This window comes from Triturus cristatus, chromosome 6 (genome assembly GCF_964204655.1).
Source record: "Triturus cristatus chromosome 6, aTriCri1.1, whole genome shotgun sequence".
Taxonomy (NCBI): domain Eukaryota; kingdom Metazoa; phylum Chordata; class Amphibia; order Caudata; family Salamandridae; genus Triturus; species Triturus cristatus.
Window position 1 is genome coordinate 1,884,456,427 of NC_140589.1, and position 288,358 is coordinate 1,884,744,784.

Genomic DNA, 288,358 nt, shown 5'->3' on the forward strand with positions numbered 1-288,358 from the left:
AGTCTTGTAACCCAGCGTTAATAGTTCTCTCAATATCAGCGATAGGGTGCATTTTCAGTTCTTCATAACATTTTTTATCCCCAAGTTGTCTCTCTATTTCTCCCAGATAATCCTGGAGATCCATCACAACTATATTCCCCCCCTTGTCCGCCTCACGTATTACAAGTTGGGGATCCCCCTGTAAACATTTTAGGAGGGCTTGTTCTTCCTTAGAGAGATTGTGATGGTGTAAACAATGTGAACCCTTCCCATGTTTGTCCTCAAGTAGATTTAATTGCTTGGTGACATTCTCTAAAAATTCGTCAATATGAGCATCGTGAACTCCCAATGGTATAAATTTTGATTTATTTCTCAAACCACTGTCTATGGTAGTATCTTCGCTTATATTCAACATGTCAGCCATTTCAGTTATGTTTATATCCAAATCATCCTCGTCCAAAGTGGCTAAAAGATGTATACCATGCAACTCTTCAATAGTTAGGGACGTATGACAGTCTGTATTTTTTAACACATTAGTAGGGATACTTTTATGTTCTGCAAAATATTTTTTTAATTGCAACTTACGTACAAATTTGTAAACATCAGTATGTCTTTCAACAAAATTACAGTCAGTGGTTGTACAAAAATTCAAACCCTTCTATAGAACATGTAATTCTTTTGCATTAAGGGTTTTGGTGGATAAATTAACAATGCTAGGTTCTTTAGACTGATGGGACATTTCATCATAAACACAAGCAATATCTGTACCAATATCAACTATCTCCTGTTCTGAGTTGTTCTGCTTTGTTGTCTTGTTTGAACCCCTGTTCTTATTCCTCTTTCCTCCCCGTCTAGTTCTTGGTTTATATTTTTCTTTTTGTTTCCCAGTCTGTTCCGTTGAACTTCTTGTAAAAAAGGGAGGTTGGGGGTGCTCTGTCAAGATTACTGTGACCTTCACCTGGGTCATTTTCTATCGAAGAGAGTGAGGTGTTACTAGATGAGACACTGGCTGATTTTTCTTTATTACTAGTATCAACTATCTGTTTTGAGACTACATCATCATATTTTCTAGAGAATGTAAAGATTCTACCTCGTTCATAATCATTTTCATCTCTAGTAATTTTCTTTTGTTTTTTATCTTTCAGATACATCTGATAGCATGTTAACTCCTTTTTTAAGATCTCATAGTTTTTTGCCGTTGCCTCTTTTAAATTTAAGTCCATTATTTCTTTTTCCAATGTTACAATTTCTTCTCTGATTTTCTTAACCTTTCTTTCAGCATTGATAACCAAAATTCCCATCATCTTAAATGATGAGTCATAAAGACCTTCCTCCCATTCACTTAACAAGTCACTTTCCAAATCTTCATAGTTTGGGAATATCAAGATTCTTAGACCCCTTGGTATCATCTTATTTTCCAAGTATTTCTTCAAAGTGGCCCCATCCCACCATTTGCCTAGTTCTTGTTTTTTTAATTTCTCTAAGCGAAAAAATTTATCTTTTAGTCCTTCACCCTTCCGGGCGCTACTCTCTGTGTTCTCTATTTGTGGACATTTTTTGTTGTTCTTAAATAATTCACCAAACATTTCCTCTCTGTTATCCTCAAAATTCATTATTAGTTCAATCTATTAATATACCCTTATAATAGTGCAATATGCCCAATATTAAACTAAACAAGCACACAAGAGTGAGGTATGAGGCAATTCTATTTGCACCTATTATAGAATTCGGTCAAGGGTTTGGGTTTATTTGGGGTGCTAAGGATCTGAGACTCAATACCCCTAAGTCTCCAATGAAATTATGAACAGCAATAATATGATCCAGCACACCACAGAGTTTGTATACAATTAAATTTAGTAGATTCCAACAATAGTGAGTCCAATCAGCAGGTTCCGTTTAAAAAGTCCTTTATTTAATTTTCTTCTTTAAAATCTGCGTAGCCAACGCGTTTCGTCCATATGTACTTCTTCAGGGCTACAAGTAATCATAAACATACATATAAACAATAGGTAAGATTTTCTGTATTTACACAGCATCATATATACAATCTTATTATCAAAAATAAAGATAAAAAACCTATATTACAGTGTACATCATTATACATAACTTCACAAAGACATAAACAAATCCTATTGAACCTGCTGGAAAAAAGGTGTAATATACGAACTGGATCAGTTCTTATTGACAAACATGATTTTCATTGTTAGAACTAATCCTATCTTAAAGATATCTTTAAAACTATCTTGCTAAGTTCTAGATAGCATCTACATGAAGTTTCTTATATCTTAATGGTCGGAATGGGGAATTTTGCTTACCAAAATTCTTATATCCTCAAATTCTTCTTTATACGTTCCCACAAGTCTTTTGGTCTGGGTAAATTCTTCCTTACATGGGCCTGATGAGCTTTCGGAGGCTCGTAAAGACATGGCTGTTTGATCAGTGAACTCTACTATTATGATCCTGCTAGCTCACACATGCGCCGAGACACCTCCGGGTAATTGTTTGCGCAATAAAAATCTCAAAAATAAATAAATAAATAAATAAATTTGTAATCTAGGGATACAATGGATAACAGCATAATATATCCATATATATGTATTCATCAATATTGCATCTTTATATAGCAGAACCTCCCTCTACGTGTGTAATAGGCACACAGAGGGACCTAATTCGCTAGTCAAATGATGTTTTTGTTATATATATTAAAACAAGGCATACCGTTTTGTGTGTCCTTTTATGATATTCTCAGAATGCAACAGACCGTATTGAATGTCACTTCATAGAATTTTCAATATGACAAAACCCGTGTAGGTTTAGATGCAATATCTATCAAGAGCAAGTATGGAGAAGAATTATATACGAGCCATATCACACAGTTTATAAGCAAATACTTATAACGACAAGAATTCTATTAGTGCTCGAGCTTTGCTATTTATTAATTTTTTTATATATTTTTACAAAGGCAAGATCTATCTTTAGACAAAAAGGTGCATTCTAGTTAAAGTTGTTACTATATACATGCTACCCAAGGTAACCCATTGTAAATTTACATCAAATAATATAAATTCATGAAAAGAGGTGAGTTTAAAAAGTGTGACAAGCTACCATGTAAGTATATTTATGAGGTTCCAAACTTCAGGATTAAATTAAGGCAAAGTACAGATTTACATCAACTTAATTATCTACTCCAAAAGGAAAAAATGGGGAGAATTCCTTATGAGCAATCTCTTAAAAAGTCCCAGACTCAAATTAAACTTGAACCTATTTATCTATTCTACTTTGTACTATGAGAATACCCTATTGGTACTTACTTCCAAATTTCTAGTCCATGGAGCAGTCCTTCCTCGTCAGGTTCCTCGTACTAATAAAACTAACGCATAGTTCAGCCTTAAATAGTCCCTCCTTACCTCACCTGTGTTCAATTCAGACTTAATTGTGGCCGATTTAGTGCAGCAACCGGTCCGCCATATTGGAAGGTGTTGAGTTCCAAGCAGCTTTATATTAAGAAAAACCGTTCGAATATAGCGAAAGATGTAAAGCGCAAAAAACCCAACTTTAAAGGTCATGAGGTGTTTAAGCCTGAATATAGAGATCATATTTAAAAGCCAAAGGTAATAGTATGACTCCATTGCAGAATTTAATAAAGCCAATGAAAAAATGAGAAAGCTGGCATCGCCATATTGGAACGTGTTACGTTCCACAGAAAGGAGGGGAAATATACTGGTCTATTACATACTGGTCCTAACTATAAAGCAAAAAGGCCAACATAAAAAGTCATTTATTGAAAAGTGCCTAATACAAAAGTTAAAAATTGAAATGCAAGTGGTTGCCTAATGTCTCTAATACTGATTAAGTAAAGCTAGCTATTTCCCAGAGTCACATGGTGCTGGGCTGACGTGCTTCCGGTGATCAAGCCATGAGCCCCCGTGTTCCAGGGTCAGCCGCCCTGGCCGCTGCACCACACTTCATCAAGAACCTCTGATGGCCCCATTCACAACCAACTGACTTGGAATGTGCGCAAGCATAATTGGGTACCTCAATAGGCACAATGTCCAAATCGTGATGTCACAGGAGATGCATCTTGCCACAGCTGTGCCGACCACCATAGCTGTGAAGTGGGTGGGCCATTGGTGTTTTGCTCCAAACTCTAGCTATGCTTGGGGGACAGCCATCTTGATCAAGAGTAACAGCCAGTACTTTCCCTCTGCCTTCCTCCAAGACCACCAGGGATGCTGCTGTGTGATGTGGGGACACACTGCTTCGCACTCCGTCACTCTGGGTAATTGTTAAGGCCCCAACATGGATGACGCTTCTTTCTTTGACAAACTATGGGGACTCATTCTAGATATTGGATCCATAAATCAAATATGGGAAGGAGATTTTAATATAGTACTGAACCCTTGCTTGGGCTAATTCCACAACTATCACTATACGTCACCAACGCAGCGGTAATTAAGACGCACTAGCGTTGGACTGCACCGCGAGATTTGATTATCGGATGACACGCCGTTCCGTAAACGGTTTACGCTGCATGCACTAGTAAGTTTCAATATGCTTTGTTTTACCTCTTTATTTCACTTGTTATTAGATTCGCGCCACCATTCACAAACAACCGTATTGATCGTTACTTTTACGCAGCACAAGCGCGGACACGGACATCCTCATGAGTCAACCGGTCTCTGGTTTATCCATACTATGTCACTATATACCGCATGCTATTAACCCAGCTCACTTTTCGGTAGTTTGAACTTCACTATATCGGTTAGAGACTTGTGCAGCTTCCTTCGTTTTCTTGATTTTTTTAACCACTCAAAACATGTGATTACAAATTGTCACTTGCACCATTTTAAAAGTTGCATGGCACATTAACAATTTAAATACTCACCTGTACACACAGTTCTATCTCATGCCTGATTACTGAGATAGCGTATGTTCATATTATTTATAGATATTCGCTTGACGAAGACCATCACAGGCCGAAATGCATCGGGACAATGAAATGACTAAACAATATGCATGCTGGGAAATGTAGTTGTTTCGACTACACAAGTTATGTTGTGAAGCCAACAATATTGCGAATTTGGAACAACGTTTTGTTTTGGAGTATTATTTGATCATTTACATTCAACATTTATTAACCTCTGCTGAGGAGTTCACCAGCGCCCTGTGGACATATCCCAAAGTTTTCGGGAATGCAGCCAGTTTTTTCATGATGTCATTCGTGTTCAGAGAGTGACTCCCAGGCGGCACTGAACAAAATATTTTGAACTTAGCATATCAATTGGCTGTGCACGTATTACTATCATATATCTACAAATTCCACAACACACCAGGTCCACATACTAGGACAGGGAGACCCTTAGGAAATATTATGACTGACCACCAGCTTTTAGGCGCCTGGAGAATTCTTCACCCTGCACAAAAAGAGGGCACCTGTGATTTCAGTGTACACTCCAGCTGGTCTTGCATTCATTACTGGGTCCATATGCGAGGTCCCGGGCCTGGGTAACAAAAGCAGAGCATCTTGTGCGCACATACTCTAACCATTCCAGTGTGTGCAGTTGCAAACACGAGGTCTATCTCCCCCAACCAATTGACGTGACCCCCTATCTTGAAGACATAGCTTTGGGCTGGCTCAGTGACACACACAGAGAATTCCTTGCTGCCGATATAGAGGAAGTGGAAATACGTACAGTCATAATGTAATTGCGATCTGGTCGCGCACCGGGGCCTGATGACCTACCGGCGCATTTTTATAAATGATTTGCGAAAACACTAGTTCCTATCCTTAAAAAAGTTTACAAGGAAACAAATTCAATGACAATATTTCCACTCTCTATGCAGGAGGCCATGGTTGTCTCCCTTCTTAAACTAGGAAAAACTGCAGCCAAATATGAGGCCTACAGGCCTTTATCCTTAATCAACTGCAATGTGAAAATACTGACGAAAGTACTGGCCAATATTCTGAGCTTGCTGATAGAAAGATTGGTCCTACGGGGGCAGTCGGGATTCGAACCAGAATGAGCCACTTCTCACTATGTGCGCACTTTATTCGCACTGTTACAGGATACAGACCCTGAATTTGCTGCGGTAGCAATCTTTTTAGATGCCGCATATACCTTCGATTCACTGGAGTGGGACTACTCGTTTATTTGCAGTGCTGCGGAGGATGGGATTTCCACTCACTCTTTTTTTATCCTGGGTAGCCGTATTGTATTGTCAGCCACGGGCTACAGTACAGATTAATGGCAGCTGGTCCCAATCATTTCCGGTCTTGCGGGACTCTAGGCAGGGGTGTCCCCTCGTGCCTCTCTTATTTGCACTGGGAGTTGAGCCTCTGGCTGCAAAACTCTGACAACATCATAGGGAGCATGCACTGCGATACCCTACTCAACATGTGTTAGTTTCACTCTGAAGAACCAGAACCTTATGGGCCTGGCGGCGCAGGTTACGCCTTAATCTCCGGGGTTCTCCTGCTTAGCTACACAGAGACACGGGACACTCTCTCAGGCGTAAAAGATCGGATTTATTAGCTGCAGCTAGTACAGTTGTCCTAGAAGTACACACGGTATGTTCTCAGGAGACTGCCGCTTCCCTCCGTGGCGCACAATCTTATATAGTACATAGGTGGCATATACATTAACCAAGAACACACCTAAAACATACAAGAAGAGCCAATGCGAGAAGTTGGAAAACAGAACAGAACCAATAGAAAGAGTTTAAAAACAAAGATATCGGATAACTCAAAGAAACCTCTCCTCCAACTGTGTTTGTCACCCCTCCCCACAAGTTAATTAATCAACGGGTTTGTAACAGAATTGCAGGTGGCGAGACATGTTTGTATGTTTTAGAGGACAGTTGTGAAACGAGAGAATACGAGCAGAGGACAGTGAAGGCCAGACAATAAGATAAAGTCAGAAGAGAATAGTGTGAACCAACAGATAGTTGAGACAGGGATTAGGAAAACCAGACAGGGATTAGTGTACTCAGCCAGACCTAACACCAGCTTTGTAAATTGAAGCAGAAGGCTTATTTCGACACAGTGCTGCAGGAAAAGCAGAAAAGACTTCGTTCGTCGTGCTGCGTGAGTGAGGGCAACACAAAATGGCGGCGGAGCACAAAATGGCGGGTCGATACGTTTTACCTTATAATCTCTTGAATTACCAAATGAAAAGACACCACACAGGTATATATATCAAATATATATGTATTTATTTCTAAATATACTCTACTAATCTCTTTATGAGATTAGAGCCAGGTAAACATTAATAAGATCAACAGTTCTCAATAAATTAAGCACAAATATGGCTGTAGCCCTAGGGGCGTACCAGACCATATACTAAAATAGTGGTATAACAAACTCGACTTGCAAAAGTAAGAGGCCTAGGGCCTTGGGAATCGCTGGGGCATCACTGCTGCAGTATTTACAGGTAAGTAATCAGCCCATAACTCTATGCTGATGACATCACCCTTTATATTCGGGACCCACAAGTTACTCTGAATCCAATTCTCCGGGATTTTATCCGCTTTGGGGAGGTGTCGAGAGTGAATATAAACTGGGGCAAATCCCAGATCTTCCCTCTTACTCCTAAAACCATGCCATTTTCATGTGATTAGCCACTGACGTGGTGTGAATCAGAAATAAAATACCTGGGGGTTCTGGTCTCTAGGGACAGAGAAGAAGCCCTGCAGGAGAACTGTGGCACTGCCATTACCCCGCTCACGGCATCCGTTTCTCACTGGATCTCGCTGCCCCTGTCATTGGCGGGTCGGATGTCTTTCATCAAAATGGTTGTATTGCTGAGTCTACTATACTTACTTCTAAACATACCGTACCCTCTGGGACCCCATTTTTTCCATACTCTGCAGGCACAGCTGACCAGAATTGCCTGGGGTGGCAAGCGGCCCAGAGTGCGCTGGAATACACTTACCCAACCCCTCTCGAGGGGTGGCTTTGAAGCTCAAGACATGGAGTTATACTATCTGCACTCAATCCCATTTTGCGACCTACTGGTGTTGGCCGCCTCCCATTATGCTCCACTTAGCAATCGAACAGGGCTGCATGGCTACCATCCCCACCACCTCCTTTTTGTGGGCAAAGGCTTCTGGCGAATGCAATTGTTTCTATGAAGTGGCATGCACCACTCTCGTGTGGCAATGGCTGGCTAAGAAACTAAAACAACCCTTACTATATTTCCCGTTGGTGCCCCTCCCTTACCAATATTTGACCCCTGTCACCCATGAGACCTCCTGTCGTAACATGTTACATAAAAGAAGTATAGCCACCTGGGGGATCTCTATGGTGAAGGTGTTTTCAAGAACTGCAAGACATTGCTGAGTGGGGGGGCGGCTACATGGCTGGAGATATTTTTAAATATTAGGCTTAGGCACGTTAAGGCTGCCACTACCACCTTTCCCCAGGAACCCCATACACCACATACACTACGTGGATTATTGCAGGCTGAGGGACCCGCACATGCGGTCTCTCTGCTATACGTGCTGCCCAGGCAGAGCGCCCCGAGGTCCGCAGCAACTCATGGGCCGCTGGGATTCGGAGCTGGATACACCGCTCACAGAGCCGTAATGGCTCTATTGCAGTCAGCAAAAGGGCATGATAACACTAGTAGCAGCCTGCATATCATACGCTTCAAATTCATACACCAGTGAGGGCCCACAGATACAAGGTGCGACCTGAGGATTGCTGTGACAGATGTGGGTGCGGCGGGGCAGGATCCTTGCATCTTGCATGGGAATCGCGGTTGTGCAGAAATACTGGTCGGAGTGTCTGTTTCACTAACCAGTCCCAAGCAGTGCTTCTTTTTGGACTGAGAGGCAATCATGGTATGTAGCGATTATGTTTCCGAAAGAGGAGAGTTAGATCCAGCGGGGATTTACATTAACTGCCCAACCTGTTATGGGGCATAAACTGGAACTATTGACACTGGGCTTGTGCGTAAGCTATTGGCATGTGTACATAGGTAATAACCAGCAAACATAAGTGCACTGTTATATCTTGTTGTAAACAATTAAAAAAGGATGGAATCAAATGTTAATAATGCATTCTTAGCACACACTGTATGACACTAGGATATAAAAACATAACACTAAAAAAGATATGTAACACATTGAAAAATAAAATAGTTCTAGTGTACCCCTACTACCACAAATCCTGTACATCTAAGGGGCATATCAGCAACACCCAGCGATAATTATCACTCAGTGCTCTTAGCGTGAGGATAATTATCGCTGTCTAGCGTGGATTTTATCGCTGAGATAGCGTGCCATCAGCAACGCTTATCTCCTCAGCGATAAAAATCCTCACGCTAACTACCTAACGTGAGATTATCGCTAGAAACCCAGCGATAATCTCACGCAATGTGGCGTTAGCTTGCTGATAGGGCCTCACAAACTTAGCCATGATATCCACCTTCCATAGGATATCATGGCTAAGTCAGTCCTGAAGCAGGCGTAAGGAAAGTAGCGATAACAGAGGTTATCGCTACTTTTCCTGACACTATGCTTCATAGCGTGGGGCTTGATGATAGGAGAAATGTCGCTTAGCGACATTTCTCCAGTCATGTCAGGTCAGGAACGCCCACTTTGCATCTCATTAGAGATGCAAAGCTGGGCGTAAAGAATCCTGACGCTAAAGCAAGGTTTCACGAATCAGCGTGGGCTTGCTAATAAGCGATGATAATTTTTTATCGCCTGCTTGTAAATATGCCCCCAAGTGTGAAGGGCATGGGCAGATGTGAGTGTCTTGTTCACTGTGCCACATAACTCACAAATACTCCAAAACCAGTCTGGAGTTGATTGTGTTCTTGCTGGGAGGGATTCTGGGCTGGTAGTTCAGGCTGGACAGTTCCTGTTGGAGAAGGACAAGGGTTGATTTGCATTTGGCTGCTTCCTCTCTGAGGTGGCATGGTGGACAAAAAATTAAAAATTGGACTTAGTTGCAGCTTAGAGTAATTTCAAGTGGATAATACTAATTCAAGACATCCCCTATCAGACCTCTGAGGTTGAGGTGGGTGCCCTCTGGCTGAAGGTGATTAAGTGCACTTTTGAAACTCCCAGGGATCAACAGGAGAGCTTTAAAGGTCTGGGTGACTTGCAGAGTGGATCTGAAGGAACAACAGGGGTCCCAGCAGTCAGACTCTACCCCAGCACTTTGAGAAGCCCATGCCCACACCATTTCTCCTACAAACCCTTTTGAGAGCATGGGGAGAGCATTCAATCAACTCCCTCACTCTGAAGTATCCTCTTAGGGGCCCAGTGACCCAGGACAGGCACTTGCCAGTCAAAAGATCCAATTGTGCATCTAGTATTGGCCTCAGGAGGCCTGCATAGTTGGCCTCTACACCCACACTTGGCTTTCTTCTACCGGTGCAGCACCTGTTTAGTTCATGAGGGAGGTTCACAGTGTTGCTCCCTCTGCGGTACCTGTTCTGAGTCTGAAGTGACACTGACCCTGCTGGTGCCCATGCTTTACCTGTGGGAAGATTGAGCTCTTCCTGATAGTGCTTTGAACATTCAGAGTGATGGAGGCAACACTGCACTGCTACTGCACTGAGGAAGCACATTATCATAACAAAATAAAAAATAAACATAAAAGAACATTCATAATGCAAGCAGTGGACAGGTGAGGTCTGTGGCCCCTTCCAGATGTGAGAATGCAACTTTTGTGCCATAGCAGCGGTCTCCAAGAGTCCATGCCTTTTGGAGGTTACCTGTCCTCAATTCTCCGTTGGGCATAATCTGCATTTAACATTTGGAGGGTGAAGAGAGGGCATGCACAGAGGAATATCACTCTTGCCTTGCTGTCTTTGACATTGGATCTGAGCACCCTAAAACTGCTAACCTGCTGTTGGCAATATTCAACATACACCAGGCAAAATTAGACAGGCTACCCGGCGGGTCATACCACGTTCTTTTAATGCAACTGAGACTCAGCATAAAAGACCACGGGGCATATTTATGAGTGGATTTGCATCACTCTTGCACAATGCAATGTGGTGCATGTACAGCACAAGCCCAAAATTCAATGTATCATGCCACACAAGGCTACCTTGCATAGCCTTGAGTGTCTTGCTAACTCTGGGGTAATGCAGTGCAAATCATTGCATTGTGTTACTCTGCCCAGGGAGGCTTTTCTTGGGTGTTGACCATTGAATTTTGATGCGTTTCTATATTTACCAGAAGTGGTAGACCTGGAAATGAGACAAAATGCTACACCTTTCAGGTGAGGCGTGATAGAGAAATATTCGAACTTCTCCTTGTTACCTCCTGTGCAGAAAGGTGCCCCGCCCTGAAAAGAATCAATCCTCCTTACAACACAGGCACCTATGCCCCATGATGCAACGGTGCCTGTGATGGTGCTAGGCAGCCAAAACAGTGCTGGCGCAGCAACAAAAGCAAAAGAAACAATTGATGGAGAATTGATGGATGGAAGGCTGGACAATGCAAACATTCACCCCCAGTCACAAGGATCTGGGTTTCATCCATCATTCTTTTGCGCAGGAATGCACCATATTCTTTAAAATACGTTGCATTCCTGCCCTTTCCCTGTCACGCACAGCGGCACAGTGGCTTGCTGTGCTTTGTGACTTTGTCATAAATATGGCCCCATAAGTTTAAAGCAACATGGCCTAGCAGGCACTGAAATTACAAGGAAATTCCCACTTTGTTAAGAAAGCATCACTCATGATTAACCAGAATGAAGCAGATCCAGCCACAAAAGCTTTATTTCAATATTATCAACATTTTAAATTTGAATAGAATGCTTATTTATTTCAAGGTAAATTAACTTGAATACGACAAGAGCACTTAACAGAAATCACCACAGACAACAAGAAGATGTGAATGAGTAACTGACAGCATGCCGATCTCATTTGTCAGACTCCAGCTTTGAAGAATAAACTTTACTTTTATTGGAAAGGGATGCAAATAGTGCCAGCATAGGGTTTCAACTCTTCAGTTAATTCTGGGAGAGTATACATCTGGCCAGCAAACATTCTTGCAAGGAGATCTTCGCATACTTGGCGGCCTTCAGGTGAACACATGGCCTCCTTCCACTGCATTAAAAGGGATCCTCCTGGAGGGTGGGAAGTGGAGAAGGACACCATGACCATCTTAAGTAAACATGTGTGTGCCTCTTCAGACAGGTCACGTTAAAGTAAACATAACAATTTACCAAAATCCTTTCCATACTTTTTGAGGAGATTTTTGGACACAGTAGACACTAAAGAAGTTTCTATGTACACGTGTGCAGGTTACACATGATTTACAACGTCACAAGACATACGCTGGTGTGCACTGTACATGTGCATAACATATGGATTAATGCAGACATGAAACCATGGACGGTTGTTTCTACTTTACATTCATGGGAGGTCCAAGGGATTCATCAGAGGGCTGCTCATCAAAATCCAGTGCAAATGTGGGACACACCCACATGCTTTTAGCTTATTGAGTATTCACAAAGGTTTCAGAATATATGAGTTGAACTCTTAAGAAGCAAGTGGGATCACTGGGAGATGTCAGAAGACTCCAATTGAGGAGTCACTCTTGTTAACCTTGTGTTTGATCAGATGTGTGTCAGAATATCATGGTCCAACCTCCATACACTGTTTCTAAATATCATTTATAAAATACCTTTTCATTGAGTGTGAAAGAGCATAACTTGGCTCTGCCCGTCTGCGGTACAGAGGTGACATTCAATTGTAATCAACGAGTTCTATACCATGTGTTTAATGTATTAATGTTAACATCTGCCATGTCCTTTAGGATATTCCTTTCGTGCATATCCCTTTTTACATTAAATTGTCCCATCCACAAAAACAATAACGGCTCTGAAACAGGTAACCTTTTACCTAGTAGCTAGCTCCTGTCTCTTCGACACCAGGCTCTTAGTATAATCTCCTAATCCCTGTACCTGATGTACATAAACATGTCCTTAGGCACAGCATGATTACTCTATATAAGGGTCACCGCTTTTTTTCATCCTTGGCCAAGAAGCATGATTGCATTTGTTTGAAAAAACATTAATGATTGTTTTCAAAACATTCATGACTGTTCTCAAATCATATTGATTCTAGAAGAAACCCTGGTGTGACCACTCTAGTATATAAGCTCCTTATTACCCCCTTCAAATTAGAGGTGAAATCCTTCCAAGCTGACACGGGGTCCTGCATGCTGAATCTTCGACACACAGTGGTCTGACATCCCTTGCAGGGTGTCATCCTTGAGGCAGAGACCGGGTCTTTCATTCTCAACCATCAGGTGAGGGGGCTCGTTCATCCCTAGGGGTTTCTTGGCTAGATACATATATAGACGCATGTGGTGAATGAGCCACTTTTGTGGTCTGACACCCTATGATGACCCTCAACCACCACCATTCTGTACTGACTTAAGTGTGTTATGTTACCTTAGCCTTAATGTAGGATGGGTTTACATATGCCTGCTTTTCCTCTGCCTTTTAGTGGAATAGTCTTTCCAAGAATAGAAGGTATGGGATGTTGAGGTGAAGTGCTGTGGGTGGTGGTGCACACATGTGCTCAATGTTGTATACTGAGGGATTAAGTGTATAATGTTATTTGGGTTAGGTGAATTATGACTTTGATGACCTATTGGCTTTGACGTGGTCTAATGTCATTCTGCCTTCTGACTTTACCTTGCTTCAAACTTTGCTGTGTGCACAGTGGTGCTTGTAAGTTGTGTGGATGAGAATTATAGGTGCTCCTTTGACATGGTCTCATGTCATCTTGCTTTTCAATTCCATCCTGCTTTGGGCCTTTGTGTGCATGGCTTAACTAACTCTGAAGCCATTTTCTGTGCCTGCACGAAGCTGCAAAGTGGGGAGGGCATGGTCTGCTCTTTCCTCCTGTTTTTCGCATTTTACTGACTAGAGAGAACTGGTTCTTATCAGAGGAATGTACATGGTTTGACTTGTAGCCATAGCAAAGGCCTGATCAACCGTTGCTGTCACCTTAGAGCAGGCTGGTACGGGCTCTCATGAGAACGAGGGGGCGAGGCTTGCTAGAAGCTTCGCTGTGTTTGAATTTGTATTAAAAAGGGGAGCCTACACTGGCCTGGTGGAAGTTCATGCCGTGGAGCAGAAGTGCTGTCACGGAAGAGTGGAGGCTGGTGTCACCTCTGAGCTTTCGCCCGGTTCAAGCAATGGACTCCCCTTGAGCGAAGTGGGGTGAAATGATGGAGCAGTAGGTGAGGTGTCTCTGCTACTAACTATCTCTTGATTCTTTACTGATTCTCTCCTTTCCTTCTTATTTCTGATTCTTATATCCATACATATATATTTCTCATATATATATTTTCCTTGATTGTATGTTCAATCATATTATTGATATGTTAGAGTCTGCTATGTTAGGTGCCTTTGGCTTACTGTGTGGTGCTATTTACTAATAAATACACCCCAGATATATCAATTTGTCTTTTCCTTGTAGCAGGAGGTGTGGACTCTTCTTGGCCAAGTATTCTGTTGTAGAAGGATGGGTGAATTCCCTTCTAGCAGGTAATTGTGTTATAGGAAGTTGATCTAATCTAATCCTGGCAAGTGATGTGCAAAGTCTGTGTATATATTGTTTTCTTGCCTTGCCTTTGGGGGAGTGTTGAAAGTTTGCCCACCTTAGGAAGTGCTGTGTATATGTTATATTCCATAAGTTTGGAACTGATATTCTCGCCCTGGGAAAGTGACGGTACATTCCTTGGTCCAGCGGAGATCTAAAGTTTGTCATTACAACGCATATACATGCTCCACATAGAAATCTAGGCTAGGTACATTTAGGCAAATTACTAAGGGCGCACAATTTAGGAGAATGCACATGCTACTGATTTTACCTGAACTGCTTCATCGTATTAGCACTATGGTACAAATGTATCTGCTATTTACTATATTGGTACTTGCCGTCTCTTTTGTATGCTTCTGTCTCCTGATTTTCGCAGCAAATATGTTTTACACAAGGCTGAAGTTGGACCAATAAATAATTATTGAAAATGTCATGATTGCCATCTTGTGTACTCTCCTGAGAATAAGTAAGCACGAGTGACTGAGCGAAAAGTACTGTACTGTTTTCCACGATCCCTGAGCGATCAGGGTTGTCATGTTCACTGGTTGCCAGGAACTACCTACACCACTGTAGGATACAGGGGGGCTGGTAGTGGCACTGTAGATCCAGCTGGTCTAATGGCTGACATATCCTGTGGGGATGCCCGGAAGCAGTTTGGACACCAAGTCCTCAGTTTAGCTAATCAAAAACATGCAGGTCCTGGGGATTCCTAGGAACTACACGACACGTCGTGCATCAAAATGACATGAACCGTGGTGCAGTCACAAGTGGAAATGTAGGAGAGTTATATGCTTGTTTCAGCAATGACATCTATGGACTTAAATGTAATACATGTCTCCATTTATATTCAATGTATTAGGATTATGATATTATAGCTAAAAGTGCTATCACACTTATTCATAAGAGGTGGTCCTGCTGACAAGTGACTATTTCTATATTTCTTCCATTTGAGAATTCTGTAGCTTAATTAGCCTATGTAGATTTAATTAGTTTCAATGGTTATGCAGAAAGGTCAAAATTCGTATTTTGAAGATCAAATGGTGTTCGTATATTTGTATTGCTGCGGCAGAGATATTGGTGTGCCTCATGCTTGGAAGATTTATCCTGATTAGATGCTTTTGTTCCCCCCTGGTGAGTTTGTTCTTATATAGTATGTTTATGAAGGTCATTTACATAAGGCTTGCTTTAAATTTGTAATTTATTCTGTTGCTGTTTGGCTCTCTCCTTACCTTTACGGACTCCTCAAATGATCTGTCAGCCTAGAAGAAACTAGAAACTGGGCCAGATGTGTTCAATTATTAACTCCAAGTACGTTCTCCACTCTCCCTGTGTGTCTCCCCCACATACGTCCTTCCCCTCCCCATAAATCATTCAAGTGACGACATGATATGGTGCATAGAAAGGGCGCAGTTTTATTAAAAAATGAATTATACATTTCACAACTTAATGGTTGGTCATTCATATCCCTCATGTTAATGTACATCCTACATTACTGGGTTAAAGACAACCTTTATTGAAAGCTATCCTAGTGGTAGCTATGGAGAGCAGCCTTCAGTCTAAGTCTTGAAGGAATGTAAAGCAGGTTGTTTTACCAGTCTATAATCTCGTGAGTGGCTAAATGAAAGGAGATCACACCAGGTATATATATATAAAATATATGTGTTTATTACTAAACACACCCCTCAAGTCCCTTAATGAGGCTAGAGGCAACAGCACATAAGTTACACTTCAAATGTTACAGTAAAGTAGCACTAATACACGTTAGGCCCTAGGGGCGGACCAATCCATATAATAAAAAAGTGGTATAAGAACCACGACTTAAATAGCCACAAGGCCTAGAGCCTGTAGAATCGCTAGGACCCCAAGGTAGTGACACAGGGGACCCACGGGGGCCGTGTGCAGTGTGAGAACACAGCCGCGAGCTCCCGTTAGCCTCTATGGGGAAAGTCGCGGTTAGATTTTTAAAGATTAAGGACACTTAGAGATGGACTAGAACCAAACCCTCTTGGACTTAGACAGTTCTAGGGTCAACACCCACGGGAGCACCGGAGTACTCGAGTTACCTCACCCAGGTAAGCCGGGTGCATAGGTGTCAAATGGTGTCATGTCATGTCATCGTTTTCAATGGAAGCTGGCGAAGAAGTACTAAAGCCGGGAAGATGCGAAGTGTCCGAAGACATCCAAGCCTGGATTGGAGATATGAAGAACCTGAAAGCAGAGGGGACAGAGTCTGGGTTACTTGCCAGAGACCAGGGGCATGATAGACGAATGCCCACCGATGTCGGGTTTTTCAGGTGGAAGAGGTGAAGCTTGACTCTTCAGCCACGAGGACCAGGAGGCATTGCAGATGACAAGGAGCTGGATTCAAGCTGTCCCATAAAGGATGTCGAGTGCTGCAGTATCGATGCCCGGATTGGACACAACAAGCCTTGGCAACAGCAACCCATGCAGAAATGAGAAAGATGCTTCGGTGCGGACCAGCAAGGTCCTGGGGACTCCCCAAGCAATGGAGAGTCAGGGCACGTCTGGAGCAACCATGGAAGCCCAATTAAAGTAAAGTTACCCTTCTCAGGGACCCACAAGTCGACAGACAAGGGATCGCAAAGGGACCTCAAGAGGAATCACAAAATGGCAGCCCACGGGTCTCTGGGAGTGGGAAGGCCAGCAATCTTCGTTGAATTTACAGCTCGGGGTCTGGGCTACAAGTAACCCAATGCACAGCTTCAAGGGACGTCGAGAAGCTATTGCACTAGCAAATGTGCACTGTGTCCAGGGGTTCCGGTTCCACGGTACCCACGAGAGCTACGGGTCTCAGCTTTGCTGGGGACTCGATTCGGCCTCTGGGAAGTCTGGAAATCCACCTCTGGTGTTGCAAAGTCTTCGGCGTCCGGCGGGATCTTCGGAGTTGCAGACTGGACAGATGCGTCTTTGGTGCCTGCCATGCAGGGGAGTAACTCCTTTACCCCAAGGGAGATCCTTCAGTAATCTGGCGCTGAACAGATCGTCGAAGGTCCAGGATTCAGTTTCAGACTAGTTTTGTCCAGGAATATCTAAAATTCTGGTTACAGAGTTCCTTCTTTATACCCAAGGAAGGGGTTGTACTAACTCAGGGGACCCGCCTATGGGAGTGTTTGGAAAGAGGGGTGGCTACACCCATGTCATTTGTCCAGTTTCACGCCAGAGCAGGGGCTGGTAGCCCTTGCAACCATTTTGAGCTGCACTATGCGCAGCGACACCAAATGTGCCCCCAGTGCAGGACGTCAAAGCACTCTCAGGGTGCACGCACCAAGCCCCATTACACTAAAGCCTGTCTGGGAGGTGTTAACACCTCCCTGTGACAGGAAACCTATTGTTCAGGCCTCCCCTGCTGGAGTTTCAGTCAGCAGCAGGAGGTTAGACTCGTGTCTGTGGCTGCAGCATCCATTTTGTGATGCCATGGCTCTGTTAAGCTGGTACTGGGTATACCAGTGCTGTCATGTCTCTACCTCTAGAAGGTTGGGATCATACTCCCACACCAGTTACTGGTGTGGGGGTATGATTCCAAGGTGTTTGACACCAAACACAACATGTTTCCTTGCAGCCAGTCCAAAGTTACCATTTACCATTTGGTTAAAATGCACTTAAGAGTATATGGTCAGGCTGCATCACAGACAACCCTGGAGAAGAGATTCCGAAGGCTGCAGAGGGGCTCTGCTCATGCATGTGCAACCTCTCCCACAACACCAAGCACCCTGCCTTCAGGATTGATAAAGCCTGCCATAGGGGTGACTTATAGATGTATATGTTCTGTGATAGGTGAGATATAGTGAACCTATATCTCAGTAAGGGGTGCATGCACCACCTTACCCAGGCTGCAGTAGCAGACCCAAGCACCCTGCCTTCAGGATTGATAAGGGCTGCCATAGGGGTGACTTATAGGTTTATATGTGCAGTGATAGGTAAGATATAGTGAACCTATACCTCAGTAAGGGGTGCATGCACCACCTTACCCAGGCTGCAGTAGCAGACCTGTGGTGTCATTTTGGAGGGCTTCCCAGGGGTGGCATAATACATGCTGTAGCCCTTGGTAGGCCTCTGGGGTACCTATGCCCTTGGTACATGGTATATATTATACTAGTGACTTATAAGGGCACCTCAGAATCCAATCTGTTGTGTACCTAAGTACTAGGAATCAATTTTTAAGAGAAAGCAGATAGGCTGGGGTCCTGAATAGCAGGTTCCCAGCCAAACTAAGTCAAAAACCATCAAAATAACAGGAAAAAAGTGGGGGCAACCATGTAGTTAGATTCCGCCTTCCTACATAACCGCCCCCAAACGAAAGGAGATAAGGCTAACCTTGACCAGTTGAGCCTTTATTGACTAAGTGGCTATATAAGGAAGTACCTGCACTAGCATGGCTACCCCCTGTTTAATGGTCCACTGAGCTATCCCTCACCCTTAGGGTTTGAGAGGGTCTCCACCATGGGGAATTACTACCTGTGGTGTGTTTTGTTAAAGTAATAGGATGGTGAGGTGTCTCAGTAGAGAAGTAAGGCTCTAATAAAGTTGGTCTCAGCTTCCTCAGATCACTGGTCACCATGTATGCCTCCCTTTCCATGACTGAGTTGCTCTTTGCTCCAAGGGGCAACCTTTGGCTGCCTACAGCTGGGGGTTGGGTCCCTGTATGTGGGACAATGGAGGGACATGGCAGGTTTGGAACCTTTTGGTCCCAGGTTTGCCCTTGCCCAACAGAGTCCTTTTGGGGAAGGTTCTTACACAAGGGTATGGGGGATCCCTCAGTGGGTTGAGGAATTTTCACCTGGCTAGGGCTACTAGACTGGGTGCCCCTAATCTGCTGATGGGGGTTCCTCTGGACAAGGGGCCCTGTGGGGTCCACTGACCTCCCTTACCTCTGCAGCCCTGGGCTGACTGAGGCAGGGTAGAGAGGGGCAGGTTACCTTCTCCAGACTGGGTATCAACTTGAAAGGGTCCCCTGCCATCAGAGGGGTTGCCAGGGCAGGCCTGACTGTCTCTTGGGTAGTTCCTTCACTAGGGGTAGGATCAGTTCCCTGAGGAGGCTGACCCTTACCTATAGTCTGGGGGGAAGAAGACTTTTCTTCAACCCTTGTGCTCTCTTGTGGAGGAGTGGGGGCCATTCTTTCAGGCTCCATCACTCCAAACTTTCCCTGGGGTTGGGCTGTGGCCATCACAGCCCCACCAACTCTCTCAGGGCGGCCTAACATTCTTAAATGGACCTGGATCTCAACTTCAGCCCAGGCTGAAATTTCTAGATCATTGCCCAACAGGCACTCTACAGGCAATGTTGGGGACCTTGCCACTCTCTTTGGGCCAGCGACCCCTCCCCAGCTGAGATTAACTATGGCCATGGGATGATCTGTCTTGATACCATCTATGTTGGTCACCTGGTATTTGAACTTAGGTAAAAGCTGTTGGGGGGGCAGTTTCCCTGTCACCATGGTGACACTAGCCCCTGTGTCCCTGAATGCCAAAGCTTTTTGACCATTGATTAAGGGCTCCTGTCTGTACTTGTCCAAAGGATTGGGACCCATAGTAAAAGTGGCAAATCCCATGCCACCATCACAGACTAAGGAGGCTTGTGAGGGGGAATGGTCTAAACTAGGGCCAACCTCTGTTCCCCATGAGAATTTACCTAACTTTTTGGGTGCAATACTATCGTCTGGGGGATTACTGCTAGTAGTACAAGGAGGGCTGGTAGTATTAGTTGGAGGAACATTTTCTTTATTGCCAATCCTGGGCAACTGGGATCCGTTTTCCAGTGGCCAGGTTGTTTACAAACATGGCAATATGGTTTCTTTTCAGGAGAGGAAGGAGTTTCGAACCCACCCCGGGAAGAGGACTTTTGGGGCCCTGTAAGGGACTTATCTTTAGATTTATTCCCATCTTTCTCTTGGGACTTGGTAGAATCTTTCTTCTGGTCACTACCCTGATTCATAGGCCTTACACTGGTTCAGACCCATTTGTCTGCCTTCTTTCTCAATTCTTGAGGAGAGGTCAGATCAGAGTCCACCCGGTACTGGTATAAAAGCTGGTTTTGACAATTATTAAGGATGTGCTCCATCATAATCAAATTGTACAATCCTGAAAAGTCATGCACCTTGCTGCCATGTATCTAACCTTCCAGAGCCTTAGTAGCACAATCTGCAAAGTCAAACCAGTCTTGAGTCTGAACTTTTTGGGTATCTCTGAACTTCAACCTGTACTGTTCAGTGGTTAGGCCAAACCCATCAATCAGAGCACTCTTCGAGACTTTGTAATTGCCAGCATCCTCTTCTCTAACAGTGAGGAGCTTATCTCTACCTTTGTCTGCAAAGGAGAGCCACAAGAGTGCTGCCGACTGCTCCTGGGGGACCTTCTGAACTTTACAAGCCCTTTCCAGTGCAGTAATCCATTTGTGGATGTCATCCCCACTCTGGTAGGGAGGGGCAATCTTGTTTAGGTTTCTATGGTCATAAGACCTTTCCCTAACAATAGGGATGTTGCTGCCACCATGGGACTCTAGTCCCATCTTTTGTCTCACTCTATGGAGCTCTAGGGACTCCATTTCTAGAGCTATCTGCTCTCTTCTGATCTTAAGCTGAGCTTCCTCATACTGAAGCAGTCTCTCCCTCCTCTCCTGAGAGGTTCCCCTCCTATGAGAGGAGACAGAGGTCCCTATGGAGGTGTCAGAATGGTTAGACTCCTGAGAAGGAGATCTGGACTTTCTAGGCACACTCCCAACTCTTCCTGGTGGAGTAAAAAGAGGGCCATCATGGCCATCTTCCTCATCTTCAGGAGGAGTTACATTTTCTAGGCTAGGATCATTGTCATCCACCTGGCCAGCTCCAGAGGTCAGGTCAGGGGTGTCTGAACCCCTAGGCCCTTCCTCATCAGCTGCCCCCACACACTGCTTACCCCTTCAGACCCTGTAGGTCTTCTGAGATCATCCAACAGAAGTACCTCTATGAGGCGTTGGGTGTTTGCACTTTTGCCTGTCTTCAGCCTCCTAGTACTGCATAATGCTCTCAATTCCAAAAATGGGAGGTTATCATACTTGGAGGGAAGAAGCCCACTGCCTTCTGGCAGGGACCCACTGATTCCTGGCCTTGAAGACATTACTAGTGATGTGTGGTGTATGCACTACCTACTCTAGTGTGACCTACTAAACTCTCTTGAGTTGAGGAAAGAGTGTGCTAAGCTCTTGACACACAACTCTAAGTTCAGTAGAACTTACTGTATTCTAAGCTTGTATTATATGTACCTTAGGTACCTTTAGTGGTTTTCAGTTAGTCACCCACACGCTGCACACCAATGTGAGAAGTTGGCCTGGTATATGCTGTCCACTAGTTATAGTGGGCACCTTGCACCAGTCCAAACAACCCCTTATTGATGATAGGTTAAAGACAACCTTTATTGAAAGCTATCTTAGTAGTAGCTATGGAGAGCAGCCTACAGGCTATGTCTTGAAGGAATGTAAAGCAGCTTGTTTTACCAGTCTATAATCTCTTGAGTGGCTAAGTGAAAGGAGACCACACCAGGTATATATATAAAATATGTATTTATTACCAAACACACCCCTCTAATCTCTTTATGAGGCTAGAGTCAAAAGCACATAAGTTACACTTCAAATATTACAGTAAGGTAGCACAAATACACATTAGGCCTGAGGGGCGGACTAGACCATATACTAAAAAAGTGGTATAAGAACCACAACTTAACTAGCCGCAAGGCCTAGAGCCTGTAGAATCACTGGGACCCCAAGGGACCACCCAAGGTAGTGACACAGGGGATAACACTATCAAGAGTCACTACGACTCAAACCTCTGTGCACTGTTGCTAGGGTATGGTTACCATATACAAAGATATTTAAATCAACACGTTAATTCAAACAATTGAAAACCAATTATGTCACGCAAATTGTGATTCAGTTTAACATTGTTTCAAATGTTTAATCTTGAACATTCATTTGTGAACACATAGCGTAAATGTAATAGGGTAATTCAATACATTCTAAGAAAATAAACACATTAGGTGCAATTCAAGAATTCAATCCAGTTGCTTTCGAAGCGCCCAATGCATTTCGGGCCTGACTTGGCCCTTCTTCAGGGGGTGAAACTCTATAAAGGTGAACATAGTTTAATTGTTTTAGAATATAGATATGCATCAATCTCAGGAAAGCATTATCTCAGACAAGGAAAAACAATACATTTCTTAGTCAAGACGTCAAGATTTGTTTGTGACTCATGATAAAACTCAAAGGAACTGTGATAAAGAGTGAAAGAGACCCTCCACCTTCGTGACAAAACTATAATGAATACTTACTGAAAAATCCTTCAAAACCTCTAATCTACAGGGAAAAACAACACAGACCCATCAAACTCAATACAGAAAACGAAGATGACTTTTCCAGCTGAATGGAAATGCTCATACCTTCAACAGAACGAACGTGGCTGAATCGCCGGAATGTAGACAAACAATCCTACGAAGAAGTCAAACGTCAATTAAACACTGAACACTTCCATAGTCACAGGAAATGATGGTTACATATTCAATGACACTCGCTTACCTTAACTAGAAACCTACAGTCCACACCGAAACTCTCAAAAACTGCTGCCACTGATCTCAACTCACTTCCCCGACAAGACGATTATAAGCGCTAAACCGCGATACACGCCGGAAGTGGGAATCGCGTACGGCGTGAGTGACATAAACAATGGACTACCGTGCCACCAAATAGGATGGCTGCCATATTGAAAGGATCACAACGGTGTTAAAACCCCAAACTCAAAAGACATAAATATAACTGCTAAGACACCTGGCTGATTAAAGTACATGACAACTATTACCCTAAGAGTGAAGAATGCAAATACTGCACTGAAGGGCTCATGCGATACTTAAGGTTCTCAGCTGAACTTTAAACTGCGATCTCGCAAAACTTAAATATCACTGCTGAAACACCTGGATAGTTCTAGTGACGTGAAAAGGAAAAAGTGCTCAAACTTAAAAACAACTTGAAAAACACAGTACCATGATCACATTAGTGTAAATAATGCATACAACGCTGTGTTTTAAATAGGTTAAGTTTATTTAGTTCTGATTTTACATCAGCAAAAAGTGGAGTGCTTCTCTGGTACATTGATTCAGTGACACAGGGACCCACGGGGCCGTGTGCAGTGTGAGAACACCGCTGCAAGCTCCCGTTAGCTTCTATGGGGAAAGACGCGATTAGATTTTTAAAGATTAAGGACACTTAGAGATGGACTAGGACTAAACACTCTTGGACTTACACAGTTCTAGGATCAACACCCACGGGAGCACCAGAGTACTCATGTAACCTCACCCAGGGAAGCCGGGTGCATAGGTGTCAAATGGTGTCGGGTCACGTCATCGTTTTCAATAGAAGCTGGTGAAGAAGTGCTGCTGCCGGGAAGATGCGAAGTGTCCGAAGAATTTCAAGCCTGGATGAGAAGAACCTGAAAGCAGAGGGGACAGAGTCTGGGTCACTTGCCCAGTGACCAGGGGCACGATAGACGAATGCCCACCGATGTCGGGTGTTTCAGGTGAAAGAGGTGAAGCTTGACTCTTCAGCCACGAGGACCAGGAGGTATCGAGGACAACCAGGAGCTGGATACAAGCTGTCCCACAAAGGATGTCGAGTGCTGCAGTGTCGGTGCCTGGATTGGACACAATGGAGAAAGGAGAAAGATGCTTCGGTGCGGACCAGCAAGGTCCTGGGGACTCCCCAAGCGATGGAGAGTCAGGGCACGTCTGGAGCAACCAGGGAATCCCAATTAAAGTAAAGTTACCCTTCTCAGGGACCCACAAGTCGATCGACAAGGGATCGCAAAGGGACCTTGAGAGCAATCACAAAATTGCGGCCCACGGGTCACTTGGCATGGGAAGGCCAGCAATCTTCAGTGGATTCATTGCTCGGCATCTGGCCTACAAGTTACCCAATGCACAGCTTCAATGGACCTTGAGAAGCTATTGCACAAGCAAATGTGCACCGTGTCCAAGGGTTCCGGTTCCACAGTACCCACGAGGGCTAAGGGTCTCAGCTTTGCAGGGGACTAGGTTCGGCCTCTGGGAAGTCTGGAAATCCAAGTCTGGTGTTGCCAAGTCTTCGGCATCCGGTGGGAGCTTCGGAGATGCAGACCGGACAGATGCGTCTTTGGTGGCTGCCAAGCAGAAGAGTAACTCATTTACCCCAAGGGAGATTCTTCAGTCAACTGGCGTTGAACAGATCATCGAAGGTCCAGGATTCAGTTTCAGAGTTTCGTCCAGGAATATCTAAAATTTTGGTTACAGAGGTTCATTCTTTATACCCAAGTAAGGGGTTGGACAAACTCAGGGAACCCACCTATGGGAGGGTTTGGAAAGAGAGGTGGCTACACCCATTAACTTTGTCCAACCGGTTTGAGCTGGACTATGCACAGGGACACCAAATGTGCCCCCAGTGCAGGACTTCAAAGCACATTCAGAGTGCACCCACCCAGCCCCAATACACTAAAGCCTGTCTGGGACGTGGTAACACCTTCCTGTGACAGGAAACCTATTGTCCAGGCCTCCCCTGCCAGAGTTTCCATCAGCAGCAGGAGGCCAGACTCGTGTCTGTGGCTGCAGCATCCATTTTGTGATGCAAGGGCTCTGTTAAGCTGGTACCGGGTATACCAGTGCTGTCATGTCTCTCCCTCAAGAGGGGTGGGATCATACTCCCACACCAGTTACTGGTGTGGGGGTATGATTCCAAGGTGTTTGACACCAAACATGACATGTTTCTGTGCAGCCAGTCCAAAGTTAGCATTTACCCTTTGGTTATAATGCACTTAAGAGTATATGGTCAGGCTGCATCACAGACAACCCTGGAGAAGAGATTCCGAAAGCTGCAGAGGGGCTCTGCTCATGCATGTGCAACCTCTCCCACAAAACCAAGCACCCTGCCTTCAGGATTGATAAGGCCTGCCATAGGGGTGACTTATAGATGTATATGTTCTGTGATAGGTGAGATATAGTGAACCTATATCTCAGTAAGGGGTGCATGCACCACCTTACCCAGGCTGCAGTAGCAGACCTGTGGTGTCATTTTGGAGGGCTTCCCAGAGGTGGCATAATACATGCTGCAGCCACTGGTAGGCCTCTGGGGTACCTATCCCCTTGGTACATAGTATACCATATCTAGGGACTCATAAGGGCACCTCAGAATCCAATCTGTTGTGTACCTAAGTACTAGGAATCAATTTATAAGAGAAATCAGATAGGATGGGGACCTGAATAGCAGGTTCCCAGCCAAACTAAGTCAAAAACCATCAAAACACCGGGAAAAAAGTGAGGGCAACCATGTAGTCAGATTCCACCTTCCTACACACTGGATGCTGTGTGGCTCGCTTGCCCTGGAACACAGAGTGAAGGGAATGGTACCCTGCCGGTCAGGCCCACTGAGTTGAGACTGAACTTCTTCTAGGAGAGATGGCCAGGGCTTGCCCCTGGGACTCAATGGGGAAGAGGGGATGGTAGAATGACTGGGGTGGGGTTGCACTGAGGGGTGAAGTATCAGGTTTGCTGAGCAGGCTTGTCACAGCTCCCAGGGGCAACCTGGGCCTTCCCCCAACTCTGCCTAATGTGCCCCACAAAAAAATCAACATTAAACACAGCAGTCGTCAAACATCAGAAATGTAAGGGGCTGAGCTTGTCCGTGTGCCTGAGGGGTTGTATCCTCTGCAGGATGCTGCTTTGCCTATTAAACTGTGTACTGATACACAGGTGGTGGAGTGGACAGAAGCTCATTGTTACCACTCTAGCAAGTAGTGAGGGGTTCCATCTGGCCCTGGAACTCTGGTAAGGGGTGTAGAAGAGCACTGAGCCAGGATCTGAGACTCTCTGTTGACCTGAAATGAGAGCCCAAAACATTGTGGACTATGGACCGCCAACCTTGACAGTTCCATTGTAGGATCTTTGCGGTAGGTGCCTCTGGCCCACATAGAAATGGGGTCATGGCCCTGTTCCAGATTGGGCTGCTTGTGCCTAACACAATAAATTGGCATATTTATAACATCAGTTCCATATCCATATGAAAAACTAAAGGGCCATACACAAAGCCTCAGAAGAACACTGCTCCACGACTGCACGTTGCCCCCTTTACTCTTATCTACACCCACTACAGGCCACCAAAGACTCTGTCTCAAAACCAATGCTGCATGAGTCCCTCTGGACCCTAAGATAAGCTGGACAAAATCCTGGCAGCAATTGCAGACTCATGGCAAGCATTCAAGCCAAAATTTGACTCACTGACTAATGATCTGGAAATTCACAGAGACAATCGGCACTAAGTGTTCAAAAGAATAACGATCAATTCTAAAGCTTTTAAAGTACTCCACTCCTGCACTACGCAGCTCGCAAAACAGTCAAAGTCATTGCTGGAACTTTTGAAGACAGTTGAAAATATGTTGGATAATATGGAGGGATGCTCCCATTGTAACAATGTCCACATTGTGGGCCTGCCAGAAGGAGCAGGGGACAAAGATCCCACTGTGTTCCTAAAACTTTGGTGGACACAAAGTGCTCTGAATGCTCTCTCCCTCCATTTTGTGATCAAACAATTACACCACTTATCAGCAAAACAGCCTCTAATTGGAGCACCACCGAGACTGCGATATTATCCTCACAGCAGCCCCTTGAGAAAGGTGTTATTAATTTCAATAACACAAAAGTGATGCTGTTCCCGAAGTACACACTGGTGGTCCAAAAGCAAAGTGCATCTTTTATTCAGGTTAAGAAGAAACTCAGAGACCCTGGCCTGAAACTTCACATATCGGATAGCCGGCATACACTTTTCTTTACATAGCCCTGCGCTGGCTTTGAGCAGCCCCAGGGCGTCCCCCCGGCGCTACTGGAACACATCAGCGGGAGGCCCCTGGCGATGTGGAGGTGCACGGCCTGGGGCACTTCCTTTGTCCAGCTGCTGAGCAGACTGACCCCCTGCCGGAGTTCCAGACGTCCCGGGCCTGTGAGTTGGCCCAAACGAGCACTAGCAGCAAGCGGAGGCCCCCCACTGAGGAAGACGGGGCCTCTGATATGGTGTTCAGCGCTGGCCTCATGCAACAGCGGGGCTAGTGGATACCTGCATGGTTGGTGCCTGTGGAAGAGCGGGCAGTACCAGGACGAGTTGGTCAGTGACGACACGGACATCAATTGACGCCAACATTCACCAACAAGGTAGGGTGAAACAGCTGCTGCCCCTAACATTGCTCCCCACGAAGGTGCACACCGCAAGCACAGAGTAGATGGCCCCAGCGTGAGGCGCACATGGGGCCTGTGGAGGAGAACTTTAATAAACGGCGGCGATTGGGGTTGGACCCGGCTCGTGGGCTGCGTTGCTACGATTAGCCCCCCTAGGCCTGTGGGGTGGGGCAGGTGTAATCTGGGGACCACACATGTGGTAGGAGATAGCCTCAGTGTCCATTGTCACACACGGGCCATAAAGGTAACAGTCCCCGCAGCTCAACCTCCGGTTGCCGCTACAGGTGAGCAACAAGAGAGCAAGTGGCAGCCAGCCTGAAAATCCCCCCCTCCTACAATGCTGTAACTGGTCAGAGGGCAGCATAAAAACAGTTGGGATCACGCTGTGTCCAGCTCATACTATTTCATCAGCATAAACAATTCTTCAGCTGGATTCTCCTAACATTAATAAGGCCGGGCAGCCACACCCTCACCTGTTTCTGTCATGCATGAAATGTCGGCATGCCTCACTGCGGCACCTTAGTACTTTTGGCCAGTTTCAGCTCTGTAGCGTGCAGATCACTTAGCTGCTGGTGGTGATTCAGGACAACCAGGTCCACAGATAGCATTCAGGGCCTGGGCCTCCCCGCTGGTTGCAATTGTGACTGTTGCACATCTGCTTGTCAGACGGGTGACAGTGCCAATCGTCTAGACCTGGTTCACATGCCGGATCTCCATCTTCACCTCTGGCGCACCCGGACAGGCTGTAAGGGCTTAGAACTCGCACACTCTAAGGGCCAGCAGCACACAAATTTGCCTAGATTGGAAAAACTGATAATAAGCAATCAAAACTGAACTTTGAAAAGTGCTCCGCCAGGCTTCACGACTGTGAACAGACGCCACTAACGGAGGTGCTGGAAACACAGAACTGGACCAGGATGAGGAGGTAAAAGCCATTCTGTGGGAGGTGAAGGTCAGTTTACTGGTGGTTGACTCAAAGTTAGATTCATTTGCAGCGTGCATGGATCTGGTCTCCCAAAGGGTGGACAAATAAGAACACAGATTTGATGCATTGGAACCCTGTGTCTCCGATTCAGATGATCGCCAGGTGGAGTCTCGTCACTCTCGTGATCACCTCCTTCGCATGAAAAGGTGCTGGATGTCCTTGAAGTGCGCTCACGATGGAACAATGTACGCATAACGGGTATATCAGAATCCACACACATATTCAAAATGGAGAAGTACATCGAAGGCCTCCTGCAAGACCTCTTTGGTTCTGAGTTGTCACCCATGTTCCCGGTGGAGCACGCCCACCACACCCTGAGGCCCAGGGCCCCCCCAGAGCCACACCTCATCTGATCCTGGCCCACTTATTGAACTTTTGAGACAGGGATACTGTTCTCGGATTTGCACGGGAAAAGAGGGAGCTGCAATACCAGGGCAACGCCATAGCATTTTACTTCACACAAGCAGTCCAGGCAGCTAGACAGGAGTTCATTTCAGCAAAAAAACTGCTTCAAAAGACTGACACCAAGTATGCAATGCTCTACCCAGTAAAACTCCGGGTGCAGGCTGGGGGCAAACCCCTAATCTTCACGGAAGCCAGCGTCGCTCTAAAATTAGCCAAGCAACAGGACGAGAAGCACCATGAATGAGCTAGAGAGAAGGACTCGTCTTTGCAGACTAATATCTGTGGCCTTTTTGTTTGGTACTTGTATCACTCCGCTTTGTCCAGACCTATATAGCATCTGGTGCTCTTTCTTCTTTAATCATTCAATAATGGTAGTTTCACTTATGCTCACTTATGCTCAACCACCCTGTTGTTGTGTAACAGGGCATTATGCCGGTGAATTCACCCCCCCCCACCGGGATGATTCTCTAAAGCCCCACATTACGAGGGCGTAAGTTCACAGTGGGTCATTTAATTGGTACATTTCAACCTATTTGGGGGGTTAGTGTGAGTGGGGGGTGGGAAGGAATAGTTAATGTTTATTGTTGTTTGTTGCATTACATACTATTTCTCTGGCCAGTTGATTCGTATCTGGGGAAGAAGCTGCTCGACTCTGGTAAGGTCACCGCACTTCAGGCAGTCTCCAAGTGGGTAGCAATGTGATCACAACAGGGAGTCTTAGACTACAGTGCTTGTTTTATTATCATTGTAAAATAATCTCAAATTTTTTGCTACAACTGTCCAAGCTAACTTGCAATACATGGAATGTGCGCAGTCTTAATGACCATCACAAATCACTATTTGTGCAATAATATCTCACTAGACATGCTGCGGATATCTGCCTCCTACAGGAGACCCATCTTCGAGAGGCCGCCCAATCCAGATTATTATTCAGCAGGTGGAGCGAAATGCACATGTCTAGCTATTCTAATTACTTACAAGGGGTGGAGACACTGATAAAAAGGATATCCCCTGGCAAACTTCAAAGGTAGTGAGTGACCAAGAAGGCAGATATCTGTTACTCCTGGAGAAATGTTTTCATCAACCAGTAGTTATTGCAAATATATATGGCCCCAGTGTGGACAATCCCACTTTTTTCCACCAGGTATGGCACCACATACAGTCTTTGGGAGATGCTGTGCTGCTCTGGGGGGGTGACTTCAACACTGTCTTGTCGCTGACGGATGACAGAGCTGGGGTATCGCATACACACCATCCAAGGGCAGCTACAGTTTTTAAAGGTCTCATCGCGGGTTCTCGTTTGCTCGACACATGGCGGTTGCTTCATCCACACGCTCTGGAGGGAACGTGCATTACGCAGCAACATCTTGCATGGTCCAGGATTGACTTCTGGATCTCATCCAGGGACTTACACACTTGGGTCACAGAGGCTGCACATTACGCACACACACGATCAGACCATGCTCCAGTAACCTTAACTCTCATGGTACCTAAACCTTATAGACAGCCGTTCATGTGGCGCCTTCCTCCAAATGTGCTGCTAGACACAGCCTTTCATGAATGCACCAGGACACAATGCAGGGTCAGTGGAAACTGCCGAAATACTCTGGGAGGCGTTCAAGGTGGTGATCTGGGGGGCTTGTATAGCTCGTCAGTCTGGGGTGCTCCGTGATATCCGTGGGAGTTTAGATAAGCTAGAAAAAGATTTACAAATTTTGAAGGCACAATATTACACCACACCATCCTCTATGACCTTGGGTCACATTCGTAGCAAGCTCACTGACTTTCAGGATGAGGCAGTCTGTGAGACTAACTTCCTGCACAGACATGCCTCTGCATGTCGCTACGGTGAGGGTGACAGGCCGGGCAAGACTCTCCTGAAACTTTTGCGTTCACCCAGAGGTTCCTGGTTCGCAGCTGCCCTAACCACTCCTACTGGAGAAACAGTACGTACTCCACCCGTCATTCTCGGTACTATGAAAACCTTCTATGCACAGCTATATATATCTCGATTCAGCCCACCAGATTCTGTACTCGGTGACTACTTCGACTCCATTGAGTTACTTTGACTAAGCAGGGCGCACCGGAAGTATCTAGATGTCCCATTTACTGTAGAAGATGTGCGCCGGGTGATAGGTAGCTTACCCGCAGACAAGGCACCGGGTGCATACGGCCTTACGGCCAAAAATGTTTATAAAGAATTTTGGGAACTGCTCGCCCCCGTCTTTTAGCGGTGTATCAGGAGGCGTTGCAGCTGGGTACCCTTCCTGGGTCCATGTGGGAGGCCATTATCATCACACTATTAAAGCCAGATAAAGACCCCACCCAATGTGACTCTTGACACCCTGATAAATCTTGATGCCAAAATCGATAGGCCGGACGAGTTCGGCTTCATACCAGGGAGGTCCACCTCTCACAACCTCAGGATGCTGTTCGGGCTCCTACACTACCTAGCCCCGCATGTTCCAGCGATCGCTGCACTCCTTGTCACCACAAAGGCGTTTGACTCATTGGAGTGGGGGTTTCTGTTCCTGCTGCTACACAGGTTGGAGCTCAGCCTGCTCTTCATTCAACAAATGAGACTTCTCTCTACCCTACCCACGGCGCGCCTGAAAGTAAATGGCCTGATTTCTGAACCTATATCCATTACTAGGGGCACCAGACAAGGTTGTCTCCTATCGCAGTTGCTGTTCGCAATTGTAACGGAACCCTTAGTTGCCTGCATACGATAGCACCACACAAACCGAGGGAAAGGGTTCACCACAAGGGGACTCACAGTGTCAATGTACGCAGACAACATCACATTGTACATGACAGATCCCAAGGAGATTTTTTGCCCAATGACGTTGGCACTTGTGAGGTATGGCGAACTGTCCGGTCTGGTAGTTAAATGGAGCAAATCCGTAATAATTCCACTCACGCCTGAGACTCCAAAATTTGATGCTGACTACCCTATAGCTTGGGCTACTGGCCTGATGTGATATTTGGGCATAAAGAGTAGCGGTAACATGCAATACATCTGGATGGCAAATTACGGCAGGGTGGTGGATTGGATATAGGATTGAGTGAAGAGGTGGAAAACTCTTCCTCTCTCTAGTGGGCTGTACAGCTGTGGCAAAATAATGATTCTACCTAAATTATTGTATTTATTTGTTAATGTCCCCATTCCCCTCACTGAGCAATTTTTTTAGCGCATTTGCTCCCTAATGATTGAACTAGTCTGGGTGGGGAAACAACCCAGAATATCCTTAGAGGTACTTACGCTACCTCAGGCGCAAGGTGGTCTGACAGCCCCGGATTTCGCTTTGTATGCGTATAGCACCCAGGCACAGTTTTTGCATTTCTGGGTACACCCTACACCCTTCTAGCCGCATGTGGTGAGTGAAACAGACAGGACAGCACCCCTTCCCCTAAATACACCACCCTATCATACTCACAAACGCCCTTCACGATGAAGTGAACACAGTCGAAATTACGCTTTGGGCATGGGGAGGCCTCTGTAACAGAGCACACATGGACATACTTTACACGCCCTCCATGCCACTGCTCAATAACGCATTGCTGCCCCCACTAATGGATGTCAAGGCTCAGGAGCGAGCACACACTCACAACATTCAGTTAGGCCAAAATCTATATCCGGGAGATCGTTTATTAACACTAAAACAAATGTGTGGCCCCGTACGGCACACAGCAGATACGGGCCTCTTGCAGGAGTAAATTTAAAACATTTCCTAGCCCACTGCCGGCACTCGAAAACATACTGACAGTAGAATCGGGCCATAAACTAATTTCCTGTTTCGACACCATCACACAATGGGATTTCCCTGTCATTGTTACCACATCCCACAAGGCCTGGGAAGAGGACCTTGGGTAGAGCATTACAGATGAGCAATGGGAATTCGGGTGTAGACAGTTTGAGCAACTGTCTCCCAACTATCACCTCAGGCTCATCCATTTCAAATATCTCCACCACCTTTACCGCACTCCCACACAACTGCATGGATTGGGGCTGCGTTGAGATACTAATTGCTGGCTGTGCGGGTCCCCCCAAGCCAACTTTCTCCATGTGGCCTGGCAGTGTATGCCTTTAGCAAAATACTGGTTGAAAATACTATATCACATAAAAAACATACCTGGGCAGGAATTGCCTTGCACCCCATTGGTGGCACTGTTAGGAGTAGTTTCAAGAGTGCGCCAGAGACTAGAAAGCTGCCTGCAATGATAATACTATTAGCCAAGAGACAGGTGGCCATGCATTGGGGCGTGATCTCCCCCTCGACTACAAAGGAGTGGGTTAGGGATGTGACATACTGTAGGGAACAGTTGGCGTGTTACTGGGAACTCATGCCTACAACGTCTCGCCCACAGGATATCTGGGATCCATTCGTTCATTTTTTAGATGTTTTGTATAAATATCATTTGTTTAAATAATATGAGAAGAATTATTAAAATAGTAACAACTTTGAACATATTTTTTCCGTCTTCCTTGGTCTTCTTATTGTCATAGATATTGTGTAATTTGTTTACTTTATTGACATTGCCTAGGAGTTTTTGTCATTACTATTCAAGTCCCCTGTCCTAGGAATTGAACTATCCATTGTTCAGGGGGTCCTTGTTTTTTCTCATTTGATTTGCAGGGATGCGCCAGGAAACGTAAATCTGCCCCTATGTTTGCATGTAGACAACTTAACACCCCTTCTACCGCATTCCACCATTAACCTTAATGCTTCCCATGTGAAACAATGGATTTCAGGATGGAGCCAAGGTGACAAATGGCACTTGAATCACCCTACCCTTGTGAGTGATCCTTTTATACTCCAGGTAATAAACTGTACTTGAGGCTAGATAGATTCCTATGCTCCTCGACTCTACACTCAAGTAATAATAATGTGTTCCTCAGGTTGGGAAGCCTGTATTGTCTCAGAATGAGGGGGTCTGTAACGTTAACGCCTATGGTTCCTCATGCAGAGATGTCTGTATGTCCTGGTGATGTAGATGTCTGCCATCAGAGGTTAATTAGTTTGGACGGGTGGGTGCCCAAAACAAACTGCACCCGCCGGGAGAGTCCAGAGCGCTTGGCTAACTTCGCTAAGCGACATTTCTTCTGTCATGTCAGGAACGCCCACTTTGCATCTCATTAGAGATGCAAAGCTGGGCGTTAAGAATAGGTGCGCTAATGCAAGGTTTCACGCGTCAGCGTGACCTTGCTAATTAGGCGATACATTTATTGCCGCTTTTCGGCCAAAAACGGCCACAAAAGCGGCGATCATTTTATATCGCCGCCTTGTAAATATGCCCCCAGGTGCCTGGCCAATGGTTTCTAAGCAGTGCACAGCGGCCTGAACCCTTCCCGCCCCTGATAGCGCCTCCAGAAGCCAACACCAACAAGACTCCTAATCCTCACACCCCTACGAGTGTGATCATTTGGACTATTCCAGGCCACGCAAAGCTGTAAGAATGGCCTGCACCTGCTGGTATTATGAATTGTTAATGTATATTGAAGGGCCTAAATCTCTGCTATAGTGCTTACCACAGAAATAGATTAATATCACCACCTTGCGGGTGATTGACTCAAGTGCCAGTGTTGATAATTAAGTGGCGGTGCCGAGCACCGACAAACACCGCCTCAAATTAGTCTACTGTGCGCTGCTAAACTTACTCTTCTCTAGGTTGACAAGTTGTTTCAGTGCAGCTAATGTATGGATACAAAAAAGAGTGAGGGGACCGTGAATTTGGGCGAGAAAAGAGATAGGGATGTGCAAAAGCTGCTCTTGGTATTTGCAGTTACACTTTGTCATTTTAGCCACCTGCAACGATTGATTGCCACCTGCGCAGCCTCCAGGAGCTGTTCTATTTTTTCCCCCTTGTTGGAACTTAAATTCCTGTCCTCTGCTGGGCGTTTCCTATGTCGTTTATTTTTAAATCCCGCCTGCTCCACCATCTAGTTGCGTCATTGCAGGGTATAACGGAGCGTTAAAAGGAATTTAGGGAACAGGTGTTTGTGGTAACAGGGCAGATTACATATACGATTACTTTGTACTAGTGTTTATTTCCTTTGTAGAGTGTGTGCACATGTCATGGGAAGCTGCCAGGGTAGAGTCTCTGGTTTTCCTTTGAGTTAAGGTGGGACAGTTGAGTTTGATGCTGGGCAAAATGGAAGCACTTTGGACACAGCACAGTCAATTCATGTTTCTATTGTATGTATTGTTAGCTTGAGCTTTATAACAATGTTATGAGATTTTTTTCTAGACTAAGAACTTTTAATATTGTATATTGTATTGTTAATTGGAGTGGTTTTAATTACCCACACAATACAACTTTGTTGGTATGTATATGACCTTTAGCACACATTTTCTACTATAGCATACCCTTCCAGTACAACTTCATATGTAGAGCAGTTCAGACTCTTCCTATACATTAGGTGTGTGCTCTGTACTGCTCCACACGTGCAATGCATGCATTGTCATCAACATCTTTGGGCGGTTGTGCTGATCGGCCCCAGGAATGCTTCTTGGTAAAGCAGTTTCTGTGCTGTAACAAGTGCACCTTTAATTTCCCACCACACTGGGTACACAAACATAGGGAGCAACAGCACAGCAGTGCACAGCTAATGCTGCTCTGAGCCTGGTGCTGTGCGGTGATGGTGCTGCACTATGGACAGTCCCACTGTTCATGCTGAGCTTGAACTCTTTAAAGCTTTTACAAAATCAGGACTTTAGCAAAATGATTGTTTAAAATAACTGCCTGGTCAAAATAAATACATATACATCAGCAGAAACTGAATTTGAATATAAAACACAATATGTGCGGTCCCCATCTGTAGTGTCATGATGGGCAAAAAACAATGGATTAGAATGTGACACTTAATGGCTCATTCTGATGTCAGTCGAACCAACACCAACAAGCCGTTGGTGGCGGTCCCATCGACATCTATGCCATCGGTCGGACCGCCCGATTTACGATTCCAGTGGTCAGAACATGTCAGGCAGGGGTAAAGACCGCCGCCTCCGAGAGCAGTCGGATTCTTAATCCCTACAATGGGCTAGTGCTTGCACAGTCACCATCATACGGATTAGGATATCTCTTTTCGACTGCCTGTTCATGAACAGGCAGCCAGCCAGAAAGGGACTATGGGGACCCTTAGCAAGGCCCGTGTCCCCCATGGGCCTCCACTATGGGGCCAGGTGGGCGCATGTGGTGCCACCCCAAGCATCCATGCACTGTGTGCCTGGCACTACATGGTGCCTGCCTCACAGTGCTTGGATGTTTGAAAAGTGCTCTTTTGCATTGTGGCTTGAGCTGCGCCCCTATTCTAGGGCTGCTCGGACAGCTTGCATGCTGGTCGCATTGTAATTGGACAGGTGTAAGCACCAACATGTAGTCAGTCAGACACCTGCCAGATACAATGGCGGCCAGATGCTTGTCCAGCCACCATTGTAATAAGGGCCCTAGTGACTCATAGTGGCTGAGCATGTTATAAGCCTCCAAGTTATTACTGTGCTGTTTCTGAAATTAAATAATAGGTTGTGACTGAGTAATTATGGATAATATTGCAAAAAATAGGTAGGTGGTATTTACTCTTGCCGTACTCCAGGGGCTGTAATATTGAAATCTTTGCATGCCTCAGGGCACTTTGATATTACAGAACGGGCCACAGGGTGTAAGGTGTGCCCTCATTTGCATGGGGGTGTGGCCCCATACAAATTAGAGGACCCCGTGCCTCTGCACCCACACCATTTTATAGATGCAGGCACAGAGGCAAAAATACTGTCAGGGGGTGTGTTGACAGTGCCGCACATAAAAGGTGGTGCACTGCTAGTGCCCCCCCTGATAGCAGACCTCTGGTAGTGGGGCATTGGGTCCTTTGGACCTCACAGGCATTCCATTGCAGGTCGGTGTAGTCACTCAGTGCACTGCCTTCAAGGAGATCTCTAATCCCTTCTTAAAAGTGCAGGTGGGGTGCCACCTGCACAGCGAAGCACAAAGCAGCTCCTTCAAAGCCGCTTGGTATTTCACCAGGGTGGCATGAGGTTGCAGCTGCCATACAGCACACAGCATACAGCACACTCTTCTTGTTAGTTCCCAGCGCTAACAAGAACAAGCATTGGCATAGCCAATAGGTCTCACCTTTGGGACCGTATAAGTGTTTAGCCATGCAGCACTTGATGTTGTTACACCAAGGATATTGTGCTGCATAACTCAAAACTTTTAAGGTTCCAAAGGCGAGACCTATTGACTATGCCAATGCTTGTTTATTTTACCCCCTCAGGTACAGTATCCACAAAGGCAGTGGTTGAAATGGAGTAAAAGAAGTGTTAACTATTCAAGAGTACCTGTGTGCTATTGAGAAGTGCCCGTACTCTTTCATTAAGGGTACTGACCCCCGCTGAGATGTGCAGTGCGCTGCTCTCCCTTTCGTCATGGAGATGTGGTACTTGATCAAACAGATCCCGTCCAGTATATACTGAAGCTGGACAAACTTAACAAAGGTGCTCTAAAATGGAGCCATGCCCCCACTGGACACAGCAAAGTGCCTGAAAATCACACACAAGTGTGGTTCTGGTCTGTTCTCGGGTAAAGTAAAGACCGCTAACTGGGCCACACTAAATGAGCCTCATAACATGCATTCAGATATTATACCCCAGAAAATCACAACATCAAGAAGACACACTTAAAATGCACATAGTGAGTATTTGGAAAGCAATAATACTTTGAAGGCTAAACAGAGGTTTGCTCAAAGAGTGCCAGAGTGTAGTGCTTCCTTTTGACACCAAGGAGCGAGAGGCAGCACAAACAGAATGTTGACTTTGACAAGAGAAGTTAAAAGACAACTGAGTAAATACAACAGCCAATGAATTTCTTTTATTTATTTATATTGCATCTGCAATAGAGGGCTACATTGGTGTAGCAATAGGCAGCTACCGGGACCTTTCATCTCTATTAGGTATAGGTCTTGGGTCCCAATACATTTCATCGAAGGGGTAATACTAGGTTTAGGTCAAATGACCTTGTTAACATCTTGTTGCAATTTATGTAGTGTTGTATTTGTCGCACTTTAACTTTCCCAAAGTGATATCTAGAAATGGAGAGGCAATTCTGGCAGTAATTGCACGATGGGATGACGTGATGTAGGCGTGGGAGGGAAATGAACGTTTGCAGATGTGACGAGATGAGCAATGTATGCCCAATCAAACGTTCTGGTGCGCTAATGGTATTTTCTTCTGTGGCAGCCGAGGAAATAAAAAGTGGAAGCAAGCACATCGCACCGCTAACGTTTAGAAACACAAATGACTGTTATAGAAAAAAGTTAACAAAACACCAAAAGCGCCGTGCCCAATGCACGCTAGTAGTAATTTGCTAAAATGACAAAATCCACTGGCCAAAACACATTTCAATAATTATTCATGAAAACGAAGATAGATTTTAGAGCAGGGGCCACTGGCAGTATGTGATTCTGCAGCTTCTGCTTTTTACACATAGGCATTTGCTGTATCCACCACGTAATTCACCGTCGGCAGCATAATTTCTAGTTTACACAAAAAAAAATTGTAGTTCAAATGGATCAAAACCTACTATAAACAAGATCTCTTCAAGGTGCTTTGCATTTGAAGAGCGAGACGTTAAAAAATAAAGACGGCAAAAGTGAAAGCATGGTTGCCAGCAAACACACGAGTGGTGCGCACAGCAGCGCCAAAAGTGAAAGTAATCACGCTCCAGATGTCACCTCGGGCGCGGAAAGCTGGCAGCTATGCACGTTCACGTTCGCGTGAACGCAAGCTTTAGGCCAGCAAGAGCCGGTGGGTAGCACTTTGAAAACCCACTTACTAAAAGTCTCACCCGACAGCACATGCGCTGGCTCAGGCGAGACCTAAAAAGGCACTGCATTGCATAATACAGACCCTGGTGTATTCCTGATTTCAGGAGTAAGCCTGGACTACTCCTGCTTTACTCCTGAATTACCCCTGCAAATGAGCCTGGAGTATTGCATTACAAATCCTAGCAAATCCTTTGTGAATTGGGCCCCATGATTATATTGTGATTTGACACTGAAAGAAACATATAAGATCCCTATGAAAGAAATGTTCTCTACATTATATTGTGACTTTGATTTGATTTGGCAATTTATAAAGCGCGAACAAATGCCCCGATGAGGTGTGGGATACAGCCTGCTCATAGGCTTCCCACTTGCAGGCACCATCATCACTACTCAATTCTTCATCTCCATTTGCCCACGGCACCCGCTCGTCATACCCCTTCCTGTGTTGAGCCCTCCCTCAGTGCCCCGCTAATTATACATCTCCATACACAGTGATCATTTTAGTTAATGGTTCAGGGACTACTCTTTCAATTGGTTAACAGTGCTTTCACAAGTTTCACAAGTACTATTGCTTATGCTTGCTCCATTATGCCGCTGTTACTGTCTCTTTCTCTACTATGGCTGGCTCTGTTCAAACCATGCCACTCACGGTGTACACCTGAAACAGCTCTGTTGGCAATGGGTGAGGTCTGGAACAAAGGAATGGAATGGCGGATCTGAAGACATTTCGCCCCCAGGAACAGACACCGTCCAGTTGTGCCTTGTTTGGGGTCACTTTGCAGCCTGGATGTTCCCCCCTCATTTAAACTTTCTAGTCTGGTGTCTACATGTATTCTAGAAAGATACTGAGTTGGGTTCGAGGACGCAATTTCAGTCTCGGCTTAAACATAGGAGATCGATAACTTACTCCTGCACCCTTCATCTGCTACTGCCCTCTATCTCTACTCATGTGTCTCTGTTCAGTACTCCACTGCACTCCAGCAGTACTTCCATTTCTGCCCTGCAGCCCTTCTAATGCCTTGAGTGCCACAGCACTTAAGTGGGTGTGCTGCAGAGCTGGGCATTTAGTGTGCTTTGAAGAAGGGGGTTCAGCCAGGTAATCTACAGATGGTCGGGATTTCTGGGGGCCCTGAAAGGAATCCCTCTCATGTGCTCCCCTTTTCTGCATGCACAAGTCCTCGAGTCATGTTTATCCGCGTTATTGAGGGTTTGCCAGCGCTGTTTGTTGCGTAATATAGCCTTATAGCCCGCCGTAGCGGGCTATACCGGCTATTAAAGGCCCGCTGCAGCGTTAAAGGCCCGAGCCGAAGGCGAGGGACTTTAACTAATGCAGCGGGACTTTAATAGCGGTATAGCCCTGCTACGAAGGGCTATAAGGCTATTAGAACATTCTGCCACTAGAGGGCAGAATGTTCTTACAAAACGAAGCCTTCAGGGAGCGCGAGGGGGCTCCCTGAAGTCTTTGTTCACAGCCAGAGCTGTGAACAAAGACACATTGGAATGTTGGAGCTCCGGGCTTATACCAGCCTTTATAAGCCCGGAGCACTCCATTGTTTTCAATGGAGCTCCCAACATTCCAATGTTCTAATGTGAATTATTGTTCTACTGGAGTGATGTTAGCCCCTCCTTTCGGGGGTGGGGCAAGGCTTGTCTCCTCTCTTCACCCATTGCAAGCTTTGAACCACCTGCAGGGTTTGCTGCAAGCGATGACCTTGGCTGGAGCGGGGTCGCGCATCAAGAGCCCTCATGGCCTTGCATGGCCGCGGCTGCCCAACTCTTTCGGACTCTAGAGGCGCTTCTCTGTCCCTTGTTTATAACTAGCAATACAACACTATATTAAATGTCACGGGGGCATATCATCAAGGCCGGCGTTAAAATTATCGCCGCTTTTGCGTCCGTTTTCGGGCGAAAAGTGGTGATAATTTTAACGCCCTATCAGCATGGACACGGTAACGTGTGAATCCATGCTGTTGCGCCCATTATCTTTTCGCCTCGCATCGCTAATGAGATGCGAGGTAGGCGTTCCCGTGTGAAATACAGCTAAATTAATCGCTAACAGAGGTTCTCCCTATCAGCAAGGAAATTGCTACCCGGCCTAGCGACATTTAAACTAGCGCCAACTGGCTAAATCGCAGGTTTCTTACGCCTCCTAATTTTCTGACTTGGCTATGTTTATAATGGGAGGTGGATTATTATGCTGAGTCCACATCTCCCTATTAGCAATGTTTTTATCTAACTCTTTTTTTTTATCGCAGGTAATCCTGCGATGTTGCCAATTATTGCCGCTATTGCCTGGATTACTATCGCCTCGGCGATGCCGGATTCTATCGCGCTAACCGGGCGATAGAATCCGGCGATAGATGGCGTTAGGATTTCACACGCTACACGCGGCCAGCAATAATTATCGCTGCCGCTTGATGATATGCCACATGGAGTGCAGATGGCTGCTTTGATGTTCTCCGTGAGGCTTCAATAGATTGCAGCAGCTAAAACAAGCATTGGCATAGCCAATAGGCCTCGCTTTTGGGACCTTATAAGTGTTTAGTTATGCAACACTTATAAGGTCCCAAAGGCGAGACCTATTGGCTATGCCAATGCTTGTTATTTTTTTATTTGCAGCTTCGAGTCCGCAATGACCTTGTACACAGCAGCACCCCGGAGTGCAGGGAGTGCGCTGTGCACGCGGCGTCCCACGAGGCCACAGTGATGCTGAACTAGAGTTTCAAGAACGGCGTGTGGCAGAAGGGAGTTAGTACCGGTGGGCTGATGGACCTTTAGCGCCAGCATGCCCTTCTAGGCAGAGTCCACAGACCCCGTGCCGCAGCACCGAACTAAGGGGCAAATTATGAAGCACGGCGTGAAAATCATCGCCGCTTTAGCGCCAGAAAACTGCCGCTAAAGCGGCAATAATGGGCTTGATAATATGCCGCAGAGAACTCCAATAGAAGCCCATGTTGACACCAGAACATGGGCTTCTAAGGGAATTGTCAAGGGCATATTATCAAGCCCATTATCGCCGCTTTAGCGGCAGTTTTCTGCCGCTAAAGCGGCGATGATTTTAACGCCATTTCTTGATAATATGCCCCTCAATCCTTTAAAACTAGTTTGATGGGCGACTTCAACATTTTATTATCGTATGAATAGCTGTTATTCCAAAATTAGCTCTGGAGTGCTGGGACTTGGGCCCATTCAGAATGTTTGCTTTTTGGCACTTGCGGTTGTTGGGGCTAGCTAGAAGCTGCTGTCTGCGCCCAACATCGAAGCCCTGGGCTCGAAGCTACTCTACATGCCACACACGAAGACTGCCGTGGAGGTGAATTAGGCTTGTAAAATAATAGATGATTTGCCACCTTCACACCCTGGTGCCCACCCTGAAGGCCTACCTCAGACCTCATCTAATGACCATACAAGCCCCAGCATGACTGAAGACACCATTACCGAAGGGGAACAGACTAAAACCATGGCCCATCGGGTGACTACTGTAGTCCTTGCAAGAGTGGTCCCCTCCAGTGGGCGCTCCTGGTGTGGTTGCTGGGGGTAATTGTTCTGTGTGTGGAGTCAGCCACCGATGGTGCATGCCGGCAGGAAGAGTTGCTGCCTTTCTGACTTTCGAAGGTCGCTGTCCTGCTGTGGTGGGTGGTCTGTTCCCATTCACAGTCTGGAAGCCCTCGGCTGAAGTGAGATTATGAGCATTTCCAGAGTAGCAGATGCTTGAATCGCAAACTGTGACTCTACACAAATGTATGTGCTAGTTTTGGGGGGTTCCAAACTTCCAACACAAACATGCCTTTGGATCCCCTCTTCTTATCCCTTGACTGGAATTTACAACTGCAGATTTCTTGGCACTGGTAGTGGAGAAATCTGAGGTTGTGAATGCATTTACGCCTACTAGGATTCATTGTGTGATTTCCTTGTCAGGTATTTTCATCCATAAATGTATGCTTACGACCAAAAATACCCTCGTGAAGAGTGCCCACCCAGACATTTTCTATCAATAATTGATGAATCAGATGAAAGAAATGTGAAACCATTCTAAACATTTCAAAACATATACATGAAAATACATACATACCACTTGACTCAATCAAGTCTCGGAGCATCTTTAGCATTTGGCAGGCTGTGTTTTCTGTTGGTGTGAAGTCAGGGATGGATGGGCATTCATCGCCAACCCCCAAGATGTCGGGTGGCAAATTAGCCAGAAATTGTTTCATCGGCTCATATTCGGTTTTAAAGCGGGTAGCACCGATGAGGTGCAAGCCCTTCGCTAAGCTTTCAAGAAAGTCTGCTTCAGGTCCTGGCAGGAACTCCAGTCTAAAGTATAAAAACAAAGACAAAGGCGTGAGAAAGGAAAATGGCTTTTAAACTGAGAACACACAATACAACCGCACACGATGATGCTTGACCACATTTGGTAGAATATCCACCAGTGACCTGGTCACCAAGAGCCAACCAATAAAGGAATGTAAATGTAGCAGCATTATGTGAGGAAGAGTACAACGCTGGCCCTCTCCACGTGCCATTGTTCCACTGCCAGACATCACCTAAACTGTGAATTGGCAACAGGAAAAGTTTATTATTTCTGACTGCACCCATCCCAATGAGTTAACATCATTAGTGGTACCTAAGATGAGGTTGACAAGACAATTTAGAAAAGGCTTGTACTTGGAAGTAAGATAAGGAACAATACTGTTCCACAATCATATTATAAAAGGCACATAGAATGTAGGGGTACAAAGCCTTGCTAAGAGGTTGACATCTCCCAAAATGTCGACCATTGAATCTGCCAACAGAATTGTTGATAATTGTGATGTAATCACTACTTATAAACCTTCAATTAATCAATAAAGCAATCAATCAAGGTTTGCACACAAGATCATTGGGGATTTAGAAAACAGATTAAAATCTGGCTGTTTTTCATCCATCTAGCTTCACTTATCCTGTGGCCTCCCGTCCGCTAGCGCTGGGACGCCCCGGTGCTGGGGCAGCCATGCGCTATACAAATATATCTAACATAACATAACATATAGTGTGACTACTCACTTGTGAGGGTCTCAAGGCACTGAGGGGGCATGGGGGACTGCTGATCAGTCTGGGGACTGGGGTTCTGTTGAAGAGCCAGTCTTGATATCCTTCCTGTATTGTTTTAGCGACGGGGCTTGCCTGAGGGGGCAAGGTATGGTGTTCCAGGTCTCGACGACGAGATAGGAGAGGGATCTTTCTCCGGTCCTGGTCTTGTGGATCAGTGGGACGGTGGCTAGTGGGGCGTGGAGTGAGAGGCAGTGGTTCATATATGCTGGTCCTGCATCATGGAGGGCTAGGCATGTGTGTGAGGATCTTGAAAGTGACTCTTTTGTTGACTGGGAGCCGGTGGAGTTCTTGCAGGTGTTCAGTGATGTGACTGCTTTGGAGGATGTTGAGGACCAGTCTGGCTATGGCATTTTGAACTATCTGTAGATTTTTGAGGAGTGTTTGGGTGAAGCAGGCGCAGAGTGCATTGCCACATTCGAGTTTTCTGCTGATGAGTGTATGGATGACCGTCTTTCTGGATTCAGTAGGAATCCATCTGAAAGTCTTTTGAAGCAGGAAACAGTGTTGATCTGGTGGTTTATTGTGGGTGAGAAGTCCAGTATGATGCCGATGTTTTGTGAGTGGTCCGTGGGTGTGAGGGGTATTCCTAGCACGGTGGGCCACTAGGAGTCATCCCAAGCTGATGGGGTGGGTCCCCAGATGAGGACTTCAGTGTTGTCCGAGTTGAGTTTGAGGCAGCTGTCTCTCATCCAGGTGGCAATGGCCTACATCCCATTGTTGAAGTTGTTTCTGGTGCCTGTGGGTTCGTTGGTGAGGAAGAGGATCAGCTGGTTGTCGTCGGCGTAGGAGACAATAGTGATTCCATGGTTTATCCGCCGTAGTTAGTCTGGAGCCAGGCAGGAAGGCAGGGAGGCTGTGGACTTCAAAGGGAAACCTCTAGACGCTTTTGCCACTTCAAAAGAGGGCCCAGGTATGAATATTGGACCTCAAACATCAACTCTTTGTTACACTTCTGTAACCTGTAAATACTCTTAGGAAGAAGCACTACTGTGCTGCTGACAAGAATCTCACTGTGCTGTACTGCTGTTCTGAAGGACTGCGCCCCTGCTGTGCTGACCTGCTGCCCTCTTGCCTGGACCTGCATCTTTTGAATCCTGCCCGCCAGAGAGACTTTAAGGGCTAGTTGACTGGCCTCCGGACTAGAGTATCAGGGACAGAAAGCTGCAATAACCTTGAACCCAGGACGTGGACTCTGCCATCTGTGAGTCATACCTTACCAAGTGGTGCCACCCCAGTCCTCAACCCTTGGACACAGGCCTTAGGTGCTCTACAAGCCCATCAATGGACCCAGCTGAACCGGCACAACTCCTCTTCTGTGCAACACAATCCAGTGCGGAACCAATGCATCGCCTCTGCTGCAAAAGTTCCCACAGTGGAAAGACTCCACATCAACCTCATACCCCATATTGGACCTGCCACTGTGCAAAGCTTCCCCCTCGCAGGCCCTCGCAATGCAAATCTCTTGTCGATGTCAGCCTCGACCACAACACAGGTTCTTGCATTGCAGCCTCACAACTTCCAAGACCGATTGCAAGAAACATCCCTGACAACGGACTTCACACCACAAGCCCTCATGAACGGAAACCTTGATAATGATGCACCACCTGGCATGGAGAGCATTAGGTTTTACACAATTGTATGTTATCATTGTTTTCATTAAAGTGTTGCTGTTTAGTAACAATTTTAGTTGACAGAAAAATTAAATCTGATTATGACACTAATAGTAGTAACTTTACATTCGCATTTGTTGTTTTTACTGACACCACTCCCTAGTTTATCAATCCATTCATCAATCAAGAATTTCTAAAGCATAGCAAATCTACCGCGAGGATCTCAAGGTGCTGAAAAGCAAAGAGAAGTTAGAATCAAGAGCGATGCAGCAGCAAGGGGAGAGCTGGGCCGGTGACCCGCTCAATGCGGTCGCGCTGCGGCCTCCATTAAGTAGATCCTGGGAGGAGGGAGAGGAGCTGGGAGGCAGCAGAGGGCTAGGTGGGAGGTGGGAACTAATGGGTGTCATGCAGGAGTGGCAAGGGAAAAGGAAGGAGAAAGTAGTGAAAATGAGGGAAAAACAAGGAGAAACACATAAAAACAAGGGGAAAAGCAAGCAGAAAGCAGTGAAAACGAGGGAAAAGCAAGAAGAAAGCACACAAAAAACAGGGGGAAATGCAAAGAGAAAGCCTACAAAAAATGGAGGGAAAAGCGAGGAGAAGGCCTACAAAAAACTGGTGGAAAAGAAAGGAGAAGCATTGAAAACTAGGGAATGACAATAAGAAGGCAGCCAAAACACTGGGGTAAAAGCAAGTAGAAAGCACTAAAAAAAGGGGGAAAAACAAGGAGAAGACAGGAGCAAGAGAGATGCAGCAGCAGATGGGACAGCAGGACCGGGACCTGCTCAATGGGGTCCCCTAAGTCGGCCCTGGGAGGAGGGAGGGGCACTGGGAGGCGGTGAGTGGGGCTAGTCGAGAAGTGAAAAATAATGGGTAGCATGCTGCAGTGGCAAGGAAAAAGCAAGGAGAATACACAAAAGATGGGGGAAAGCATCAGGAAGGCACATATAAAATTAGGGGAAAGCAAGTTGAAGGCACACAAAAAAACAACAGAAAAGGCAAGGAGAAAGCAGTGAAAATGATGGAAAAGCAAGGATATGGTACACATAAAACTGGGGAAAATCTAGGAGAAGACAAAAATGAGGGAAAAAACGGGAGAAAGCAGTAAGATCGAGGGAAAAGCCTGGAGAATGCACACATAAAACAGCAGAAGAATGAAGGGGAAAGTAGTAAAATGAGGGAAAAGCAAGTAGAAGGCACACAAAAAACTAGGGGAAAGGTAAGGAGAAAGCAGTGAGAACAAGTGAAAAGTAAGGAGACGGCACTTGAAAAATGGGGGCTAAAGCAAGGAGACAGGAGCAAGGGCAGTGAATTAGCATGGGGAGAGCTGAACTTGGGACCACTTTCAGGGTGAGTGAGATGTAAGCCTAAACATTTGTGTACCTTTACACTTGTAAATTATGAATAGCAAAGGTAGTAAAGTTACTCAAAAGTGTAAGAGTACACTTACGCATGTAGATTTACTCTTGTGTAAGGTTATGTCATCCTGTCCGACATGCTGTGTTTGATAACAGGTTGTGTGACATGAAGCATAGAGGTGGCTTCTGCAAATGTACTACACATTACCTGTTCTTGCATATTGGAAGCGCAGCTTCAATCGACGCCTCATGTGCTTCCCACATGCGGTGCTGCAATTCGTCAACAGCAGCTGGAACTTTTGATAATGGTGTGGTGTGCAATATTGTCTGAAACAGGACATATCAGTCATAGTGTTAGGTTATAGGCAGCATGCATTATACACTTACATCCTCCTATAGAGAACACCTGAGCTTTGCAATATCTTTTGATTTGGACACAAGGACTTATAATCATACAGTGGTTTTATACACATGTGAGAAGCACTAGCTTTGCTGTGTCTGCTGCTGCTTCAGAGGCCAGTGCCATGCACAGTGCGTGCTTTATGTATTCTCTCTAGTTTCTATGTCTTGGAATGCCATGATGTGTTATAATACAAAAGTGTTTTGTGCTTTAAATAGAAGATTTCTGCCATGGAGCATCACGTTCTAGAAATAGGACTGGACCTCTAATGCTGGCCAACGATGGCAAAGGCTGAGGGATTAGGGAAACAAGACGAGCTACAGAATTAGCTGGCTTAGTTGCACAAATGCAAAGTTTAAATGTTATTCCATACGCTTTGCAGCAAAAATTCCCAAAGGAAGTATTGTTACGGATTCTCAAACATACAGATTACAACAATCCCTGGTCCTCACCGCCAAGTGTCGCACTTTTACAATGAAAATGAACTGCATCTATCATAGCTTCATTCACTTCACTCCTGTGCCCCACCGCTAAGCATCATTCTGTAACAGTGAACTGCATCCATCATAGCTTCATTTACTTTGCTCCGGTGCCCCACCGATGAGCATCATTGTGTAACAGTGAACTGCATCCATCATAGCTTAATTCACTTCACTCCGGTGCCCCACCGCTAAGCATCATTCTATAACAGAGAACTGCATCCATCACCGCTTCATTCACTTCACTCCGGTGCCCCACCGCTAAGCATCATTCTATAGCAGTGAACTGCATCCATCATAGCTTCATTCACTTCACTCCTGTGCCCCACCGCTAAGCATCATTCTGTAACAGTGAACTGCATCCATTATAGCTTCATTCACTTCACTCCGGTGCCCCACTGCTAAGCATCATTCTGTAACAGTGAACTGCATCCATTATAGCTTCATTCACTTCACTCTTGTGCTCCACCGCTAAGCATCATTCTATAGCAGTGAACTGCATCCATCATAGCTTTATTCACTTCACTCCTGTGCCCCACCGCTAAGCATCATTCTGTAACAGTGAACTGCATCCATTATAGCTTCATTCACTTCACTCCTGTGCCCCACCGCTAAGCATCATTCTGTAACAGTGAACTGCATCCATTATAGCTTCATTCACTTCACTCTTGTGCTCCACCGCTAAGCATCATTCTGTAACAGTGAACTGCATACATCATAGCTTCATTCACTTCACTCCGGTGTCCCACAGCTAAGCATCATTCTGTAACAGTGAACTGCATCCATCATAGCTTCATTCACTTCACTCCGGTGCCCCACCGCTAAGCATCATTCTATAACAGTGAACTGCATCCATCATAGCTTCATTCACTTCACTCCTGTGCTCCACCGCAAAGCATCATTCTATAACAGTGAACTGCATCCATCATAGCTTCATTCACTTCTCGCTGGTGCCCCACCGCTGAGCATCATTCGATAACAGTGAACTGCATCCATCATAGCTTCATTCACTTCACTCCGGTTCCCCACCGCTGAGCATCATTCTGTAACAGTGAACTGCATCCATCATAGCTTCATTCACTTCACTCCGATGCCCCACCGCTAAGCATCATTCTGTAACAGTGAACTGCATCCATCATAGCTTCATTCACCTCACAGCTGTGCCCCACCGCTAAGCATCATTCTATAACAGTGAACTGCATCCATCATAGCTTCATTCACTTCTCGCTGGTGCCCCACCGCTAAGCATCATTCTATAACACTGAACTGCATCCATCATAGCTTCATTCACTTCACTCCGGTGCCCCACCGCTAAGCATCATTCTGTAACAGTGAACTGCATCCATCATAGCTTCATTCACTTCACTCCGGTGCCCCACCGCTAAGCATCATTCTATAACAGTGAACTGCATCCATCATAGCTTCATTCACTTCACTCCGGTGCCCCACTGCTAAGCATCATTCTGTAACTGTGAACTGCATCCATCATAGCTTCATTCACCTCACACCTGTGCCCCCCGCTAAGCATCATTCTATAACAGTGAACTGCATCCATCATAGCTTCATTCACTTCACTCTGGTGCCCCACCGCTAAGCATCATTCTATAACAGTGAACTGAATCCATCATACCTTCATTCACCTCACACCCTTTGCCCCTCCGCTAAGCATCATTCTATAACAGTGAACTGCCTCCATCACAGCTTCATTGACTTCACTCCGGTGCCCCACCGCTAAGCATCATTCTATAACAGTGAACTGGATCCATCATAGCTTCATTCACCTCACACCTGTGCCCCACCGCTAAGCATCATTCTATAACAGTGAACTGCATCCATCATAGCTTCATTCACTTCACTCCTGTGCCCCACCGCTAAGCATCATTCTGTAACAGTGAACTGCATCCATCATAGCTTCATTCACTTCACTCCGGTGCCCCACTGCTAAGCATCATTCTGTAACTGTGAACTGCATCCATCATAGCTTCAGTCACTTCACTCCGGTGCACCACCGCTAAGCATCATTCTATAACAGTAAACTGCATCCATCATAGCTTCATTCACTTTACTCCGGTGCCCCACTGCTAAGCATCATTCTGTAACAGTGAACTGCATTCATCATAGCTTCATTCACTTCTCGCTGGTGCCCCACCGCTAAGCATCATTCTATAACACTGAACTGCATCCATCATAGCTTCATTCACTTCACTCCGGTGCCCCACCGCTAAGCATCATTCTATAACAGTGAACTGCATCCACCATAGCTTCATTGACCTCACACCCTTTGCCCCTCCGCTAAGCATCATTCGATAACAGTGAACTGCCTCCATCACAGCTTCATTCACTTCACTCCGGTGCCCCACCGCTAAGCATCATTCTATAACAGTGAACTGCATCCATTATAGCTTCATTCACTTCACTCCGGTGCCCCACTGCTAAGCATCATTCTATAACAGTGAACTGCATCCATTATAGCTTCATTCACTTCACTCCAGTGCCCCACTGCTAAGCATCATTCTGTAACTGTGAACTGCATCCATCATAGCTTCATTCACCTCACACCCTTTGCCCCTCCGCTAAGCATCATTCTATAACAGTGAACTGCCTCCATCACAGCTTCATTCACTTCACTCCGGTGCCCCACGGCTATACATCATTCTGTAACACTGAACTTCCTCCATCACAGCTTCATTCACTTCACTCCGGTGACCCACGGCTAAACATCATTCTGTGACACTGAACTGCCTCCATCACAGCTTCATTGACTTCACTCCGGTGCCCCACCGCTAAGCATCATTCTATAACAGTGAACTGCATCCATCATAGCTTCATTCACTTCACTCCGGTGCCCCACTGCTAAGCATCATTCTATAACAATGAACTGCATACATCATAGCTTCATTCACTTCACTCCGGTGCCCCACTGCTAAGCATCATTCTGTATTATCAAAAGGGGGACTGGTGGGCTTTTTACAGGAGGTCCAGCATACGTGCCCAATTAGTCGTATGAAGAGAAAGAGTATGCAGTTCCTCAGAGTAAGGGGAGAGTGAAAGTGTGGAGAGGAGACCGTGTGGAAGAGGGATTCCTCTAGACGGAACTAGGGTCCTCACACACCCAGCAAGTTAGGTGTCATGCTTCATCATATGGACCTGCTCCTCGTCGGGCCGGCGCTGCAATGCCCGACGGGCACCCTTAAAGGGGCTCTTTAGCGGAGATCTTCTGTTCCTGGCCGTATGGTGTAGTGTGTGTGAGGGTTCTAGTGGTGTAGATGTGAATGCGTGTGTGTGATTAAAACAAGTTGGATAGTCCAAAAATAGGATTTTATTAGTAGTGGCTATCCACTTGATTAAAACAAAACAAAAACAGAGTGGCAGCTGGCTGACGTTATGGTTCAGCTTAGCTATGCTCTTCTGTGATGGTCAACATGTTTCATGCCTGGTGGTCCTAGTGATCCGTGGCAATTCTTCAGGACCTAATGAACTGTCAACTATCTACACACTGTGGAAAGTACAATTGTTACCTGCCACACGTATTATGGGAAACGATCTCGCCATATGTCTAAGGGGACCTAGGAAAGAAAAGATTTTTAGAAAGGTAACCCAAACATAGGCAGTGATTAGTAATAAGTACTGTACAGATAGATATCACACAACAATGCTCTCTCCCTAGACAATATGACACAAGGCTGTGTCAATTGTCACCAGGTGCAAATAAACTTAACTATAGAGTTCGTCGATATTCTACTCAATATGTGAATTAGAAACAAGCATCATAAAAATCAGAAGACTGGAAGTGCGGTATTCACTATGAGGAAGTAGTGTGAAGAACAAGTGTCTACATTACGGAGTTACAGGGCACTCACCTATTGGGGTGTGTATCCCTGCTTCTGTCCGTGTCCGTGGCGCCACCTGGAAACCAAGATTCTGGTGTCTTAATGAGAGACAAAATGTGGAATGGAAAACAGAACAAAACATAGAGGGCAGCTGGCCCAACAGGCGGTGTCAGCACAAGTTAAAACAATATCGCCCATGTGCGATCCCGTCATGTGAGCAGAAGTAATGCGAACCATGATACAGAAGGGTGGTTGAGTACCAAGGAAGCCCCACGAGGGAAATTTATTTGGAGTCACACATGAGGCGCATGGATGGTAATCGCCAGCCGAGATAAGGTGTCAACCAGCCAGTGCTGCGCAGCCATAGATCAGAGTAAAGGCACCGCCACGCAGTAGCCAGCAATCCGGGTGACGTCCGGGGTAGGACCGGTCCATCGTCGATGTATCCCGAAGACCCAGTCAGGGGAGAATTATTACAGCATAGATACAGCGACGTGAGCCGAGGGGAGCCCCGTAACCCCCCAGGAGAGTCAAGCATTGTGCGCTAAATGTCTGTCTGACAGACAGCTGTTGCAAAGCACTGACACCGTTGAGTGTTGAAACCTACAATGGAAAACTGAAACCACCGCGTCTCAGTCATCACTCGTAAGTCCAAAAGCGGGATTCCGTCCATTCGTAACCGCCAACCCGTGAATCACGGGTATACATTCAAACCACTCTCATGACCCATCACAGGCAAACGGGAACACCGCAACACTGCAGTAACACTTACGTTAAGGTTGCTACCGGGATGGGCCGTGAACCTACCCTGGCGCCACTCGAACCGGGAGGAATTGTTCCGGTCTGGGTACCTTGTAAATATACAAGCTAGTGTCTTGGGGGCGGGCCGACTACCCAGAAGTGTGCTATGTCAGAACATAAGTCGTGAAGCTGAATCTATGAAAAGGGGATGTCGAAGGCGGCGGCCATCTTGGGATGTGGTTATTGAATGTATGATAACCAATTCCCAGTGGTTAGTGGAGTAAAAACCACGCTAAGGAGGAGGGAAGAAATCACAATCCTGGTTGGTCAAGCGTGATATCTGAACTACCATGTAGACACACCAGTCGGTGTCAAGGGGGCGGGCCGACTACCCGGAAGTGTGTGTCAGAACATGGGTCGTGAGGCTGTATCTATAAAATGAGTATGTTATGGCGGCGGCCATCTTGTGATGTGGTCATTGAATTGTATAGTAAGCAATTCACTGAGATGAGTGGAAATATAACCACAAGAAAGGGAAGGAACGAGATCACAATCATGGTGGGTCAAACGTGATCAATATAAGCTACAAAAATATGTATTGTAAACGATGAATAGCAATCATTTAGATGAGTGAACCTAAAAAGTGTCCACAAAGTAAAATAAGCAGAAATTACGCTCAACTATAAAGGGGGAAAACCCAGGGTAGTGAGCGAACATGGCTAGTCCAATCCGTATAGGATAATGAAACAGCTAACGGAGTAGCAATGAAAGAGAATACCTATATAAGCATCATTCTGTAACAGTGAACTGCATCCATCATAGCTTCATTCACTTCACACCGGTGCCCCACCGCTAAGCATCATTCTGTAACAGTGAACTGCATCCATCATAGCTTCATTCACTTCACTCCGATGTCCCACCGCTAAGCATCATTCTGTAACAGTGAACTGCATCCATCATAGCTTCATTCACTTCACTCCGATGTCCCACCGCTGAGCATAATTGTATAACAGTAAACTGCATCCGCCATAGCTTCATTCACTTCACTCCTGTGCCCCACCGCTGAGCATCATTCTATAACAGTGAACTGCATCCATCATAGCTTCATTCACTTCACTCCTGTGCTCCACCGCTAAGCATCATTCTGTAACAGTGAACTGCATCCATCATAGCTTCATTCACCTCACAGCTGTGCCCCACCGCTAAGCATCATTCTATAACAGTGAACTGCATCCATCATAGCTTCAGTCACTTCACTCCTGTGCCCCCCGCTAAGCATCATTCTATAACAGTGAACTGCATCCATCATAGCTTCATTCACCTCACACCTGTGCCCCACCGCTAAGCATCATTCTATTACAGTGAACTGCATCCATCATACCTTCATTCACCTCACACCCTTTGCCCCTCCGCTAAGCATCATTCTATAACAGTGAACTGCATCCATCATAGCTTCATTCACTTCACTCCGGTGCCCCACCGCTAAGCATCATTCTATAACAGTGAACTGCATCCATCATAGCTTCATTCACCTCACACCCTTTGCCCCTCCGCTAAGCATCATTCTATAACAGTGAACTGCCTCCATCACAGCTTCATTCACTTCACTCCAGTGCCCCACGGCTAAACATCATTCTGGAACACTGAACTTCCTCCATCACAGCTTCATTCACTTCACTCCGGTGCCCCACGGCTAAACATCATTCTGTAACACTGAACTGCATCCATCAAAGCTTCATTCACTTCACTCCGGTTACCCACCGCTAAGCATCATCCTATAACAGTGAACTGCATCCATCATAGCTTCATTCACTTCACTCCGGTGCCCCACTGCTAAGCATCATTATATAACAATGAACTGCATACATCATAGCTTCATTCACTTCACTCCGGTGCCCCACCGCTAAGCATCATTCTGTAACAGTGAACTGCATCCATCATAGCTTCATTCACTTCACTCCGATGTCTCACCGCTAAGCATCATTCTGTAACAGTGAACTGCATCCATCATAGCTTCATTCACTTCACTCCGATGTCCCACCGCTGAGCATCATTCTATAACAGTGAACTGCATCCGCCATAGCTTCATTCACTTCACTCCCGTGCCTCACCGCTGAGCATCATTCTATAACAGTGAACTGCATCCATCATAGCTTCATTCACTTCACTCCTGTGCTCCACCGCTAAGCATCATTCTGTAACAGTGAACTGCATCCATCATGGCTTCATTCACTTCTCTCTTTTGCTCTCGCCTATATTTCCTCAAAACAAGTTATCGCTCCACCTGAATCTTCTCCCCTTGTTTTTCTTAGACTGGTTGCTTGGGCTGGAGAGGGTTTCACAATATAAAAACACTTTTTCACATTCCCACCAACACATACAGACCTGCAACCGCCATCTTATCCAGTCATCAAACTCATTTTCGGAACGTCTTATCTCAGAAATCCTGGAGAGAAAAGAACTTTTGGCTATAAAGTGCCTCAGTGTACCGGAGCTTGGCATCTGAGGAAACACTGGCACAGCCCTTCCCTCTCTGTCTCTCATTTTTGGAGAATGATGGATTCGGTAAAGACAGTAAAACTATGAATCCTTCAAAACATCTGTCAGCGAACCACCACCAAGTAGTTTACATTTTGACACCCATGCGCTGTCATTACAACTTTATGAGGCCAACAGTCCACTTCTCCATCAGTGTTCTTCTCACATGAGAATGCAGCCTTGTGTTAAATTGCAATAACGTGGTTTGATGAAAAATGAAGGAATAATAGGTGACAGGGGATGACTGAACTAGGTCTGAATGCTGCGCAGAAACTGATGTGCAAGGTGGGTCAGTGTAGTTTACTCCCGTTAATCCAACTTACATGTGGCAAGGCAAGCTCTTAGTTTCCAATAACTGACTTCACTTCTGACCATTAACTCTCATGGTAACTGGGTCTCATCTGGTCATCTCCCTGTCCTGGACTGCAATTTAAGGAATACAAAACTGCTGATAAGCGCACTCATGGAGCGACCAAGAAGTGAGGACAACACCGTTGGTAATATTGCACCAACCAGCTGCAAAGTAAACAATTTGTTTCTACAGAGGATGCTTGAATCTGAAAACATGGGTGGTGTTTCAAAAAGTGCTTTTTTTATTACTTTATTACTACTACAGTAATGCTACTAAAGTGCTGCAAAATGTTATTCATAATCCTTTGAGTGGAAATCTCCTCCTCCGCCTCTCCTATATTTTAACGGGGAAATCTCCACACATGTAAATTTACTACTTAGTGGAAAATGTGGTAGGGGCAGTGGGAGCGGGTGAAAGATGGGTTATTTTACTATAAAATAGGTGGGGCTTAGGGAGGGGTTAAAGATGAGTTGGTTTAGAGATGGTTGTGAACCCATAAATCAATTACTCAAGGATTTATAAAGAGCAACAAATCACCCATGAGTGCCTCAAAGTGATGGAAAAGCAAGGAGAAGATGGGAGCAAGAGTGATGCAGCAGAATGGGGAGGGCTAGTCATGGGACTTGCTCAAAGGGTCGCGATGCAGCTGAAATTACGTAGGTCTTGCGAGAAGTGAGGGGAGGAAATGTTGGCCAGGACTAGGCAGGAAATTACAGACAACATGCGAGAATTACAAGGGAAAAAAGGGAAAAACAAGGAGAAGGCACACAAAAGCACTGGACAAAGCAAGGAGAAAGCCAAAAGAAATTAGGGAAAAGCAAGGAGGAAGGCACACAAAACATGACAGAAAAGGAAAGGAGAAGGCATTGAAAATTAGGGGAAAGTGAGGAGAATGAGCATGAAAATGTGGGAATAAGCAAGAAGAAGGCACACAAAAAAATACTAATCAAATGCAAGAAGGAGGAACTCAAAAAATAGAGAAAAAAGCAAGGAGAAAGCAGTGAGAGCGAGGGAAAAGCAAGGAGAAGGCACACAAAAAATGACAGTAGAAGCAGTGAGAAAGCATCGAAATTGAGAGCGAAGAAGGGAGAAAAAGCATTGAGAAAACAGTGAAAATGAGGGAAAAGCAAGAAGAATGCACACAGAAAAGGGGGTACAAGCAAGGAAAAAGCTGTGAAAATGAGGAAAAGCAAGAAGAAGGCATGCCAAAGCAATGGGGGGAAGGCACACAAAAAACAGATTAAAAGGCAAGGAGCAGGCACACAGAAAACAGGGGTAAAAGCAAAGATAATGCACACATAAAATGGGGTAAAAAGCAGGGAGAAAGAAGTGAACATGAGGGAAAAGCAATGAAAAGGCACACAAAAACTGGGGGAAACGCAAGGAGAAAGCACAGAGTGCCTAAGGAAAAAGACGGAGAAGTGTAGTAAACACACAAGAACAGAGAAAAGTGTAAGACACTCCTTAATTGACCGCAACTCAACAGCTCCCTGGCGAATGAATTGCCCTCCAGGACTGACAGTCAGTTTAAACATTCTGACAGAACACAGGATGTCATAATGCAGCACCCTTTGGCAGTGTACAGCACTAACTAAAATAAATACTGCATGTACATACCTATACATGAGTCCTATCTAGCAACCTAACATTTATACATTACTATAAAGTAAACAAGCAAGAAAAAAACATAACATAAAGAACAAAAATATGAAAACCAACCCAGCTCACAAGCTAATAATACTATACTTCTAAAGGTTCAAAGAACAATAAATTGATTGGCATAATACACAACATTACAATTGAGAAAAATACATTGATTGACCTGATACATGACATTTCATCTGAAAATTAACACTTTCATCCAAAACTTTGCAGTGAATTCACTCTTGCTACCTGTACACGCTTGATAAATTTCACCAATCTTTCCCTTTCACTCTGATGGCATTATGAGGCATGGCATCAACCCTCACAGGAGGACCACATTTTGATGATCTGTTTGAAACTTTATTTGGGTGCTTAATTCTAACCCACTTTCACCTTGAATCTTAGCCAGTCAGTCAAAATTACTTTATTTGGTTGTTGCAACCATAAAAGTGCAAGTGCAGGCGATACAAAAATTCATTAGTACCAATGTATCAATAGGCCTTGGGCCTTAGCAATTAAACACCTTCAACACTTATAGAATCCTGACTCCCTTTCTTCCCTCTTTTACTGTCCAATAATACTGTGGTTCAATCCTGAACTCACTGTTTTCTTCTGGCATTACGCGTAAACCCCACTTTCTCATCCAAGCAGAACACATCTCAAATGCAGCAACTTTCCCTCTCAACATCTCAAATTGACTGTTTCCTGAAAGCCGATTTGGTGTGATGCCCACAACATACTCTGTACCACCTTCATCACATTCATTCTGTTCCTCACAGTGACTGTATACACTCAAGCAACATGCGGTTCATCCGTTCGACAAACCCATTGGCTTGAGGATGATAGAGGGCTACCTTACACTGAAAATGTTTAGACTGTCTAAAACAACTCATTCATTTCCCTTGAAACAAATTGAAATCTGTTATCAAATACTATTTCTTTCAGAAAACCTTCCCTAGCAAAAATGTTTTGGAAACACTTCACATCTTCTGAGTAGGGATGTGCCATAAACTGTACCTCCACTCATTTTTAATGGAATATTCTACAATCACAGGGATATAAAAAGGCACCCCCTATTTGGTAGGTCTGGGAGAAGGGGGAAGAAAAGAACTATATTTGCAAAAGCAACCTCCCACACGACCTATATTTCTTTGATGGTGGCTTTCTCAAGCTCAAAACTGGGGCCTACTGAGATACTACTCTCCACACAACAACTTTAGTTACTATTATTTCTTATTTTATTATATTTTACTTTTTTCATATTTATCCAAATTTGAAAATTGACATTAACAACCTTTCATTTCTTTCAACAATCATGATTCAGTTTTGCATCTGTGTTCAGAATATAAAAACTGTTGCAATACAATTAGAGTAGGTAGTATATACTTTATTTGGTTATAAAAATATCCTTAAAAGAACACCTCAAAATTACAATAGCAATACACATTGTTAAAAAAAAAGAAGGAAAAAACAGAAAAACCGTAACATAAGAGCAGTGATTGTTAAAAACTTCAAATTACATTAAAAGCTTCACTGGTGGGTAAATGATAAAAGAGCTTAATATGCTAATGACAATGACGTTTAAAATGCATTCGATTTCAGGTATTAACAATCAGCCATAAATGCAAACCAATGTTTCGTAAAGTAACAGCAGAATGTACAGGGCAGCAGTCAAATAAGAGCAATTTTAGCAGCATTAAATAGATTGCAGTGTGGTATGGAGTAGCTCCTAAAAAAGGGCGCGATGACGAACCATTCCCGTTACTGCCTGAAGGTGCGGTATGCATGTCGTATAAAGGATGTAAAAGCAATATTTAGAGCTGTGTTTTCTGGCATTAATGCTGCAATAGATGCTTGTCTACACGTCCGGATTCCCAGCCTGTTCCACTCAGTTTTCAGTTTACGTCTACGTTGTGACATAAAAGTGGGACAAAGGCATACTATGTGCTCCAAGGTTTCCGGAGTCATGCCGCACCCTCTGCACGTTACATCCTCTGACAAACGGCGCCAGATGGGCAGATCTTTTAAAAAGTGCCAGTCTGACGGCCATAAAACTGAGTTTTAGGTGCAAGGAGTAGGTGCAGGATAGGTAAGAAGCAGGGAATAACCGACCATACGAGCTCATTGTGGCCCATGCATGTCTGCGTTTGGCAAAGTGGGCTTTATCAATAATCAGGGACCTTATTCGAGTACATTTCTTAATGCTAGTTTTAAATACTGACTTACTAGGGTTGAGGTCCCATAGGGCACCCACAGACAATTCTAGGATCGAATCCTTAAAAAAACGGCTATAAGAGCCGCATGGGTTTTTCTGGGAAATATCCAGCCAAATTAAAGACTCCAATGAGCCTGTGTTTGCTTGTCTCAGTTTATGGCACAGGTTTAAATACAATCCAGTGCCAGAAATTTCATAATTTAATAGGCCAAATTCAAGTCTAATCTGAGCAGCAGAGGCAGTTTTGGGTAGATGGAGAGTTTTTTTGTAAATTTTGGTCACATGTTGGTTAAAAGTGGAGTTTAATTTCCCCCTAAAAATCTCAACACCGTATGTCAATGACGGCCCAATTTTTGCTCTCATAACTTCCAGTAATGGGGATAGACTTGGGCCGGACAGAGTTCTTGAAAGCTTGCAGAGGTTCACCTGAAGGTTCATAGCTTTTACTGAAATGTCCTTACGCTGTTTATTGAAGTTACCCCTGGAGTCAAAGTTGACCCCTAGATATTTATATGCATTTCCTATTGTGAGACTCATGTTGTTGTACAGCCATCCTCCACCACGGTAACGTTTTCTACCGAAGATAACCACTTGGGTTTTCTTTAAATTAACCTCTAGACTATTCGTGGTGGTATAGATATCTAGTTTGTTTAGTAGCCTTTGCAGCCCTACCCGTGTCAGACTGAAAAGGACCAGGTCATCGGCATATAAAAGTTTACTTATTGATACACCTCCCATCTTGGGAGGGTGGCTATTTGTTTCGTTAAGGGAGGATGGCAGGTCCGCTATGAACAAATTAAAAAGGAGGGGGGCCAGCACACATCCCTGTTTGACTCCTCTGGTTGTCATAATTTTCCGAGAGAGGTGTGTGCCAGTCCCCAACTTCACTTGTACCCATGTGCCCGAGTGCAATTGGATGATCGCATTCAAGAGTTTGGCTGGGATCCCCCATTTTTTTTACTTTTCCCATAGGGCAGCCCTTGGTACCCGATCAAAAGCAGCTTTAAAATCTACAAAACAGCAAAAGACCACCCTAGAGGTAACTAATGCTTTACCGACAATTATGGACAGTGTCAGTAAGTTAGTCACAGTGCCGGAGTTAGCGGTGAAGCCGGTTTGATTCATTGGAATCAAGTTGTTCTGCTCGGCCCAGGATCTCAGCTCCTCCAATAGGATTCCTGCGTAAAACTTGGCCTCGATGTCTAATAGGGCAATTAATCTATAGTTGTTTGGCGAGGCGTGAGAGCCTGACTTATAGATCGGGTGGATTATTGCCCCTCGCCATGAATCCGGTATAGTTGAACTTGTCAATGCGAAGTTGAAGAGATTGGTTAGGTATCTTGACCATTGGTCAATATTTGATTTAAACAAGGTCTGTGGGAGGCCATTTGGACCCGGAGCACCATCTGTTCTTGCTTTTGAGAATACTTTGGTAACCGTTTCTTGACTGACCTGTAGATATTCACTTTGTGGGTCTAAACAGTCCGTGGACCTGCTCCAGTTCAAATATGAAGTTGTTGTCAATGGGTTAGAAGCACATGAAACTGTAGACTCTGAGACCTCAGAGGCCCTAAAATGGTCTGTCAAATAGGCCGACCAGTCGGCTTCTGCAATGTTTGCTGTCCCAAATCTGGATGAGCTGGAGTTTTGGCGATTAATTAATGCCCAGAATCTTCTTGAGTTGCAGTTTTTGCTCTCCCATAAGAGTTTACACCAAAATTGGCCTAGAAGGCGCTGCTTGTCAGTTTGTATAGCATCCCTAAATAATTTTTGGTTGGTTTTATACCCATTCAAGAACTCATTGTTACCTGGGGATGTCTTGAGGATCCGCAGAGCTTTGTCTCTAGATTTCTTCAATACCCTAGTATGACTGGAGATTGAAAACTGGTGGCTAAAATGGGCCTTGTGTACATGTTGTTTAGAAGGAAAGAGACTTATCAATTGGGAACAGAAGGACGACCACGCGCCTGTGGGGGAAACCGCTGCATCCGTGCTTTCTGGTATAAATACCAGGCATGCTTTCATGATGTTTGAGCTGATGTCGTCATTCCATCTTAACCGTTTTAGGTTTTCTGTGTAAATTCCTGTGCATGTTGTTGAAGCAAATTTATGGTGCTCTGGGTGTATGTTAAAGGAAACCACTTGTGGACGGTGATCGCTTTCTGAACGAGGAAGAATGCTATAATTACCCAAGTAGTGGAACAGCGCTGAGTTACAGATGGTGTAGTCTAGGTAGGTAGAAAAAAGAAACAGTCCCCTACACTCACACCCCATTCATATGACCCACAACCATATCACTAGCATAATATACACTACCATACCACGCCCCAGACCAACACTGCATGCACAGATGGTTAGAAAACGGGGTGACAGCATCCACCCTCGATTGCTGTGCTGATGTCTTGGGTGTCACACTCTCTGGACAACATACGTTTCAATGGACAATATCAATGGTCTCCGTCTTCATCAGGACCTTTTGTTTTACATACATTTTTTGTAACAGGCGAAAGTTTGGGGAGTGTGAGCAGCCAGACTCAGGCCATTCCATGGACTGAGTGAAGAAAATCTGTGACATCAACAAGCAAAAAATAGAAATCTCAACCTGGTACTGGATGCTGATTCAAGCAGAAGACGGCCCTAACACCCTCCCAGAAGACAGATGGAAGGAAGTGCTACTGGCAGTAGACATATCATCTCTGTGGCAAGAATCTATGGCTACACTTTGGTCTTTTGTTAGATATGCTCCATTAGGAAGAAATCATTTGTTTGTTTCCCATTGGGTGTACTGGTTTCCCATGAAATTGTCTAAAGTAGAAGATACTATCAAGCATTGCCCGAAGTGCGAGAAGGAGAAATTAGACGATATTCATATGTTTTGGCAATGATCAGCAATTCAAGCCTACTGACAGGATGTGGGTAAGGCTTTGATTACTCTTATGGAAAGAAGAATTGAGGTAAGCCTACCACTGATAATATTTGGGGTCCTAGAAGATGCTGATCTGGTGGGAAGAGGTAGGAAGATGAAAGAACGACTCTTGCTAACTTTGATAATCATAGCACGCAGAGAAATCTGTATTAAGTAGGCCTGGGCGGTAAATTCCGTTACGCTCGCGGAATTTGCGGAATTTGCGGAATTTCGCGTTCCGCGGAGAACGCGAAATTGCGCAAAAGTCTGCTTTCAGCGATTTCGCGAAATTTTTGCTTGTTCGCGTTCTAAAAATGCGTGTTCGCGAGATATTTTTCCCCGAGCACGCAAACAGCAATTGTGAACAGGAAAAAAGCATCGCGAACAAGCAATTCCGCGTGTTCGCGAAATTTCTGCGTGTTCGCGGAGATTTTTTACCGTTTCGCGGAGATTTGCGTAACGCAATTACGCAAATTCCGCCCACCCCTAGTATTAAGTAGGTATCACCCATTTTCCCCTCTTGTACAGAATGGTTAATATCAGCTAAACATATTGGCAGACTAGACTGTTTAAGTGGGTCATCAAAAAGAATACGAACTTGGAGGCCATTAGCTGCATATGCGCCCAAATCAATCACATAGTGAGACTTTCAGGTCCAAGGATTAAGACACTCGCTTCCAGAGAGAGATTCGGCGGGTGATCCCACAACCTCTCGTAATGGGGCATAAAGTTACATCAGGAACGACTTTGCCTGACAGGCTGCGGGCTTAGGATGTCAGAACCATATATCAACACCTGATATTATACCTTTGCAAGTTGTCACATATGAGGACCTAAAAAAAATAAAAAGAGAAAAAGAAAAAAATATATCTCTATTGCTAAGGGGGAAAAGGAGGAGGAATCTGTTTTAACTCACTTGCTAATAAATAATGGGAGCTGGGGCAAGATTGCTTAACAAACAGGTTTGAAACAGAGCAAGGGAGACATTAGGAGGGAAAACAGGTAGTCACGAGCAATGTGAAAGAACAACAGAGTTTGAACTGCAAATCCCACAATTCAACAGGTTAAATAAAACAGTCAAGGGCAAATAAAAACCACACATTTCTAGGCAAAACAGATGAGAAATGATGCAATCACAGACAAGTAAAAACCTTCATTTTTTTAACTGCAACAACCACAGTTGTAACAACGACAATCAAAACAGGTATAAATAATGCAATCATGGGTAGGGAAAATCGCTTTTTAAATTTTAGGGAAGAGAAAGCGCAAGTCTGCCTTCTTACCACCTCCTGCTTCTTGGTTCACAGCAATCTTGGGCACTGGTAAAGCGCAGTTCACAAAATGACGGTAAATGTTTTGGGGTCCACCCAGCAAACCCTTAAGGGCCCTGAGCAGGTGTGAGAAGAGAGCTCAGGGTTGCTTGGGAGCAAAGCCTGCTGCCCAGGAGGGCCGGAGAGCTGTTCCTCAATTCAGAATCCCCTAGGAGACAGACAGGCTCAATCTACACTTTGGAGTCCTGCAGGTAATGGCCTAACACACTTTGCCCCCTAACAATACTGTTTGTATAAACTTTACTCACTCTCCTAGTAAAAAACAAATGTACAATCCCTAAAGAAAACATCCTAAACAACTAACAGCAGACTACTGCTCCCTCAGAGCACCCTGTTTTCACCCTCTGGTGTATAATATCTCTATTGCTAAGGGGGGGAATCTGGTTTCACTCACTTGCTAACACAAAATGGGAGCTGAGGTGGATTGCTCAACACTCAGGTTTAAGCACAGAGCAAGGGAGTAATTAGGAGGGAAAAACAGGTAGACACGGGCAAGGTGAAAGAACAACAGATTTTGAACTGCAAATCTCACACTTTAGCAAGTAAAATTAAACATTCACAGGCAAGTAAAAACCACAAATTCCTAAGCAAAACAGGTTGTTAGAAATGGGGGTCTTTAGTTGGCAGAGGTAGGTAACTTTGTCCAAATAGGGACCCTTATTCAAAGTCAGGATAAGGGAGTTACACTCCTAAACTAACCCCTGCTCACCCCCTTGGTAGCTTGCCACGAGCAGTCAGGCTTATTCTAGAGGCAGTGTGTAAAGCATTTGCACATAACTAACAGTAATACAGTGTAACCACCATTTTAGAAAAATATCCAATATTTTTACATACACAAGACAAGACCAAAAATGATAAAAAATCCCCAGTATTGTACTGGAGCTATAATGGCATCGTGAACAATCAAATCCAAACAGTTCTGGCTGACTCCGGGGTCGCAGGCCAGTTACAGTGTCGGGAAGTACCGCAAGAGTACCTGTTAGAAATGTAGGACGTCGGAGACCTCTCGTTGAGCTTCCAAAAGCATGGCATCAGCAGGCGGTGGTTCCAGAAGTTGGTGCAGGAGTCGTCAGGTCCTCAAAGTCAGATGCGTTGCAAATTAAACTCCTCACGGTTGAAGTCAGGCGCGCTGGTGTCAGTAGGCGTCGGGTGCTGCGGTGCGAAGTGCAGCAGTGCGACGGGAGATTCCCTCAGGTTGCAGTGTGAGCAGCAGCTCAGTGGCGGCATCAGATGGCGTCGTCTGTGAGACCAGGGTCATGGTGCGAAGTGATGCGGTGCTTGTCGCAGTGCTGGCAGGTCACGGTGCAGGCAGCGGTGTCGTTGTTGCTGAAGCGCTGTCTTCGGCTGACGGACTGGAGTCGATGGCACCGGCGTCGGTGGGCCAAGGCTGCGGTGCAGGATGAGGGCAGTGCTTCGCGTAGCTTTAAGAGCGGTGCCCTCGAACCACAGTGCAAACAGCGACGTCGATTTCAGCGTGGAACGTCGTCATTCGGGATACCAATGCGGCGTCGTGAAGCGAGGCGATGTGGAATGTGGTGCCCAAAGGTTGAGGTGCGAGCATCAGCTTGGTGGCGGCACCAGTGAGACCAGGGTCGCAGTGCGGCATTGGGGTGGTGCCCTGTGCGTTGCCTTAAGGACACAGAGTTGACAGCATTGTAGACAGCGTCGTAGATGGCGTCAAGTTGTTTTTTCTTCTGTTGCGGCACAAAACACACAGTCCCCAGTGCTGATGGCAGAAGAACTTGAAGTCTTTGCTGTTCCTGAGACTTCTTGATCAGGGGGCAAGCTCTACCTCAAGCCCTTGGAGAAACTCACAAAGATAGATTGCATAAAGTTCAGTCCAGTCCTTTCACTGCCCAAGACAGAAGCAGCCACTGCAGGCCAACACAGCAAAGCACTCAGCAAAGTAGTAGTTCCTCCTCACAGCTTCTCCAGCTCTTCTTCTTGCAGTCTTCTTGGTCCAAAAGAGTTCTAAAGTTCAGGGGTTTGGGCCCCACTTTTTATAACCCCAAATCCTTTGTCCTCTCAGGCAGAGAGAGTCTGCACCCAGCCAGAACCAGTTCTGCCCTCTCTGGTGTGGTTTCCTGGCAGGAGGTGGAGACGGGATTGTCAGCGGCAGACCAGGTCCATTCAGGTGAAAGGAAATCTCCTCCCCCTACTCTAAATGCAGCCCAGATCTATTCAGCCCTTTCCTGACCCATCTAGAATATCCGGAGCCAGTGCCCCTTTCCAGCCCCTGTCATCCAAAACACAGACAGTCAAAGAGGCTTACTATACGGCTGAGCAAGAAAATACCTACTTTCTAAAAGTGGCATTTTCAAACACAGAATGTAAAAATCACCTTTACTAAAATATGCATCTTTAGATTCTGAGTTCTGGCATCCTAAACGTTATATTTCTAGCAAGTTCCCAGGGACAGTTATGTTTATAAGATGTTATAAACAAACTCCCCATTCTGTCCTATGGGACCAGGTAGCCTTGCAATAGTTAAAAACGACATTGGCAATAATTCATTATCAGGACATGCCACACACATCAGGGCATGTCCTATCTTTCACCTACGCTGCAGCCTGCCCACAGGGGTATCTTGAGCCTAGCTTAGGGGTGACTAACGTGTATAAAAGTGAAGGTTTATGGCCTGGCAAGTGGGTGCACTTGCCAGGTCGACATGGCAGTTACAAACTGTGCACAGATTCTGTGGTGGCAGGTCTGTTACCTTTTTACTGGCTACTTCTGTGGGTGGCACAACCCGTGCTGCGAACCCACAGTATCATTGGATTTACAGGACCTGGCACTCTCAGTGCACTTTACTAGGACTTACCAGTAAATCCAATATGCCATTCATGGAAACACCAATCCATAACACAATTTACAACAGGAGCACTTGCACTTTAACACCATACAGCAGTGAGAAAGTGCGCAGAGACACTAACCAGCAAAAACCACCGGCCAGGAGGTCAGAAAGCAAAACAACAGGGCAAACATGCCAAAAGATGTCAAGATGAACACAGATGATAAATGATGCAATCATTGGTAGGTAAAAAACTTCAATTTTTAAACTGTAACAACCACAATCAAAACAGGTATAAATAATGCAATAAGGGGTGGGGTTAATTGCTTTTTAATTTTCAGGAAAGAGAAAGCACTAGTCTGCCTTCTTATCAACTCCTGGTCTTTGGTTTACAGCATTCTTGGGCACAGGGACACTGCAGCTCACAAAATAGAGGTGAATGATTTGGGGTTCAGGTTTGCTTGGGAGCTAAGGAGACAATCGGCAAGCACAGCCTGCTGCCCAGGGGGGGCAGGATAGCTCCTCCTCTATTCAGAATATCCTAGGAGATAGACAGGTTCAATCCACACTTCAGAGTCCTGCAGGTAAGGGCCTATCAATCTTTGCCCTCTAACACTACTGTTTGTACAAAACTTTAATCACTCTCCTAGCCAAACAACTAGTGTGCAATCCCTAAAAAACACATCTTAACAGCTAACACCAGATTATTGGTGTCTCAGAGCACCCTCTGCTCACTCTCTAATGTATATTATCACTATTGATAAGGGGAAAAGGACGGGTAATCTTTTTTCACTCCCTTGCTAACACAACATGGAAACTGGGGTGGGATTGCTTTACACACAGGTTTGAGGACAGGGGAAGGGAGACAATAGGAGGGGAAAACAGGTAGTCATAGGCAATGTAAAAACACAACAGATTTTGGACTGCAAATTCCACAATTCAACATTTAAAATGAAACAATCACGGCTAAGAAAAAAACACAAATTTCTAGGCCAAAGAGGTGACAATTGATGCAATCACAGGCAGGTAAAAAAACGTACATTTTTAAACTGTAACAACCACAAGCAAACCAGGCGTAAATGATCCAATCATAGGTAGGGAAAACCACTTTTTAAATTACAAGAAAGAGGAGGCACTAATCCACAGTCTTACCACCTCCTGTTCCTTGATTTACAGCAATCTTGGACAGAGAGAAACTGCAGCTCACAAAAGGGAGGTGAATGTTTTGGGGTTCACCCAACAAACCATTAAGGGGCCTCGGCAGGTGTGAACTGAGGGCTCAGGTTTGCTTGGAAGCTAGGGAGCCAATCAGCAACCACATCCTGATCCACAGGGGGCTGGAAAGTTGCTCCTCAATTTAGATTCTCCTGTGAGACAGACAGGCTCAATCAACACTTTGGAGTCCTATACGTATGGGCCTATATAACTTTGCACTCTAAAAATACTGTTTGAGTATGGCATTTAAACAAAATCTGGTGAAGACAAACCTATGCTGCAGATTAGTCACTAAGTTGGTATATTATTGTATGCCTCTACAAATTAGTAAAACAGCATGGCAGGCGATGGCCACCTTTAGTTCCTCTGTTTTCCTCCAGAAGACAGCTTTCAATGTATTTAATTACATTTTGAAATACACCATGCTAATTCCCTTGTGAGTTTTGGGATCTTCAAGTTATTTAACAACTCCCATCTCCTGGTATACACTAATCAGGGGATATCCCCCACTGCCTCTAATTACATATTTGTTTACTATATCCCTGTTTATAACTGCATCTGGATTTGTCAAAATAGAATGCAACAATAGTAAGGGTGCTATGGCACACATAACTCCAGATCACAAATAGTGGAAAAACAACTTGAAGGAACTGCTAATAGACTTTTAAGATCTTCATTTTCTACAGATTGTAAAGTGCTTAAATTTACATGACCCCAGAGGCCTGCACCATAGATTGCAATTGAGATGCATTTAGGTGCATAAATATCCAGCAACTCTTCAACCGTTATCCGACCCAACTTTGCTGCAAAACCCTTCACAGCCAAAACTGCTTTCTCAAAGTATAATTTTCCAATGATCCCCAGGTGCCTTCAGATATTCTGGCCAACAAAAGGTAAACCTAAGTAAGAAAAAGTATCATTTGTGTCAAGGTTTTTCCATTAAGAAAACAGGAACAAGATTTCTTCTTCGCAGGCCCGAAAATCATAGTGTACATTTTACCTCTACCAACCATAAGCTAGGTTCAGCATAAAGATCACAAAATTGTACAGATGGCGCTATAATCCATTTCCTGTTTGTGCCATGAGTACAGCATTATATGTATAAAGCAAAGGGCCGGAGTTTACACAGTTGCCCGCCATTGAGGTAATGAATCTTTAAAAAATGTTATATATTGGGAGACAAAAAGAGGGCAAACCACAGCCCTGCCTAATTCCTCTGAGTATCCCAAATGTTTACAAACACTACTCTTTCTTACCATGCTGCATTCTAGTCTTCATGTATGTGTATAGTTGTCTTAAAAATATTATTAGAACCTCTTCCGTGTCCTTCAGAATCACCTGTAATTTGTAATGTGCTTTCAACACAATCGAAAGCACTGGTGAGATCCATAAACACCAGATAGACTGACCCACTTTTTGTCCTTAAATATGTTCCACTATGCCAATCCATTTTTGGAAGCCATATTGCACATCAGACAGGATATGGTGCTTATTGACCCATTCCTTTAAGTGGGACAGTACAAATCTCCTGATGAACTTTAGTGTTGAGTCAAGTACAGAGATAGGGCTGTAACAACGTGGATACACTCTACACCCCTTTTTAGAACTTGGAACTAAAATAGATTTATTTCATGTGGGTAAGATTCCCTTCATGATCACTGCATTAATAAAGTTTTTAGCAAGTGGGCCCATAAGTCAATATTTCCAAAAACATGTTTACATTCACCCCATCAGGGCCAGCGGCTTTACCTTTCCTGCTACATAAAATAGCATTGTTGGCTTCCTCAAGCAGAATGTAATAATCCATATGCAGCAGCCTTGAAAATCTCCAATTGGTGTAAATTAGTGTCACCCTCTAGGGAAGGGACAGAATAGAGCGAAGAAAAATGGTTGATACAGTCCTCTGGCAGACTAAGAATTTCAATAATTGGGTCAGAAGGATCCTTGAAAAAAGTTGTGTTAATCACCTTCCAGGAGGCTGAGCTATCCCTTAATTTGCTAGTTCTGGTGAACACCTCCCAAGCTTTATCTTTAATTACTGTATACCAGCTTGTCACTGTCATTTCGTGGAGGGCAGGATGGAAGGGGCAGAGGGCAGTGGGTTAGGGACATGGGCAGCAACCTGACCAGAAAGTGCAGGTCAGCATGGGAATCTCTACAGGCCATGGTGACCAAGAGGATGGGGTCAAAGGCATGCAGACAGAAAATGTAGGGCTGGGGGGACAGGGCCAGAGCAGCAACCTGACTACAGAGGGTACACTGCCAAAAGCGGCGGCAAAAAGCTGACTGTGTAGGCAGGAGGGGGGGTACAGGGGCACACAGACAGAAAATGTAGGGCCGGTGTGAGAGGTGAAGGACAAGAGAAGTAAGCTGACATTACAGGGCAGGCTGACAGGGGCAGCAAGCCGACCACAAAGTGCAAGAGTTAGGTGGCAGGAAAATGCAGATGGAGGGGAGGGAAGGTGAATGCAGTGGCAGTAAGCTGACCACAGAGCTACTGTGGACTGGCCATGCATGGGGAATGGCCATGGGACAGAAGTCCACTGCAAATAGCAAAATACCATGGGGAGTTGGGAAATTGCTGGAAATGGTAGAATATGATTAAAAAAACTCTGAAATTCCCTGGAAATACAAAGGTTAAAGTGCAGTTATAGTTAAGTATTGAAATGGTCCAAAACTCCAATTTATAACATTTATAAATCTAAAAAGAAAATAAGATTTGCCAGTTATAGTTCAGTGAACTAACTATAACTACCATGCTGGCAATGCACTGCTTATGACCTCATATATTACATCACGTCTTTGGTCACATTATTCAAGGAATTTGACAGCATACTACATGCATTTCATATTGAAAGGCATTCAGCAGGGTACATCCAGGCCCACTTTTCTATAACGTCTGTAGAACTAAAGGTAGGGGTGGGGAGAATTTGCATAGTTACGCTACGCAAAGCTCCACAAAATAGTAAAAGATCTCCGCGAGCACGCAATAGTTCTGCGAACGCGCAGAATTGCTTGTTACCCCAGGTCGCAATGCTTTTTTCCTTTTCGCGAACGCTGTTTGCGTGCTCGGGGGGAAATATCTTGCAAACACGCATTTTGAAAGCACGAACAAGCAAAAAATTCCACAAAGCCGCAGATTGCGGAATTTTTGGCAATTCTGCGTTTTCCACGGAACGCGAAATTACCCAAATTCCGCAAATTACGCGAGCGGAACGGAATTTACTGCCCAGTCCTAAGTAAAGGGTGCAGTCTTACTCAACATGCAGAACATGAAGAATATTTGTGAAATCACCCACGTTTGGTGGATATATTTTTTTCCCTGATATTCAAGTATGTAAGAAACGGAATGTCTCTGTAGACAAGTGTACATTACTCACATGTGTTAGCTACCTTTGTGAATTTCACTGTTAATGTCTATGTAGACATTAATGTGGTCAGCAATTTATTAGCTCTTAAGTAGCTTTCAAAAAAGTGTTTGAGGATGTTTTACCGTGAGATGTATTAAATAGCTCCTCTGATATAGAATTTCAAGTCAGCTGCTTCACATCTATGTTTTAACCACTGATAAGGCATTTACTGAGGGGTCCTATATACAACTCTCTGTATTTTGTAAAAATGAAATGAGCAGAAGTGCGTACGCCATTAGGACAATGATTACAGTCTCATTGTGACGGAAAGTGAATCACCCATACATTACACATTCTTCACATATGAAAATTATGTCAGAATTTTCACTGAACTTCTGGAAAAAAACATCTGTGCATTAAAAATTTCAAGTTTATATGGTTATTGTTGATAGCACTACATGAGAACTCTTTAAAATAGCATCTAAAGAGAAAACCATATATAAAGAATGCATTATAATGAGGGCTTTATTTTTTCGGATAGTTTGGCAACAGGAGTTTGATTTAAGCCAGAGTGTAAAATTGAACAGCAATACCACAAAAACAGCTGATCAGAATTAGACTAAATTTGACTGCAGACTCGATCTTAATCCATAAAACATATTTTTTGTTTGTTGTTGTAAATCCATTCAGGTTTTTTAATAAATAAAGATTTAAAATGGCGTATATCTCAAGCTGTGGTGAATCAAGAAACCCGACAGATCAACTTGGCTGCCACAACATCAATAAAGACGATATAGCAAGCTTTTCAGAACTCTGGTTCTGGGACATAAAGGAAATCATATGGGTGGCAGGGTAGGGATACCATGATACTCTTGACCTGCTGCTGGGGTCAAAATCTGTATTTTTTTTTAACAGACCAAAAGATCAAGAGCAATTCTTAAAAAAAAAGACTGCTGTCCTTCTCTTTTTCAAACTCATTAAGAGCAGGCCCTGTCTCGGGGTATCGCTTTATTAGGAAAGAAGTGGAGGGGCTTACATGGGGCCCTCCTTCCATGCTGTTCTTGGCCCCGGGAACCCAATCCTTGGAGATCCATGGAAATTTGAGATGGGAAGTTGGCATTGGCCCCACTTCTCGAGCCAATTTCGACCCAGAGATCACACCCCAGGGCCTCCTGCATATGTAGTTAGGGAGGACGCCATTTGCCCCCTCTCTCAGATGATTTTTACCCCAAAGACCTCATCTCTCGGGAGCCAGTGCATATTTATTTGAGATGGGGGTCTGCAGCTCCCCTCTATAAGCTGATTTCAGCCCAGAGATCCAATCCACCGGGGCCCAGTGATATTTTTGGTTGAGAGGAGGGTGTCAGCCCCCCTCACCGAGCCATGATGTGTCCTCAGAGAACCCATCCCCTAGTGTTCCCGTGAATACAGTGTCCCCTGTCCCAGAGAACCAACCCTAGGGACACTATCAACCAGAGTTCTATTCTTGCAGAGCAATACTCCAGCCAGCCAGGGTGAAGCACAGTTACTATCCTCAGAGAGACGCTGCACAATCAAACGCAATGTTAATTTGACTCAAATAATGTCAGTTTGTAGCATGTTCATTTTCATCTCCTTGGTGCTAGACCCCAATCTGTGATTTAGTATCTCTAATAAATATATGTGGTGCTTCATAATCATACAAGTGAGCAACACAAAATGCCATTTCTCCATATAACGCCTTACCAGATGTCAAGAGCAAATCAGTTTACCTCAAAAAATAATTTCCATTTGTCCATTGCAATTGGAATTGATGAATTGCAGCTGTCATAAGTGTAACAAAAGTCATCAGAGCATTCTTTTGGAGGCAACATTTCTATGTCTGGCTCATTTTGCTGAAAGTGACCAATGCCAGCCTTAACTGCTGCAAGGAAAGGCACAGCTGACAAATAATAGTCCACGCCTGTAAGAAAGAGAGACAAGAATCATCACAGCAAACACACAACAGGAGTGCACTGGAAAAACAAGTCATTTATACAAAATAGAAAACAACACTGAACAAACCAAAAAGAAATCCACAATAATACCATATGTTTATTATGGAAGCATTTGATTAATTTATTGAAACCTGCCCAGCCTGAATGAGGAGCTGCAAACAATGTTCTTGGGCTATTTTGACATTTCCCAGTGTTTAAAAGAAAACATAACATAGGTGTGGGTGACCAAAACTATTCTTGAGTCCACATCCCCCTTCAGCCCTGCACTACCCAATGTCACCACTGGTAATCTTGACCTCTACCACTGGCATCACCCACTGACAGCATGGGCAATGCTCACAGGGGACTGCAACCAGCAAATGAAGTGCACATACTGGCCTTCTTCAATAACGAGTGTCAGTAAATATTTTTTAAATATAGAGTGAAACTGAATATTTTGCAGCCCGATTTTCATTTACATTTGCTAATAAGGTACAGATTGTCAAATGACACCCTGAAAGTGCTCTTGTGATGTATTCCAGTATCTCTCTGTTTGCTGGGGGACAATAGCTGGAGTATGGAAGAGGTTCCACTATTTCAAATACGAGATTAAACATATATATTTGTATGTGACAAAATAAACAAAAACAATTAATATGATCAAAATCAGTTAATAGAATGAAAGTCAGCACTTGTCCATGATGGTGGTGGTGGGGGAGGTTTATTTGATGATGGGTGAAGTAACCATCATTTAAATCAATTGTGCGCCATAGAGACTGACAACATTGTCTGGCAGGGATCGAAGCACCGCAACCAATTCCTTCTCAGCATGCATGCGTGAGTGTGGTAGCATAGTTGGTCTCCTTGCCTTCTTCTTTATATGTACCTTACTTTACCCCAACTATAAACTGTATAATTGATGAATAATCTGGTGGTCGGCACATTAACACATGCATTTGAAGAGGGCACATTCACCCAAACGAATCTTGGCGCTGAATAAAAGATGTTTATTGTTTCCCAATGGTACTCATTTTATCGACCTAATAAAGATGAAAGTCTGAGAGGAAGTGCAGGGATTGGAACCTAGCATCATGAGGTCAAACAAAGGCCTCTGCAGTGGACTTATTATGTGGGAACAGAGGAAAAGATTTATTGAGAAGAGCCAATGTTGTCTAGAGAAAAACATGCCCATTTTGGAACCCTGGGACATGGATTCTAACCTCAACTCATTCAGAATCACAATTAGTGGGGTGTGTGAAGGCAGTCTCCCTGATCTGCTGCTCCTTGCTGACCTCCATCACTGTGCTCGTAGGAAATCTCATGGAGTCCTAAATAGCAACCTGCCTGATTGATATCCATTACGAACATTGTTCAGAGACCCAAAGACACTGAGTGCCGGATTCACAGAACTAACTTAAGACAAAATCATAAACTTACTACCATTTTCGTATTCACAGAAGGCACTTACTCATTTCGGTATTCACAGAAGACACTTACTCACTCTGGTATTCACAGAAGTTAGGAGTCCTAACTTTAGGACTCCTAAATGCCTTCTGTGAATACCGAAAGTCTTAAAATTAGGATTTTTCTCAGTTTAGGAGTCCTAAAGTTAGGACTCCTAACTTTACTACTACTAAACTAAGAAAAATCCTAATTTTAAGGCTTTCGGTATTCACAGAAGGCATTTAGGAGTCCTAAAGTTAGGAGTCCTAACTTTACTACTACTAAATTGAGAAAAATCCTTATTTTAAGACTTTCGGTATTCATAGAAGGCATTTAGGAGTTCTAAAGTTAGGAGTCCTAACTATACTACTACTAAACTGAGAAAAATCCTAATTTTAAGACTTTCTGTATTCACAGAAGGCATTTAGGAGTCCTAAAGTTAGGACTCCTAACTTCTGTGAATACCGAAATGAGTAAGTGCCTTCTGTGAATACCAAAATGAGTAAGTGCCTTCTGTGAATACCAAAATGGTAGTAAGTTTAGGATTTTGTCTTAAGTTAGTTCTGTGAATCGGGCCCTGAATATTTTGCAATGTGGCCAATTAGAACACAAATTTCATTGTAAAATGGCAGGCAGGTCCCAAAGGCTGCATCACAATTTTCCTCACTCCTTGTGACCTGCCTTTTCATACATCATGCTCTAAATATACTTCTCATACGCACTGGTGCCACATGAACAGTTCTTGAATTGTATTCACTAGCCAGCTCAAAAGTGATGTTATGTCGACAATAAAGCCATTTCAGGACGCTACTGCCTCATAACCTATCCTCTGGGGAAGTAGGCACTGATTCCTTAGAGCTCTACAAATACAGCTCGCAGATGTTTTTATGTCTGGCTACAGTCAGTTCTAGCTGTTTGCCAGAGCTCATGTCAACACAACATACTCAGAAGGTTTGAGATCAGCCCTCTTTCACCCAGTGGTATGATTAGGTGATCCCTTATCCACTTCTTTAATGATGTGTCCATCATGACTTGGATCCACCAACTGCATTTTTCAAGGGTTTACTTTTGTCTCTGTTGTATTGTACATTAGTAGAAGAGCAGAAGTTCCACTGCGTCAGCTCCTGTCTGCATCCTTGTGCTTGAGGGGAATTGTCAGAGACCACCACTCCTCCTATCCTGCTACTTAATTTTGTTCTTGTCAGTGTTGACTCAATGTTGATTATTTGTCTTTGAGCTACCGGAACAAACAATTTTGATGCCCACTAACCTCACAGCATTAAAAGGGAACCCCCTCAAGAGGGCTGGCTTCCATATGTATCTCTTAAGCAGGCACTCTCTTGATGAGAGGATTTGTCTTATAATGCAATGGTTGCTGCTAGGCAAGTGGACACGAATACCTGAGCTCTTTCATTTCTTGTAATCAAGCACCCAGTAACAGGATCACTTAACCTTTTTGGGGGAGACATGAGGTGCTGGCTCCATTTGATCCATTCTTTTGACCGTGTTTTGGTTTGAGTGACTATTGGAGAAGCAAGGAGACTCAAAAATTACTGTGCATGTCATAATGATCAGTTTGATTTTCCCATCCACCCTCCGGAGTTTCCAGTCTCAATGCAGTTGCATTGTAGGTCACAATGGTGAGCGGAATGTGGAGATAGCTGAAAGCACCATCTGGCAGTTCTGGTTAAGATTATCTTGACCCTTGGGTTTGCTCTTATTTATTCCTTGAGCTCTTTAATATACCACCTGACCCACACACATGGCCACTTTATCTCACTCTTACAGGTTCCACCTTTATTATTTTGTGTCAGTTTTTGGTCTTTCTCTTGCTCCTACTTTCCCTACTTTCCCTTTGTGTTTTTTGCTCTCTTGTTTTTGGTGAATGTCTGATGTGGAAAAATAAGTGCTGGTCCCCAAACATGAGTGCAGTGGGTAACCATTAGCAACCACCAGCTCAAATAAACACTGTCTTAAACAAACTCTGAAACATGTCAAACATTACAAAAATACCCTTCAGGAAATATCAAAAGAAGATGCCAAACCATTCCTTCCTTCACTGTTTACTGAAATACCTACTCAGTGCAGCATGTACCCCTCCCTGAAAGACTTAGGACCTATTCAACTTGGCTTGTGGTCCACATTAGGGGTGGGCGGAATTTGCGAAATTCACTTTCGCAAATTATCGCGAAAATGTTAAAAATCTCCGCAAACACGCGGAAATATCGCGAAGATGCGGAAGTTTTTTTCCCGCCTGTTCGCGGCATTTTCTGCGTGGTAGCGGCTCGCCAACTTACCCATGCGGTTGCTCGCAGGCGCGGCCATCTTTTTTTGACTTGTCTCGCGGTGCATGATCGCAAGAAGAAAGACGTGATCGCGCGACGCATGACGTTACTGCGGGCGCGAACTGTCGCGAGACAGTGCAAATGGCTACCAACAATCCAACATCTCGTGGAGAACGCGACCGGATCGGGAAAACTTGTCGGCGAACGCGGGGATTCAGGTAAGGCGATTGCGCGCGCGCGAGGATGTATTATTTTACAGCGCGAGCAAGAAGCAAATTATCGCTAGGCTGCGGAATGCGGAAATTTTGACATTTTCGCGCTTTCCCGCGGAACGCGAATATGCCAAATTATCGCAATTTCCGCAAACGGAACGGAAATTTGGCCCAGGCCTAGTCCACATCTACCAGGGGACAGAGGTAATAACCACCCCTGCCATGGCAGACAACCACATGGGATATTTATAGATCATGTTATGCAATTCCTACTTTGGTAATAGGACTCCGTGTGTGGGACATACTAACAAAAAAGCATGGGAGACTGAGTGTCACCCAAATCTCCAGACCCACTGAGTTCAAAGGTGATTATGGGAACCTGAACATGACACTCCGACTCACCAGAGAAATCATAAAAACAGATTGTACTCCTTTCACTCAGCTACTCATGCATGCTGAGGGGAGACAAAGATGCAAGAAAAGTTCTCAATATATTTATTGAAACAATCACAATCTAACATATTAAGAGTGAGCTGAGATAATTAGGCAGATGAAATAAAGCAAGGTAACCAGCATTACAAACATGGTAAACAAGATAAACAGTCTGACTATGATGTAAGTGATTCTAGATGTTCTAGAGGCTCTAGATGGCCATACCTTACCCAATGTCTGCAGCTGACAGCATAAGGGCTGCAACCCTCTGCCTGGCCTGATCTATGGGTGAGCCCCGGCCCCATACCTGGATATGGTATCAGGAAGCAGCCTGTTGTATACATGGCATTCCTCACAAGGAATCGACAGATAAGCACCAGTAAAGCTGCATGTCACAAGGCATGCATCCCAGGGTTCATCCTGGATGGAACACCTTCTGCCCTACATGGGTTAATGCATGGTTTATATATATATATATATATGTATGTATATTATTTTTAGATAATTTTAACGTTTAAAAATTAAATAAAGATAATAGTTAATGAATAATTTTTAAGTAAATACATGTATACATGTTTATGTTTGTGTGTTTATATTTTTTAAATTAAGTTTATTTGTAATATGTAGTTAAAATGCATATTAAATTTAATTTATTTTGTTATTAATTATATTCATATTTATTATATTTAATATATATTTCATTTTATATATATTTTGAAATCGATGTTTTTTACATCTATATTTTTTACCTCAATATTTTTTATTCAATATTTTTGTACTTACCTGTTAAGGTATTGAAATCGATATTTTTGCAGTGGATATTTTTTTCCCGACATTTAGAACATTGATGTTTGTTACATCGATATTTTTTACCTCAATATTTTTTATTCAATATTTTTGTACTTACCTGTTAAGGTATTGAAATCGATATTTTTGCAGTGGATATTTTTTTTCCGACATTTAGAATATCGATGTTTGTTACATTGATATTCAATCAGTGAACCCAATCTAAGGCCATGACACTACTGTTCATTAGCACTGATCTCTGACGTCATCTCTCAACCAAATGTGCAAAGAAAATGTGTAACCCACTTCTTCTGTTGAAAGACCTGGCTTGACTCTATTTGTGACAATGTTGAGGCCTTCGGTGTCAGGATCCGACCATGGCCGCGCCTCCCGAAAAAAACCCTACGAACTACAATACCCAGGAGCCCCTGAGGCTCACAGGATATAGGGAGTGCGGGCGCACCGGAAGTTGCGCGTAATTTTGAACCAAGGATTGAACTCTTTCTCGGCGAGCAGCGGAGGAGTGAGGAATCAGAGCGCCGTTGGGTTTGCGGACGGAGACGAAGCTCCGAAGGAAGACGCTAGCGGACACGAAGAGGGCAGTACGTGAGTACGTGTGGCACCAGTGTCGTGTCCGTCGAGTAACTGAAGAGTTGCAGCACAACTCCTTAGAGGGATAGGCATCAACCGGCAGGTGAGCAAACCGCGGTTGGGTGCCCCGTTGCCTGTAGTCATCGGAGCGGGAGCTGTGACACATCGGGAAAGGATCCGCATGTGCACCGTCTCTGGTATCTGAGTAGACATAAAAAAAGGCAAAGAAGCCTTACGGAACCTTTATTAGGGAAACCATTCGAGACTTTTGGGGAATTCATTCGAGACTTTAGGGAGGCAGCCTGGGAGAGCTTTCTCATCTCCAGTGGATTTTGTGTTTATAGCCTTTTGGGTGCGGGACAATTCTTTTCCACAGCGTGTCACGGACGCCGGACCGCCCCTCGAACAAGCTGCCTATGTAAGGGAATGCTAGGGTAGACATGGTAGCGCTGTGCGTGACTGTAACGAGAAGCGTGTGACTTCAGTTTGTCTTCTTTTGTTTTACTAGGTTCGAGGAGAGCATTAGGCGGGCCAGCTGTGTTCAGGTGTTGTGGCTTTTTGGTTGATACAGGTATACTCGCATACTAGTGAGACCTTATTGAGAGTAGACATTCTTGCTGTGTATTATCATTGTCTGTTTTGTCATTTCAGATCCTTTTATCCACTGCTGTCCCTTCCCTTCCTTTCCCCCGCCTGATCTTTCGCACACCCAGTTCCCCTTCGTGGTTGGGTGTGGGTCATATCTGGAGGTGGACCATTTTCTGCTGCAACCAAATCCTGCGAAGCTGGGCTTGACAGAATTACGCGCCCACGAATTATAGCTTTGCCCGGTTCGGTTGCGGTAGACCATGGCCACCCTGGATGAGGTTCTTCAGGCGCTATTGGCTGTTCAGCATGAGTTGGCCGCTTCTAAAGCAGAAGCCGCAGCCCTAAGAGATAGAGTAGAGCGGTTGTCACGGAATCCTTTTGACGTCGCCTCGGTGGCTTCGCAGATTCAAGTAACTATACCTCCACCCATACCCCTGGCAACTCCCGAGAGGTATGCAGGGGATCCCTTGAAGGTGCAAGTCTTTTTGACTCAAATCCTGCTTCATTTTTCCTGCAAACCAGCATCCTTTCCGACTAATCACTCCCGAGTGGCATTCGCCATTTCCTATCTGGTAGGGGATGCAGCTAATTGGGCTGTCCCTCTTGTCAGAAACAATGACGATGTATTATCAGACTGGGATGCTTTCAGGTCAGAGTTTGAAAAAGTGTTTGACAGACGAGCTACCACGCTTAGTGCAGATAAGGAACTACTCGAACTAAAACAAGGGAGAGGGGATTTGATTACTTATCTAACCACATTTCAACGGCTGGTAGCAGAAACAGCCTGGCCGGAGGAAAAACGTATGTCCTTATATTATCAAGGACTACGTGATGAAATGAAGGACGTGCTGGCGCAAATAGACCCTCAGCCCAGCACCTGTACCGACATGATTAACTTGACCTTGCACTTAGATGGGAGGATGATGGAAAGGGGAGAAAAGAAAAGGTGGGATAGGGGAGCGTACAGAGGTGAGAGACCGCAACGCAAGGTGACGTTAAGCCCTGAAGCCCCTTCTGAACCTATGGAAATAGGAGTAGTAAAGAGTCCGTTAACCAGAGAAGAGAGAGAGAGCCGAAGGGTACAAGGCTTATGTATGTACTGTGGCAAAAAAGGAGATTACGTCCGGGACTGTCCCACAAAACCGAAATCCAACGAAGTTTGGACTAGACCAAAGAAAGTAGCCGTGTCCACGTTGGCCCCGATAGGTACTGCAGAGACGGAGATAACGGGAGAACAAGATAAGGAATCCGGCTGGCTTCTGCCGTCCCTGGCAAAAACCGAGGCCCACGATACAGAAACACATATCGTGCTCCCCAGTACACTCACTCAGGGAGATTCCTGTTTTACGATTAAGGCTATGGTGGATTCGGGAGCCACCGGGAACTTTATTGACAGCGGGCTGGTTACGAAACTGGGGTTACTTAGGGTACCGAGGAGGACCGCGGAGGAAGTCTTCGCGGTGGACGGCAAACCGTTAAAATCGGGGCTAATTGTAGAACAAACCGATGAGCTGCTCATGAGTGTGGGAGTAGGGGAGGAGAAACACCAAGAAATGATCTCACTTAACATAATTGATGTCCCCCAATATGAGGTGATTCTGGGCATGCCGTGGTTAAGACACCACAACCCTACGATAGATTGGAGAAAAAAGACGGTGCACTTCGTTTCCGACCATTGCCGGGACCACCTCGTTTCCAATACTTGCAGCTCACAGAGCGAGTCTTTGACCCCTTCTCACTCAGTAGCCACTGCCGCTGAAAAGGACGTTTCATTACCGGCAGAGTACTCACAGTATCAGGATGTTTTTAGTGAAAAGGAAGCCGAGCAACTGCCTCCCCACAGGGACTACGATTGTCGGATAGACCTGGTAGAGGGAGCCACCATCCCAGCTTGTAGGGTGTATGCCCTTTCGGTGCCCGAAACTAGGCACCTAAGAGAATATTTAGATCATTACCTAGCTATAGGGTTTATAAGACCATCACGTTCCCCTGCGGCTTCTCCCCTGTTCTTTATACCGAAGGCGAACGGGGAATTGAGAGCGTGTGTGGACTACCGCGTTCTAAATAAAAACACCATTCGCAATAGATACCCATTACCACTCATCCCGGTCCTGCTGGACCAAGTTAAAGGAGCCAAAATATACACACGTTTAGATTTACGTGGTGCATACCATTTGGTGCGCGTGAGGGCCGGGGATGAGTGGAAAACGGCGTTTAAAACCCGATATGGGTTATTCGAATATACTGTAATGCCGTTCGGGTTGTGTAACGCCCCGGCGGCATTCCAGTACTTTCTAAACGATGTCCTGAAAGACTATGTGGATGTTTGTGTCGTAGTGTATATTGACGACATCCTTATATACTCGGACACCACAGAAGAACACGTTCAACATGTACTTCGAGTACTACATACCCTAAGATTGCATTCACTTTACTGCAAGTTAAGTAAGTGCGAATTCGGAGTGACGCAGGTGGAGTTTCTAGGAGTTATGCTTAGTCCAGCGGGGTTGTGCATGGCTGAGAGAAAGGTGGCTGCAGTCCAAGAATGGCCTATTCCCATGAACGTACGGGAGGTTCAAAGCTTCTTGGGCTTTGCAAATTACTACCGCAGATTTATCCAACATTTTTCCCAGGTAGCCGTACCAATCACGAGACTGCTCAAAAAAGGAGTGCCGTTCCAATGGACCGACGAAGCGAATGCAGCGTTTGTATACCTAAAAACCGCTTTCACGACGGCTCCCATACTAGCGCACCCACAACCAGAGCACCCTTTCGCGGTTGAAGCGGATGCCTCAGATGAGGCAGTAGGAGCCATTTTATCGCAAAGGGATAAAGACACCGGTCAGCTACACCCCGTGGCATATATGTCCAGAAAACTCAACCCCGCTGAAAGAAACTATACTGTGGCCGAAAAGGAGCTTTTAGCAATTAAGAAAGCCTTTCAAGAATGGAGACATTATCTATGGGGAGCCCAACATCCTGTCACAGTATATACAGACCACAGAAACCTCCAATATATGAAATCCGCGAGACACCTTTCCCAAAGACAAATGAGGTGGATGTTGTTCTTCGCAGAGTACGAGTTTGTGGTGACCTATCGTCCAGGGGTGGACAACAAAAAGGCGGACTCCTTGTCCAGACAGAAAACCACCGATCAGGTCCCTCGGGAACACAAGATGGAACCCATAATCCATCCCTCAAAGGTACTGTGTGTAGTACGAGTTGAGAATTTCCTATCGGACATAAGAAAACTGCATCCACACAGGAATTGGGACAACTGGGCGCAAGACAAGGAAGAACGGTCAGTAAAAGACGGGTTACCTTTCTATAAAGATAAGGTATTCTTGCCGTCAAAGGAACTACAGAAAAAGGCGTTCGAATGGTGTCATATTTCCCCACTAGCAGGACATCCAGGAATAAGAAAAACCTTGCAATTAGTACAACGCCATTTCTGGTGGAAATCTCTCCCCAACGACATCAAGTCCTGGGTAGCGCAATGTGAAGTATGCGCAAGAGAAAAAACCGACACAAGGGGAAGACTAGGAATGCTTCTACCGTTACCCACTCCCCGTCGCCCATGGCAACACATCAATATGGATTTCGTCACCGGATTACCCAAGGAGAAGGGAAACTCAGCCATCATGGTGGTGGTGGATGGACTCACAAAAATGGGGCATTTTATCCCTTGCGTTAACCTCCCAACAGCCAGCGCCACGGCACAGCTCCTCTTAACCCACGTGGTCCGGTTGCACGGCCTACCGGAAGTCTTTATTTCAGACAGAGGCTCGCAATTTGTAGCGAGGTTTTGGAAAGTTTGGTGTAAAGCACTACAAATCGAATCTTCTCTGTCAACCAGCTTCCACCCTCAGACAGATGGACAAACGGAGCGGTTGATCCAAACCCTGAAGAAGTACCTTCGATGTTACGCCAGCAAGGCTCAGGATTCATGGACCGACATGCTTTGGATGGCGGAATTGGCCTATAACAATACATGGCATAGCTCCATTGGCCTCTCACCGTTCCATGCCACGTTTGGATTCGAAGCGAAGGTTCTGCCAATCTCCATCCCCGAAGAAGTAAGAAACCAACCCACGGTTCTGTCACAAGCCAGGAAACTTCTTTCGGTACATCGCCAGGTAAAAAAGCATTTGCAACAAGCTAAAGCGACTTACAAAAGATGGGAAGATCAACACCGACGGAAGGGACCACAATACCAGATCGGAGATCGAGTCTGGTTGTCAACTAAGAATATACGATTTAAAATACGAAGCATCTTTCATCCGCGTTACATAGGACCCTACCAGGTGCTCCGTCAGATCAATCCAGTAACATACAAATTAAAGTTGCCCAGTACACTTCGCATACATCCGGTGTTCCATTGTAGTCTTCTAAAGCCAGCACGTGGGGCCCGCCAACGAGCACCACCTCCGGTGTTGCAAGATGAAGGCCTGGAATACGAAGTCCGAAGCATCAAAGATTCCAAGCTGAGGAGAGGAGAACTGTGGTATCTCATCTCCTGGAAAGGTTATCCAACAGAAGATGACTCCTGGGAACCATGGAGGAATGTACATGCACCCAGAGCCATACGTTCCTTTCACCGCAGATTCCCTCTGAAACCTGGGCCTGGAAGGCGCTAGGGGAGGGGGACCAACTGTCAGGATCCGACCATGGCCGCGCCTCCCGAAAAAAATCCTACGAACTACAATACCCAGGAGCCCCTGAGGCTCACAGGATATAGGGAGTGCGGGCGCACCGGAAGTTGCGCGTAATTTTGAACCAAGGATTGAACTCTTCCTCGGCGAGCAGCGAAGGAGTGAGGAATCAGAGCGCCGTTGGGTTTGCGGACGGAGACGAAGCTCCGAAGGAAGACGCGAGCGGACACGGAGAGGGCAGTACGTGAGTACGTGTGGCACCAGTGTCGTGTCCGTCGAGTAACTGAAGAGTTGCAGCGCGACTCCTTAGAGGGATAGGCATCAACCGGCAGGTGAGCAAACCGCGGTTGGGTGCCCTGTTGCCTGTAGTCATCGGAGCGGGAGCTGTGACACATAGGGAAAGGATCCGCATGTGCACCGTCTCTGGTATCTGAGTAGACATAAAAAAAGGCAAAGAAGCCTTACGGAACCTTTATTAGGGAAACCATTCGAGACTTTTGGGGAATTCATTCGAGACTTTAGGGAGGCAGCCTGGGAGAGCTTTCTCATCTCCAGTGGATTTTGTGTTTATAGCCTTTTGGGTGCGGGACAATTCTTTTCCACAGCGTGTCACGGACGCCGGACCGCCCCTCGAACAAGCTGCTTATGTAAGGGAATGCTAGGGTAGACATGGTAGCGCTGTGCGTGACTGTAACGTGAAGCGTGTGACTTCAGTTTGTCTTCTTTTGTTTTACTAGGTTCGAGGAGAGCATTAGGCGGGCCAGCTGAGTTCAGGTGTTGTGGCTTTTTGGTTGATACAGGTATACTCGCATACTAGTGAGACCTTATTGAGAGTAGACATTCTTGCTGTGTATTATCATTGTCTGTTTTGTCATTTCAGATCCTTTTATCCACTGCTGTCCCTTCCCTTCCTTTCCCCCGCCTGATCTTTCGCACACCCAGTTCCCCTTCGTGGTTGGGTGTGGGTCATATCTGGAGGTGAACCATTTTCTGCTGCAACCAAATCCTGCGAAGCTGGGCTTGACATTCAGCCTATCTTGCAGATGAGTTGTCAATTTCTTGGATGCCCCCAGTTAAGGTCAAGCAAAAGTTTCATCTGCTGTCATTGTGGCTTTTATACCCAGAATGTGTGTTTTTACGAAATTAGTTAATGGAGAAGGAATAATGCTCAGGGAGCAAGCTTGCTTCATTTACATCTTTTTGATATTGAAAGGAGCTGAGGATTACATAATTCAATAGTCATGATTGGTTTTCAACAGTTGGATAATATAAAAATATGATCGCCGTAATGGCCACTTAGCAAGTGTCCCTTTGATTATCACCAGGTTCATCAATTTGCCCACTGCCTACGTCCCACACATACTAAATCAGCCCAGTTTTCCCTTACATTGGGCTTTTGTAGCTGAACATATTCAAAGAAACTGTTGTTTAAACTGCTGACTTTTGAGAATAACGTTGTCCTACTTCTAAAACACCAAGGGCCTCATGTAGGTAAATAAAATTTACCGATTCTTAAATACCGAACTTTACCGAATCGGTATTTATGAATCGGTAAGTTATATGTAGGTATCAATTCGGTAATAATTACCAAATCGGTAACATTCGGTATTCAAGAATCGGAATTGTCCGATTCGGTAAATACCGAGCTGGTATTTACCGAATCGGTAAATTCCGAAGTGGTATTTACCGAATCGGTAAAATCCGAAGTGGTATTTACCGAATCGGTAAATACCGAATCGGTATTTACCGAATCGGAAAAATGAAAACACATGACTGGATGAAACAGCCAATCCTGTGCAACCACACCCCACCCAACCAGGAAGTGGCCACACCCAGGCAGGTGCACACAATCAACAGACCCTGGAGAGGCTGGGAGTGCAGAGGAGAGGCAGGGAGCCAGTGCCTGATTGTGCAGCTCAGAATCACTATGTCCAGCCAGAGGACACAGAGAGATGGAGGGGAAAGGAGGGGGAAGCAGAAGTTCAGCCCCAGGGAACTCCAGGTGCTAGTGGAGGAGGTGGTGAAGCAGCACCAGAAGCTGTTTGGGAGACAGTCCCTGCAAGTGCCAGAGTCCGAGAAGCGCAATATCTGGCTGGGAATCCAGGAGCAGGTCAATGCTGTTGGAGTGACCCCCAGGGACAGAGGTACTGAAAAAGCGCTGGTACGACCTGAGGATCGTCACAAAGAGGAAGATGGGGGAAATACAGAAGGAGGCCAGCCGGACAGGAGGTGGAATTAACAGGGCACCTGCCCTCACCGAACTGGAGGAGCTGGTGGAGTCGACAATAGAGCCCGAGAGTGTCGTGGGGCTTGGGGATGCCGACAGCTCTGCCAGAGCCGCCACCCAACAAGGTAAGACGAATGCACAGCAATGTAGCCCCCCCTACCCCTATCCCACATCCCCCATAGTGAAATGAGTATCCCACTCCAGTCCATGTGTTAGTGCAGACAGGCAATGCATTATGGGAGATGTAGTCAGGGAAACCCCAACCGTGAACTGAATAGCACAGAACAACAATGCATGGTACACATATCAGCCAAAAGGATGCAGGGGACAATGTGAGAGTGTTACATGAATTTATTTTGATGCTAGCAATGCAGGGCTTCAGGTACACTGAGCTGATGTTGCATTTCTGTCCACAGATGTAACATCGCGCAGGACTGCACCTGCTACAGGAGAGAGGGCACACCGGCAAGACAGGTCAGCTCTGGCCAGCACAAGTTCCGCCCAGGGAGCATTGCCACAGCCACCATCACCACTACCACGGCCAGCATCAACCAACACCACAGCCAGCATCACCAACACCACAGCCAGCATCGCCTCAACCACAGCCAGCGTCGCCTCAACCACAGCCTGCATCGCCACTCATGTTTGAGTCACCGGCCACATCACCGCCTGCATTCGTGAGGTCGAGGAGGCGTGCTGCTGCCAGGTTGCGAGCGTTAGAGACCTCATCTGACGACAGCAGGGGCCCGGAGCCAAACACTATGCCCCAGGATGGGAGCCATGCCACTGTGCCCTCCACCTCACAGGGAGAACACACGAGTGCAAGACGGCGCCGCAGGTCGCGGGTGCAGAGTCCACCAGCAGACGTCGACAGCCATGGGGTCTTCTCGGGGCTCGAGGGCAACATGCTGAAGCAACAGCGCCTGCAAACAAAGGCAGTTATGTCAGTGCAGCGACATATGCGTGGACTGAAAACCACTTTTACTAACATGGACAGGAACATCAGCACAATGGCGGTGGGGATGGGTGACATGGCAGCCGGCATTCAGGACATCTCCCAGTCCATCAAGCTGTTGTGCAGCAAATATGATGCTGACAGAGCTGCACGGCGCCGGGAACGGCAGAGGAGGGACAGTCACACCAGGGCACTCAACCGGCTGGCAACTGCCACATCACTACTCTGCCGGCGCTCTGCGTCTATGCAGGAGGGCCTGACACACTGCAGCAGCGACGTGTCTCGGGGGATGGTGCAGGTCACAAGTGCACTTGAGGTGCTATTGACTAGTCAGGCGGCCACAACTGGTGCAGGGGATGCTGCAGAAAGCATCGACACCAGCAGCAGGAGCAGCATAACACCCCTGGTCCCAGATACCTGCAGGAGCAGCAGGCGGCTTGGGGTTGGCAGTAGTGAGGAGGCTCAATCTGTGCCATCCCACACTGTAGCGCGTGGACGCAAGCATTAATGCTGCACCGCATAGCCAGATACTATTGGGTGACGTAACCCTGGACTTACTCCTTGTACATACGCAATGTTGCCAGAATGGCATATTTTTGGTGTTGTGGCGTAGTGCCGCATTAAAACTACGTCATGACATACAACAATTGGCTGTGTCCCCTTACTTACTCAGAAATAGTTGCATGTGATCTCTGCCCATCTCTCTCTCCCATCTGTTGCTGTTGGCACTCCAGCAGCGTTGGCCTCTGGCTGACCTGAATCATCCTCATTGTCCTCAAAATCTGTTAGTTCCACCTCTGTACCTCTCTTCGTGGCAAGGTTGTGCAGCATTGCACAAGTGGCAATGATCTTGCAACAGATGATGGGTGTGTACTGGCGTGCGCCTCTGCTCTTGTGTAGGCAGCGGAACCTGCTTTTCAATAGCCCAAACGTGCGCTCCACCACGTTGCGTGTAGATTTGTGTGCCACGTTATATCGTCTCTCACTCTGGGTTGTTGGGTGTAGGTAGGGAGTGAGGATGAATGACCGCACGGCATATGCACTGTCTCCTAGGTGAGTATAAGGGAACCATCAGTCACATGCCTCAATACACAATGATTTGCACTAAGTAGAATGGAGCATCACTGGTACTTACCTAGCAGGTATCCTTCTCTAAATTCACCGGCAAGCAGCCGTGTGTAGATCCCACTGTTCTGGAAGATGTAGGAGTCGTGGGTGCTCCCAGGAAACTTCGCTACAATATCAGTGATGATGTTCCCTGCATCGCAGATTACCTGCACATTGATGGAGTGGGTGGACTTTCTGTTCCTGTAGATGTGCTCAGTGGCAGCTGGTGGGCAGATTGGGATGTGTGTGCCATCAATACAGCCAATGACATGGGGGAACTGTGCCATGTGATAAAAGTCAGTTTTGGTTTTCTGTAGTTCTGCCTGTGTGTTTGGGAAGCTGATGTAGTGGTGCATTCTCTGCATCATGGCATCCAGGAACTTCCTGAAGAAACGGGACAGGCAACTCTGGGATACACCGCCCACCGCAGCTATCACCCCCTGGTAACTGCCAGATGCGAGTAGATGTAGGCTGCAGAGCACCTGCACATGTGGTCGTATGGCATGCGCCCTTCTTGTTGGCTGGTCCAGGAGTGGGTGCAGGTCCCTTATCAGGTCCATGATGGTTTGGGGGTGTAGCCTGTACCTTTCATGTATCTCATCCTCAGTCAGTTGGAAGAGTGTGATGCGCTGTCTGTAAATGCGTTCCTCCCGTCTCCAAATCCTCAGTCCTGCTGCCTGTAGACGTAGGCGCCTTGCAATGACATACAGAGCGGCCATGTTGTCCATGCTGTTGCATTTTGGGATTGCTTATGTGCACTGTTGATGCTTACCACCTGCTTTCAATCCGTGTTAATTACCGACTCTTAATTACCGAATTTCATGGATTTTTTAATTACCGAATTTACCTACATGTCTTTTTCAGTTTTACCACTTCATATTTACCACTTCATATTTACCACTTCATATTTACCGATTCGGTAAATATGTATTCGGTAAATATGAATCGGTATTTACCGCTTCATATTTAACGAAAACTGGTTTTTGGACTCCTACATCTCACTTGACTAAATACCGGTCGGTAACGGCATATTTACCGAATTTCGGCCGTTACCGACCGGTATTTAGCTACCTACATATGGCCCCACATATTATGTGAAAAAGGGCTTCAAATGTCTCATATCTACATTGCATAAATTAAGATAAGTCGCTTTGTCCTCAATCAAGTTTACAGTGAGACGGGTTTAGATACCATGTGGCTGATAATAATGCTTCTGGCTGGTGTTCATGCATCTAAATCATGCTATCTTAAGTCTATTCCCATGGACTGGAAATGACCAGCCAAACACATTTCCACGATTATTAATGTTCCCATTTTCCGCCTGACCTGAGTAGGTAGTATATGGAAGTGAGGACAATGCAAGAGGTGGGGAGAGAGGTGGGTAGTGTGTCAAAGGAGAAGGCAGGTTGTGTGCTGGGTGGTGGCTTTCCATGCTCCTCTCATGCTGTAGGAGAGGTTCAGCATGGCAAGGGCCAAGGAGGGGATTTACTTGAGGCTGAAAGATATACATTTACTGGCGCAATTTTCCTGGCTGGTAAAGTTGAACCCAGTGTTTCAGCTTCTGGTAAATGCAGATGTGGGAACACTGGGACAACCCATCCAGAGAGCCCATCCCACCTGTGGCATAAATGGACCCAAAGGGCTTTCAGTTCTAGGTGCTCTACATTAAAAAAACCGTGTTGCTGCCTGCAGAGAAACTGAAATTGTGTACACTGTAGAACAATTTGTAGTTGTATCTCCCATGCTTCCTGAGTCAACCAACAACTACCAAGAATCAGGATGGTACCCGTACTCCTTCATAGGAGAGGGTCCACAAGGCTGTGCCACTGTGAATGAAAGGGACTAGTAATTTAGTGCCTGCTGCAAGAATGGACTAATCTACTTGTGTTCATATGTCAAGTAACAAGGCAAGATTCAATGTGGTGGACCCTGGTGCCAGTTACTAGGAAGTGCTGAAAACTAACATAAACCACATCACGCTAACCTTTCTGTTCTGGATAATCCACTAATGAAAGGGTTACAAATGTTATTGAGTCTTGCACCTTCATGAGGAGCTGGCAGTCCAGCCATAGTGTTAGGTGTGTGCTGCTATGAAGGGCTGAATAAAGTATTATTGTGATCACAGTTTGGGCGTTTCTAACTCTTGAATACTCTAATGGAAAAATAAATGGCTGGTGTATGAAATTACAATCTGATTATATTCAAAGGTTAAGTTTCAGTCAATAATAAAATACTAACATGAATTTCTAAACGTCATCTATATGTATTCATTTCACTACACAATGATACATGGTATTCTTATTTTTTTCATATTTTTCCCTTTTCATTTATTTCCTGATCACAAATACAGATTAGTTCCTTTGATGGCACTGCACATGCTCACTTTTTTGTTAAATGCAGGTAAATAGGTGGGGGTTGCTGCGGGGGCTGTGCACAAAAGGAAGCAATGTTTCAGTACATGAAGCTCTTCCTTCTTCCTTATTACCTTTCACTGGGCGGAAATAAAACACCTGGTCATTAGTCAGCTTGCCAACACCACATTGTAGGACACATTGCAGCCAGTAAACATTTAGTTTAAATTCTCATGATGAAAATGTAGACATTGAGTGCAGGCGTGGAAAGGCATGGTGGCCCACTAAGTGAGAAAGAAAACTTGTAGAAAGATCAAAAGCAAAGCTATTCAAAACAAGAAAAGTCAAAATTTTGGTTAGGAAATAAATACAAAATGTACTAATATTAGCTTTAAAAAGCATAAAACTGTTTGCTGTGCATTTCTGACCTTCACGATCATTTTAGAAAAAATGAAGCTCCTTGTTTCCACTTTTTAGAAATAACCATATTCTCCCTCCGTTCTCTTCATAAGAAATGGTATTAGAAGTCTATGGGTCCTTCTACTTAGTACTGTGAAGATTAAGGATGTGTTTTATACCTCCTTTCCTTAGCTTTTTTATGTGTGCAAGACATTGTTATTGGTGTAAATGGGCCCTTGTTTGCAGTCATTTGACTAGCAAGATGGAGCATCACATGCACCATTCCAAGTGGTACGCAACTTCCCAAGAAGAACAGGATAGGGGTGGTAGTAAGCACTGCAGATATGATACCTGCATTTCGTTGATTTCTGAATATCAGATTCATTTTTATTACTTCTCTTACAGAAATATTGAAGTGATCTGGAGGTGACTATGTAGGATAACACTCTGCCTCTGAGGTCATTTTCTGATACTGATCTGCATTCTCTTAGAGGAAAACGTGACTAAAAGAAGAAAAAATACCCAGTACAAGTTTGGGCAAGATCCAGATTATCCCTCCTCTTGCACCTTTTTGTTGAGAAACTGGAAGTATGCTGAGAAAGATCCGATATTCAAATTGCTTACCAATTAATGCCTTTTAGTCAACGGGGATTTGGATCTTTCTGTTTCAGACAATATAAGAACCATGTGAGCAGTTTTTTCTGGAAGATCTTCTGTTGTGACAGACGACATCTCAGTGAAAGATGCAGTGGTTGAAAGAGACAACTCAGCCCTTAAGAAAAGTTATGATGTTATGAGTAAGGCAGTGAAAGCTGGTATTTATGCTGTCTGTTCCTCTTAGTCCCTTGTTAATGATTTCCAGACTATTGGAGCTGGGACTCAAACTGGTAATGAGTAGGTTATTTTGATGAATGAAACTATAAGTTAATTGTAATTGAGATATTCAAAAGCTACCGCCTATGCCACTGTGACCAATGTTATAGCTAGGCATATCAGATGGCAGGTATTCAGAAGGAAAGTCTATAAGTTTGCCTTTTTTTGGAGTCAACTTGAGGCCATACTGTGAAAGGCTTTTAAAAATCAGTAGCATGCATACCTTTTTAAGCACCAGTTTAAAACTGTTCGAGTTCCGATTGCTCCACCACCAAACATCATCTCAAACATTCCCATGACACAGCTGGCCAAGGTCATTACCAATCAACTTCATTTGATTGTAAAAAAATCCAATGTCCATCATTCACTTCTTCAAAGCAACGAAGAACAAGCATATGCGATAATACATCATTTTTTTGCTCACCATGCCGTTCCAGTTTGAACCCAGCAATATGCAAATCAGTCTTGACCCTGTGCCTCATGGGTAAGGTCCAGCCCGAACTGCCAAGCCAGGTCCTCCCTGGACTGGAAACAAGCATCCTAGGATCGGTTTCGGGGTTTCACCCCTCTTCAGCCAGGATAGCTTGATTCCAGTGGCATGGAGAGCACGGGACCCACGTCTGGGCATACCCTTCCTACTCGGGGTGACAAATGCAGAAACAACAGTTGATGGACAGAATACAGAACAATGTCATACATTCACCCCAGTACAGAGATCTGGGCCTAAATCCATTGTGTTTTTGATCACCATTCCATTCCAGTTTGAACCCAGCCATATGCAAATCAGTCTTGACCCTGTGCCTCATGGGTAAGGTCCAGCCCGAACTGCCAAGCCAGGTCCTCTCTGGACTGGAAACAAGCATCCTAGGATCGGTTTCGGGGTTTCACCCCTCTTCAGCCAGGATAGCTTGATTCCAGTGGCATGGAGAGCACGGGACCCACGTCTGGGAATACCCTTCCCACTCTGGGTGACAAATGCAAAAACAACAGTTGATGGACAGAATACAGAACAATTTCATACATTCACCCCAGTACAGAGATCTGGGCCTAAATCCATTGTTTTTTTGCTCACCATGCTGTTCCAGTTTGAACCCAGCCATATGCAAATCAGTCTTGACCTTGTGCCTCATGGATACAGTCCAGCCCGAACTGCCAAGCCAGGTCCTCCCTGGACTGGAAACAAGCATCCTAGGACCGGTTTCGGGGTTTCAACCCTCTTCAGCCAGGATAGCTTGATTCCAGGGGCATGGAGAGCACGGGACCCACGTCTGGGAACACCCTTCCCACTCGGGGTGACAAATGCAAAAACAACAGTTGATGGACAGAATGCAGAACAATGTCATACATTCACCCCAGTACAGAGATCTGGGCCTAAAAATCCATCGTTTTTCTGCTCAACATGCCGTTCCAGTTTGAACCCAGCCATATGCAAATCAGTCTTGACCCTGGGCCTCATGGGTAAGGTCCAGCCCGACCTGCCAAGCCAGGTCCTCCCTGGACTGGAAACAAGCATACTAGGATCGGATTCGGGGTTTCACCCCTCTTCAGCCAGGATAGCTTGATTCCAGTGGCATGGAGAGCACGGGACCCACGTCTGGACACACCCTTCCCACTCGGGGTGACAAATTCAAAAACAACAGTTGATGGACAGAATGCAGAACAATGTCATACATTCACCCCAGTACAGAGATCTGGGCCTAAATCCATCGTTTTTTTTGCTCACCATGCCATTCCAGTTTGAATCAAGCCATATGCAAATCAGTATTGACCCTGTGCCTCATTGGTACAGTCCAGCCCGAACTGCCAAGCCAGGTCCTCCCTGGACTGGAAACAAGAATCCTAGGACCGGTTTCTGGGTTTCACCCCTCTTCAGCCAGGATAGCTTGATTCCAGTGGCATGGAGAGCACGGGACCCACGTCTGGGCACACCCTTCCCACTCGGGGTGACAAATGCAAAAACAAGAGTTGATGGACAGAATGCAGAACAATGTCATACATTCACCCCAATACAGAGATCTGGGCCTAAATCCATCGTTTTTTTGCTCACCATGCCGTTCCAGTTTGATCCCAGCCATATGCAAATCAGTTTTGACCCTGTACCTCATGGGTACAGTCCAGCCCGAACTGCCAAGCCAGGTCACAGAGTCAAGACTGATTTGCATATGGCTATGTCTGAACTGGGGTGGCGTGGTGAGCAAAATAATGATGGATTAAACCCAGATCTGTGACTGGGGGTGACTGTTTTGCCAATGTGCAACATTCCGTCCATCATCTTGTGTGTTTTGCTGTTCGCCCCAGTGGGATGACATCTCCTCTACTGCTATCAGGTCTGGGCAAATTCAATAAAAGTTGTTTGGGTGATGGAAGTGTTTTACAAAGATGCCAATTTGGACTTTGTAGAAAGTCCTCCAGATGCAGGGGTCATTTTCAGTCCCTGGTCCAGTGAACTAGTTCAACAGCAAGCCCCATAGTTTGGTTTGAAGAATCATTCTCTAGTAATTCTGGCTCTTAGTGCCTCAAAGTATCAACCTCAAAGGATTGAATCAATTTATAAAGGTCTAAGATTGACACATTACAAAGGAACATCATAGTGGTCTCTCCAGGAGAATACTGAACAGTTCTAGACTTTCAGGAAGCCTTCACATACCAATTCTTCCAGATCCTCAGTGGATTTTAGTGCTTGTATTCTGCAGTATTATTGGCAGCAGATGTAGTTTGATTCCTACTGACATCAGCTTTCTCCTGATCTCGGCTTCTACAAATCCACTAAGGTTTCGGCTCTTTTGGTTGCAGTTCTTCAGATAACTGGAATTCTTATACACCTCTAGCTAACTGACTGGTTATCCATTTTCCAATCATATCAGCGAACTTGAGGGACACAATACAAGGGTTTGCATTCTCTGCCAACCACATGAAGAACCAGAACCTTTTGGGCCTGGCGGCGCAGGGTACGCCCTATGTCCCCGGAATTCACCTGCTTCGCTACACAGAGACACGGGACACTCTGTTGGCGTTAGCAGATTGGATTTATTTAGCTGCAGCTAGTACAGTTATCCTAGAAGTACACAAAGTAGGTTCTCAGGAGACTGCCACTTTACTCTGTGGCGCATCAGGTTAAATACTATACAAAATACAATTATTAACGGAATACACTCCCAGAGCATATAGAAAAGAGCCAATAAGAAAAGTTGGAAAACAAAGCGGAACCAATAGAAAAGGTTTGAAAACAGAAATATCGGATGACTCGAAGAGACCTCTCCTCCAACTGTGTTTGTCACCCCACCCTCAGGCTAATACATTACAGATTCATAACTAACTTGCAGGTGGTGAGATACGTTTGTGTGTATTGGAGGACAGTCGTGAAACGAGAGAATACTAGCAGGAGACAGTGAAGGCTAGTCGATAAGATAAGGTCAGGAAAGAATAGTGTGAGCCAACAGATAGTTGAGACGCGGAGTCGCGGATTAGAAAAGCCAGACAGGGATTAGTGTACTCGGCTAGTTCTAACACCAGCTTTGCAAATAGAGGCAGAAGGCGTGTTTTGACACCGGGCTATAGAAAAAGCAGAATAGACTTTGTTCGCCGTGCTGCCTGAGTGATGGCAACACAAAATGGCGGCGGGCCACAAAATGGCGTGATCGAAAATCGAAGATCCTCAGACCCTCCTTTTGCCAGAACTCAGTGTGGGTTCTTGTCGGAAATTAACTTTAAGGTGGGAGCGATATATCAGCACAATTCCCCCTCCTACTGTTCCTTTCCTTTCTACTTGCACCACTAAATATCCAGGTGGAACTGCATTATTCCAGACTGGTGGGGAAGAAGAGGATGCCCACGTTTCAGTAAGAAATATCAAATCGGGGCTTGCATTTGATATTAAATATTCCAGTTCGTATTTATGCTTTGGCATAGATCTAGTATTTAGTAGAATGCAATTCGTTACATTCGATATTTTAGTAGTACTATTAGCATATTTTCCAGTACTGCAGCTATTAGTTTGTTTGTCATCTGCATTTCCGGAATAAATTCTGAGGCAAATATTACCTTTATCCAAATGGCAACCAGTAGCTTCAAGCGGCACATAGACGGTTTCTAAACCACAGGCTAAACAACAGCTAGGGCCAGTAGTAATATGATCACACAATAGGGCAGGTACTTGGCACTTAACATTATTTAATGCCAACAGTTTGCCCTGCGAATAGCACTTCCTATGGCAGTAGACAGGGGTTATGGCACTGGCCGCGTTCCTGGTGCGGACGGGCACAGACGGGCTTGCCTTTGGCACGCCCTTGGAACGCCAGCGGCGCGGTCACGCCATTGTGCGTTTTTATAGTGTTCTGTAATGACTAGAGCGCTAACCCTGAAAAGAATCTTGTGTGGTGCGGTCAAGGATCATAAGGATATGAGAGTGAAAATACAGGTAGACAAAATTAAACCGCAGTCTGAACAAAGGGGGAATAGGTTTGTTTCCATGAAAACAGAGAAGAAAGGTTCCTATTCTAAAAATCTCTGTACTCAGTGTGGGTCCCCATCACATTTCCCTAACTCTAGGGTGTGTCCTGCAAAGGAATGCGTCTTGTCACAAATGTGGTAAACAAGGCCATTTTGCCAAAATGTAAGGTTTCAGAGGGAGTGACAATGTTGGGTACTCTGAGGAACCTAAGAGTGATCCTGTGTGTGAAGTCGTCAGCTCGCTTACCGGTTTTGTGATGGTTGTTAAGGATAATTCCGAGGATTGTCTCGATCCTGTAGTAGATGTGTTGGTGGATGGTAAGTGTCTGCAACTGCTGGTGGTTTCGGTGGCGCAGATGACTATGATTACAGAGGAGTTGTTTGAGAGTACCTTGGGGACAGACCCCACAATCCTCCTGACAGAAGTCCTGTCTCCTATGAAGGGAGGAGAATGTATTTAGTGGGTTCCTTTGTGACCTCTGTGGTTTTTAAAGACAGGCACATCCAAGGGAAAGTTTATGTGGCCAAGAAGGGCCGTAACATTCTGGGTTGGTATCACCAGGAGTTGTTCGAGATGACACTTAGACCTGGCACTCTAGAACAAGTTTCGGTGGCGGGTGAACAATCTGAAGGAGAGTGTTTAGCCTCTTGGACCAAGAAATTTCCGAATGTTTTTGGAGACAAGCTTGGATGCATTAAAGGGTTCAAGCACTTTATCAAGATCAAGGATGGGGCTGTCTCTGTTAAACACAAATTGCGTAATGTGCCCTTCAGCATCACGGATGACCTGTCATCGGAACTTGAAAAAATGTGTGAAACAGATGTCTTTGAGCCTATAGAGTCCTCCCTCTGGTTATCTCCCTTGGTGGTTGCGCATAAAAAGAAGTGACTCTCAGGGTATGCATTGACTTGCACAGCCTCAATAGGGAGATTCGAGTAGACTCATATCCCCTTCGCCGTATCGATGACATTCTTTCTAAATTTGCTGGTGCGAAGTTCTTCTCCAATATTAATCTAGCCTCGGCATATCATCAAGTTGAGCTGGATCCGGTCTGCAAGCACTCGACAGCTTTTGTGTCACCCGTTGGCACCTTTCAGTTCAGAAGGATGCCGTTAGGGCTAGCTTTGGCAGCCTCAGTTTTCCAGCGTGTTATGGAGATGGTTTTGGAGGGTCACAGATAAGGCGGTCTTCCAAGATGACATCTTATCGGCTGGAAAGAGCAAGGAGTCGCATGACAAAAACCTTGCCAAAGTTTTAGAGAGATTGGAGTGTAAAGGGAATCGTGGCTAACAAGCTCAAGTGTGTTTTTGGTGTTGAGTCCATTGAATATCTGGACACCGCATTTCTAGTGATGGTATTATGCCAAGAGAGAGTCTTATCGAGGCCATTTCTAATGCTCCATGTCCTACTTCCAAAGAACAAGTCTCCTCATTTTTGGGTTGGTGCGAATTCTACACAAAGTTCATTTTCAATTTTGCCGCCAAGACAGTCCACATGAGAGGTCTCCTTAAGGGAAAAACTACGTTTCTATGGGATGATTCCTGTCAGGAAGAGTTTTCACAGATTAAAAGAGAGTTAGGGTCATGCAACATTCTTACTCCTTTTGACCCCTTCTTTCAGTGTACGGTTTCCATGGATGCCAGTCTAGATGGCCTCAGGGGGGTGATTTCTCAAGTCAAGCAGGGTAAAGAGTACACTGTAGATTTTGCCTCCTGAGCATTATGCCCTAGTGAAAAAAACTATCAGTTATTGAGAGAGAATGTGCTCGCCTGTTGCTGGGCTGTTGAGCGTTTCAAACGCTTTTTGTGGGGGAGACATTGACTCTCCTCACTGGCCATAAGCCCCTTATTCCTATCTTTGAGGGTAGGATTGTTAAAGACCACACTCCCAGAATCACTAGGTTAAGTTCTAAATTGTTGCAGTACAATTTTGGGGTTGCACACATCCCTGGTGGGAGAAAAACACGAGCTGATTATCTTTCAAGGTCTCCAACATGATCGTGATGACAATGCAGCTGAAGAATGCCTTAGTCCAATGCTGTCCTTAAGAGACTGAAGGAATTTATTGTGTCGGGTTGGCCTAAGGAACAACATCTAGATAGTGATTTTCATCCCTTCGCAAGGTTGCTGATGAGCTTAACTTGGAGGGTGGAAAGATGATCATGCTGGGGATAAGTTTGTCCCTCTGAGATGCCGTATCATTGAGTATGGTCATGAGGGACATCTTGGGCAGACGAACACTAAGAAAAGGATTCGCTGTGTGTATTGGTGGGCCTCCATGGACCGTCAAATTAATGATGTTGTGGAGGGGTGTATAACATGTTGTACCAGTTTTAAGGTTATAAAGATTGTTTTGCCTCCTGTACAACAGATAGAGGTGCCCGATGGTCCCTGGTTAAAACTAGCTATCGATTTTGTGGGACCCTTCAATGGGCTTCCCAATAAGTAAAAGTTTGCACTGGTAGTTGCCGACTACTTTAGTAAGTGGTGGGAGGTCCATTTTATGACAGATCCCAACTCTCATGAAGTCATCAAGTTTTTACAGAGACTTTTTGCCAAGGAGGGTTTCCCCAAGGAGATTGTATGGGTACAGTTTACATCCTAGAAATGTCTGACTTTCTGTACCAGTGCGGTATTATCCACTGGCGTGTGTCTTTATATCACTCACAGGCTAATGGTTTCATTGAGAGCACCAACTGTATTCTTGTGGCTAAATATTTCTCCTCTATCCTCTCGGTTGTACGCTGCCAGTGCTGCTGCCGAAATGCCACGCCTCACCTTGCTCGTCGCACCCGGACGCCTGGACGCACGCAGGACAGCTGCGTCAGCAGTGAGTTAGCAGAGCTGCTGAGCTGCTCTGGAAACACAGAATTGCGGGGCCGCGGGAGCCACGGAATGGCTAACGAGCCACAGGAGCTCGATAGAACCGTATTCTTGTGGAATGTGTTCAGTGAGCTGTTTCATCCAGAGTTGATATCAAGGAATCTGTGCAGGGCATGTTTTGGGCACATCCTACTACTCCGAGTGCCATCAAAGGTTACAGTCCTTTTGCCCTACTCAGGGGTAGGCAAGCTTCCTTTCACATGTGTCGTGCCTGGATGAAGAAGTGGGGTTTGCTGTCGGGGTGCGGGGAGACACAGGGAGATAGTGGCACACATCCACCAACTGAGGTCCCGACACAAGGAGATAGTGGCATGCTTGCACAATCTGCAGTCCCGGATGTGGCCAATTTCAAGTCCACTTTCTCTGTGGGGGGTTGGGTGAGAATTAAGTTTGCTACGTCGTACTTTGCTGTAAGAGTCAATGGGAAAAATTGATGAAATCTGTCCAGGATTTACAAGATTCCCATGAGGGTTGTGATGCAGCTGGGGCTTGAGTCAGGGCACACTGTTCAGCCCAACCAGTTTAAGAAAGACCGACTGGTAAAGGGAGTGCTCTGGGATCTTCCCAGGTTGGAAAACCTACTTTGAAATATGTTCCTCCACGAAGGAGTGGTAGGACAAGTGTTCCACCAAATTGTTTAAATCTTTAGTCTGTTTGTTTGATTCTTCTATATATGAACCTGTGTGTGTGGCTACTTTTCCCATTTTTATCCCCTGCTTTTTTTTTATCTCTGTTTGGTACACCTTTATCCTTTTTCTATCCTTGTTTCTTGGTCCAACTTCTTCCCCGCTCCTCCTCCGTTTTTTCTATTTTCTTTTGTCTTCACTTACCTCCTTTTCCTGTTTGTTTTATTGGAAAGGGAGGAGATGTTGTAGTAGTTTCCCTCTTGCATGCTGTTCATTTACCTTGTACTGTTTATAATGTCACTGTGATGGTAATGGAATGCTATGGTTTGAATCCTGAGAGCTTGTCAGTTCCTGGAAGCTGTGGAGATGGACAGTCAATAAAGTATGTGCTCTTACACTTACCTGCATGGTGTAATCACTTCAAGTGCATTTCACAAACCCCTGATTGATTGATTGATTGATTGATTGATTGATTGATTGAATTATAAAGGTTCTTTCATTCTGTCTAAATGTAAATGATCCCCAAAGTCTTTTCACAGTTGACAACTGACTCTATTCAAATAATTACTGAGCACAAAATTGTGTTTTTGCAGATTTTCCCAACTTATATTTATCTAGGTATACATCTTTAATATTTCGAATGCATTTTTATGCCCAGTATTTATCCTATCTTATTGGATATTCTTATTTAGCCAAAGCAAAGTACTGGTTGAGCTGCAGATGTTATATTGACATTTACGGTCTAGGATCTTGATAGCTTTAATTGTTTCAGGATATTTAGTGAGAAAGAAAAATACAAGTTAGGTAGATATAGTGAGTACATTGAGAATGGAAAAAAATGTTATTAAGTCTATTTCAAACTCCATCCATGACGGGGTCACCAGTAGGGGTGGGCGGAATTTGCGAAAGTGACGTCTGCAAATTATCGCGAAAATGTTACAAATCTCCGCAAACACGCGGAAACATCGCGAAGATGCGGAAGTTTTTTCCCCGCTCATTAGCGGTATTTTCTGCATGGTCGCGGCTCGCCAACTTGCCCATGGGGTTGCTTGAGGGCGCGTCCATCTTGTTTTCACTCTTCTCGCGGTGCATGATCGCGCGAAGAAAGACGTGATCGCGCGACCAATGACATTACTGCGGGCGCGAACTGTCGCAAGACAGCGCAAATGGCTACCAACAATTCAACATCTTGTGGAGAACGCGACCGGATCGGGAAAACTTGTCGGCGAACGCGGGGATTCAGGTAAGGCGATCGCGCGCGCGCGAGAATGTATTATTTTACAGCGCGAGCAAGAAACAAATTATCGCTAAGCTGCGGAATGCGGAAATTTTGACATTTTCGCGCTCTCCGCGGAACGCAAAATTGTCAAATTATCGCAATTTCCGCGATCGGAACGGAAATTTAGCCCAGGCCTAGTCACCAGGTGCCTTGTTTCAGTACAAAAGGTTGTTTGATGATTATAGAAATTCAGCAATTTGAGGCCTTCATTGGTTTTTATTAAACTTCAGCTTTTTCAGTCCAATTGTGGCTGCCTTATTGTTGCCAGAGGTAGTCTGAGATTAGTATATCAATTCCTTCATTGAAATTTGAAGAGAGCGAAATGGCAAACATGCTTGTCATAAGGCTAATGTGAGGGGTTATCATCATGTTCACACATTCAACTCTGCCCCACCATACAATATTTTTAGAAGATGATTTTTGCAAGAGATTATTACATTTTTCAGAGCATTTTCTATGCAAATTCTGGTATCTACAGGGTTTTGCTTAAATTCTACACCCAAGTATTTCAGATATTAAGTTTGCCATTTAAGTCCAGTTGAACCTTTAATTATTGTATGACATCAACTATTTAGTAGGAAAATATCGATTTTGTCATGTTTAAGAGTACCCTCAAACAATTGAATGCTTGTTAATAATGTTGTTATTACGTGCATGGCTTGGTCACCTTCTTCTGTAAATAGTGTCTGCATGTGGTGAGAAAGTTCCAGGAAACTTTATCAAAGGATTTTTCAGCATCCAGGGCCATGGTCATCATTGGGGTGAGAAGTAATTTAGCCTTCTCTCCGACATGAGCTAACAATCTTATTTTAGGTGATGCAAGGTGTCCTTTAATGTAGCCTGTTTGGGTGTCCTGATACTTTTAGGAAGGACTTTTACTGGGCACATTGCTAGAATTTTGGGATACATTTTAAAATGCACATTTAGCAGTGATATTGGTCTAAAGTTTATGTATTATTACAGTATGGGCTTCTGAGGCTTTACTTTTCACTTCTCCAGTGTTCTGAAAATTGGCAAAAAGCACTCCCAGCTGAGGGAGAAGTGAGTCTTGGTAGCCAACAGGACCTGGAGATTTCCCAATCATCAGTGACTGAATAGCTTTGGTAATGTCTGTGTTGATAATCTGTTTCTTTAAACCAGCGGTTTCTTCCTATTAGCCCTGTCAGCCTTAGGGTGGTCTCTCCCAGACATTTTGCCTTCATCCCCTCCTATTTTTCTGAATTTGTTTTTGTTGATCTTAGGACTTTGCACACTTTACCACTGTTAAGCAGTGCTAAAGTGCTTGTACTCTCTCCCTAAAACATGTTAAACATGGAAAATATGGCTTAGACTTGAATCTCATATTTATTTTACATATATATCCTTAGTAAAGTGGAATACTATATACCCAGTCCTCCTGATCAAAGATTTGACATACTTGAGTAGTGGCCATGGACTGGGGGTCCTACTAGAACTGAGATCAGTTGCACAGTTTGGGTGTTAATTTAAGAATATTGCTTTTAACTCTGAGAAATTATCCTCTGTTGTTGTATTATTGCAATGATTTTAAGTAATCATACAATAAATAGATGCATTAATTTATTCATTTTATACTAATCAATTAGATGTGGCAATCAGTTGGTTGTTTTTTAACCTGTGGGCTAAAACCATGTGAATGCCTAAAAGAAGAATGTAATTACTAGAGTGGAAATATCAATGGAATACATGCAGCGCATGCAGTGTGAGGGAGTGTAAAACATCTTCAATGATTCATGTGCTCATGTTATGTCCATATATATGCTTCGGGGTTACAAAGCAGTATAAATGTGTGTATATATGTCTGTATGTGCGTATGCATGCATGTGGTGTATCTACATCGCACACGTAGCCCAGAGGCAGCAGATCACTGTACAAGATCAAAGAGAACAAAGCAGCAAAGAAGCAGATGACTAGATGGAAGAGGATAATCACCCCCTAACTTAAAACAGCAGCTATAATGCTCTAGAGGCAGCTGGAGGACAAAGGCCTACCAAGCTGACATTGCATTTACTTGAAATCCTCCCATATTTTCATTATGTTCAGCAGCCTATAGATTTAGTTTATTATTCACCCATCCTTTTTCTTAGACAAGACTCTGTCCACATGACTACCTCAGAATAAAGGTTTGATCAATAACATAACTAACTCTTTCTGTCAAGCATTGGTGCTGGGTATTCTCTTCACAAGGGTAATGCATTTCACAGATTACAGTGTGTGATTTCCCATTTGATGTGTTGTATTCAGTCTGGGATATCTGAAACTCTGAATGCTGTGAGACAGCTCAGATGGCGGTTATTCGTCTTTCTATGAAAGATATGTTAAATTCAACAGGTACACAATATATCTGTCAGACTCTTGAGTACAAATTACAGACCCACACACAAAGGTATTTTGAGCTGCAGAAATTCACAATGGGATTCATGGTCACCATAACTGGATTCGCTAGTGTGTATTCCTGTTCCATGAGTGTGGAGTAATCCACAGTAGCAAATCCAAGTCAAAGAGTGGGAAGTGGGCATTCCAAACCTGTTGTCTGCTCTCTTTCCATCCTGGGAAATGGATGTAGATGTACCCAGCCGAGGACACTAGTAAATCCTCTTCCAGGATGGGAAGGGGAATGGACCATCCCCAGGTGGAAGTCAGAAGACCCTTGTTCATGGAGAAACATAAATTCTCAATTGAGAAAAAGTGCATTTGCAAAGGAGGTTTCTATTTGTCCTTTGCAGAGTCATCATCTGTGAAGAACTCTTTACAGGTGGTTTAAGAGCCTTTAAGAAATGTCACATCTTGGGTCGGGTTGTGGTTCGTGACGCGATTGGCAGCGTCATAAAAGGGACGCTAGGGTGAGTGCTTGTAATTCTGACTGCAAACGCACTTTTCCCCCTCCTGAGGCGGAAGCCGGGAGGTCTCTTGCCTTTCCACTTTATTTTAGCTATTTTAGCTGTTTTTAAAAATCGAATTGTGTATTTTTCACTGTGGCTACATCTGAGCAGTATTTGATGTGCTGTGTCCCCCTGCGCTTAGTAGCGCTTCAGATCCCTTTCACCCCCTCCCCTCTTGCTCCGGTCCTGCTCTCGGCCGAGTGTTGACGCCGAGAGCAGAGCACCGGTTTTGGCGGCCATCTTGGGTCGGGTTGTGGTTCGTGACGCGATTGGCAGCGTCATAAAAACGGGCAGGGATGTCTCCGCGCAGCGGACGCGAGCAGCGGACGTGCCGGATCTGTGCCGGAGTCGTGCCAGAGTCCTGCCCGTCTGCGCCCGTCTGCGCCCGTCCGCGTCACGGCAGCGACCGGCGCGGCGGCAGACTCTGGCCATAGGCTTACCTACTCCGCAACGGATTTATTATCCTATAACTTGAATATTACGTCCTGTCGGCCTGTCTTTCCAGGCCGTTACAAAGGTAAATGTCGCTGTCCTGGTTGTGGATGGTACCCTAACATCTACCGGGTTTCTGAGGGACCCCACTTACTCCCCGTAAATAATTTTAAGTGTTTACTGTTAAATACCCGTTCTTTGCATAGACACGCTCTGGACATTTTTGAGCTATTGACCGTTGAGAAACCACTTTGTCTAATGCTTACAGAAACCTGGCTCAATGAGTCTTCTAACCCTGATATTGCGGCAGCCATTCCTCCCGACTATATAGTCTATAGACAGGATAGGGCACTGGGTAAAGGTGGGGGTGTGGCTCTTGCAGTTCAAAGATCCTTTGCTTGTGCAATCATTCCTTCCTCACCGATCTCTGGCTGCGAATCCCTCGCCTTCTCTATTACACTTTCCCCACACCAATCATTCTCAGGGTTCCTAGTTTATAGACCTCCTGGTCTGCGTGGTTCCTTCTTCGATGAGCTTCAATCAGCTATTTCCACTCTATGCCTGAAGGTGGAACACTGCATAATGCTTGGGGATTTTAACATTCACATGGATGTCGAGTCGGACAGTGAAGCTATTAAAATCACGGACATCACTGCTCCCCTTGGTCTAACTCCCTACATCTTTAGTGCAACTCATGATAAGGGTCACACTCTTGACCAAGTGTTCTCCACCATTCCCCTCATTATGTCCCGTCCCACTCCTGTTTTGTGGTCTGACCACTCCCTGCTCAGCTTTCTAATTCAAGGTAGAAGCAAAATCTCTTGTACTAACTCTGACCAACTGAGGCACCCCAGTAGACCCTTTCATAAAATTACTCAGGAGAGCCTTGTTCAAGCGTATCAAGAACATCCTTGTATCCTATCCGGCCATCTCGAAAGAGACCTTGAAACTTTTCAGAAATGGCTTACGGATAGGCTTGATGATCTTGCTCCTCTTTCTACGCTTCGCTCATCCATTAAGCGTAGCTCGGCTCCTTGGTTCTCTAAATCACTGACTCTTGCTAGGCGAAACTGTAAGTTAGCCGAAAGACTCTGGCGGAAACAGTACGATCAGGAAGCTAAGTCCGCTTACAAAGCATCTATCAAATCTTATCATGCGGCTATCCTAGAGGCCAAAAAGAATTATTTCGCCAACAGAATTGAAGCTGCGTCAAACTCGTGTAAAGAAATTTTTTCCATTGTCAAAGAGTTTGTTTCTCCTAAATCGAGTTCAGTCCAGCATAAGTTCTCTGAACCTTGGGTAAAGGAGCTGGCCATCTTTTTTAATATGAAAATCAAACTCATCCAAGAATCCTTTCCTCCAGCTGTCCCCAATGTACCTATGATTGATTCAAATCTGTTGTCTTTTCCATCTGATACGTGCCCCACTCTATCGGAGTTCCCACCTTTATCGGAATCTACTTCTTTGGATCTCCTACTCAGAATTAAATCAGGCTCTCCGCTTGACCCCTGTCCGGCGAGTTTTCTAGCTAGGAATGCCAAGATTCTTAATTCCCTGATCTACCCTGTCTTGAATTCATCCCTGTCCAGTGGCATGGTTCCGCCAGCATGGAAGAAGGCAATGGTTGTTCCCCTTCTAAAAAAACCAGGCCTTGATCCAGAGATACACGCGAACTATAGGCCCATATCTCTCCTGCCCAGTCTGGCTAAGATCGTCGAGAAGCACGTCCACTCTGTGCTTTCTTCCTTCTTGGAAGATCAGGGGTTACTCCACTCTACCCAATCTGGCTTCCGCTCCAATTTGAGCACCGAGACCGCTCTTTTGGAAGTAAACAAAGCCATTAAGGAAGTTCTCGACGCAGGGGGAAGAGCTATGCTGGTGATGTTGGATCTGTCGGTGGCCTTCGACACCGTCCCGCATGAGGCCCTCTTGAGAAGACTTCACAAGATTGGTCTCCGTGGAACGGTGTTGAGCTGGTTGAGATCTTACCTAGCGGGTCGTCGAAAAGTGGTCTGGGCCCCGCCGTACTCCGCAGAGGTGCCGCCTATGGATGTTGGAGTCCCACAAGGGTCGGTGCTGAGCCCGACCCTTTTTAACATCTTCATGACTCCACTGGCGGTACTTGCGGAGTCCATGGGTGCCCAGATCATATCATACGCTGACGACACCCAGCTTCTCTTCACCTGCAAGAAGGGCATGGAGTTTGACGGGGAGAGCATCCGTGGTTGCCTGGGGGCTGTTTTCGACTGGTTTCAGCGAAGCAGCCTCAAATGCAACCCTGATAAATCTGAGGTGCTTTTCTTCGGCTGTCAAGCAGATCCACCGTGGCAGGAATGGTGGCCGGTGTGTATGTCACCCCCTTCCTCTTCCTCTGTGGTTGCAAAAAACTTGGGGATCAAAATCGACAACACCCTTTCGCTGAAAACACAGATCACAGGTCTCTCCAGCACCTGTTTTGGTCTGTTAAAAATTCTGCGAAAATTTCTTCCTCTGCTCCCTTTAGTCCACAGGAAGCTGACGGTACAGGCTTTGATTTGCTCCAGGATTGATTACTCAAATGTCCTCTACCTGGGTTTACCGGACTACCTCCTGCACCAACTTCAGGTAGTTCAAAACTCCGCAGCAAGGGCGATCTTTGGCCTACCTCGACAAGCTCGGGCTTCAGAGCTGCTTTCTTCCCTTCATTGGCTCCCAGTTAAGAAGCGGATTACTTTCAAGGCTCTCACTTTAGCCCACAAGGCACTCCATTTGGTTGGGGCCTCGTACATTCAGAAACGGCTTCTTTTCTATAAACCCACCAGATCTCTCCGATCTGAATGTCTTGGCCTGGCAACGGTTCCTCCCATTAGAAGGATCAGGATAGGTGGTCGTTCCTTTACACATCTTGCCCCAAAACTATGTAACTCCTTGCCTGTGGATCTGCGCCGTACTTCTAATCTGCTTGCCTTTAGAAAGGCCCTGAAAACTTGGCTTTACGAGCAGTAACTTGTTATGTTTGTGTTTTCTTCCATCTTCTTTCTCAGTTTGGGGTCAGAAAGCGCCGGGACACTCCCTGGAGTAGCCGTGCGCTATATAAGCAACCCCAATAACATAACATAACATAACATCCCAAAATTAAACCTTTAGCACATTTCCCAAGATGGGGAACACTGAATAAAATGTAAAAACTCATTCAGGCGGAAATAGAAATCTCTGCCAGTACTTTTACTTTTTTGGTAAAGAGGGTCTAATAAGCAGAGCTTTGGATAGATACCAAGCAAGTGAGAATAGAGAGAGGACTTCTTTCATTTGTGACATTTTCCAGATTTGCTGTAAAGTTAGACAAGAAGATAAACACTAGTATCCTCAAAAATTCCCTAAAGGGGGAAATTGCACAAAACAAGGTTTTTTGAACAGATATTTGCGTTAACACAATATATAAAACAAATGGAGAAGAGAGAAAGAAAAATACCAACAAAGCCATTTATGAAGTGATCTGATTGTGAAGTTTCTAAGTACTGTTTTTGTATCTAAAGCACTATTGTATAGTGTTCAGTAGTGACTATTATAACACGCCTCCGATGATGACAGCAGAAGGAGGACCAAGGGTCTGATTTAATCTTACACCAACGCGCCCCATGGAGATAGATTCTAATAGATGTACCAAAAGTGAACACATGGAAAGAAGTGTTTCGAAGCTGATGTAAAGGATGTTATCATGATGTCATTTATGCTAATTTAGCTGCAATGGTATCCTAGGATTTCAATCACAGTTAATACATTAAACAGCAACGTTACTGGGATAGATCTTAAGACATGCGTAGCACTCCAGGGCTCACCATAGTCTGTACTTTGTCTATCTTCAAAAAATACTTACAAGCACCCCAGCTGTAAGGAGATATACAGTACATATCTCCAGATTTGTCGCCACAGGTTGTTCGATTTGAAGGATCAGCTAATCTGCCTGAAACACAAACCAGAAAAAAACATTGAAAAGAGAAAATTGATTGAAGTTCACAAAGATTACAGGGCTGCCCTATGCTAGGAGTCATCATTTACTAAATGTGACCCTTCCACAGTTTTCTACGGTCTTGACTCATCTGAAGTAGCCTCAGAGATATACCTGCGGCCAGTATAGATAGATTTCATTGACATTGACATTTTCACAAGCATCTGGACTGACCAATCACTGCAAATGGTCCTGCTGGAATGCCAGTGAAAAAGGCAGCTGCACTGTTGCACTATACAGAATTTGGAGATGTTGGTTATAATCTACACAAGTGAGTAAACTATGAAAATGTGCCTCAGCTATGGGGCAACCTCAACACAAGGCTTAGCTGGGTATCAACTCTTTAAAGTTTGCAATACCAGCCACAAATAGCAGGCAGCAAGCCCACTGATCACCTTGGTTGGTGAGGTCCTTCCCACAAGAAATTATCTCCTATGATTGTCCAACAGGGTGGATTTTACAGAATGACATCCCATACATATTTGCCAAAAGGCAATTTCCGGCACTAGTGAGTCGTTTATTATTAACCAACACAAACATTCAATCCAGAATATTGACTACAACTATATCATCAAAGTGCAGCTTATTAGTGTTAACTCCACATGTACATGTTATTTATATGTACTTACCATGATGATAGAGTGGTACATGTTATTCTGGATTTAATATTGTCAGGGCTTAATATTTTGACATACTATCGCCAAATGTCAGTATGTTTTTGAAGTGGTTTTCAAAAGCGTGGGGCTAACAACTTATTTGCATATTCCTTTTTTGTAGCAAAATTTGTATGTTCCCAGCAAAATATATAGGGCAGATTTATCATTGTATTACATTGCCTATGCATCACAAATGGTGTCCCAAGGAAAACATAACACTAAATTTAGATTTACCTTGCGTGGCCCTGTGTTGCTTGGTAAATCTGCAGTAACTCAAGGTAGCGAAGTCGCTGCCATGCATTACTCTGCCCTGGGGAGGCTCTCCATGGGTGAAGTGTAGGTGATCCCATGCATCCACCCGTGGATTTTTGCACACTCCTAGATATACCAAGACTGGTAAGCCTGAAAATGTGTCAAAATGCCACACCTTCCCAAGGGAGGTGCAGTGAGGAGAAACATCTTTATCTCTCCTTGTCGTTTCCTAAGTATCTAAGGATAGTTTTTGTGCAGGAAGATATTTCTTCATTCACAAAGACAATCCTATGTGTAACGCAGGCACAATTGTGCAATGGTGTCTGCACTATCACAAGGCAGCAGAGTGTGCGCTAGCGCAGGCAGAGAGCAAGAATTCGCCATATATTGGTAAATATAGCACATTCCTGCCCTCTCAATTTCACGCAGTGCAGCAAGTTGTTTTGAGAACATGATAAATGTGCCCCAAAGTGCTCAAAAGAAACAAATGACACACAGGAGAATAATACGAGTTCTAAATTCTGCCTGTGAAACTACCATTGGAATGACCGGTTCCAGTCAAAGTCACATCAGAAGTCCTTTAGCAAAACATCACAAAAGAAAGCAGCCGAATTGTGAGTGCTTAACTCGCTGAGGTATCGTTCTTGTTGCCTCTCAGTCTGTACAATGACATTTGTCTGTGGTGCTCCTCATTCATAAGGGCTGCCAATGTGCCAATCGAACTGAACGCATACACCATTGTGCTTGTGAGCATAGGATGGTTCTTCTGTTTGGGCAGACCGTGATCCAGTACCTTTCATGTGCAAAAGATGCTCTTAGGTCAGAGCTACATTTGTGACTGTGATGCTTCTCAGGAGATGGCTCAGGTGTCAGTAGTGCACCTCTTGTCTTAGTGCCATATGTGTGTGGATGGTCAAATAGTGATGTAGAGAAGAAAAATAAAGCATAGGACAGAACAAGGTGGGTAATTCCAGATTAGGTTTACAGCGACTGATGGCAGAATCTAAGACTAGTAATATAACAAATTGATGTCCCCTATTAGCACTATTGTTGGCAAAATATTGATACGTTTTTGAACTGATTTCACCAAGGCCTCAAAGTTGGGTGTAAGATGTGCAAGAATGGGCAGAAACTCAAGATATTAATTTATTCCAATCAAGGAGTGAAGAGAAATCAGGTGAGTATTTTACAGGTTAATGACAATAGCCTGATATTTTCTCCTAACAATAGATCTCTGTAGGTCAAATCAATCAGTGCAGTCTTGATGTAAAACTATAATGGGCTTACTAGGAAACAACCTGGAGGCATTACATGAAAATCAAAGTATTACAGTTTATGCCAGACTGTGCTACATGTCCATATGAATAGACTCTTAACATGACAATACATGCCTGTTGTGGCGGTAATGTTAGGATTCTGTTCAATACTGCAAAGGTTTAAAACGTAAATCAAGAAAAAGAATTCTAAAAAGCAATTGGCGCCTTGACTGATGTTTCTACATTAAAAGTAGTGGTATCCCGTAGGAATCTAGAAATAACCAGTGAATGATGGTTCTGATGGTCCGGTTTTATGCCAGGCTCCTTTACGTCACAGGCCCCAGATGCTGCTCTGTGCACTAGTAGTGAGCCTGCCAGAATTGCTAGTTCCCTCACCCACATTCTATGTGACTGCCCCTCAATCTGACTCTTCTGGTCATATGTTGGAGATATTTTGGGAGCATCCATGCCTCTCCTACCTCCTTAGCTTGCCCCGTTATATTCCTGCACAACACTAGAGACTCCCTGGACCTCAATCACCTGCAACGTCGCCTTGTCCACACGGTGCTGTCCACAGCCAAGCTATGTTTCCTCTGCCGGTGGAGGTAATGCATACCCCCCTCGCAGGAGTACTGGATGGTGGCGATGATCCAAACAACATCACATGAGCACGTTATATGCGGCATGTAGGACCAAGCTGAGGTGTTTGAGCAGACGCGGGGCCTCTTCCTGCATGATGTCCCTAAGGAGGGCCATGCCATTGCTGCCCCCCTCCACTGCCCATATGGAATGTCAAGCTCAGCCCACCATGGAGTCAGGCTGTTAAACCCTAACACCCCCCTCTGCAGCGACAGACCCAATCATCCTGATTGACAAAGGCAGAAAAGAACTAGCTGGTTTTACCAGCAGGTCAAGAAAGCCCATGAGAATGTTAATACACCATAAACCCGATAGCCCGGTTAAGGTTCACAAAAAGTTAATATATTTGTGAGGTTTTTTTAGGTCAAGCGTAAGCGTTCGACCTCTTGTATACTTTAGTATGCATATATCTCTGTGGGCCAAATACCATTTCTTGCTTCTCATTTGTTTGTTTCAATGTCCTTTAAAAATCCTTTTTTTAATACTGGCCAGTCCTGTCTGTTTTTCCCTCCTTTTTCCTCCAAGGAGCAGGGACTTAGTACAATATCATTAGGCTTTGTTCTGTTGATCTGCTTGTGGGGGAGACATTTCATCATGTTTTCAACCTCAGTTACAGTGTGGCTGCTCAGACCAGTATCTGCTTATATTTTATTGCAGCATTAACCCTCTCAGTACCTTCCATGTGGCTGGCATTCTTTTGTATTCTTCCTGAAGACAGCTCCCAGGCTGGCTTGGAATGCAAGCAATTCATTATTGTGGTTTTAAGTCTAAGTCTGCTGCCTTTAATTTCCTCTAAAAACAGGCACAAAAGCACTGCAGTAGCATGCCATCTAGCTACTGCAGTTCTAAATCATGTAAAAAAGTTACACCACTACTTAAAAACAGCAATTTTTTCAGTTCCATTAAATCAACGCTTCAAATGATAATTTAATGTGCATGCTGCTTGTGTTCTTTCCTACCCTCCAGGACCTGTGCTAGGCTGCTGGCTGAGAGGTTGTAAGTCTCTGTTCTTAGTTTAGTGCTAAGGCCAAAATGTTTCTTTCTGGAAGAATGTTCCCTGTAAATGTGCATTTGAATGTAGTGCATTAAATAAATGCAGAACAAGAAGGCAGGGCCAGCACAAGGGTGGTGCGATCACACTGGATACTGGCTTCAGAGTAGAGGGGCTGTGTTTCCAAGTTTATTTTGCTTTTAAAAGCACTCACTGACACATTCCAGGCCTCAAGCAATTCCAGACAATAAAAATGTCAAGATAACTCCAGTGATTAATGTTCTTGCTGGAGAGATGGAGTTGTCTCGCTTCGACTCATTGCAAGTTAGCAGAGGGTTAATATTCTAGCTGCAAAGAAAGTTTATCATGCAGAACACAAAATGCATAACATTTGAATAGGCCAGTGGGTTACTGTTTTTCTGTTACTTGCAGCTTATAAGTTAAAATCCTAACCCAGAACAGTGAATTTATAACTGTCATCATAGAATTGCATGCACTGCAAAGTACAGATTAGAGCAGATATTGTTATGTTTATTTAAGAGAACCCCCAACTATGGTGTGCTGTTCTCAATTCTGAGTTTGTGCTTCTGGGGTTAAAGCACTCGTTAGAAATGCTGCCAACCAAAATGCATGACTTGTGACACCTACAACTTGAAGTCCTCTGTCTTATGTAACATTTCACTTACGCTGATTTATACACATATTGATTGCCTCTGTACAATTTGTGTGTGATGCAAAGTGATTTGACACCATACACTGGTATGAGTGGTGCTTTATAACTAATTAAATGCATCTGAACATTACTGGTTATAGAGCCTTAAGGAACACTGTTAAAGGGTGGTGGTGATGAAGAAATACACAACACTCAGCCTTACCTCATCATCAGTTCACTACCAACTCGCAGCACAGCACCACCTCCTCATCAGTGCACCACCACCAGAGCAGCACCAACTCAGCATCTGTGCAGTACCAGCGAAACTCCACCTTAACATCAGCATTGCACCATCTTAGCTTTATCACAACACTAATTCAGCATCAGTGCACACCACCAATGCAGCCCCACCTCACCAGCAACTCAGCACCAATGCAGCACCACCTCAGCATCAGCACAACATCACCTCAGCACAGAACCAACTCAACATCACTCAGCACCACCTGTGCACCAGTTCTGCACCACCACAGAACCAGTGCACCACCACCACCTCAGCAACACTCATCACCACCTCAGCATCACTCAGCAGAGCACCATGTGGTGTTCCACAAATAGAGGACACGGAGAGTAAGGTAAGGATATGCCGAGTTTATTATAACAAACCCCATCCAACGGAATTCCGAGTGTGACATAATTACACATCATCACACTTCTCCCTTATTATACAAAAAAATGTAAACAAAATGAGAGCAACAACAAAAGAAGTTAACAGTAAAAGACAAATGCATTTTTAAAAATAGCAGACCAACTCAAACTACAAAATCTTTGAGATAAGCCGGTCTCTTGATCGCTCTAGCACTACGTCTATGTGTAGGTGACACTCTTCCTGAAGAACTAAACGAACACCGACTAGCAGAATAACCTGCAACTGTGAGAGGTCTTGACTTGGAATAGAAAAGAGGATTAGATATTCTGCGTGTAACAGATACTCTGTTTTTTTTCCAAATTACGACCATCATGAGTCTTGACAGCGTTTTTAAAGCATTTGATAACCTGTAACTCTTTTGTGAACTTGGACCAATCTGCACATCCCTTGGGAGCGCTGATCTTCACAAAATTACCAATACTAGCTTTCACCTCACTCACACACTTACGAGAGTCAAAATCCTCCTTTCTTTTGCGTTGAGAAATTATCTCTCTCTCTCTCCACAGACCAGGGAAATTATCTACACAACCCTTGCTCCAATTCATCCACCCAGGGCACACAAAGGTGGAAGGCGATCTACCTTTGAATAATTCAAAAGGTAATTTCCCAGTAGAGCTATGAGGAGAGAATCTATAACCCTGAATTCTTTTTGACAACTCTTTTTTCCAGTCTAAACCATTCGCTCTGGCTAATTGAATGCCCTCCTTTAAAGTTTTGACCACCCTCTCAATAGCACCATTAGTCTGAGGATGATACAGAGAAGATTTTTTATGGACAATTCCACACTTTTTCAAGAACAATTCTGTTTCATGAGAACAAAACTGCACACCATTATCAGCGAGCAGATATATTGGAAAACTTTCCCTCAAAAATATATCCTCCAGAAACTTAATAATTGCTGATGAAGAAATATCCTGTACACAAGAAACCTCAACCCATCTGGAATACAAATCCAAGAGCACGATAACATATGGTGTGGCATGCTCACCCCTAATGGGTCCAAGAATATCCATCGCAACCTCTTCCCAAGGGTATTTAGGTAAAGATCTACAAACCATAGGAGGTTGACTGGTTTTAAGACCTTTATCAGAGACCGAACATTCCACACAATCTCTAATTAAACACTCTATATCATGATCAAGTGTAGGCCACCAAAAATCCCTTATGAGCCTTGCTTTGGTTTTAACAATGCCCATGTGTCCTTCGTGGGCCAAACATAAGATTTTTTTCTCAGATTTTCAGGTGAAATTAATCTTGTGCCCCTCAACAAGAAACCTCTGTCAACAGCTAGTTCATTCCAGATCTTTTCCCAACATCCAGAAAATTCCTTAAATTGAGAACTACAAGTTGAACCAGAGGCAACAATGTTCCTAATGTTAACTAGAGTGATATCCTTAGTCAGATCCTCCAACCACTCTTCCTTGCTAATGGATCCCTCTGTTACTTCACATACACTCACACCTTCTTCTAGATCCAGATCTTCTGACAATCATACTGGACACAATCTAGATCAACAAGTCTGGAAAGACAATCTGCTGAGAAATGTCCAGCTCCAGGAACATATTGAACAGTGAAAGAAAAATCTTGCAGTCCTACAACCCATCTCCTTATGCGTGATGAAATGGAATCAAGACCCTTCTTTGCAAAGACATCCTCTAGAGGTTTATGGTCTGACTGAACAGAGAATTGGATGCCCCAAAGAAATTGTTTGAACCTCGTGATAGACCAGAAAACAGCCAACGACTCTCGCTCAATTACGTAATAATTGCGTTCAGAATCCCTAAGAGTTCTAGAGATACAAGCAATTAAGTTCTCCTTTCCATTCTTAGTCTGAATTAGTAGAGCACCTAATCCTTTGCCACTCGCATCACACACAACTTTTGTGTCATAGGATGCTTGAAAAGATTGTAGGGAAGGAGCATTGTTTAAGTCTTGTTTCACATTCACAAATTCTTGACTACATTCATTAACGCACACAAATTCTGTATCCTTCTTTAACAGTTTCCTCATTCGATACATTTTACTTGCAAAGTCCTTTATGAAACGACTATAGTATTCTACCATTCACAAAAAAGATGAGAGTTCCTCTTTTTTTGTAAGTTCTTTCAATGATTTGATGGTATCAATCAGTTCTTTCTTCGGCTGAATACCAGAAGCAGTAATTTTATATCCTAAATAACTCACTTCGTTGACTCCAAATCTAAACTTTTCAGCTTTAAGCGTAAGACCAGAGTCCTGAAGTCTTTGTAGGACTTGACGAACACGTTGATTATGCTCTATGTCATTTTGGGCAAAAATGATAATGTCATCTTGGTAACATTTCACACCAGGTTGACCTTTGAGAATCATAGACATTGCTCTCTGAAAAATTGCAGCCGCAGAAATTAAGCCAAAAGGCATTCTTTTAAAACGAAAATTGCCAAAAGGAGTCGTAAAGGCTGTCAAGTCTTGTGAACTCTCATGAAGTTCCACCTGATGATACGCTGACATCAGATCTAATGTACTGAAAACCTTAGCATCCAAGAAAGTGGTGATCATCTCTTCTATGTTGGGAAGCGGAAATTTTCAACTACCACCTCTTTGTTTAGCGCCCTCAAGTCCACACAAAGACGAATGTCACCATTCCCTTTGCACATGACTACAATGGGGGCCAACCAATTTGTAGCTTCAACTTCTTCAATCACTCCCCCATCTACCAACTTCTTAAGCTCATTCTCAACTTCAGTTTGAAGGTGAATGGGAATCCTTCTTACTTTGGCTACCACAGGAACGGCATGATCTCTGAGTTTGATTTTGTGTTTGTAACCAACAAGTTTCCCAAGTTTATTCTGAAACAAACCTCTAAATTCTTTGACAAAAATATTATTAGAGTGTTCAACATGATCAACCTGTACCTGTGGGATTTTGTTCAGATGTAAACTGACACCCAACTCCTTTTGATGAGCCCAAACCAAAAGATCGTCTCCTTTGCAGGATACATAGACTTTGCCAGAAGTGATCCTCCCACAAACGCCAATCTTAGCAGTGAAGTAACCCAACATGTCAATCTTGCTCCCTCCATACCCCCCAGGTTGAATATCCATTTCACAGAGAGATTTCTTATCTGGAAACAAATTTCCAAGTGTATCCTTCGAGATAATAGTAATACGAGAACAAGAATAAAAATTTCATAATGGTCTCCTTCCCATCAATGCTAACCATCTCAGAGGGGAAAGCTTTCCCATCTTGATTAACTTGTAATAATATCTCATGACAAGACTCTTTGTCTCTGTTTTTATAATTCCCCTTATTTCGGTTCCTGCAACATCTGCTAAAATGTCCCCTCAAACCACAAAAGTTACAAGATTGTGACAAAGCCGGACAGGATTTATCATTAGCTCTATGTCCATTATAACCACATCTGAAACAAGTGACATTCTGACTATACTCTTTACTCTTTACCCCTTTTTCTTCAATTGTTTGTTTAGCATTCGACTCACTCTGAGTTTTGACTCCACTAGACCTCACCACTTGAACCTCAGCAGTGTCTTCTTTTCCTGTAGAATTAGGGATAACAGCCTCTTTCTCTACTTTAAGTTAACTTACACACTTCAACATGTGCTCAATTTGTTTTGCAACAATGATTACCTCTTCCAAGCGAGGATCATCTTTCATCCAAAGTTCCTCTCTTATTTTATTACTGTTGCAGCGAAGTAAAAACTGATCTCTAATTCTCTCTTCCAACATCCCACCAAATTTGCATTTGGATGCTAACTTCCTCAGCGAAGTTATGTAATCTTCAACTGACTCTTCTTTTCCCTGACATCTTAATCCAAAATGATACCTTTCTAAAATTGTACTCACGCGTGGCATGTAATGTTGGTCTAACTTTGTTATTGCAATTTCATATTCATTTAAATCACGTGCTAAAACATGGGGAAGATCAGGTAAGTTCTCTAAAACATCCTGTCCTTCGGCCCCTAGACAGTGTAACAATAATGCATGTTTTCTTTCTGCGCTAAGATTAGTGCCACAAACACGTGCATAGTTGGCATAAACGTTTTTCCATTTTGACCAATCTATAGAAGGTTCACCAGGGGAGGAGAGGAAGAAAGGAACAGATGTAACATTCTGCATTTTCCAATGTATGAAAAGTAAATGAGAAAGAAAAAAAATGATAACTACTAAGAACTATATTATTTAATCATCTCTTTGCAATAAAAGCATTACGATTGCCAACATAGGATACACACAAATCTTTAAACACTCTTTTTGAATGAGAGTGCGAGAAAATTAGCAATAAATAAATAAATAAATCAGCTTCACCAGATTGTATTGAACCACACGAAAATACCAGTCTTAATAATTTAAAAAAAAAATTATATTGTTCAACCATATAACCACTAATGTAATAATAATGATTTCCCATGACTCAACTAATGCCTCCTTAAATCCTTTAAATCCGTTAGTATTCCTTGTGCCAGTTCAGAGTCTGTTTTCCATAGTATTTAATCCAATCAGTTCACTCGCACAGCGCTCTAGTTGTTTTTTTTTATAAACAAAACCCTGCAACTTCCTTCAGCTGCAAGGGAGCATGTGCCGGACACGTGACGTCGGAGGGGGAAGAGTCGTTCCTCCCGACGTACAGACAAACCCGGGCTAGAGGGAGAAGGGTCGTTCCTCAAAGCCCATGAGTAAATAAAAAAAAACGTACCTGAATGTGGTGGCATACCCACTGCCAACAACAACAACCTCCGAGCATCAAGCGAGTGAACTCCGTCGATCTTGAACGTGATCAAGCGCTACTGTGGACGTCGTTGGGCTTCCTAAGCTCTCACATAAGCCTCATATACCAAACAGTCAGGAACTTTAGGGGCACTTCAACGGATGTCTATGGCTCCACACAGCTTGCCTCGGCTGCAGACTCCACTATCAGGAGCAACGAGTGGAAATCGAAACAACGTCTTGTTGGGGTACAATTTGAACACCGGAGAGAAGTATCCCGTCCTCGTTGGCAAATTTGGTGTTCCACAAATAGAGGACACGGAGAGTAAGGTAAGGATATGCCGAGTTTATTATAACAAACCCCATCCAACAACTAAGTCGCTGCAACTGTCACTTCACGGAATTCTCTCGGCGAGCACGTCGTGAGAATTCCGAGTGTGACATCATTACACATCATCACACACCACCTCCTCTTCAATGAGCCACCACCAGTGCAGCACCAACTCAGCATCAGTGCAGCACCACCTCAGCATCAGTGCAGCACCAGCGCATCACCATCTTTGCATTAGCACAGCATCACCTGAACACCACCACCTCAGAATCAGCACAGCCCCATCCCAGGGTTAGCACAGCACTACCTCCTCATCAGTGTAGCACCGCCTGAGCACCAGTGCAGCTGAACCACCTCAACATGACTCAGGTCCACCTCCGCATGACTCCGCACCACATCAGTACCAAAGCAGCCCCACCTCAGCAGCAACTCAGCACCAATACCACACCACTTCAACATCAGCGCAGCATCAACTCAGCAGATCACCAACTCAAAATCTCTCATCACTCCCTGAGCACCAGCGCAGCACCATTATCTTAGCATGAACCAGCACCTCAGCATCACTCAGTACCCCCTCATTATCACCTCAGCGTCACCTCATCATCAGTTCACTACCAACTCGGCATCAGCGCAGCATCACCTCAGCACCAATGCAGAACAACATAAACATCAGCACCATTTTCGCATCAGTGGACCACCACCAACCTAGCACCATCTCAGCATCAGCAGAGCATCAACTCAACACAGCACTAATTCAGCACCCCTTCAGCACCAGCGCACCACCACCACAGGATCACTCAGCACCACCTCAGCATCACTCAGCACCACCACAGTAACACTCAGTATCACCTCTACACCAGCACACAACTGCCTCAGCATCACTTAGCACTCCCTGAGTTCCATTCAGCATCACCTGTATTCTTCCTGAAGACAGCTCCCAGGCTGGCTTGGAATGCAAGCAATTAATTATTGTGGTTTTAAGTCTAAGTCTGCTGCCTTTAATTTCCTCTAAAAACAGGCACAAAAGCACTGCAGTAGCATGCCATCTAGCTACTGCAGTTCTAAATCATGTAAAAAAGTTACACCACTACTTAAAAACAGCCATTTTTTCAGTTCCATTAAATCAACGCTTCAAATGATAATTTAATGTGCATGCTGCTTGTGTTCTTTCCTACCCTCCAGGACCTGTGCTAGGCTGCTGGCTGAGAGGTTGTAAGTCTCTGTTCTTAGTTTAGTGCTAAGGCCAAAATGTTTCTTTCTGGAAGAATGTTCCCTGTAAATGTGCATTTGAATGTAGTGCATTAAATAAATGCAGAACAAGAAGGCAGGGCCAGCACAAGGGTGGTGCGATCACACTGGATACTGGCTTCAGAGTAGAGGGGCTGTGTTTCCAAGTTTATTTTGCTTTTAAAAGCACTCACTGACACATTCCAGGCCTCAAGCAATTCCAGACAATAAAAATGTCAAGATAACTCCAGTGATTAATGTTCTTGCTGGAGTGATGGAGTTGTCTCGCTTCGACTCATTGCAAGTTAGCAGAGGGTTAATATTCCAGCTGCAAAGAAAGTTTACCATGCAGAACACAAAATGCATAACATTTGAATAGGCCAGTGGGTTACTGTTTTTCTGTTACTTGCAGCTTATAAGTTAAAATCCTAACCCAGAACAGTGAATTTATAACTGTCATCATAGAATTGCATGCACTGCAAAGTACAGATTAGAGCAGATATTGTTGTGTTTATTTAAGAGAACCCCCAACTATGGTGTGCTGTTCTCAATTCTGAGTTTGTGCTTCTGGGGTTAAAGCACTCGTTAGAAATGCTGCCAACCAAAATGCATGACTTGTGACACCTACAACTTGAAGTCCTCTGTCTTATGTAACATTTCACTTACGCTGATTTATACACATATTGATTGCCTCTGTACAATTTGTGTGTGATGCAAAGTGATTTTACACCATACACTGGTATGAGTGGTGCTTTATAACTAATTAAATGCATCTGAACATTACTGGTTATAGAGCCTTAAGGAACACTGTTAAAGGGTGGTGGTGATGAAGAAATACACAACACTCAGCCTTACCTCATCATCAGTTCACTACCAACTCGCAGCGCAGCACCACCTCCTCATCAGTGCACCACCACCAGAGCAGCACCAACTCAGCATCTGTGCAGTACCAGCTCAGCACCAGCGAAACTCCACCTTAACATCAGCATTGCACCATCTTAGCTTTATCACAACACTAAATCAGCATCAGTGCACACCACCAATGCAGCCCCACCTCACCAGCAACTCAGCACCAATGCAGCACCACCTCAGCATCAGCACAACATCACCTCAGCACAGAACCAACTCAACATCACTCAGCACCACCTGTGCACCAGTTCTGCACCACCACAGAACCAGTGCACCACCACCACCTCAGCAACACTCATCACCACCTCAGCATCACTCAGCAGAGCACCATGTGGTGTTCCACAAATAGAGGACACGGAGAGTAAGGTAAGGATATGCCGAGTTTATTATAACAAACCCCATCCAACGGAATTCCGAGTGTGACATAATTACACATCATCACACTTCTCCCTTTTTATACAAAAAAATGTAAACAAAATGAGAGCAACAACAAAAGAAGTTAACAGTAAAAGACAAATAAAAGACAAATGCATTTTTAAAAATAGCAGACCAACTCAAACTACAAAATCTTTGAGATAAGCCTGTCTCTTGATCGCTCTAGCACTACGTCTATGTGTAGGTGACACTCTTCCTGAAGAACTAAACGAACACCGACTAGCAGAATAACCTGCAACTGTGAGAGGTCTTGACTTGGAATAGAAAAGAGGATTAGATATTCTGCGTGTAACAGATACTCTGTTTTTTTTCCAAATTACGACCATCATGAGTCTTGACAGCGTTTTTAAAGCATTTGATAACCTGTAACTCTTTTGTGAACTTGGACCAATCTGCACATCCCTTGGGAGCGCTGATCTTCACAAAATTACCAATACTAACTTTCACCTCACTCACACACTTACTAGAGTCAAAATCCTCCTTTCTTTTGCGTTGAGAAATTATCTCTCTCTCTCTCCACAGACCAGGGAAATTATCTACACAACCCTTGCTCCAATTCATCCACCCAGGGCACACAAAGGTGGAAGGCGATCTACCTTTGAATAATTCAAAAGGTAATTTCCCAGTAGAGCTATGAGGAGAGAATCTATAACCCTGAATTCTTTTTGACAACTCTTTTTTCCAGTCTAAACCATTCGCTCTGGCTAATTGAATGCCCTCCTTTAAAGTTTTGGCCACCCTCTCAATAGCACCATTAGTCTGAGGATGATACAGAGAAGATTTTTTATGGACAATTCCACACTTTTTCAAGAACAATTCTGTTTCATGAGAACAAAACTGCACACCATTATCAGCGAGCAGATATATTGGAAAACTTTCCCTCAAAAATATATCCTCCAGAAACTTAATAATTGCTGATGAAGAAATATCCTGTACACAAGAAACCTCAACCCATCTGGAATACAAATCCAAGAGCACGATAACATATGGTGTGGCATGCTCACCCCTAATGGGTCCAAGAATATCCATCGCAACCTCTTCCCAAGGGTATTTAGGTAAAGATCTACAAACCATAGGAGGTTGACTGGTTTTAAGACCTTTATCAGAGACCGAACATTCCACACAATCTCTAATTAAACACTCTATATCATGATCAAGTGTAGGCCACCAAAAATCCCTTATGAGCCTTGCTTTGGTTTTAACAATGCCCATGTGTCCTTCGTGGGCCAAACATAAGATTTTTTTCTCAGATTTTCAGGTGAAATTAATCTTGTGCCCCTCAACAAGAAACCTCTGTCAACAGCTAGTTCATTCCAGATCTTTTCCCAACATCCAGAAAATTCCTTAAATTGAGAACTACAAGTTGAACCAGAGGCAACAATGTTCCTAATGTTAACTAGAGTGATATCCTTAGTCAGATCTCCAACCACTCTTCCTTGCTAATGGATCCCTCTGTTACTTCACATACACTCACACCTTCTTCTAGATCCAGATCTTCTGACAATCATACTGGACACAATCTAGATCAACCAGTCTGGAAAGACAATCTGCTGAGAAATGTCCAGCTCCAGGAACATATTGAACAGTGAAAGAAAAATCTTGCAGTCCTACAACCCATCTCCTTATGCGTGATGAAATGGAATCAAGACCCTTCTTTGCAAAGACATCCTCTAAAGGTTTATGGTCTGACTGAACAGAGAATTGGATGCCCCAAAGAAATTGTTTGAACCTCGTGATAGACCAGAAAACAGCCAACGACTCTCGCTCAATTACGTAATAATTGCGTTCAGAATCCCTAAGAGTTCTAGAGATACAAGCAATTAAGTTCTCCTTTCCATTCTTAGTCTGAATTAGTAGAGCACCTAATCCTTTGCCACTCGCATCACACACAACTTTTGTGTCATAGGATGCTTGAAAAGATTGTAGGGAAGGAGCATTGTTTAAGTCTTGTTTCACATTCACAAATTCTTGACTACATTCATTAACGCACACAAATTCTGTATCCTTCTTTAACAGTTTCCTCATTTGATACATTTTGCTTGCAAAGTCCTTTATGAAACGACTATAGTATTCTACCATTCACAAAAAAGATGAGAGTTCCTCTTTTGTTGTAGGTTCTTTCAATGATTTGATGGTATCAATCAGTTCTTTCTTCGGCTGAATACCAGAAGCAGTAATTTTATATCCTAAATAACTCACTTCGTTGACTCCAAATCTACACTTTTCAGCTTTAAGCGTAAGACCAGAGTCCTGAAGTCTTTGTAGGACTTGACGAACACGTTGATTATGCTCTATGTCATTTTGGGCAAAAATGATAATGTCATCTTGGTAACATTTCACACCAGGTTGACCTTTGAGAATCATAGACATTGCTCTCTGAAAAATTGCAGCCGCAGAAATTAAGCCAAAAGGCATTCTTTTAAAACGAAAATTGCCAAAAGGAGTCGTAAAGGCTGTCAAGTCTTGTGAACTCTCATGAAGTTCCACCTGATGATACGCTGACATCAGATCTAATGTACTGAAAACCTTAGCATCCAAGAAAGTGGTGATCATCTCTTCTATATTGGGAAGCGGAAATTTTCAACTACCACCTCTTTGTTTAGCGCCCTCAAGTCCACACAAAGACGAATGTCACCATTCCCTTTGCACATGACTACAATGGGGGCCAACCAATTTGTAGCTTCAACTTCTTCAATCACTCCCCCATCTACCAACTTCTTAAGCTCATTCTCAACTGCAGTTTGAAGGTGAATGGGAATCCTTCTTACTTTGGCTACCACAGGAACGGCATGATCTCTGAGTTTGATTTTGTGTTTGTAACCAACAAGTTTCCCAAGTTTATTCTGAAACAAACCTCTAAATTATTTGACAAAAATATTATTAGAGTGTTCAACATGATCAACCTGTACCTGTGGGATTTTGTTCAGATGTAAACTGACACCCAACTCCTTTTGATGAGCCCAACCCAAAAGATCGTCTCCTTTGCAGGATACATAGACTTTGCCAGAAGTGATCCTCCCACAAACGCCAATCTTAGCAGTGAAGTAACCCAACATGTCAATCTTGCTCCCTCCATACCCCCCAGGTTGAATATCCATTTCACAGAGAGATTTATTATCTGGAAACAAATTTCCAAGTGTATCCTTCGAGATAATAGTAATTCGAGAACAAGAATAAAAATTTCATAATGGTCTCCTTCCCATCAATGCTAACCATCTCAGAGGGGAAAGCTTTCCCATCTTGATTAACTTGTAATAATATCTAATGACAAGACTCTTTGTCTCTGTTTTTATAATTCCCCTTATTTCGGTTCCTGCAACATCTGCTAAAATGTCCCCTCAAACCACAAAAGTTACAAGATTGTGACAAAGCCGGACAGGATTTATCATTAGCTCTATGTCCATTATAACCACATCTGAAACAAGTGACATTCTGACTATACTCTTTACTCTTTACCCCTTTTTCTTCAATTGTTTGTTTAGCATTCGACTCACTCTGAGTTTTGACTCCACTAGACCTCACCACTTGAACCTCAGCAGTGTCTTCTTTTCCTGTAGAATTAGGGATGACAGCCTCTTTCTCTACTTTAAGTTAACTTACACACTTCAACATGTGCTCAATTTGTTTTGCAACAATGATTACCTCTTCCAAGCGAGGATCATCTTTCATCCAAAGTTCCTCTCTTATTTTATTACTGTTGCAGCGAAGTAAAAACTGATCTCTAATTCTCTCTTCCAACATCCCACCAAATTTGCATTTGGATGCTAACTTCCTCAGCGAAGTTATGTAATCTTCAACTGACTCTTCTTTTCCCTGACACCTTAATCCAAAATGATACCTTTCTAAAATTGTACTCACGCGTGGCATGTAATGTTGGTCTAACTTTGTTATTGCAATTTCATATTCATTTAAATCACGTGCTAAAACATGGGGAAGATCAGGTAAGTTCTCTAAAACATCCTGTCCTTCTGCCCCTAGACAGTGTAACAATAATGCATGTTTTCTTTCTGCGCTAAGATTAGTGCCACAAACACGTGCATAGTTGGCATAAACGTTTTTCCATTTTGACCAATCTATAGAAGGTTCACCAGGGGAGGAGAGGAAGAAAGGAACAGATGTAACATTCTGCATTTTCCAATGTATGAAAAGTAAATGAGAAAGAAAAAAAATGATAACTACTAAGAACTATATTATGTCAGTCAGTCAGTCAGTCAGTCATAAGCTTTTATTCGATATGCAAGATATCTTGTAAGCACATAAAAAATACAATAGACACATAAAAATCACAGTTACAAGAAGGCAGTATGAATTTCATAAGAATATAAAAAGGGCATAAATCTTTAAACACTCTTTTTGAATGAGAGTGCGAGAAAATTAGCAATAAATAAATAAATAAATCAGCTTCACCAGATTGTATTGAACCACACGAAAATAACAGTCTTAATAATTTAAAAAAAAAATTATATTGTTCAACCATATAACCACTAATGTAATAATAATGATTTCCCATGACTCAACTAATGCCTCCTAAAATCCTTTAAATCCGTTAGTATTCCTTGTGCCAGTTCAGAGTCTGTTTTCCATAGTATTTAATCCAATCAGTTCACTCGCACAGCGCTCTAGTTGTTTTTTTTTATAAACAAAACCCTGCAACTTCCTTCAGCTGCAAGGGAGCATGTGCCGGACACGTGACGTCGGAGGGGGAAGAGTCGTTCCTCCCGACGTACAGACAAACCCGGGCTAGAGGGAGAAGGGTCGATCCTCAAAGCCCATGAGTAAATAAAAAGAAACGTACCTGAATGTGGTGGCATACCCACTGCCAACAACAACAACCTCCGAGCATCAAGCGAGTGAACTCCGTCGATCTTGAACGTGATCAAGCGCTACTGTGGACGTCGTTGGGCTTCCTAAGCTCTCACATAAGCCTCATATACCAAACAGTCAGGAACTTTAGGGGCACTTCAACGGATGTCTATGGCTCCACACAGCTTGCCTCGGCTGCAGACTCCACTATCAGGAGCAACAAGTGGAAATCGAAACAACGTCTTGTTGGGGTACAATTTGAACACCGGAGAGAAGTATCCCGTCCTCGTTGGCAAATGTGGTGTTCCACAAATAGAGGACACGGAGAGTAAGGTAAGGATATGCCGAGTTTATTATAACAAACCCCATCCAACAACTAAGTCGCTGCAACTGTCACTTCACGGAATTCTCTCGGCGAGCACGTCGTGAGAATTCCGAGTGTGACATCATTACACATCATCACACACCACCTCCTCTTCAATGAGCCACCACCAGTGCAGCACCAACTCAGCATCAGTGCAGCACCACCTCAGCATCAGTGCAGCACCAGCGCATCACCACCTTTGCATTAGCACAGCATCACCTGAACACCACCACCTCAGAATCAGCACAGCCCCATCCCAGGGTTAGCACAGCACTACCTCCTCATCAGTGTAGCACCGCCTGAGCACCAGTGCAGCTGAACCACCTCAACATGACTCAGGTCCACCTCCGCATGACTCCGCACCACATCAGTACCAAAGCAGCCCCACCTCAGCAGCAACTCAGCACCAATACCACACCACTTCAACATCAGCGCAGCATCAACTCAGCAGATCACCAACTCAAAATCTCTCATCACTCCCTGAGCACCAGCGCAGCACCATTATCTTAGCATGAACCAGCACCTCAGCATCACTCAGTACCCCCTCATTATCACCTCAGCGTCACCTCATCATCAGTTCACTACCAACTCGGCATCAGCGCAGCATCACCTCAGCACCAATGCAGAACAACATAAACATCAGCACCATTTTCGCATCAGTGGACCACCACCAACCTAGCACCATCTCAGCATCAGCAGAGCATCACCTCAACACAGCACTAATTCAGCACCCCTTCAGCACCAGCGCACCACCACCACAGGATCACTCAGCACCACCTCAGCATCACTCAGCACCACCAAAGTAACACTCAGTATCACCTCCACACCAGCACACAACTGCCTCAGCATCACTTAGCACTCCCTGAGTTCCATTCAGCATCACCTGTGCATCACTTCTGAACCAGCACACCACCACCTCAGCCCCACTTCAGCATTACTTAGCACCACCTCAGTGTGCCCTCAGAATCTACCATCTGTTGATTCTCTCCTAGTGTCTCTCCACTGCTTGTGTTGTAATTCAGGTACTATTTCTCAATCTCCACCCTCCTATTGTTTATGTCCCACCATTCATAAAAAAGCCATAATAAACAAGCATTACAACAGGCAGGAAGAGGTTGCCAGCATTGCAAGGACAACAAGCATTTACAATGCAATGGTCTCGGCATTGTTAAAGTTAGAGCTATTGGCATTGCTCATAACCCCCACCACAAATCTTCAACACAACACTTAACCAGCACTCTTAACCCCCTTTATTCTCCCAATGTAGGCAGCAGTAGAACGAAAGCACCAGCTGGCAGAGTTATATATTTATATGGCGCGAACTCGCCCTGAAGTTATTGGAGCGCTTTACATAACCCCGTATTTACATTACACATTCAGGCACGGGAGATTTGGAGCGCCCCGCATAAGTGCCGGCTACGTTACACATTCAAGCACGGGGAAGGATGTGGACGCGACCCCGAGGGACGAACTCTGGCTTCCAGCACAAAAGTCGGCAGTCTAGCCGACGGACAAAGTAATGATATAGCGTGAACTCGCCCGCAAGGTATTGGAGCGCTTTACATGGCCCCGTTTTTACATTACACATTCAGGCACGGGGAGATTTGGATCGCCTTACATGAGTGCCGGTTACGTTACACATTCGGGGAAGGATGTGGACGCGACCCTCAACACAACACTTAACCAGCATTCTTAACCCCCTTTATTCTCCCGATGTAGGCAGCAGTAGAACGAAAGCACCAGCTGGCAGAGTTATATATTTATATGGCGCGAACTCGCCCGGAAGTTATTGGAGCGCTTTACATAACCCCGTATTTACATTACACATTCAGGCACGGGGAGATTTGGAGCGCCCCGCATGAGTGCCGGCTACGTTACACATTCAAGCACGGGGAAGGATGTGGACACGACCCCGAGGGACGAACTCTCGCTTCCAGCACAAAAGTCGGCATTGTAGCCGACGGACAATTTAATGATATAGCGTGAACTCGCCCGGAAGGTATTGGAGCGCTTTACATAGCACCGTATTTACCTTACACATTTCAGCACGGGGAGATTTGTAGCGCTTTACATGAGCGCCGGTCACGTTACACATTCAGGCACGGGGAAGGATGTGCACGCTACCCCGAGGGACGAACTCCGGTCTCCAGCACAAAAGTCGGCAGTCTAGTCGACGACCAAAGCAATGATATAGCGTGAACTCGACCGGAAGGTGTTGGAGCGCGCCACATAGCACCGTTTTTTCATTACACATCTCGGAGATTAGTAGCGCCTTACATGAGCGCCGGTTACGTCACCCATTCAGGCACGGGGAAGGATGTGGACGCGACCCCGAGGGACGAACCCTGGATTCCAGCACACGGCGAGGCAGAAAACAGGCACACAGGCAGCATCTGAATACAGAGAGGCTTACTCCCAGAAGAAAACAAGCACACCACTGCCTTTCTCCGAGGTGAAAGCAGAAATGCCTCGGAGAAAGGCAGCGGCGTTTTCGGATTCGGGGGCGTGTTTTTCTCGAACAACACGCCCAGAGAAAAATCGACAAAAAACACGCCCCCGAATCCGAAAAGGACGGGGCTTGTTTTGCGAGACAAACCTCTTCTCCAATGGCTGGCCAGCATTTAAGAGGCCAGCCAAAGGAGAAGAGGAGAGAAGAGGGGCGGGTTCAAGCCCCTCTTCCCCAAGTCATTAAATCTCGCGAGCGAGACTGAGCAAGCGCAGCCTTCGCTAGCCGAGACCTAAAAACACTAGACGACATTTTTTTGTGAATTATTTTTTTTATAGTTATTTAATTGTACATAATGTCTTCTTTAAACTCCACTACATAACACTCCACAACACAAAATAGGATTCCACATACTAACACACAATTCCAATACACTCAAAAACACATAGTTACTATCCACATAATACAATTGCACATCATGCCAGTTAATTCCACTACACAAATCCACACAGTTTCACACCACACAATACTACAACTAACAAGTCTAATCCAACCCACATAATTGGTACACACCACATACATCCACGCCAATTCATAACACATAGGTAAGAGTAATTTACAATGCCAATATCTTCAACTCTTTCCTTTTTTTAAACACACAGATCTGATGCTTAGCTCCTACCTATTTGTTCTTTTCCGTCACCAAAAACGCAAAGCTATACACACAGTTCCATTCTACACAATTCAGCTGCACACATTTCCAGCCCACACCACATAATTTAACACCAAATCACATAATACAACTCAACAACACACGACATACATCCAATCCACACCACGCAATTCCACATTGTGCCACAAAATTCAACAGCACAACACATAATTAAACTGAACTAGTTACCATTTCACAACACACAATCCCACTCCACATAATGCCACTACACTGAGTGCCAAATAATAATTGCTAACCATATATGTCCACAGCAAACCATGCCACGTAATGCCACTACACAAATTCACTCCACACAATTACACAACAAACGAATCCAAGCCAACCCATATAGTTCTACTGCACACCACATACCTACACTCCATAACACATAAGAAAAATACAACTCAAACAAATGAGAGACCGGTTGCATTTCCAGTGTTTGTTTTCTTTGCAGTCTTTTTCGCTGTTTTAGAATGGGCCTATGCACGACGTATACATGAACGCGGGGAGCGTTTGCAGTCCCATCAAAGGCACCTACAAAGCTCGTAGTGATATTTGAAAGGTGTTTTACAGATTATGTTTTGTTGCAGACTTTTTCACCTGTCTCGGTGCTCCCAGAGTTGAGTCAAGCCTCGCCTCTCTACGATGTATCATGTCGATGCTTGGAATGGCCAGTAGCACCAGGCCGACAGCTGCAGGTTTCTGTGGATCCGTTTGTGGCAAGAGAGCGGATATGACGTGTGCTCACCTGAACCAGCCCGCATTTGGGATTCTAGGACTGTCGGATCTATGGAAACAATGGTATCGGGAAAACTCTAACTTCTGGGCTAGAAGGTGATGTCTGGAAAACCAGAGCCTGCTGAAGGCCTCGAACGAGTCATGGGGCACGCGCCAGCGATGCCTCGGAATGGATGGGAAATAAAGAAAACACGCCTTTCGCATTAATATGGTTGAAAGGAGAGATATAAAAACGAGACGTGAACGTGTAATAAAGGAGCCGCCGAAGACATGGACAGGTGCGTCACATCCTGAGAGGAATAGGAACATTCTTGCAAGTTCGGGCCCTTCAACGTTGTTTCAAACAAAGGGGCAATATTTCTGTTATGCGATGCAGGTAAAAGTAATTTAACAGAACTACGCCTTTCCCCCAGATATTTCCCATTTTCAGAATGCTTACCAGATTCAAACTGCCACTCGAGCAGCAGGGGGATACCCCATAACGCGCTGCGGCTTTTATTCAACACCGTAATGATGTTAGAGCCATACGTGTAATTTAACAGAGCCTTGCCCAGCCCCATTCTGTCCAGATATCTCCACGGATCGATGGACACGAGATTATCTTTCTTTCCGAATTCTTCGAGGCTTCCCGGGACCTGCGGCCACAGCGGAGGGTAATGATTCTCTATGGCAGGGTCCGTGGCCTCTGCGGCGCTCCCGGAAACCAAAGCACAGAGCAGAGCCAGTCTCAGCCCCGGCGGTGCCATCCTGCGTGCCAGACTCGGAAGCACTGCCAGGGCCAGAGCGGCAGCGGCTTTTATTGACTGCACCCTGGCTCAGCTTCAGAAACGTCATTGTGTTCACTATTTACAGCGGTGGACGTGGTATCAGACCTGCCAACTCATCAGTGGCAGCTCCTCCGCTGTGGCGGAGGTGCATCGCCCCACTGCTCTGCAAGCAGAAGCTAAAAGAAAACTGAAATGATCATTACCAGTGTTATTATCATTTTAGGTTTGGGTTTCTTAGTGGCTTATCCACAAGGCAGGGCGTTAGAATTATCGCCGCTTCAGCGTCCGTTTTGGGACGAAAAGCGGCGATAATTCTAACTCCCTATCAGCATGGACACGGTAACGCGTGAATCCATGCCTTTGTGCCCATTTTCTTATTGCCTCGCATCGCTAATGAGATGCGAAGTTGGCGTTCCCGACTGAAACTCAGCGGGAATAATCGCTAACAGGGCTACTCTCTATTACTAGTTAATCGCTAACACGTCTAGAGACATTAATAGTAGCGCTAAACGGGTATTTCGCCGGTTGTTACGCCTGATAATTCCACGACTTAGCAATATGTTGCATGGGGGTGGATCATAATGCTAGGTCCACCTCTCCCTATTTACAAGGTTTTCTCTAACTGTTTGTTATATCGCTGGTGTTCTTGCGATGTTTCATGCCTATCGCCGCTTTTGCCGGGATTCCTATCGCCTCGGCGATGCGCGTTGTACATATTGCGCTGACCGGGCGATAGAATCCGGCGTTAGGATTTTGCACGCTATATGCGGCCAGCGGTAATTAGCGCTGCCGCTTGCTGATATGCCCCTTAGTGTGGGGCCGGGTAGACTGGCAGAGCAGAGCCAGGAGGAGGAGTGGTTGCTCCACTCTAAAGTGAGAGTAACTGTTTGGCCGGCCCTCTCTGCATTACAGCCTGGGCGCAGAACATGCCCAGGCCCCCGTTCCCCGTCTAAGGCCAATCCACGGCACTCAGACCAATCACAACGCTACACAGCAGCATTGTGGTTGGCTAGGGAAGTCAGGACCCTGAGTGCGTCCTGCTTCCGAGGAGCGAGAGGCAGTGGGAGCGGACTGAGAGATAGGTGTTTTTTAAAATTACACCCCTCTATCCCCCCAGCCCCGCCACCTTCGTAAATAGCAGCAGGCACTGCAACATATACGGTGGCATGTGTGATGTAAGACGCCCCTTGGCACGATCTCCTGTATATGACATCAGACCTGCAAACTCACATTGCCACGTGTGACGTAAGGCCCCCTTAGCACACTCTTCTCGATATGACATCAGACATGCAAACTCATACAGTGCCACATGTGATATAAGTCCCCATTCGCACACTCTCCCGTATATGACATCAGACCTGCAAACTCATCCAATGCCACATGTGATATAAGTCCCCATTTGCACACTCTCCCGTATATGACATCAGACCTGCGAACTCATCCAGTGCCACATGTGATATAAGTCCCCATTCGCACACTCTCCCGTATATGACATCAGACCTGCGAACTCTTCCAGTGCCACATGTGATATAAGTCCCCATTCGCACACTCTCCCGTATATGACATCAGACATGCAAACTCATCCAGTGCCACATGTGATATAAGTCCCCATTCGCACACTCTCCCGTATATGACATCAGACCTGCGAACTCATCCAGTGCCACATGTGATATAAGTCCCCATTCGCACACTCTCCCGTATATGACATCAGACCTGCAAACTCATCCAGTGCCACATGTGATATAAGTCCGCATTCGCACACTCTCCCGTATATGACATCAGACCTGCAAACTCATCCAGTGCCACATGTGATATAAGTCCCCATTCGCACACTCTCCCGTATATGACATCAGACCTGCCGACTCATACAGTGCCACATGCGACGTAAGGCCCCCTTCGCACGCTCTCCCGTATATGACATCAGACCTGCGAACTCATCCAGTGCCACATGTGATATAAGTCCCCATTCGCACACTCTCCCGTATATGACATCAGACCTGCAGACTCATACAGTGCCACATGTGACGTAAGGCCCCCTTCGCACACTCTCCCGTATATGACATCAGACCTGCGAACTCATCCAGTGCCACATGTGATATAAGTCCCCATTCGCACACTCTCCCGTATATGACATCAGACCTACCAACTCATACAGTGCCACGTGTGACCTAAGGCCCCCCTCACACGCTCTCCCGTATATGACATCAGACCTGCAGACTTATACAGTGCCACGTGTGACTTAAGGCCCCTTCGCACGCTCTCCCTTGTATGGCATCAGACCTGCCAACTCATACAGTGCCACGTGTGACATAAGGCCCCCTTCACATGCTCCCCCATATATGACATCAGACCTGCCAACTCATACAGTGCCACGTGTGAAGTAAGGCCCCTTCGCACGCTCTCCCTTGTATGACATCAGACCTGCCAACTCATACAGTGCCACGTGTGACATAAGGCCCCCTTCACATGCTTCCCCATATATGACATCAGACCTGCCAACTCATACAGTGCCACGTGTGAAGTAAGGCCCCCTTCGCACGCTCTCCCGTATATGACATTAGACCTGCCGACTTATACAGTGCCACATGTGACGTAAGGCCCCTTCGCACGCTCTCCCTTGTATGACATCAGACCTGCCAACTCATACAGTGCCACGTGTGACATAAGGCCCCCTTCTCATGCTCCCCCATATATGACATCAGACCTGCCAACTCATACAGTGCCACGTGTGAAGTAAGGCCCCCTTCGCATGCTCTCCCGTGTATGACATCAGACCTGCCAACTCATACAGTGCCACGTGTGACATAAGGCCCCCTTCGCAAGCTCTCCCGTATATGACATCAGACCTGCCAACTCATACAGTGCCACGTGTGATGTAAGGCCACCTTTGCACGCTCTCCCGGTGAAGAGCAGGTACGACAAAGTGGCAGGCACAAAAGATGGGCTGGGAACCCCTTCACAGGGTGGGATTTCTGCTGGTGATTCGAGACCCTGCGCAGCCGCAGTCCATCACAAGGTGGGAAACGTCCCTCAGACATCAGCACAGGGATTAGGATCCATTTTGTAATGAATAGTGTGGCATCTTGGGTGTTATTGTAATGTTTCTCTAGCACCTGGTAACCTCGTGCCTATGGTGAGGATGTAGGAGTGCTCAGTCTGTTGCCTAGGTTAGAGAATGCTATGTTGTAAGAAGATTCTAACTACTGTGGCAGTTGGAAGGACAAACTGAGATAGTGTCAGAGTTGGATGTAGGATTGGATGAGTCCCAATGTAACTTATGAATAAACCTGCTTTTATTTGAAGAACTTCTTTCTCCTAATGGTTTTACTTCAGCAGTAAGAAGAATCTCACATTGGCGTAGTCGGCAGCTGGACTTCAAAGGGACCCAACTCCCACAACGCTCTGTTTCCTCTCTAAGGTACTGTGTTCACAACTTCTGGGGGCTGGGAGCGTTCGCTGTGAATGCTTATGTCTGTGGTAGCTAAAATCGGCACGGGCTCGCCCCTAGAGGATAACGTTGAAATCTCATTTGGGAAGAGGAAGAATGCTTCGTGAATAAAACATCGCTGTACCTGGCTGCAACTTTGTGTTTGTGGAGGAGGTGTGCCCTGTTGGAGCTCTGGGTTTCAAGTGGTGCCTGTCTCTAAAGTACTGTGTTCACAACTTCTGGGGGCTGGGAGCGTTCGCCGTGAATGCTTATGTCTGTGGTATCATAGCTAAAATCGTCACGGGCTCGCCCCTAGAGGATAACGTTGAAATTTAATTTTGGGAAGGAAAAAATGCTTTGTGAATAAAACATCGCTGTACCTGGCTGCAACCCTGTGTTTTGTTGGAGCTCTAGGGTTCAAGTGGTGTCTTCCTCGTGATCCGGTTGCTGCTTGGGAGGAGATGTTCATCTGTTGAGTTCGCGGTGCATCTGGTGACGTAATGGAATCCCACTCGGGGATTCAGTGACTGATGGCGTTGTTCTTCGTGTGCGTCATTTTAAGAATTCGTTCAGCTCACGCATGCGCAATGGAGGTGTTCAGCAACGTCCTGTGACTGTTACGGAATTGTTCAGCTAACGCATGCGCTAAGCTGTTTCTGAAAGGGGGTGTGTTTATGCCTCTACGAACGATCGTCAGTTTCACTATTTGAAGTCTGTTTTTTTTCTGCTTCTGGAGAAAACGATCGTCAGTTTTGTTTTATTTTCTTCTTGCCTGTGGAGGAAAACGATCGTCAGTCTCTTCTCATTAAGACAATTCCCGCAGTGGTTATGTTAATATTTGGGAGACTTGTATTTTTACAACGATATTCAGGGCTTTATGTTTTTGAATACCAGTGACATTTATGTATGTTTTCTTGAAATTTTGCTGATTCAACGCTGCCATCTCCTGGTCAAACTTGTGAACTTAACTTTTCATCATTGGGTAGTTTATATGGATAATATTTCATTTTCAGTTCATTTCTCGCTCAAAAGGCATTTGCTTCCTCCGCGTCGCGGGAAAGCTTGAAACTCGGACTGCCCTCACCTGTTGGGGGTGTTGTTGGACGCTTTGCTGGCCGGTCCTGCGGTCGCTGTCTCCTTCCTCTTCTGGGCTGCGTGTCTCCCCCGCCGCCGCCACAGCACCTCGCGGCTCGGAGCGGGGGGAGACTACAGCCCCCAGACTCCCTTGGGCCCCCGACGTCACCCACGCGCCCGGAGGCGCTCAAAAGGCATTTGCTTCCTCCGCGTCGCGGGAAAGCTTGAAACTCGGACTGCCCTCACCTGTTGGGGGTGTTGTTGGACGCTTTGCTGGCCGGTCCTGCGGTCGCTGTCTCCTTCCTCTTCTGGGCTGCGTGTCTCCCCCGCCGCCGCCACAGCACCTCGCGGCTCGGAGCGGGGGGAGACTACAGCCCCCAGACTCCCTTGGGCCCCCGACGTCACCCACGCACCCGGAGGCGCTCAAAAGGCATTTGCTTCCTCCGCGTCGCGGTAAAGCTTGAAACTCGGACTGCCCTCACCTGTTGGGGGTGTTGTTGGACGCTTTGCTGGCTGGTCCTGCGGTCGCTGTCTCCTTCCTCTTCTGGGCTGCGTGTCTCCCCCGCCGCCGCCACAGCACCTCGCGGCTCGGAGCGGGGGGAGACTACAGCCCCCAGACTCCCTTGGGCCCCCGACGTCACCCACACGCCCGGAGGCGCTCAAAAGGCATTTGCTTCCTCCGTGTCGCGGGACGCGCGCGGGCAGCGCCGGGCTAAGCCCGGGCAAAGGGCGGGCCGTCTGAGGCCGTGCAAGGTCGGGTTGGGCCACCCCCTGTTCACCGAGCTCCGTGCCATTAGATAAGTAGACTGTACTATCACTATTATTTTTCTGCTGTTGTGGGACTGTGTTGCGTGTATTGGTACCTGATTTGGTCTGAGCTCATTCTTGTAATTTCAACGCGCTCTGGTAAAAGTTTGATGGGGGGTGGAGGGGGAGGGGAGGGAGACGGGGTGAGCATGATTGGCACCATGGACCGTTTTATCACCCGCGTGGCCAATGTGATTGATAAGGAAATTGGCATGGCCGAGCGCCGCTTGTCACGAGGGGCCTTTGGTACTCGACGTTCATCGTTGGGACCGATAGCTTTGGTGCCCTCACCAGAACGCAGCCAGGAGCCCCCTTTCCCCGTCCCTTTTCCCATGGACCATCCCCGGGTGGCAGCCCTGAGAGCTAATATAGATGATCTTGAAATGCTGACAGCCTCAGTACTTCAAGTTGAAAACAATATGGCCACAGATTCTGTGACCAATGAGGCGGACACTATGCTTTCTCCCTCGGCCAGCTTTCCTAATCTTGTAAAAACACCTGTTGTTCCGACCTTAGTGGTTCAGGCAGAATTACACCCTGCCCCTACTAAAAGGAAAAGGCTGCCCACCCCGCAGAAAGGTAACGCGGCTAAAGTCTACAAGAGGCCCAGGCGGGTTGGTGCAAGGTCGGGTGGTCCTCACAAAAAAGTGGGGCGAGACTCTTGCCCGTTGCAGGGAGATATAGAGGAGGGCACATCGGGAGGGACAGCGGTTACTAGTCGTGAAGTTTCGCTTGGAGGTCTCCCAACACAACCATCCTTGGATTCCTTACTCTCCGCAAATTTAGAGAAAATGATGAAAGCTCTACTTCTCCCGGTGCTAGATAAAATTGGGGGGCTCTCACAGCGGGTGGACAAAATGGAACAGGTTACCCTGGACAATTTTTTCTCCCTAAAATCATTTATTAAATTACAGTTTAGAAATAGGGAGGATAGGGAGGATGGCCAAGGGAGGGGGGTTGACAGTAGGGAGCCACATACAGTGCCTCAAAGCTTAGCCTCTGCAGCAGACACCTTACCAGTTGCACCGGAGGCGCCTGAATGTGCCCAACAGCCTACTGTTATTGTTGAAGGGTCGGGGAGGAAGCCTGGTCCGTTAGTAACTAAATCTGCAGACAAAATAAAGCCCACTAAAACCGCCAATATTACATCATGTAAAAAGAAGACTTGTCCCATAGCTTCTTCCATCCCTGCCAAAGAACATTCTACTATCCCAGCTACTAAGCCTGTGGCTCCAAGCCTATCCGTGATCCCAAATCCTGAAGTATTTAAGCCTTTTAAGGCTCATACACACCATACAGGCGAGGGATTAAGAGAGGGAAGGGTGAATAATATCAACCTCCCCCCTGCTTGTCAGCCATACGTAGCGGTCTTGACTGGGGTGCCTGTGCTTAGCCCGGGCAAGCGGAAGACCTTCGAGGATTTGTACAACAAGACACTTTTTTGGCTTAAAGAAAATAGGCCTTTGCCTAAACCCTTGGAGGGACGGATCATCCATGTTAGGAGAGTTGACTGGATCAGTTCTAAACAAAAAACCATAAATGGGGATTGTATTATTGTAAATTTTGATGACCCAAGAATGGCTAGTTATATATGTAGTGGGCCCCAGAGGGAGAATAGCCCAACTGCCAGCGGGGGTCAAATTGGCATCCACGACCTTAGCTATTTCAATCCCCCACACTTGCTTGGGAAGACAGCCGGTGCCTCTGGGTGGGAGGAGAGAGGTGGCAGACAGTTTTGTGGACCCCTCCTCCACACTAGCCTCTTTGATAAGCCTCCATACCCGCCACGAGATTGGCTTTTGCAACATTATTGACATACTGCCTGTTCAACATGGGAGATGCACATTGAGGCAACAGAGGAGTTATTAAGTAATAGTCTAATGACTGGTGCGGGATTGGTGAGATCTCCCACTTGTACTCTATCCAATCTAAATTCCTCTAGGGAGCAATTGCAATCATCTTTGTCATGTCCTAAAACATTTGTCCCGTCTCTCCCAACTAGGGCTGCACTGAAGGAGGTCATTGTATCTAAGGAGACCACGTCGTTGCCGTCCACTGAGGCGACTGCAACTACCGCTAGTGCCCCCCTTGTTAGTAATTTGGAACAAGGGTGGGATGGGGGTGGCAGTGTATCATTGAAGGTGGTTAGTTGGAATATAGCAGGACTCGGACGAAATATAGGTATACCAGATTGGAATGCTATGATAGAGTCATTTGGGATTTGTTTGTTCCAGGAGACTTGGTCCCTGGAACCTCAACACAAGATGGGTTACACCACCTATTTTGTCCCTGCTACACGTCCAAAGGGAGGGAAAGGTTGTCCCTCGGGAGGGCTGACAATCTGGGTGAATATCTCCCTGCGATATTCTATTAAATTTATAACTACGAAGTCACCTGATCTCCAAAGGCTAACAGTCAGAGGTCCCTGTGGAGGGAAAGTACTCGAAATTCTCAACATTTATGTCAGAGGAGCACGGGGGGGCTCATCTACGTTATCCTCAACTGGCATTGATGAGGAACTTAGGAATATTAAATCCGATGCCTTTATCATGCTAGCTGGGGATTTTAACTGTACGTATGAACCCCTTGCTGTGGATGATGTGTTGGGTAATAGAGAAGACGACATTAGGAGAGGCATTCCATCATTGCAAATTCCGCCAATCAGGAGATGGAACCAAGGTGTTATTGATTTTAATGCACTCTGTATGGAGTATGACCTTAGAGCCACTAATGGTAGATCCAACTCAGACCAAATGGGGGCCCACACGTTCAACAGAGTAGGGCATTCCTCACGGATTGACTACATTCTGCTGAACTATTGTCTGTGGCCTTACTTGTTGGATATGGCTGTTTTGCCGTCCACTGACAGTGACCATAATCCGCTGTCCTTATCCCTGTCCCCCTTATGGTTGGGCCACTCCCCACCTCGAATCCCACACATGTGGAGAGCTACACATGAAGTATGCCCTTCAAATTGTGGCAGGCGCCTAAAATGGAACAATTTTTTTGCCAAGGAGTGTAAGATCCAGGAGGTAAAATCAATAATGACAAACATCCCTCCACGCTTAGATTCTCCCTCTACCAGTGCACGGGAGATCTCATTATTGTTTGACCAAACCACGCACGCACTAGGTGAATTATTCTTAGTCCACAATGTGGGAAAAAGACCTAATAAAAGAGGCGCCACAAAGGGCAATGTTGGGTGGTTTACCCCTGTCTGCCGAGATGCTAAAAGGGAATTAATTAAGGTGGTCAAATCCAAGAATAGAGCCTTGATTAGCGCTGCGAGGGGTCACCAAAGGAGAGTTATAAATGAGGCTAAAATAGCATGGGAGAATCAGTTTTGGTATGATCTAAAGGCTGCCAACTCAAGGAAGGACTCCAAGGGCTTCTGGGACCTACTAAGAGCAAGGGATAAGCCCGTGGACTCATTAATAACATGTAACATACCAGAGGATGCGTGGTTTGACCACTTCTCCCAGCTCTACACTGTGGCCCCGGGTGTGGAGACATGTCTGACAGAATGCCACCCTATAGTATCTTGTGAACTCATTGAGGAGCAACTGTTCACAGCCAAGGAAGTGGTGGGGGCGATTACATGCTTTGTCCCCAACAAAGCTGCAGGCCCGGATGGCTTGCCAGGGGACTTGCTACGTATCAACCCAGTGGAGTGGGGGAAACTCATCGCTGCCCTACTGAATGCTAGTTTCAGTGGGGCAACTTTCCCGGGTTCATGGAAGGGTGCTGAAGTTGTTCCCATCTTCAAAAAAGGGAGTCGGACTGACCCCGCCAATTATCGCCCCATAAGCCTCTTGGACTCCTCCCAGAAAGTGGCTGGTAAAGTAGTCCTAGGCAGGATATTACAATGGGTTGAGGAAAAAGGCATTCTTTCTGATTTTCAGGCCGGTTTTAGATCAGGTATGGGGACGATAGAGCAATCTTTCCGGCTTTTGATGCTCTATTGGAAAGTAGTTGTACCGGGCAAAGGCAGTCTGTATCTTGCTTTTATAGATTCGCAGACTGCCTTTGACCTGGTTCCGCGAAACCAACTCTGGAGTGTATTGAATGATCTGGGCATTCCTCCATACCTTCTAAGTTTACTGGTAAAATTGCATGCTGACAACTTTGCGCAGATCAGGTGGGGTAATCAGGGTCAAAAAACAAATCGAATATCTGTAAATAGAGGAGTACGCCAGGGGTGTGTTTTAGCCCCCACTCTGTTTTCTTTGTATGTAAATGGAGTGGTGGAACACCTATCGGAAGTTCCATCAGATGTCCCATCCCTGGCCGGTAGAAGAATACCCACTCTTCTATTTGCAGATGACACCCTCCTGATTTCTAAAACCCCGGTAGGCCTGCAGAGCTTGTTATCTAGCTTCAAATCTTTTTGTGATGTAAGGGGGCTAGTTATTAATACTGGGAAAACCAAGTTTCTGGTTCTTAACCCTCCAAAAAAGACAGTCAAACCACCAACTCTAGACTCTGTTTCTCTAGAGAGGGTTACCGAGTTTGATTATCTCGGCATCCGCCTCTGTGACTCGATGAGTTGGAAATGTCATCTCCACAAGATGTTGTTGACCCATAAACGGGTACTGGGTGTCCTTCTCAAGGAACAACGTGCCTCAACCCTAAAACCCATTGCACCAATTCTTGATATTTATAGGGCAAGGGGTGTTAATGCAGCATTATATGGGGCCGAACTTTGGGGGGTACAAAAGGTAGATCAGTTATCTCGCTCAGAAAGCAAGTTTTTCAAAGATCTAATGGGGCTTCCCTATAGCACACCAACCCTCCCACTGTTATTAGACATGGGGATAAGATCAATTAGTGACCAGGCTAGGCTCCGCCTCTCCTTTTATGGGCGAGAATCTGGAGAGTCCCAGAGCTGTCTTGCTTTGCGGCTGGCCTAACTGACGTGCTGGAGTCGCCGGGCTGGTCCAAGATTCAATGGCTGAGGGAAGTCAAGCGCCTTCTCCTCAACATAGGTCTCGGCAACGCCTGGGTCAACAGAACTGCCCCCCCAAAATCTGTGCTAAAGCAATTATATTGGAATTGAGTAGCAGACGGCAGATTTAGTAATTCCAAATTGTGTAGGACCTCCCTGGACTTTCTATTAGTAAAAGATATGCCCCTTTGTGAACCATACTTGGACATTGTCACAAAGCGTTGGGATAGGGCATTGTATTTCCAATTCAGGATAGGTTTACTTCCTGTCAGGGAACTTACCTCTAGGTGGAAGGCCTCGGCCCAAACCATTTCTTTGTGCCCATTTTGTGAGTACAGGATAGAGTCAATTCCCCACTTGTTTTTTGAATGTCCGGCCTATGTACTTCCCCGCAGCAGGTGGTTAAAACCACTCTGCAAAGAACTTGGGACTAGGCATTGTAAGGAGGCCTTACGTATTTTAAAAAATGACCCATGCCCACTTTTTGCCTGCGGTATAGCCAAGTTCCTGGGTTGGGCCTGGCGTATTAGATCAACTAGGCTTTTGTATCTTGTTTAATTTGTTTTTAAATGATTTTAGTTAATTTATCGGGGTCATTTGTAATATGAATTGTATGTTAATGCACTGGCTCCTTATACTGTTTTATTGTTCTATGCTAAATGTATTGCTTTTTAAGATATTTTTTATATCGAAATAAAGCCTATGATGATGATGATGAATTTAACTATAAAGTTAGAGAAGTGTCATTTTGAAACCTCCTTGATTCATTATTTGGGACACATGATCTCAGGTGCAGGGATCTCTCCAAAGCCAGAGTTGGTTAACACGATTTCTCACATGCCACCTCCATCTTCTTTTTTTTTATTTTTTTTTTTTTTTATTTTTAGAATTTTCAAAAATCAGCATTAATGATGAAACAATTTCATGCCACCTCCATCTTCTAGAGAAGAACTTATGAAGTTTTTTGGGATGGCTGAATACTATAACAAATTTGTAAAAGGTTTTGCAGAACATTGTTCAAGTATGAGAGCACTGTGGAGGAAAGGTGTAGAGTTCAATTGGTCTCGGGATTGTGATGAAGAATTTGTAAAGCTAAAGGAAAAACTTCAGAATGCACCTAATCTTAAAGGTTTTAATCCTTCTAGGGCTTCTGTGATAACCACAGATGCGAGTGTAAAAGGGTTGGGTGCAGTGTTACAGCAGGAGGGTGAGAAAGGTTTGGAAACCATAAGTTTTATTTCTAGAGGGTTGAAAGATACGGATACACGCTACTCAGTAATTGAGCGTGAGGCTCTTGCTGTGTTTTGGGCAATCCAGAAGTTAAATAAATTTTTGTGGGGTACACAATTCTTGGTCAAATCTGATCACAAGCCTTTATGTGAGATATTTTTGAGGAAAGTATTGATCAGGTTTCTGGGAGAATAAGTAAATGGGTCATAGCTCTTCAAGAGTATGACTTTGAGATGAAATACATCCCAGGTATTGAGAATACTGTGGCTGATACTTTGTCTAGGCTGGTTGGGGAGTCTAGTGTTGAAGAAGAGATTGATGATTGGGATGAGAGTGATGTGCATGCATGTTTGGTTACTGGAGGTATCATTGGTGAAGATCAGTGGCGGATTAAGATGTCTCAGGATCCTGTTTTATCTGAAGTGATGTCTTTGACGAAGAATGGTTGGAACAAGAAGAATGCTGGTTCTTTGGAAGCTACAAAGTTTTGGGGTGTGAAGGATGAGTTGGCTGTGTGTGATGGGGTCTTGGTACGTGGTACACGTTTAATACCACCATTTGAGGTAAGAAAGGCTCTACTGGATATGGCGCATGATTCGCACTCAGGTATGTCAAAGACGAAAGAGCGACTTCGTGCCACGTATTGGTGGCCTGGTATGGACCTACATGTGGAAAGGGTTGTTAGAGATTGTAGTGTCTGTGCGGCTAGTGAAAAGTCAAAGTTTGTTCGAGTTCAACCTATGATCATCAGGGAACTTCCAAGGGGACCTTGGAAGGAAGTAGCACTGGATATTGTGGGTCCTATTCATTACAATGGACAACAGAGTTTTATAATTGTGCTTTTGGACTTATTCTCAAGGTGGCCTGAGATACAGTTTACATCTGGGATAGAAACTTTTCATGTTATTAGGTTTCTTGAAAATCTCATGAGTAGAGAAGGTTTTCCAGAATCTATACTGACGGATAACGGGGTGCAGTTAGTCTCGAAGGAAATGGAAACGTTTCTTAAGGATAGAGGCATAAAACATAAAAAATGTTCCCTGTATCACCCGGAAACCAATGGAATGGTTGAAAGGTTCAATAGGGTGATTAAGGAGACCATTTCTTTGGCAAAAAGTTCTGGGAAGAATTGGAAAGAACAAGTCTTGACTAAAGTTGATGACTATAGGATGACTCCACACAGCTCAACGGGTCAGTCTCCCTTTGTTCTTTTTAGAGGGAGGGCTCCTTGTATTTGGGTGGAACCTTCATGGGTTCGACGTTTGGGTGAAACTTTTTCTAGTTCCTTTGAGGGTAATGATGAAGAGTGGAGAGAAAAAGAAAAGAGAAAATGTTTGGATAGGAAGGAAAATTTTGATGTGAGGAAATCTGCTAAAGAAACGAAAGTGAATGTTGGAGATAGTGTGGTTGTTAGACTTCCTGGCTCAAAAGTGAAATTTTCGGAGCCCATGCAAGTTGTCAAAGTATTTAATAATGCAGTTAGGACTCATGATCATAAGATCTGGAACTTGGGGAGGATTTTTGTATGTTCTGATGTAAAGGTGGACAAAAAGAATATGTTAACAGATGATGCTGTTTTGTCTGAGCTTCCACGTAAATCTGTTAGATCACAAAGGAGGCCAGAATATTTGAGAGATTATTCTACATAATGTTTTGTTTTTGTGTTTTTTGATTAACGGGGGGAGGTGTGTGGCATCTTGGGTGTTATTGTAATGTTTCTCTAGCACCTGGTAACCTCGTGCCTATGGTGAGGATGTAGGAATGCTCAGTCTGTTGCCTAGGTTAGAGAATGCTATGTTGTAAGAAGATTCTAACTACTGTGGCAGTTGGAAGGACAAACTGAGATAGTGTCAGAGTTGGATGTAGGATTGGATGTGTCCCAATGTAACTTATGAATAAACCTGCTTTTATTTGAAGAACTTCTTTCTCCTAATGGTTTTACTTCGGCAGTAAGAAGAATCTCACCAATAGTTTGGGGGATGGGCAAGCATAGTTGCCAAGGATTCAGATTCCTATGTGTGACATTTTCATAATTTCAGTGTAATTATGAGTGACATTTCAACAACTATGAGTGACACTTTCTGGTGAGCAAAATCAAGTATTGAAGATGAGGGAAACATTTAAATATCAGACATCGAGATTGTCTGCTTCATACAGTGTGTGCCACCCAAGACCATTCATTAAAGGGACCATCTAGTGAATGACGTCAGAAAAGGTATCAACGTCCAAGCAGAAGTCATCAAAGAAAGAACATTCTGGAATGCTGCCTGGTGGTGCCTGTCAGTGGTGCAAGAGAGGCCTGGTGCTTCCCCTTCAGAGGATGCCCCTTTAAGAGCGAACAATCTCTCAGCAGGTAGCAGCTCCAAGAAATCTGGCTGCACAGATGCTCTTGCTTTGAGAGTGGTCTTCAGTTTATTTGCATTCGTTTCCAGCCTTATGAGAGCATCAGCGAAGCTGAGAGAAGCCAGCGGAACGTGGTTTGAGCTCTTGTAATTTATTGAACTTGTTTTAAATCAAGCCATGTCTCACTTAGGCATCAGAGAGGTTCTTCCTCGGGGAAGGTTTCCCTATTTCATGTTCAAAATAAAAGCTACGGCATAATTCCATTATAATCCCTAAAAACATTACTTTTTCTATGACTAACATTTCTCATTTGATTCTGAAATTGCAAATGCACACTCCCTTTTACGGGGGGGCTGGAGCAGTGCTAGACATGTATTTACAGGGATTCTTCTTTGTTTGTGCTGTGGGATTGTGCACCAAAGGTATTTGTTAAAACCCAGTGGCTGCAATAAGGAGTGGTTGCAGGTGGGTGGCACCAGCGCGGATTATTGGTGTCTGGGACTTCTTTTTCATAGAATGACACACAGAACGTTGGAAAAGCAAAAATGAAGAAAGAAGAAAAAAACATGAAACAATGGCAAAGATATAAAGAAGTGATGTAAAATAACGCAAGAGATAAAGAGACGTGAACTGTACGGTGATGAAAAAAGAGATATGAGGTGGAACCAAGACTTAAAAACACTTAGGGCCATATTATCAAGAACAGCGCTAACATTATCACCGCTTAGGCGGCAGGAAACTGGTGTGAAGGATCACAAACCTGGACTTCTATTGGAATTCTCAAGGGCATATTATCAAGCCCCTTATCGCTGCTTTATCAGCAGTTTCCTGCTGCTAAAGCGGCGATAATCTTATCGCCGTTCTTGACAATATGGCCCTTGGTGTTCTGCAACTTTGGCATTTAGCAGCGCCGGAGACAGTATTTAGAAAAAATTCTTCTCCTCTTGTCTCCTTAATCATTTTTACATCTGGTCTTTTTAGGGCCCAATCGTCCGCTTTCTCTCACCTTTCTTTTTCTTGCCTGTTTCATTTCACCACCTCCTCTTTCCTTCTTCCCTCTTCTCTATCCCCTACTTCCTCTTCCTTTCTCTCCTCTTGCCATACCTTCTGCCCTCCCTCTTAACATACCCAGTGTCACCCTTCCTCCATCTCTCTGCAACCCATGCAGCAGAACAAATTATAACTTTAACTGACACAAAACTCGAGTGTCTGGCTCGCATTTGCCTCATTCTTTCTAAAAATGAATACATTTTTTTCTACGAACCTCCAAAGTATTATATTATCCCTCTGCATTCCAGTGGCAAGGACACCTGGGCCCGCCTTCCAATGCCAGAGGATGTATGTCACAAGTGTGACCCCTAAAGTACTCTTGAGACAATGCATGCTGCTCCCCAGCATTAATGTGCCCATGAAAAAATGCTTTCCATTTGCAGTATTTTATTTTATTTATTTAAATAGTTTTATATAGCGCTGGCTAGACCCAAAGGTATCAGAGCGCTTAATAAGGGTTGGGAGTGGAACAAAACGAAATAAAACATTTGTACAAAAAGGAAAAAAGTGCATGATAATAAGAGCAAAATGCAAAGAACAGTAACTACATGGACAAGAAAATAGGGATAACAGTTAGTCCATAACCAGAATTGGATCGTTGATCTAGCGAGGAAGGTCAGGGATGGGGGTGAAGTAAGGAGGAAGTGGGAAACTGAGGAGGGTGAAGGGAGAGGAGATAGAAAGTAGGATTAGGTAGAGATTATAAGAGACATAGTAGGAGGAGGGTGGAAATATATGTGAGAATGAGAGGAGGGGGGGTAGTGAGACAGGTCTGAAGTGGTGAGAACATAGCACCGTCATGGGCAGGTTGAGAATCCCTGTTAGGTGGCAGGATTAAGGACCCCAGGATTTGTTGAGAAGGTGCCGCTTGAGATCTTTTTTGAAGCTAAGGTAGGAGGGGTTGCAATGTAGATCTTTGGGGAGTGAGTTCCAGATAGTAGGTGCATTTCCGGAGAAAGAGCGTAATTGGGTAGGAACCAGCATGAGAGTATTTGTGCTCCTCATTTCTCTAGAGCAGCCCGCTTTGTGGAGTTTGTCAGCGAGATACAGTGGGGTATTAAGATGCAAGGCTTTACGCATAATGCAAACATTCTTGCAGGTGGATCTGCCTTCGATGGGAAGCCATTTGAGAACTTTGAGGGTGGGGGAGATGTGATCGAACCGCTTACAATCTGAAATAAGCCTGGCCGCGAGGTTAAGGACTGATTTGATTGGGGCTAGGTGGACTTTCGGTGTTCCAGAGAGAATGGCGTTACCATAATCTAATCTGGAAAGTACTACTGATTGGACAACTAATTTAAAAACATCAGCAGGAATGAAGGGTTTGATTTTCTTGAGGTGATGCAGAGAGAAGAGAGCGCCTTTGGCCTCGTTTTTATGTGGGGAGAAAGGCTGAGGTTCTGGTCAATGCTTATTCCGAGGAATTTAACTGAGTTAGAGGTGAACAAAGAGCAGTTGAGAGCTTTAAGGTCAGAGATCCAGAGTTGAATGGGGAGCCGGTTGTTTTTAGGAGCGAAGAGAATGACTTCTGTTTTTTTAGGGTTGAGTTTAAGGTTTTGTGATGGAACCATTGTTGAATCTTGGTCAGGGCCTCATGGAGGTGCAGGATGTCGGCTTGGGATTTGATTTTCTTGTAGAGCTGGGTATTGTCAGTATAGAGGTGGTAGTTAATTCCTGCTTGCTTAAGAATGAGGGTGAGGGGTTCCATGAAGAGGTTAAATAGAGAGGGAGAGAGAATAGAACCCAGGGCACACCCAGGGAGACAGGAGTCAGTTTGGAGAGGCAATTGCTGATTTTAATTTGTTGGGTTCCGTGCAGAAAGAAGGAGGAGAACCCTTCGAGGACAGGGCCATTGAACCCGAACCAATCTTTGAGGGTGATGAGTAAGGAGGAGTGGTTAACAGTATCAAAAGCAGCAGATAGGTCAAGAAGAATGAGAAGGGAGGCATCTCCCTTGTCGAGGGAGTGATGGATGTCATCGACAATGCTGAGCATAGCAGTTTCGGCGCTGCAGCCCTTTCTAAAGCCTGACTGTAATGGGTCCAGGAGGTTGAAAGAGTCACTGTGCTTGTCCAGTTGGAGCAAGGCGCTTTTTCCAAGGGCCTTGGATAGAAGAGATAGGCCGCAGATTGTTAAGGTCGGTGGGGTCAGCAGTGGCGTTTTTGAGAATGGGAGTGATTTGGCCAAGCTGTAGGGAAACAGGGACACACCCTGAGGTCAAGGAGGGGTTGATGATGGTAGTCCAATAAGGTGCGATGATATGCTTTAAGTCTTGAACGAGGTTAGCAGGGAGAGGGTCCAGGGTATGTGAGGAGGGTTTAAGCTTAGTGATGATGTTGAGGACTTCACGCTCTGTAACTGGTCTGAAGTAAAGCCAGGAAGTATTATTTTTTAGATGTGGGCTGGTGAGGGAGTGTTCTGGAGGGGTGACAGCGGGAGGGAGATGAACAGAGTCAGGGGGGCAAAGGTGAAAAAGGAGACTTGGATGGGGGATTATAGAGGTGTGGGGAGCGCTGTGGTGGGAGGGTGCCGGCAAAGGATAGATCGATCTTGGCGATTTTTGGAAAAGAACTGCGCAATTTCATCACATCTTTCGATAGAGGCCATCAATTTTGGGGGGGGGGGGGCAGAAGCAGTTTGATTTTTGATAATGCTGAATAGTTCTCTGGGTCTATTTTTAGCTCGGTCGAGATGTGTGCAGAAGTAGGAGGCCTTTTCAATTAGGATGTGTTTTTTGTAATTAGCCCTAGCGGTTCTGAGGAGGGCAAGATTTGGGGAGAAGGGGTGTTGTCTCCACGTGCGTTCAGACAGCCTAGGCGAGCGTCTCTCATTGTTGAGATCAGCATTAAACCAGGATTTAGTGGGATTTTTTTTGTGATTTTAATTGGCTGGGGCAATTTGGTCAAGGACCTCAATAATGGATTTGTTGTAGTGTTCGGTAAGGTCATTAGCATTGTGTGAGGGAGGTAAAAGTTGAAGTTTAGCTTTAATCTTAAACTCCAGTTCTCCTGGGGGAATAAGGTGAAGATTTCTGGTTAATTTCCTATTATTGATGTTTTTAAGGGGAGGGGGGGTTACGGCACTATTGATCGTGAAGAGAATAAGGTGATGGTCCAACCAGTCAATCGGGACAATGTGGGAAAGTGAAGCCAGATCTTTAATAGTAATAATAGCATCAAGAGTGGCCCCTTTGGAATGTGTTGGCGAATGGCAGAGTTGAATCAAGTCAGTAACGTCGAGGTGGTCATTGTGGATGTTAACTGAGGGATCATCCTTCTTGTTCCAGTGAATATTAAAGTAACAGAGGAAGAGATTTTTGAAGTTGGAAATCGAGACTTGGAAAAGTAGGTCCGACAATTCCTCCACAAAGGGCAAAGGGTCACCTGGGGGATGGTAGATATTATGAAGCCGAATAGGGGGGGAATCCTGAACTTTAAGTTCAGCACCAATTTATTCGAAAGTGGCATGATCGGAATTCAGAACAAGGGAGAGTTGGAGTTCATCTTTATAGATTATGGCTAGGCCCCCTCCAATCTTGTCAAGTCTATCTTTTCTGAGGATGGAGTAACCCGGGGGAGAGAGCAGGTCAAGAATAGATGAGTAGTTGGCCTTAAGCCAGGTTTCAGTAAGAAAAGCGATGTCAATGGCTTCACTAAGGATGGTTTCCGAGATTTCTGTTGCATGTCGTGCGGCTGATCAACAGTTGACCAGCATGCAGTTGAGGGGTTTAGAGTTGGTTTGGGGGGGACAGCAGGAATGGATAGTGGTAAATTGCAGAAGAGGTCTGGGTGAGCCAGGGGAGGTAGGGATACAGCCATTCCCCAGGATCACCGGAATAGTAGAGTGACATGTAGGAGGGTCAATAATCACAGTGAGTTGTGGAGGAGGCCTGGGAGAGACAGGGGAGGTAGGGATATGGCTCTCCACAGGATCACCAGAATAATGGAGTGAAATGTAGGAGGGGCAGTAGTCATAGAGCTGGGGGATGAGTGTTTTTTAATTTCCTGGCATCCAGGAAGGAAAGATGGATCGGTGCTTGGGATGGTATGAGAGGACAATTACCAGGATGTCCATTGGTTGAAATTTCATAAGGAGTAGTACACCCTTGGTGAGGGAGAGTAGGGTTGGTTTGTACGGAGCCCATGGAGACGGGATGATTGGCAGGATTAGTGCCAGAGAGGGCATTAAAGTTTTTCCTGAGAGATGAAAGTTCCAATGACAGGATAGAGAGTTGGAGTTCAATGTTAAGAAGTGATTGGGTTAAGAGCGTGGAAGGTAAGGAGGCAAGGAGGTCTGGGGGAGAGGGGCTTGATCCACATTAGTCCAGGAGGGAGTAATAGGAAGAGGATGTGGAAGGAACCCAGGAGGTGGGAAGTGAGGGTTGTTCCCGTTGCTGGACTGAGGATAAATTGTAGTGTGAGGGTCCGCATATCCAGGGGCCCGATGGGTGCAATGAGAGGATGAGGGGGCATGGGGTGAGTGAGGAGTGGTGCTATCTTGCCTATGGGGTTGGGGGTCATTTAGTTTCGAAGAGCTTGGTGTCCATAGTGGAGCAGAAGAGGGCTCGGTGCGAGGGGACGCAGTGTGTAGGGGTATCAGTCTGAGGGGGCTGGGAGGAATGAGAAGTAAGGGGGGTGATTAAGGTTGAGTGGGAGAGCGTCAGGAGGAGTGGAGCGGGATTGGGTGGCCATGTGGGATGACGGAATATCAGGAGAAGGTGGAGAGGTATATGAGGGGAGAGAGGGTTTGAGTGGCTAAGTATGATGTGGAAATGTCAAGCGAGCAAGAGGATGCTAAGTAGGGGTGGGATCAGAGGTCTGGGATTGTGAGACTTTATAGGGCACAGTGTGTTGGTGGATGGCGTTGGGGGATCAGTCTGAGGGGGCTTGGAGGAATGAGATAAAAGAGGGGAGTGATTAGGGTTGAGTGGGAGAGCGTCAGGAGGAGGGGAGAGTGTTTGGGTGGCCAATTGGGAAGATGGAATATCAGGGGAGAGTTGAGAATTAGATGAGGCGAGGGGAGAGAGGGTTTTAGTGGCTAAGTATGATGTTGAAATGTCCAGCGAGCGAGAGGATGCTAAGGGGGTGGAGAGATCAGAGGTCTGGGATTGTGAGACTTCATATATAGTTGCAGAAACAGGGGGCAAAGGGGTTGGTGTCAAAAGAGGCAAATCCGGGAGGGATTCCTGTGATTGCGAGGCTGCAGTGATATGGAAAGGAGATGATAGTAGATCGTATAGGGAGCTGAAGTGGTGCTCAAAGATGGTGAGGTGGTTTTCAGAGGCTTGAATGTTGATATTTCCAGATTTAAAAATAGAGATGTCAATTTCGCCTAAAAAAGTGGAGGAAGGGGTGGTGGACAGTTTCAGGCCATATGGGATTCTGCAAGATTTCGTTATGGGGAGGTAGTGGAGGAAGATACTTTTCCATTTAGAGGGGTGTCTGGAGTAAAAGATGAACCCCTGGTCCTCGCGCCCCCCGCACCCACCAGGATAATTGCCGCCGCTACGATACCAGCACACTCCACGCTCTCAACCCAGGACGGACCCACACCTGCTTCAAGGCCACCCCGAAACGCACTCTTGGCCCCTTCATCTGCCGAAACTGCAGCTACACCAGCCTCAGAGCCGCTGAAGCGCCCGCCAAGAAGGCCCCCAACCACCTCCGTTGCATCCTACTGAACACCCGCTCCGCACGCAAACACGCTGTCGAGCTCTGGGACCTGCTCGACACATCATCCCCGGACATCGGCTTCATGACAGAGACCTGGATGAACGACTCCTCGGCACCCGACATCACCATAGCTATCCCAGACGACTATAAGATCACCCGCAGACACCGCACCAATGGAGTAGGAGGAGGAATCACCATCGTTCACAAGAACACCATCAGGGTCTTAACCAGCACCGACGACACTCTCAGCACCGCCGAACACATGCACTTCCAGAGCCACAGAGACCCCAACACCACCCTAAAAGGCACCCTCATCTACAGACCCCCCAGATCCTGACCCCAGTTCAGCGACTCCATCGCCGACTTCATCAGCCCGCACACCCTAACCTCTACCGACTACATCCTCCTCGGAGACCTGAACTTTCACCTGGAGAACAACAGTGACAGCAACTCGACCACCCTGATCGACAATCTTCCCAACCTCGGACTGAGACAGCTCGTCACAACGCCGACCCAGTCCGCTAGCCACACGCTCAACCCCGTCTTCTCCTCAAGCTCCCACGTCTCCTTCAGCCACACCACTGAACTCTCCTGGACCGACCACCGCTGCATCCACTTCACCTTCCAGAACCCACCACACACCACCACACCCAACAGATCCCATGCCGCTGCTGGAGCAAAGTTACCGAAGACCAACTACAGGCAAACCTTGCTCTCAGCCCACCCACCGACCTCTCCAGCACCTACGATTCTGCCCGCAACCTCAGACGATGGAATGATGACTGCACCAACACCCTTGCCCCGCTGAAAAAACCTACCTACAGAGACACCAGCAAGAGAGCCAGCTGGTTCACCACGGCACTCCTAGCATCCAAGCGTACCTGTTGGAAACTAGAGATGAAATGGCACAGTGAAAAGACACGGGACAGCCACGCAGCCCACAAAGAAGCCATCCGCAAACACCATCGCCTCATCAGGGCCGCCAAGAGGATCTCCTTCAAAGACCGTCTCGACAACAACGCACACAACAGCAAGGAGCTCTTCAACATCGTGAAGGAACTCCCCAACCCCAGCACCAACGGCAACCCGCCGTCGCAAACCCTGTGCGACTCCCCCATCACCTTCTTCCACCGCAAGATCACCGACATCCATGACAGCTTCAACACCCAGACAGCCCCAACAGACACCGACACACCAGACTCGCCACACATCATCGACCACAACCCCTTGCCAGCCTGGGCCAACGTGAACATCGAGGACACCATCAAGCCCATGAGCACAATCCACTCCGGCTCCCCGTCAGACCCTTTTCCGCACCACATCTTCAACAAAGCCAGCAGTTCCATCGTACCCCACCTGCGCAACGTTATTAACCTCTCCTTCGAGACCGCGACCTTCCCAAAGAGCTGGAAACACGTCAAGATCAATTCCCTGCTCAAGAAACTCAAGGCGGACCCGAGAGACCTCAAGAACTTCCGGCCCATCTCCCTGCTTCCTTTCCCAGCCAAGGTCATCGAGAAGATCGTCAACAGACAGCTAACCCGATACCTCGAGGAAAACAGCATCCTGGACCCATCCCAGTCAGGGTTCCGCAGCAACCACAGCACCGAGACTGCCCTAATCTCCGCCACCGACGACATCAGGACCCTGCTGGACAACGGTAAGACCGCAGCCCTCAACCTGCTGGACCTCTCCGCTGCCTTCGACACTCTCTGCGACCGCACTATACGCGCCAGCCTCCACGACGCAGGGATCCGAGACAAGGCCCTGGAATGGACCACCTCCTTCCTCTCCGGCAGAACCCAGAGCGTCCGCCTCCCCCCGTTCCGATCCGAAGCCTCCGAGATCATCTGAGGCATACCCCAGGGATCATCCCTCACCCCGACACTGTTCAACATCTACATGGCCCCACTCGCACGTATCGCCCAACAGCACGATCTCAACATAATCTCCTACGCCGACGACACTCAACGAATCCTCTCCCTCACCAAGGACACCCTCACCGCCAAATCCAACCTCCACGAAGGAATGAAGGTCGTCGCTGATTGGATGAAGAGCAGCCGACTAAACTGAACACGGACAAGACGGAGGTCCTCATCCTCAGCTCCAACCCTTCAGCCTGGGATGACTCCTGGTGGCCTACGACACTGGGGGCAGCCCCGACACCCACTGACCACGCACGCAACCTGAGAGTCATCCTTGACTCAACGCTCTCCATGGTCAAGCAAGTCAATGCAGTCTCCTCCTCCTGCTTCAACACCCTCCACATGCTCCGCAAGATCTACAGGTGGATCCCGACAGATACAAGAAGAACAGTCACACAGGCCCTTGTCAGTAGCAGACTCGACTATGGAAACGCCCTCTACGCGGGAGCCCCGGCCAAGCTCATCAAACGACTGCAACGCGTTCAAAACGCCTCGGCACGCCTGATCCTCGACGCACCACGCCACAGCCACATCACCCCCCACCTGAGAAACCTGCACTGGCTACCCGTCGACAGGAGAATCTCCTTTAAACTCCTCATCCATGCACACAAGGCACTCCACAAGACTGACCCAGCCTACCTCAACAGTCGGCTCTTCTTCTACGTCCCCAACTGCCAGCTCCGCTCCGCCGACCTCTCCCTCGCCACCGTCCCCCGCATCCGAAGAACCACCGCAGGCAGCACATCCTTCTCCCACCTCTCCGCCAAGACCTGGAACACCCTTCCACTCAGCCTACGACAGACCCAAGACCTGCTGACCTTCAGGAGACTACTCAAGACCTGGCTGTTCGACCAGTAGCGGCACCCCCCCGCCCTCCTCTCTTCCCTTTTTTTTCTTCCCCAGCACCTTGAGACCCTCTCAGGTAAGTAGTGCGCTCTACAAATTCCGTGATTGATTGATTGATAGTTAGTTTTAATAATGGAGGTGAGGCTAAGGTAATTATCAACAAATAAGGTTTCATGGTGACGTATGTGTTGGAGCCGGGGTGGTGGTTAAGGTCTGGCGGCAGTGTAGGCAGGAGATCTGTCCGTGGGTCATGTTTGGCGAGGCCTGTTATCAGTCTCTGAATTTTCCGTGGTTGAGTGCGTGGAGGGTGCCTGAGCTGTTGCAGTGGCTGGCTCTAGATCCAGGATTCCTGGCGCTGGTCACGGTCAGGTCACGGACGGACGCAGACGGGCTTGGCTTAGTCGTGCCTTCTGCGCGCCACTGGCACATGTCTGCTGCGCAACCACACAGCGTCCGCCTTTTAGGAGGGGAGAGGAACTATCAGCTGGGAGGCGGCAATGGGCAAGGACAGGGGTGCATGGCCACAGGGGCAGCAGCGGCAGGAAGCGGGAAGTGCGTGCCCCGAGAAGCCTAAAAAACAGATCACTAGTTAAAAACAAGGGATAACTAACTGATGTATAATGCTCTGTATCCTAAGGGGGTGGGAGGGTGGGTAGGACGGCTCCAAACACAGAGCAGGGTATGCGCGGATTAGCATGCCCACTCAAGTGCACAATGACTGTTTGGTCAGCCCACTCAGGCTGTCCAAAGCAGTCATGCACACTTTCCAGTTCCCAATGCAGGCTGCATTACAGCTTGCATGGAGAACATGGCCACCCCTCCGGCCCCTGGCTGCATGACTTGTCCCATTGCCGAACACCAATCCCACCACTGCATCGCATGTGATTGACTAAGGGGAGGGAGCCTGGCTGCCTACTACCTTTTCCAGGAAGCAGACGCAGGAGAACAGGAGCAACAAAGACATTGGACACAGCTTCGAGGTAGACTTCCCTCAATAAAGTTGTAACAACACACGCTCACACACATATCCCCGCATCTACCCTCCATCCAGTGTTATTCCCGGCGTTTACCACCTCACAGCTGTCCAGCACACACCTTACTTTCTAATGGTGGCCGCTGTGCGGCCATGCACATTGGGCGTACCACTCGTGTGCTAAAGGCACATACATAGTTGCGATGCATGCCATCACCTCGCACTTCATTCGAATGCATACTAATACTTGGCACATTGCAACAGTAGAGTGGGTGTTACATAGCGGAGACATAAAGATCACTGTTTCCACTTCAGTGAGTGCAACCCAAAACTAACCTTTGCACCACAAACCCAACCATGAACCCTGGCATTCCTTTTTAAGCCCCCAATACACACACAAAAATCACATTTGAGACAAATGCACAGCCCATTTTTCATATTTTACCCCAACAAACACCCCCTTTTTCATATTTTACCCCCAATAACACCTGATTTTTCATATTTTACCCCAAAAAACACCTGATTTTTCATATTTTACCCCAGAAAACACACGCTTTTTTATATTTTACCCCAACAAACACCTCATTTTTCAAATTTTACCCCAAGACAAATGTATATTTTCAAATTTTCCCCCAAAACCCTTACACACCTGAGAAACTTTAAATTACCCCATCACTGACTTCACAATGCGTTGTGATCAAATGCGATGTTAAGGCACCCGCGTTGTCGGAGTTGCATTGTTAACAATGTACTGCCTGCGTTGTAATGGTCGTCTCCCATGCCAAAGCAACCCATAGGCTATGCCGGTTGCATCCGTCTGCCCCTGGACCTCGCTCAGCACCAAGGAGCATTCCTCATGGACACTCCACCGCTACGACGCCAGCGCCCTCCTCGCCATCAACCCTGGATGCCACCTCGCTTGCCAGGACCAACCTCTGTTCCATGCCGGACATCGCCTTCGCCATCACTGATGGCTGCAGCATCACCCGCAAGGAGCACCCAGACCACCAAGGAGGAGGCATTGCCGTCACCTACAGAGGCACACTCTGGCTTACCACGCACTCTAATGTGCCAAGGGTGACCATGGATCACACCAACTCCCAGATACGGACCAAGTCCAAGAAGATCCTCTGCGGCACCCTCATGTGGAGGGCCCCCAGGCCATGGCCCCCCATTCTCAAATACCATTGTAGACCTCTTTGCACCCCCGGGTCTCCCATCCACTGATGACATCCAATTCGGTGAACTTAGGTTCCACCAGGACAACCCCAGTGACCAGAGCACCACCCTTTCCTGTGGAGGGTCACCGAAATCAGACACGAGCAGCAAGTCACCTCAACAGGCCACATAGCAGGACACACAGTCGAGCACGTCACCTCTGCCAGCGGGTACTTCAGCTACAGCCAAAACACCGGACTCTCCTGGACCGACCATCATTGGTAACATCACATGTACTCCATACTCTAAATAACCTGTTTACAAAGTATTTTATGTACATAAACACATATTGGACTCCAATAATAGGAAAAAATGTAATTGATTGAGTAAGCAGGCCATTGAAGTGGCAAAAATAGCTGGGACTATTTTAACAAGCTGTTGGTCCAAGAAAATCCCCTGCATGGTGCTCCCCTTCCCTGAGTGCCCAACTGGCCCTTACATAAGGTGGAAGTGAACACAGAGCTTCTTTGGAAATTGAGGAATTAAATTAGGCCTTTCACTTGGCAAAAAACTTCTAATTACTCTTCTGGTACACCGCCATTTTGTGACTTGTAGGACTGATGGGTGGATCGCAGCCTCTGTTGTGCAACATGGGGGACCACTTTTTCTTTCTCCTTTATTAACACATTCATTTGGCTGATGACAGCCAGGTTCTGGAACCTCACATCATTTTGCACCTCAGTTGTGGGAATATCAGTCTGGAGACTGCACTGTTGTGTAAAGAATCAAACTAAACAAAAGTGATGTTTGGAGTTTGAGAGGAGAACCACAGCAAACCAGCCGCAGAGTCTTGATATACATCACCTGCCTGATGTTTGCATATAAGAACAGAGCCTCAGTCCCCCACTTATTGTTCTTGTCCCAAGTTTCTATTCCAAGGAAGGGAGTATTCCACAGAGCACCCAGCAGACTGCTCTGCAATCATAGCTTGTGTTGCCCAATGGCTAGCTTTGCAGAGGTGAATGAACATTACCTGAGACTGGGGGTGAATGTTTTGATTTGTTCTGCATTCTGTCCATCAATTGTGTGTCTTTTTCTTTCTCGCCCCAAGTGCGCCAGGTATGCCCAGACGTGGGTCCTGGGCTCACTGTGCCACTGAAATCAAGCTATCCTGGCTGAAGAGGTGTGAAATCATGAAGCCGGTTCTTGGATGCTTGTTTCCGGTCCAGGGAGGACCTGGCTTGGCATTTCGGGCTGGACTGTTCCCTTGAGGCACAGGCTCAAGACTGATTTGCATATGGCCAGGTTTAAACTGGGGTGGCATGGTGAGCAAAAGAATGATGGATTTAACCCAGATCTCTTGACTGGGGGTGAATGTTTTTATTTGTTCTGCATTCAGTCCATCAATTGTGTGTCTTTTGATCAAAAATAAGAAAAAACACGTGTGATATGCAGGAAGTGAGCCCAGAGTGTCACCATTTATTCAAACAGTGTTAGACAATAAATGTCAATGGCACATCAGAGAAATAACTCTGAGCAATCTAGCAACTAACAAGTGTTAGAGACACGTTTTAGATGAAGAGCAAATCATGCAATCTAGTAAGTTTAAAATCACAGCAACACAAAGGAAAAGAGAAAGAGAGAGAAAATGAACATCAAAGTATAGTGAAGCATTACAACCTCAGTCAAAATGCCAGTTAACCGGGAGCACACACACATCGTGACCAAAGAGTTCACTGTGCAAGGTGGTCAACGAATGGACTGGGGAGCACCTCTCTTATACTATTTGTTGGACTTGGCCCTCTTTGGCAGGTTCACCCCTGAACTTTTTGCCTTCAGCTCTGACATGGTGGTAGTGGTTTTAGGCCTCTGGGCACATTAGCACTGTGGTCCAGTGTAAAATGCATGCCCTCTCTGTGTACTTGTGGTGGGATGGGCCTGCCCTCCCATAGAAATGCATGGGGGATAAGTGTATCCATGGTAATTCCTGGTATGAGCGGAATGCAGGGTCGAGTTTAGTATGTATGAACTCGTGAGGATAAACGCTGCGCAATGGTGTGCACAGATTTATGGTGACTGGTGGAGAAATGCTACTTTTAGAAGTTGGCATTTCTGTGTGCTATGTGTCTGCCTGCCTGATGTGAATTGCATGTCTGACTTGTGAGTGACAGGAGCTGAGAGGTGTGGGTGACTCCAGGAGGGGCAGGGTGAGTCAGCGCTGAGCTGAATGGGACACCTGGAGGAAGAGTGGTGGAAGGGGTAATCCCCTGACTCTGAATAGGATGGTGCCTGCCCTAGTGAATGCTGGCTCCGCCCCCCTGTGGTGTGTCTGATGATGAGCCCTACCTGACAAGGGGAAGAGGAGCTTACCAAACAAAGTGCTCTAATTCCCCCCTGAACCAGTTGGATCTGGTTCCCCTATGCCCTGCACTTTAGACAAAGGAATTAGGGATATAAAATTAGGGGCTGTGACCCCATGATGTTGGTTTTATTCTGGTGTGCTGTTCCTGACAGGGGGGGCGTGCTGCTGCTGGGGCCCAAGAGGATCCGCCATGGGGGCTTGCTCCCTGCTGGAGGGCCCTGTGCGCTGGCCTCCCTGGGGGCCCCCCTAATACCTTAAGGACTTATTTCTGCCTGCTGCATTCCTTGAGGGACATCAAGCGCCTCGTGAGCGCCATATTTAAATTACATGCAGGGAGAAGAGGAGCATGTTTGCCTTGACCATGCAGCGCTGAGCTGCAGCTTGTTGGGAGGGAATCCCCAGCGTGAGGGATTCCCCTGTGATGCTGCCGGGAGTGGGTGCCCACCCCGCATTTGTGTATACCGAGCGGTAGCACGCCCCGCTTATTGATCTTAATTGCGGGTGCCCACCCCACATTATGCCGCCGAGAGAAGAAACCGCGATCCGCGGCCGGCCTGGTTGTGGGTAGGGCCGCGTGGACGGAAGCAGAAGGGCCATGCAGCCGTAAATGAAGCGCTGTGTCCAAAGACCCAGGCGGGAGCCCACCCCGCACTGGGACGTGCTGCGGAGGAAGTCTGGAGCCTGGTGGGCTCCACATCCAAGTCCCGGGTCCCAGAGGAGGCCCGGGTGAAGAAGTGAAGCGGCCGAGGCCACCGATGGCAGTGCGGGGTTCCCGTAAGCGAAGGGAAGCCCCACGGGCCGCAAAGAGAAGAGCAGAGTCTCCCCCTCTGAGAGGAGACTCGTGACAGGAGCACCGGCGACGAAGAGAGCTGGTGAGTTAAAATGGCCTGGGGGAGGCGAGATCAAGGCACAAGTGCGGGTGCCTACCTCCTCAGCGGCCCCACATGACAGAGGGCCACTCCATCGTGGGCATGGTTTTGTTTTAAGAGCCAGTGCGCTCCATCGTGGGCATGTTTTGTTTTAAGAGCCAGTGCGCTCCAACGTTGGGGGCCATTTCTGTTTCCTCTGAGTCCCGGAGTGGGGCTCAGACGGCCCGTGTAGGGCCCATGCCTATGATTTTACAGTTGCCCCACTGGACAGTGGGCAACTGAAGCAATGTGGGGCCAAGTTTGTTTAAAGAGACCCAGTGGGACCCCATGGGCACAGTTGTGCCACGGCCCCTTTACCCGATTCTCAGCTGCGCCACACCAGCGCGGACAGCTGCAACGCTTTGCATATTTGTCCACCTAAGTTCAGAGGGCACATTGAGTAACCAGGCCTTTATTGGACCCACAGTTGCGCAGCACTTAGTGCCAGCTGCAATGTTTAGGCCACAGTTCTTTGGGGGCAGGTTTTCAGAGATAGGAGTGAGGTGCACTCCTTTGCCCCAGCGCAATGACGCGCTTTTGGATACTGCTGCGTTGGCAGCGTGCCCTGACATTTTGGACACAGGGCATTTGAGCCCCTTTGAAAAGGCCAGTTGACCAGGGGGACTGTTAGGTTAATAGGGCACCAGGCCCTAATGTGATTTATGTTGTGCTAGGAAATGTGATTTATATAGTATGATTTACGCACCCTGTTTCATGCCTCTAATGTAGTTTTGTGATTATGAGGTTTTGCATACTGTTTTATGTTTGAGTTATTTTCCTACTGTGGTTTAGGTAGGAAGTTATTTGCCTCCTGTGGTTTATGCTAGTGAGATTATTTCCTAATGTGAGTTATGCTTAGGAGTTTATGGTCCAATGCGTTTAGACTTATGAGAAGATTGTATAATGTGTTTATGCTTATGAGGTTGGCGCAGAATATATTTCACGCCTAATGTGATACTGTGCATAATAGGGTTTATGTTACAGGATGATGCTGAGTACAGTGTTTGCCAGTAAGTACTGGTTGTGTTCTATTTTTATTATATGTTCTACATTTTACTATCTTTACTAAGGGATGGTTCGGACAGTGGCCCAAGTGGCCCTGTCATGTGTATATAATCCCTTGTAAATATTGCCCAGTGCCAGTTGGCACAGTGTATATTGTGTGATTATTATTCTACTGTGTTTTATGATAATACAAAGGCTATTTTTGATATAACCTTGCGTGGAGTTCCTTTTGTGGTGTGCCTAGTATGTTGTTGCTGTGTGTGCGTGCGCAAACACTTTACACATTGCCTCCAGGATAAGCCTGACTGCTCGCGCCAAGCTACCAAGGGGGTGAGCAGGAGTTATCTTTGGCGGGTAACTCCCCTGCCCTGACTAGAGTGGTGGTCTCTGCCTGGCTTTGGCGCAAGCCTTAGCCAACCAGAGATCCCAACTAGATCATAACTAAAAATTGAACATTTATCAAAAACAATTTGCGTCACTTCTCTAAAACGTTTAAGAAAGCAGAAGTTTACAAAAGGTTAGAGGTCATTTGTTAGGCAATGTGGCTGTCTTAGTTTCCAAAGGTGCGGAAAGTCCCACCTGGCCACCACTCCTACTCTTAGCCAATTTTGTTCTTGTAGATGACAGACACATCCTGTTATTGTTAAATGTTGATGTTCAGAAAGATGTACATGCAGAGGTCATAGGAGAGCTATATCTGAGTACACAGGAGGGCATGGGGCCTACTGCCTCTGTAGACGCTCAAGGCAGTGTGGACAATTTTAACACAATCCCGTATATGAGCTGGCCGGGACAATTGAGACTCTCATGTTTCAGATATGGACCGAATGGGTCTGGGGCACTATATGGCAAAACTAGACCCTGCTTCAGGATTAGGTACAATGCCTGAGCACTCTAACTCAAGCTCAGTTCAGGTTCCCAACCTCTGAGTGATAAAAAATAAAACACTGAACAAAACCCTGTATCATTCCATCTTTGTAGAAAAGTTACGGAAATCACCAATCCCATATATCTGCCACATTGCAACAACATACATGCACTGCATGAAGGAATACTCCACTTCCTAAAAAACAGTTTACAATGAATCACCATATTATAGACCACTTTAGATCTAGACTTTTTTCAGTACTTGTACGTTGCCAAAACAGATGGCAAATGTAGTTCAGATTCTTTAATCATCTGCAACAAGGAATGATCAAATAGCTCACCAGGATGATTAATTCATGCAAAAATAACTAAAAGGGATGCTAAATATTAGTCCTATAGCTCACGTAAAGTTAGCACCCCTGCCTCTTATTTAGCTGTAAAACTGCGAAACGGACCCTGGGACATTTATTCTTCCATTTAAACTTTCTAAAGAGAGCATCAACTTCATGTAAATATAAGTTAAGATATAGGAAGAATAGAAAAATCAATATTTTTTATCAGTGAGACACACTCAATCAAGGATTATGGAAAAAGAGCCCGTATAATTATGAAACCCTTAACTTTCCTCAACCTAGACAAATAATTGAGATGGAACAGATCTGTAAAAAATGGTGTTACAAAAACCCCCTTCTGGATGACAGAAGCCATCCACATTGGGGAAGATCAGTCTCCTCTGCCTCAAGCAGCAAAACGTCCAATTTTGAGTGGCTGATCTTATAAACGCCCACCTCAGTAAATTCCTGAATTATATCGAGCGCCGCTTGAATATTATTTTAGTTGATTTTGAGATATAAAATGATGTCCTTCTCAAAGAGCTTTATTTTTGACATCCTCTTTAAAGGGTAGATGATAATAGGCTAGCTAAAAAGCTTAACCTCCAAGAGCTAAATAAAAAAAAGCGAACAAAAGTGAAGACATTGGACAGCCCTGGCCGGTTCTTCTCTTTATTGCACCAAAGCAGATCTCCTTGGCATTTATCAGTACCCTAGCCTCTGCACCTTGATAAATATACTGAAGCATTGATAAAAATTGCTTGGGGAAACCAAATAGCAAATAATGCATCGTAGTTAACTAAATTGAAGGCCTTTTCAACATTGATTAAAATACTTGCAGCTTTTAAATTGTTCATCCGTAAATAGTTAATTGCCTGGAGCAGATAATTATATTTGCCGACATTGATCTACTAGACATTAAACCATCCTCTTCTTTCTCGATAACATTTTGCACCACAGGTACTAATTGTGTTGCCATTTCTTTGGTGAAAAGCTTCTAATCAGATTTTAAAAGACTGATTGACCGGTATGAGTTAACATTAAGAGATTACTTTTCATTTTTTAAAAGCTGTCTACCAATGTTTCCATAAAAGAGTTGGGCAGATCAGTCCACTTCATCATTTGATTAAATAAATCTATCTATAATGGGAGCAGTTCTGGAACAAATTCATTATTAAATTCTATAGAGATAGCATTGTTCCCTCATGCTTTTGCATTTGCCATTATTTCCAAAGGTATCGCAATCCTGTCCAAACATATTGATGCTATAAGACTGCTCTTATGTGTTTGAGACAATTTAAGGAGTCAAAAGAAATAAGATATTTCTTTGCTTCAACTCCATTAAAAAGACTTTGTCTACCCTCTGATATAGGTTCTGATCATATTGGTAAAATATCTGCCCTATTTCTTCTTTCTGACTTGTTGGAATCTTAGAAAGTGCATTAAGAATGGTATGAATGCAATTGTTAATAGATTTACTCCTATTGGACAATGTTTTGACTCTCTTCATATGCTTTCTGCTGAAAATGTTTTGCATTGCCTTACTGATCACCTGATGTCTCCTTGCTTGTTCATCCAGATTTCTCTTGAGACCCCTTACTTTCTCTAATACCTTTTCCAGGGCCTCCTGCAGCTCCCAAATTCTCATGTAGTCATACCAGTTTGTTTTAGTGCAACCCATCATCCTAAATGTAGCTTTAAAGGCCTACCAGACTGAAAACACTGGCGGCTGTTTTGTGGTTTATTCAAGAACTCAGTAGTTTGTGCTTTAATTTTCTCTCTCCACACCTGGTCTGACAGCAGTAAACCGTGAGCGGAGTTGCGTAGTCATGTTACGCAAGACTATGTGAAGTGCCAAAAAACTCTGCAATGCTATGCGGAGTTCCGCGAGCATGTAGCGTTGCTTGTTCCGCATGCTTGCATATGCTCGCAAGATGTTTTTGATGCTCGGCAACATGGTTCAGTGACTAAATATCGAGGGACAGAATATAGACTACCCAAAATATCGACTCAAAAATATCGAGGGACAGAATATATAATCACTATCTACAAACAGGTAAGTACTAAAATATCGAGTACAAAATATAGATAGTTAAAATATAGTTAACTAAAATATCAACATTTTTAAATGTATTAAAAATAATATAAAAGTAATTAAATAATAAACACAATTAAATAAAACATAGTTAAAATAATGTAGAAAGCTTACAATGTAAGAATAATAAATGTAATGTAAAAAAACATAATTTTTTAACATATATTTACTTAATAATAATATTAAATAATTATTGATCTAAATAATAAAATATTTAAAACGTTATTACAAAAATATTTACATATATATAAATAAACCTATTATCTAAATATAAAAATAAATAATATATAATAATTTAAATAATGAAACTCAGCATGGGTGGGCAAGCAGAAGAAGATCCTCGCCCTGCCTTGAGTTAGTGTTGCTTTCACCATATCCACCTCAGCAAGTGTGTGATAAATTGGTGTAAATTTTATTTAGTCACACCTCAATATAAATCATACCGCTCGGGAGAAGAGGGTTTGGGTTTGATGAATGGTTGGGAAGGGGTATTTGAGGGCAAGGTTTGACAAAGACCAACACTACATATGGACAACACACAATCTTGGTAGACAGCCATCATAAATCTGTTAAGGGAGAAAAAGGAAATGCATGCATGATGATGAATTGATGGTTAATGATGAGTAGTACTAGACTAGTAGTACTGGGCAGCAGTATATTATTCATTATTACTATTATGCAATTGCCTTGACTGTCTGTCCAGAGAGACCCAAATCATATACATTTTATGTTCTGTTGTACCGGGCTTCCTTTTAAAGCTAGCAAAGAGAAAATTAAAAAATAGCTGTAGGGGTCAAATATAGAAGCAAACATAATAAACAACAACTCACAGTGGTAATGATTGTAGAGAAAACATTTATCAAATTAAAAGATGATGATACTAAGTTACTATGTTATGGTCATATTGGGGAGTTGCATCTCGGCATTCCTCTTTGTCCTTCCTTCCATTGACGCTCTGTCCGTCCATCTTGGGTGCCACTACCTGCCTGGCGGATGCAGATTGGTAAGGTAAGTGTGAGTTGTTTTTCCCAGTGTAGCACAGGGTAAAGGCCGGCCTGTTAGTGTAGATTAAAATACAAAAGGGATATTGAAAAATCAAGGAGAAAATTAAAGTTAAAATGCATAAATTAAGTAAGAGTACAACAAGAACACTTTCAGAGGCGGCATGGCCAAATCATGTCTACTCTGTTTCCAGCATTAACCTACAACAGCAATAGGACAGAGCAGGCCCATGGTGCCCCCCCAACCTCCACTTAGCTTAGATTTTGAGCCAGATAGAGCACACATATGATGCAGCATAGCATTTTCCAAATTAAGTAACTAAATCAATTCACCACTGTCAGTCATACCACTACACTCGCCTTCACCACTATACAGACATCTAGGTCTGCTGTGGTTGTTGTAAACTTATTTACCTTTTAGGCCACTTCCTGAAATGCCCTGAGTTATTCCATCAATCATCTGCGATCCTACTGATTGACTGTCAGTATGGTATGGTCATCAATCATCATGGTGTCCAACTCTGTAGTGTACCAAGTGAGTACAGAATCGAAAATGCAATGGATCAGCCAGCAGTAGTACAATTTCGTTATTGAACAACAAGAAGGGAAACATTGACTTGAGTCACTTTTTGTGTGTAGATCAATACTAGTAGACATCAGCGTCCAATGGATGCCATCATTTACCTGTTCTTACGGGGCTTAGGGTCGGAAAGGAGGATAGCTATAGTCAGGTTCTCGACGAGGCAGGCACACATTTCACATTTCTTGTACTATTCTCCATCCAATTTCTGGCTTGAGGGAAATAGATTTAGGGCAAGTCAGGACTGGAGCAGGACTTGGAGGAGTGTACTTAATTCTTCTTCACTGACTGCACACAGTTGCTATTCTGATCCGGCAATAAAAAGAGTAAGACAGTGGGGATGGATTTGTGAACCAGAAGAAAGACAGTGACACACACAAATAATAAAGTAAATCATGTTATTTAGCTATCTCTCTTTTTGGGGGGGCATCAAAGAAAGTAAGAAAGTAACTGGAAATTGAAAGAGCCTAGTTATCAGGGAAGTAGAGCTTGTCCTCAAACTCTGGTGGTTCACCCAGACGTAGGTCATCTAACACACTACTTCCTTGACCTAAGTCATCGTCATCATCTTCCTGCTGTGCTACTTCAGGTATGGTGTAATCCGGTGGTATAAACTGCTGATTCATTTTGATCATCATTAACCTTTCCAGGTTTTGGTGTGAGAGACAGATCCTTTTCACTGTTACAAAGGCACCAGCAGCACTGAAAACACGCTGAGAAGAGACACTTGTGACGTGGGTAGCCAGATAGTTTATCACCACCCTGCTGAGCACTGGCCATTGGACCCTTTTCCCATACCAATTCGCCAATGGGTTTTGATCCCATTCTGTTGACTCTGTTGGGTCATCCAGATAGGCCTGGACCATCCACTCAATGCTCAGTGGTGCTCCGCGTTTGCTCAGCCTCTTTTGCCTTTACCTCAGCCCTGGACCTAAAAAGCCCCTCTGTACATACCATTCCTGTGTGCAATGTGGTCTAGGTATCGCGGCCTTAAATTAATACACAGACAGATGTTGGTACGCACCAGTGTACTGAATAAATGAAATCAAGGCTAAATCCCAAGTATGGAATTTAAACCAACGATGTTGTGATACATCGAGGGATAATTTTAGATGTAGATAATGATATTGTGTATTTCCACAGGTGAACCTATGAGCAATGGCTGTGCTGTTTGAGAGGGATCAAAGTATAAGAGATATACACCCTCGCGACTGAGTGGGAGCTGGTACGTGGGCCCATGGCTCCCATTAGGTAAATATTATGATCTCAGTAGGACAGTATGTGGGTCTGGGTCTCAATCCATGTTCTGATTTTACTAATACCTGCGCTGAAGTAAGTTGCGAATGGTGGTGTTTCAAAAATCTTTAATTCTTTACTTTTGCTTGTTTGTCAGTCACTTTTGATTTTATGTTAGATGTTCAGGGAGGTGGTTGCTGACCTCGACTGCCCTGACGATTTTGCTGCCAATATATAAAGGCAATGAAACATGTTGGCTGTCCTTGAAGCGGTTAACAACATGATGTGTTTTTAATGTTGAGCAAACTCACACTTCGGATTAAAAGGGTATAATATACATGTGAGTTTAGCTCAATTTTATCTGAGACACTTTGTCTCCTAGTTTTTCCACGGGGTCTCTATTTTCTATTTGTGATATGTTGATCACATTTTGTTGACACCTTCTTTTTCACTGGACACACAATTTCTTTTCTAAATGAGAAAGTTACAGATGATGACAAAAACGTAGGCAAGCTGGTAAGAACCTGCCAGTATCTCCTCTGGTGGTGTGCACGTGAGGTACTTTCTCATTTCTCCACATATTTTGCTTTGTGGTATACATATACTTAATTATAGATGGTATGTTGTTTGATGAGTGACTTGACTGACAATTATTTTCCTTTTTATGAAAACGTTATACCAGTCCTATGCAAAAAAAAAATATCTATATATATGAGTGATGCCCCTGAATGCCAGATCTTTTGTGTTTGAAGGCATTTAACTAGGCCCAAGTGGTCCATCTCAATGGTCATGTCTTTCACAGTAGCATCCCTTCTGCATGACATAGACATTGATTGATCTGTACTGCTCAAAAAGGCGTTCAAGCATGTAATAAGTTGAGTTCCAACGCATTGGCACCTCCTGGATGAGTGCTTTAACTGGCACTCTATGTTCACGTTGAATGATCCTCAGCTGCTTCTGAGCTTTAAAAGAATGGCAGGAATGGGTGCAGATTCTTCTGGAGGTGGTCAGGAAGTTGCTGACTCGGTCTTCTTTTTTCAGAAAGTCTTGAACAATTATGTTAATGCAGTGCGCCAAACACAGGACCCTGAAATAGCCACCATCGGACATGGCCTTAACTATATTACTGCCATTGTCCGTGGCAACAAAACCAATGTTAAGCCCTCTTGGGAGCAGCCATTAAAATACCTTGCTGTCAAAGTCTTCCAAAATGTTTGCAGCAGTATGAGATATCTCCATGGCGAATATGGCTACAGTTGCATGTTTCTGAGTGGAATTAAAAATCTCAGCAGTGTCAACACCTGTAGATATCTTTTATCTAACCCCCACAAAAGAGATACAGAGTGCAGTGAAGCACATGTAATCAGTAACACCTTACGCTCTGCCTTATTTCTGGCCTAACAAGGGGTACGTATTAGCTTACCGATAATAAAAAGTTGTAGCTTACCGATATTAAAAGTTTGTAGATTCTTTATGCTCAAACATTGTCTTACTCTCTCTGCAACATATATACTAGCAAAGAGTGGTTTGATAAATGGAAAGGAATTTTTATATATAAAAAAACAATGAAAAATCTCCTAATAATATAAATTGATCAAGAATGACAATTTGTTAACCTTAGTGTTAGAAGACAAACAATCTTCTAAATTGATATGTGCCCTCCCAACAGGAATCTTAGCCCTGTATATAATATCAGCCAAGCCTCATCATTATTAACATATAAGTAAGATACATACAGAGTACCTCAACATTACATCTAACGTGCCCTATCAGAGCAGGCCTCAGACTTAGGGGTCCATTAGGATGGAGGGCGGATGTCCTCCGCCGGGCGGGCGATAGCAACCGCCGGACCAGTGGCGGACATCCGCCCACCATCGAAGCCCTGAACACCGCTGGTCCGATTAGCATTGCGGTCGTGACCGCAGCGGTGTGATTTACCACCCACCACTTTTCCGCCAGTTGCAGTCTGCCCGCTTGCCTGGCGTGCGGAGCTGGACCGCTACAATTGTGGCGGATCAGGGCCAAGCACCTCCGGCACAATTATGATGCCGGCGGTAGCCAGCTTTCCGCGGCGGTGGAACCGCCATGAAAAGGCATGTGTAGAATGTCTCCGGGGGTCCATTGCGGACCCCCATGTGTTGGGGGTGTGTGTGGGTGCACTGGTACCTACATGTCCCTGTACCAGGTGGCAAGCACTGTGCAGTGCCTGCAACAGGGTGCAGGGACATGCAGGACATGCTTGGTTGGACATCGCGGCGGTGCTGCTGGCAGTACCGACCGCCACAATGTTAACCGCTGCTATCTGACCGCCATGGTCGGAGTTCCACTGCGGAGCATAATTATTGGATCGGCGGTTTTGCCGCGGTCCTGGTGGGCGGTGTTTGCCTGCTACCATGGCGGTCGGAGTGATTTTCCGACCGCCATGCTAATGGACCCCTTAGTTTGGGACCGATAATACAGAGTTTAGATTTTATTGTTACAGATAATATTTTAATAAGTGAACATAGACGGTGGACTCACTATAATTTGAACATACGGATTAGTTTACAGTACAACCCACCGAAAATGTTCCCCCCCCTGACAAGAACTATATAACCGGGGGGGGCGCTAGAGGGCGCCAAACCAAGATGGCCGCACAAGAGTGAGGCTCCCGCCAGACCGGGCGCTTTCACGATCCTTTCAGCTATCCTGACCAGGCTATCCTCTACCTCACCTCCACGGCTGCATCCGCTGTGTCCTGCGCGACGCCCCGATACCCGCCACGTCCCTGGAGCCCGCCGGGGCGCTGAGTTATCTGCTGGAGTTCCCCCGGCCGAGAGCGAGCGCTCGCCTGCGGCCGACGCGCGGTGGGGGACGCGCTCCACAGGAGCCCGGTGCTCCGTGGCCTTCACGACGCTGGACTGGTGGGGCTGCAGTGGACGCCGGAGGAGCGGCGGCCTTTCCTGCCTGGGACGGGAGCTCTGCGGAGGGTAGGCGAACACATCTCCGTGGCTGGTCCGAACTGTTTGGCCTCTCACTCGCTCGTCCTCCGCTGTTGGCGGCCTGCACCCGGGACCTGTGCTCGCAGGCTGCCGCCGACCTCGAGCTTGGGGGCCATCCTATCCCTCTCCTCCCCCCTCACGCATCCTCGGGAGGACAGACCCTTCCCCGGGGCTTTGTTGCTGGATCGCTCCGGGGGAGATTGAGGACCGCTGACCCACATTGACCGGCGGTGCGGTCTGGGAGGCCGCGACGCCTGCTGCCCCCCGCCTCGGTGATTGGAGCTGCGGGTGAGGGGGATCTGCGGCTACCGGGACGGAGGCTGCCTGGCGCCCTTCGCCCGCCCTGTACTGCGGGGGCCGCGCCCGGACCGGCGGACCGCCGACCGCGCCTCGCTTCTACTGCTGACCTCCCTGGGGGGCTGCCTGGGCTGGGCGGGCTGGGGCCGGATGCCCCCCCCCCCACTATCCTGCGAGTGCGGGCCGTTCGTCTGGATCGCCTCCCCCTCCTTCTGGGCCGCGGGGGGCATTGCAGGGCTTACTTTCTGACGGCGGAAATTCGCCCCCACCCGGCCCTCCCTGGTCGCCTGGTTGCTTGGGGGCTGCCCCTGGACCGGCCGCCTCCCTCGCTTCCACGATCCTCGCGGCGTGATTGAAGAGCCGCACCACCCCTATCCATTTGCGGGACTGTGGCTTGACCTGTACGGGTCCCCCCCCGCCTCACCCGGACTGCCGACGGGGTGGACTTGGCAGGTTCGACTGGCAGGCACCATGGGGCGCAACGACGCGCGCCAGTCCAAGTTGCCGTTTGACGCCAAGAAGACCCCCGCGCCGGCGTCCGAGCCTGGCCCATCCGCCGCTGGCCCTCCTGACGAAGACTGGAAATCTCTCTTGTTGGGATTGAAACAAAGCCTAACGACCATAGACTCTAAAATTGACACCATCACTACCAGGCTGGATGGTGTAGTGGCCAAACTGGAGCGGCACGATACCCGCATCAAAGAGACTGAGGACAGGATCTCCACATTGGAAGACGGTGCCACCTCTACAGACCGTCATGTTACCCAAATGGACCGTCTCCTCAAGATAATTGCGGACAAGAATGAGGACCTAGAAGCGAGGTCCCGTCGCAACAATGTCCGCATCCTGGGCCTTGCGGAAACCACCAACACATGGAGGTCTTCGTCGAGAACCTGATGGCCGACCTGTTCGGGCGGGAATACTTCTCCCCACACTTCATCGTTGAGAGAGCCCACAGGTCCCTCGCTGCCCGCCCCCCCCCTGGCGGCCAGCCACGGCCCATAATTGCACGCTTCCTTAACTATCGAGACCGGGATGTGGTGCTCAGACGTGCACGAGAGATGGGAACAGTGCTCTACTGCAACACTACGCTGTCCTTCTTCCCCGATTTCACTGCATCTGTACATGAGGCCCGGCGGAAATTTGCTGGGGTAAAAAAGAAACTGCAGGCCCGGAAGATTCCGTATGCAATGCTATACCCTGCTAAACTGAAGGTCTCACACCAAGGCAAACAATTGTTTTTTCAGCAGCCGCAGCAGGTGGAGGACTTCCTCAAGCGGCATTGTGGGGACTCGGGCGGGGGGGCTTCTGGGCCGCGGCCCTCTCGGTCGCCCTCGCCGATGGAGCAGCAGGACTGAACACACCGGGGGGCTGCCCCCCCCCCCTGACTCACGCTCCTGTTGGGACTGCACTTGCCCGAATGGATCAACGTCACTCCTGGTGAGGTACCTCTCTTTGTTACATGTCAATGACACTAGGCTTGGTCGATGTTACATTTTGTGCCCGGTCGCCCACCTCCGTCCCACATTGAGGGCCTAGTGTAACTCTGGGTTCCTGTGGGTGCAAGTAGGGAGGTGGATGGCAGGTCTGGCGCCCCTAGAGTACGATCCCCCCAATGGGCGCACCCCAATGCACCCCTTTCCTCATCAAGGCAGGGGTAGTTACTGTGTTTTTTCTGTTTGTTAGGTTGGGTTTGTTAGGGGGGGGAGGGGATGGGTGGGTAGTGTATACCCGGCCAGTTGGGGACGCCGGTGTGGGGGGTCAAACACTCCGATCTGCAACTGGGTTATCTGTCTACTCAGTACAGGATGCGGGAGGACGGGTGGGGGGGGTAGTTCACTGGGGTTTTGTTATGGAATTCGTTACTGAGTGCTACGAGCAATTGCAAGCTGTGAGAACATGCCACTTATGCCTTTACACGGGGGAATGGGGGACTTAGCTGACAAGCGCCCTGCGCAGAACTTTCAGCTGCTCGCATGGAACGTGCGCGGGTTAAACAACCCGAGGAAGAAGAGGCAAGTCCTGAGCTACCTTACTCGGCAGGGAGTGTCCGTGGCCATGCTCCAGGAGACGCACCTACAACCAGGGATGACCCCCCCATTTGCGTCACGATGGGCTGCGAATAGGGTGTTCTCGTCTTACTCGAGTTACGCGAAAGGGGTGACCATTCTAGTGAGACGTGGGATGGGGTTTACACTGGCGGGAACTGAAGTAGACTCTGGGGGGCGGTACTGCATGGTTTGGGGGACACTACACTCACATACGATTCTGTTTGCATGTTACTATGGCCCCAACACGGATGACCCCTCCGCGCTCCTCACGCTGTGGGGTAAGATTCAGTCCCTAGGTATCTCCCACATTATACTGGGGGGTGACTTCAACACTGCACTCAAGCCTGGGATGGACAGATCGCACCCGCAGGCGTCGCACTACACGCACACACAGCGCGCGTTGTTGAACATAGTTGACGAGCACCGCTTAATTGACGCTTGGAGGCACTTCCATCCCACGCTCCGGCAGGGCACCCACCACTCCGCAGTGCACTCCACCTGGGCGCGCATTGATTACGTGTTCCTTTCATCCGGCCTCTCCCCGTGGCTGGGTGGAGCGCTTCATCTGGCTCGCACATTCTCTGACCACTCCCCGGTCCTGCTGTCCTTGCGTGTTCCCCTCACGATCTCCCCATACCTGAGTTGGCGACTGAATCCTGCACACCTCACAGATTCAGTGTTTCAAGCTGAACTTGAGCAAGACATAAAGGACTTCTTCGAGCGCAATATAGATTCCGTATCCAGCCTTACTACAGTCTGGGAAGCGTTCAAAGTTACAGTGCGAGGCTGGTGCATAGCTAAGGGAGGCGGTGTCCTTAAGTTTCTGCGCGGAGATTTACGCAGGCTCGAGGCTGAACTTCGTAGGTTAGAGAACGAAATGGAGCGTAATGGGCGGGAGCCTGGCACTGCGGCGCAGATGCGGGAGAAGCTAAATGAATACACGGAAGCCGCAGCCAAGGAGAGTAAGTTTCTGGGGAGACCCTTTGTCTCTCGAGTGTATGGCGAGGGCGACAGACCTGGCAGGGCATTGGCCACCGCAACTCGCTCCCCTAGATACAGTAACTATGTTGCTACCTTACTGGATGAGCGTGGCACCCCGCAGCGGGATCTTGCTGACCAACTCAAAGTCCTCACGGATCACTACACTAAGCTATACACCTCCCACAGGACCGTACCGATTGTATTGCATGAATACCTCGATGACACTGCGCTTGCATGGCTGGGCCCCACACAGCAACAGTTCCTCCATCATACACTAGAACTAGATGAGATAACGGATGCAATTATGTCCATGAAGTCTGGAAAGGCGCCAGGGTCAGACGGGTTGCCGATTGACTTCTACAAAGCCTTCAAGCATGTGCTAGCCCCCATTCTACAGCAGGTGTACTACTCTTCATTGGAGGAGGGTTCCCTGCCGCCCACGATGCGCGAGGCCCTCATAACGTCTTTGTTAAAACCTGGTAAAGCGCCGGAATATTGCGACTCCTACAGGCCCCTCTCGCTGTTAAATACGGACGTTAAAATATTAGCGAAGGTCCTAGCTACGCGCCTTAACCTCTTGATGGAGCGTCTCGTGCTCCCAGACCAGGCCGGGTTTGTTCCCAACCGTGCAACTTCTCATAACTTGCGCACTCTTCAGGCGGTGTTACAGGATATTGACCCGACGAGCGAGGCTGCCGCGGTCTTTCTCGACGCCACGAAGGCGTTCGATTCCCTTGAATGGGATTACCTCCTGGCCTTGCTGGAGCGGATGGGCATGCCTTTCAATTTCCTGGATTGGATCCGACTGCTGTACTGTCGGCCCCGAGCAATGGTGCTGCTTAACGGTGCCCGCTCCCCCCCCTTCGCGATCCACAGGGGTACCCGACAAGGATGTCCCCTCTCCCCGGTGCTGTTCGCGCTTGCCATAGAACCCTTAGCGGCCAAACTTCGGCAGCATCACAATCACCGATCTCTCATCTATCCTGAGCGCCAACTGCTCATTGCATTATATGCGGATGACATGACTCTCTATGTGCATAAGCCGCGTGAAAACTTGAACTCTTTGCTGCGGGAAGTCACTAAATTCGGTGCCATCTCGGGGATTCAGATAAACTGGACGAAGTCTGCCCTGTTCCCCTTGACTGACAAAACTACGCAGTTCCCCCTGGATTACCCCCTGGTGTGGGAGCAGGAGGAGATCAAGTACCTGGGCATCCAGGTGACCAGAAATCGGGAGGCCCTGATTAGAGCCAATTACGGGACAGTTGTGGATAAAATCACGGACAAAGTTACCCAATGGATTCGCCTCCCATTGTCAATGGCGGGTCGGATCTCGTTGATCAAAATGGTGGTCCTCCCCAAGCTGCTGTATCTCTTTACAAACATACCATACAGCCCTGGTGCATACTTCTTCCGCGCCCTCAACTCCCAGTTGTCGAGACTCATCTGGGGAGGCAAGCAGGCCCGACTCGGGCTGCGGACCCTTATGCTACCTTACCACCAAGGGGGGTTTGATGTCCCCAATTTCCAGCGATACTATGACTGCGCTCAGGGTCACTTCGCCGCCTATTGGCTTCACCCCCCCCCTTTATGGCGCACCTGGCAGTTGAAGATGGATATATGAAGCCGGAACAACCTTCCGGATACTTGTACACGTCAGCCCGCATAGAACATAGAGACCCCACCACGGTCGACTGCACTGTCAGTGCCTGGAAACGACTGGCAGCACACATGGAAGTTAAATTCCTATACTCCCCTCGTATGGCGTTGGCTCATGATCCAAGGGTGAGTGTGGCCCGTGAGGAAATTGGCCGTAAAATGCTCGCAAAGCTTGCGATCCACACCTGGGGGGATCTATACCACCAGGGGAATTTCCGCACGGCGGCGCACTTCTTCGGGGATACCACTCCTTCCATTATGGATACCTTTCTTTACATTCGGCTCCGGCAAAATATCAAGGCGGTCACGCCCGACTTTCCGAGCGAGCCCGATACCGTGGCACCTCTCCATGCCCTGTTGCAGAAGGGTACGCCGACACATGTGGTCTCCATGTTGTATACCCACGCGCAGGCGGCCCCGTCCCCCCCCCCTCTCCGAGCGCGTAATGACTGGGACTGCGATCTGGGGGAGCCACTGACGGACGCTCAGTGGGAGGAGAGTTGCTCCCATACCAGCGCGGTAACAGGAAATGCCCGCCTTCGACTGGTTCACTTTAAATTTCTACATCGCCTCTACTTTACACCCGCTAAACTACACCGTTTCGGACTCCGGGATAACGATTGCTGCCTACGCTGCAGAAGACCAGGGGCGGACTTCATGCATCTGGCGTGGTCTTGCCGGGCCGTCGCCGCCTATTGGGTGGAGGTGTTTACAGCTCTCACTGAAATGATAGGGGTAAGCATTGCTCCTTGTCCTAAGATTGCCCTGCTGGGCCACTCTAACCCCGCTGTTAAGGCGCACCGGAAATTCTTCGCGATGAGCCTTCTGCTGGCAAAACGACACGTCGCATGCCGGTGGGGGCGAGGGCGAGCGCCTAAATTCAAAACTTGGCTGGATACGATGACAACTTGGCAGGAACAACTGCACAACTATTCGGACCTTTTACCTCACAAATCGCGCCCCAGGGACCTTTGGGGTCCTCTCACTGCGTATCTTTTAAAAACGCAGTTCACAGACGCGCCCGCGACAGGCGCGAGTGGTGCAGAGACAGTTGAGGGCCAGTCCACCTCGTCGGCTCCAGCACCTAATCCACTGCCAGCTGCCACTGATTTCGCCCCCCTCCCTCCCGCACTCCTTTAGTTCCCCATACATGCTATGCCTGCGCTCTCTTCACACTCGGCTAGGCTTCACACGACCCGCGGGATCACCTAACATCCACAGGCTCCATGGGTGAGAGGGAGCTGCGAGCTTACTGTCCCCCCCCCCCCCACCCCACTACGGCATAACATGCACGACGCTACAGGACGTGGCGTCATGTCATGTTCTCTACTAGGGCCATTGCCACACCCTCCCAGATCACTTAACGGTGCCCTGGGGCGTGGGACGCCAACGCCCGGGTTGCTGCCTGCACTCCATAGCGTGATACTCGTCCCGCACGGCCAGGCGCCACACTGCCATAAATGCCTCGTACTGGGTGTGGTGGATCTCTGCTGGAAGGGCACAGTTTGTGTAGCACTTGTTTGGTTCCGTTATTAAAGTTGAATGAAACCTCATGTTCCTCATGCTTGATCACCTCATACTGCTCTGATTGCTCACTGCTACATGCTTAACCAGTTCTAATTCCTATGCTACGCGGCCGGCCCGTCAGGGTTGTTGGCGACATGCTGTGTAAACCAGTGGCTGTTTTTCAAACTATGCTTATCGATGCCCCCACTGCATGTTGTCGCTGCCGGCCTGATCATTCAGGATGTAGGCGTACAGCTGTGTACTATTTCTTCATGCTCAATAAAGGTTTTTTAAAAAAAAAAAAAAAAAAAAAAAGAACTATATAACCGGTAAGATATGAATTCATCATCACATAGCTAAAATATCGCTTACAAAATATAACTATAATGATAGTGGATCAACCTTAGCTAATTTTGATTTTTTATTCTTCTGACAGAGAAATATGTTATTTTAACAAATACATCTCTTTGATGATCCCAATTTGGAGGATGCAGTCTCTTGTGAACTTGATACAATCCTATGCATAACAACTCATGTAGGATTTTTATTTAATTACTTTTTTCTTAAACACGGTGATCTATTTTAACTTTGAAGCATGTGTCACCAAAAATCCTTTCTACACCTTTAAACCTTTATGCTTGGCACAGTGGAGGTCTTTTCTTGCTTGGATCTAAAAAATTCACATTATCCCCACATTTTGAGCACGGGTATATCTTGGACAGGAGCAAATATATGATGTCTTAAAAACTAACGTTTTCAGGCGGGTTAATTTGGAGATAAGCATAAATATTAAGCATACAAGTTGGTCTCTAAGTAATTTTAGTTAATGACATTTCCCTATGACATTCCCCTGTGTCTCATGTGAATTATATTTATTTTTGCAGAGAACCCCTAGTCCACAATAAAGATTTAAAGAAATGTTTTATTGGCCCTGAAGAAGGTAATATAAATCACCGAAACGTACGTAGACCATCTACTACACATCTGGGGATCCTACCCAAGAACAATATGAAACAGGAAGCAATGAGAAGAAATCGAGCAGATCGTACAAATGTTGAATTTGAAAATTAAAATCTGTCAGATATATGTAGTCAGTATGATCTCAATCCAGATGTGTATTTTATTGTCCATTGTTATGTGGTATGTTTGATATTATGTTTGATGGGAATGAGAGTTATGAATGTAGGTATGATGGCCTTTTGTAGGGTTTCTTTTTCAAATCAATGTCCTAATAAATTACAAAATGTTTATATGTTGTTTGTAATTTTCTCTATGACCATTTGAGCACAAAAATAGAGGAAAGAAAATTTTGATATGTACAAAAATAAATTAATTGTGATAAAAAATAAAAAACTCAACAGAAAAAATTATATGTGATGAGCTTTAGTCTATGGGGAAATGTCATCATTGTGAGTGACTACCATTGTGGAAATAGCGATAGCTCAGATAAGAGGTTGTATCTATTTTGCACATTTAATCAGTGTCTTGGCATCTTGTCCACATGTCTGTTGTCAGGTGGATAGTGTGAAACAGCACTCTGCTGCAAAGCTTGTCCAAGCTATTTAAGCATGTCGTGATGTAGTGCTGGAACAGCAACTCTGGCAAAATAGAACCTGCTGGGAATCTTCCATTATGGGCAGAAGGCTGTCACAAATTCAGGAAAACCTACCCTTTCCACAAAAAAAGGGAGAAGTTCCAGTTCTAACATTTCAGCCAGCTTTGCATTGTACAAAAGTGCCGTTGGGTGGTTGCATTCATACTGCCCATTCGACCTAGACATGCTGAGAATGGTAGCCTGTATTTTTTTCTTTTGTGGTGCCACTGACGCAGGTGACATCTTCCTGATGCCAGATGTTGTTAGGCTCAACACACGTTGGTACTCTCTTGCCTGGGACACCTTTGTGTCTCAGCCTGACTCTTACTCTTGTGCCACTGCGATGTTGCTGATGCGGATCTGGCCGGTACAAATGCACTGCTGGGAACAGGGCAACTTTCTGTACCAGAGAAAATGTCTCCCTCTTGTTCACCTTCCATTGTGATTAGACCTTCTGCTCCTTCATCCCTACAAACAGCAATGGGTGCAGTTTTTTGGCCGCTAAGGTGCGCCTCACACTGGATTAAGTGTTTTTTTTTCAGATGGGTTGTTTGGCCTCCAGTACCATAGTTTGTACCATGCTTACCCCGGCTAACACCTACTCCACAAATGGAGCATATAGCAATGTTCACCTCCTTCTGGCTAACTGAAAAGAAATCCCAAACTTGGAGGTCAACTTTCTGGCTCTGCTGGTGCCACTTTAAATGATGGAAGAACTGGTAGATAGGCGTGGAGTTTGACTCTGTGCAGTACCTACTTCTACTGCAGTGGTGGTGTTGGATGTAGGTCGCTGCTGGGCCTTTGTAAATGCAAATATGGAAGCTGGTTGTTGTTGATGTTATCTGTGTTGGTGGTATCTGTGCCACATCCCTCCCAGCAATTTGATATAGGGTAATGTCGGTCTCCACTGGGGCGGGACTAATGTCCTTGATGACTGGCTCGCCATCATCCTCCTCATCTACATCTACCTCCATAATTCTAAGGCATTCTGGAACCTTCCTTTTCCTTAACCTTCTCTTGTGGCATGTCACACTCTCATACTGAGGTGGTGGCTTGGAAGTGGCATCTAGATCATCAGAAGGGGGACTTGCAGAAGAACTCAATGGACTAACCCTCCATTTCCTTGCTGGGAATCTGGAAGTCAATGGATCATCTGAAAGAGTGCCTTGCTCTTCTTCTTCCTTTGCAGAAAGCTCGATTTCCTGAACTCCCCTACTTCAGGAGGAACAACTACTATTGTGGGTGGTGGTTGCAGCTATTGTTGAGGCTGTTGTTGTCCACTTATCTGACTTTTCTGCATTACTGGGTACTATTTTGTGATAACAAAAGTAAATTTCAACAACTTTGCTCATTGGCGTTGGTGTGATTAGACTAGCTGCCTCTGCAAAAAACATGGGCTTGGGCCTAGGTTGGTGGGGTGGGTCCACTGTTGCGGGGGTGCTGCTCTCAGCTTGATCCCCAGACACCGCTGCCGTAGGCGCAATTTTTGGATTCCCAAAAAAGATCTTGGGTGACACACCAGAAGTGGTAAGTGGCACTTCATTCTTCTCACTGGCAACTTTCTTGTTACTGGAGGACCTACTACCTTTCTTTAGGGCCATCTTCTTCAGATGTCAGTAGCACTCAGTGGCACAAGTTGCAGAGATCTCTGTGGTCACACGTAATGTGACGCCATGTGCAGCAAGACTTCTGTCTGGCCGTACAATGGGTAATGACGCCTCCTTCTCTTTTGTCCACCTAAAGCAAAGAACAAAGAAGAACATCAGTGAAATGTGGCATTTATTGTTATGGTTCAATTTACTACTAGTACAGACAAACAAATATAATATATAACTTAGTGTGTGATCAGACTTGTTAGTGTTAAAATATTAATACATTTTATGAACTTAGTTATTTAAAAAACATAACAGTGTAGCCATTTGTGAGACTTTGTCAACTAGGGCTTTCATGGTGTACTGTGTACACTCAGGAAATATAGGAAAGAAGAACAAAAGCATAAATACAAATGTAATGGAACCTGTTTGGCATTGTGCATCACGTGGGATTCAGCATCATTCAGGAAGCTGCAGCTGACAATGGGGATGGAAGCAGTAAGCCAAGAGGGACAAAGGAAAGACATGCAGGCCAATGGCAAAAGCAGCACAATAACTACCACCACAAAATGGCCACCAGCCACATGGTCACTCACAACAACAACAATCAGGAGGCCTGGAAAACAATGAACTCAAGCAGGCCTATATGGCCAGACAAAGGAGGCATGCTAAACAACACAGCCTTAATGCAAAAATGCAAAAACAAAAACCCACAGGGCTAAAATGTTTGCAAGTTACACAACAACCACACCACAAAAATCCAACAAAAGCATTTATTGAACGCACATAAAAAAATGTATATAACCTCAAAGAAACACATTTTTCAACTCAATCTAATCCCATCCATGTCCTAAATGATGTTTAAATTCAAAAGACACCACATAAACAGTTGCTTCATGCACCCATGAGTAGCTCTGGGTGTATTTGTTGGAGAACCCATTGGCAGACTAGGCCACATAGCAAATCAATTTAAATCAATGATATTGCAAATGTATTAGAAAATGTAGTGAACTGTGCTGTATTTTTTGCTGGGTAAAAGAAGAAAAAATGGCATGCAAATCAAGAACAAGGCATGGGGAGTACCACAAAGAAGGCTTGCAGGCCTAATGCAGAAGCACACTGGCTGCCTTCACAAAATGACCACCAGCCACATGGCCAGGTCACCACAACAACAAGAAAGGGAAGACAGACAATGCAGGCCTATGGCAAAAGCACACTGGCGGCCTTCACAAAATGGCCGCCAGCCACATGGCCAGGCCACCACAACAACAAGAAAGGGAAAACAGACGATGCAGGCCTATAGCAAAAGCACATTGCCTGCCTTCACAAAATGGCCGCCAGCCACATGGCCAAGCAACAACAACAAGAAGCAGTAAGCAAAGAGAAACAAAGGAAAGGCATGCAGGACTATGGCAAAACCAGCACACTAACTACCACTCAAAATGGCCACCAGCCACATGATCACTCACAACAACAGGCAGGTGGTCTGGAAAACAATTAACTCCTATATGGCCAGACAAAGGATGCATGCAAAACAACACAGCTTTAATGCAACAATGCAAAAATGAAAATCCACAGGGTTTGCAATTTATACAACAACCACAGCACACACATTCAACAAAGGGATTTATTTAACACCCACGAAAAAGGGAAAAGCCCCCCCAAAAAACACATTTTGCAGTTCAATCCAATGCCATATATGCCCTAAATGATGTTTAAATTCAACAGACACCACAGAAACAGTTGCTTCATGCACCCATGAGTAGCTAGGGGCCAATTGGTTGGAAAACCCATTGGCAGACTAGGCCAAATAGTGAATCAATTCAAATCAATAATATTTCAAATGTATTAGAAAATAAACTGAACTGTGCTGCATTTTTTGCTCGATAAAAGAAGAAAAAATTGCATGCAAACCAACAAGACATAGACAGCACCGCAAATAAGGCTTGCGGGCCTAATGCAGAAGCACACTGGCTGCCTTCACGAAATGGCCGCCAGCCACATGGCCAGGCTACCCCACAACAACATTAAAGGGAAGACTGACAATGCAGATCTATGGCAAAAGCACACTGGCTGCCTTCATAAACTTTCTGCCAGCCACATGGCAATGCCACAACAACAACGAGATAGGGAAGACAGACAATGTAGGCATATGGCAAAAGCACACTGGCTGCCTTCACAAAATGGCCACCAGCTTAATGGCCATGCCACAACAACAAGAAACTGTAAGCCAAGAGGAACAAAGGAAAGTCATGCAGGCCTATGGCAAAAGCAGCACACTAACTACATCCACAAAATGACGACCAGCCACATGGTCACTCACAACAACAAGCAGGAGGCCTAGAAAACAATTAACTCATGGAGGCCTATATGACCAGACAAAGGAGGCATGCTAAACAACACAGCTTTAATGCAACAATGCAAAACTGAAAATCCACAGGCTGAAAAAGGTTTGCAAGTTACACAACAACCACACCACACACATCCAACAAAGGCATTTATTTAACCCACACGAAAAAAATAAAATACCCCAAAGAAACACATTTTGCAATTCATTCAATGCCATCCATGCCCTAAATGATATGTGAATTCAACAGACACCACAGAAACAGTTGTTTCATGCATCCATGAGTAGCTCTGGGCTTACTGGATAAAAGGCCTTGGCAGATTACTGGGCTAGTAAATTAAATAAATATTGCAAATTAATTTCAAAAGTTGGAGAAAATGCAGTGAACTGTGCAACATGTTTTCTCTATGAAAGATTAAAAAATAGTTATAAATAAACATCTAGGTTCCTATTGAACTACAGGCCACCCACCACAATACATTTCTAAAAAATGATGAAAAGTAGAAATAAATGTAGGTGCAATGCCCCAATCAAATAAACAACATGAATTTTCCAACTTTCTTTGTGAGATCACAGATTCAAAAGCCCTCAAATCCAATGAAATATGATGCGGCAGCCACAAAGATTGATCCTTTCAGTCAACAGGAGATGGACAAAGCACTGGGAGGAGCCAGCTAGCCAGGAACAGGAAGTTGGAGACTCAGGGGCACTTCCTTCATCTTAAGAAATAAGTACAAATAGAAAAAAGACTCCTTGCACAAAAAAGTACAGCCAAATGTCAATCTGAGGAGTTTTTTTCATCCAAATCATCATTTCGAGAAGGTTTTGATGCTGCTCGAGAGAGATTCTTCGCCAGATTGCAAATTCTGTGTGTTCGGGATCGCGATCTTCACAAAAGTTCGTCCGGAAGTCATATGGGGTGCCCTGATGATGTGTTCACGATCACACACTCTCGCTTGACCGTGCGACCACCTACCAAATCTCGTGGTGCTTCTGAACAGATGGGAAATCTCGTTGGCGATCGCAGGCATCCGGTAAGTTGCTCCCGCACGTCCAAAACTGCATTTTGATTGCACAAACAAACAAAACTCTGCTCCGCTGCTGAGTGCGGAGTTTTCCGTAAGCATTGGCCAAAATGTTAGTCTTGAAACCAAAAAGCAATCTACCATCTTTCCACCATCTGCCACAGCTTAGCAGGGTTCACCCAATCGAACATACTGCTCAGATCTGTGAAACATAAATGAATATGTCCCTCTTTTACTAGAGTATATTTACTAATGAGGAGGTATAATTTAACACATTGCTCCTTGGTGCCAATGTCCCTCCTGAACCCATACTTTGAGTCAGTGAGAATCTGCTTATCTATAGTCCACGTCTCCAACTTCTCCTAGAAAACTCTGCCTATTAAGTTGGCTGTTGAGTTCAGGAGGGATACGGGGTGATAGCACCTTGCATCCCCTTGGCCTCCTTTTCAGAGATCTGTACTCTAATGATCTCTGTCAAGGTTATGATCATGTATCCACTGGATGCTGCACTATAATACTTGCATCAATATGGGAGCCCAAAGAGAAATATATGATTTGATAGTGCCTATTGGTACCCTACTGGGGCCAGGAACATTTCTGTTAGCACACTTTTCCAGGGCAATGGTTATCTCTTCTAGAATAAGTGGATTTAGATTTGAGGTTCATATGGAGCATGAACAGTGGCTCAAACTTCATGTCTGCTTACATGAAGTCAATGTGGGATGAGTATTTGAGTAACATACAAACTCTCTATACCCTATCACCTTCAGGCCAATGGGTTTGTTGAAAGGTTCAACAAGACCATTAAAGGCATGATTATGTGCTTACCAGGGGCCATGGGACAGAACTGGGATGTACTTTTGCCATGCCTTCTTTTTGTTTACAAGGAGGTGCCACAGAAAGGAGTTGGGTTCAGTAAAGTGAAGCTCCTGTATGGCCATACCATCAAGGGGTCTCTTAGTCTGTTGAAGGAGGGGTGGTAGCAAGCATCTAGGTATAGGTATCTACATGTTGGCTCTCAGAAACCAGATGCATCACAAAGTCTTCAGACAACGTGGAATCCAGCCAGGAGGTCTGGAATGACCACAAGCCACTCTGATTGAGTTCCAGTCTGGCCAAAAAGCTTCGATTAAGCTGCAACTGAAGCCGCTGCCCTCCAAGACCCATGGTAGGCCTTATGAGGTGAAAGAGAGAAAGAGGGGGATCACCTACATACCTGGTGGTCTCAAGACCCCCTGGAACCCTTTAAGGGTACACCATGATAACCACCTCAATTCCCACTGTGAGGCGTCCGAGATCGCCATGCTCCTGGTGACAGACAATGGAGTGGAAGAGAAGGAGAGGAGAGAGTGAACCTCTCTCCATTACCCTATCTTCTAAGGAGCAGGATGGGTCAGTGGTAGGTGCCAACCTCTCCCATTTAATGAACACAGAGCAGAAGAAGGACAGTCAATTGGTGCTGGAGCAGTTTCCCTCCTTGTTCTCCCTGACCCTGGGTCACACATTTGTATACCCATGATGTTGATGCAGGGGACAGCATGCTTGTACAGAACAACATGTACAGGCAGCCTGATAAAATAAGAGCTATCATCCAGGGGGAAGTGCCTAAGATGCTTCAACAGTTAGCGTGACAGATGGATGAGTACCTGTATGATGTTTCTTACTTCAAACTCTATGGTGTTCATATGGAGCATATAGCATTAGTAAGCAATTCTGCACCATCATCAATAGGGCTTAAAATCTCACCATACTGTCTTAGCTAATATGCCGGTTGAACAACAGCCTCAAACCAAGGTGTTGTTGAGTCCATAAGGACTTCCAAAACAATGTAGTCTCTCTGATTACAGCCACCTGTTCCAAGTTGTCCCGGGCCCTTACTTGCAACTCCACTCTCCTCATATCCAATGCCTGTTTTTCAATATATCTCAGGGTTATACCCTGTTCTGTATTTCTGGGTGTAGTCTGTAGGGCTTTCTTGAGATTTCAATTTGTATGTGAGCAATAATGATCAAACCAGTAGCCTCGTTGGTGGATCTTAGATTGCCAGCAATTGCAGCAGTTATTTTACTAAAGGCAGCTATAATTTGGCATGGGATTTTGTTCCATTCAGTGCAGGTCATAAATATAGTGAAGTTAACTTGTATTACTCTTTCTAAGAGAGCAGTTTCATTCATACTAGTTCACCTAAGACTTACACGATTATCGCCCAGGATTTCAATGTGTGCTGTGAGTTATGGTCCTTCCCAATGATGGGTGTTGATAATATTAATATTATTATTATTATTATTAATTAGATTTACAATGCGCATGGCTGCCACAGCAACGAGGCGTCCCAGCGCAACAGCGAGAATCTGAATAATGGTTGGTGGTGACAAAAAGAGCTTGGAGCAACCGCTAAGCATTCAATCAACCCCAGACCCTTTACGGAGACCAAGATATGGTAAATGATGGAACTATGAACATTTCCCTGGAAAGTTGGGATGGGTGCTCCTTCCATATAATGGAGCTGTTCCATCAACTCTAGGGTTTACCTGAGAAATTATTTCATTTATTGCAGCCCCATATGGGTTTTGTGGAAAACGAAGTCCTCAGTTTCTCCCATATGTCGGCAGTTCTTTCCGACTGGAACATCAAATTTATTAATACTAGAATGCCCTGCCCAAATGTAGATAGAGTCAGCCTCAATGCAACCCACAAAAGATTTCAATTCCTTTCCGATGTCAGCAATTCCTCTATTTCTGGCGCTATCGAACATGTTCTTCTAGAAATCTATAAAAAAAATATTCATTTTAACATCTGTCTGCAAATATGAGATCTGGAAATGAAGTGAGCTGGTGTAAGACGTGCATGGAGTTATTTGGACAACAGTGCATATTAATACATTTTGTCCTCCCTTTGCCCTTCCATTTTTTGAAGGTGTAGCTGTAGTGATGTTAGAAGTATATCCTTCTATAGGAAACCTCCCACCTGTCAGGCTTCCTGCAGGCATAACAAGTGAGATTTTCTTATCATATTCAACAATTCTGCATTCCATAGTTTATTTTTGACAACAGTAATATTCCCTTACCTAATAGCTAGTTTTTTGCCTTTATGGCTGGTCCAAGGTGGCTCATTTCTAATCACTAATATGGGTTTTGTGTCCTCATTTGGGGTAGCATTCAGTTTAGGCTCGAAAATTCCCTGAAGTCAGCCCTGTTTGTTACAGCTTCTAAGTGGTGCAAATCTTTTGAAGGTTGCTATATTTGAATTACTTCTAGGATCAGAAGGTGTGTGCAGAAAAATTGTGAGTGATGTTATTCATGGGAGGATTGCAAAAGAAGCTGAGTGGTACTACTGTAATTTCCCCATTTGGGTTGCCTCTAAGGTGTTTCCTATGACCAAGATCAAAAAGGAGAGATTTTGTCACTGAGGGGGAATGGAACTTTACAACAATACAGTCTCCCTGGCCGAGTTTTCTAGTAAAACCAACCGAGTTTTCAGGCAATGTAAATATGGGGAAGGGAATAGCGCCACCAGAACGTTGCTAAAAGAAATGTTCTTGTGGTGCTATCCCCTTGCAAATATCCCCCTTTGTGCCCTAAATATTAACTGGGGTAAGAACCATTGAAATAAGTTGCACATATAGGCCCATTAGGGTAAAAAGGAAGTTATCTGCACTAGTGTCCAATTCATGCTTATGTTAATAGAATATTGGGGACTATACCTACTAGGGCCACCTGGGAGGGGAGAATGTATTGGAACGGTGAGGTGTGTGATTATAGAACTTAATCTGACAAAAGTACATACACTGGTATGAAAATTAATTATTGTGTCGTTGGCTGATGGTTGAGTTCTCGCTGTTGCCTTGCACACTACCTCCTGATGAAGCCTGTGACTGCTCACCCTCACTACCCTGAGATTCAAGTGTAAAAGGGTTTGTACTTGGTCGAGTATGCAAAGCCATAGTTGGACCAACCCCAGTACATCAATGTCAAACAACTTCAACCATCACAGTGAGAGCTCAGTATTCCCTCTCTGCCCTGTGGGCCCTGAATAGCTGCCACAGGACAATAACCTGAGTAACTGATCCATTACTGTGTAAAGAGTCTTTTGCCAAGCATAACAATGCAAGTCCCCAAATATGACAGGACTGCAGCATAAGACTACAGAGGTTTAAGTTCATCCTAGGTTCAAAACTGGCACCTGTGATGCTCACTGTAATAATCTTCCTCACTCAGTAAAAACATGAACCTTGACTCAGGAGTTCTGCTCCATCTCCCTATTGTTCTCCTGTTGAGACCATAAAAGGCTTGATGAATGTGCTGACCTCCACCACTAGAGCCTCTTCCATTGGTTCAAAGTGCTGCCCTAGGTTAATTAGTGGTGCTTTTGTGGAGTTAATTGCAAATATGTGCTGGTGCACGGCCTCTGGTTTTAACTGCGTTAAATGAAGGGGATTATAACTTGATGTGCTCCTGGGGTATCACTCATTGATCCAGAGCTTAATATAGAGGTCAAGATTGTGCACAGGGGGATTCAACCCATTGTGGGTTGGACTTTTGTTTTACCTTTTGTGGAGTTAACATCATGAAGGGAAGTTTTTCACTGACCTAAGTTACTCGTATGCACCTGTTGGTGCCCTCAAAAACCTTTTTGCTATGCAAACGAATGATGGGTAGAATGTGGAATAAATCTTGCATTTACCCCCAGTCAAGAGATCTGGGTTAAACCCATCATTCCCCCTATGTGACATTGATGAAATATTCATAGTATGAGCGATACTTACATAATGCACATATGAAAGCATGCTGTACGATTTCTGGGTTTACTAATTACCCCTTTAAGGTGTACTATCTTGATTTTTTCTTTCCTTGAGGTCATTCCATATTCTCCAATGCCACATTTCTCCTGATCAAAGTAGTGCACACCCCCTTAACATGTGGGCAGTGTAGTATTTAATTATCACTCTGAGCTTCCTAGAACATCCCCTCCATCGGGCTTCAAATATGTTTTTTTTACTTTGCAGCTAAATGTGCAAAATGCACACTGATAATCTCTTCCACCTCAATCCTGGAGGTGGAGAGGTCATAAGAGGTAAGAGAGTGAGGAAAGAGAAGACACACATACTCCTGGGACCATTCAAAATATATTCCCTGCATACATTAAGCTAATTGTATTTTCCTTCTCTGCATCTGACACTAATAGGCCTCTACTGAATGCATGGGTGGGGTTCCACACAGAGGATGCTGATAAAATGTGTCTTGGGAGTGGCTTCATGAATCCTCAAAAGTCAGCACCAGGTTTAGTATAAGATGCAGCTTTTGGACACAGTGGCTCACAGATCTACATGACATTGCTGCTCAGTCGCCTCATTGTGATATCAAGAGCACAAATCCTCATGTCTCATGTAGGTAGGTGAGCCAAACAGAATAACAACAGAGACAAAAACAGGGGCAATTACTCTGACGGGTCTAAATGTTTAGAGTGTGATTGATAAACCCATTAGTACAATTCATTTCATCTTAGGTGTTAACTTGTTTTAATGTAGCTTTACCATGCAGACTCACATATATCTCTCACAAAACGTGAATACACACTCAAAAAGTGATTTTCCTCTATGTCAAATTACACTTCAAAATACACTTTGGTGGTGCTACCATACATGCGCATGGACAAGGGCAGAGTGTGGACCTTCCATGGTGGGAATGCCTTGAAACGTCAGTGAAAATTCCAAAACTGGACCTGATGGGGACCTTTCAAGAACAGCAGCAACTCCATATCCAAGCTGGGAGCGCAGAGGGAAACCCTCCAGCATTCATAGATGCAGAAATAGGAGTTTCTCTTGGAAAAAATGCTGTCTATGTGCAAAAAGTGCACAGGCAAGTCACACATGAATGTGCAGTCCATCTGTATATATATGTGGAAAGGTTGTTCGGTATGTTAGAAAGAGTGCCTACAATAATTCCCTCAATACGTCTGGAAAACTGCAAAGGTCACAGTTTCCAGGGAAGGTGCTTTAATGCTGTAGCAGTTGTTGTACTTCACATAAAGACATTTTCAGGGAGGTGTTAAGTATGGCTAAATTGTAGAATTGATGCCTTAGAGACAACTCGTTCAGGAAGGGGAGAATGAGTGATGGTACTCAGCTACAATTAACAGGTGACAAGTACATCTATAGTGATGCCTGGACCCCTGTGCTGTGTCAGTCCTTAAAAGAACCACATTTTATTTAACTCATTGTACTGTCGCAATGACCTTACAGCACGCTTGGGGCATCATTACTGGTCCAAACAGGAGTCCTTATCTGCTACCTCAGCAGTGGAATCAGAGTTTATAATTGTTGTGGTAAATATTGGTGGGTTCTTATTTCCATAATATATGTTTAGTACCCACAGGCTGCTATACATCAGTGTGTCCCTTTTGTTCAGAAATATGAGAAGCACAACAATTTATGATTAAGTGGCAAATTTTTAATTTTTTTTTATTTGAAATCTTATTTTCTAATTTTTTGTATATTGATGGTGAAGCCTCACCATCACACCTTGCATGGTTTATTAATTAATGGATTTATCAGTGGGGGCAAGATGAAATCACAACTGGCAAGTTGCATATTGGTATTTACACAGAATTAAAGTGATGATATATTGATTTCTATGCCTGATTGTGATTCTTATCATTTGCTATTTTATGAACCGGCGAACTGCTATTTTAAGACCCATACTCTGGCACTTCCTGGTGATGTCATAAGGATAAAATTTGCAACTTTTCCCACTGCAGAGGTCAGAGGAGGTCTGGGAAACAATCAGGTTATCCATGGTGATTTTTGTTTTTGGTGACAAATGACCAGTGAGGATCCTCAGTTTTTTGAAGCTGAAAAAAAAAGAACAAAAATATCTAAGATGAAATTCAAAGCCTGAGTGGATGGATGTGTTCCAAACAACAGTAAACTATTTGGTAAAAGAATAAAGGCACCCATAAATGCCTAGGACTAGCCATCTGAAGTATAGAAGTGATAAGAATGGGGCAGTTTTTGTTCCAGAACCCAAGAGAGTGCAAATAGGTTGTAGGTCTTGGTGGTTTTCTATTTATATATATTTAGTCACCCATCCTGCTGTACATCTGGGAGGCCTTATCATTATCTTGATTTCTGTGCTGATGCAGAATGAGTTTGTGGGCCAGATTAACAAACCCTTTGTGCTGGGTGTGTGTCACAAAATTAATGCAAACCTGTGCAAAACATTTTGTGTTGGATTTACTTTCCAAACAAAACTTGTTTTGTGCTGAAAAGCTGTTTAGAAGTAACCCACAGCAGTGCAAAGCGCTGCATTGCACTACATGGCGTCAAGATGGTATTACAAATCTACAAACAAGAGTACACAGGGTTTTGTACTAAAAATTAACGCCAATTTAAAGAAGGCATTAAAAGGAGAAATGCTTTTATTTCTACTTTCTTTTCCGACTTTGCATGCATGCTGCACTGTACAGTCTTCAATAACAGACTGCCTGCTTACATAGGGTACCTGAGCAGGGAAAATATAATCAACTAATAAACCCCCTGTCTTCCCATAAAATTGCTCATGCATTCCCAAGTCTCAAAAATTATTCATAACTCAGAAATACTTGTTCTTTACATTATTATTTTATGTATTATTATTTTTCAAATGTATTCCATTAATCACATTTTTGCACGTATTTCCATAATTTCGGTCACAGTTTGTAACACAATGTTATACAATAAATCTCCATAACTCCTTGGTATCAAAAACCATAAATTGCAGGCCATGTAACAAAGGACTATATAATTTTAAAATCACTCGAACACACTCACTATCATTCATCCCACACATATGCTCACGTTCAGATTCCTGAAATTTTTCAATTATAATGAAACGATTCACATATGTTTTGAAACATATTTGTCACAATGAAAGAGGCACTATGGATCAACTGTGCAGCTATTTCATTCTTTTGTCTGAATTTGTCATTGTTTTCTCAGATGATTATAAATCTTAAACATTCAATAAGTGTTTAATCTGATTTTTCTTCTTTATTCCTTCTTATTTAATGTTTGTTTTTTAAAATGACTGTAGACATATGTTCGTTCAGCGCTACACAAATGTATCACTGTGTTCCATAATAGCTGTCACAGGGCTCGAAAATCATAAAACTGTTGACAGACCTGCAGGTTTGGTAACTTGAATAATCTACTCGACCTGGTCACAAAATATGGGATCCTAGGCAAATATAATGTCTTATGGAGCCGATTTTTTCTTTATTATTGATTATTTCTACATAAGAGGGCACCTTCCAATATGCAAGTTCAGTATTTCTGCTGTACAAAAAAACTATTTTTATTAAATATTTGCTCCATGTATAACAAGAATCAAGCCCATATCTAGGGAACACATGATCCCTGACTTGTCTTTTAGTTCACTAATAGCATAGTCATCTGGGCAGTGGCAGTAATAAGTCCCAGTTCATGTTTAAAAGCTCACTTTTCATAAATATATCACTAAAGCATGATGTGATAGTGCACTATCATTTATTTACAAATAGCATATTTTTTAATGAAATTGCCATAAAATGTTCCCACTAACATGCAGTTTTACTGATAATAGAGCATGCACAATGTTTGGAAATTGATTTTCAGCAAAACTATTTAAAATTGGCACGTGACCAAGTATAGTGTTCTAATTTGATTTGATCCCATACAAATATTGTTTTTACCACAGAATTACACAAATGTGTTTTCATAACTGGTGGAATGTATTTGAAATGTTTGAACAGTTCACTTATTAGCTATGTCAGCGTTATGTTAGAAAAAAATCCTTACATCTTACATCCTTTCATTTCAAATGCTTTGCATACTTTGATTGTCACATAGTTCACTTTACAAAATCCTCTTACTTCAGTCAAAGAAAGGTAAATAAATGAAGGAAGACAAACTGACTTATGATCTCTGTCTCTGAAAGCGGAGCAAATTTGGCAAGATAATACGATTTAAAGGCATCTTTATTGCTCATTCACAAAATATACTTTCTGCCTGTTGCATATTATCAATAGAATGTTTAACCATAGGAGCGGCTATTTTGCACGTTTTGATGGCTGATGTGTGTACAGTCAGATGAGTATTGAAACTTTGACCCTTCTCCCCCATACGTCCCTGGCCACAGACTCATTTTGTGTCTTATAATTTGTCTTGGTTCTTAGATATATGTTGTGTCCATTGTGTCTATATGTATCTTTTTCTATGACAGTGTCACATGCCAAACATTGGCCACATTTATGATTTCCTCAAACCGGGTTGCTGCCATCTATTGTCTGTTGAATAAAATGTCCTGTAGTCGTCCTGTAGGTCAGTCTAGATATCACAATTCTGTCCTCAAAGTTTTGATTACATCGATAAGCAAACTTTGGTTTGTGTATTTTTTTGTTCTCTAGATCACCAGATCTCTAGATCACTGTTAGACCCGGCCTTGTGGCATGGCCATCCCTGTCCCCGCACCACATATCCTGACCCATGCACCTCATGCAACCCCCGAGCACACGGCCTAGCCGATCCTTCCCACCAGGACACACACACACGACCCGGAGTTCCCCGTCCGCGGCCTTCCTCCTTTCGGCCACACCGGGCCCGCGTGCCCACTTCATGCACCATGATGGCCGCCCGGCCCCAGCGCGACCCTGGCCTAGAGGCGCCACTCCGGCGGGAGGACATCGCGCTCCCATTGGGATGAGAAATGGAGGAGCAGTTTCCATCGCACCTCTGAGCTCCCCTGGGAAGGTGGGTTTCGATCGGCCCTCCGGCCTCCCCTCCGGCTGGCTCCACGCCTGCTGGGTGTCTGGGACTCCTCCCGACCCGGCCCTGAAAGGATCAAAAGACAATGGCAGGAAACCCCGACAAGCGACCCCCAGGTGACAAGACCCCTGCCTGCACAGAGTCCGGACAGCAAAGAGGGGTCGACCTATAACAAGGGGTGTTCTGGGACTATCCGGCAGATTCGCCTTTGGAAACACCTGAGCTCTGCTGAGTAACTCGCGGCTCCCTGAAGATCGTAAGACCTCCGAACTTGTGCTTGAGCCCTGCTGAGTGACTCGCGGCTCCCTGAAGATCGTAAGACCTCCGAACTTGTGCTTGAGCCCTGCTGAGTGACTCGCGGCTCCCTGAAGATCGTAAGACCTCCGAACTTGTGCTTGAGCCCTGCTGAGTGACTCGCGGCTCCCCGAAAGATCGTAAGACCTCCGGACTTGTGCTTGAGCCCTGCTGAGTGACTCGCGGCTCCCACCGACTCTCCTGGTCCCGCCAGACCCCGACGATGACAAGCGTATCCCCCAGCTCGAGGATTGTGAGCTGTGCGCCGGGTACGCCCCTGCATTTAATCCATATCCCCAAAGACTGTCCCGCTGCCTCCTACCCCTCCCCCGAGACTCTATGAGCCCGTGCTCGACTTGTATATATTTGCCTTGCTGATCATAAAGATCCTACGACTCCGATTTGATAAAGATTTGTTCTTAAGAACTAGGCCTGGGCGAAAATTTCGTTCCGTTCGCGGAAATTGCGATAATTTGACATTTTCGCGTTCCGCGGAGAGCGCGAAAATGTCAAAATTTCCGGTTTCCGCAGCTTGGCGATAATTTGTTTCTTGCTCGCGCTGTAAAATAATACATTCTCGCGCGCACGCGATCGCCTTACCTGAATCCCTGCGTTCGCCGACAAGTTTTCTTGATCCGGTCGCGTTCTCCATGAGATGTTGTATTGTTTTTAGCCATTTGCGCTGTCTCGCGACAGTTTGCACCCGCAGTGACGTCATGCGTCGCGCGATCACGTCTTTCTTCTCGCGATCATGCACCGCGAGACAACTGAAAACAAGATGGCCGCGCCCGCAAGCAACCACATGGGTAAGTTGGCGACCCGCAACCATGCAGAAAATCTCGCGAACATGCCGGAAAAAAACTTCTGCATCTTCGCGATATTTCCGCTTGTTTGCGATAATTTTAAACATTTTCGTGATAATTTGCGAAAGTTAATTTCGCAAATTCCGCCCACCCCTATTAAGAACTCACGGTGTGGCGTCTCTTTGTCGTGTGGTGCAGAGTGTACGATCCTAGATACGAGATTCCTCCCCTGAGGAGTCTCCCGCCAGTGCCCGCCTACGATACCTCGAGGGTTGGTCTCAGGATAGTCAGGGCCCCCTCCGGGCTCCTCTGAGGTCGCCTTCTAACAATCACTATTCAAAATATGGCAATTAGAATTGATTACTTTTTCATTCAACATTAAAAAATTCAACCTTCTACCTGTTACTTATTGCTGCAAATCTCAAGTTCAGGTTGCACAAATGTATCCATTCCATAAATTCCATGAGGGTTTCCTGCTCACCGGTCCAATGGAAAAAATATTGTCAGATAAAGCATGACCAGTGTTTGATCGATTCTGAGAATGGTGCCACTTCATAATCTATGTATGTATGTATTTGTCCTGTGGTTCATAAAAATATTGGCTATACTTGGCTTTGCTATACTTGCCGCACATGTACATTCTTCAGTAAAACAATCCTGAGGCACTCCACTGTAAATCTTGTAGGCGCTTCTCTCTGGTGTTGTAGCATAAAGCTATCGGCTGCAGAAATAGCTGCTTCTTGAGGGATAATATTGTCAAGCACCTCTATGTTCAAAGTTACAGGGGTCTCCCTGTCTTCATAATTAGCCCGACTTTCTACAATTGGTAGCATGTGTCTGTACGTAATGTAGGATTTGATGAGGGGTATAACTGAACCTTTTGTGGGCACAATGGGTGGTAATAGTGGGTCTTGTTGATTTTCATGCATTTGGAACACCAGCTGCCTTCAGCACTCACAGATCTTTAGCCACCAGCCACCTTAGGCACTCACAGCTGTGCAGCCACCAGTACCATATAGCACTCACAGCTTTGCAGCTACCAGCTGCCTTCAGAACTCACAGGTGTGCAACCACCAGCTGCCTTCAGCATCTATAGCTGTGCAACCATGAGCCACCTTCAGCACTCACAGCTGTGCAACTACCAGCTGCCCTTAGCACTCACAGCTGTGAAGCTGCCTTCAGCACTCCCAGCTGTGCACCTGCCAGCACTCACAAATCTGTGCAACCACTAGCTGCCTTCAGCACTCACACATCTGCAACCACCAGCTTCCTTCAGCACTTAAAGCTGTGCAGCCACCAGCTGTCTTCAGCATGCACAGTGGGTGCAACCACCAGCTTACTTCAGCACTCACAGCTCTGAGCCACCAGCTGCTTTCAGCACTCACATCTCTGCAACCACTGGCTGCCTTCAGCTCTCACAGCTCAGCAACCACCGGCTACTTTCAGCACTTAGAACTCTGCAGCCGCCAGCTGCCTTCAGCACTTGCAGCTCTGCAACCTCCAGCTGTCTTAAAAAATAGTATTCAATAATGCTCTTTTCTGGAATATAATGCCTTTATCCAGGGCTTGCTCTGTAAGTTTGAGACTCTCATAGTAGGGTCACTAGTTATTTTGGTGCAGTGTTCCGTATTCATTAACATCAATTTCACTTTATTGATATATTTATCGGTGTCCATCAGTACAATCCCTCCTCCTTTATCACTACTCTTGATTGAATGGTCTTTATTTAAAGATAGAGCTTTTAAAGCTATCAGCTTTTGTACCTCTAGATTGGGGGGAGATTTCGGAAAAAAATTCCTTAAGTTTGTTTAGGACTATTCTCACAAAATGGCCACTTCAGGGCCTGGTTGCTCCAAGGTGGGCATGAATATAGTGGGAGGAGAAAGATCCAAGGCATTAAACTCTCCAGTCTATACCATGTTGTTGTCTGTAAATATTTTTTTTAAACAACCTTAATGAAAAAAGGGTCTCCCTCACTACTGATTATAATCAAGTCTGTTTCTCATGAATAGAAGTAGAGATTTCCAAAATGAGTGGCACACTTGCATTACACAATAGATGTCTCTGCTGGCTTGACTAAATTTCTGCTACCTTGTCTCACTAATAGGCATGGGTGTAAAAGTCAGCTTCATTCAGCAACTCTGCATTTCATGAAGAACGTGATTTACTGATAAACTCCACACTCTGCAAAAGAGCAGAAGGTTTTTTGTTGTTGTCTTGCTTGAAATGTCCTTTTGTGCATGTGGCCGTGACTTGCCAGGCCCTCACAATCGCTCACTAGATTTCCTAGCCATTCGGGAGCACCACAAGATTTGCTAGTCACCCGCGAACTTCCATGAGATTTTGCAGACGTTATCACACCTTTCAGCCACACCTGCATATTATGGTGGATATTTTGTGATGCAAACGAATGTGCCTGATCTACAGTGGCTCAAAAAGCATAAAAATCTTCCCAAAATGATGATTTTGGTTTAAAAAAAAATCCTCCTCAAATGGACCGTTGGCTTTTGTTTTTTCTTTTTTGTCAGAGTAGTACTTTTTTTTAAACTTTTTTTTCCAAAAAGAAGGAAATGCCCCGGAGTCTCCAACTCCTCTTACTGTCCAGCAGGCTCCTTCTGCTTTGTCATTCTCCTGACCGCTTTTCGTTTGGATTTGGAGCTGCTAGAATCTCTCTTTGTGTCTGCTGCATATATATCATTGGATTTAAGGACTTTGTGTTTGGATTGCACAAGTAAGTTAATAAACTGTATAAGAGTTTTGTTTATTTGATAGAGGGCATGCACCAGGATTTATGTATTTTTTGTATTTGATTTTTTAAATTTATTGAGGTGGAGGTGTCAGGCAGTTTTAGTAGAGGCCTAGTTATTTTTTTAATGACATTTCTATTATTGTGTAAAAGAAAAATATAGCACAGTTTAGTACATTTTCTCCAAGATTTCTAAAAATTGTGCAAAAATCTTTTAATTCACTATATTGCTTAGTCTGCCAATGGGCCTACCAGCCAGTAGGCTTAGTACTAGTCATGGGTTCATGAAACAACTGTTTCTGTGTTGTCTGTTGAAATGAAATATTATTTAGGCCATGGATGGCAGTGGATTAACCCCTTCGCTGCTAGGCCTTTTCCCCCCCTGTGCTAAGCCTTTTTTGGGTTATTTGGGGTAGTGCGCGCTTAGGCCCCTGTAACGTTTTGACCACATAAGGTATCTACGCCAAATTTGCGTCCTTTTCTTCCAACATCATGGGGATTCTAAAGGTACCCAGGGTTTGTTGATTTCCCTGGAGGGGTCCCAGAAATTAGCCAAAATACAGCAATTTTTTTTTTTCGGGGGGAAATGGGAAAAACAGGCTGCAAATGAAAGCATCTGGGTTTTTCTCTGCAAATGGTATCAAAAAAGGGGTTGTGGGGCTGAAATCACCATTTTCCCAGCTTTTAGGGAATGACAGACTTTTGTCAGAAAACCCAACATTTTTTACACAGTTTTGGCATTTTTCTGGGACATAGTCTATTTTTGCTATTTTATGTGCTTTCAACCTCCTTCCAGTTAATGGTAGAAATGGGTGTGAAAGCAATAAAGCTATACATTTTAGAAAAGTAGATCAAATTCTGAATTCAGCAAGGGGTCATTTTTGTAGATCCATCAAGGTTTCTTTATAGAAACTAACAGGTAAATATAGGAAAAATTGAAAATTAGTTGAAAAAAACAGTCTTTTGTGTCAACGTTTTACCTGTAACTAATTATGACAGCTCTTTGAACCCAGAGTCAAAAACGGAGCAGCAATTTGCCATGGTTTTTTATTATGTTCCGGGTATATAGAAATTATTGTGGGAAAATGTATACATGGAAAAATCGGTATGAGAGACACCTATGTATTTCTGAAATGGGAACAATTTATAGAGTTTAGAAACAGTACATATTTGCACATTTTCGAAATTGGGAATACTCATACTAGCATGAGAATTATCGGTAATTTTTCAAAATGACTTCTTTTTTACACAAAGTCTTTCATTTGGAAGGCAGAACTGAATCAAAAATCAATAGGTAATAACAGTTGCTTTACAAACCTGAATTACTCTAAGTCTCCCGATAAAAATGTTACCTCACTTGTGTGGGTAGGCATAGTGCCCACGACAGGAAATGGCTCAAAACCCAACGTGAACACACCACATTTTCACAATGAAAATTTACCCTTTTTTTGCGAAGTGTCTAGCTGTGGTTTTGGAACACTAGCTCTGCTGGCACCTAGGGAAACGTAGCAAACCTATACATTTTTGAAAACTAGACACCCATGGGAATCCAGGATGGGGTGACTTGACTGCCTCCCACCAGGTTCTGTTGCCCAGAATCCCTTGCAAACCTAACAAATTGTCCAAAAAAACACATTTTCCCCACATTTCTGTGGTGAAAAGTTCTGGAATCTGCGTGGATCCACAAATTTCCACCCACTCCACATTCCCCAAAGTCTTACGAGAAAAATTGTACCTCAATTGTGCGGGTCGGCCTAGTGCCCGCGACAGGAAATGGCGCAAAACGCAACGCGGTCACACCTCAATGTCGCAGTGAAAAATGACCCATTTTTGGCAAAGTTCCTAGCTGTAGTTTTTGAACCATAGGTCTTGCCTGTCGTGGGTACTTGGGCCTCCCACACAAGTGAGGCACCATTTTAACCGGGAGACCTGGGGGAACGTGGGTGGTGGGAAATTTGAGTGAGGCCGATGATGCCACAACTTTCCCGCACAAAAATGTGTGAAAAAAGTGATTTTTTCAACTAAAAATGAGGTTTGCAGGGGATTCTTGCTAAGGAAACGTTGGGGGATCCATACTTCCCTGGAAGCCCCCTTGTGTCTACTTTTCAAAAACGTGTGGGTTTGGTAGGTTTCCCTAGATGGCTGCCAAGCACAGGGCCAAAAACACAGTTGACCACCCTTGCAAAACCAGATCGTTTTGACATAATTAGTTGTTTGTTTCTCCAGCGTGAGAATTTCGGCACAATATTGCAAGGAAAATGTGACAGACATTTTGAGGTTTGCAGGACAATAACTTTTTGGAATTCACAAGAGAGACATCACCATGAACTCCCAAGGGTTTACGACAATATCTACAGTTGGTGGGTTATTCTTACATGGAACGTACACCTTGGCAGAGAAACTAAAAAGACAAAGATTCCTGCACAGCCATCTATTCCTCAAACACACACACATACTGGTTGGATTTGGCACGAGGGCAAGTGATGGTTCAGTATATTAAATTTTATTAACAAGAGATTTCACAAAAATGAAATGCACTGTCAATAATAAATGGATAAAAAAACAAACCAATGACTCGCAGCTCGTGAGCTGTAAAGCCACGGCAAGGCACTAACCGCTTTACAGGCCATTCACACACCTTTCATACGTGATACACACAAGACCATTCCCACCACCAGGCACAAAAACAACACATTACAACATTCACAAAAAGGGACAAGGTACACCCTGCTTCAGAAAGACAAATATTACTGCACAGCCATCTAATTCTCAAGCACACACTCATACTGGTTGGATTTGGCACGAGGGTGAGTGATGGTTAAGTAAATACAATTGTATAAGCAAGTGATTTCACAAAAATAAAATGCACTGTTAATAATTGAAAGGGTGAGAAACTGAACCATTGACTCACAGCTCGTGAGCTGTAAAGCCACGACAAGGCACCAACCTCTTTGCAGGCCATTCATACACCTTTCATACGTGTGACACTTACAAAACCATTCACACCGCCAGCTGCGGGCCCATCACATTACAACACTCACACCAGCAGACAGCGCCATTCAAGGGCCCATCACTTTCACACGCCCACATTCTTGACACAGCAACCACACAAGCTGATGGATTGCGTGGAGTGGCACTCAGCTAGCAGTGTGTGTAGTGACCAGCAGCAAGTCACTACTCACACACCGCCTGCCGAGCGCCAGTCCATGCACAGCGGTAGCTGAGTGCCAGTCCACGCACACTGCCAGCCAAGCGCCAGTCCAGGCACACCGCCAGCCAATCACCAGTCCAGGCACACCGCCAGCCAATCGCCTGTCCAGGCACACCGCCAGCAAATCGCCAAACCATGCACACCGCCAGCCAATCGCCAATCCACGCACACCGCCAGCCAATCGCCAATCCACGCACACCACCAGCCAAGCGCCAGTCCACACACACCACCAGTCAAGCGCCAGTCCAGGCACACCACCAGCCAAGCACCAGTCCACGCACACCACCAGCCAAGCACCAGTCCATGCACACCGCCAGCCAAGCACCAGTTCACACACACCGCCAGCCAAGCGCCAGTCCACGCACACCACCAGCCAAGCGCCAGCCTACACACACCGCCATCACATTTAGGATTTTGTTTAGACAAAAATAAAAACACAAAAAAATTGCAAATAGATACAAATCTACTAACACAAAATCTGAAACTAAATACATTGCACTAATGCCAACCTTGAAACAGAATCACATTTTTTAAAGAATACAGACCAGGCAGTTCACTTTACCACTCATGGATGCTCCCAAAAATTATTTTGCGTGTGGTACGCTCTAAAACAAGCAGGGACACAGAGCACAGGGTTAGAAGGACACTCGTGGCAGTACATACGAGTCTCCTTCCGCGTACCTCTTCGCCAACAGACTCTACATCTCCTAGTGGATAAGTCTTTTGAGGATGTGGGAGGAATGAAATCAGGAAAGTGGCGATCTTTCAATCGAGCCACATCCTCCACCACCCCAACTCTGGGAACACTTGCCTGTTCCACAACGACAAGGCTGCCTATCACAGATTGCTGAAACTGAACAAAAGTCAACTTTGATGCAGGAGAACACCCCTTGAACACAACAAAAGCATTGAAAGTTGCTAAATTAAAGAGATGGATGGCCAACTTCTTATACCAAACATAAGCCTTACGAATAGCAGTGTAAGGTTCCAACCTCTGATCTACTCTATCAACACCACCCATGTGCTTATTGTAGTCTAAAATGCACACAGGTTTGCACACTTCAGAAATCTGACCCCAAACAGCCACAGGTGTGCTACTCTCATAATGGATGGTAGTCAGCATGTACACATCCCTCCTGTCCACAAATTTCACAACTGGTAGTTCATCACTACGCAAGGAACTGCACTGTCCCCTCTGAAGATTTCTGCAAACAAGCTCTTTTGGATAACCTTTACGGTTAGAGCGGATTGTACCACAAGCAAAAGTGTCCACTTTTAACAATTCCTTAAACAATTGCACAGCAGTGTAGAAGTTATCAAGGTACAAATGGTGGCCTCTGTTAAACAGTCCTCTAGCAAGATACCACACAATTTTCTCAGAAACTCCAAAAGTGAACGGACAATAGTGGAATCCCTACCAGTGTACACACGGAAATTAAAAACATATCCTGTCCTACTCTCAGACAACATATACAGCTTAATTCCATAGCGTGCCCTCTTGCTAGGGATGTACTGCCTAAAAACCAAATGGCCCTTGAACAAGACCAAAGACTCATCAATAGATATTTCTTTCCCTGGAGTATAGATCTCTGAAAATCGATCTACAAAGTGATCAAGAACAGGACGAATCTTAAAAAGACGGTCACAGTCAGGGTGATCTCGTGGCAAAGCCAAAGAATTATCAACAAAATGCAGCATCCATAGCAAAAGCAAATACCGATCACGAGTCATAACTGCTGGAAATATGGCCGTTGCCATCAAGAGACTGGTAGACCAATATGAAGCCATGGACGGCTTCCTTATCAAACCCATCAATAAAGTCAAACCCAAAAACTTCTTCATCTCTTCCAAATTTGTGGGAGTCCACCGGGTAGCTCTAGAGTGGGGCCTATGTTTGTCACTGTTGTCCCTCAAAAACTGTTCAGCATACAAATTAGTCTGCTCAACAATCTCACCCAAAAATACTTCATCCATAAACAACTGAAAAAACTGTATAGGCAAAAAATGTCACAATCCACACTACACCCTGTGTCACCACTAAAGGCAGGCAACACCGGCTGCACCATGTTTGGATCAACCCAGAGTCCAGCACTTCCAGTAGGAAGCCTAGCAGCCTAAGGCTGCAATCCAGATGCCTCTTGCACCAACGGCACAGCAGTATCCTCCTCTAAAACAGGGACTTCATCCGCACTGAGAGTAGCTTCATCTGCACTGAGAGTACCTTCATCGTCCGATGATTCCATGTGGAGAGAAAACTCACTGCCTGAATCTTGCCCTCCCTGCTTTCCCTCAGACGCACTGTCAGTCTCATAATCCTGCTCAGAGGAAGATTCAAGAAGCATACCAACCACCTGCTGAGCAGTCATTCTACGGCTAGCCATACTGCTTACTAATAACAGTTACTTGTCAAACAAGTCAACAACAACAAACACTTTGTAAAATAAGCAATAAACAAAATGCACCTTTATCAGAAATACCTATATGCTCCAAAACGATACCACTCACTTTCCAGAAGCAGATAAATTCACCACCACCTACTCTGCACAGACACAGTATGGATCAACAATATCCCACTAAAAAAGAAAGAGAAATGAAAATTACACATAAGACAATGCAAAACACATTGCAAAGAATTCCATGCACAAAACGCTAACTAAATAAGCTGCCATTATGACACCACTTACAAAAAAATGCATTCATACGTGACAAAAATAATAATTTGGAGTATATACAACAAAAAAGTTTTTCTTACCCAAAAAATGCAACTACACAAAACTGCAGAACACCACTGTCGAATTGCAAACAGGAATCAAAAGCTTTACACTAGAATAAAAAGGAGAAAAAAAACATTACAATCACATATGCAAATAATGCACCAGTCGACACACAATCCACCATCCAAGCTAAGGGGTAGGTGAGCCTAAGAGTATAAATAAAATATTCACCCCCATAAAAGTTGAGCAATCCTTGCCCTTGAGGCCACTCCCAAACACTAAAATTAAAAAAACAAAACGCAGGTGGATAGTGGCTTCTGCCCCCCTTGAGGACAGATGGGCCTAAAAACATACTGCTATTCTGCCACCCAAAGAGGGCAGAAATGACCACAATCATCCTCCCATAAAAGGGAGCGACCCTTGTCCAAGGGGCCGCTCAACAACATAAAAACAAAAACCCAGGTGGCCTAGTGGCCCTACAAATAAACAAATCAGCCGATCTGCCCCTCAGTGTGGCAGAAACGGCCAAATTAATACTCACAAAATGGGAGCAACCCTTGCCCAAGGGGCCACGCCAAACAAAAAAATCCCTGGTGGTCTAGTGGGCCCAATTTAAAAAAGAACATGGCCATCTGGCCCCCTGCGGGGCAGACACAGCCACAATGATTGACCCCAAAGGAGAGTGACCCTTGCCCAAGGGGTCACTCTTCACAAATAACTCCCTGGTGGCCTAGTGGGCCCTACATTAGACAAGCATTTGCAATGCAATCAGTCTCGCCTTTGGGACCTTATATGTACTTAGCTATGCAGCACATTAGCCAGCGCCCTGAAACATTTGCTGTTCTTTGACATGGAGGGAAAGTAAGCACCAAACTGCATGACACACCAAGTATTGGAACACACGGGGAGAAATATTGCCTTTCAGCGGGAAATGGTATAGTCCAATGCTCTGTTTTTAATATAAAATCTGGGCCTTCAGTGGTCATATCACTGACAATACAAGATTTTTTAAAAAAATTATTGTCTATGGGTGCTCGTGGAAGACAATTTCTATGGACTGAAAACTAGAGAATGCTGAAGTGATTCTGGTATTTTACTGACCTCTGCTGGTCGTATTCTATCAAAAAAGTTAGAGTCAGTTGATCAGAAAGGAAAGTCCCTAAGCGGAAGCAGATACGTCCTAGGGCTGATCTCCAAAGCACACAAACCATAAAAACATATAAGTAAATACTAAAGAATATACAAGAGGTCTCAAATGCTCAACCTAAAAATGGCAAAATCTTCCCCCCTCCATGGGGGCAGACAGCCAAAATCATAAGCCCCCAAAGGGGAGTGACCCTTGTCCAAGGGGCCACTCCCCACTAAACAATCCCTGGTGGTCAAGTGGGCATTTTTTTTTTATAAAGAAAATCTGCCCCCCCAGGGGGCCAGACAAAGCCTAAAACATAGCCCCCATGAGGGGAGCGACCCTTGCCTTAGGGGCCGCTCCCCCAAACAAAAACATCATGGGCATACAAAAATGGCCCCAAAGGGGAGTGACCCTTGCCCAAGGGGCCACTCCCCAGTACATTTATTACGGGCCGATTTATTTCAATAAAATTAAAACTGCCCCCCCGGGGGCAGACAAAGCCAAAATGTATGCCCCAAAAAGGGGAGTGAGCCTTGCCCAAGGGGCCACTCCCCACTAGATTTATTCAATTGGCCCAGTGGGCCAAATACATTTTTGAAAATTTAAATCTGCCCCCCCAGGGGGGCAAACAAAGCAAAAATGTTGGGCCCCAAAAGGGGAGCGACCCTTGCCTAAGGGGTCGCTCCCCAAAACAACAACTAATATAGTGGGCTTCCTAAAATGCCCCCCAAAGGGGAGTGACCCTTGCCCAAGGGGCCACTCCCCTGCACATTGGCCCAGTGGGCCAATTTTATGGCCCCAACAAAAAATTCTGCCCCCCCCCAGGGTGGCAACCAAAGCCACAACATATGCCTCCAACAGGGGGAGCGACCCTTGCCCAAGCGGCCGCTCCCCCAACCAACACAGTGTCCAAATTTAAAAAAAAACATAAATCCCTGGCGCTAGTGGACATTCCTGCTGCACGATCGCACGATCGTGCAGCAGGAATGCACAAAAGAGTCATCGAGGTAAAGGAAAACCCTTTCCTTTCCCCCGATGCCTCTTTCGTTTAAATCCCCCCCCTCCCCAGCCCCAAAACTTACCTCTTTGTTCACCGACGCGCAGGAAGCAAATGGCTTTCCGCGCGTCGGTAAACAAAGGGAACCCTCAATGACGTCAGCGCGCCTCGCGTGCTGACGTCATTGATGACGCGGAGGGGGGGGCGGGGGGAGGCAGGGGAAGGTCTTCCCCTGCCTTCCCCGTAACAAAAATGCTGACCCACCACCCACGGGGGGGAGCGCCAGTGCTTCCCAGTGGGTGGGTGTCATGACGAGCTGGGCTCGTCATGAGCACACGGCGACTGTGTGCCATGACGAGCCCAGCTCGTCATGAGCACACAAGGGGTTAAAATACAAAATGTGTTTTTATGTTATTTCTCTTTTTTTCCTGCAAACAATGTTTAGGTGGGATAATGCCTTTGGAGGATGTGTGTTAGTGTAAACATGTTTAGCCCTGTTCATTTTTGTTTTTGGCATTGCTGAATTCATGCTGGGTTCTCTCTGCTAACATGCCTCCTTTGTCTGGCCAGTGTGTGTGTGTGTGTGTTTACCTAAGGCCATCATTTGTGTTTGTTCTCCATGCCATGTGGTCAGGGGCCATATTGTATAGTCAGTGTGCATAGGCCTGCATGTGTTCTTTGTTTTCCAGTCCTCCTGCTTGTTGTTGTGACCATGTGGCTGGTGGCCATTTTGTGGAGCCAGACAGTGTGCTATTGCCGTAGGCCTGAATGTGTTGTTCTTCTATCATTATATGTTTTGTCCATGCCTCTTTGCTTGCTGTTTTACCATGTGGTCGGTGGCCATTTTGATTCAGGAAGCCAGCGTGCTTTTGCCGTAGGCCTGCATGTGTTCTCTTAGTTTCCAATGCCTTCTTCCTCAGTGTTGTTGATGACCATGTGGTACTGGCTGGCAGCCATTTTGTGTGTCTAGCCAGTGTGGCCCTTTGCCATACGCTTACATGGATGGTTGAGAAATGAGCTAGCAGTTTAATAAATGATATGCTTCAGGAAAATTTCACTTTTTGAAATTTGATTTTTTAGTTAATTTTTTTCATTTTCAATTTGTATTTAAAAAATAATCATTTTTATTTATGAATGTAATTTTTTTTGATTTTTTTGTTTCCTTACATTATTATTTTTTGTATTTTTAATACATTTTTTCCCATTAGCATAACATCTGATATCAATCAACCCCATGTCTGCTAAAGTTAGACAGATTCAAGATGGCCCCAAAGAAAGGTGCAACCAGGAAAGTAGCCAGTGATAAGAAGAAGCTTACCACCACTGGTATGTCAACCCAGACCTTTTTTGGGGAAATAAAAGTATGCCTGCCGCACCGCCCTCCAGGCAGCCGGCTAGAAGCAGCACCTCTGCATCAGCGGACCCACCCCAACCTAGGCTCAAGCCTATGCCTGTCACAGAGGCAGCCAGTCTATTCACGACACTGCCATTGAGCAGTGACATTGCAAAGTAGTGCCGGAATGGTGCAGGAAACTCAGATAAGTAGACAACAGCAGCCACAGCCTGAAATAGTAGTTGTTCCAGAAGTAGGAGCAGTTCGAGAGATTGGGCTACATGTTGAGGAAGAAGAAGAAACCACTCTTTCAGAAGATCTATTGTCTTCCATATCTCCAGGAAGAAAAAGGAGAGTCGGTTCACCATCTTCTTATCTAAGCCCCCTTCTGATGATCAAGACTCAAATTGGATCCCGCCTCAGTCTGATGGTGAGACATGCCACAAGAGGCTAGGGAAAAAGAAGGTTCCTGAAATCCTTAGACTTATGGATGTAGAAGAGGAGGATGACGATAAGCCAGTCATCATGGATGTTAGCCCAGCCCAGTGGAGACCTACGTTACGAGATCCCAACCTGCTATGAGGAATGTGGCACCAGAGATACCACCACCAGCGCCAGCTGCAATATTGCAAAGCCCTGGCAGCAACCTACATCCACAACCACCACAGTAGAATTAGGTACTGCAGAGAGGCAAATGTCAAAACGCTCACCGCCAGTTGGGCTGACATTGGCAGTGGCACCAGCATCAGAAAGTGGACCACCCCAGTTTGAGACTTCTTTACGATTAGCAAGTAGGAGTCGAACATTGGCATATGCTCCATTTGTAGAGCAAATGTTAGTCGGGGCAAGCTTGGTACAATCTAAGGTACTGGAGGCCTAACAACACATTTGAAAAAACACTACACAATCCAGTGGCAGGAGCACCTCAGCAACTCTGATCAATGTGGAAGGTGAAGAAGAGGAAGACATTTTTGTTATGCAAATCAGCCCTGTTCGCACAGCTTTCCCAGAATTCCCTTTCCCATCCATTCATCAAACTCCTAACCCTCTTCACCGGGTCTGTGAGATTTATTGAGGAGTGACTTAATAATGTTCACCATTAATTGATCACACACTAGGTGGGGTGAATATGGTGAAAGCAACACCCACTCAGTGCATGATCTTCAGTTTTACTCCTATTCCTAACATAATAGTCCACACTGGCCCCATTTACCCTCCCATGCATAAAAAGTGATCAATATGTTTAGATATAGAAGAACATCATTCGTCAGTATCATCATTCAGGCATTGTGTGACGCGTTATGTAAATACTTAACCAATAACAGGTAGACTCCAAACTTTAAGTCCTCTTAATGAATCACAATTCGAGTGTCACTTTTGTTTACTCGAAATACTAGCTCACCATTGCTCTGAATGATTTAGTATTGTTTCTTGTTTGTTATTCAGCATTAGGTATTCTATGTTGTGTAGTAGTCTGGTTTTAAGTGTTTGTAAAGCTATGATATAATTTATAATCCACTAACTCAATTTTTATTTCAATTTATTTGCCTATGATGAATAATCCTTCCAATTAAAATCCTACAATTGGAGTCCAACTTGATGGTAGTGGGACCTGGCTTCTGATTCCTACACTGTTGTTGGTGCACTAGCCTGCTACTACTACCACCTCCATGGCACCTTGTGAAACACTCCAGCCCTCGCTTCTTCTATTTCATAAGAGAACTATGGTTTGTTGTTCTACTAGGCTGTTGTATTTAAGGAAATGGTAACCCCCCACAATTAGTAGTCAATATAGTTGCAGACTGCAGAGACTAGGACAGTAGTAGGGCAAGGGTACCACGTAGCAAATTTTAAAAATAGTCTGCACTAAAACGCAGCAGTAAAAAGTAAAACAGCCCAAAAACCTAGATTTGAGGCATAAGGAAACTTAAATATTTCTGAATTAACCTAAACAAAAAAAGCACCCCGTCCAACCATCTCCAAGAACTGGCCCGCCCTTCTCTCCAAAACAAATGAACTTTCTGCGTCCCCAAAATGTGTCCAACAAAAATCAAAATGTCCATTGTCCCTGAAAACGGCCAAACTATAGAAAGCAACAGGACCCTGATCCTAACTCCCATATCCCCACCCTCCCAACCCACAACAACAAACAAGTCCCATCCTCCAAAATAAAATTACAAAAGGGGCAGAGGGAAAGAGGCACGGTGGGCCAGGCTCACAAGCTCATTGAGGTGCCAATCCATTTGTCTATGCCAGGCTTCAATCCATGTCAGGCTAGAATGGAAAGAGCATAGTAGGGTGCTGTCTGAGAGGCGGGCAGCAGTGTGTGTTTGCTGACGGGCAGCTGCCTGCAGATTGCATTGCCAATGTTGTACATGGGAAGCTGGAGGTGCTGGTGCTGGGGCCTGGCTGGGACCCTGGGCAGCTGCCTCCTCCTCCTCTTGGGCCCCCAGCCTCTGGTACTCGTCCATATTGCCTGCAGCTTCCACTGCTACATCTGGACTGCTGCATCCTGGCGAGATAGGCCCTGGTGACCCGGAGCAGACAGAAAGAAAAAAAAGACAAGTAGTAAACAATGCTCTTTGCCTAAAATTGTTTAAAATGATATAGTGGGTGGCACATAGCAGTACATTGATGGTCTCCTAGAGCCCTTTGATTTGATGTGATTAGAGTCACAGCCACCATTACCCGCTCTCATAATACTGGAGGCAAATGGCAAATGCTCCAACTGACCGAAAGGAATTAAGGCATAATATCAAATCAAATCAAGGAACATTTATTTAGCGCACCCATCACCCGAAGGTCTCATGGCGCTGGCGGACGGCTTCCATGTTATCAGCATAAAGAGAGACAGAGCTAATGGTCAAACAGCTATGTTTTTAAATTCTGGCGGAAATGGTTATGATCAGAAATAATATGTAGATGTAGAGGCAGTTTGTTCCACAGAGTGGGAGCAAGAAAAGAAAAAGCCCAATAATAAACACAGCAATACACCAGTTTAAAAAAATAATGTTTTTTTTCTTTTGAAGTAGTTCCCAGTAAAGTGCTTAGAAGGTTTGGGGATTCATGAATTAGGCCCATTTACTAATACATTGTCTAGTTTTAGCTACACTAATGATTCTGACAACTTGAATTTTCTTTTAGAATCTCTAGTCTGACCATTTAGTTTGCATATTTTTCATAGGACATGAGTCCACTATAGACTGCCCAAAGCGATCCTACCTTTGTCTCTGCGAGGTATGGGAAGCCTGTTGGATCCTAAGTGGGTCAAGGTATTTTGATTTTCTCTTAAATAGTTAGTTAAAGAAGCTGTCAACAGGGATTGCCAAACAAGAATCGTCGTGTTGCCATGTGCATGTTAATTTTGTTATCACCTCATGCCTATTTAACCTTTAACTCCATCAGCTATATCCAACATGCTTTTGAGCAAGTAGGGGGTGGCAAAAGCGATGCACTGCAGTACAGTCAGTGGAAGGATTAACGATAAGGACATAGCTTTGGCACGTTTGTCACAGACTTTCCCATCCACAGAACTCAAGCAAGTTACATTATCCATTCAGCGTTGCATTGTTCTTCTAGTATTCTTAATCTACACCCTTGGCTTTGATTTTTTTTGTTAAATATTTTTTGTTGGTATTTAAACACTCGGAAAGCAGTACAACCAACGACCATCCCCCGCCTGGGCATGGCAATATACAATTCCCATCGCATAAATTCCCAGTTATGAGTCCACAGTACATGGGGTAAATCGGTGCCCCCCCCAGCCACCCTGCAGGAGAACCCTTAGAGGCCCGCCACCCGGCGCACCCCTGTAGGCATATCATATACTCGCGGGGCGCGGGGTCTCCACTCAGAAGGTACCCCCATGAAATTGGAGCAGCCAAACAAAATTCAAACTTCAAACAACCACCCCCTGCTACGACCCTCCCCCCGACCACCCCCCCTACACCCACCCCCCCCCTCCGGCATGACTGTGGGACAGGATACATGGTAATACATTCAGGTCGTGGACTCTACATCGCCGACCGTCCCAATCCAGGACCACCGACCACCCAGTTGACCCAATCTCAACGCTCTACCCTATGCAGATGCAGGAGAGGCCGGGACCTGCCCGACCTCTGCCTCAGAGGCCTCATCCTCATCAGGGTCAGCAACTTTCAGTAGTTCCAACAGCACACCCCAAGCTCGGGCCGACTCCATTGCCCTGTCACTATGCGCCCGGGCAGCCGACTGCGTTCGATGGACCGCCTCACAGTCTGCCCACCTAGTAAATTCCGCCCTCCACTTCTGCAATCGTGGCCCCCGTTGCAGCTTCCAGTTAGCCGTTATTTCCCGCTTGGCTAGTACCAGCCCCAGGTCAATAAATTTACTAGTCAGTTTATTCCTGGAGGTGTGGGGAAACCAATGTAATAAGCTCGGGCTGATGCCAAAGTCAATCTCCCTGTCCGTGATAGTGCATAGCAATGTCCACACCCCCCTCCAGTAGTCCCTAACCTGGGGGCAACCCCACAGCATGTGGCAGAGGTCGGCACCCTCCGCCCGACAGCGAGGGCAGAGCGCCGTGAGAGTATGGAAATAACTCTGAATCTTGGCTGGGGTAAGATAAGCCCGGTGCAAAATAAAGAATTGAATCTGCTGAAAGCGAGCATTCCTAGAACATTTCCAAGGGCGCTCTAGCAATTCGGCCCACACCCTATCAGGAATTTCCCTGTCAATATCCTCCTCCCAGCGCTGCTTTAACCCGTCAAGAGGGGTCAGTCGTTCCGTCGTCATCCGCCGATATAAACACGTGACCGCCTTGAGTGTGCCCGTCGCCAATACCACATACTGGCAAGATATGGAGGTCTGTGGCTCCGATAACCCGCTCTGCCACCGACGCTGAATGGCCGACACCAGAGCCGAGTGAAGCAAGTAATCCCCGCACGGCAGCTCATAACGCTCACGTATAGAGTCGTAGGGCAGAAGCACACCATCCTCGTATAAGTCCCCTATCGTTGTCAACCCCGCGTCGCACCATCCCGACAACGCCGCCCAGTTGCCCCCATGCGGAAGCTGCTGGCACATCAAGAGCGGTATCTCGGGCGCATAGGGACGAGCGACCCTCGCTCTCTGCTGACTCCGAGACCAACACCGCCGAAAAGTCTGCACTTCAGCAGGCAAATCCCCTACGCGGAGCGGCTGCTGCAGGATTATCTTTGCCAGGATAGGGGCCGGTATCCGCCCCCCCGCACCCTCACCGATTCCCCGGAACTCTCGGGCCACAGCCTGGGTCAGCCACTGCAGTTGAGCAGCCAAATAATAAGTCTCCAGGTCGGGTGCCGCCAGACCGCCCTCCCCCCGTGGTCTCAGCAGCTTGTGCAAAGCTACTCGACGCCGGCCAGAATTCCATAAGAACCCCGTGATCATCTGCCGGAGCCGTTTAAATGTCGACGCCGGAACCCAGACTGGCAGCGTCCTGAAGTAATATAGCAGCCGAGGGAGCGCCACCATCTTAAGTAGAGCCACTCGTCCCATCAGGGAGAGTGGCAGCGTCTGCCAGAAGTCCATAGTACCCCGGAGACCACGCATCGCCCTGCCGATGTTACCCTCCACTAGGTCCGCACGGTCATGGTAAATGCGGGTCCCCAAATATGTGATGCAACTATATTCCCAGCTGACCCCCTCCGTAGAGCTGGGGCCTCCCGTCGTCCGGGAGGCGGGGAAGAGGCACGACTTAGCCCAGTTTACCTTCAGGCCTGCCAAGTCCTCCAGACAACCCAGCAATCGCTTGGCTCCCTCCAGATCACCCCGGGTATTGCTTAAAAACAGGAGGAGGTCATCCGCGTATAACGCAATATAGTGGGTATCATCGGCCACCCGAAGGCCCTCAAACCAACTGCCCCTCCGGGCTTGAGCCGCCAACGGCTCTATGGCTAGGGCAAACAGCAGTGGCGACAAGGGACATCCTTGGCGCGTTCCCCTGCCCACTGCGCACGGGGGGGACACCAGTCCCCCCGTTCTAGTACGGGCCGTGGATCCCCTGTATAACAGCTCCGTCCAAGACACAAAGCGATCCCCCAGACCAAAGGCACGTAGGACCCGGTACAAATACGGCCATTCTAAGCTGTCGAAGGCTTTTTCCATGTCGACCGAGAAAATGGTAGCAGTGTGGGAGCTATTCGACACAGCCTCTAGCACCCGAAGGAGACGCCGGACATTACCGGCCGTATCGCGCTTGGGGATAAACCCTGCTTGATCTCTGTGCACCAGCCGAGCCATGTAGGGCAGGAGTCTGGAGGCCAATATCCGACTCAAGATCTTGTAATCGGCGGTGAGCATTGCCAGCGGGCGGTATGCGGCCACCTCAGAGGGGGACTTCCCCGGCTTCAGCAAAGGCACAATCAGCGCTTCCCGCATCGTGGCAGGGAGCCTGCCCGCAGCCCGTGACTGATTGTAGAGGGATACCAGCTTAGGCGCCAAGACGTCAGCATAAGCCGCGTAAAATTCAATAGGGAGCCCATCCACCCCGGGGGATTTCTTCCGTGCCATATGCTTGATCGCCCCTCGGACCTCTCCAAGCGTGACCTCCTGGCCCAAGACGTCCGCCTCCCCTTTGTTGAGAGCTGGTAAATCGCCATCAACCAGAAAATGCTCCAGTCGGTCGTCATCTAATTCTACTCTGCTGGTATACAGCGCCTCGTAGTAGCCAGCGAATATGGAGTTTATACCTTGCTGGGTATGACACAATTCCCCTGCTGGGTCCATCAGCTCCAATGTAGGGCTCGATTGCTTCAAGGGATTCGCGAGCCACGCCAACAACGCACCAGACTTATCCCGCTCCGCATGAGCTCTAGTCAGGTAGCGCTTATGGTCGTAAGATCGTAGTCTCTCCACCCCCACCGCCACCGCTTCGCGGGCCTCCAATAAGTCCCCCTGCCTCTCCGGACGTTCCGGGCGGTCGCGCTCCAGGACGCGGAGGCGCTGATCAGCAGCGTCAATGTCCTTAAGGAGGTCCCTCCGCACCCCTATCTTCTGCGCAATACAGAGCCCCCTCGCTACCACCTTGAAGGCGTCCCATTCCACCGCCAGTGTGGAGGCAGTGCCCTCATTCTCTCGGAAGTACTGAGACACCCCCTCACCGATCGCATCGCGGTAAACCGGATCGTCCAACAGCTCCGGGTTGAGCCGCCACGCAGAAACGGGCGGGCGCCGCGGGACCCAACACAGCCGCAACAACAGGGGATTATGATCTGACAGGGTTCTGGACAAATATTCGCTGTTCTGGACTGCCACGTGTATATCAGGGGAACAAAGTACTGCATCCAACCGCACATGCAAGTCATGAATCATGGAGAAAAAGGAGTAATCCCTCTCATCCGGGTGATGCACCCTCCAAGTATCTACCAACCCCCAATTGGTCTGCCATGCGCCGCGGGCCCTGGCCGCCCCAACAGACGGCGCTATCAAAAGCGGCGGGTGGGACCTGTCAAGCGCTATATCTGTCACGGAGTTAAAATCACCCCCAATCATTAGTGGGCCAGTCAAGAATGAGGAAAGCTTACTGGACAGTGAATCAAAGAAGGCCTGTTGCCCAGTGTTTGGGGCGTAAACACTACCCAAGGTAAGGTCCCGCCCATCCAGCCTGCCCTGCACGAGTACATACCGCCCCTCTGGGTCCACGACCTGTCGCGCCATCTGGAAGGGGACACCAGCCCTGATCCACACCAGCACCCCCCGTGCAAATGCCGAGAAGGAGGTATGGTACACTTGTCCCCTCCATCTGCGGCGGAGCGCCAGTCCCTCGCCACCCGCAATATGCGTCTCTTGGAGGAACGCCACATGCACCCCCCGTCTGATCAGGTAGGCATGAATCTTATGCCGTCTGCTCATGGTATGTAAGCCCCGTACATTCCACGTTATGCACTTCAGGTCATTCAGTGTACCCATGGTCTGTTATACATCCAGTGTCTCAAGGTCAGCTCACTGCAGTCATGCCGGAAACCCCAAAAAACATCCCACAACTCCCCAACCCCCCTCCCAAGGACAGTTACCTCCAAACTAGTACCCATCCAAACATCCTGTAACTGATTGCGCATCCCTCCGACTACTCCAGAGGCAAGGGCGAGCGAAGTTGGCCCAGGGTGGTACCCCGAGCAGCCAGCCCACAGCACCCGCCTAGAGAAGAAGAACCCCCCTCCCAAAAACCTCCCAGCTCGCACGTGAGCCAGTGCGCTGCAGCAAGGGACCCAACCTATTCCACACCTGATCCGGCCCTAAGTCAGACTATATCATCCACACTCTGCGGCGTGACCACCGGAAGTCTTGTGCTGCTGGTCGAAGTGTCATCCGTTCCACTCTCTGCTGAGTCCTCCGCGGAAGTCTCCTCCGCAGCCCGTACCAGCGGACCAGGCGAGCCAGAGACCGACTCAACCGCCCGCAAGGCCGCCGCCCTTTCCCGTTCCGCTTGCGCCGTCGAGGGTCCCTGTTGGGCACTCCGTCGTCGTCGCCTCAGGCCAGACCCTCCCGAGCGGCCTCCTCGTGGCGCCGTCCCTCCGCCACGGGCCGCAGCTGGCAGTCCCCCTGTGTGCTTTTCCATCCACTCCCAGGCCTCCGCAGGCGAGTCAAAAAAATGGGATGCGCCCTCAAGGACCAGGCGGAGTCGCGCCAGGAACAAGAGGGAGTATTGCAGGTTTGCCGCCCTCATAGCTTTCTTGACCTCCAAGTAAGATGCCCTCCGCCGCTGGACCTCCAGTGTATAGTCAGGGAACAGCGTCACGTTGCTATTCCCCACCACAAAAGGTCCCGCTGTTCTTGCCCTCTGCAGCAGCAGGTCCCGGTCGCGGTAGTGGAGTAGACGGGCAATCACTGGCCTCGGCGGTCTTCCCGGCGCCGGGGGACGAGCCGGGACCCTATGGGCCCGCTCCAGGGTGTAAAAGCCAGACAACCCCTCCGGGGCCACCACCGTTTTAAGCCATGACTCGAGGTACCCCACCATGTCGTTCTCCTCCACGCCTTCCGGCAGCCCCACCACCCGGACGTTGTTCCGTCGATTTCGTCCTTCCGCGTCCTCCGCCCGGCGTTCCAGGGTGGTCACCCTTGTCGTGAGCTCGTGCAGCTGCTGGGCCACCTCCACCTTAGCCGGCACCAACTCCGCCAAATGCGTTTCAGTGTCTTTGACCCGTCCCGCCAGTTTCTTGTGCTCATCGCGCAGCAGGCCGAGCCCGACCGACACCGTCGCAATGTCTTGGTGAAGGGTGGTCTTCAGGTCTGATATAGCTGCTAGGATTTCCTGCAGCTGCCGCTGCACAGGGTCCCCGGCCGCCTCCCGCGGCAAGCCAGAGGGCGCCCCCGCTGGCCCGCAGCCCGAGACCACCTTGGCCCTGGGCTTACCCATGTCTCCGGGCCCAAGCGAGGCACTCCAATCCGCGGGCAGGGGCAAGTGTTCGAGGACTCTCGGGTAGTGCCAGCCAGGAGGGCGAACGGCAACAGGTCACAGGCAGCCCCAGATGACCAACAGTTCCAGCCGAGTCCCCCCAGCGATTTCTGGGTCGCCGCACTCACCCTCTGACAGCAGTCTGCACCAGGACTCTCAGCGGGGCTCCCAGCAGCCACTCTCCCCCGTCGGGATCCTCGGGGCCAGCCCCCCAGCGCATAGGCAAGGCGCGCCCCCTCTCCGCTCCGCAAAACCGGGCCCCGTCAGGTCAGGTCCCTCGCCTCTGTCTGCAGTAGTGAGGGCCGGGCAAGGCCGCGGGGAGCCGCAACACCTCAGCAGTCCCGGTCCGCCCCTTCCGCAGGCCCGCCAGGCAAGCCAAGTCCAGGGTCCCCCAACAGGCAGCCCCTCGCAGGCAGACCGCCTCTGAGCTCGCACCACGCTCGTGCAGCCACAGCAGCCGCCCTCCCAGCAATCAGGCTGCAATGTCTCTCGTGGCCGCGGCGCTCCTCTCGGGCCAGCCGCAACCCCAGCAGCCTCCGTCCTTCTCCGCACCCGCCAGCCACAGAGGCCGCCAGTGGCCCCAGATAGGGCGTCCACTCACCACACAGATGGGCAGCCGGCAGAGTCCTCTCGGGGTGCCCCACCAGGCCGAACACCTCTCACCACTGGCCGCAGCTCGGTCAGCACGTCCCCGCAGGCCACGGCCCACTCGCCACGTGGGATCCGCGAGCTCGCGCCAGTCCGCACTTCGCCGCACAGCTCCAGGCAGTTAGGGCAGCTCCCCGGTCAAAGCCCGACAAGGGCACAGCTCCGGCGCTCCGCGACTCTCGGCGCGGAAATTCACAGCGAGGGTGCCTCACGCCGCCAGGATCCCACAGAGGCAGTTGGGAAGGGGTGACATCCGTTTATCAGGAGTTATCAGCGGGTCGATGGGCCGACCTACGGGAGCTTCACCTCGGTGCGGCCATCTCGCTCCAGCGCCACCTAGCGCCCCCCCTACACCCTTGGCTTTGATATGCAGCATTGAAGCTTCACATTCTCTCATCCACTCTTTGCTTTTGCTATAGAAAACTAGTCATCATTGTCCAATCAATACATCCATCCAAACATACCTCTGAACAAACCTTTCACCAACATCCATTCACCTACCCATGCATCCTTGCTTTCACACATTCCATTCACCAATCCTGCTTTGCCTTAACCCACCCAAGCATTCCTTTCAACCATGCACCCACCCACGCAGGCATCCTTCCAGTTTCACCCATATATATCGTTTCAAGCATCCTTCACCGAGCCATACAGATGAATTCCTATCATCATCATCCACCTATATGCATCCTTTCACCCATGTATCCTTCCACTCATATATTACATACTTGTCACTCATCCTTTCTCCTTCCATCATGTTTTGCCTTTCCCATCAACCTGTCATCCTTAAAGTTCTTTATAAACCTTTGCTGAGTTTTAGATAGACTGTATCTTCTCAAGCGGGATGTTGTTCACAAATCAGTCAACACCCTCATGGTGAATATATTACTATTTGTCAATAAGTAAGCAATGTGACTTGCCAATGCCTGCAGCTGCTGCCACTAGTACGCCCCCCACAGTGGTGACAGTTGCAGCCACGTCCCCTCCACTGGTGCCATCCCTGGCACTGGTGGTATGTGCGACTAGAAAAAACATTACACATTTATCATTTTAAATGTTAGATACACCTCCCCCGTTTTTTGTTAAGCATAATACAACCACAAAACAAAACATCACTAGAGTTACAGTATCTTAATCTTCTATCAGAAATTAAAAACATCACGTTGGGCATTTTGTCGCTTGGCAATCATTGAAAAGCCAGGTAGTCAAGCCAAACACATACTTTCTGTGATGGAAGGGCAGAGCTATAATGAATCTGAGTTACTGAAGCACAATGAAGTGGTGAAATAATTGGTCAATGAAGGACACATGGTCTTAGGTGACAAAATCAATGGGGCTGTCCTCATCATACTTCCATCAATCATTAACTGCTGGTATACTATGATAGTAATACATGTGTTGCATGCACAACACTGGGGGGTCCACCATGACCATGGCTAGAATAACTTATATGGGCTTGCAAACTTCACAGTCGGGTACCTGACCTAAAATGGGTTCTTTGAGTCTTTTAGATTTTATGTAACACACTTGTACGGTTTTAAAATAACCGAAAAAGGTGATTTTGACTGACTGACTGGGTTCTCTGAGTCTAACTGTACCACCAGTCTGTAAGAGGAGAGTGAAAACTTACTGACAAAGCAGAAGAAAACGGAAGCTACAGACTAGTACAGATAGTTTTGAAACTTGAAATACAGAGAAAGTAAGTAATAAATAGGATAATGTAGGGATCTGAAGGATTTTATAAACAGACCAAAGTGGAACCAGGCAAAGTAAAAAGGGAAAAAATGTTTTAAATGTGGTGTGGTAAAACAAGCAAGCAAGGAGAATAATAATAATAATATTACCAGGAGTATTTATTGGGCCTAGCAGAGCCATCAGCATTCATGGTGGCACCTTCAGCCCCCTTACCAGTGGGCGCCTTGAGGTGCTCTTAGCCAGATCCCTCCTACCCCTAGGGGGCTAAAGTAAGGAATACACAAAATAAAAAAATAAAAAAGTGGTACAGTTAATCTCCCCAAAAATATTTTGACTGGGAGAGGCACATGCAGTAACATTTTATTTTATTTTTGTAAATCAGATCTCCTCTCCTATTAATATTGTCTACGTATTTCTTAATTTCCCAACCCTTTTCCAAATTTCCTAAACTACATTTTGGAATTACTGCTTAATTGCAACCAATGATCTTTGCTTCTCATCTCTTTCTCGATCTCTCACCTTTGGTTTGTCAACTCAGTCTGCATTTTATTCCCAATACATACATGTTGATGCCTGCATAGTTACTAGTTGCTTACTACACATCACTGGGAAATAGTTTGGGGTTGGGAGCTGGGACTGTATGAGCTACAATGTTAAAGGCACAGAGGAGTGTTCCAATGGGCTACCACAATAATACCAATAATTATCACAATCTCAAAGACAGGACAGGGGAGTCTCTGCATGACATCTTAAATAAACAGTCCAAGCGAGCATAGATGTGTAGAATTAGGTAGCACTGCTAGGATGAGTATTAGACCCCCGTGTCCCCACCCTAATTTATAATATTAAACAAACCCCACTCTAATAAAAGTACATGTGGATGTTGCATTCATTTTTTTAAATCACTCACACACCTTCCTGCACGGGCCCTCCAGGTGAATGCCCGCTCTCTATCAAATGCGGTGTTTAGAGAGCGAGGACTGCCGATGATGAAGCATGACACCTGGTGGTGTGTGAGGACAGTACTTCAATTTTTATTTATATGCCCAATACCGCTCAGATGAAGGCATAATGTGCCTTCATTTTCCTTACAAGCAGACACTTGTTCAGGGTAGCTTCCTGGTGTGTGAACCAATACTCTAGGATTATCACATAATATGTGTAACATAAACCTGTCTGAGTGTGAGCAGCATGCCTACTATTTGGGCAAAAAATATTAGCATAGGTAGAACACAACAAATAAATAATCATTACTCACCAAGCCCCACAACCTCCATGCCCAGCAGGTCGTGCAGGTCCTGGTCCCTATCCAGAATGACCGCCCACTGGTGCATAAGTTGTTGTTGGGTGCACCGGATCCCGGAGCAGTGGCGTACCCTTGCCCACCTCTGCATATGCTCCCGGAGGCCTTGGCCACTACCAGGACAAGCTATGGTACAGACAGAAAAGGGGCGTTGCCATGGGTTCAAAATTTTCACCCAGTTTTGCCAAACTCTTCATGGGGCATTTGGAGGAGGAGATAATCTGGGGACACAACGGCAGAGAATACAGCGATTCAATTATCTTCTGGGGTCGCTACATAGATGACTGTTTTCTCATCTGGTCGGGCTCACATGAGAAACTGGAACATTACTGTGCTTATCTGAACAACGACTATGACATCTAATTTACACATCAACACAGCTAGTCCAGCATTACATTTTTGGACATTGAAATTTACATCAGCAATAATACACTGCACACATGCCTTTTCCGCAAGGACACGGCCTGCAACTCAATTCTACATGCTAGAAGTGCTCACCCCTCCCACCAAATATAAGCTATTCCTTTTGGGGAATTTATGAGAGCTAGAAGAAATTCAGCAATGAGGTTGAGTTTGAGAAATGTCTTTCTGCTATGAAGTCCAGGTTGAAACACAGAGGATACACACAACGAAACGTGGCTAGAGCAGAACAGAGGATCAGGAACACACGAAGGGAGGTCACTCTGCAGGACAGGGTAAAAGTAACAGGGAAAGGTGACACAGTGAGGGTGATTACTGATTAAAAACGACTATAGTGTGACTCTATCCAAAATTCTACGCAAACATTGGAGACTTCCAACAGAAGACACCACACTAACTAAACATGTCGACACACAACTTCAAATCACTTATAGGAGAGGGAGAATGCTTAGGACTAGGCTCCCAGCACAGTGGAGATTGGTTGACACCACGCACACTGGGCTTCCATAAATGTGGGTCCTGTGGTGTGTGTTGATGGGCATCCAACCATAAGAAGGAGTTTTCAAGTCCTAATAGGACATATACGATCAGATGCAATATAAATTGCAACACAAAATGTACGGTTTATGTCTTGGAGTGCACTTGCGGATGCAAGTATGTAGGCAGCACTATCAGACCCTTAAAGGAGAGAATAATGGAAGACATCCGGGCTGCTAAACAAAGAGACCCCATATACCTAATAGCTTTACATGTATGGGAGTGCCCCTCACAGGGCCCCCATAAATAATTTGTGTTCTATAGAATAGATGTAACAAATCCGAGCCCAAGGGGTGGGAACCGGGAACTCAGACTTAGATGTCCAGTGGCGTTCTGGATCATGCGCCTTAAGACATATGAACTAGGTCTTAATAGTGACCGGGAAATGCGCTATTTTTGGGGGACTGATTGTGTATTGAGATTCACCGGATTGTGACTCGAAGGGACCCCATCTCCTATTTATGCTGTATGACCACCAACTCACTGTAGAAAAGACAACATTGTGCATGGGGGTAATACTGACCGGTAGAGACTGAGATCCTCAGTCTTGTCATGCACAACCCCCTCCCACCCTTATATGTCTTTCTGGCCACTTATGTAATCATGAATATCGTATCACATGAAATATAGATGTAATTAATTTGCCTTAGTTACGAGACTTATTGCTAGGCATAAACTATATATCATATGTGGCACACACGGTTCTTATCTGTAGACTCACTGTAATTACAAAAGAATTTTAAATTGTGAGGTTAAACTTATCTATTGTATATTGTCTTATTAACTGTATAACTAGCGGGATTGATGTTGACATGAATTGCCAAGATTTAAAGTCAATTGGTCTAAATGGCATAAACAATAATATTGGGCTTCTAGAATGTTATAGAACTTGATATGGTTTCTCTGTCTAGAACTTATTACGGCTCTCTAATTGTGGCTCAATCTGTTTACATTTTCCTTTTGCTTTTCATATTATAAATATGTCTTGATGTACTGACCATGATAATGATGAGCAGCCCCATTCTTCCACATATGCTCGTGAAACAATCGTAATATGAAAGGAAATTTTTAATCAGTCCCACCTGCTAAGGAAATCTCATTTGCTGTACTCCCTACCTTCCTCACTACCTATTAACAAAATATATCCAACTTTGATCACTAAGGACGTGGTATGTTGTTCAATTAGTCACTGTAGCTCACAAACCCCTTGTGAGGAGTCTGTGTTACTCCCAAGATGGTCGTGTATAGTAGCAAGATGCGGTCTAGTGTCTTTACGTGAGTTTAGCTTAAGTAAACTTCCGGGTTTCTCACACAACCGTATCCGGTTGACAGTGATCCCGAGATTATACGGGACATTTTGGCGTACTCGCCACGGGTGAGTGTTACTTTTCAGACAGACAGATATACTGAATTTGTGCTATAGTGACCAACTTTTGTTCTCATTGAAGGAGCTTATGTAGTTATTAATTGGCACTATCCCTCCTTTTTAGGTCTCGCCTGGCGCAGACTGTGCAGACATGCGCAGTTTCGCTGGCGAGATTTAAGGAGTTAGGGTAGATTTCTCTAGTGGGCTTTAAGCTCCGCCCCTCTTTTCCATTGGCTGGCGTCACCGTTTATGCTAAACGGTGGCCAGCCATTTGAAAAGAGCGTCTAGTGACGTACACTTTTCTCTTTTAGAGCCGTCCCAGTTGGACTAGCTCGGTTGCTTTACGTTTGTAGTAAAGGCTTTTCTTATCTTTATGGGGCCATGTGTTTCAAACATATGGCCCCATAAAGACAAAGGATCGGCTGCAGCGTGGTCCTCTTTCACTTTCAGGACCGTGTTGCTCTCACTTGTTTAAAATGTTGGCATGTGTGCAATTGACCCTATTCAGTAAGATTGATTCTGCTTCAATAAAGGTCAGTGGGGAACATGCGGGAAAATGCATTCTTCCGATTATTATTGTTTAAAATCTCTCACTTGCCTGCCCTGAAATGTTGTGTGCTTCTGTGCGTCTCTTTTCCTGTGTCTGAGTGTCTGTTCATTACTATGTCTGTGCTCCCTCAGTTTCCATCAGTCACGCGAAAACATTTCTAGGAATCGGGGAAATCTTCGGAAAAACAAACAGTCCGTTCCCTTCCTCACTGGAATGTGTTGAAACGTCACGTTGGCATTTTTAGTCTTCTCGGTTCCAGTGAATTCTTAGCTCAACAACCCCACTGTGTCCCTTGTATACATCTGTGCCTTCGGTACTCTAATGAGTGGTTGGTTGTGGGGAGGTCACCGAGAACCACCTTCACCCAAAGAGGTTGACTGCACAGTGCACGTGCGATGTAGTCTCCACGGAATGCTGTAACTACTCATAACATAGGTGGGAAGAGGCGAAGGGTGGGCGTGTAATTGAAACAGGCGTTTCTTTTCAAATAGCTGCTTTTTCGTAAATCAGCAAAGTAAATCACTTTTGCACCAAAAAAGTGCGCTCAATTTTTCATAACCTCTGCTGAGAGTGTCTGCGGTTCTGCTGATGCCCGTCTCTCGTTATCACCTCTGGTAGGACTGTAACCAAAGACCTCCTACAGTTAATTTTGTTAAGGATGTGTGGCATAGCAGGGAGCGGTGACCCCTGATTGCTTCAGGGAGCAGTGACCACTGACAGCAGCAGGGAGTGTGAACACTGACAGCAGCAGTGAGTGTGAACACTGACAGCAGCAGTGAGTGGGGACCTCTGATTGCTGCAGAGTGAACACAGACAGCTGCAGGGAGTAATGAACACTGACAGCAGCAGGGAGCGGTGACCCCTGATTGCTGCAGAGCCTGAGGTTTGATAAAGCTGAACCGCCTCAATGAAATGTGTGAGCTACAGAGACAAATTATAATGATTAATTATGATGAGAAGTGTCAGCTGAAAGGCCTGAAATCTCTGAATGGGAACTGCATGGATAAGATGCCTTTGTCTATAGTGACAGATGAAGCCCGTTCAGTCTCTTTCTTCCTCCTCTTCCAGCTCATTCCACCGCCCCCCCTCCTCCCCGTGTCCCCTCGCCTCCTGTCTCCTCGCTGTTGTGGTTTCAGGGCACTCTGTGAGGGGTTAAGTAGTATCTGTCCCTACTCCCTGCGTCCTCGTCCACTCCTGGCTTTCCCCTTCACCCCTGCTCCTGTCCATCTCTCCTTCCCCTGCTTCTGCCCCTCCCCCTACCCTCCCCACTCCTCGGGCTGTGAAGTAATATGTTTTTCTGCTGCACAAAACCTTTTTGGAAGGAAAGACCTCCCAAGGAATGAGTGCCGGTTGCCAAAGCCATCAGTGCAGCCTCCTGGTCAGGCTGTTTGCGGCCTTGGGGAGCCGGCGCTTGATGCATGTCTGATCCTCGACGTGCTAGGAGGCGACTCGCTCTTCTGCGAGCGTAGGGCCAGTGACATGTCACCGGGACGGGCTGTCCAAGGCAGCGAGAAGAGGCGGTGCCGGGGGCCCTGGTGGTCGGCAGGAGGATCCCAACCCCAAACCCCAATGCCTGAGTATTATAAATCAGTCACACTGATGCTGCGGGCCGATCACACCCCGGTGTCACTGCACCTGTGATAACTACGCCTCTGGCAGAGAGGCGCCAGCATACATGGGGTGGGTGGGTGGGTTGGCAAGGGCGGGATGGGGAGGGGGCCAAGATCTTTCAGGTCCCACTCCAACCACCCCACCCACACTGGACAGAAGAAGGGACCAGGGTTGCTTTGCACAATTGCATCAAACAGGCTCTGGGGATTTGGAAGGCGTTTTTGTTTTTTTTTTGTTCGGAAGTGAGGTCAGCCTCAGGAGCCAGGGTGTTATTCACTGCCTGGAAGAGGGCCAACCCACGCCCCAAGAATGACCTTAGCTGGGGCGCCAGATTAGAGAAAACAAAGGGGATTCAAACAAGCTTTGGAAAAGGCAATAGGTCTCACCTTTGGGACCGATTGGGTTTTTCCACTGTTTTTTAACCATCCTGTACAGCATGCCGAGCGGGTGGTTTTGAACGCTGGGGCTGTTCCTGGTCCTGCCATCACTTTCCCCAGCTCCCTGAAGTTAATTGTAGTAGGCAATTGGAGGCAGAGATGGAAGGAGCGGGAAGGTAGAGAGAAGGCAATCAGAGAGGGATGAGAGAGAAGGACAGAGTGGATGGGTGGATGGAACTAAAGAGATGGTCCAAGGAGACGCAGGGAATGAAGTTGGTTGAATGTTTGCCGGGGCTACTTCTGGTTCCCCATTCTGTCCGAGCAGCATGGCTAAAGAAATCAAACAAAACAAGCATTTGCAATGCAATTGGTCTCACATTTGCGAGATTTTAAGCTATTGGCATTGTAAAATAAAATGCCTTTTATTTATGTTTTAAAAAATCAGCACATAAATAAAAGGAATTGTCATTTACAATGCCAGTAGCTCAAACTCTCGTAAATGCGAGACCTATCGCATTGCAAATGCTTGTTTGTAATGTTGTCACAGTTTGAAGTTTGGTTCAACCAGGCGGCTTACTCCGCCGCCTGATTTTGTCCAGTTGGCACTCGTATTGAGAGCGCCGCGCCAGGGGCTAAACGTGTTTGGTAGAGGCTCGGACCAGACACTCTCTGGATTGGAGGTAAGGAACTGCTTGCTACTTGAATAGGAGGTGACTTGCGGAACAACCTCTGTTGGGACAGGAGTGACGTTTGAACAACCTCTATTCTAAAAATACAGTGGGGATTAGCTTAACTCTCTAGGGGAATCATATAGAACAGATATATGACAGGACATACTTTCCTTTCCTATTTTCAGACTTGGAAATATTCTAACTACTCAGGAACAAACCAACCGGGACGGAAATATCACCGGTGGAGAGGTGAGTGTCCTGAGGAACTTGTGTTTGATTCTGTTATAATGGGCATGTATTTTGTGAGACCCATATGGTCTGGCTTACCTCTCTTTTACTGGAACGTGTATTATGGTTTGTTCCATAGGTTGAAAACACCAGTTAGTATCGCAGAAAGGTATGCGGTTTTCTCTTACAAAGGTGCAAGCTGTCTCAGGTGTCTCTTTATGTAGCACTGCTTGATTCTCACTGGCACCGGGGTGATAAGGATTTGGGGTCTTTTCCGTAACGTGGTTTCTTGCAACGCGTTTTCTTTGGGGTGAGCACAGTACTGCGCTCACACCTGGCACTCCGGTCACCGTTGGTGCACGTCATTTCGCTGCCTAGGGATGCAATTGTCTCTCATGATTCATTCTCTGGGTCCAGCTTTGTGTCGGGTGCACTTGGTACACGATAGACATTCTATCTTACGATTTTCTGTCCTCCATCTTCTATATCATTACAGTCCTTTCCCCTAATTGTCCTACCTTTGCGTTTTCTCTCCGTAATAGGATGCTTGACTACCAATCCTAATTGATATATGTCTGATCTGGAGAACTGTTTTGATTTTAATGTGCAATTCAGATTGGTTTCATTGGGGTGTTTTTCTCAGTTTTTCTTGCTGTCTTCATTGACATCCTACGGGTTTGATACACACAGGGCCGGACTGGGAACCAAAACCGGCCCTGGCAAAGTGCCCTGCGGCACCCCCCCCCCTCGTCCCCCCCATTGGGGGTGCAGCCGAGCTCTTTCCCAGGGCCGGTTTTCTGCCGATTTTGTTACAGGGCACAAAAACGGACCCCAGGGGCCCAAAACCGGCCCCCACCCGTGCGGCACACCGGGGGATTGCCCGGTGCCCGCTACTGCCAGTCCGGCACTGGATACACACCTGGAACTGTAACTCTAAATTCAGGTGTGTTCAAATATGTTTTTTTGTCTGTACATCCATTGTCGTCCTATACAACTGATGACATGTTTTACTTTCTGTGTTGCTCTCCAGCCCTGAAGAAGTCAAGGGGGTTACTACCCACTGACGAAACACATGTTGGCTGGTTTTGCGCAAGAACACTACATTAAAAACAAACCACAATGGTCCAAGAATGTGTTTTTCATTGGTGAATTACAAGAACAGTGTCTCATCACTTCTTATACTTTGTTGCGTGTGCATAGGATCTGCTGTTTTCCACTACCAGGCCTCCCACCTGCTGCTAGGATGGAGGGGAGCTGGCGCTAAAGAACTAGTGCAACCACCACCATGAATAACGCATGGAAATGCACCCCTTAGTTGCGCATTCTACCAGACAACAGTTTAACATGCTCAGCGGCGATCATATCATTATTACCCAAATTATTAGACATCACCACCATATGGGAAGCAACAGCAGTGTACATGCTTGCCAGCACCTCAGGGGAGGAACACACAGCTTTCCACTTCTTATTCCTATGGTTATTGGTGACCTCCAAGTTGGGACTGGGATAGTAATAGTGATGCACGAGTAGGTTGATCCTTCACAATTAGGACCAAAAGGGTTGCGATCATTCTCTTCCCTCTCTAGCACTTTCATGTCATCCATCAGCTGCCACATCCTGATATCTAGGATAATATAATCAATGTGGCTAGAAGAAGCCCCTCTTTTAAAGGATTAAATTAAACAAAAACTGGGTTTAGGCTTATCTCAGTAAGGCCAAGCCTATAAACATAAATACCACCAAAATTACCAATACTGAACCAAGATTTTCTAACCGCAATTATTTAACGGGGGAATATATTGAATGAAAACAACATAAACCACTAGACCACTTTTTCCGTCTATTTATTAAATTTTGTTTCATCAATTGTTTAATAAAGCACTTTACTTTCTAGTGACTTCAAAAAGCGAATTTCAACGAAATATCACAAAAATATAGCTGTGAACACATAAAACTTTTTCATTCTTGACACACTCTATTCATTACCAATCTTTCATATCTTACATTCATTCACATACCATACTGCGCAGTTCAACACAAACATGCTGTCACACACAAAATAACATTGAAAAATCAATTCAATAAAGATAGGAAATATTTTCAACAAGGCCATAGAACCATATTTGACAAAGTGATACACATGTACAGATTTTCAGAAAATTATTTGAGATTCTTATGGCCAATGAACTAAGGTCGACGCGTTTCAAGCCCCTTCTATTCTCGGGGCTCTCATCAGGACCTAGAAAGCTAAAAAGACAGGAAGAGACTTAGTACTACTAGACATCTATAGTCTTTGTATGCAACTGAACGACTTTCCATTTAATGTACCTTTGTTTAGAGAGGACCAGGACATCCAAAGAGCCTTTAGACCTACAAGAAACGACCCAGTCGATAAGCACATCTAGACATCATTCAACATGAGATCTTACACTCAAGAGTTTTAATGTATGCTTACTTTAAGTGTGTCGTCTTGTGATTGTATTATGGTGACTCTTTGATATTGACATTGCAGCGCTAGTGGAAACACAGCCAAACATAGGTGTCCTTAGGATACGCATATTTTGGAGGTTACAAGCAAGACAACAAAAGTAAGTCATATTGTTCAGTCTCCATTACACCTTTAACGTGTTAGGATATTTTTAAAGGAAACTGACGCTCCTGTTCTCGCTTTTCAGATACAACCATAATACAATCACAAGACGACACACTTGAAGTAAGCATACATTAAAACTCTTGAGTGTAAGATCTCATGTTGAATGCACAGGATGATAGTCACACCTAGCTCCCATCAAAACAACTCTGAATGCGGCAGCCAGAATGGTCACTGGAATTCGACCACATTTCCTCTGCACTCAGAGGACTTAAGTGGCTCCCAGTCCAAATGTGGATCAGCTTCAGAACAGCCTGCCTCACTCATGAAGCCCTACACACCGGCAAACCCGAATATCTGGCGGCCAAACTCAAAAAAGCCGGTCAGGCCAGGAACCTCAGAAGTTCAAACTCCCTCCTACTCATCCCGCCAAAAACTCAAAAACAAAAAACTGCGGCTCGATCCTTCGCCAGAAGTGCGCCCAAAATCTGGAACTCCATTCCCCCTCACATCAGAACCATTCCCACTTTTGTAGAATTCAAAAGCCAACTCAAAATCCTGTTCCTCAACCGCTCCCTAGGGAGTCGATAGGAGCAATCGGAGTGGGGTAACAAACACCTCGCACTGCTCCAACATTATGTTCCCGAGACTACGAAACAGATGTCCCATGACTACGAAGCAGACCCCTCAACCAGAGTCCTGCAATGTTAATGCGTCGTCCTTTTGTCTTGTGTGTTGTGAATCTCTGCAATGTAGCTTCTGTAAAGCGCTCCGATACCCTCGGGTCAGGCCGGCGCTATATAAAACTTCTTAAATAAAAATAAAATAAATGTTACTGTATAGTTTGTAAGTTAGATTCATGTCACCTGCCAAAATCACATGATGGGAATTAAGGTACAAGGCTAGAGTCTCATCCAATAAATAATGACTTGTCGATCCCTTCCGATTACCAAAACTCTGATCATAGATAGTAGTCAGTAAGAGAGGAATGTGCTTAGTAAAGGTAATAATTATCCCTTGCACATCTAATGATGCAATGGGTAGTGCCACTACAGAACAGGACAGCAAGGTATTCACCCAAACAGGCAACCTTCCCGAAGGGCATCCTGTAGGGGACCTAAAACCTGGAACACAATGGCTCTTAAAGCCACTTCTAAAGACGTTATCAATCACCCATGTTTGCTTAAAAAGGCAAATCCCACGGTAATCTATATTTTGACCCCTCTCTAAATCCTAGCAATATTCCACCTGATAACAGCTGTTGCATTTGATGTTGAAATCACTGGGAATGTGACAAATAGTGGGCCTGGGCTACATTGTGTCAGCTAAGGTAGGTGGCACCAGGTAATGGCTGGCAATTGAACCCCTTGAAGGATGAAACCTGGATTGATGGACAGAAGTCACAGGCACTCACTGAATTTGATAAGAATGATAGTAGTTTGGGACACAGAAGATGATTGCTGATTATATAAATATTTCTGTACAATGAAAGGGTACTTAAAATCAACAATTGCCTGCTACGCTCTTTTCCAAGGGCATCACCCATCCTATCCAATGGACCATCAGGATTTCAGTTGCTGCTGAATAAGGGAATAGTTTGGAACCAATGAAGTACCTTGTTGTTAGTCGGTCAACGGATTCAACATTGTTTGGTGCCAGACTCAGAGCATTTGCTAATAAATTAATCAATCAAGCAGGATTCTTAAAGTGCTGCTTATCATCCATGAGGGTATCCAGGCACTGAGGGGGGTATTCTGCTACTGGCTGTCGTCAGTCGAACATCCAGGTCTTAAGGCCATTTCTGAATTCCTGTAGCGTGGGGGAGGCCCTGAGGTGGAGGCTGAGGCTTTTTCAGGTCTTGGCAGCCAGGTAGGAGAAGGAGGGGTCACCTATCCTCCTGCTGCCGCACCGAGGAGTGTGGGCAAGTGCAGCACATCTAAATTGTCCGGTGGACTGATGGAAGTTCAGCCCCGGGTTTGAGGTAGACTGTTCCCACATTATAAAGGGCTTTGTAGGCATGGGTCAGCATTTTGAACTGATATCTCTTGTGTATGGGGAGCCAGTGGAGGGATCTGAGGTGAGGGGTGATATGAGCTCACCTCGGAAGGTTGATGATGAGTCTGGCTTCAGCGTTCTGGATGGTTTTTGGTCTGCTTAGAAGCTGGGTGTGATCCCTACATTGAGGGTGTTGCTGTAGTATGGTGGCTCGGGATAAGGGCCTAGGTGACAGTGCATCTTGTGCTGGTGGGTATCCACTTGAAGACTTTCCAGAGCATGTGTAGGGTGAAGAAGTAAGCTGAGGCTACTGAGTTTATCTGGATTTTCATGGTGAACCTGCTATCAAGTATGATGCCTAGGGTCCTGTTGTGTTCTGGGAGTGTTGGGGAGGAGCCTAGTTATACTGGACACAAGGTGTTGTCCCAGGAGGAAGTGCTGTTCGAGAAGATAAGTTCCTCCCTTTTGATAGTGTTAAATTTGAGGCAGCTGTTTTGCATCCAGCTGGTGACGCTGGTCATTCACTTGTGGAACCTTGCTTTGGTGCTGGTGGGGTCAGCAGATAGGGAAAGTATGAGTTGCGTATCTTCTGCATATGAGGTGATGTTCATTCCACTGGCTCTGACCAAGGTGGCCAGGGGGACATACATGTGTTGAACAGGGTAGGACTCAGAGAGGAGCCTTGGGGGTGCCACAGATGATGATTTTGTGGGGTCGGAGGTAGACACTTAGGGGCCGATTTCAATCCGGGTCGGAAGGGCACCGAACGCGATCCAGATGGAAAAACTACGAGCCGTACGTGTGTTTTCCGCCCGACTCGTACAGCTGTACGAGCGAGCAAGTACGATGCGAGCTATGTGAAATTCACCGACCAAGTCTTTCCTGGGTCTGAACCGCTCCGTACGTCTCGGTCGGAAGCTAACCGTGGTGTGCAATGGATGCGATTTACGACTGAGTCAGTACAATGCATACGTCAGACAGCTTGTGCGAGCTGGAGTGTCCAGCTTGCAAAACGTCCAGGTGGTTGCCTATAGGGGTCCATGTCGGACTCCCTGTCACCCGCAGCCCTATGACTCGGACACAGGGGGAGTCCCAAGGGTCCTCCCAACACAGGCATGTACGGTGCAGATGGCACCGACGCGTACCCACTGTAGGGGGCACCCTTGCGTGAGATGTACCCATTCAGTCAATGGGAGCCCATGTACGCTTTGCACGACCGGCTCTCATTGGCTTCTATGGAAGTCCGACCGAACCGAGTCTGGCAGCATATGGCCGCATCGTACTCGCTCGGTCGGACTGCAGGACTCCGGCTCGGTTGGAAAACACTCCGGATCCGGCTCGGTCGGAGTGCTTTCCGATGCGGATCGGAAGTGGTACCCTAGTGTTTCTCTGGTGAGAAAAGATGCAATCTATCTCAGACATCCTCTTGGAGTCTCATCTAGTGGAGCCTATTTAGGAGCGTGTGGTGGGACACTGTGTTGAATGCTGAGATATTGAGCAGGATCAGGGCTGTGGTGTCACTTTGGTCCAAAAGAGTCAGAGTGGTCTCTGAGCCTGGTTTGATCGGAATCTGGATTGGGAGGGCTCCAGGTGATTGTTGTTCTCCAGGTGGTCGGTGCATTGGTGGTTAATTGCTTTTTCTAGGACATTAGCCAGGAAGGGTAGAAAGAAGATGGCCCAATAGTACTACCACTTAAGGGAACGCCTCAGGAGGAAGGTTAACTGTGGGAAAATGTGATTCCTGTGGCAATGAGTGTTCTATTTCCATAGCTGCACTTGCCTCCCTTTATCAGCCTCTAGCACAGACTATCCAAATCATGACCTGAAGGAGCAGGATTTGCCAAATTCTTTGGCCTAGACCCCATTCTAGCAGATGTATGTTTGGTGGCTTTTCCAGTATTGTCAACGTCATTGGTCAAGCAATTAATAGAAGAAGTTGGACCTGCTCCAGAGTGAGCAGGAAGAGATTGTCGGGGTTCTGGGCAGCCAGGCTAAGTTCAACTTGCAAAGTTCTGCCTCAATGACTCCCAGCTGTTTGTAGATTGGATTTAGTTTAGCCTCCAGAATATCAGTTATTTTACTGCACAGAACCCTCGCTGTCTCAGCTGTAGATTTCTTACTATGATCAGAAGACTCCCCCTTTGGGCTAGCAGTTATTAAACAGGTAGTTTTAGGTTTGGCACATTATTGAATCAGCTTACTTTTTGCTGACTGGCCATTAGCTGAAGAACTGGTTACATTTGGCAATAGCTCCAAGTATACCTGGGGAGAGGCAAACACATATGCTCAGTAGTGTTAATAGAGTCCCCAAGTGCAGATAGGCAGAGAGAGATGTGCTGGTGAAAAAGGAGTAAGGGTCAGATGGCACTCAGAAAGTTCAATTTTCTTGTTAATTACAACTACTGCATGCTGGAGAACCCATCAAGTGAAGAACCCATCTGAGATTTGGGCAAATTATCAGCAGGCTTGCGTTTTCTTATTCTGGCTAAGCTAGACAATCTCACAAAGAGGTATTTCACAGAGTGACAGAAATGCAAAATTTGCAATCAGTACCATAAAGGGGCACATGTGAAGAGAACATGTTTTGAAGTAGCCCAGTCTATTTTGGGCAACAACAGGCACATCTGGGCCTGCTTCTGGACCTGTCTTTGCCTGGGTACGTGCTCAGGCATGTCCCGCCTACATCCCATGTTGCTGGGAGAGTCCAGGGCTTTAGAAGCACAAGTTCATTGGAGCCCATCCTCCTCCTTGGGGCTCACATAAGTTGTGGGCATTAGAGTCCCACCCAATCCCTGAAACAACACATGCACCCTGTGCCACGGGGAGAGTCCAGAAAAGCAAGTTTATTAGAGCCCCTCCTCCTTCTTGGGGACTCAGCCAAATTGTGGGCATTGCATACAACTCAGCCCCCAAAACAACAGAAGCATCTTGTGCTGTGGGAGAGTCAAGCACTTTAGAATCTCAAGTTCATTGGAGCCCCTCGTCCTCCATGGGGGCTCAGCTAAACTGTGGATGATGGAGTCCTACTCAGCTCCCCAAAAATTACACTCTTGTTGATACTGTGCATTTTCTCTAAATAAGTAACTTTTGTGAGGTCTCAGGTCTTTTACGTGGTATTACTTTTGTGATGTATGCCTTGACACTTGACAGAAAGGTAGTTTGAATTCATATGTTTCGTAATTCTGGCAATTACTGTAGTCCAAAGGGGGTTGTTTTAAAATGTAAACCTATGTCTAATCACTGGCTACAAGAGACATTTTTGCAGTTTGTGTGGCAAGATAATATTTGGGGGATGCTTTCAAATTAAATAGAGATTTTAGACACAATGTAATTTGCTCACCTCAATGTGCACTAGAGTGAGTGTATAGTGCAAGATCACAGCGTCCAGTCATGGGGTTACTACGCAGTACATACAGCTGTAGGGAAAGGTAAGTGACTCCGCTGAGTCAGAAAATTACAGCAGACTATTTAAATCAGAGACAGTTGAGATGTCCAACGGAAAAGGTGGTGGGGGTCTTTAAATCAGAGGCAGTCGAATTGTCCCAACAAGCAATTAATAGTGCAGGCTTATTGCACCCATCTAGCTGTACAAGGTGCAGCCAAAATAGAAGTCTCAGGACCTCACAGATCCTGGGATTGGATCAACAGACCCGTGGGAGCCGTGCTCAGAAAGTGACCAAGAGAGTAAGTATGGTACAGCCTGGTAGCACTGCAAATTTCTTGTTGGTCAGAACAGGTTATCACATTGGTCCGTGGCAAGCAGAGGACATCGGGCCCCAAGATGCTCACTGGCTTTTTGCTTGAATGGATTCAACTTGGTCACCTCAGCGGATATTGCGGTGAAATTGCCAGAATTGTCAAAGATCAGGTGTTATTCCGAACCAGTGAGTCGTGTAGTTGGGTTGGGATCCTGCAGCCTTGGGGCAGGGGGCAGACTGGAAGGGTGGAGCAGGGCTGGTGGCCCTGGGGAGGCATAGTGGATAAAATCTTTCCTGGCGGCCTCTCGTTTCTTCAGTCTCCAGTGATATCAGGTAGCTCCTCTTGTTTATCTCTCATTCCCAGAGAGATGGGGCCCGATGGCAGTACTTTAGGAGAGATTCACTCCGATGGTGATCCCTGGTCCAGGAAGATTCTGCACAGAGTTTCTCACAGTTGGCCATCTTTAAACTTTTGAATAGTTAAGTATCAAAATATGGAGCAATGACAAGCATGTGTGCAAACTCCACATGATTTACCCCGGGAAAATACCTTCATGGAACACATAATGGAGACTATATTTTCATGCTCGGTCAAACACATCAATCAACCAGATCTTCCTTGGGGATTTCAACATTCCTTGTACTGACTCCAATAACCCCATACTGAACAAATTCAAGGCCTTCCTTATGGACCTTAACATTACCCAGTCATGCAATGGCCCAACAAACAATAGAGGCTCCACCCTTGAGCTAATCATCGCTTAGGATAATGCCATACAACTTGAATGCATAACCCCCCCCCGTGACTAGTCAGATCATTATCTAATCTCCATCCTCATCTCAGAAAATGTGATGACTAGAAAGGGCCAACCACTTAAACCCACAAAAAGGTCTAGAGACCTAAAAAATATTAATCTAAGTTATTTAGCTTCTATGAGCAACAACATCCTACCTACTCCCACAAACATGACTAATGTGAATGATCTTACTGAGCATTACATCCAATCCATTTTAGACATTCTTGATGAGATTGCTCCATAGTGGCTACAACAATAGCCAGCAGGCATTTAAGGCTTGCTAACAGATCACAGTGAATCTCTCCCTCCATTTCATACCTCAAGCACCTGAGATTCTACAAGGAACACATCCGAAGTTCAAAAGCAGAATACTTTAGGGTGCAACCAGACAATGCTAAACACAGACCCAAGAAAACCATTTGAAATCATTAAACAACAAGTGATCTGCCAATCTATCCACGACTTGGTAGACTGGGTCATTACCAAGTGGTGAAGAGTTCTCCACCTATTTCATTAATAAGAAAATGAGGATTGAATTTGAACTGCTACCAAGCCAGGTTCAGCCCAGTCTCCTCCTAGAACAGCACCTGGATAGATTCCCTCCTACTGGCTATGCTACAAAAGATAATGCTATATGGAATACCTTGAAAATAACAATAACATCAATAAAACCCTCCAATCACTTCAATGATCCTCTGCCCGCCAAGCTCCTCAAAGAGATTAGAACATCCATAGTCCTACTATGAACAAAGATGTCAATGCATCTCTCTCTCAGGTCATGAATCCTGATTCCTTATTTCTCAGCTCAGTTTAATTTAGTGATTTCAAGCGTTCACCCTGACAAGGGTTGTGATCATTTTTAAAGTGGCCTGTCGCTCACCCTAAAAAGAAATCCAATTTGTTACATGTGTCATGTTTAAATCTGATAATTCACTATAATCCCAAGGAAGAGATGTCACCAACTCAAGTTTTACAGTTCCGAAAAGTTTGAGGTTAACTGCTGGAAGATGGCAGTAATCATATCAAACCTGCACTATGATAACTCACTTATGTTCAAACTTCCCATATATATGGCTGACACACACCAGACACTTTGAAAATGGCATTGGGATTTGTTTAAGGTCTGAACAGAAAAGATGTAGTATTCCATCAAGTAACAGGCCGTTGCTGGGCAACAATATGTAACGGAACATGCTTTAGGTATCTCTGCATGATGTCACACAAAGTCTCCTACAAAGAAGAATGGCTTTACTCACAGACAAAAATTTAAAAAATAACTCTGTTCCACCATTTAAGGTTCCCTGCTGTATTTTATCCAAATATTACAAATGTTTGTAAGACACCTGCATGTTTTAACGCTTTTTCATATTACAACCATAGTCTGAAATAAGTTGCTAACTGAGAGAACAAAAACAAGCAAACCTCTTGAAGACCCAAATGTTGCACTTATAACGTTGATTCATAGCAACATTTTGTTTTCTGAATTCTAATAATATCTTAGTCAGATTACCTTTACCTAGCTCTCCTTTGTCTGTACCCAGTTTTGGGCTATATGGTAATCATTGTATCTACCCTAAAAGGATCAAAGGCAGAGTAGATCCAACAGGATTTGAACCTGTGAACATGAGGTCACACACAGGCGACTACAGTGAATTAGTCCACTAAGCCACGAGTCAATTACAATAACTTAATAATTAATAATTAAAAGAGATACATTAGAACAAGACATGGATGTTGATTCATTAAAATGCACAGCTTAATTATTGAGAAAACAAGTCCCCTTTGTAAAAAATCTTTGTACTAATGATTACATCATATGACCTTTGAAAAAGCAACTTTTTAGATGTTCCTTGACACAGGTATCTTTCCTGTATCTAATCCTTACATAAATATTCTGTGACAAGCACAAACTTTAAATATAACCACAATGAAATATTGGGTTGTTGGTTGAGGAGGGTGTAAGTTCTTCATGCAAGCCTGCATGACAGGGTGCAAAGCTCATCGGAACCGCCCCTGAGCGACGCATCCACAATAAGGACCTTGCAGCTCCTCATCGGAACCGATGCACTGCGACATTGCCTCATGTTAACCCTGCATTCTGGGTTTCGCAGCTGATTACAACCATTGCTGCTCGATGCATCTTCGACATGGACCTCACATCATTCAGGGACTGCCACTGCACAGCACAATGCTCCACTGCTAGGATTTAAGGTACTTTTCTCAGTAGGTTTAACTTGGTCCCTGTATCCGGACCACACTCCATTGCAATCAACCTTAACTTGTGAGTTTGTACCAGTCTGGCACAACCAGATAACCACGGTTGGTGCTTTTTGCTTTTAAGATTTTTATTAGTTTTTACACATTTCAGCACTTTCTCAACACAATTGTACAAGACTACTTCAATATGCACCAGACATGTACACACAGTAAATGCATTACCACCAACAATGCTACACATTCAGTCCATGGTGTGACCACCACCTGCTCCAAATCTTATCATTTTTTGGGGGACATGCCTGTGCCTCGTAGATTGGGCACACCATGCAAACCCTTCTCCATCCCTCCAGCAAGGGTGCCACGGCAGCTTCCAGTTGCAAGTGATATCTCTTTTGGATACCAGTGTGGCCTCTGCAATAAAGGTCCTCTCCAGTCTCAGTCGCCCAATCTCTTCCCAAAGACCCAACAGGGCTGCCCTATGGCCAAGATCAATCAAAGAGCCCAGGGCCACCGTAAATTCATGGTCCATCTCTTCCCAAAAGAGGGACAATACCGAGCAAGACCAAACCATATGGGAAAAGTCATCGTCGGGTAGGGAGCACTGCACATATGTGGACTGTGTGGCTCAACGAGCACGCTACCATTGCTGGGGGTCAGATATGCCATGTGGAGGTAATTAAGTTGAACCATGCTGACGCATGAGGAGATTGCCAACTCTCTAGGGGCCATACATGCCTCCTGCCAATCACTGTCTTGGAAGGGGGGCATCACTGAGTAACCTTTGCCTCTGCTAGGAAATCCATGACCAAATGGGCCTGGGTATGACCAATCATTATGGGTACTACTATATTGCTCAAACCGCTACAAACAATGATTGTTCACTGGGGGTGGGGATAACCCCGACTACTGGAGAGAACTCCATTTCATGTGTCTAGACAATCTTCTTGGCCTGCTATACAGTGCATCGGTAACCCTGCTTTGCTGGAGAGCAGCTCAATGTTTTAACAATTAGGACTGTTAGCTTACTGGGATGACAAAGTTGTGGCAGGGTACTTGACTGTGTCACAAGTTGGGCCTACATGTCTTTACACAGTGGGATAGAATAAGGATAACCTATCTAGACGATGTCAGGAGGAGTGGAGCATTGATGTAATTACAGGGTCTACAAGAGCTCTATCAGCTCCCGCACACAATTTTACTGCTACCTCTAGCTGCGTCATGCCCTGCTTACCCAAACACATCCCTATGTATTCCCTGAGAGTTTTTTTCCTTAAACTTGTGGTTGGTGTTCCATTTTTCAGCTTGAAATAAATTGCTATACAGTGATTTGATTTCAGTGGAGGATCACCTCACTTGATGTCCAATCAGGTTATGCCATATCTTAAGACTTTTAGTTACTAAAACTATTTTTGTTTTTTAGATACTACTGTGCATGAAGCACATTTTCTATTTGATCTATTGTAAGTCACCAAAGCAGAAATATATGTCATTGTATAGATAAAGGTTTTTAGCTCTAAGTACTTCTTAGAAATATATGATCCCAAAAGCTTATTTTTTCTCTTTTAGGATCTACACTGACTAATTCTTCTGGAGCAATACTAAATTTCGAATTTCTTCTCTTTTAGGATCTACACTGACTAGACCTTCTGGAGCAATACTCAATTAGCCAAGAAAGTAATCAGTACATTTTATCAGAACAAGTTGTTGTGAAGCAGTTTTGAAGCTTTTTAAATCCTACATCTTATGAATAAACTTTGTCTTTTCACTTTTTGCAACAGCCAATAGAGAAAGGGGTCTAAATGGAGAAGAATAATGGAAGTTTGGCTACTGGGTTGGTTCTGGTTGGATTATCTGAAGATCCTGGTGTGAAGATCACCCTTCTTGTGTTGTTTTTAGCAATATTCTTGACCACTATCATTGTAAACATTACCTTGATTGCAGTCTGTGTCCATGAGCCTCGCCTTCAGACACCTATGTACTTCTTCCTGGCTAATCTCTCCTTCATTGACATCTGCTATTCATCGGCAATTGTCCCTAACATGCTGGTGAATCTAATTGTAAGGCAGAAAATCAGCTTTGCTGCTTGTGGAACACAGTTGTTCACATTTCTGATCTTGGCATGCACAGAATCTCTGCTACTCGTGGCTATGGCCTATGATCGCTATGTAGCAATCTCATTTCCCTTGCGTTATACAGTCATGATGAGCAAATCCATTTGCCTCATAATAGCAATCTGCTGCTGGCTAAGTGGCAGCTTAATGGCTATTGTGGATACGGTGTCAACTCTTCAGTTGCCTTTCTGTGGCCATAATGTTATCAACCATTTTTTTTGTGAACCCAATGGTCTGATAAAGATTGCTTGCATGGACACCTTTTACGCAGAGATGGTGGTTTTTGTTGTTGGAATCTTTGTATTGTTAATCCCAAGCCTCCTAATTCTCTTGACTTATGTCTGCATTATAGTTACCATTGTAGGAATGCGCTCTTCAGGAGGTCAATACAAAACTTTCTCCACATGTGCCTCACACCTGGTTGTTGTCACTATATTCTATAGCTCTGCTATATTTATGTACATGAAACCTGTTTCTAAAAACTCTGGAAATAAGGAGAAAATTGCCTCTTTGTTTTACACTGTGACGCCCTCAATGATAAACCCAATGATCTACAGCCTGAGAAACAAGGATGTGAAGATGGCTCTGTTTAAACTTGCACGAGGGCAAATTCCTGTATAAAAATATAACAAATTTAGAACAGTAATCCAGACACAATAAAACATGTTGCAAATCAAGCTTTGTGCTTAGTTAGACGGATCTGCTGCCCCAGGGCCCATTTATAGGTTGGCAGAGATGTAACTCAGTCGCAACGGCAACAGTGTTCCCTCCCTGCTAACATAGTGGTCCGCCTGTCCGATTTAGAAGCAGGAGGACCATCATTTGGTCATGGCACTGACTACTCTGTCAGCACTGTGGCCAAACTTCTCTAACTGTCTGATGGAATCAGGGCCATCTGAGAATTGACTATCAGCCTCATGCATCAAGCCAAAATCCAGTCGGTAAAATACCGATTCGCTAATAGCTCCCGGTATTGAGTTAAAAATACCCAATCCCAATGCATCAACCCAATAGCAAAAATCGCTATTTAAGGAATCCTTAAATAGCGATTCCTTAAATAGCGATAGCATTTAAGGAATCCCAAATTGAGATTCCTTAATTTCATGTTGCGCACACACATGCCCTTAGAGCATGTGTGTGTGCAACATATGTGCACATATCAATTTCAGGGGTGCAATAGGGTGTCATTTTGACACCCTTGCACCCTTGAAATTGCATGAGCAATTTGCGAGAACCTACTGGTACTCGCAATTTGCTCATGCAATCTCCAATTCATTCCTATGGGCCTGGAGGCCCATAGGAATGATTGGGACGGCATTCCTTAATTGCTACTCGCTATTTGCTAGTAGCAATTAAGGAAAGTTAAGGAATCGCTATTTGAATAGCGATTCCTACATGCATAGCCTTTTGCTATTCCTTATTAGCAATTCCTTATTTTTCGCTAATAAGGAATCGCAAATGCCAATGTTGATGCATATGCCCCTATACGTCTAACCACTCAACTAGGATGGGCATACATATAGCTGTCTTTTTACTTTCTGTCATGCCACTCAATCCCTGGTGGAAAGGGACAGTAAAACACTAAGGGGCATAATTATAAGGGCTTTGCATCAAACTTGCAACGCACAATGTGTTACACCCACAACACTAATCACTCAAATTTATGAAGCCATGCAAAGCCACTTTGCTTGGCTTTCAATGGCCTCACGAATATTGAGTAATGCAACACTGCACAAATTCTGCTCAAGTGAGGCATTCCAAGGGCATTGCCGTGGGTGTTCCCACACAACTCCCAAGGCTTTTGACACATTCCCAGATTTAAAAAGAATTGAAAACCTGGGAATGCATCAAAATCTTACGTCTCCCCAGGTGAGGCATAAAGAGGAGAAATATGTTTATTTCTTCTGACCTATTCCTCTTTCTAGGTGTGCTGCATTCTGCAACACACATAGAAAGAGGAAAACGCCTCTAAGGATTGTTTTTGTGTAGGAAAGTGCCCCTTCCTGCATAAAAAACAATCCAGCCTGTAACGCCTGTTGCAGGGGTTCATGCACTGGTGCTAGGCTGCCAAAATGGCACCAGTACAGGGGAAAAGGACAGGAATGCACCGTATTGGATAAATATGGCGCATTCCTACCCTTTGAGTTGAGTTTGAGTTTGAGTTTAAATCATTTCTAAAGCGAGCGTACACTTAGCAGTTTCATGGCGCTGAAGGTCACTGAGCCTCAGAGAACTGGAAGGGCCAGGAGGCATAGGGAGAAATTAATTTGGGAAAGCCTGTAAAAACAGAAAGGTTTTTAGTGCCTTTCGGAAAAGAGAGTATTGTGTGGAAGATCTGAGGTGGGCCTGGAGGGAATTCCAAAAACTGGGGGCAAGAGTGGAAAATTTTGAGCCTCCCCATTTTTTGCGCCGAAAACGAGGAACAATCAGCAGGTGTTGAGAAGATGAACGAAGATCCCTAACGGGGACATAGGTTTTGATCTCAGACGAGATAAAGGCAGGGGTGGAGCCTGACTGAGCCTGAAAAGTGATACAGCCCATTTTAAACTGGGAGCGCTCACGAATAGGGAGCCAGTGCAGGGATTTGAAAAGCGGAGTAACATGGTGGGATTTGGCCAACTTATAGACTAAACGGGCGGCCTGATTTTGAACTAACTGTAGCCGGCGAACGTCGTATGCTGGCATGCCACAAAATAGGGCGTTGCCGTAGTCTAATCGAGAGATGATCATAGCTAGTACGATGAGTTTTAGAGCAGCAAAGGAGAAAAAACGAGAGACCTTACGGATAGTGCGGAGTGAAAGAAAGGAAGAGGACACAACTGTGTTCACCTGGGAATGCAGAGTGAGTTGGTCATTGAGTTTAATGCCAAGCGTTTTGACGGAGGAGGCTGGGGGGGGGAGGGGGACCAAAGGAGGGGGGCCAAAAAAGGGGGGACCAGGGGCTGGTGCGACCACCTGTCAAAACCAATTCGGTTTTATCTGGGTTTCATTTCAGGTGGTTGTAATTCATCCAGTCCCGAATAAAGATCATGATGGATTGAAAGTTAGACAAGGGGTCAGGGGATTGAGATAGGGGAAATATCAACTGGAGGTCATCAGCATAATTAAATACGGAGACCTCCATTTGCTGAAGGGCAAAGATGAGGGGAGCTATATACAGGTTGAACAATTGTGGGGAGAGAGAGGAGCCCTGAGGGACCCCACATGAAACCTGACGTGGTTCAGCCGAGAAGTCGCCTAAGCGCACTGATTGAGTACGGTCCCTTAGGAAGGAGGACAACCAAACAAGAGCCAAACCGCCTATCCCAGCCGCTCGACACCAGAGAGTAGAATGGAATGATCCACCGTGTCGAAGGCGGCGGAAAGATCAAGGAGGACCAAGGCCTGAGGAAGATTGGTGTCCATACCTTCTCTGAGGTTGTCGAGGACGGATAACACCACAGACTCGGTGCAGTGAGAGGGGCGAAATCCGGCCTGACGGGGGGCTAATACTCGGTTTCCTTCCACGTAGGCAGTGAGCGTTCTAGTCACATGTCGTTCCAGTACTTTCCCTAAGAAGGGTAAGAGGGAGATGGGACGATAGTTGACAGGATCAGAAGGGTCTGCACCGGGTTTTTTTAGAATGGGGAGAATTATAGCAGTTTTTAGAGAGGGGGTGACAATGCCCTGAGACAGGGAACTGTTCAGAAAGGTGAGGGGGGTAACACACAGGTCGTGAAAATGTGCCTGAGGATGTGGGCAGGGCATGGATCTAAAGGGGAACCTGATTTGACCAAGGGGAGAAGAGAAAGAAAGGATTCTTCCGTAAGGAGGGGGAATGAGTCAAGACGAGCGTCTACGGGAGGGCAAGAAGGATTGAGAAAGGAAGGGGAAGGGGAAGGGATATTGGCTTTAATTTTTGCGAACTTGTCCAAGAAATAAGTATTCAGGGAGTCACATAAAGACTGTGACGGAGGAGGTTTAAGGGTGATTCTGTCAGAGTAGGCGAGATTCTGGCCTGGTTCTCAGCGGCTAAGATTTTTGAGGAAAAATAGGCCGTTTTGATGGTAAGGATGTTTTTTTTGTATTGCAACAGAAGAGAGGAGTAGTGGGCTTTAAGGTTGGGACAGTAATGACGTCTCCAGGCTCGTTCAGCACGGCGAACTGCAAGTTTGATTACTTTCAGTTCCTCGTTGAACCAACGGTTGGAATCATTGGACCGCTTGGAAGAGACTCGTCTGAGGGGGGCGATCGAGTCGCAGCCTGACAAAAGCCAGGAGTTGATGGATTCTGCTTGTGCTGAGATAGGTAGTCCAAGTAGATCTGGGCTAGAGGGAGTGAGTGTGGAGGCTAGTAGAGCCACATCCACCCGGCCCCAAGAGCGTGCCCAGATGTTTTTGGGAGGCAGGGGCATGGGGGGTGGGCCAAGTTGTAAGAGAAAGGAGATCAGAAAGTGGTCGGACCAAGAGCAAGGGGAAGTGGAAAAGGATGCAATGGGACAGTTAAGGGACCAGATCTGGTCAAGGATATGACCCTGGATATGGGTAGGGGTGTGGACATGGGAATTGAAATTGAGAGCGCGGAGATATCTGAAAATTCTTTAGAGATGGGGCATTCAGCAGGGTCAGAGGGCCAGAAGTTAAAATCACCTAGTACTATGATAGAAGAGTTGTTGACCGCTAGGGTGGCTACTAGCTCTTGAAACCCAGGAAGGAAAGCTTGAGAGGGTTGGGGAGGCGGTACATAAGTAAGCAGGTAATGGGAATTGTGAGGGAGAGGGACCGGATAACTAAGAAATTAGAGGAACTGATGGGAGGGAAAGTCAGAGACTGGAAGGGAAGTTCTTTGCGGGCAATCAAGGCGACACCCCCGCCCATTTTGCCCGAGGGTCGATCGGCGCGGAGCGCGTAATAAGTGTCCGGGAGAGCTGCTAATAAGGAGGGGAGGGAGGTATCGCGAAACCCACAATTTCAGCGAATATGTCCGTAAATTCCCACCTCACAATGTGAGATGATTCCCTGAAGAGACGACCATTATCTTCTTTATGATCAAACAAAAATGTCTTTGAAAACAAAAAAGAAAACAGTTTGGTGCAAAGCTCCATCATGTTGATGGCGCCCTGCACCAAACTGTAAAAATCATTAACAGGAACAGCCATGACAGAGGATTAAAGAGAGGGAGCTAAAAGTAAAAATCTTATTTTTAACTAATAAGAAAAATGCATTAAAAACCTGTTATAAAAGCACTCATTCATAGATATTTAACTTTATAGCAGTGGGCAGTTCATCAGAATGTTAACCTCTCAGCAGCTAGGTCCCTGCTCAATGCTTAGCCCTATTTTGGATGTTCATGCTTAAGCCTTCAGAACTTTTTCCTCATAAAATGTATCTATGCTAAATTTAAATCCTTTGTTCACATATCTTGGGGACTTTAGAGGTATCTAGGGGTCGTGTAGTTCCCTGAGCAGACAGAGAACATAGCTAAAATATATCAAAACTTTTTTTGTTGGAACAATGGGAAAAAGTGCCTTGCAAGAAAGCATGTTTTTTTCTACAAATGGTCTACTGTGCTAGCATCATGATCTTCCCAGCTTCCAGAAAGAGTCAGAGTTGTAAAAAACCTTTTTTACCACAGGTTTTGTATATTTAATTGCATGGATCACATGATATGTCCTTTCCCACAATGCCCTGCAAACTTCGAGCTTTGTGTAATATCACACATATTCCTCACATAGCTATGACCTAGTGTTTCCACATCTCTGCAAACCCCACTTAGGTCACTCAACTTAGTGCCTGCAACAGTAACAGATCAAACCAGGGGGCATGGGTTCATTTTATTTTCACTTTAAACATATTGATGTCAGGAAGGTCTTCCTTTGCAACTCTATATGAAAAATGAAATAAGGGAATCCCTCTGGTCCCAGAACCAGACGGAGTCCCTGCTCTTAGTTTTTTAATGGGAACTCCACGTCAACAGCACCTGGCTGGGAGCACTGTTGATGAATAGCTCACATTAATGGCATGCAAGTGGTTCATCCCCAGATTAGGCTTTAATTTTAATGACAAATCAATTTTAATATGAATGATAAACATAATATTTCATTACATCAGACAAAACATCGAATAAAACTCAATTTTTATATGACCGATAAAATAAAATAATATATGCACTATTTACATGAGGAACCAACCAAAAAGATCAAAATAAATCTGTCACATAAAAAAGATACACCACATAAACTACACATTTCCAAAGAACAATCACATAATAATTACATAACATTAAAATATATCCCACCAAAAGCAAATGAAATAAATAACACTTATTGTTCTGTAGGTGCAGATCCTACTCTGTATCCACATAGAGAAAAATATTTAATCCATCAAAAATGGGAAAAATACAATGAAAACAGTCCAAATAAAATGCAAAAATGAAACCAATCCAATAGAGATCCCGCTGAGCAATTTAATGTATCTCGGAGCTATAACAAACCCCTAAAAAGTGTTAAAAAAGGAAATCAAAGCTAAAAATATTGGTTTATTTTAAACCAAAAGAGATTTCCACAATCAAACAAATCCCAATTCCCATAGGACAATTATGTAGATAAAAACCTGCACATAAAACTGAAAACCCACACACAAAAAATATACACTTAATCATCACAAAATAAGTAAAATTAGACTATAAAACATAACATAATGATACATTACTAAAACTTTAAAAATATTTTAACTCTGATAATTATTAGTTTTTATTGAAACACATCTAAAATTATTTAGCATTTTTAAATTGAATTTTATATATGTTTAGTGTTCATTCTTTTGTAATTTAAATATGTATGTAAATATTAACAGTAAAATATGTTTTTAAAAGTAATTAATGAATATATACTCTAATTAGTTAGATATCGACTTTATCTTAACTTCCACCCCCTTTATTATTTGATTTCGGAGTTCAGAATAAAAGCCAGTAGTTATAGTGACCACAACCACATATGTATAATAATATAATATTAATATCCACATTTGTAAAGCGCGAACAATCACCCGTAAGGGTCTCTAGGCACCGTCGGGAAGATTAAGCAAGCTATTGTCCAGAGTCACATGGTGCTGGGCTAATCTGCTACCGGCACCGGGGATCGAACCGTGATCCCCAAATTCCGGAGTCAGTCGCCCTGGCCGCGGCGCCACACTTCTTCCCTCAATTTATCAATGGCATCTGGCCCTCCTTTGATTTAAAAAGACAGGCAGTAGGAGGTGAGGTTTACAGGCAACAGACGGTGGGTGACGCCTTAGATGGTGCCAAATTATTCCAGAAACTTTGTGCAGGTACTTAAGGGAAATGCGCCGCAAGGAATTCCTGATTTGTCAAAATGCCCAGGCTGAGTCCGATAAGATCATCATCTAGGCTTTTAACCTAATCTCCGGCTCTGTTGGCGACCTACTGACCGTTCCTTCCCAGAGTACCCAGAGAGGGGGGGGGGGCAGATAGTTTAACTCTGACTGCTTGCTTGCAGCCCGGAGGCTGAAATCAGCCCTTCATGCCTCCCTGAGGACTGCTGCGCTTGTTAAAATCCATAGGAAAAAGTATAAATTGGCACTTAGCAAGTGCAGGGCGGCCTTGAAGGAAGAAGCTTGGAGCAACCTTATGGAAGCTACAACCTAATAGTCTAGCGCCAAGTTCTAGAGTATCATAAACAGCCCCATTCTGGGTGAGGAGGCTGCCAATGTTTTAGAAACACACATTACCGAAAATGAGTGGGTCAGTCACTTTGGGGCCATGTTCAAAGGAGATGTGGCCCCGTAACTAAATCTGGGGGTACTCAAGCAAAAGTAGTCATCCTGGAAGAAGAAGTACCGGTCTGACTCGTAACCAGGCCCCGGGTCCCGAAGGTATCCCTCCCGACCTTTACTTGTCAGACGTGGCACTTTGGGCTCCAGTACTCACCTCTGTAATTAACTCAGTATTACATTACATACCAATCTCATTGATAGAATCTGTGGTAAAAGTGGTCTGTAGGATTTTGCTGGATAGGTTAGATGCCTGGGCCACCGACAATAACATTCTGTCGGATGCCCAATACATTTTCCGTCCTGGCCGTTCAACGATTGAACAATCCCTGAACCTGTTCTTAATCTCCAGAAAATATACAGTTGCCTGCAAAAGCACAATCTTCCTGGCTTTTATGGATCTGTCATCCGCATTCGATTGCATAAACAGGGCCAAGTTATGGCAGATTCTACTAGCCTTAGTGGTAGATAATGAGCTGGTCACCTTTCTCTATGATCTTCCCCGGGACTCTAAAGGGGTAGTGCGATACTCACGGAGCTTGAAGGTATCATGATCATTCCCTGTAATCTCTATATTACAACTTAGAGAAAATACTTTTGGAGACCGAGACTGACTACCCTCAGATCGGTCGGCGGGGCCTCATGGTTCTGCTTTACGCAGACGCCGCCGTCTTGATGGCTAGGACAGAGAGGGGTTTACAAACCATTCCAGCATCGTTTGCCCAGTTCATGGGAGATGTGGACCTAAATATCAATAACTCCAAATCATATATCATGGAACTAGCGTCCCGCCCCTCAAGATCATATGTCTTCATGGTAGGACCCACCCCTATTCCCAAAACATCAGTCTTTTCTTACCTGGTTATACTCCTGGACGACAAACTGAACTGGGCTCCACAACTCAACCGCAAGAGAAATGATCTCAATAGAGAAGTTGCTGCTATCTTTAACTTTGCCGCAAGACTGGGTAAAAGACCTGTGGGTGCCCTCCTTGAGATTTTTAGGGCAAGAAGCTTGTCAAAACTACTTTATGGCAGTGAAATATTGGGATATGTAGATACAAAGGACGTTCAAATCTCTGAAAATAAATTCATGAGAAGACGTCTGTCCGTACCCCAGGGTATTCCCTCCTTTATGGCCCATGAAGAGTTGGTAATGCCCTATATCACAGATCAGATAGCTTTTAGTCTGCTGTCACTCTGGCTAAAAATATGGGTCAAGGAGGGGGATTCGTTTATCAAAGGCAATCCTTGTAGATTGTTTATCTTTGGGTCAAGCGTTAAGATTACCATGGTTGAAATACATCAAAAATCAGCTAGCATGCTTGGGCAGAGGAGACCTCTTTACCAACCCCCAGGGAATTAACAAAAAAGAGATACCCACCTTGAAGAAAGCGTTTTGCATGCACCGGTTTGCTTTAAGGGAGGAGAGGGTGTTTATGAAGCCAAGTGTCCGTCGCTTTGTTATATTAAGGACCACCGAGTTAGCAGAGCCGTACATACTTGGTCTAGTGAACCTTGCACGATAGATTTATTTTGACCAGGTTCGGACTTGACATGTTCAATCTACTTCTCTCATACCCTAAGGGTAGAAGTAGAGGGCAAGTTCTTCCTTCCTGCGACTGTGATGGTTCATCCCCACAGGAAAAGCTTTATTTCACCATGTTTTGCCCTTTTTATGATACTCCGAGAAAATCCTATCTAATCCCCATCTTGAAAATGGCCAACTTTAAACAAGTTCGGCCCTCATTTATATTTTTACAGATGCTGACGAGCAATACAGTTTTTCACGTTATAAGCTTTTTAAAATCTGCCATTAAACTCAGAGCGAGCTGTGATTAGTCGGGTTACTCCCCACAATGATATTTTACAGCCAACATTGTGTGTATTGGGCTAGTGATTTTCATGCATTGTTGCTCCTTTTCTATTGTTTGTACTTATATATCACTGTTGTAAGCATGTATTTTAGATGAGCCATGAAATTGCCTAGGCCTGCTCTTGAGAGAGTACATTTAGTATTCTATCATTTTACAAACACAAGGAGATGATGGACAGAGGGCTGAAACTTTTCAGACACTCACCCGCAGTCACAGATCTGGGTGGAATCCATCATCTTTCTTTAGCTCACTTTGCCACCCCAGTACAGACACGGCTATCTGCAAATCAGTCTTGACCCTGTGCCTCAAGGGAACAGTCCAGCCTGAACTGCCGAGCCATGTCTTCCCTGGACCGGAAACAAGCATCCTGGGACCAGTTTCGGGCTTACAGCCCTCATCAGCCAGGCTAGCTTGAATCCAGTGGCAAAGTGAGCAAGGGACCCATGTCTGGGCATACCTTGCCAACTTAGGGTGAACAAAGGAAACAGAAGGAGATGATAGACGGAGAGCTGAAACTTTTCAGACACTCACCCCCCAGTTACAGATCTTGGTTGAATTCATCATCGTTCTTTAGCTCACTTTGCCACGCCAGTTCAGACACAGCTATATGGAAATCAGTCTTGACCCTGTGCCTCATGGGAACAGTCCAGCCTGAACTGCCAAGCCACGTCTTCCATGGACCGAAAAAAAGCATCCTGGGACCGGTTTCGGGCTAACAGCCCTCATCAGCCAGTCTAGCTTGAATCCAGTGGCAAAGTGAGCAAGGGACCCACGTTTGGGCATACCCTGCCAATTTAGGGCTAACAAAGCAAACACACGGAGATGTTGGACAGAGCGCTGAAACTATTCAGACACTCACCCCCAGTCACAGATCTGGGTTGAATCCATCATTGTTCTTTAGTTCAATTTGCTACACCAGTTCAGACACAGCTATATGCAAATCAGTCTTGACCCTGTGCCTCATGGGAACAGTCCAGCCCGAACTGCCAAGCCATGTCTTCCCTGGACGGGAAACAAGCATCCTGGGACTGGTTTAGGGCTAACAGCCCTCATCAGCCAGGCTAGCATGAATCCAGTGGCAAAGTGAGCAAGGGACCCACGTCTGGGTGTACCCTGCCAACTTAGGGTGTTTTTAATATTGTGCTTTTATGGTTTGCTGATTATGAAACCGAATAAAGTACGTTGATGATGATATTATTATTCATAAAAAATATAAAATGTAACAAAATGAGTAAAAACAATTTACAATATTAATTTGTATACCACTAAAGTTATTAGCATTACATTTACATTAAAATATCCACTTTTTAAAAATCTCCCCAACCTTATTTCATAAAATCAAAATATCCTGCTGCAAAACATTATTTATAAATGTATTCTTTTTAGACATGAATTTAACTGAAAAGAACATTTTCTGCAATTTCATTATTAGTAAATTATGTTACACAAATAAAACAGATAATAAACATACACGATCAAACATACTACAATATGAAATTTTCTAAACCATTAGTTTTTTACAATATTAAAAACAATACTTAAAATGATAATCTTACCTTAGATATTCCTGTTGAGGATATTTTTGACATCCCAATATTATTGACATAATATTTTTTATAATAATGTTTTTTAATTGATATTTTGCCCAAACACATTTCAGCAGATTTGCAGAAGCAAGTTAAGGAATTTAGATGAAGTGTAAAGTTCTCTAGTTTGCAGTGTTATTCATAAGATTGTCCTTCAAACCCAATAGGCTTCCTGGAAAACTCTCAATTGCAATATTTTGTATCTTGTTCAGCTGTATATTATAGGGCTATTTTTATAACATTGTCGGCTTTTCAGTATATATAGTATAGTTTGGTACCTTCAATGTAGAGGTTTCATAAGTTTCTCTTTCGGTCATCTTTTTGCGCTTGATTCACACAAAATAATCGTTATGTAGCAAGCAGTATATTAAATGTTTTCCAAACAATTTCCACTGTGTGGAAATCTGAGACCACAAGAGTCCTTTTTGCATAAATAGTGACATTAATCTGGAGAGGAGCCACTCGTGAGCCATTGGTTTGCTTCAAAAGATGTTCCAAATGAGGACATTGACAATGTAGATGGGCAAAGTTCACTTCCATTTCTACACGGGCAGAGGCTGTGAGTGCCACTAGTGCATTCAAAATCCTTTGATGATAAAAGTAATGAAACACTCCCCCAGTCACAAAAAGGTGCCTAAAGATGCAGGAGCACTTTAGTTACTACCAGAAATTAGAATGGTTGTGTCCTAGGTTCCAGAGAAACAAGCAGCTGGCATCACTTCAAAGAAAGGTTGTTTTTTCAATTGTGTCCAAGGTCAGGGCCAGCTTTAGAGTTGATGGCACCCAGTGCAACAATCTTTGTTGACGGGCCCCCAAAAGAAACCTCCTTCTCCACGAATTCCCTCACTACCACCCTCCACCAGTGCCCCTCATCTCTTCATAGGCCCTCTCTCACATGCATTGTATTACAGCGCCTCAGCAACATCGGAATCCAAGGAAAGGCCTTGGAATGGATCATCTCGTTCCTCGCCGGCAGAACCCAGAGAGTCCGCCTTCCCCCGTTCCGGTCCGTGGCCACCGAAGTCATCTGCGGCGTCCCGCAAGGATCCTCACTCAGCCCCACCCTCTTCAACATCTACATGAGCCCCCTTGCAGCCATCGTACGCCAACACAACCTCAACATCATCTCCTAGCCGACGACACCCAGCTGATCCTCTCCCTCACCAACGACCCCGCCACAGCCAGAGCCAACCTCCAGGAAGGAATGAAAGACGTCGCAGAATGGATGAAGCTCAGCTGGCTGAAACTGAACTCAGATAAGACGGAAGTCCTCATCCTGGAAACATCCCCCTCCGCCTGGGACGACTCCTGGTGGCCCCCTGCCCTGGGCTCCACTCCAAAGCCAACGGACCATGCTCGCAACCTGGGCTTCATCCTGGACTCCTCCCTCACGATGACCAAGCAAGTCAACGCCGTCTCGTCATCCTGCTTCAACACCCTGCGCATGCTCTGAAAGATCTTCTGGTGGATCCCCACCGACACCAGGAAGACGGTCAGCCAGGCCCTCATCACCAGCCAACTGGACTACGGAAACACCCTCTACGCTGGAACCACAGCCAAACTACAGACAAGACTCCAGCGCATACAGAACGCCTCTGCACGACTTATCCTGGACACCCCCCAGCTTCAGCCACATCTCTCCCCAGCTGAGAGACCTGCACTGGCAACCCATCAGCAAGAGGATCACGTTCAGACTCCTCACCCACGCACACAAGGCTCTCCACGACATGGGACCCACATACCTCAACAACCGCCTCACATTCTACACACCCACCCGCCACCTCCGCTCCACCAGCCTTGCCCTCGCCACCGTCCCGCGCATCCGCAAGACCACCGCCGGAGGAAGATCCTTCTCCTACCTGGTGGCCAAGACATGGAACTCCTTCCCCACCCACCTACGACTGACCCAGAACCATCTCTCCTTCAGGAAACAGCTCAAGACCTGGCTCTTCGAGCAGTAGCGGATCCCCCTCCCCCCAGCGCCTTGAGGCCCTATGGGTGAGTAGCGCGCTTTACAAATTCATTGATTGATTGATTGATTATTTGCCTAATGGCGCTACTCATACCACTGTAGGATGTCAATGCACTTTTCATCACATACACATTACACAGAGTCAATGATTCATGCCTGTGTAAATCACTCTATAGGAAATGTTATAACACAATGAAGACTACAAGCTGTAGTAGTCACATGTCACAGGTACTAGCAGGCAGTATATTTATTTTTTGTGTTGAAATTTTTTATTAGCATTTCAGAATCATTAAACAAAAACAAGAAAACTCAAATACAAGTAATAAGGGTAAGGATCATACGATAGAAATTAAAAAGTAAATCCATATATAGAACAATATTTAATATTATGCTATCTAGGACAATAAATATATATAACAATATGTAAAGGAAAGAGTGAAAAAGCATATACAATCCAGTTTTAAAAACTAAATGATAACAAATACAAACATGTTAAGAAAGTAAAAAAGGATTCCATATCTGTGAAAATAACTCTAGTTGATCTTGAATATTATATATAATCCTTTCATGTGAAGCATTTTGAATCAAAGCAGATATCCAGGACTCTTGAGATGGTGGAGTGGAAGATTTCCATTGTCTTAATATACAGATTTTAGCAGTTGCAAGCATGGTATGTAGGAAACGAGATTGTGGTTTAGAAAGAGTGGGAACATTTCTGAAATCATGTAATATAATTAGGGCTCCCGGTTTTCCGTTTAAACGGATTTTTACATATAAATACAGACGGAAAACAAGTTTTCCTTTATCTGTATTTATATATAAAAACGGGAAAATACTACTATATTTTGTCATTGACATTAATAGAATCACACCCCCAACCATCTGGTGTCTCCCCCTCCTTAGAGGGTTAAGAGGTGTCAGCCCGGGCTGAGACAGCTTCCAGGGCACACACATAGCCACCACACCCGAGTACTTCACAGGTCTTTGAAAGACCATTTACTTCTTAATGAGGCTTTGTTGTTCTTTGACCCCTTAGCCCCTGCCTCTTCACTCTGCCGATTGCACCAGTCTTTTCCCGCAGACTGGGTTTTACAGTCTTACAGTTCTGCTTATGGGGCTGCTGTGAAGGGGCTGCGGTTTCAAATCAATGTTAGAATCTACATTTTTCTCAACCTTTGTTCAAAAGAAATGCCATTTTAAAATAATACTCATCCTCACAATTTGGCGGCCCACAACTCCCTCGGTGTTTACGTAAAAGTGTTCTAAGCGGCCACAAGCACATCTCTGTGTGCAGACCGCTGCCGTCTCCAGTAATCCTCCCCACTCCCTTCTTTCAAGTAGAGCTCACACCAGTAGTGTCCAGACCTCCATGGGGTGGGGATGACTGTGCAGGGTCCCAAACTCTGATTATTCATCTAGCATCCACGGGGGGTAGGGCTTGCAGGCTCCCTCCCCGAGGACTCTACTTCAAACCTTGCAGTAGTTCTTGGTACTTCTGGAGCTGTGGTTTCCGGTGTGTTTGTGCTTCTAGTGAAGTGTGTGGGGAGTGTTTCTCCTGTGCCCTGAGAGGGCACTTGTTTGCCCATTTGTTGCTGATCGCTTACTTTGACGTCACCAGCTGTGAGACAGGGCTCTCTCTTCTCAGCGCAGCTAAAGATACTACTGGATGAGGCTTACCTGCAAGACTGAGAAGAAAAAGGGTTTGCAGAGCACAATAGCTATATAAATATATGAAACGCGTTGATGTTTTTCCTCGTTCATGGAGAATAAAAGACCGAGTGCCAAAACTTTAACTCTGGAGTGCTGGATGTTTATTTCGAAAACGAAGTATACTTATAATTAAATATATATATATATATTTTGTGGTAAAAGTAAAACTGTCAAATATATGACGTTTGACCATTTGAGCGCGTGTTGTGGCATGAGCTGAGCACAACACAAATGCTATGCAAAAGGCCGAATATGCACAACTTTGTTTTCAGAAACGCTTGTTTGTTCGACATTTCGTCATTTGTCACTAGTGCATTTTTCTTTCATTTTAGTTAACGAAGCACGGCTTCTAGGCGCTATATGGAGCCAAAGTAAAGTGGTGAAAATATTTTCTTGCTAGGATCCTAACCTGCAGAACGATTGGGAATCTCTACTCACCCTGTCTGTGGGCAGGTTACCCGGGCTTTTTATTGGCTTTATAATATTTAGGGCTCCCTGTATGTGTGGCTAGAAATGTGGCATGTGTGGCTCGTAGTGTGGTTACCCTGTATGTATCACATGCTGGTCTTTTGCGGCCCCACCTCGTCCTTTCTTTTAATGCTGGTATACTGGCTAGCAAAGGCCACCCAAACCATTGTAGGCTACCTTAGTGGGTTAATGTACTTGCTGCAGAGCGCTGTGTGTAGTCTGCTGGTTCACCAGTATGGATTATCACAACATAATTTAAATGGTTCTGGCACCTGCAATGAACCTGCAGGTTCAGGAGTTAATGGAGCTGCTGCAGACATCCTGGTACAACAAGTTCTAGTCATTGTAAGGCTGGTCAGTGGGTTGTGCTGTAAGGGTTGGACCCCCTTCCCCCCTTTACAGGTCGGCCAAATCCCCACACCGGCACTCGGGAGGCGGGTCGCACCCCATGCATGAAAAGCTGACCAAGGCTTTAGCCGTCCCACGAATGTCGAGAGTATGAAAAGATTTGCTTGCACTAAATGCAATCACAGTTGTTCACAGTTTACGATCTTTATGATGTGTAAAACCAAGACAGCCTGTGTGCTGGAGGCGAAGCCCTGAATAAACATACTCTCAGTGTAGTCCAACCAGGAATGCGGGGGATTAAGAGAAGTTTTCGAGATAAGATTATAAAAAAATGAGAAATAAACAAAGAGCTTTATTGTGCGTGGACTGAGAACGGAGACAAGAGGCGAGTCGGTTTAAGCACCACAATGAAATGGATCCAAAAAAAGAAGAAACACTTTTTCTGCAAATGTCTTTGTCTGACATTTTTCTACTCCAAAATGCAGCCTCAGGAGGAGAGAAAAAAAGGTTTTAACATACAAACAATAAATACATAACTAAATAAAGCAAGACAGAGTAGTCGCAAAGTGGCCAGATTGGTTTTATTTACACTGAAACACATTAGCGCCACCTTACGGATTTTGCCAGTGAAGTGCTACTTTTCTTTTCATGTTGTTAGCTTTTCAAGCAAAAACACTAATTGATTTCTGAATAATGAGTGTAAAAGCTTTAAGTTGTATTCCCTATGAGTGTTTGCTTTTTTTCCCAGTATGTTGTTACTTTTTTTCAGGCAGCATATTTCGGTAGTCTAGTGCATAATTTGAATTGAATTGCTTCCAGGTGTTTATAGCGGGGCACAATTGGGTTGCAGCTGAAGGCAGTGTGAGTTTCTCAGTGGGGCAGTATGGTGTTAAGTGGGGGAGAGGATGTGGCACTCTGCCGATGACAGAAACTGCAAGGATCTGAGACAAATGGCTTGTGATAGCACTTTTAAGCATATTTGGGATATTCTGCAAATGGCAAAGTTTTCAGATGAATGTATAGTGTTGACCAATAACAACCGAGCGCATGTGTGCATTGTCAATTTAAATAAATGTGGAAAAATACTAGCCGAAGCGTCGTCTTTTGCTTGTGACAAAAATAAATGTGGATAAATACAGAAAAAATGCCCAAAAAATAAATATGGATAAATACAGACGGAAATGGCAAAAAAATAAATACCATAAAACCAGGAGCCCTAAATATAATATTAGCTGTTGAAAGCGGTAAATGCAGTGAGATAGACTTATGTAAGGTTTGACCTATGTAAGACCAATAATGTTTAACCAATGGACACGTGCAAAGAATATGAACAATATCACATCCAGAAGCATTACATCTCCAACAATTGGAATGCGGTAACAAGCCTGCCTTATATAATCTAACCGGAGACCAATGCCAGTCATGTAGAATTTTAAATAAGCAAAACTTTAAACGAGCTTCTCGAGCTCCCTTATCCAAACCATCTAGTATATTCATCCATTCCATATCTGAAAAAGAAGTCTGTAAACGTGTTTGCCATTTATGTCGGAGATCGCAGGATAATGGGTGTGAAAATAATTGAGATGTAATTGTTTTGTAGAGACCTGAAATGACACCTTTCTGTTTGCCCCAAATTTGTAAATAAAACACTATTGGTGATATAGATAAGACCAAGGTGTGGAACCAAGAGCTTTGAGAAGAGATTTTCTAAGTTGATCGTATTTGGCATGCTGCAGCGGGGGTAAGTTGAATTCATCCATTAACTGTGATAGAGGTTTAAGATCCCCGTCATGGAGAATTTGGTCTAGTGTGAGAATGCCTGCCGATTTCCATTGAGTCCACAGAAAGCTTCTACCTTTTATTGCGTATTCTGGAGTTGTTCCATTTAGGAGCCTTTACATGTAATCGAGAATTAATGCCCAAGATACGATGCGCTCTTTGCCATATCTTACGCATTGCAGACAATAGGGGGTTACGTGGATCTATTCATCTTGAACCAGATCCATATAAAACTGCAAGACCATTTGTTGCAGAGAGAAGATGACGCTCAACATGGACCCAATGTGGTGTATTTAAATTATCTTGGAGCATGTATGAGAGCTGAGATAAATGCAAGGCAATGGTATAATGTTCAATGGAGGGAAGACTGAGACCACCATAGGAATGATGAGCATTTAATTTATGTACAGCCAGACGAGGATTAATAGAACCCCATATGAAAGATTTAATTTTGGAATCTATAAGGCGCAATGTGGATAAGGGAACATGAAGAGGAAGCATACCAAGAATATAAAGAAAGCGCGGTAACGTAACCATCTTCACCGTTTGAACTCTACCCCATAAAGACAGACCCAGCGCTTTCCATTTATCAAAATCTCGTTGCATCTGAATGATTAAAGGCCCTAAATTATCTGATACCATGGCGTCCAATCCCTTATTTACCAAGATACCTAAATATTTTAACCGAGAAGGTTGCCAATGAAATGGATATCCCTGTATCACATCCCTTGAGGTGCCATCTGAAATGGGAAGTGCTTCACTCTTATCCCAATTTATTTTATACACAGAAAAAGAAGAAAATTCCTCTATAATTTGAAGTAATGATGGTAAAGATCTGTTTAAATCAGTAATAGTGAGCAGTATATCATCCGCATATAGACAAAGTTTAGATTCACCCACCGGTAAGGAAATACCAACTACATTGAAAGATTGCTGAATAGCGGCCGCTAAAGGTTCAATGGCTAATAAAAATAAAAGCGGGGAGAGGGGGCATCCCTGGCGGGTGCCTCGCTGTATAGTAAAAGTATCGGAAGTAAATCCTCCACAATTGACCAGTGCAGTGTAGGTTGTTCATATAACAATTTCATCTTTCTTATAAATTGTTCTCCCAAACCAAATTTTTCTAAGATTAGGAATAAATAATCCCACTCCACTCTAACAAATGCCTTTTCGGCGTCTAATGATAATGCCAAAGCATCATCCTGTAAAGATTTAGCAGTATGCAGAGTGTGAGCTAGGGAGTGTAAATAATTTCTGGAAGATCGACCAGGTACAAAGCCCACCTAAGTATTATGAATGAGAGACGGAATATCTCTGTGCAGACGAGTAACAAGAATACTAGCTAAAATTTTAATGTCACAGTTAAGAAGTGAAATGGGACGATAACTGCTACAAAGAAGTGGGTCTTGTCCTGGTTTGGTAAAACTGCTATTACTGCTTTATTAGATATATAACCTAAGGTGGAAGTAGGTTCGGCTTCTTGAAATGCCGCATGCAAACAGTCTATAATTTTATCTCCGGACCAGCGATAAAATTCTGCTGGAAAGCCATCCTCTCCTGGTGCTTTGTGATAAGGAAGTTTAAGGATAGCGTGAGAAATCTCTTCTTTACTAATGTCTTCATCCGGTATGGATCTATCTTCATCAGAAAGAGATGGTAATTCTAATCCATTTAAAAAAGACAACATTTTACCCTGATCTATATGGGCGTCTCGTCTGGAGTGTATAAAGATTTATAGTATGTGGCAAATTCATTAGCAATATCCTGAGGACATGTCAACATGGAACCCTTAGAGGATTGTAAAGCAGGGATAGCCATAGCAACGTCTCTTTGCTTCAATTGTGCTGCTAGAAGTCTACTCGCTTTTTCACCCTGGTCATAATGCCTCCCTTTCATTTTTTGTGAGCATATTCCGCCTTAGAGGTGAAAAGAAAATGTAATGCCATGCGTGATTGTTCCAGTAATTTTCGATTTTGTAAAGTAGGGCTTTTAGTATATAAACGTGTGTAATTGTTAATGTCCTGTTCCAATTGATTTTGTTTAGCAATATTTTGTTTGTTGAACTGGGCTGCATCTCGCATAAGTCTACCACGAATATCAGCTTTAGCAGCAGCCCATATGACCCTGTGAGAATCCACTGAATTTTGATTAAATGTGAGATAATCATGAAGATGTTCTTGCAATTGTTTTTTACCAAGGGGTATTTTATGACGTTGGATGTTCATTCTCCAGGGTTTACGACCTGGTTTGGGTGTCCCAGTCTGTAGACACAAGAGGACCGGAGAATGATCAGAAATGGATGCCTCCAAAATACAAGAATCTTGGATCGATTGGACCGTTCTCTGAAAAATTAAAAAGTAATCCAATCTCTATAAGGTGCCATGGGAGGGAGATGTGAAAGTATATTCAACATCAGTTGGGTGTGATAAGCGCCAATGATCTATAAGGCCGTTGTCTGCAATGATATCAGTCAGTCAGTCAATAGGCTTTATTTCGATAAAATCTTATCTTAAAAAGCAATACATACAATATGGTAAAAACACAAAAAAGAACCATAACAATGCAATATAATCGATAAAATATACAATAAACAAATGGCATTAATAAATTACCTAAACACACAAATAAAAATCCTCCGATTAAACAGTTAATTTAAGCCTTCTTGATCTAATCACCCAGGCCCAATTTAAAAACTTTGCCATGCCACACACAATTAAGGGCCTTGTGTCTGACTTCAATATTCTCAAGGCTACCATATAATGCCTGGTACCCAGCTCCTTACATAATGGTTTTAACCACCTAGATCTAGGGGCTTTGTAGGCAGGGCACTCAAACAATAGATGGGCAACCGACTCAGTCCTCTGCGAACAGAAAACACACAAGGGACTAGTTTGAGCCGGGATTTTCCAGCGGGCAGTCAGTTCTCCCACTGGTAGGACACCAATTCTAAATTTGATATACAAGGCCCTATCTCTGGGTTTTGAAATTATATCGCGATAGGGTTCCCGAAAGGACATGTCCTTAACCAAGATGAATTCACTGGAAGATCTACATAAATTTGGGTTAGAGTTGTTCCTACCCACTACCCAATTCCAAAAAATCTTCTTCAAGGCGGATTTGGGAGGGGCAGACCTGGAATACCATGACTCCCAGAGACCCAATTCCCCCAGCAAAAATTTGACATCTCTTAACCACCCAATTTTTGACCAACCGGGCAGCGATAAAATCTCCCTCAGCCCATCTGCATAACTCACTAATTCAGGGACTCTCCATAGGCGAGCCCACAGGAGCAAGGGGTGAAGCCTTGCCTGTTCGCTAATAGAGCGGCAGCCCATATCCATAATTAGAGGTAAGGATGGGGTACTATAAGGGAGGGACAACAAATCTTTCAGAAATTTACTCTCTGAACGTGCTAGCAGGTCAGTATTCTGCAAGCCCCATAGCTCAGCACCATACAGGGCCGCACTAACCCCTCTGGCTGTGTAGATGTCCAGCACAGGAGCGATAGGTTTTGAGGTGGATAATCGTTGTTCTTTAAGAAGAGCCCCTACCACCCTTTTTTGACTCAGCAACATCTTCTGGAGATGGGAAGTCCACCGCATAGTATCCGTGAGACGGATGCCAAGGTAATCAAAATCCTTGACCCTTTCCAAAGGCACCCAATTTAAAATTGGAGATTTTCCAAGCTTCTTCGGGGGATTAAGGATCAGATATTTAGTTTTATCTGTATTAATTTGAAGACCCCTTTTCTCGCAAAAAGTTTGGAAACTGTCAAGGAGACTTTGTAGGCCCATCGGGGATTTGGAGATGAGCAGGGTGTCGTCGGCGAATAGAAAGGTGGGTATTCTCCTGCCCGCCAGGGATGGTGAATCAGTAGGATTTTCCAAAAGATGCTCCACCACTCCGTTCACATATAAGGTGAACAGAGTGGGAGCAAGCACACAAACCCCTGGCGGACACCCCTATTCACCGGTATTCTAGCGGTCTTCTCCCCCTGCTTACCCCACCTCACCTGCGCAAAGTTACCTGTATGAAGCTTCATTACCAAGGATAATAAATATGCGGGCATTCCCATTTCCGACAAAACCTTCCACAAACAGCCCCGAGGGACTAGGTCAAAGGCAGACCGTAAATCAATAAAGGCAAGATACAAACTGCCTTTGGCCAGGACAACCACTTTCCAATACAAAAGCATCAGTCTAAATGTCTGCTCAATAGTCCCGGTGCCTGATCTAAACCCAGCCTGTAGGTCTGAGAGAATTTTCTTGTCATCTATCCACTGAAGCACTCTCCCCAGAACCACCTTCCCCGCCACTTTCTGGGAAGAATCAATTAGGCTTATGGGCCGGTAATTAGCTGGGTCGTCCCGGCCCCCTTTCTTGAAGATCGGAACGACCTCAGCACCCATCCAGAAATCAGGAAGAGCTGCACCACAGTATGATTCATTTAATAGTGATGAAATAAGTAACCCCCATTCCGTTAGGTTAAGACGGAACAGATCCCCCGGTATCCCGTCTGGGTCTGATGCTTTATTGGGGACAAGAGAGTTAATAACCTTCTCCACCTCCTTGGGCGTAAAAGAAACATCTTCGCTCAACCCGAGAAAGCTCAGAGAAGGTAAGACAATCATCCCACTGGTATCGTCCTGGGAGGGAGTATAAAGTTTGGAGAAATGGTTAAACCATATCTCCTCAGAGATGTTACAAGTTGACAAAGAGTCAACCGGCCTGTTCCTCGACCTAACTAGGTCCCAAAAGCCCCTCGAGTCTCTCCCAGCACTGGCCATTTTCAAATCACACCAGAACTTATCGTCCCACTCTTTCTTAGCAATACTGATAGCATACCTATATTCCTTCCAAGCCACGCCAATCAACTCAGAACTCTTAGACTTCACAGCTTCAATTAGAACCCTTTTCGCCCTCCGACATTCCTTGGAATACCATCCGTGGTTGCCCCCAGATTCCCTACAGACTCTAGTTGAAGAACCCTTATTCCGTAGCACAAATAACTCTCCCAGGGCTTCAATAGTATCACAAAAAATGGAGGAAACGCCAGGGTAGGTCAGGGGGCCGGTTCCTAGATTTGACATAGCCTTAGTCAAGGTCAGACCTATTTCCTGAACCTTCCCCTCGTCCAAAATAACTTTTTGCCATTTAAGATGCCTCCCACAGTTTGCTGGACAGACTTCCCCAGTTGACCGCAAGACTGGAGCTTCTTGAGAGCGAGTAAGGGCTAACAGCATAGGGGAAAGTGACAAAGAAAGCGGGTTATGGTCGCTGTCTATAGATGGAAGGACAGCCATGTCAATCATATAAGCCCAAAGCTTAAGGTCCAGTAAAACATAATCTATTCTAGAGGAATAGCCGACCCTGTTGAACGTGTGTGCTACACAGCGGTCCGAAGTTGTTCTGCCATTCGCCGCCCTTAAGCCATATTCCAAAACTAGGGCATTAAGCTGCATGGCCCGTTTGGACCACCTTTTTATAGATGCTATTGCTAATGGTGGAATACCCCTCCTCAGGTCCTCCTCTACAATGCCCAGGATGTCGTCTGCAGCAAGAGGCTCAAAGGTGCAATTAAAATCTCCAGCAACCAGAACATGCATGTCAGGACTACACCAAGTAAGTTCGTCTTCCAGCCCTGATATAATTGGCGATGACATACCACTGTTGCCACCTCTAACATAGATGTTAAAGATTTCCAGGGACCGCCCTCTGTGAGATCCGGTAAGGGAAATTCTCATTAGATCAGGGAACTTGGAAGCCCTAAACCTGATCTGGAGGCCCAACGCAATACTAACCCAGATGAGCAGGCCACCCGAAGGGCGACCTCTCCCTGAGATGGAGGAAATTGCTGGAACAAAATAGGTGGTATAGCCAACCTTATAACAAGGATCCAGACACCAAGTCTCTTGGAAGATACATATTCCAAAAGACTCAATGAAGATGTTCCAGTCCGGAAGGGCTAAATTTCTGGCGATGCCAGCTATGTTCCAGCTTACAATCCTTAAGTCGCCTTTGGTTTTATCTCGAACCACTTGCAGATGTTGTGGGGCCATACTGTGACCAGCGCGGGACTCACATATTGTGCCCACAGACCCTATCACCATACAATTGTTCTCTAAGTGGCAATAATCCAGTACAGCCTCATTCAGTGTACCATAAGAAGGGGAAGACAGAGAAGCATAGGAATTGGAAGACGCCATTAAACCCCCTAAATACATCAAACTACGGCTTACAGGAAAAACAACTGGGATAGCAGCCCTCCCCGCAATATGCAGGACTTCAGGTCAGCAGCCCCGCCTCTGCCAACGAGGACCTGTACCTGAAAACTGTGAGAACAAACTATGGGGAGGAAAGGTAGAATGGGAATACAATTCGTCCCGTCCCCCCCAGTTCAGAGTGCTATCTGGCCATAGGGTTGCTTGATACGGATAAAAGTAATTCAGGGTGTGGGTGTTAATTCCTGAGTTACCTTCCCTGTAAAAATGGCTGCAGATGAAGCTGGCTACCCTGGGATCTATAAAATTAACTATAATGCATTCACCCCTCAGATCTTTGGGCCTGATTCCCAGCCAAGTAACCTGTCTTACATGAAGGATCTGACCATCCAAAAAGCTAGGTAACGGTCTATTTTCCCTCATCCAGAATATAGTTTTGTTTTTTAATTCATTATATGATTCATATTTGCCAGCTTTAAGCACAGGGACCCCAGTTAGTACCACAACAAAGGGTTGGCAATCGGGCGGTAGATTGACATGGGGAATAATGGTAGCCCCCTCCTCTTCTACTAGCTGCGTATTGGGGGGAAGAACTGAGATGGAGCTTGGCCCCCCATTACCTCCCGTATTGATGTTAGCGCTAGAACTTCGCGCAAAGCTAGGCTTATCAGGACGCTGAGGCCCTTTGGCCAAATAAGGGGGGATGTTAGTATTCATAGGGACTGAAGATTGTGCAGGGGTACCTAGAGCTACAAAGTCAGCATTCGTGTGTGAACCAGATGGACACCCTAAGGTAGGTACTACTACACACGCATTGGGAGCCCCCCCGATTCCCCTGTTATCGAGGTAAGATCATTCACCTGTACGGGAGATGGAATTTCCTGATGAATTATATTCCCCGCCAGCCCGTCTTCCTGTATTTTAAAGTGTAATTTTATTAGGGTTTTGAGAGAAAAAAAGTTGTCCCTGGTGGTCTGTTCGAAACTATCCAGCCGCTCTGTTGAACCCTTTACTCTCTCCAAAACCGGAATAATCATAGATTTTAATAGATGCTCAATCTGAACTAAAGAGGGAAGCTCAGACTGAACACCCATATCTAGACTAGTCTGTGGGAGGACGGCCCTCGGCCCTCCTAATAAGCCAATTGACTTGTCACCCGATAGTCCTTGCGGGCCCATAGACAGCTGTCTCTCCTCCACTCCCCACCCCAAAGTGTCCAAACCCCTCTTTATAGAAATAGTTTTTGGTTTTTTAGCAGGTTTACGGTTCCTACCCTTCCTTGGACTTGAAATACGCTTCCTCTTGGAGGGAACTACACCAGCTACCTTTGCTGGTGCTGGTTCCATACTAACCAGAGGAATTTTTTGTTGGGCAGAACTAATCAGGGAAAAAGGGCGTGCAGAGGACTCAGCCGGCCTCACATCAGGAATAGTGGCCATATGTTCTTTGTGCTTTAGGGATGGGGTGAGCCTGTCCAAGCTTTCCCTCATGGCAGTGACTCTCTGGCCCACATCCCCCAGTGAGTCCACAACCAAGGGCTCAGCTACATGAATGGGAGAGGAAGCTAAGGCCAAGGGCCCCAAAGATGATCGTTTATGTGTAAGAGATTTGCGAGAGAAACGACGCTCAGTGAGTGCGATCTCTTTGTCGAGAACCGAAAAAGCCCTAGTAATGAACTGATCTATGGTGCCGCTAACAGAACCACCCACCCTCCTCAAACCTTTTCCTGAGCGTGTTGTCATTGGCATGCACAGACCGTAAATGAGTATAAACAGACCAATGGCAGTCCCTGTAGATGGAACAACGACACAAGGCAGAGGTTAACAAAACTCTAGTACAGAAAATAATAAACCTTGGAGAGGTGGCCCAGCCCTACCCCCTCTTGCCCCGGATGGCCACTGACGGCCCCCCCTTTGCCCGGGCTTAGCCCTCCGCTCTCCCACGCGCTCCCACGACGTGGGATTCAGGACCGTTAAATGGAGTGCATTGGGGTCAGTGGGCGTTGCAGAGCATGAACGCTGAGCAGGTGGTACGGGTCACGCAGGGACTCCTGGTAGATGGAGTCCCTGCAGCGTTCTAACGGCCCGCACCTAGCCCTGCGCTCTCAACAGCACACCAGCAGCCCCACCGCAAACAGCGCCTCCCTGGCTGCTCGAAGCGGCACCCTCACAGCGGGTGCAGCAAGGCGTAAGGGTAAAGACAAAGTTCAGTCCGGCGAAGATCCCCAGGACCGCAACAAATAGGTAAGCTCCTCCTCAACGTCAGCAAAAGAGAGTATCCCAAAAATAGAAGCACTATGGGGTGATTTAAAGATCTGCAGAGGCCAGTAGGCGGGGCAGAGCACGAACGCTGACCAGGTGGTACGGGTCACGCAGGGACTCCTGGTAGATAGAGTCCCTGCAGCGTTCCAACGGCCTGCACCTAGCCCTGCGCTCCCCACAGCACACCAGCAGCCCCACCGCAAACAGCGCCTTCCTGGCTGCTCGATGCGGCACCCGCGCAGCGGGTGCGGCAAGGCGTGAGGGTAAAGACAAAGTTCAGTCCGGAGAAGATCCCCAGGACGGCAACAAATAGGTAAGCTCCTCCTCAACGTCAGCAAAAGAGAGTGCAATGATATCATTCATAAGGGCTCTGTCCGCTGCATTATTCTTATCAAGAGGTCCAGTTTTGTCCAAAACTAGACCTCTCACCAGGTTCCAATCGCCTCCGATGTTGTATTGTGAGGCATCAATCTCCAACAGCAAACGATTCAAATGTAGAAAGAAATCTTTTTTAGCACCAGTAGGAGCATAAACTGAACCCACACATATATGAATACCAATGCACAGTTTTGCAAAAACATATCTGTCTTGTGAGTCTTTCCATGTTTTAAGTACACAAACTGGTAATGTTTTTCTGATAAGGATTGCTACCCCACATTTTCGAGTAGGGCCTGCTTCTGAAGTCAATGCTTTTTGACTCCAATAGCACTTGATTATATCTTGCTTTGTGGAATCTGGCTCATATGTCATTTAAGTGCTAATTCATTTAATATTCTGATAATTATTTATTTATTCACAACTGAAGATTACTCATCTTGGTGCCTTACATTCGCTCTACTTGAAGGGTTGTTTGTCTGCAGTTTTAAATACTCCCCGACATTTGAAGTTAGAAGTGAATGTCTAATAACAAGAGTGGAAACACACCTTCTCATTCACTTTTATTTGCTGATGTATTAAAACAACCACGCAAGATGTCTGGAAAAAACTTCACTGCATCAACTTCTAATAAGGCACATAATACTTCCTTGGCGGTATCCAATGCTGCCATGGATCGTCTTTTCCAAGAAATTTCAACAATCAGCTGTCGGCTAACAGACATGGATATAAACATTTAATCTCTTACCTCAGAAACTAAATCAATACGAGCTGACATAGCACTATTCCATGCTAAAACAGAGGGTCGTGATCAACGTTTGACAATTGTTGAAAATAAAATCGCATCAACGCAGTCTAGAGATGAAGAACTTCCTTTTCTGCGTAGTAAGTTAGTGGATTTAGAAGACCGCAGCAGAAGAGACAATATTCATTTTTTTGGATTTCCAGAAAAAATTGAAGGCCAGAATACCAAAGCCTTTTTGTGTGATGTACTCCCTAAATTAGTTGGCATACAGTTCGATCCACCGCTTGAGATCCAGAGAGCACATCGATTAGGTCATCCACGGCACGGTAAAGACACACGTCCAAGACCCCTTATTGCTTGTTTCCTAAGGCATGAGCAAGTTCGACAACTACTGATAGCAGCACGTACTCAGGGTTCCTACTCTTATGACGGTTATGAAATACGATTGGCAGCTGATTTTTCCCGTGACACCAATGAAAGAAGGAAAGCGTTTCTCTCCATGAGACCTCAATTGAGGAAATTAGACATTAAGTATGGTTTGTTTGATCCAGCACGCCTTCGAGTTTCTAAGAATGGGGACACCAGAGACTTCTACAATCCAGATGAATTACAACGTTTTTTGGTTGACATGACATCTCAAGACATGGACACGCAGTCTGCTCCTACCCCTGCTTCTTCTCGGAATCCTCAAGCTATTCCCACATCTGTGGATGACATGCGTCGCAATCTACATGAATCCCGTCAAAGAGGCAGAGAATTTGAACGGTCTATTCGCAGTCAAGATGATACATCTTCCGCCTTAAACACTGTCTCCACCTTAACTCAGGAACAACGTCGAGATAAGTCCCGTTCTCCTCTAAAGTCTGCCTCTAATGAGAAATAATTTTGATGTCATGGTTCCTATATAACTTATTAAGCCATAGGTTGCAGGTACTTTTGCTTATGTCTCTCTAATTGACAGATATAGATGATCTCTGTGCTGTTTTACTGGTTAAATTCTCTTGTCCTTTTGGAATGTTCTATTTATTTTCCTGTATTCATAAATAGATAGTCACAACTCTGTAGCATTTTACATATATTAGTCATCAAAATGTCTCAGTATTAACTTTTCATGCTTATTTTTTATTAGGGCTATTATTTAGGTTATGGATTTTGATTATTCACTACTATTATATTTCTTGATGATGTCCTTTATAGGTTATTAGTGCATGATTTATCTATCACATGCAATATAGTTATTTTATCTATGATGACTATTTGACCTATTCTTAGATATTTATATATTTCAAATCCTATATCTTTATCAATATTTAGTTTACTATGACTTAAATCTTCTAATATATTTCCAAAATGTTATAATATAAATGTTATTCTCTCTTGATATGCTATCCTTTAAAGGGCAGATTTTATATCCCTTTATATTCCTTACCAGCTTAGTTCATATTTTCTATTTTTACTTTATTTTATTCTTTCAGGGTTTTCTTTCCTAGCTTCTCATATCAATGTTATTGGCCACTTTAAATGTTTTCCTTCTTTTTTCTCTCTTTAAATGTTCTAGCCCTGGACTTTCCTTATTAATGGAGTCCCGGCCCAGAGCGGTGCTATAGTGCGCCCAGACCCGCGGTTAAAAGTCTATTGTTATTCTATTATACTCTTTCTATTATTCTTTTGTAGTCAATACATCTTTCTTTATTTGCTTTCTATACTTTATCTTTATTCATCTTTCTTATTGGTGGCTTTTTTCCTTTCCTCTTCTATATCCATTTCCATCACATCTTTTTGCAAGTCTCTCTTTTTTTTAATTTTTTTTTTTTTTTTAATTTTATTTTATTTATTTATTTTTATTTCTAACATGGTCCTTGCTCATGATTTATTTGCTATATCCTGGAATGTCAATGGATTAACACACTATATCAAACGGAAGAAGGTTCTTTCCTATTTACAATCTAAAAAGGTGGATGTGGCTCTTCTTCAAGAGACTCATCTAAATACACTCGTGTCTGAAAAACTTCGTAGAGATTGGGTGGGTAAAGTTATCCACAGTAGTATCAGCAATGGGTCTTCTTCAGAAGAAGGTCCTACTCGAAAATGTGGGGTAGCAATCCTTATCAGAAAAACATTACCAGTTTGTGTACTTAAAACATGGGAAGACTCACAAGGCAGATATGTTTTTGCAAAAATGTGCATTGGTAATATTCATATATGTGTGGGTTCAGTTTATGCTCCTACTGGTGCTAAAAAAGATTCCTTTCTACGTTTGAATCATTTGCTGTCGGAGATTGATGCCTCACAATACATCATCGGAGGCGATTGGAACCTGGTGAGAGATCCAGTTTTGGACAAAACTGGACCTCTTGATAAGAATAATGCAGCGGACAGAGCCCTTATGAATGATATCATTGCAGACAACGGCCTTATAGATCATTGGCGCTTATCACACCCAAATGATGTTGAATATACATTCACAACTCCCTCCCATGGCACCTTATCAAGATTGGATTACTTTTTAATTTCTCAAAGAACGGTCCAATCAATCCAAGTTTCTTGTATTTTGGAGGCATCCATCTCTGATCATTCTCCGGTCCTCTTGTGCCTACAGACTGGGACACCCAAACCAGGTCGTAAACCCTGGATAATGAACATCCAACGTCATAAAACACCCCTTGGTAAAAAACAATTGCAAGAACATCTTCATGATTATCTCACATTTAATCAAAATTCAGTGGATTCTCACGGGGTCATATGGGCTGCTGCTAAAGCTGATATTCGTGGTAGACTTATGCGAGATGGAGCCCAGTTCAACAAACAAAATATTGCTAAACAAAATCAATTGGAACAAGACATTACCAATTTCACATGTTTATATTCTAAAAGCCCTACTTTACAAAATCGAAAATTACTGGAACAATCACGCATGGCATTAAATTCTCTTTTCACCTCCAAGGCGGAATATGCCTTACAAAAAATGAAAGGAAGACATTATGAACAGGGTGAAAAAGCGGGTAGACTTCTAGCAGCACAATTGAAGCAAAGAGAGGTTGCTATAGCTATCCCTGCTTTACAATCCTCTAAGGGTTCCATGTTAACATGTCCTCAGGATATTGCTAATGAATTTGCCACATACTATAAATCTTTATACACTCCAGACGCCCATATAGATCAGGGTAAAATGTTGTCTTTTTTAAATGGATTAGAACTACCATCTCTTTCTGATGAAGATAGATCCATATTGGATGAAGACATTAGTAAAGAAGAGATTTCTCACGCTATCCTTAAACTTCCTTATCACAAAGCACCAGGAGAGGATGGTTTTCCAGCAGAATTTTATCGCTGGTCCGGAGATAAAATGATAGACTGTTTGCCTGCGGCATTTCAAGAAGCCGAACGTACTTCCACCTTAGGTTATATATCTAATAAAGCAGTAATAGCAGTTTTACCAAAACCAGGAAAAGATCCACTTCTTTGTAGCAGTTATCGTCCCATTTCACTTCTTAACTGTGACATTAAAATTCTAGCTAGTATTCTTGCTTCTCGTCTGCGCAGAGTTATTCCCTCTCTCATTCATAATACCCAGGTGGGCTTTGTACCTGGTCGATCTTCCAGAAATCATTTACACTCCCTAGCTCACACTCTGCATACTGCTAAATCTTTACAGGATGATGCTTTGGCATTATCATTAGACGCTGAAAAGGCATTTGATAGAGTGGAGTGGGATTATTTATTCCTAATCTTAGAAAAATGTGGTTTGGGAAAACAATTTATAAGAAAGATTAAATTGTTATATGAACAACCCACTGCACTGGTCAATTGTGGAGGATTTACTTCCGATACTTTTACTATACAGCGAGGCACCCGCCAGGGATGCCCCCTCTCCCCGCTTTTATTTTTATTAGCCATTGAACCTTTAGCGGCCGCTATTCGGCAATCTTCCAATATGGTTGGTATTTCCTTACCGGTGGGTGAATCTAAACTTTATCTATATGCGGATGATATACTGCTCACTATTACTGATTTAAACAGATCTTTACCATCGTTACTTCAAATTATAGAGGAATTTTCTTCTTTTTCTGGGAATAAAATAAATTGGGATAAGAGTGAAGCACTTCCCATTTCAGATGGCACCTCAAGGGATGTGATACAGGGATATCCATTTCATTGGCAACCTTCTCGGTTAAAATATTTAGGTATCTTGGTAAATAAGGGATTGGACGCCATGGTATCAGATAATTTAGGGCCTTTAATCATTCAGATGCAACGAGATTTCGATAAATGGAAAGCGCTGGGTCTGTCTTTATGGGGTAGAGTTCAAACGGTGAAGATGGTTACGTTACCGCGCTTTCTTTATATTCTTGGTATGCTTCCTCTTCATGTTCCCTTATCCACATTGCGCCTTATAGATTCCAAAATTAAATCTTTCATATGGGGTTCTATTAAACCTCGTCTGGCTATACATAAATTAAATGCTCATCATTCCTATGGTGGTCTCAGTCTTCCCTCCATTGAACATTACACCATTGCCTTGCATTTATCACAGCTCTCATACATGCTCCAAGATAATTTAAATACACCACATTGGGTCCATGTTGAGCGTCATCTTCTCTCTGCAACAAATGGTCTTGCAGTTTTATATGGATCTGGTTCAAGCCGAATAGATCCACGTAACCCCCTATTGTCTGCAATGCGTAAGATATGGCAAAGAGCGCATCGTATCTTGGGCATTAATTCTCGTTTACATGTAAAGGCTCCTATATGGAACAACTCCAGAATACGCATTAAAGGTAGAAGCTTTCTATGGCCTCAATGGAAATCGGCAGGCATTCTCACACTAGACCAAATTCTCCATGACGGGGATCTTAAACCTCTATCACAGTTAACGGATGAATTCAACTTACCCCCGCTGCAGCATGCCAAATACGATCAACTTAGAAAATCTCTTCTCAAAGCTCTTGGTGCCACACCTTGGTCATTATCTTTATCACCAATAGTGTTTTATTTACAAATTTGGGGCAAACAGAAAGGTGTCATTTCAGGTCTCTACAAAACAATTACATCTCAATTATTTTCACACCCATTATCCTGCGATCTCCGACATAAATGGCAAACACGTTTACAGACTTCTTTTTCAGATATGGAATGGATGAATATACTAGATGGTTTGGATAAGGGAGCTCGAGAAGCTCGTTTAAAGTTTTGCTTATTTAAAATTCTACATGACTGGCATTGGTCTCCGGTTAGATTATATAAGGCAGGCTTGTTACCGCATTCCAATTGTTGGAGATGTAATGCTTCTGGATGTGATATTGTTCATATTCTTTGCACGTGTCCATTGGTTAAACATTATTGGTCTTACATAGGTCAAACCTTACATAAGTCTATCTCACTGCATTTACCCCTCTCCACAGCTAATATTATATTACATGATTTCAGAAATGTTCCCACTCTTTCTAAACCACAATCTCGTTTCCTACATACCCCGCTTGCAACTGCTAAAATCTGTATATTAAGACAATGGAAATCTTCCACTCCACCATCTCAAGAGTCCTGGTTATCTGCTATGATTCAAAATGCTTCGCATGAAAGGATTATATATAATATTCAAGATCAACTAGAGTTATTTTCACAGATATGGAATCCTTTTTTACTTTCTTAACATGTTTGTATTTGTTATCATTTCGTTTTTAAAACTTGATTGTGTATGCTTTTTCACTCTTTCCTTTATATATTGTTATATATATTTATTGTCCTAGATAGCATAATATTAAATATTGTTTTATATATGAATTTACTTTTTAATCTCTATCATATGATCCTTACCCTTATTACTTGTATTTGAGTTTTCTTGTTTTTGTTTAATGATTCTGAAATGCTAATAAAAAATTTCAACACAGATACAGTAAAAATTGTTAGAAACAATCATTTTCCTACATGGTTCCTTAACTGCACTGCGGCTGAAATGAATCTGTATATCGTTACACATATATATTCTGTTTAAAGGAGTGCAAAATTGGTCAAATAAATTCTCTTTGTGGTTTATCATATAGATGGCAGAACACAAAGAAATGCAGCATGTTCTGGGTAGAATTGCAGTTGCATGGGCAGGGGTCCAGGTGAGCACCATAATATGGGATACGACACCAATAGGTGAGCGGTGCTAAATCTAAATCTAATAAGATAAAAATCTTTTAGAGTGACTAAAAGGGAACAGAAGGTATGGCTTAATTATTTCAGTACTAACCAGGGAGAAATAATCGGCAACCCAATTTTTGTTTAGTTCCATGCCTTCTCTACTCTCCATTAGAGTGTTTAAAAATAACTTCTTTAAGTGGGGCTTCGTAATGGAAGTAATGAGTTGGGGGTTAGAGAAACAGTCCTGCCTCCACATGAGTGCCAACTGATTTTCAACATAGCTAAGCGACGGTATTTTGTGAGCATAATCATAATTTAAGCAGTCCTGTATTGTTGCTTGATTAATAGCTGGTTCTTCATTTGTCCAAATTGAGCCCCATACCATAATAGGGGCAGTATGAATGCAATGTATTAAAGGGGTTAGCCCCAATTCCTTATGACAAAGGATACTGGGGAGGCTGGGGGGAACAGACATTAGTCTTCTGAGAAAAGCGTTTTCTGTAATTTGTAAAGTTGACGTATTACAAAATGCCCAGATGCTGGCCCCATACAAGATAACAGCACAACACCATGCATTACAGCTGTTAATTATTGCCTTGATTGGTTTGGAGCCCAATTAACTTCCAAACCTAAATAGGGCTTCAGGAGTTTGATCAAAGCTCCTCATCCTGACTTTTAGGAGATGGGATCACCAGCCTTTATGGTCAAAGGGGACACCCAAGTAGGAAAGATTTGATACCTGAAGTAGTTTGACTTTATTAATAAATCATGATCTTATTTTAGAGTGTGCTCTGCCCACCACCATAATGTGTCACTTAGCTGTGTTAGCCTTTAAGCCCAGATTGCTCATAAAGTCATACCATCTATTTAAAAGAATTTGTAAGCCCACACCAGTTCTTGAAATTAATGCACTCTCGTCCACATATAATAATGCGGGGACGTTTCTCTGACCCACCCTTTGAACATCAATCCTCTCTTCATTGAAATAGCTCTCCAAATCGTTGATATTTAGACAAAATAGGAAGGGGGCTAACACACACCCTTGTCTGACACCTCAATTATTTTTGATCAGAGCTGACAATTTGCCATCTGCCCCATTTCTGACTCTACCCGTCACATCTCTGTGCATCTGTGCTACGAAGTGAAACAAGGGTGCATCCCTGCCTATTCCCAGCTATTTTTTCCAGAGTTTCCCTCTCACCACCCAAACAAAGGCTGATGTCAAATCCATAAATCTCAGATGGAGTTTGCTGTTTTTTGGCAGGGTATATTTGCTTATCACCAAATGAAGATTACGTCACTGCTCAACGATGGCGAGGCCTCTTCTAAAACCATATTGGCTGTCTGAAAATGTCCCTTTTTTCCTATCCATGTTTCTAAACAGTCCATTAACTAACATGTGGAGTCAATGAAATTGGGCAATGACATTTGGGGTTTGACTTATCTCCCTTTTTAAAAAGGGGAAGAATTATTACACAGGACCAGGATTTTAATGGGCATGAGATTGCGGCACAGATTAGGATGTTGGTTAACACAGGGAGCCATAAATAGACATTTGCCAGATAAAGATCATCCTGGATGCCGTCAGGGCCAGCTGCTTTATTCTTCCGGGTCTGGCTAAGTGCCTTTCTGAATTGTAGGTGGGGCTAGATTTCACAAACTCCTATGTGCATGTTTATCACATTCTATTGTGCTGATATAGTTCCCCCTGCTCCTGTAGACTTAAGAAAAATGATCAACCCATTCATCTGTGGGGAGTGTAACATTGGTAGTGCTATTATGGCTGTCCTGGAAAAAGGGGGCACTAATAGTCTTCCAAAAAAGACTGGAGTCTTTAGTAACACAAGCTTCATACGCCTCTTTCCTGATAGTCTCACTACGGTTCACAAGGGCCTGTCTATAATGGCGTCTACAGGATCTTACTGCTGTTATATCTCTGGGATACTGTTTTAAGGCCTTGACAAGATTATTGTGGCTCCTTGAGGAGTCACTGTGAACCAGAATATTCTGCACATGGAAGCATCTTCACTCAACTCTGGAAGAAAAACTAAGGAGAGTCTTAATTAAATGCACCCCCAGCAGCCCTGATTGAATGCACCCCTAGCAGTGTCAGCACCCAGTGCTGTGCTGTCAACATAGTGAGGTCAGCATGAGGCTCTGACTCCTGCCCGATCACGCATGAGCGAAGCCGTTCACGGCTCCTACTGGCCTGTTCTATTGTCTTGTGATTGCTGAAGTGCTAAATGGATAGACATGGAAGCACTTCAGCAATCACAGGAAAATAGAACAGGCCGCAAGGATGCTGATACAAACCAGCAGGAGCTGTGAACTGCTTAGCTCATGCATTCAAACTATAGTTACATTATTATAATTAAATCTCAGATTATTGAGGCTCACCTGACCTCGATGGACCAGAGTCTTCCGGGGCCAGGCTTTGTTCCTGTGCGAGCAATTCTACGTGAATGTGGCTGTCCTCCTGCTCTGAGCACACCCCTTGGAATATACAGTTTTATTAGCCTTTGCAGCATGGTAGTAGCAGCTGCAGCGGGTCCATGGGCTGGCGGCGCTCAGTCTCCAGAGTGGCTGAGAGACCCACAGCCACAAAGAGGAGCCACAAAGTAGCCTGGTCCAGTCAGTCACAGCAGGGCACTCTTATGAGAGGCAAAGGTGGCGGTGCAAGCATTGGCAACTTCAAAATTAAACTTACAAACAAAACTTCCACCCGCGTGCACCACCTACTTAATTACTTATTTTTCTGTCTCGGGTGGCAAATGAACAATGTTGCAAATGCTGCTGTGGTGCTGCAGCCCCAGTGAGACTATAGCTGAGCCAGCCTGGTCGGCGTGACCGGAACAGCAGATGAAGATGTAAATTATTATTAAACGCCAGAGCAGTGACATAGTTGCACTGCACCACTAGTGCAGACTGCAACACATTAGGGCTGCCACAGCAGCTCGCGGTCATGCATTGTTCAATGAGCACTAATGGCAGCGCTCTGGTGTCCATTTGTCAGCAACTTCAGGAGGCGCTATAAATGCGTGACTTTGCATTTGGGTGCAGTGATGCGGACCACCACACCAAATTGCATTATTCTAATGCGTGGTACTTGGCAGGACAGCAGTAACTCCTGATCCATTTGTTTGCAGTTAGACCCACCTGTCATCTACTCTGACTGCCAAAACCATTAACCTCAGGTCCTGGCTGGCTGCTGTCAACTGCCTTTTGTCGCTGCCATGCGTTGATGAATCTACAGAAAGTGGAAACGACAGAGTGGAGGAAAGTCGGTGGGGAAAAGAGATCTCCATCAGGCATCCTTAGTGTTTTTTTTGTTTGAAGCCTATCTCTCTGCCCTAGTTTGTGGGTAGCAGGGACATATGAGAGCATTCAATGGGTACACATCTTTGACTGCATCACTTCCTAGGTTTCTAAAAGAAGGGATGGAGTTGAGGCTCCCAAGGAGGAGGGAGGCGTCACTGGGGGACTGAAGAAAGTGGGAGGGATGGAAAACAACAGGGGGTCCGAGACCAGCAAACCACAAAGCTAACCAAATGGGAACCTTAATTAAATAGAGGGGACTCTTGAAGGGTTTTAGGGGAACATGCATAAAGCATTTTTGTCTTCGCAAACGGGCCAATTCACAGAATCTGCCCGTTTGTGAACGCAAAAAATGAATTTGAGATGCAGCAAAACCTATTTTGTGATTCAGTAACCTGTTACCGAAAAGCAAAATGGGTTTGCGATTCGCTATTAGGAAGGGGCGTGTTTAGTCCCTTCCTAATACCGAATCGCATTGGCGTGTAGGAATGTTTTGTGACTGAAATGCGGTCGCAAAACATTCGTATTTTACCACCTGCTTTAACTAGGTGGTAACCCATTCGCAAATGGGAAGGGGTCAGCAAGGGACCTCTTCCTCTTTGTGAATGTTTGTTGCAGAGTTTTTTAAGCGCAGGCAGTTGTCCCACTTTTCATTTTTGTTTTAGAAACGCATCCCATTATCCTTTCAGAAAAACGGGCTGCATTTCCCAAAAAATATTGCTTCATTTAAAAGCAATCACAGACATGGTGGTCTGCTGACTCCAACAGGCCACTGTCCTTGCGATTTTTGTGATTCCTAGGGGGTCTCAAATTGCGACCTACCTCATTAATATTCATGAGGTAGGTCATTTGCGATCGCAAGAAGTGTTCAGCACACTTTCATGCATGCTGTTTTGCGGTTTCTCCATGCATCTGGCCCTTAGTCCCACCGCGGCTATCTGGACACACTTCTGATGGCTTCTTATAAACCCTTCCGTAAGCCGCCTTCAGAGGATGCCTTCCAGAAAATTATGCTCTGGGTGTTTGAAATTAACATGGGATTTCCAGTGAGAGTCGGGTCTGGTTTAACCTTGCACATTAGTCATTAGTGGTAACATTCCAAAGAGATTAGCTATCACCTATTAATGAGATATGATAAAACATGAGCTCAGGTAAACTCTGGTATCTAAAGTTACTTGTTTTGAATGAAAAGCACGGGGAGTCCATTGGCAAATGCACGATTTATTGTATGTTCATAAGCCACATTTTGTCTGTCACGTACACATGTGTTTTCTTCTGTTAAACATTTTTCACAGCCTCATTAAAATAAACATTATCTGTGTGTTCAAAAGTCAGAGATTGTTTGAAATGTGCTTTTATGCTCAAACCTTTGATGTGCTCTGGAGTTCTTTGGAGTAGCTGCCTCCCTGGATAAGGAACCAACAAGGGTTGGACTCTGTGCCCTCTCCAAGCATGGAATACTGTGAGCTCCTGAACTGACACTATGACTCCTAGGCTGCAGTGGAAGGCAGATTAAATTACAAAATGTAGATTTATTTGAACTAGAAGGACCCGCGAAGCAACCTTTCCAATTCTAAGCTGATATGAGGGAGCTTCCACAGCACTGTGTTTGTTTGAGGCTCAAATATTGGAGTGATTAAAGAAGACAATAGATCACAAATAAAGTCTTGTGATGTGCGTTGCTCCACGAATTAAAACACAGCTTGACCACCAGCTTGCTTTGTACAATGCACAATGAAAATCACTTTTTCATATGTTATAATGATTGAGTTGTGTTTGTTTGTTGCTGTTAAGTAAAGGTGAATTAATTAGATGATGCCACTTTGGCTAAAGATTAAAGCATTTCTGATTAATGTATTTGGCATTGTAATCTCAAATAAAGAAATAAAAATTGCAAGTGACTCTGTGTCTGCCCTCTTAGCTGTTAAATGCCATCTTTACCAATTGGAGACATTATAGTGGCTCAGGATGTGTTCTCCAGAATAAACAAACCTGGGAAAAAAACATCCCTCAGGAGTCAAGTGAAAAATGTATATGTTGGATGACTGCGAGAGCTGGGGGACGCATCATCTCGCGTACCCATTCTGATTGCCCAGACGGGCTCGCTATTCATGAGAATACACCCATATCTACTCTATAAATGCATTCATTAAATAGATTGATTTTCCCAACTCCCAATTTCTCCCCCAAATATCTCCTGTCAATAAGCTCTCCCAGAATGTCACACCCGGAATGTTTCTGTCTCACTGGCATCCCTGGGCTCCACATGACCAATAGCCTTGTTGTTACTTATCTCTCTCACAGCCATCAAAACATGCCCCAAATGAACCTATCAGAGCAGCCAACGGAAGCAGTCCCCCCCCCCCCACCTGCAGGCATAGGATCAGGACACTCTCAAATATTCAAGTATGTTTCCTACCCATCAGGGAATGAAGTCCCCTACTTGTCTTTGCAAACAGACTAATGCCAGCGGACACCGCATAACCCAGGCGTGTAACTTAATATTTTCCAGGACATCACATCGAAAAAAGTATGAACATCCTTTACTCAACAGTCGAGCACACCTCAATCAGACCCAGCCATCCACCATTAAGATCTAATGCTTAGAAATGTATATTCATCAATGCAATGCCTATGTGAAACATTCAACCTGGTCAGTATATAATAGATCACTCACTGTAGAAGCAACATGTCTGAAATTGGATTTGCTGTGGCTAGAAACTGACTGCTCCTCCTGGTCAGTCACTTAACTTTCCAGGAAACCTTTCTTGAACAAAAACTAACTTCTCATCTCAGTGGTTGACATTTCAACAAGTGTATCCTCTGGCCTCTTGGAGAGTTAGTATACAATTATCTGTGCAAAAGGTGGGTGTTGAAGCATAGCTTACAAAAGACCTAAAATGACACACATTCTGTGACTATCCTATTGGTACCATGGGCATACAAACCACCTTGCCCTTCTGTCACTATGCATGCACCCGTACCATTGTGCAACCATCTGTCAGCATCCACATCCAAAACCAACCACCCCAAAACTTCTCCCAGCAACCACTTCATGGCAGGCTTGACTCCATGTGCAGAATCCAGAGGGTCATATTTGCTGTCTCTCTCATCAATGGCATTTCCTCAATACAAAAATAACCCTGTGCACACATACAAGTTCAAATGCATAGATGCAAAATAATACACCAATGATAAATTGAGAAAACTGAAGTAGAGCTGTGCATTCTTTATTCTGTAAGAGACACACAACCAGCCGACACATGTTTCGTCGGGGTATAGTGACCCACGACTCTTCAGGGCTGAATAAAGTTGCTACAGTACAATGAGATCCCAGGACCGGTGATAATTCCAACCCGGCTGGGTACAGAGTCAACGTGGCAGGATAAAGGGGCAGATCATTCGAACTAATTCAAAATCCAAAGTACTCATGCCGTCAGTAAAGCGAAGAAAAAATCATCCATGTTGCTGAAATTGTCACAAACACGAGTATGTGTTTCCCACGAATGTTGCAGGTTTGAAAATCGGACACGTCCTGGCGGCAAAAGCAATCGTGTTTGAGTGTTTCACGCCGCCAGGACGTGTCCGATTTTCTAACCTGCAACATTCGTGGGAAACACATACTCGTGTTTGTCCCTCTGACCATTGTTGTCTTCGAATTTAACGCATACGCTTTGGGAAACTCTTTTACCCATCAATTTCAGCAACATGGATGATTTTTTCTTCGCTTTACTGACGGCATGAGTACTTTGGATTTTGAATTAGTTCGAATTATCTGCCCCTTTATCCTGCCGCGTTGACTCTGTACCCAGCCGAGTTGGAATTATCACCGGTCCTGGGATCTCATTGTACTGTAGCAACTTTATTCAGCCCTGAAGAGTCGTGGGTCACTATACCCCGACGAAACACGTGTCGGCTGGTTGCGTGTCTCTTACAGAATAAAGAATGCACAGCTCTACTTCAATTTTCTCAATTTATCATTGGTGTATTATTTTGCATCTATGCATTTGAACTTGTATGTGTGCACAGGATTATTTTTGTATTGTGTTGTTGTAGGTTCTCTTCCTACACATTCAAGGGGTTATATAGGGTCTCCCCTTCCTGTTTAGCACCATACTCATATATCCACAATGACTCTCTATTCGCTTATCTGCAGGGCGCCACTACTTCCTACTTACTAAAACCCTAAACTTGGTGGCATTTCCTCAATGCCGAGCTCCATTAAAGTCTAGATGTTCAAGCGTTGTTGGGCAGCCTTCCTAAATATACAATTTCACCATTTGAAAAACCATATCCCCAGATTCCATGCCTCCAGATACTACATCCTTCACCTCCACTGAGGCCTGAGACACTCCCAGGTTTCCAGGATGAAGAGAATGCCAATATGCTTTTCTAGGAATAAACCTTACATCTGTATAGAACTCTGGGGTATGGAGCTAAAACAACAAGCTATACCTGTGCCAGATATGAAAGGGCCTTATAAGTACTTATAATTCCACTAAGAGATTGTGGTTTTATCTCAAAGTAATCTCCCAAGTACAATGTTGGAAGTGCTCAACCACCTATATTCTATATGAAGTAAATCAGTCCATATTCTGTTATAGCAGACTTTGTTTAATGGTCCTCAAAAAGTTCAATGTAAACACTATATTCCATTCCATTTTGCACGAAATTGTAAAAGTGCTCCGAAGCCACATTCACTGGTTTATTTAGTAATTCTATGCAAGGTTTTATAGTTATGACACAAACCTACATGCCCATCCCCATTTCAGATGAAACTATCAGTGGCATCCACTGGGATGATTCCACATCCTTGATTATGTTTGTTTGCCTTCTACCATTGTTCACATATCTCCTGTAGATTCCTACTTTCATTAATTGACAGGTTTTGCTCCGAATGTTATGTGTTTACCTTTCTGTTATATCTCTGCCAAGAGCCATGTCAAGGTCTTACAGAAATTGCTTATGTTCAAGAAGCGAAGGTATGCCTCTCACACTGTGGGCCTGCCCATCCTGGAGCATGCTGTTCTGACCACTCACGCCTCCTGATGGTATTACACCTCCATGCTATGGGTCATATAGAGCAAGCCTGGGCGAAGTACTACGCTACGCTCGCGTAGTTTGCGAAGTTCGCGCTACTTCGCACTACGCGAACTGCATGTAGCACAGTGCGAACACGCGTAGCTTAGTGTTGCGTAGTGCTGCGGTAATTTTTTGCTTGCTCGCGGTCCTCAAAGTCAAGTTGGCGACCGCGATCAAGCAAAATGACATCCCGGCGAGACTTTTTCCTTGTTCGCGATCAGCAACTTGAAGTTGGCGATCGCGAGCATGGAAAATAAACCTCCTGGCGAGATTCATAACGCGAGGAGGTCAGGTTTCTCATTGCGAGCGGTCGCGTATGCTCGCGACCGCACGCGATGAGAAACTACCAGTTCGCGTTGAGAAAGCTGAAGCTCGAGTAAAAATCTACTCGAACAGCAGAAAACTACAGCTCGCACTGTGCAAGATGCCATTTTCAATGATTGCACAGTGCCGGTTGCTTGTCCGCACTGTGCAATCATTGAAAACGACATCTGGCACAGTGCGAACAAGGTACTACGCAGTTCGCGAAGTGCTACGCGTAGCTCGCGTAGTGCGAACTTCACTTTGCGTAGCTTCGCGAAGTGCTACTTCGCGAACTACGCCCAGGGTTATAGAGGGATATTTCACCAGATGCCTAGTACTCTAGGTGGGAAAGATGGTGGCAAGTTCCTAGAATCACTATTCCAACTCCAATGAGGGCAACAGTAGGGAAAATGTTGGATAGCAGAGGGGTAAAAATTACTATTTCAACTCCAATGAGTGCAACAGTAGGGAAAGTGCTTGATAGAGGAGAGGTAAAAATTACTATTCCCACTCCAGTGATTGCAACAGTAGGGAAGGTGTTGGATAGCAGAGGGGTGAAAATTACTATTCCAGCTCCAGTGAGTGCAACAGTAAGGAAAGTGTTGGCTAGAGGAGGGGTAAAAATTACTATTCCCACTCCAGTAAGTGAAACAGTAGGAAAAGTGTTGGATAGCGGAAAGACAAAAATTACTATTCACACTCAAACAGTTATAAAAATATACATATGTATATATTTAGAATAATAAACATAAATAAACAATATTTAAAAAATGAAAAATCTAATATATTAAATATATAAACATATTATACTATTACTTGCATATAACAAAAACATATAAATATGATATAAATGAAAATATTAAACACATTTAAATAAAATCATTTTTGTATCTAGAAAATATGTACAAACAAAAAATGTATTAATACATAAATGAATTACTTTTATTTCCTACACTATATCACCACACCAAAAACAAAACACTTCGACATTATAAATTAAATTTACTTCCATAATCAATATATTTACTAAAACAAATATTATTAAGAACAAAACTAATAAACATTAATTGACTACACATACTTTAACACTATAATATCCACAACAAACAGCTAAATTAAACTATAAAATAATAAAACATAATTAAAACTTATTTTTAGGTTACAAACTATTACTATTAACAACTAATGATAAAGTAATTAAAATGCATTTAAACCCACGCTTTACTCCTTTAAAAGTAAAAGCAACACACAAAATTAAAAAATTACCCAAAAGAAATATCAAATGATTAACATTAATTAACCACTATATATTAATTAATTAAACAAATTACTTCTCACCCTTTACTCCTATAAACATCACAACACACAACTAACATTAATTACACAATTACCATGATAACGTTGTAATTAATTTATTTAAAATCAATTAACAAAAAATCAATAATAAAAAATAAATAAACTACTTAACACCATTTACCCCTACAAACCCCAAAACACACCGCTAAAATAAATTACACAAATACCATAATTAGTTGCCAATTAATTATTTAAAATTAATTACCAACCAAATAATTCATCAATTAAAAATAAATAACTTCCCACCCTTTACACCGATAAACATCACAACACACACATAAAACTAATTACACAATTACTATGATTAATTACCAATTAATTAATTAAAATTAATTAACAAACAAATATTTCTTTATAAAATAAAAATAAGCTACTTCCCACCCTTTACACCTATAAACACCACAACACATACCTAAACTTAATTACACAATTACCATAATTAATTACCAATTAATTAATTAAAATCAATTAACAACCAATTATTAGTTAATTAATAATTAATTACTTTACACATTTAAAACCTCAATTAAACAAATACTAATAAAAAAATATAATAAATTAATTTAATATAATTAAATTACTTCTGCCCAATTCCCCTATAGACCCACAACCCGCTACGGAACTAAAAGCGCAAAATTAAAAAAATAAAAATAATAACTACTAAAAATTTAAGACATATATAAAAACTACAAACAATTCTTATACCAAAAAAATACATCACATACATATAAAATGTATACTAAAATACATAACATTAATTAAAAGAAAACAATATTTTTAACAACTATATTTTTGCAAACAATATTAAACACGTCGATATTTTATTAAATAATATTATTTACCTTAAGTCGATATTCTTGACCACAATATTCTTGCTGTTGATGTTTCTGAACCGCAATATTTATTACTTGATATTTGTCGCAACTTGATATTTTATACTCAATACTCTGTCTGCCTAGCATCTAAATTGAAGAAAAGACAATGGGGCCTATGCATCAACAATGCCATTTGCGATTCCTTATTAGCGAAAAATAAGGAATCGCTAATAAGGAATAGCAAAAGGCTATGCATGTAGGAATCGCTATTCAAATAGCGATTCCTTAATATTCCTTATTACCGAATCGGTAATACCGAATCGGTAATAAGGAATACCTACCCATTCATTCCTATGGGCTTGGAGGCCCATAGGAATGAATGTAAAGCCAGTCTGTATTAGCGATTCGGTATTACCGAATCGCTAATAGCGGGAGCACTTTCAAGGGTGCCAGGGTGTCAAAAGGACACCCTGTTGCACCCCTGAAAATGATATGTGCACATATGTTGCACACACACATGCTCTAAGGGCATGTGTGTGCGCAACATGAAACTTTGAAAAATGCACAAAAGTGCATTTTTCAAAGTTTTTGCAAATTACCATGCAGTTCATCTTCATGGTAATTTGCTCCCCCTATTAGCGAAATCGCTAATTTTTTAACTTTGATGCATTGCATTTAAGGAATCTCACTTTGGGATTCCTTAAATGCAATCGCTATTTAAGGAATCTGTATTTAAGGAATCCCTATTTAAAGAATCGCTATTTAAGGATTCCTTAAATAGCGATTTCTGCTTTTGGGTTGATGCATTGGGATTGGGTATTTTTTACTTAATACCGGGAGCTATTACCGAATCGGTATTTTACCGACTGGATTTTGGGTTGATGCATGAGGCTGATAGTGACTTAGACAGATCAATTGTGAGAAAATGAAATAAAGTATTTCCATGCATAAATGATTTTGAAAGTATTAGTCTCGAAAATAGATTTTTTTTTATGTTAACACTGCATTTTTGACAAAAATGTTTTCTTTAATTTGAAGTAAAAATTCTATTTAACACTTGGCACAAACAAAAAAATCAAAGTTTATTACATTTAAATACATGATTCCATATTGTATCCTGACTTTAGTTTGAAATTGTATTTCAATAACTATGAGTAAGTGCATTTGAAAATTTGTTTTCCGTAGTTGCATATTCCATGAAAATGCAATATTCTTATCATTAATCCAATTTTTATCAAATTCCAGAAACATTTAAACCTTTAACTGTGTTTTTAATGTCTATCATGAATGGTATTTTAATGTTTGTTTTTAGAATTTGGGTCTGTGTTTATCCAGCTGACAATACAGAACTTTGGGGTCTATTTGGATGGCGGGCGGATTGCCGCCGCCGGGCCGGCTGTGGCAATCTGCCCGCCAAATGACCCCGGTTCACACCCGCCATATTAGTATGGCGAGGGGCACCGCGGCGAACAGAAAGCCCGTCCGCCGCTTTTCCGCCAGTCGGATTGCCTGCCGGACGGAAAAGGGAGTCAATATGGTGGCGGTGCCTTGCAGGCACCGCCATTCATATTAGTATGCCTGCCTTTCCATGGCAGGGACTTCGCCATGGAAAGGCATGTGGAGTTCTCTTTGGAGGCCTGTTGCGGGCCCATGGGGAGGTGGGGGATGCACTTGGGGCGTACCCATGGTACCTCTCAACATTGGCATGCACAAGGTGGCAGGCACCGCGCGGTGCCTGTCACATTGTGCATGCTAATGCAAAACATGCATATATTGCATTGTGGCGGGTGCTGCTTACAGCACCACCCACCACAATGTAATATATGTGGGATGCCACCATGGCGGTGGCATCCTAATCACCATGGCAGGACTCCCGCACCTCTGTATACCGTTACGGTGGTGGGCGGACTTTCGTAATGATGCCCTTTGTTTGTAGAAGCCATTACTGGCCAGTCATTGCACTGCACTCGGGTAAAGTATTTGCAGCTTTTCTCATGGAGCCCAAAGACCATCTGTCTGCTAGATTTGGACACTCTTGTAGCAATGGATGGAGGAGTAGGGCCTACAGCAGCTGTTATTTTTGTTGCACATCATGTAGAATATAGAGATCCCCACAACTTGCCTTCCCAGATTTTTTAAACAGTGCACATATGTGTAACATTGAATGGGGGAATGAGTTACTGGTAATGTGTATGGTAGTATGTGCATAATAGCCTATATAAATACTATTTATCCATGACAACTATGCACATTAAGTCAGAACACTGTGGAAGTGTGGACTGGAATGCATAGGGGCCTGGTAATGAGTCGCAAGGTCTGCTGGTGCATCTTTGACTTAATGTAAGGCTTAATTTGGTATTAGGATTGGAATGGTTTTATGACAGAGAACATGAGTAGACACGCAACTTAGAGCAGGTCAAAACTTGTGCTTTGGTCACAACCTATTATGATTGGAGACATACAGATTTATTTAGGGCACATTTATCACACAACCTCGGTTCATGACCTGAGCCCAATATTTACCCACATGTGTTATCAGGGTCCAAAACAAACACCTGATTCTTGCAGTCTCAGGATGTTTAGAGCCTAGTGTCTTTGTAAGAGGCATTTTTCTTAAACATGCTGTTGTACTAAAAAAAACTTAAAGCTGTCAAGGAGACAAACAAAGTTGGTTGTGGAGCTCTGGATTGCTGACATTCAAATACAGGGAAGGTGCTAATAAGTGACTTTGCTCCCTCATTTATGGGGTGGTATGTATTCACTGTGGAGCCATACAGTTCCACCTAGTAGCACCAGGGAGACTTGCTGAAGAATTCCATGGATCTCGTCTGGTACTCAGGAATATGCTAAAGGTGAGGAATCTAGAGGTATACATCAGGACCCCTCTGCTTTTTGAAGAGTCTTGAGTTGGTCATGACTGGCAATTTTACACCCTGATGCGCAAATCCGGATTCATTGTGTGCATCAACATTTTATAAGAGATAATTGGAGATTCCATAATTACACAATTCGGTGGAAGAAGATGATGGTAGTTGAGTTTTTGCTTTTTTCACAGCTTTTTTCACAGCCTCTGCTGGCTCAATTGAACAGATGTGAACTAGGATGGAGAGTGCTTGCTCCCTGACAATAAACAGATGTTCAAATGTCATTATATCTGATACCTGCAACATTTGTCATGCCATGCTCTGCTGTCTGTTATGTCCTACAAGTAGTACTTTCTTGACCACCAATTTATTTTCAAAATGGATGTGCCTGTTTTGTTTTTGAGTGTTATTGTTTGTGTGAATGTTGTGGACTACTGAAAAATATAGTAGTATTTTAGTTTACACTGGAAAAGTCCATGTTATGCAAGATTTACATAGCACATGTAATTTGTTTTCCTAAAACACTTCAGTTGTTTTGTTGTGTATTCAATGTTCATGAAGTAAATATTGGTCTTTAGTTTAGTGTTAGAGTACAAAGTTAGCAATGATAAGAGTGAATGAGGTGTTGAGCATGTGAGATCATCATGTACTAAGGTGTGTGCTTCATGAAAGGTGATCTCTCCTGTTTGTCCAGTGTCCATTGTGTCCAGTGTTTGCATATGCAAAAATCATGCAATACTGTGTGGAGCAAAGAGAAGTAACATCATTTTAACACTGTTTATCAGTCGAGGACGAATTGTGGTGAGGCAAATCATGAGCTTTAATGCAGGGTGTTTTGTATGTTAGTTGTGTGCAAATTGCAGAAAATGTATTATGGTGCAAAGTGTGTGATTTGTCCAGTAAGAAGTGATTTCAATTTCAATGAATGTGTCTTCATGTAACGCAACTGGTGCTATGAAAAGCGCTCTGATACCCAATTCCACGTCAAGTTTGCGCTATATAAAACTCCGTAAAAAAAGATTATTATTTTTTTTTTAACAAAACATGATGCTAAGTTATGTGAGGAAAGTGAATATGTCTGGGGCCATTATGCAGAGAATGCCCCGGGGGCACAACGGGCATGAGCGCCTTCTTTGTGCACCCTTGCCGTCAATAATTCATGATAATGTTCCTTCTAAATAATTAAAAAGTCTTAAAAGTATTATTCTACTTAGTAATAAAGCATTTCCAAATGTAAATAATCATAAATATTTATTGATTAGATGTTTCAATATATCCCTTTGGCCACACTATAAAAAATGAGCTATTGGATTATTAAAATATTATACACATCAGGATTAATTCATAACTTCTTTACTCTAAACCAGGCACCCTCTGTTAACTTGACATTTTATTAAAACGCTTAATTGCACCTACTCTCTTTGAATATGGAAACTCATGGTGATACACTTTATCCATCTTATTACTCCAATGAATAAAGGTTGGTATTTTAATCGACTTCCAATTTTTCAAAAACTAATGGTTTGCCAACCAAAGATGCTATAAAACAAAACTGATTCAATTCGGTAGTCAAATTATGAGCACTTGACAGGATGCCGAAAAGGGCTCCCATTGGATCCACTGGAATCACTCTTTCAGCCCAATTACTTATTTCGGAAAATATCCCTGTCTAGAAATCATTCAATTTAGCACAGGTGAAGATCATATGAACCCAGTCACCAGGCTGAGATCTACATGTAAAGCAAGAGGGATCGGCAGCGTGGTACATTTTTGAAAAGTTTTTTGCAGGGGTATCTTAGAGCATCCATTTACAATTAAAGCTCATACGCTTAAAAATGGCCCCTTGGATAGCTTTTCAACTAACACAATTATAATGATCTCAATGCGCCTTAGTAATACTACAGCCTGTAATAATACTGATGCTTTTAATGTGCTTCGATACTACTTCATATCCTGAATGTTGATGCAGAAGTCTGTACTTTCAGTCTTCTCACTGCACCATGCAGGTAGTACCAAGGTAAATGGTATTTTTCTAAACAGCAGTCTGTTTGTATCTGAATCCACACATTAATTGCTGGGTGTGGTTACTTCAGTATTCAGAAGTAGGTGAACCTTCTGGGATTTCACTGCTCCTTTGGGACCAGCTCTCTGAATCAGACATGAGCTCCAGCTCCAGGTATCAACAGGAGAGTCCCACTGAAATCCTCCATAAAAGGACTGCCCTGACAGTGTGGAGCTGCTGGGAAGCTCTGGGTGATCATTGACCTGCAACATGTAGAAGTAGCGCCTCTGAGATGATGAGAGGTGAGAGCCACTCATTAGGGAAGGGATGAATACATCCTGAAGTTTTTTAATTAGACGTAGTTTGTCAGTACTTAATTTGATCCAGTGGTCGTGGGTGTGGGCAAACTGCACTCATATTGCGGGACTGGCACCTACTTTCCCTCAAAAGACTTTGAACCAACCCGAATGAGATATCAACAAAAGGGTGGAAAGAAGGTGGGAGAGAATGACTTTAACAAAGGGAGAAAGGTAGAAAGCAGTGGTGAAAATATGCTTCAAGAGGAGACAGATGGTGGATTTTAGAGTCTTGAGCTGAAGTCAAGTATAGAGGTGGGCGAGCTCCTGAAAGCTCGAGCAATGTTCAGCTCAAGTCCAAAACTAGCATAAATTTCACGAAGGATTTTCTTGCAGTTTTATAAAGCACAAACCTGGCCCATGGGCACAGGAGAGCTTTACATGATCACCAGTTAAAATGCAGAAGATCAGATTCATTTTCTTTTCTGGCATGGGGAGATGTAGAGATTTGCCAGAATCACAGGACGATGAACCGACGCAGAGACTAAGCATGGTTCACCAGTTCCAAAGTCAGCATTTCTGGCCATAACAACTTATCCTCTCCAAAGATGATGAGATGATGCAGTCTAAGGGCTACAGATGCCCAACATGTAACATGGGAATCCGGATTTCAATTTTAGGCTTGGCTCCGCATCCTGGGAACTCAGGCAAATCTCCCTGTGCTGAAGAAAATAACATGTAATGTAGTGTTTGACTATTGCAAGTGCTTTTAAGGCAGCTGCTATATAAACCTGTTAAATTTAAAATATTTGTCACTCAGACATTCAAGACAAAGGGCCTGATTCAGAGGTCAGCGGATGGGGTACATTGTCACAAAGGTGACGTACATCCCATCCACCGTATTACAATTCCGTAAGATCCAGTGACCCAAAGTGTTAACCTCTGATGTGGGAAAGAGGTAACCAGCTAGTGGGTATATTTCATAGTGTGAAACTGTTGAGTCTGGGATCAATGCTGGTGTCCCCACTCGACGACCCTGTGTGATTCCAGACAATTTCTTCATTTCAGAAAGAATCCTTTTTGTTCATTACCAAATATAAGAGCACCTTATAGAAATGAGTTATGGATGTGCACTGCACAAAAC

The 288,358-nt window shown here is 45.0% G+C and overlaps 2 protein-coding genes across 4 annotated transcripts; one reads left to right on the plus strand and one right to left on the minus strand.

Annotated features, from left to right (window-relative positions):
• Positions 1-534: 534 nt before the first annotated feature.
• LOC146822292 (protein LEG1 homolog) lies at positions 535-130,844 on the minus strand. 3 transcript variants are annotated; one of them, XR_014962829.1, is made up of 8 exons: positions 130,519-130,844; positions 108,127-108,213; positions 72,597-72,787; positions 51,794-51,839; positions 51,452-51,499; positions 47,263-47,381; positions 43,074-43,312; positions 11,704-12,070 (listed from the first exon to the last, which is right to left on the minus strand). XR_014962829.1 is itself a non-coding variant. In XM_085609453.1 (6 exons), exons 1-6 carry the CDS (start codon positions 130,823-130,825, stop codon positions 1,892-1,894), a joined length of 1,005 nt encoding a protein of 334 aa, XP_085465579.1. In that variant the 5' UTR covers positions 130,826-130,844; the 3' UTR covers positions 535-1,891. The 3 variants fall into 3 exon arrangements, 2 of the variants coding, with proteins under 2 accessions (XP_085465579.1, XP_085465578.1); XM_085609453.1 differs by lacking the exons at positions 11,704-12,070; positions 51,452-51,499; positions 51,794-51,839 and adding an exon at positions 535-1,953; XM_085609452.1 differs by lacking the exons at positions 51,452-51,499; positions 51,794-51,839 and having other exon boundaries at positions 11,695-12,070.
• Positions 130,845-237,634: 106,790 nt separating this feature from the next.
• On the plus strand, positions 237,635-238,567 carry LOC146822293 (olfactory receptor 2D3-like). Its single transcript, XM_085610024.1, has one exon. It carries the CDS (start codon positions 237,635-237,637, stop codon positions 238,565-238,567), a length of 933 nt encoding a protein of 310 aa, XP_085466150.1.
• The last annotated feature ends 49,791 nt before the right edge of the window (positions 238,568-288,358 follow it).

Coding starts and splice junctions, on each gene's coding strand:
- LOC146822292 (XM_085609452.1), bottom strand. CDS start 130,825: ATGGCACCGCCGGGGCTGAGACTGGCTCTGCTCTGTGCTTTGGTTTCC. Junction 108,214..130,518: donor CGAGTGGCAGTTTGAATCTG/GTAAGCATTCTG, acceptor TTTGTGTTTCAG/GCAGATTAGCTGATCCTTCA. Junction 12,071..43,073: donor AGACTTGATTGAGTCAAGTG/GTATGTATGTAT, acceptor CCCACCCTCCAG/GAGGATCCCTTTTAATGCAG.
- LOC146822293 (XM_085610024.1), top strand. CDS start 237,635: ATGGAGAAGAATAATGGAAGTTTGGCTACTGGGTTGGTTCTGGTTGGA.